General features: G+C 47.0%; 7 protein-coding genes across 9 annotated transcripts; 2 read left to right on the top strand and 5 right to left on the bottom strand.

The window, feature by feature from the left end:
- Positions 1–6,926: 6,926 nt before the first annotated feature.
- On the bottom strand, positions 6,927–90,386 carry LOC146200168 (uncharacterized). Its single transcript, XM_084592281.1, has 6 exons — positions 90,381–90,386; positions 87,407–87,559; positions 72,995–73,161; positions 12,756–12,838; positions 9,647–9,730; positions 6,927–7,066 (listed from the first exon to the last, which is right to left on the bottom strand). Exons 1-6 carry the CDS (start codon positions 90,384–90,386, stop codon positions 6,927–6,929), a joined length of 633 nt encoding a protein of 210 aa, XP_084448407.1.
- Positions 21,726–23,972, top strand: LOC146200170 (peroxynitrite isomerase THAP4-like). The gene is made up of 5 exons (XM_084595891.1): positions 21,726–22,049; positions 23,091–23,178; positions 23,256–23,309; positions 23,401–23,550; positions 23,944–23,972. The coding sequence occupies exons 1-5, from the start codon at positions 21,885–21,887 to the stop codon at positions 23,970–23,972; spliced, it is 486 nt and encodes a 161-aa protein (XP_084452017.1). The 5' UTR covers positions 21,726–21,884.
- Positions 79,006–81,842, bottom strand: LOC146200169 (uncharacterized). The gene is made up of 2 exons (XM_084595890.1): positions 81,390–81,842; positions 79,006–79,353 (listed from the first exon to the last, which is right to left on the bottom strand). Exons 1-2 carry the CDS (start codon positions 81,840–81,842, stop codon positions 79,006–79,008), a joined length of 801 nt encoding a protein of 266 aa, XP_084452016.1.
- Positions 90,387–135,163: 44,777 nt separating the features above from the next.
- Positions 135,164–158,018, bottom strand: LOC146200167 (insulin-like growth factor-binding protein-related protein 1). The gene is made up of 3 exons (XM_084595397.1): positions 157,404–158,018; positions 136,977–137,120; positions 135,164–136,323 (listed from the first exon to the last, which is right to left on the bottom strand). Exons 1-3 carry the CDS (start codon positions 157,831–157,833, stop codon positions 136,151–136,153), a joined length of 747 nt encoding a protein of 248 aa, XP_084451523.1. The 5' UTR covers positions 157,834–158,018; the 3' UTR covers positions 135,164–136,150.
- Positions 158,019–160,185: 2,167 nt separating this feature from the next.
- On the bottom strand, positions 160,186–161,791 carry LOC146200166 (uncharacterized). The gene has a single exon (XM_084595396.1). It carries the CDS (start codon positions 161,607–161,609, stop codon positions 160,737–160,739), a length of 873 nt encoding a protein of 290 aa, XP_084451522.1. The 5' UTR covers positions 161,610–161,791; the 3' UTR covers positions 160,186–160,736.
- An 873-nt stretch (positions 161,792–162,664) lies between these two features.
- Positions 162,665–214,662, top strand: LOC146200165 (shootin-1-like). 3 transcript variants are annotated; one of them, XM_084595395.1, is made up of 17 exons: positions 163,292–163,917; positions 164,024–164,090; positions 164,167–164,261; positions 174,186–174,246; positions 175,418–175,512; positions 178,839–179,034; positions 184,223–184,320; positions 185,205–185,286; positions 190,804–190,898; positions 194,160–194,306; positions 195,193–195,331; positions 196,370–196,487; positions 200,209–200,276; positions 202,464–202,561; positions 207,877–207,933; positions 209,069–209,219; positions 211,679–214,662. In XM_084595395.1, exons 4-17 carry the CDS (start codon positions 174,225–174,227, stop codon positions 211,738–211,740), a joined length of 1,428 nt encoding a protein of 475 aa, XP_084451521.1. In that variant the 5' UTR covers positions 163,292–163,917; positions 164,024–164,090; positions 164,167–164,261; positions 174,186–174,224; the 3' UTR covers positions 211,741–214,662. The 3 variants fall into 3 exon arrangements, with proteins under 3 accessions (XP_084451519.1, XP_084451521.1, XP_084451520.1); XM_084595393.1 differs by lacking the exons at positions 163,292–163,917; positions 164,024–164,090 and adding an exon at positions 162,665–163,285; XM_084595394.1 differs by having other exon boundaries at positions 163,292–164,090.
- Positions 214,663–216,877: 2,215 nt separating this feature from the next.
- LOC146200164 (transcription termination factor 2-like) lies at positions 216,878–267,355 on the bottom strand. The gene is made up of 17 exons (XM_084595392.1): positions 266,966–267,355; positions 264,209–264,881; positions 263,760–264,018; positions 261,939–262,078; positions 261,004–261,117; positions 258,735–258,988; positions 245,391–245,566; positions 244,907–244,971; positions 241,812–241,894; positions 239,077–239,168; positions 238,169–238,298; positions 236,846–237,013; positions 235,148–235,209; positions 231,028–231,184; positions 226,192–226,274; positions 224,200–224,274; positions 216,878–217,138 (listed from the first exon to the last, which is right to left on the bottom strand). The coding sequence occupies exons 1-17, from the start codon at positions 267,248–267,250 to the stop codon at positions 217,003–217,005; spliced, it is 2,952 nt and encodes a 983-aa protein (XP_084451518.1). The 5' UTR covers positions 267,251–267,355; the 3' UTR covers positions 216,878–217,002.
- Positions 267,356–288,358: the final 21,003 nt, after the last annotated feature.

The following is a 288,358-nucleotide window of genomic DNA, read 5'->3' as shown; positions in this document are numbered from 1 at the left end:
ACACCTCGCCATCGTAAGTTATTCATGGTATCCCACACCTCGAGAGTCAATTACTTCATGTTCGCTACCAATGCACGCTGTTTCCCGCGAATCGCAGCGTGGCACCCATCATCCTACAGTACGAGACGTCCATTCGCCACTTTGGTGGGCTGTTAAAGCCTCCGGATGACAGAAACCACTGCAGGGAGATGATCACTGAAATCTCCAACTGCAGCAAGAAAGGGTCCCCTGATGTCGCGCTACGAGACCAATACACAGTTAAAATCCCCGACCAGTACATCCGGAACATCCAGGAAATGTAGTGCTATGGGTCTGAAGAGCTCGTTGGTCAAATTACGCGTGACAGGCGCGCGAACATTGACGAGTCGAGTCATTCGGCCGTCCAGGAAAATGTCCACCGCAATCAAACGACCATCGAGGCCGAATGTGTAATGAGCACTCGATCTGAACGGAGGGTTAAGAAAAACCGTACTCACATCGAAGCACCGTGAGGCCGTCGAAGAAAAAAAAAAAAACCTAAATTCAAAATTGTCTGCGAAAATTTATTCCATCTCATATTGCTCACTACTGCACCTTTACAGCTGTCACCCGTTAATAATTATGAGGGATTATTAACGATGCGCCCTTAACGGTGCGCACACTCCCAGACAACCTTAGAGTGAGTGGGTGTAGCTGTTCCGGTCGCAAAGGAGATGCCCTCGACATGCGTGACAAGCTCAGCCGGAATTCAACTACCTTGTAGTGACAGAAGGGGGCGGCCGTTTAGTTCCCAGCTGTCACCGGTTCAAGCCAGAGTAAGGTTCGGAGTCAGAAGTAACAAACAAAACACACTTTATACACAGCAAGAGACGATACAGAGGAATACACAAGAACACTTAAAATGTACAGGCGAGAGGGTCACAAAAACAACGCTTAGCATGCAACTACAGAGGTATTCAATAACACAGAGGCTTACAATAGAGAACAATACATGAGAGAGTCAAATAAACAAACTCCAAATTGTTCACCGGGCACTGTTGCAGTCCGACGCCTCGAGAGTCACGATGTGGCCGCCATACAAGACAAGCGCCGCTCCCTCGCAGGTTCGTGGCTTGCCAGCAGCGGGTGATCCCCGGGAGTCCAGTTGTCGCACTTGCGAGCCCGCCGCAATCACTGACTGACTGACTGCCACTGCCTGACTACTCCACAAGCGGCGCGGCCTCCATAAATAGGGCGCGCCGCGTCTGTCAATTAAGGCGCACTAAAGCTAGCGCGCACACATACACTTGGCTTCGCTGGTTAGAGCGCTCCATTTTCCTCCCGTCGAGCCGCGCATCGTCACTGGCTAGGACCCGTAGAAATTTCTGGAGATTTCTGGCGTATTCCAGACTGATGAGTCACCTTCATCGATGCGTGTTGAGAAAGAGGGCGACGTCGACACGTACAAAGCTACGCGCTTTCTCCCGCGGGAAAGGAGGTTTTTCTCGAATCTTGTGGAAGTTTCCATGCACCGACGCGCGGGCCTCGCGCCGCGCCGGCTCACTAAAAATGTGCGCCGATTTCGTGACAACAGCTGAGAACACATAAAAAGTCGACAAAAAATTCTTGTTTTTCTGGAAGTCAAGCCAAACAAACGAGTAATTCTTCCCTACTATTTAGAGAAGCGCCAGTTATATCGACATGTAGATTTGGTATTCGTGCTTCCGACATGAAGACACAAAAATCGTGAATATCACTAATATACATCACTATTTTATTACATTTAATGTTAGCGCTATGCTTTATTTATTTATCTCTCTTTAATAAAAAAACTGTCATTTATTGGTTATCACCGTATCAAGATCTTAAAACGCTTTGAGAAGCATTTGTATCTCGTGTGCGTGCTTACCGCCTAGAAGAAGAAGTCCTCCTCCCACCGAATCGTGCTTCCACTGCTTCCACTTCGGGACCTTTCCTCACGAAAATGCTCTCTTCGTACCATTCCAGCGCAAGTGGGTCCACACAGCCAGCAAGCGATGGACCTCCAATGACCGAGGCGCACGAACCGCGAATCGCCACTACCTTGTGCAGAAAAGGAAGATACCAAACAACCCCAAATCAGTGGACGCATTTCAAGGGGCCAGCGACCAACGAGGCCGAAGTGGAGTCTCAGAAGTCCCCGCCAGGTAGTGAAGTTCCCGAATTGCACTCTACCCTAACCACTTATGTCGCTGTTCCGGCACCAAAGAGGCAAGATAATGGAAACCCAAGCGTAGTGTCCCTAAGGCCAGTTCTCAGAGTAGGCCCAGTCAGGTCCACGTCCGCCTTGTCTGCGAGTCCCCTTTACGTGCGGAAGACAACGCGTGGACTACAAACAACAACGCATTTCCGACCCAACTCCACCCGTGGTTCATGTGACAGCGTCCATGTTAGCAACGCAGCACACCAGTTCAGCGGAACTCCGCCTGCTGCTACTGACGAGGACGGACCCCTTTCGGAGGACGCGCCGAATAAGATTTGCTCTATGACATCTCCTTTAACCAGCGTCGACGGTGCCTCATCACCGGGGTCGAAGATGTCTACTCCATTGTCAACCGCTTTCTTAGTCCTCTGCCTGACGGGCATAGCTGTCATCTGCTTCTGGGCCTTCTTCTTTCTGGGAGACGCGGCGTTGAGCGCGAAAGACGTGCAGGATTCCGATATAGCCGATGGATTTTTAAGCGCGTTAAACGCTGATACTGGTTCGGACACAAACGCGATAACGGCTCCTGTACGTGACCACCGTCGCAAAAGCTTACGTGGTAGTGACATCGAACCGACTTCTATCCCCGCAGCGCCTGACGATGAAGGCCGTGCTGGAGCCGGCATCGGCCAACCGGGCTATGCGACCACTTGACGCTTCTGGAGTAGCATAATCTATTGTATCAGCTAGCAGGAATGGTTTGTTTGCCTCTAAAAATAAACTGCAAGCCTAATTTACATCTTATCGCAAGATAAAATTACTCACTGGCGGTGTCTATTGTTGAAAATGCCTAAATTTTAGGCATATACTTAGCTCTCACTGAGCTAAAGTAGTCAAACGCGGATTTACTCCTCAGCCTAAGTAAAACGAGACATGCTAAATTTCCCATCCTCCTCCCGTATATTGTGTCGCTTCGCAGACTTTGCATTAGGCACGATAAATAAATATATTGATCTCATGTACTAAACCACTATTTTTTGTCGCGTTAGTTTTATTCTTTTTTTGCTTCAGATGCCATTTAATTGTGGCTATTTACAGCTCTTTACTTATTTTCTTTAATTCAATCAGGCACCTTTTACGAGGTTCCCACACTGTTTTTACGTTTGCATTGAGCCTACCGTGGTTTTTAGAGTATAACAGCACTAGCCTCAGGAGCATTCTATTGTTTTCAGTAGTTGCTTATTTTACCTTTTTACAGCATGGGATAAACGGCGTGCAATTATGCACTCTTGTACTTTGCGCGTGATGCAATTATTGTGATGCCAGAGAGCCAACAAGTAACAGCTAGTCATTTTGTTTAGGTTTGGTTTGGTTGCGTTTGTGAGGTTTAACGTCCCAAAGCAACTCAGGCTATCTTTAACCCTGCTATGCCCCCCTCACTATGCAAAACATGGCCATCAACGCATATATATGCAATGTAATCTGCTGAAGCGAAAATTCAGATGTAATAAATTTCTAACAATGATGTCTGAAGAACGTTTTTGAGGCCAAAGAAGGTCTCTTCTAACCTCGAATTCTTTCAAAGGGTTTGCTTTGCGATACTGTCTTCATCATCGTTTATTTCTATCTTTGATTTCCTTCGTTAAGGCTTAAACTTCTAGCCCTTTGTGTTATAGGCTTTGGCCTTACCTATATTTTACTGTCGCCGTTTTCGCGAAAGTTCAGTCTATTAGTACAGATCAATGTTTCAGGCAAGTGCCGATAAAAAGGTGAAAGATCCACATAATAACAAAAAGAGAACTTCTCATATGCAGTTGTGGCATCTGATGCTCCCTTTCTTTGCCCATCATCTTGGTACACCTGCCGAGAGGGGAGCACATTAGCAAAAAAAAAAAAAAAAAAAATCAGTGGTGGGTGCGTAGCTCAATGTCTACCGCAGTTGACAACTCTGCAGAGCACCCAGTATGGGTGTTTGCCGCTATTCGCGCCAAAATATTTTTTTTTGTCTATCATGAAATTGTATTTAACGTTCTACCGCAATTCCCGCCGATGTACCCTCTAGCTCATGAACCCCTTACCCTGAGCAAGCACATCGTTTTTTAGCCGACTACAAATGAGCTATGGCTGGTCTCACTTGGTTGTCGCTTGGTTGTATCCGAGTCTCTCTTTCCTGGGTTTTGAGGTAACAAAGCTTTTTCCCTATCTCATGGAACAATCATAACAAAACGGTGAATTTATCGCCGGCTCAACCGCGGCCGGCCAGATGGGTCCACTGGCCCAGAGTTGTCCAGGTTAACCCGCTATCAGCTCTGGCCGTCGCTCCGCGACCCTGTTGCGGCGGCCGGCCGATTTGTCTACGGTGGTCACCCGCGTCAGCCAGTCAGCGCAGGTGACGGTGCAAGTTGCAACGAGCTCACCGCTCCCGCTGAAACCATTTACAACACGTTAGCCTATTCCTGGAAATGGGCCATGGAGTCACCATCGCAGCTAATTTCGTTCACTCAAACCATGATTGGGAGCACCATAATTGTGGCGCGCGAATGCGCTAGTCGCAGATATACCTTTCGTATTTTGCCGGCGCTCTATGGAGCTCAGATAAAAGATACACGCGAGGCTTTCTTTATCGAAAACAAGCAGACTGGAGGTTTCAGAAAGTGCTATTAGCAAATCACATTTGTGGAGATGAACCATGCACAGACACACTCGTTGTCTGGTCTCCACAAATATATTTGACAGGATCCGCTGAGCCAGGCGGGAACGGGACAGCGAACCGCCGACATTCAGTACTGCTGCCATAAAGAACGAACTGCGCATGCGTGGCAAGCGTGCTTAAACATCATCATCAGCCTGACTATACCCACAGCAGGGCGAAGGACTCTCCCATATTACTCCAATTAACCTGGTTCTGTGCTAGCTGCATCACCTTGACCCCTGCGAACTTCTTAACCTCATCCGCCCACCTAACTTTCTGCCGTCCCCTGCTACGCTTTCCTTCTCTTGGAATCCAGCTTGTTACCCTAAGCGACCATCGATTATCCTCTCTTCGCACTACATGTCCTGCCCATGCCCATTTCGTCTTCTTACTTTCCACTAGAATGTCGGTAACTTGAGTTATTTCTCTGACCCACTCTGCACGCTTCCTATTTCTTAATGTTACCCCTATTATTTTTTGTTCCATAGCCCTCCTGGTTGTCCTCAAGTTAAGTAGAACTCTCTTGGATAGCCTTCACGTTTCAGCCCCCCTCGTCGTCTTCTTTTACGACGTCTTAAACTATCGTCTTTTTTTACGGCGGACCCCCCCCCCCCCCCCCCCCCCCTTAGCAATGAAGCCATGAGTGAAGGGCAATGGCGAAAAATGGACGCTGTGGGTGCGAATCGTGCGCGGCGAGAACTGGCACGATCGAGAGGGTTTGCAGTGACACAGTTGGCGATCACGTCTGATTCAAGGTGGGCAGGTTTGAGGTGATCAACAGATATCGTGTCCTCGCGGCCGTTGATGCGCTATAGAAAGTGCTTAAGAGCACGCCGGAGCACTGGGAACGGGCCATCATACGGTGGCCGAAAGGGTGGACATGCGGCGCCGTGGCGAACAAAGACGTGAGTGCACCGCTGAAGGTCGTGGGGAACGTGGATTCGGCTAGAATACTGGTGCTGCCGTGGTGGCACGACATTCATTGTCGTTAGAGAATTAGAGAAGAATTAGCGAAGGTATGCTAATTGCTAATTAGTTAATTGCAAAATAAAAAAAGACGCCTGTGATGGGGCAGACGACTGGCACCCGTATGCAGTTGAACGTTCTATGGCCTACCTCAAGTGCTCCATTTTTTAACCATTGGCTAAATTAAAACTGGGACATCCTGTACGCAGGAACCAAAAAGTACGGTACTTCTCGTCAGCCGTATTAAAGAATAAAATGTTTCGGCTTCGTCTTTTCGTTGCAGTGCGCAGTTTTCAGTTGTGTGTACGACTATGGAGCGAAGTGTGGCACCGACTGCATCATCGAAGGCAGCGAAAGCCAAGCGTAGCCATGGCGTGTTCGAAGTTGCAGGTACGCGGATTCGAACAGTCATGTACGATACTATTGCAAAAACAGCTAAAACAGTAACTACTTATTGTGGCTCTCTTACACGAATGCAATGCCTGTTGGCCTCCTAAACCAGAGGAAGAATGCGGCGACTAAGAAGTCACAATATTAAAATTAATTCACCACATCGGAGTGAAATCGTTTAGTCCTAAAATTGCATCTTTACGGGACTCGAATATGATGTCGCATACACGAAAGGATTCTTCGAGAATGCACTAGTTTTTCGCGTACGAGAAGCTCCCCCGTTTCTTTTAGATTTTTTTTTTGTTTTACTCTCCTACTTGTTAAGTTTTTATTAATTTCCTCAGACCTCTCTTTTCCCACAACCACGTCCCCCCAAAAATGCAAAAAAATAAATAAATAAATAAAACGCCCGCTTGGCAGTCAATTTTTACTGCTCCTAATCCGATTGAAGTAGGTTATTACGCTACTGTAATTTAATAACGCATCACTTTTTATGAACATTTTTTTTTATTGTTCTGCCTTTTCTTTACTTGTGTTGATATATACATGTCCTGCTTGGACCCGGACAAGGGTACACAGTATGTACTAAATAAATAAAATAAAAGTAACATTATTGTGACACTATAGAAAGTGGAATCTCGAACGGCTTGTAGAAGGGTGAGGCTCTATTACAAAATGGTATTAACAACAGGATTCACGCATAAGCCTGTGATGGGAGCAAGACACTCTAGTTTATTTTTATTTAGCTTGAATTTTATCCCTGCAGAACTCCTCGTCGTACGGTTGAAACTTGTTGGGGCCGCATAGTAGATCGTAAATGAAGAAGCACTCGCTGTTGATGTTGTGCAGACCGTCCAGGGATACCCACATGTCGCAGCCTGCATGAAAAGAGTGGGTAAGTTTATGACAGCTTGTTAATGAGTATTTTAAGAGTTGTGAGCTTGAACCTGGCCGGCTTATTTTGATTTAAAGCTGAACACGTATCCTCAATCCGGCCCTTCTACCAACTCGCCTCTTGGAAAATGAAAAAACAAAAAAAAAAACAATTCGAATCGCCTAATCAATGTTCATGCGCTCGGTTCCACAGAAAAGCTATTCACTGGACACAGTCATAGGTTTTTGGAGGCAGTTTTTGTGTTCATTCACCTTGGAACATGTAACATGCTCCGTTTAATTTTGCTCTTTATCTTCATATGAAAGAACACACGATTAGCATCAGCTCCGCATTTGATTCACAAGTCTCCACTTCAGTGCACCAGTGATTTTCTCAGCACCGGCTTCATTTAATTACTATGATACATGCACACTAACAAGTGCGCTTCGTTACCAAAAAGAGCCCTGCATTATGGTACGTCGTTTAAACGTGAGCCAACTTATGAATAGTATAAAATATCGCTGCGCCATATTTAAATGAATGATCTAAGGTTGAGGTGAGTGGCAAACATTTCCTGCTGATTTTTTCCTTCTCCTCACGGCTAAGCTGCCATAAAAAACTAATGCGCTGTGTTTTATTGCACTAGCAATAAAGGCTGAGCTGAACAATTTCTGCAATTCGTCTACTGCCTCCACAAGTTAAAAAACTAGAAAACAATCCCGCTAAAGAAATTTAGCGAATAAGAATCCAGGATTCTGTCGTGGTAAACCAATGAAGACCTTCGAAGCCACGGTGGCGATGCATGAAAGTGTGGGGGTTCTCACGGGGCTCCGGCTCCGCTCTGAGAATCGAAGCCACACCGCTAGCTCTGACCACAGCCGTGGCCGTAAAGAACGACACATCGAGGCACAGCCTGCGGGCCAAGCTGTTTGTTGGGAGTGCCCAATTTTCACCCTCGGTGCCGTAGCAGCAAACGCGCGCCCTGGCGACGCGGTGTAGTCTCATGGAGGCAGATGCTGTCCGCCGAGATGAGAGGGGAGGGGGAAGGAGGGGCCGCCCAGCCAACACCCTCTAGACTGCTAGTCTAAAGGGTGTTGGCCCAGCGCGCTACGCCAGTTCTCTCATCCGCCGACCCTCCGCCACAGCTACGCCAGTTCTCTCATCCGCCGACCCTCCGCCACAGCTCCGGGGGAATGATGGCAGGAGGGGATTGTCGAGGCACGGCCGCTCGATGGAAGCGCACTAGGTGCGCTTCCATCGAGCGGCCGTGAAAGAGAGGGTGCGCTTCCATCGAGCGGCCGTGAAAGAGAGGGAGAGGGCGTTCGCCGCGTCGTGCGGGCAGGGGGAATGTTGAATTCCCACGAAGACTACAGGTCAAAGCTTATGCATGTTACTGAGTGATAGAAAGGCCTCGTCACACATATTTGCCCTTATAGAAAGTAATACTTTTGCAATATACGTCGGGATATTCAAATTGAATTTCAAAAATTCCTTGTATTCACGCATGAGCTCTAAATATGAAGGAAATAGGCTCGTGAAATTTCTCGTCCAATTTCCAGCCCCCCTCCCCCCTCTTACGTAATACCCCGAAGGAGGGCCTTTAAGGGTACTTTGAAAAAACAAAATATTTCGATAAAAGGTTTAGAAATCTTCGAAAATATCTCACCCGTAAGTATGCTTCTAGCATGTTTAGAGTAAATTAAAAAGTAAAATGCGTGTCCCAGATCAATGTAACCAAGGTTTTAAAGATATGATTAGCCCTGGCCCAGAGAAACAAATAAAAGCTTTTCATGGTCGCTTATCCAAATCTGCAAAACATCAAAATTAATATCTAAAGACTAAAAGTTATATTTGTCGCTGGCTTGAGGAGAAAATTGTCAACGCAAAAATTGTTAACCGCCTTCCTACGCTTATTTCATCAGGCTAACAGATAGCTAGATCGATTTATTGACTTTCAGAGAAAGCTGTGACGTGACCAGACGCTTTTTTAAGCCATTCCCCAAGTGCGTACAACAAGCGCCATTGGAGACAGGACGTCAGAGGAAGGCGTATTTTGCGGTCTTGGACACGTCTGTCTTCGCACTTTAATGTGTCGCCGTCGTCACTCACGAGGAAACTTTTTCATTCCGCCAGGTATCGTTTCCAGCTGGTAAAAAAGATTACTTTACGTAAATGCTAGCTTGATAGAAACAACGTAGCTAGCCGTTTTCAAAAAAATTTCTGCAACTTTTGCATTACAACTTTACGCTCTTGCGTGATACCCTTAAAGAATGATGTCCCCAATAATGTAGCACCTTACACTGATAGAGTGTGATAGGGGAATAATTTAGCAGGCAAAAGAAGCTTCCGTCGTTGCTATCGCAGTTCAACTATAGGGTTAATCAGAATTAAACCACAACTATTTTTTTTTATTTGACGTGCAGAAATGAATTTCGCAGATTGGGAAGTCAATATAGATTTTAATCCAATAATTGACTTTGGCGGGTAAAATGTTTTTTTATGCAGAAAAATGGACCAGGGATGCACTTATACTGGCGAATCGTTTACCACACATACTTGTAGAGGACATAGCGCAGGTACTCACCATTGTTGCCGTGTGGCGACCGTACTATATCGCAGTTATCATATTCTGAAGCCACAAACGGGTATGGCACGGAGAACACTTTGTCTGCAAAAAGGAGTAGAAATAATCGAACATAAAACATATTATTATTATTATTATATTACTATTATTGAAGATTTATCGATTACTATAAAAGAAAGAGAAATATTCTGCGCATCTTGGTATCCTTGCCTATCGCTCATCGTTTATTCAAATTACTATTACCAAGTCCGTCCTCATTATCTCTTTTCATTAACGTCGCTAACACTTTTGGCCAGCTACAATTGGGATAAGTAAGCCAGTGTTTCCACCGGGCCCCTGAGCAGTTCGAGGCTTGGAACTGCTACCATTCAGATGCTTTGAGCCGTGTAGTCGAGACATATCTGCATTCGAAGGACGTTTCGCGGGTTACGTACAGCTAACTGCATTTGGGTAATTCGTGAACAACTTGGTCATACATCGGGGCAAAAATGAATGTCAGGTGAGTGTGTTTAGAGCCAAAGTAATTTCGAGGCTAGTATTTTCAATATTACCACGGATTATGAATTATTCCTGCCATCCTTAATACGCGAAATTGTTGATTTAATCTTGTTAACGATATCCTGCAATTTTTCTTGTTACAGCGAAAGAAAACGAGAGACGGCACTTTAGTTACGTCGCTTTGGATTATGGCTTTGCCTGGTTTTTGATGGGTACACAGATGGTACTTGCTCGTATTGGGTGTAGGTCGGTTTCGTAAGCTGCACAACGACCAACTTTGACTATTGGTGATATGCAAACACATCGGAGCGACCCGAGAGAAGCTGTTCGAGATACCTTGGCGAGAAGGCTATGACCAGAGTTCCCGACCTTGTGAATGGAACCCGAGGCACGTGGAGCTAGCTATCTGGCAGCCGGACACTATCGACGTGGGTTTGAAAGGGCTTCGCGAACGAGCGCGTCCAGCATCCGAGCCACGTGGAAGCAGCTCGTCTTCCCGTTGCATTGTCTGATGGCGGAGGTTTTGCTGTGCATGGGCAAGCCATTCGGATTCCAGCATTTCCGCAGATAACACTCCTTTTCTAGCCCCGGTGCTGCGCAGCAAGACAGCGGCGCACTGGAAGGAAGCATCGGCAAACTTCATGCTGAAACATGCCTGCGAAATCCCACACAGCCTGGCGCTGGCTTCCTGTCGGCGAAACCCCCATTGCGCTGCGGCAGATTTGAAGCTGGTAGTCTGCGCGTTCGCTCATTGGACCTCTCGGGTCGCCGTAAATTTCTGCCTCCGGATTGGACAGTTTGAGTGGCAACAGCTTTCCCGGCTATACAAACAGGAGCCACCGCTTGGGGCGAGTGACCGTCACGGGTTCCCGTCGAGACTAAAATAGTTTTTTCAGTCAATTAGGATGACTTTAATGATGTGACTTCACGCAACCGGAAGTGTAGCCGAAAAAGGACAAAGGAAGGGATTGGCGCACAATTTGAAAGTACCAAAGACTAAAATAGATAAACAAGAAGTGAATTAAGCAACTAGAAGCAACCACAAGCAACCAACAGCAGCATCCGTGCTTTCTCGTTACTCCAATGCAGATTCTGCAGTGCTCTTTAATTTTTGTCTGGTTGCTCAGTTCGTGCAGTGCTGCAAGTTTATTCATCATTGTTTTGTGCAGATTGCTTGAGGGCTTGACAACGAGATTATTTTATTTTGCCAGGTCGGCAAAGTGTGTCAGCCTGTGCACATGTGATGTCTCGGTTTTGCACGCAAACGTTTTACCGTGCCTTATTCCTAAGGTAAATTGAAGCGCAAACGAAAGACGATCCAAAAAGAAGAGGCAAACACAAGGACAGGCGCTCCAACTAGCCCCAACCGAAATTTTATTGAAGTACCGTGCCTTGTCCGTGCAGAACACCACCTCCTTTTTTCCCCCTCGATTGCCCCTCCCAGTGACGTATTTAAGGCAGGACAAAGGTGCTCATTCACGAACACAGTGGCTTTATCTGCAAAACCTTCGAACCAGAGATCATCTGTGGAAATGACACGTCTTTCGAGCTCGTTCCAATACATTTCGCGTTTTGCTATAAGTCGCAGAAGGGGACAATAATGTTTTGCTTCGATGCGCTTTTGCAACGTTCACAGTGACACTTCTATGTCAGCCTCGGTTATGGGCTCCTTGTAGAGTGTTTTAGCTTGTCGAGGATGGCAAGCAGGTCCTATCCAAAACTGGGGCACCTTTATTTCCTACGTTTTTTAAGGTGAAAGCTTTTCTACGCTCATGGGACGAAATCCCAAGCGCAGGAGTTGTTCTTGAGATCTGTGCGCGAGATTTGTCATATTCCGCGAGATTCCGCGAGGTGTGTTCTTGTCTAGCGTTCCTGCCATCTGCAATCGGACACATGAACATGCGCCAAGGAACGCCACGGGACAGGAGCGATGGTGAACCGTCCAAATTCACACTTGCGGAAGAAAGTGGGAAATATACTGAGCATTTCCTCTCCTGTAAACCAATTACAATTATATGCAACACTGTGCAGCGAATGACGATAATAAATATACGACGAGAGGCAAGTCATAGGAGAGGAAGGGTAGGCTTTCGCCATTCCCTTCTTAAGAGACATCTAAAGAGACCCTCTATTTTTGTTTTCTGGAGCACCGTTCAATATTTACAATACTCTCTTTCTGATCAGCAACTTACATATCCAGCTACTCACAATCATGCGAAAGTAAATCGTTTGTCTCTTTCAGTTTGGCGTTTTCTTCTTAATGTTATCAGCAGTTCGCACTCAGGTCTTCCAATTGCTTGTTGCAAAAATCTAGACCTTTTTTGACTACGCATGCTCGTGTCTTAGCTCGCCCTCAAAAGAGGCCTTCATACCTCTCATTTCTTGCCGAACAGTCTTGAGAAAGCTAGTTACTTCGGCTATAAACATTCTCACGAAAACCCTCGCTCTAGGCAGTAGTGACAGCAAAAAAAAAAAAAAAGCCGACTTTAAATACAGAATCAAAGGCAAATGATTACCACTGAAATACACAAGTACGATCGTGCTCTTCGTTCCTCTTCTGTGCTATAAAATGAAAGAAAATGGCACCGTTGACATTTGACAACATCCTCACCTTTGAACGGGGAGACAGCCATGACATTTGGAACCGTGTATCCTTTGGTCGCTTCAAGTGTCAAGTACATGGTCTTGTTCACTCTGGGAAGAGAGAAAAACATTTATTATGAGCAGGCGTGAAATATTCAGCCTTAGGTGGGCAGCCTCCTCAGTCCAGGAAGCCGTGGACCCGAGCCATCTCCCGAGTCCGGTTGACCAGACTACGCTGATCATCCAGGCTGGGGCTTGACAGCTGAGTCTCCCACGGGCCATGGTGGTTATATAGTGGCATTTGGTTCCTTGCATCCCCACACCATATGTTGTAGGGTGTTTGGTACGTTGCAAAATGCGCATTCATATCGGTAGGTGGTGGGCGAGATTCTGTGTAGTAAGGTGCCGTGGACGTGGCTGTTGGTTTGGATTTTTCCGAGGGTGACTGCTTCTTCTCTGGTTAAGAAATTATTTTCTACCATTCTTCTCTTTTAAAAATACCACTCAACGTGAACATCACATAGCTTTTCCAATAGCGTATATAATTGCTTTCTTGATTTTCCATTTCTGAGAGCGAGTGTTGCGACTTTCAGGCTTTCACCACAAAGAAGGATGAACGATGCCGTCGGTAAAAAACAGGCTGATTTACACAGATATTTTCACCACCATCACAAACTGAGACTGGTTTAATTTCTCCCTTTCATTTCCGTTTTGACATTAGTTGTGTATCTCTCTGGTTGCCTTTTCTTCATTTTTGTATACATCATGGCATCAAAACAGAAGCCTGTTTATCCGTGCAAGCAATATTTTTTGTAGCTGTACTTAATCTAGAATTTGCGAATTTGCTATAAAAAGTGACAGTGACTAATGTTCGCCTAAGTCAACGCAAAAGAGGCACACGGAAACCAAATCAGTTTTAACTAAAGAAGAAAATAAAATTATCACGGTTTTTGAACAGCTCATTTTGCATATGATCGTAATGAAACCGGTATCATGGTGTCGCTACAAGGACGATTTTCGGTATGCAGTCGTCATGTTGCACTAAATTGGACTCGTCCGAAACTTAGTTCGCACGCGCGTAAATACCAAAGTTGCTGCTGACAAAAGAGAGCATCAACTGAATAATATAGAGCTAAGGAGAGACAATAAAGCCGTAAATTCAAAAATTTAAGCAATGAGTAATCAGGGAATGTATTCCAAAATTTCATTACTTACAGAACCGGTTTAAAACAGCACCTCGGCACAGATCAGTGGGCCAGTTTTAAGTCGTTTTATTCAATACTGAGACATCGGGATACAAACGGAAGTCGAGATAATAAGAATAGCTTATGTTTTTGTGCTCCACATAACCTTTAATTTCTCAGGCTGAAGAAGCGACAAAGTGCGGCAGCGAATATCGGGTCGATGGGTTGGTAGGTTGGTAGGACGTCCACTTTGACCTTATTTCATTTATACTGGAGAAAATAATTCAAAGTATGCTACTGTGAGCTTTCCACAGGCTCAAAACCAATGAAAAGAAATGCATCTCCTATATGCTAATTGAAAATACAGGGGTCATAATTTCGAAAGGATTTCACCTGACGCATAATCAAGGTAGAAAACAGGCCAAAGCCGCGGCCATGCATAACTACAGAAAAGCGATGGAAGCGTGCTTCTTAGACGCTGCCAAGTATCAAATTGATCGATGATACACTGTTTCGGTCGTCAACACTGGCGGAACGCTTCTTCACTCCGCCAGCGTAAAGTCTCGACACGCTGAAGTAGCCGAAGAATTAGCCGTTGCACTTGCCATACCTGATCTAGATTGCGGGGTTGTTGTCAGTGACTCATGGAACGGCCATAAAGAAATACGTCAAGGGGAGAATATCCGTGGAAGCCTGCCGAATGACCAAAGGCTTGAAATTCTCACCGGACAACATGGTCGAGCTAGTTTGGTTCCCTGCACTAATGGGGAACGTCTCCCTGCATCTCACCAACTCAACAAAGTCGCTCACTACGTCTCACGGCGTCTCGCGCACCGTGCCGCAGATAATAATGGCGAAGAAGGAGGGAGAGAGAGGCTGCCGAGCTTTAATGACTTGACCAAAGCCACTTGTCCCGCCGGACCTTCCCTTCCTTTCACCTAGCAGAAAATTATGCAGAAATCAGGCAGTCATCTGGAGGCAATTACAAACACTTCAGCACATACTCTGAGAGTGCAAGGCACAACTGACAGACGTTAACCTCGAAACCCTCTCGTCGAGGTGGTCCGCCGTTCTGCGCAGCTCCAGCCTCAATTACCAACTTTGAACCGTCCAGCAGGTCCTGGTGGCGGTGCAGACAAGATCCTGACGTTCCCACGTGGGAAACCTTAGCCCGGTCACGTTAAACCCTGCCGGACATCAAATAAAGTTATTGCTCCTCCCTTACAGCTATCGAGGAAGCAGAGAAAAAAAATCACAGTGGCTTAGCTGTAGTTAAGCCTAGGAGATGGTGAAAGCAATCTGCATCGGTGGCAGCCTCGCCTTATACGCATCATCCGACATACCGTTAGGCTGCGCCCCGACTACTGCGAGCAGCTGAGCCACAGCCCCATTCATCCTCCTAGCGTGACGTCACAAACAGCGAGCGCCCTTTCTCGGCTGCGACACAGCGCCGTGTATGGACTCGCCGCCACCATCCGATGGTGCGAGCTGGGGCTCCGTCTCTCGGGCTGGCGTGACGTCACACGGTCACGTGAAAATGGCGTGACGTCACCGCTGCGGCTCCTGTAAGGACTCACCGCCACCATCGCCACCATCCGGTGGCGCGAGCTAGGTGGTGTTGGCTGGGGCCCCGTCTCTCGGTCTGGCGTGACGTCACACGGTCACGTGAAGTGCTAGCAGTATTGCTTTCACAACAAAAAGAAGGGTTCAACGCTGCTGAACCGAATGTGAAGCGAAAGCTTTGGCTGAAGGGTCAAGCATTGCTTTAAACACAACCAGCGTTCTGTTGAACGCTTCCAATTTCACCAGCGTTCTAGGCTGAATCCAATTTTATGCCGCTAACATGCGATGCCGGCAGACGCTTTCCTGCTCCACTCGCGGCGGCACGCATACGCAATGCGGGAACTACGCCAGCCCGTTTAAACACTATACACCCCGGGTTCTGCGACCCCAAATGCAAATATTGCGGGGAGAAGGCAGGCCTGCACCGCATGGTGTGGACCTGCCCACACAATCCTCCAGATGACCGAACAAAATACGGCCGACTTACATAGTTAATCAAATGCGAAGTAGGTTCGTAGCACTGCTTAACCGTTGTACTTCAGCACGTTAAGCACGGCGAACCTACACCGTAGTGCCTGACGACCCGACTTCACCCATTGCGACGCGAAGCAAACGCGCGGCGCAGCCGCATCCTCAGCTTTAATTACACCATCTTCAGAAACGAACAAAAACGGGCACAATGCACCTCTTTACAGTGCACTGCTATACAGCCGAAGGGTCTGGGGATTATATGGGGAGAGAATGAGAGAGAAACGCGCTTGAAGGCGAACGCCAATTAAGGAGCGGAGGCAAGCACAAGCAGCTTTACGACGCGGCGAGCGGCTCGGAGCCGAGGTCCATGGAGCACCGCCCGTGCACGTCCGCTGTCCGTGAAGGCTGATAAGTGACATGCGAGGGGAAAGATGCGGAAATTGAGGACGTGCGAGCGACACACGACTGCTCACTCCGGGGTAACATATGCTTGTGGAACACTGCCCAGTGACGGCCGCCACGTCTGCAACTGACAAGCTCCTCTCTGACTATCTTACTCTGTCACTGGGTGCATCTATGCGGCCGCTCCGCCCCCTCAGTGTTCAGTCGCGTGATGCGGGTGTCGCCACTTTCCATTCATCCTCTTCAAGTGCCTCCACCATCTCACTGTTGAACCGCGCGACGCGCGCGTTCCTTCTCTTGATTGATTTATAGGAAGGGAAAAGCGCGGTAATTGTCTCGCTTTCTGTGGACACCTCAACCGTGCCGTAAGGGAAGGAAGGAAGGTGGGAGTGAAAGTGGAAAGAGAGAAAGAGGAGCTGTAGTGGAGGGCTACGGAGTAATTTCGGCCATCTGGGAATCTTTAACGTGCGCTGACATCGCACAGCACACGGACGCCTCTTCGGCGTCCGTACTGCTCTGCGATGTCTGATTGATTGATTTGATTGATTTATAGGAAGGGAAAGGCGCGGTAACTGTCTCACTTGTTTTCTGTGGACACCTCAACCGCGCTGTAAGGGAAGGGGGGGAGGTGGAAGTGAAAGTGGAAAGAGAGAAGAGGAGCCGTAGTGGAGGGCGATGTCCGATTTATTTATTTATATGTCATTCTCCACTTCAAGTTCACGAAGAGAGAGAGAAAGAGCGGCTTCGGACAGGCATCGGCGAAATCCATGATTGTGGCTAGTAGTGCTACGCACTAAAAGCAGTGCCAACAATTCAAGGGTGGGAGGCTGCCCTATCCAGATCTGGACTAGAGGCCCAACGGGCCCTCGTGACACGCGGGCGGATAGCAGCGACAGCCGCTGGTCCCGGACTAGGGACCCCTACTACGGTTCCCAAGGATGCGGGATCGAATCCCAGCCCCGGCGACCGCTTTTTGATGGAGGCGAAAAGCAAGGCGCCCGTGTGCTGTGCGATGTCAGTGCACGTTAAAGAACCCCAGATGGTTGAAATTTCCGGCGTCCTTCACTATGGCGTCTCTCATAGCCTGAGTCGCTTTGGGACGTTAAACCCCACAAAACAAACAAACAAGCATCCCGCTCCCTTATCTGTACTGAATAAAGTTTTTCACTCACTAGCACTTCTCTGCGCCGGCGCGCTCATGTGCTGAAATGCTACCCTCCTCCTCCGCCTCTGTAGCGAGCGCAGCCAGCAGCGGAACACTCGGCGCACACACACACACACACACACACACACACACACACACACACACACACACACACACACACACACACACACACACACACACACACATATATATATATATATATATATATATATATATATATATTGTGAAAGAAAGCCAGGTTCAGACGGCAAGGTCATGAAGGCAAGGCAAGGCATGCCGTGTCAGCGTTTAATCTGATGGAGAAAACCCAAGCGCGCGTCGGAGCCGGCGCCGCGGGAAGATGATGATGGTGTGTACAAGAGGAAGAAGATCATGGTATGTACAAATGAAAGAAGATCCGCGGAGGGCTCACACAATCTGCCCGGGGGGGTTGGAAGCGGCCAGCCTGGCCGCTCCTAACCAACCGATGTACTGTGGCGCACAAACGGCTTCAAGCGAGATACATGAACAATTTCAGTTCCACGGTGGCGTCGGTCGGCTGGGGGATCAACAGGTGTGACTTGGTAGTTTATTGGGGAAGTTTGATTGATGACCTTGTAGGGACCAAGATAGCGGCGCTGAAATTTATCACTAAGGTCAGAGGTGCGCCGTGGTGTATAGAGCAGTACTTCGTCACCAGGACGAAAAGAGACCACGCGATGCTTCGAATCGTAGTGACTCTCGCGGTCTTGCTGGCGCGCTTCTGTGTTGAGGCGGGCAAGATGACGGCATCTGGCCACACGGGATAACAACTGGGCTGGTAATGATGAGGAGTAGTCGGGCGTAGAGAAGAAGGAAGTGTCAAGGATTGTAGTGGGAGGACGGCCGAAAACTAGGAAAAATGGGGAGTAACCGATAGTCCGTCGTGCTGCAGTATTATAGGCGAATGTGACGAATGGTAAAACAGTATCCCAATTTCGATGATCCGGTGTGATGTACATGGATATCATATCCGATAGGGTGCGATGAAATCGCTCAGTCAGACCGTTAGTCTGGGGATGGTAGCTTGAGGTTGTCTTATGGAGGGTGGATGACGCACGAAGAACTTCGGATACGACTGTCGATAAGAAGTCCGTCCCGCGGTCACTTAGAAGCACCCGAGGAGCGCCATGACGCAATACAATTGACCGCAAAAAGAAATTAGCTACCTCTTCAGCGGAACCAGTCGTTACAGGGGCCGTCTCAGCATAGTGTGTAAGGTGGTCGACAGCTGTTATAATCCAATGGTTACCCCCATCGGAGAGAGGTAGGGGACCATATAAGTCGATGCCGACTACGTCGAATGGTCTGACCGGACAGGGAAGGGGCTGTAAGAGGCCGCTTGCGACGTTGGCACAGGTGGCAGGAAGCAACGTATTTAGCTACGGTGGCAGACAGGCCAGGCCAAAAGAATCGTCTTTTCACGCGGTCGTATGTTTTGTCAAAGCCAAGGTGACACTCAGTAGCGTCATCGTGGAACACACGCGGTACGACTGGGAGCCAGCGAGTTCCATCAGGATAATACGCGTAGCGGCGTAGTATGCTATCTTCAAGCTGGAAATTGCGAAGCTATCGGCGAAGCGTAGTGTTGGGTGGGCTCGAAGCGCCGCAGCTAATTGCTGTGAGCGGAGAGCGTGCTCGTTCTCAAAGCCGTCAAAAGAAACTGCAGTGATATGCGTCGGTGGAAGCGATGGTTGGCTGTGGTCAGAGGTGGAAATGCATTGTGAAGAAAAACAGCAGGCTGATTCCGAAACCGGGCAGCGAGAAAGAGCGTCGGCGTCTTGAAGTTGGCGACCAGATTTATAAACGACGTCGAAATGGTGTTCTTGCAGGCGTAGAATCCAACGGCCAAGTCGGCCTGTCAAATTTTTGAGCGAAGGCAACCAGCGAAAAGCATGGTGATCGGTCACAACTGTGAAGTGCCGACCGTATAGGTAAGGGCGAAACTTTTGGACAGCCCAGACGACGGCGAGACATTCCTGCTCGGTAATGGTGTAGTTTTTCTCAGCTGGAGTCATGGTACGACTGGCGAAGGCAATCACTTTCTCACGCGAAGTTGCATCGCGCTGCAGAAGGACAGCGCGACGTGCAGGACTTTTTGTAAGTTCGCAAAGTGCAGTTTCACTTCCGGAAACTGCATCGCTTAGTTTTCCGAATTACGGACAGGGAGAGTTGTTGCTGGTCGAAGTGGCGAAACAGAGCGGCGGTATGGGGCAGGGGACCGGCGTCGGGATACATGAGCCCCACTTGGTTCAGAAGAGGATACCGGCGGTGGAGAGAATCGACGAGGTTGGCTGGGAATTGGTCGTCGCTGATAATATGCAGGTATGTCACTTTCGAAGGCGTCATAACCACGTCGCTCGTTCTTAATGCGTCGGCGACAAAAGCGAGATATATGTACTCGAATTCCACAATAATAGCACACTGGGCAAGAGGGGCGCCAAGGTGCGTAATAGGGTGACATTGGTTGAGCCGTCGTCATGGCGTTGATGTGGTTGTAGGGTGGTGCTTGGGGTGGGGGAACAAAAGGAGGAGGGGATGCAGCAACATGAGCGTAAATCGCTGCTGGGCGAGGTGCAGGAGGATCAGGTGTGACAGGGTGGTTGATAGTGGCCAACTCTTCTATAATGATGTGGCGGAGGCCGGCGTCGTTAGAAGGAGCAGACGAATTATCGCACCCGTGCCGGCAGAAAGGGCTGAGGGCTTGGAGCTCCTCGCGGATGATCGCTCGAATCATGGCTCGTAGATCGAGGTCAGTAGAGGTCGGGGAAGTAGTGAAGCCGGGCTGCAATCGCGAGGACTGTAGCTGGTCGAGGCATTGGCAGGTCGTTATAATGGAATCAACACTTGATGGATTCTGGGCAACTAGGGTTTTACAAGCCATTGAATTGATTCCCTTCAAGACGGCGTACACGTTCAGATTCCGGCATGGTGGGACTGATATGCCGTCAGAGTGCAAGCACGGCCTCTATATATGACGCATAGGACTCATCGGGACCTCGACGGCGAGTAGCGAGCTTGTTCCTTGCGATCTCCGTCCGAACAGCCCGGTCGGCGAAGTACTGTCGGAACTGCTGCTTGAAGGTGGGCCAGTTTGTGGTATGGGGCTCGCGGTTAATAAACAAATTTCTGGCGACCTCAATAAGGTAGAAAGATACGTTCAGGAATTTTAAAGCATCATATCCCACAGGTTGTAGGCACTGCAGCGTTCATAAGTGTCAAGCCAGTCATCGACGTCTTCGTCGCGACGACCAGCGAACAGCGGCGGGTCGCGTTGTCGTGTGGGCACCATCGGAGGCGGCGGTGTAGCCGAGGTAGAGGGTCCGGCCGGGTCGGGACTGCCGTCGGTTGACATGACGATGGTAGTTGTTAAACGGCGACCTGAACGTAGCTCGAGAGGCAGGGCACAAGGCAGCAAGGGGATCGAATTTCACCTCCACCACTTGTGAAAGAAGGCCAGGATCAGACGGCAAAGTCATGAAGGCAAGGCAAGGTATGCCGTGCCAGCGTTTAATCTAATGGAGAAAACCCAAGCGCGCGCCGGAGCCGGCGCCGCGGGACGATGATGATGGTATGTACAAGAGGAATAAGACGATCATGGTATGTACAAATAAAAGAAGATCCGCGGAGGGCTCACTATATATATATATATATATATATATATATATATATATATATATATATATATATATATATATAATTCCACCTAGCGTTGTCAGGTGGAATTATAGGTGTGAAAGGAGGACGAAGTTGAAAGGACGACAATGTTGGTTGGTTGGTTTGTGGGGTTTAACGTCCCAAAGCAACTCAGGCTATGAGAGACGCCGTAGTGGAGGACTCCGGAAATTTCGACCACCTGGGGTTCTTTAACGTGCACTGACATCGCACAGCACACGGACGCCTTGCTTTTCGCCTCCACCGAAAAGCGGCCGCCGAGGCCGGGATTCGATCCCGCGTCCTTGGGAACAGTAGTCGAGCGTCGTAACCACTGCGCCACCCCGGCGGGGTGGACGACAATGTGTCCCTTGCGCGTTTGCGTCTGTGCTGCTTTGTTGTTGTGTCTAGTGTTCCTGTATATGCTCCCGCAGGGAGCAGAGTTGCGCGTCTGTTTTCCCTCGCCGCTCCGTGCACCATTCGCCGAGACGCGATCACGTGACTTTTGTGACGTCAAGTGTTCAGTTTTCTGCGGGGGAGCCAACTTGCAGGCACAACGCCGAACGAACCCTCGTCTGCCCTCGTCAGGTCGGCGCCTCGTGTGACCACACGCGGTGTGATACGGTTCACACATTTTCCGTGCGCACCTGTGGCGTCAAGTTATCTGTTCTAGTGTTAGATACAGACGCAGTCGTCAGCAATGACTGGGTGCAGTGCGCCTAACTGCACCAACCGCACTGGAAATGGCAAAGCGTTTTACGCAGTGCCATGTGGAAAGTCGGCGGCTGAAGTGCGTCGGCGACTGAGGTGGCTTTTGACAATGGGCCGCGATAAGCGCGCCCCGAAAGGAACTCGAATATGCGAGGTAAGCAGTTCGTCTTATTTACTCGGAATGTAATGTTCATGTTCTGTTAAGCGGCTGTGTTGAATCAACTGTAGCGCTACTCATTGATGTACACAGGTGAGCAGACTTGTGCGCTGGAGAAGTATGTACGGTTGATGTGAAATCATGTCGCATCTACCTTGTTGCGAGCACTGCGCTTGCGTTTTGATCGTTCGTGTAGGTATGCAGCAGCGCATGGACTCAAGCATTGCCTGTGAAAACCACTGCCTTCTGTATAATATCGCTTCTTGTGTACGCCGAATCTCGAGCGCCTACTCCTCGCTTCTGTATACATGTCCACTTCTTCGGAATTGTTGGTCGTTTTCCACGGCGGACCTAAGAAGTGATTTTTTTTTCTGACGAAATAAGAGTGAAGCAGTAAGTTTTACTTGCAGCGTAACATGCCAGGAGTTTGTAGCAGTTTCCTGCTTTTCTTGCGACTTCCGTGACTTTATTTCGCAGCGCATACGTTGATTCTCAGTCAACTTATCACTGGTATTCTGTGCGCATATTTCGCAACTGACTTATCGCTGATAAACAGCTGTTCTTACTCAGGAAATGACAAGAACATTATAAAGCGTTGTTATTCAAGTGTAGAGATTCACATGAAGCATGTGAGCCGAGGCTCACAATTTGTGCAATAATTTATATTTCCGCTGTAAAGGCTGTTTCTCGAACCGATCGCACGGTTAGCAGGTGCGAGGCATCTTTGGACCATTTATTTATAGCATTTGGTTTTCCTACCGACGGTTTTGTCAGTGGTACTGTACTGCACATGCGGCTTACGTCGGCGCGAAACTGCGATTACAGTTTTAATGCTGGTGAGAAAATGTGCGGCACGGAAAAAAAAATTGCGCGGAATGTGCCAATGCAAATAAATGCTGTTTTTACCTGTTGCATTGTGGCAGCTGTAGAAACTTGTCATGAATGGGCATATTCAGCACTGCTGTTTATGGCCAAGTTGGCTGGTGAATAGTTCTTGTATCTACATTTTCATTATGGTTGCCTTGTAAATACATGCAGGATCATTTTAAGGCAGACCAGTTTGAGCTGTACATCAAAAATGGAAGAAAAGAGCTCAAGCCAGATGCTGTGCCTACCATATTTCGCCGTGAGTTCTCAGTGCTGAAGTCTCTGATGTGCTCATAATATAAATGAACGCCAGTAATACAAACTTTTTTCATGCAGGCAAAGAGGCACTAGAAGATAACGCAGTCATGGAGTCGACCTCATCAATGCCAGGTGCAGTCTCTTTGGTCCCTCAAGAGCTTTGTTTTCTGTAACAAACAGCAGTCACTAGTAATTTTTTGCTATTCCTATTTTATCCTTACAGCTCATTCTTTCAAGGATTATGAGCTATGTACGTTTAATGATGCATGCAAGGAGGCTCAAGGAAACGACACAGCCATTGACTCGATCCCATCTACGTCAGGTGCAGTCCGCTTAGTCAATCACGAGTTTTGTTTAGCGCGACACATAGCAGGCAATTATTTTTGTGGTATATTTTTTTGCCTCAAAACTTCTGTGACAGATGAATCATTCAGCCTGTGTGCTACACCTGAACATACCAAGAACTTGTCTTCAACATCATGTGAGACGAATATCTTTTAATATCCAGCTGAGAACATAGAGAATAATAACAATCATTTTCTTCGTATCATCCTTATTCTGTAGGCTTGGAAACAGCAGAGTCACCCAGAACCCCTTCCCCTTTGCTTGAAGAGCAGCCTCCTCCAGCTTTTGAAGGTGAGACAGGAGGCCATGTTCTGGACTGGGCTTTGCTGATAGTAGTAGCATGTGTAACAAGTTTTTAGCATGTCACACAGATTCGCCTTGTGCCTGATCTGAACAATTGCTTTTTCTAACTGCCATGAAGCATGGAGTGAGTACGTCTTGACTCACTAAGAGTGGAGAGCTGGGCTTGTTGGTTTCTGATAGAATTGTGAGCCATGCTGTTGTGCCCTACTGGCATCAGGTGTCACACTATCTCAAGAAGGTCGGCGACAAGTGCAGTGTACGTGTTGTATTCTCAGCCCCGGAAAAGCTGGGACGGATGTGCCGCCTGTTAAATGACCTAAAGAAGAAGACTACCGGCAAAATCAAGCATACTAAACCCCTCATTAAATGTGAAGTTGACATGGTGTACAATATCCCTCTCGCCTGTGGCAAATATTACATCGCTCAGACCGGACGTTGCATTAATGGACGCTTGCTTCAGCATCGCAGGACAGCTCATTCATTAAGTGGCGGAAGTCATTTAGCTGACCACATTTGCCGTTGCTCGCACGAGCCAGCATGAAAGACATTTTTCAAGGAGACACAAGTGCTGTGCAGGTTTAAGACACTGAAGAATCGAGAAATTTTTGAAGCATTTTGCACAGCTAATGATAAAGAGAACTGCGTCAGCGACCCTTCTGTGGTGCTGCGCAAAAAAGAGATGAATTATCAAAAGGCAAACATGTTGGGTCAGCCAAGTAGGCGATGTGAAGGCGTGCTAATGTATTAGGACGGGGGGGGGGGGGGGGGAATTGGTAGTTATCATGCTAGCTGTCACCGGTTATCATGCCAGATATTTTTTTCATCTGGTCGTGATAAACTTGTGATAAACCAGCCCTCTGTACATAAAAAGCCTCTTTGTACGTGACATTCTGGTGGAGATGCTGGGTGAAACGATCGCCTATGCAAGAGTCCCCATCTGCAAGACGTCGCGCAAGCCCTGTGCCATTGGACACCCTAGTGCACCGCGCCAGACGACGGCTTCAGGGACTGTATATAGTCACGCAGTGGTGACAGGCCGGTGACACCAAAAGTAGACACAGGCTTGATGGTACGGAAATTAACTCTTTATTGGGCTGACTTGCGCCTGCAAAAGAACTAAGCAACTCGGCGGCGGCGATAGCAACAAACGTGCTGGTCGATCGTCGAACAAAGAATGCCCGTCACACTCGTCAACGCTCAATTTAAAGGCTGCTCAGAACAATCTGGATGACGTCGCAAACAGCTACCAGCACGGGCTGGAACATTGTGGAAAGACACGCGAGTGGCCGGAATCTTCGAGATAGATCTCGGTGCATCTTGCGCTACAATGAAACTGATAAAGATGTGACTAGCGACATCGAACATTAACAAACAAAGATTACGGAACTGATACGCGATCCAGAATCAGAGTGATAAGCCTTTATGCCGGCGGCTGTTAAAAAACAACAAATACAGTTTTGAAGGCTTCGCGGCATTAATCCCCCCTTTGAAAAAACATCGCCTCGATGTTCCAAAACAAAGCAACGTAAACATAAGCACTGCAAAGTTTAAACACTTTTAACGCGCGTAATATGGCTTCAGTCGTACAACGTACAATTTCTGGGCGTGCGCGTCGCCGTTGTGATGCTGACGTTCCGTCAGGAATGACTTCATAGTCCAGTGGTCCGACGCGGCGAATTTTGTACTGTCCAAAGTATTGACGCAACAACTTTTCACTTAATCCGCGACGGCGAACTGGTGTCCAAACCCACACTTGGTCTCCTGGATTGTACTCTGCGTGGCGCCGTCGTAAGTTGTATCGTCGGCTGTCGGTGCGCTGTTGGTCTTTAATACGCAGCCGTGCGAGTCGTCGGGCTTCCTCTGCACGCTGCAGGTAGGCGGCGACGTCTAGGTTGTCCTCGTTGGTTACGTGCGGCAGCATTGCGTCGAGCGTCGTCGTGGGCTCCCTGCCGTACACAAGCTTGAACCGGGTCGCTCTGGTTGTCTCCTGGACTGCCGTGTTATATGCGAAGATCACGTACGGCAAGATGGCGTCCCAGGTCTTGTGTTCAGCGTCGACGTACATGGCGATCATGTCAGCGATCGTTTTGTTCAGGCGCTCCGTAAGGCCATTGGTCTGGGGATGGTACGCAGTTGTTCGTCGATGGCTTGTATGACTGTATTCCAGGGTGGCTTGCGTCAACTCTGCCGTAAACACCGTTCCCATGTCCGTGATGAGCACTTCTGGGGCGCCGTGTCGCAAAAGAATTTGTTCAACAAAAAATTTGGTAACTTCTGCCGCGGTCCATTTGGTAGGGCTTTTGCTTCGGCGTAACGGGTAAGGTAGTCAGTGGCCACGATAATCCACTTGTTACCCACAGACGAAGCTGGGAAGGGGCCGAGGAGATCCATCCCAATTTGTTGAAAGGGCAGGTCTGGAGGCGGAATCGGATTTAGTAGTCCTGCTGGTCTGATAGGCGGCGTCTTGCGTCGTTGGCACTCACGACATGTCTTCACGTAGTGGGCAACTTCGGCAGGCAGTCGCGGCCAGTAGTACTTCTGAATTCGACGCAACGTGCGTGCAAATCCGAGATGGCCTGCTGTGGGCTCATCATGCAACGCCTGCAGAATTTCCGGCCGGAGGTTTTTAGGCACTACAAGAAGTTGTGCAGTCCTGTTGGGTGCGAAGTTCTTCACGAGGAGGCCATTGCTTAACGCGAACGAAGATAAATGTCGCCTGAACACACCAAGAGGGGAAGTGGTCTTTCCTTCTAAGTAATTGGCTAGCGCTTTCAGATCAGGATCTGATCGCTGTTGTTCTGAGCAACTGCTGGCGCTTACCGGTCCCAAAAAGGCGTCGTCGTTATCATCCTTCGGGGGAGCGTCGACGGGAGCGCGTGATAAGCAGTCTGCGTCAGAATGATTCCGGCCCGACTTATAGACTACAGTCAAGTCAAATTCTTGAAGTAGTAGGCTCCACCTGGCAAGGCGGCCGGAGGAATCTTTCAAATTAGCCAGCCAGCAGAGCGCGTGATGGTCGCTTACTACCTTGAATGGTCGGCCGTATAGGTATGGACGAAACTTAGAAGTGGCCCAGATGATCGCAAGGCGCTCTTTCTCGGTCGCCGAGTAATTGACTTCGGCTTTTGTGAGGGACCTGCTAGCTTAGGCGATTACTTACTCCTGTTCGGCACTCTTCTGGACGAGAACGGCTCCTAGGTCCACACTGCTCGCGTCGGTGTGACTGTCGGTCTCGGCGTTTTCATCAAAGTGGCCAAGTACAGGCGGGCATTGCAGGCGGCGCTTAATTTCGTCGAAGGCTTCTCCTTGCGGCGCTTCCCATTTAAAAGGTACGTCAGCCTTTGTAAGCTGCGTCAACGGTTCGGCGATCCGCGAAAAGTTTCTGACAAATCGTCGATAATAAGCGCACAGCCCAAGGAATCGGCGCACAGCTTTCTTGTCGGCAGGCGGTGGGAATTGTGCGATTGCAGCTGTTTTCTCCGTGTCTGGGTGAATACCGTCCTTGCTAACGATGTGACCTAAAAACCGGAGTTCTTCGTAGGCGAAGTGATACTTCTCTGCTTTTAGCACTAGTCCCGATGACTTGATGGCTTCCAGCACTGTCTGTAATCGTTTTAGGTGGTCTTCAAAGTTTGACGAGAAGACAACAACGTCGTCCAAATATATCAAACAAATTTGCCACTTCAAGCCTGCCAGGACTCCGTCCATTACTAGTTGAAATGTGGCTGGTGCGGAGCAGAGGCCAAATGGCATCACCTTGAACTCAAAAAGACCGTCCGGTGTGATGAATGCAGTCTTCTTGCGATCTCTTTCGTCGACCTCAATTTGCCAATATCCGCTCTTCAGGTCCATCGATGAGAAGTATCTTGCATTGCAGAGCCGATCGAGAGTGTCGTCGATGCGGGGAAGCGGGTACACATCCTTCGTAATGCTATTCAAGCGGCGTATAGTCAACGCAGAAGCGAAATGTGCAGTATTTATTCTTCACCAAAACGACTGGTGCCGCCCAGGGGCTGTTCGATGGCTGGATTACGTCATCACGCAGCATTTCCTTAACTTGATCGCGAATGGCCTGGCGTTCTCGCGGCGATTCACGATAAGGGCTTTGACGCAGAGGTCGGGCGTGTTCGTCCGTTATAATGCGGTGCTTGGCCAGTGGTGTTTGTCGTACCTTCGATGATGACGAGAAGCACTCTCAATCCTTCATGGCTGCCTCATGATTTTTGAACCAAAGTCGGGCATGTCCTTGAAGAACAAAAGTATACATGCCCGAGTTTCGCGGCGTCGTTCCAGCCGTGGAATTCAGCCACACGGTCGAAAAAGTCCATCCAGTCTACTGCATCTTCGTCCGGTCGTCCATGGAAGCAGGGGGCTCACGGGGTTGAACGAAACCAACCGGTGCTGTAAGCTGGGACATTGTCAGCGTCGACGCCTTCCGAGATCGAATGGGGTCCGGCAGCAGACCGTGTTCAGGTTGGAGCCCTTGAAGCCGGCGACTGGTTAGGTGGCCTGTTGGCTGTTCCTCCAGGGTAACAGGAACAAAGCTGGGGTCTTCGCTTGAAGGATCAAAGGCAGCACCTCCACCAGATGTCCCGTAGTGGTGACAAGGCCGTTGACACCAAAAGAAGACACAGGCTTGATGGTTATGAAATTAACTCTTTATTGGGCTGACTTGCGCCCGCAAAAGAACTAAGCAACTCGGCGGCGGCAATAGCAACAAACGTGCTAGTCGATCGTCGAACAAAGAATGCCCGTCACACTCGTCAAAGCTCAATTTAAAGGGTGCTCCGAACAATCTGGATGACGTCGCAAACAGCTACCAGCACGGGCTGGAACATTGTGGAAAGACACACGAGTGGCCGGAATCTTCGAGATAGAACTCGGTGCATCTTGCGCTACAATGAAACTGATAAAGATGTGACTAGCGACATCGAGCATTAACAAACAGATTACGGAGCCGATACGCGATCCAGAATCAGTGATAAGCCTTTATGCCAGCGGCTGTTAAAAAACAACAAATACAGTTTTGAAGGTTTCGCGGCAATATATATATATATATATATATATATATATATATATATATATATATATATATATATATATATATATATATATATATATATATATATATATTTTCTTCTACTTTGTGTTTAATTATCATTCCCCTGAACAGATTACATTACTAATTTGTGAGTATCGACGTAAAAAATTAAAAAAAAACAATATAAGACAAAGTACAATCCCCAGTGCTTTCCTAGGCCTCGCCGACTGTTGGCTTCTTTCACTCATATATATATATATATATATACATATACATATGTATATGTATATATACATGACGACAGTGTCCAGCACCAGCGCGCCTCTCGAGCCAACAACCGCTTCGTCGTCGGCGGCACCAAGCACCAAGCGCTATGCACGTGCCAATATATATATATATATATATATATATATATATATATATATATATATATATATATATATATATATGCACATGCCAATATATATATATATATATACTGGCACGTGCATAGCGCCGCGCGGGCGCCGTGCTTGGTGCCGCCGACGACGAAGCGGTTGTTGGCTCGAGAGGCGCGCTGGTGCTGGACACTGTCATCGGAGCTAGAAGCAAACCTGGCTCTCGGGTCTTACCTTCAAGGTATCGTGTACCTTCACGGCTCCCTGTGGCTTGAGTAGTGACACTGGTGGAGGTGCCATTGATGATCCCTTCTCCTGCGGACGACCCGACGTGGCTGCTTCTCGTGACCACTCCAGTTCATCGTGCAAGCCGGCGGCTCCGAGGCTAGCCCCCCGAAACCTTCCCTCTTGACGAAGAGCCCGTAACTTCCACCCTAGCTATAGCAACGACACCGACCGCCCATACCACGACCGCCTCTTCCACCCCGTCATCCTGTCTCATCCTTCAGACCCCACGCACGCCTAAGCTCTTTCACGATGAGCAGTTCGAAGATGCCGAGGACTGGCTAGCTCACTACGAAATTGTCGCGCTATTTAACGGCTGGGACGACGCTGCAAAAATGCGAAACGTCTACTTCCGCCTTGAAGACACTGCTCGGACGTGGTTCGAGAACCGCGACGCCACATTCTCTACGTGGCCGGCCTGCCGAAGCCACCTCCTCGGTACGTACGCCAACAGTGACCGCCGGGAGAACGCGGAGCGTGCCCTTACCTCTCGAGTTCAGCATCAGAACGAAGGGGTCGCAATGTATCGCGCCGACCCGTCCATGAGTGAAGAGAGGGTGCGGCAGCTGATGCACGGCGTCAAAGATCAGCTTTTTTCCGGCCTTGTGCGGAACCCGCCCACCACCATAGCGACGTTTCTGGCTGAAGCTGTGATCATGGAGAAACTGCTACAGCAGCGATGCAGTCAGTATGCTCGGCCACTTAATTCCCTCTCCGCACCACCGCCGACTGATCGCACCGACTACAATCCCGGGGCAGACCTGAGCTCCCTTCGCGACCTCATTCGCACCGTAGTTCGCGAGGAGCTGCAGCAACGTCAAGGGACATTTGCCGCAGGTCCGGCTTCACTGGCCAGCGTCACCCTTGAGGAGGTACAGAACGCACTTACGCCACCGATAAGTGCAGTCGATGACTTATGCTGAGATCACACGCCGCCCTGCCCTGCTTCCTACTCCTTCGCCTTAAAATCCACCCGAAGTCGGAACCACTGCGGAACCACTGCCCCTCTGAGCAGATCGGCGCCAGGCGCCCCGAAAGACTGATATCTGGCGCGCTCCAGATAACCGCCCTCTATGCTACCATTGTGGCGAGGCTGAGCACATCTACCGGCAGTGCCCTTATCGCCAGACGGACCTGAGAGGATTTGCTCCCGACAGCGCTCGTCCACGGCCTGGTCAACGGCCTCAGGACATCGCCGAGTACGTCACCCGCCAGCGTAGTCCGCCACGTTCCCCTCTCGTGAGTTGCGATCGCCTTCGCCACGCCACCCTTCGCCCCCTGGGCCACGTAATACCGCTGCACATCGTGGTTCCTCGAGCCCTCGTCAGGAAAACTAGTTCCGGCGACCTTTGGGGGCGAGGCCGCCGCACACCGATTCGTCGCAAAGCTTCCACCGCCCCACCGCTCGGTTCGCCCCGACGTCGAACGCCGAATTCCCGTCCAGTATTCGCCGCACAGACCAGATCGCCCCGACGTCGTCGACCAGTTATCACCACCGTGTCGACAGAATCGCCCCGACGCAGACCACACAACTGCCGCCCAGCTTCCAACGCCACACCGCTCGCTTCACTCCAACCCATCGTCAACACTGAACCGTCCCGACGCCGACCACCCAACTGCCGCCCAGCTTCCGCCACCATACCGCTCGCTTCACTCCTAACCGACGTCGACATGCTTTGGTCGGGGCCGGGTCTCTCTGGACATCCCTGTTATCGTCGACACGAAGGAGTTCAGTGCTTTAGTCGATACGGGAGACAATTATTCTATCCTTAGCGGGCGGCTTAATTACAAGGACGCTAAGAAAAGTGATGACGCCATGGAACGGACCAGACATACGTACGGCAGGCGGACATGTGGTTGCACCACTGGGTATGTGTACGGCTCGGGTTACGGTGCGAGGCTACACATTTGTCGCAACGTTTCTTGATCTACGCGAATGCTCTAGCGATGTTATTCTTGGCATCGTCTTCCTTCGTGAGCACGGTGCCACTATAGATCTCCCGAATCTCTTGGTGACGTTTTCCTCTAAACTAGCCACCGAAAAGCATGAGTACCGTGGGTCCCACTTCACGCTGCGAGTCGCCGATGATAGCCTCACAGTGCCACCACGTGCCAGCATCCTCGCCAGAGTTACCTGCGACGAGCCACATCACGGCCTCCGGGCTGTTGAGCCTAATGTGTCCCTCTCACTCGCCGTGGGAGTTTCTGTGGCAAGAGCTCTTTGTTTATTTCGTGGCTGAGGGACGGAGGTGCTCTTCACCAATTTCTCCAATGAACATCGACATCTGTTCCGTGGCACGGCGATCGCTTATGTTGACCATCTGCAAGAAGTCGCCGAATGTTTTGCTTCCGAGGAAGCTACGCCTGGCACCGAACCGGATGATGCCGTACACGCTGTCGACATCAATTCTAGCCTTTTCTCCGCTGAAAAGAGGCAACTCCAGGATCTATTGCGGGAGTTTCGTGCGTGCTTCACGTCTTCGTCTAAAGTGCAGCAAACGTCGGTCATCAACACCGGATTATAACGCATGAAGGCACTCGACCTATTCATCAACAGCCCTATCGTGTGTCTCCTCGAGAAAGAGAAGCTATCCAACAGCAAGACAAAGAGACGCTTGCCGATGGCGTCATTCAACCGTCAAGCAGCCCATGGTTGTCCCCGGTCGTCCTCGTCAAAAAGACGGAACAGTGCGTTTCTGCGTTGACTACCGGAAGCTTAACAGTATGACAAAGAAAGATGTCTATCCGCTGCCACGGATCGACGACTCTCTCGACCGACATTGCCGCGCGAAGTACTTCTCCTCGATTGACCTCAGGAGTGGTTATTGCAAATCGAAGTTGATGAGAGAGACCGTTTGAAAACTGCCTTCGTGACACCAGATGGGCTCTATGAATTCCGCGTCCTCCCATTCGGGCTCTGCTGCACTCCTGCCACCTTCCAGCGGATGATGGAAACTGTGCTCACAGGTCTGAAGTGGCAGACATGCCTTGTTTATCTCGACGACGTGATAACCTTTTCGCCGTCGTTCATGGAACACCTACGCCGCCTGAGAACTGTTCTCGAAGCTGTTCAGTCTTCCAACCTTTCAAGCCTCAAAAGTGTCACTTCGGGTTCACCGAATTGAATTTCCTTGGGCACATCGTCAGTGCTGACGGCATGCGGGCTAACCCCGAGAAACTTGCTGCCGTTGCTGCCTTTCTCGTCCCCGCCCACAAAAAAAGCAGCCCGACGATTTTTAGGGCTGTGCTCCTATTATCGCCACTTCATTAAAAACTAAAAAAACTTTGCACAGATGGACAGTCCTCTGACACTACTGACTCGAGATGGCGCATCGTTTTGCTGGGGAGCCAGTCACCCCCGATCCTTGCACATCTCGACGACGAGGCCGACACGGAGCTACACGCGAATGCGAGCAACATCGGCCTTGGTGCCGTTCTAGTTCAGCACCAAGACGGGGTCGACAAAGTAATTGCTTACGCCAGCCATGCACTTTCACGTGCTGAGTCCAACTATTCTACCACCGAAAAAAAATGTTTGGCGGTAGTATGGGCCGCTGCCAAGTTCCGCCCGTACCTTTATAGCCGACCGTTTCGAGTGATCACTGACCATCACTCGTTGTGTTGGCTGAAAACGTAAAAGATCCTTGTGGCCGCTTAGCACGTTGGGCATTGCGCTTGCAGGAGTTCGATTTCGACGTTATAAGTCCGGCAAAAAGCACACCGATGCTAATAGTCTGTCCCGCGCTCCCGTCGACCCTCCTCCGTCAGACGCAACCGACGACGATAGCTCCCTCGGAGCAGTCAGTACGTCCGACCTCGTTTTCAGACAGCGTGCCGATGCCGAGCTGCGACTGATTATCGACCATCTCGAAGGTGGGCACCCTGCAATGCCCCGGTACTTTGCTCGGGGGCTGTCATCATTCTGCCTCCGCAACGGGGTGTTTTACAAGAAGAATTCTACATCGAGTGCAAAAACATACTTGCTAGTCATACCGGCTGATCTAAGGAACAAAATCCTCCTGGCCTGCCACGAGGAACCAACTTGCGGTCACCTTGGCTTTACACGCACCCTAAACCGAGTCCGGCAGAACTATTACTGGCCACATCTTACTCCGAGCGTTAAACGTTACGTCTAAACTTGTCGACAATGCCAGCGGCGAAACAAACCCGCACTGAAGCCATCCGGCATGTTGCAAGCTATTGAACCACCCCTCACACCATTCGAGCAAGTGCGCATGGACCTTTTAGGCCCATTTCCTTTATGTCAAAACGGAACTCAGTGGATCGTAGTCACCACAGACTACCTGACACGCTACGCTGCCTTGCCTGAGGTACTGCCGGGTAAGTTGTTCATTTCTTTATGAATGAAATTGTGCTTATAGACAAGGTGCACCGTCGACCATTATTACTGACCGAGGCAAGGCACTTACAACTCGGCTACTGCGGGACACCTTAACTCTCAGCCATACCGATCATCGCACGACAACAGCCTATCACCCACAAACAAATGGCCTAACGGAACGACACAACAAAACGTTGGCGGATATGATTTCAATGTAGTGCGTTGACGTTGAGCAAAAAAAAATGTGGGACGAGATCCTGCCGTATGTCACCTTCGCCTACAATACGGTGCTGCAGGAAACCACGCAGTTTACACCATTCCGTCTCGTATATGGCAGGGAGGCCCGCACAATGTGGGACGCAATGCTCCCGTGCGGGGATGAAGCGGTCGAACCCGATGCCGCCCATTTCGCGGAACAGGCCGAGCAAGCCCGCCAGCTGGCCCGCTTGCACACCAAGGAGCAGCATGTCACCGACGCTCGATACTATAACCCTCGGCACAGGGAAGTCCACTACGAACCAGGGAACCAAGTGTGGGTGTGGACCCCCGTGCGCCACAAAGGCTTGTGTGAAAAACTTCTACACCGGTATTTCGGATCCTATAAAATCCTGTGCCGCTTAAACAGTGTGAACTACGAAGTTGTTCCAGATGGAACTGTGACCGTCACAATTTCAGTGACCTGAAATTGTGCACGTGGTGCGCTTAAAACCGTACTTTTCACGTGACAAGAGCGCTGTGTCAACGTCAAGTTTTGTAACCTTAACGCTGCAATGTTACTCCTTTTTTTCTCTTCTCACCTTGACATCGGGACGATGTTTCCCTTTCGCGGGGGTATAATGCCACATGCATAGCGCCGCGCGGCCGCCGTGCTTTGTGCCGACGACGACGAAGCGGTTGCTGGCTCGAGAGGCGCGCTGGGGCTGGACACTATCATCGGAGGTAGAAGCAAACCTGACTCTCGGATCTTACCTTCATTGTACCGTGTACCTTCACGGCTCCCTGTGGCGTTAGTCGTGACAATATATATATATATATATATATATATATATATATATATACGAAGGAAAGAAGCCAACAGCCGGCGAGGCCAAGGAAAACGATGAGGATGGTATTATGTCTTTTTTTATGTTTACTTGGATAATCACAGAAATTAGTAATGTATTCTGTTTAGGGGAAAGATAATTAGACACAAAGTAGAAGAAAAAACAACGTGCCGATGGTGGGATCCGAACCCACGACCTCCGAATATATATATATATATATATATATATATATATATATATATATATATATATATATATATATATATATACAGGGTTTTGAATATTTGGCGGCTGGGATTTAAAACGTTCCTATGCAAAATCTACTACACCATTCGAGCTGAAATAACTTTCACAAAGTAGCAAAATATCGTCTGCGTTATCTGATAAGTGATTCAACATCGGTACTTGCCTAGATTTTCCGAAATCGAGAAAAAACTTCTATCGGCGGCGTGCACAATTTTCGCAGAACAGAGTCGAAAAGCTATTTTAACAAGGTGCGTCATCTGTCGGGCAGCGAGGCAAGCGCGGCAACGGCCGGGATGGAGCTTGTCTCACTGCTCGACAGATGCTGCTGCTGCTGCAGCAGCAGCAGCAGCAGCAGCAGCAGCAGCAGCAGCAGCAGCAGCAGCAGCAGCAGCAGCAGCAGCAGCAGCAGCAGCAGCAGCAGCAGCAGCAGCAGCAGCAGCAGCAGCAGCAGCAGCAGCAGCAGCAGCAGCAGCAGCAGCAGCAGCAGCAGCAGCAGCAGCAGCAGCAGCAGCAGCAGCAGCAGCAGCAGCAGCAGCAGCAGCAGCAGCAGCAGCAGCAGCAGCAGCAGCAGCAGCAGCAGCAGCAGCAGCAGCAGCAGCAGCAGCAGCAGCAGCAGCAGCAGCAGCAGCAGCAGCAGCAGCAGCAGCAGCAGCAGCAGCAGCAGCAGCAGCAGCAGCAGCAGCAGCAGCAGCAGCAGCAGCAGCAGCAGCAGCAGCAGCAGCAGCAGCAGCAGCAGCAGCAGCAGCAGCAGCAGCAGCAGCAGCAGCAGCAGCAGCAGCAGCAGCAGCAGCAGCAGCAGCAGCAGCAGCAGCAGCAGCAGCAGCAGCAGCAGCAGCAGCAGCAGCAGCAGCAGCAGCAGCAGCAGCAGCAGCAGCAGCAGCAGCAGCAGCAGCAGCAGCAGCAGCAGCAGCAGCAGCAGCAGCAGCAGCAGCAGCAGCAGCAGCAGCAGCAGCAGCAGCAGCAGCAGCAGCAGCAGCAGCAGCAGCAGCAGCAGCAGCAGCAGCAGCAGCAGCAGCAGCAGCAGCAGCAGCAGCAGCAGCAGCAGCAGCAGCAGCAGCAGCAGCAGCAGCAGCAGCAGCAGCAGCAGCAGCAGCAGCAGCAGCAGCAGCAGCAGCAGCAGCAGCAGCAGCAGCAGCAGCAGCAGCAGCAGCAGCAGCAGCAGCAGCAGCAGCAGCAGCAGCAGCAGCAGCAGCAGCAGCAGCAGCAGCAGCAGCAGCAGCAGCAGCAGCAGCAGCAGCAGCAGCAGCAGCAGCAGCAGCAGCAGCAGCAGCAGCAGCAGCAGCAGCAGCAGCAGCAGCAGCAGCAGCAGCAGCAGCAGCAGCAGCAGCAGCAGCAGCAGCAGCAGCAGCAGCAGCAGCAGCAGCAGCAGCAGCAGCAGCAGCAGCAGCAGCAGCAGCAGCAGCAGCAGCAGCAGCAGCAGCAGCAGCAGCAGCAGCAGCAGCAGCAGCAGCAGCAGCAGCAGCAGCAGCAGCAGCAGCAGCAGCAGCAGCAGCAGCAGCAGCAGCAGCAGCAGCAGCAGCAGCAGCAGCAGCAGCAGCAGCAGCAGCAGCAGCAGCAGCAGCAGCAGCAGCAGCAGCAGCAGCAGCAGCAGCAGCAGCAGCAGCAGCAGCAGCAGCAGCAGCAGCAGCAGCAGCAGCAGCAGCAGCAGCAGCAGCAGCAGCAGCAGCAGCAGCAGCAGCAGCAGCAGCAGCAGCAGCAGCAGCAGCAGCAGCAGCAGCAGCAGCAGCAGCAGCAGCAGCAGCAGCAGCAGCAGCAGCAGCAGCAGCAGCAGCAGCAGCAGCAGCAGCAGCAGCAGCAGCAGCAGCAGCAGCAGCAGCAGCAGCAGCAGCAGCAGCAGCAGCAGCAGCAGCAGCAGCAGCAGCAGCAGCCGGAGGACTTCCACCGGTCGTCTCGCTCATGGCTCAGAAAGAACTGGCAGATAATTTCGCAGTGGCGAACGGCAGCGGCAATTTCGCTCGGGCGGTGCACATATACAGATCCGCCGCCACCGATCTGGCTCTCTGATTGCCACCGCACAGGGGTTGCATTGGAGGAGGAGCGAAGAAAGGAATTAAGTTCGAGCCGGCGCTTTGACAACCGGAGACTCGCAGGAAGAGGGGGGAGGGGGGCGGCGTGTACGCCCAGCGGCAAACGATGGGGGCAGAAGCGCGCGCAACAAGCGGACAACGCGATAAGGGGAGGAGGGAAGAGATAGCAGCGACTGACTGATGCTGCTGACGCCGATAGTGAGTCAACCCCAGCTGCGGAGTTGGTTTCAGGGACAACGCCGCCGATGCCGACGCAAACAATATGATACCCTCGCTTCCGCAGCGCCAAGAACCAGGTCTAGCCGTGGGAAGGTGGTCACGTATTCGTCGACGTGCCGGGGCCTACGTGAAATAACCGGCGCGTCGGCAACTGAAGAGCACCCTATCCGCCACACAGGAACAGGGGGGGGGGGACCCTCCCCTCCTCTTTCTGCATGGCGGCGACGGTGTTCTATGCAGTCACGTTATCTTGACTCTCTAGCGGCGTCAGCGGCATCCAGCGGTATCAGTCGGTCGCAGCTAGCGCTGGGGAGATGAAAGGGGGGCGGAGCTGGTTATGAGGCCGACGACGACGCCGACGCCGATGCGAAACCCAGGAACGGACGCCAAAGAGCTGCGCTCTAAAACAACGTGCCGATGGTGGGAACCGAACCCACGACCTCCGAATAACGCGTCCATGTGCTCTTCCAACTGAGCTACATCGGCCGCTGTCCCCCCTGCTACTTTCTTGGGTATTTATGTTGTCTGTATACGAACCTTGAGAGTGTTCACCAGCGCCACCCTCAGCCAAAGCGGCGGACGTGGAATGTCCTTTGTTACCGCCAGCGTCACGTAGAACGTGATCAAGAGCGAGGGCGAAAGCCGTGCTAGAACCCTCGTACGCTACCTATGGCTTCAAGACTGCCAGAACCTTGAACACTCTCAAGGTTCGTATACAGACAACATAAATACCCAAGAAAGTAGCAGGGGGGAGAGCGGCCGATGTAGCTCAGTTGGAAGAGCACCGGACGAGTTATTCGGAGGTCTTGGGTTCGGTTCCCACCATCGGCACGTTGTTTTTTCTTCTACTTTGTGTTTAATTATCTTTCCCCTAAACAGATTACATTACTAATCTCTGTGATTATCCAAGTAAACAATAAAAAAAGAGACATAAAGTACCATCCCCAAGGCTTTCCTTGGCCTCGCCGACTGTTGGCTTCTTTCCTTCATGTAATATAACGAGCGCCCAGATTTCCCCTTAATTGATCTTCTTGTAGCTTACGGGGGTCTCGGTTCTGACAGTCTTGAGGCCATAGGTAGCGTAAGAGCGTAATACCCAAGAAGAATACCCATGAATTCTACTTGCTTTCTGGAAGACGAAGAAGTCAGGGAGCTGTCAGGCTGCCTGCTCGTCTCTGCGAAATCTGTTTGATTTTCCATTTAATACTCGATATATATGTCCCAGATAGCCTATATTGCAAGATCCTGACATGTTATCAGCGCCGGGTGCGGCTCCACCGATGCCGCACCCTGGATCATCACCTGAGTGTTCTTCTGGCATCGCGTCAGGCCTACCTCTGCAGACTGTGCCAGCTCTGCAATCATCACCCGTCATCCCAACCTGTGTATCATGCGGTCACCTGTCATCACCAGGTACTTCAGGACTCTCACCCTCTGATGCTCATCTACAACACGCATCTGGTCCTTCCACCGCAAGCTGGGATCGGCTGATGCCTACAGGTCAGGATGCTTTTCCTGATAGCTCAGATACTTCGTCTGCCATTACCTGTATAGATGCTGCGGCGAAGTCTGCTCAAGAGCCAGACAAATTTATTCAAGTGCCATCGAAGCGTCGCCGCAGCTCGAGGCGGTCGAATTTCAGTGTCGACGCAACTAACGCTTCTAAAGCGCCCAAGTGCAACCTCAAAGTAATCATAAAACCAGTAGATACCGGATATCGTATTACTCGCTTTAATCCGCTGGCAATGAGGCAAGCATTTGAATCTCTGGGTCCAGATGCCGTCCTTCAAGTTCGCCCCAATGAGCGGCTTAATCTTCTGGCAGTTGACACCCGAACCGCGGTCGCTACTGAACACCTTTTACAAATACGATCAATAGCAGGAATTGCAGTGCAAGCATACGAGCCCCGACCAAACAACTGTGGCGTAGGAGTAATCAAGGGTGTACCCCTGGATCTTTCTCAAGAAGATATCTACTCGGCACTATTGCAGAGAGTTCCTATAAAATCGGTGCGCCGTCTGGGAAATTCCGAAAATATCCGCATTGTGTTTGTGACAGAATCTGCGCCAGAATACGTTATTCTTGGATATACAAGATACCGTGTGCATGAATACATCCAAAAACCACGACAATGTGGTAGATGTCAGCGCTTCGGCCATGTGACTACTGCTTGCCGACTAGCCTAGCGCTGCCCACGCTGTGGGGGAAATCATGACCGTACCACGTGTCCAAGTGACATCCCCATTTGTCCCAACTGCGGAAAGCAGCATGAGGCAACGTTTTCCAGCTGCACTGCCTACCAAAAGGAAAAACTAATCTATAAGTACAAGATATCCAACAATACCGACTACAGGTCAGCAAAAGCTGCTTTAATTGACCAAAATCAAATCAGGAGTAGTCATCACAAAAAAAAAACCATTGACGGGAAAGAAATCACAAGGACAGTCACAGAAAGATGATGCTGGTCATCCAAGAATTGATGACGTGGTTGAATTTCCTCCTCTTCCACAACAATCAGAGGTTCAACAACCATCTGTACCAAGCCCACAAAAAATTACTGTACAGCAGCCTCATTCGAGGTGTGCATCCCGGAACCGCTCATGCGAAACCTCTATTCGCAGAAACTCTGACATTTCTAGTTCCCAACTGTGCTCACTTGTTGAGGCTGTTCGGGCTTTTCTTATACCACTCTCCTCGCCGGTGGCGAAAGCCATCCTTACAATTCTTGATTGCATATCTCCTCTCCTCGCGCAATGGCGGTAGCAGACAATCAGTCCTCTGCTCCACCCAGCGTGCAAGCCATCCGAAATAAGGCCACCATCTTTCAATGGAATGCCTGCAGCCTCCGCCCCCGTCTCTCTGACTTTCGACACTTCGTCTTCAAGCATCGTTTCCCTATAAGTGCTATATCGGAATCTCGGCTTAATACTACAATCCGTCTCTCAGGCTACACAGTACTGCAATCAACAACTGGTACAGACCTCAGTAAAGTTCTTCTGGCTATCCGGAAAGACGTCAACTTCATCCAGCATCCCATACCAACTGATCCACATAATGAGTACGTTGCAGCCACTTTAAAGTGCATGAACATGCAGTTTACAGTAATTGCTGCCTACATACCACCTCGTGCTAATTTCAATATTTAACGCCTACAAGATATCATGCGAAGTACCCCTGTGCCACACATTATAACGGGAGATTTCAAAGCACATCATCCTGCTTGGGGAGGCGTCAGATCGACAACCAGAGGCCGGCAGCTATTCGACTTCGCACTTTCCAACAATTTATTATTTCTCAACGACGGCCAAGCAACTTACTATCAAAGAGCACGGTCCAGTGCTCTTGATATCTCCATGATCTCTGCTGATCTGTCAGCTTCAACAACCTGGTCTGTGGACATCGAGACTCATGGCAGCGATCACTTACCTACATATATTGAGGTTTGTGGCTTTTCTCTCGCCTCTCAGCGGCATAAAGTTCGCTACACGAACTGGGAAGCTTTCGCTGATGCCGTTGAAAAGCAGGATCTGTCAAACTTAAATTATGACTCCTTCATTGCTGCAGTAGCACATGCTCAAACATTGCACACGAGAGTCCTCCACCTGCCAAAGATGTACTCAGCTGTTGACGCTGAATATGAAAAACTTCGAGCAATACGTCGCAGAGCAGAAAGACGAGCGCGCAAGACACTTTCTAGAGACGATATCCGGACTTCTAGGCGAGCACAAAAACACGTGCAACGCCATTTGGACAAGCTAGAAAGAAGGAAATGGACATCTTTTTGTGCAAAATTAGATCCTAGAAAGCCATTATCTAAAGTAAGGAGTATTGTACGAAGCTTAAGAAGTCAGCCTTCACAACTACATCCTTTCGAGTGCGTGGCTCTAAATGCCAATACTACTTGTCTTCATGTAGCAGAGACTTTCTGTTCAAAGATGATTGCTCCATTTGCAGCTCCTTCACTGCAAAATGTGCTCCCCACCTTTGTCCCGTCGCCCAAAACTTCTTTCCTAGACGAATTGTTCACTATGGAAGAACTCCAAGCTGCGCTAGCAGTTACCAACAAAAGATCTTGCCCAGGGCCTGACAAAAGATCTTGCCCAGGGCCTGACCATGTTAGCTACACTTCGCTGTCGCGTCTTGGAAGAAAAGCCAAAACTCAGCTGCTTACAATCTATAACAACTCTTGGATAACTGGCAGCCTTGTAGAGAGCTGGAAGACTGCGCGCGTAATACCCGTTCTTAAACCTGGTAAGCCATCAATTGATCTAAACGCTTATCGTCCTATTGCACTGCTAAGCTGTGTTGGGAAATTGATGGAAAAAATGGTTCATTCACGCCTTACCTGGGACTTGACGAATAGGGGAATTTACCCTCCATCAATGTCTGGCTTCCGAAAAGGCTGAAGCAGTATTGATAATGTTATTGCTCTTGCCAACTGTGTCAGGCGCAGCAAAGCTGAGCGGTCTCTAATTATTGCCGTTTTTCTTGACGTTAAAGGAGCATTTGATAATGTCACGCACGAGGCGATTCATTCAGCCTTGCGCTCAATTGGCATTGCTGGACGAATGTATAACTGGCTTTCTGATTATCTTCGTGATAGGACCATTTACATGTCAACGGATCAAGGTGACACGTCCTTACATCATGTGTCTCGTGGCGTTCCTCAGGGAGGGATTTTAAGTCCAACCCTCTTCAATATATCTCTACTTGGATTGGACAGGTCCTTGCCACCTACTGTTCAAATCTCCCTCTACGCAGATGACATCTGCATATGGTGCTCCGGAAGAAACAGGCGCATTGTGCATGCTCGGCTACAAAAAGCAATAGTTGGCATTGCATTATTTTTAAACAAGCGAGGTCTTGTTATATCTCCAGAAAAGTGCGCAGCAATTTCATTTTCACGACGTGATCTCTCCCGTTATGTACTGAAAGTTGCTGGCACTCCTATACCGTATGTCAACCATCAAAAATTTCTAGGTGTGACCTTTGATAGGTCTCTTTCATGGTCACCACACGTTCAACAACTTAAGGCCAAACTCTCTTCATACGTATCTATATACCGTATGCTCTCAACGACCAGAAGAGGCTGCTCTACCGATTCCTTATTACGGCTTTATGGAGCACTTTGTGAAGGTCTCCTGCGTTATAGCCTCCCTGTTCTTCAAGGCCTCTCGCAGTCAAGCATTAAACTACTTGAAGCCATGCAGGCCAAAGCTTTGAGAGTGTGCCTTGGTCTTCCAAAAAAACACTTCCACAGTGGGAACTCTGGCGGAGAGCAGACGTCTATCTGCAACCGTGCTGATACCGCAGGAGCTGCTTCGCGCCCAGCTGCGCTTTGCACGTGAACCTACCCACCCGTTTTCAGAGCAAAGCATAACATCACTCTCCAATCTACTGCCTGCGCAATATCAACGCGCAGTACCGTCATCTTTCCCACCATGGAGGTTTGCTTCATGGCAAATTTGGACAACTATACCTGGCATCAAAAGAAAAGCCCACACCCCAGGACCCGCACTTAAATACTTCGCCCTTGAGCACATCTGTGCACGCTACAGTCATCATTACCACATCTATACTGATGGCTCTGTCACAGCTATTTCTTCATCCATCGGCGTGTGGATACCATCAATGCACACCACAATCTCGGCAACACTCAGTCATCGCACTTCAGCTGTGGCTACTGAGTTAACAGCTCTGAGAGAAGCAATTATATATATTCTACAACAACGCCCGCAGCATGGGTTATCTTCAGCGATTGTCGCGCTGCACTACAATTGCTTAAATCATCAAGAATTCAGGAAGAGCTCGTCATTGACATAAATAAGCTACACACAGAGGCCTATGACCTGAGTCACAGCATTGTGCTACAGTGGTTACCTGCTCACTGCGGCATCGCGGGCAACGACCTCGCAGACGCCGCTGCAAAAGAACTAAAAGATTCCACAAGGACAATTTCAATACCATTCTCACGAAGAGATGCAGCAAGACTTGTAGCAACTGAATCATGGCGATTGCAACGATCTCTGTGGTGTGACCCGAACCATCAATATCGACCTCTACACCGAATAGATCCCACTTGCGTCTTTCGAATTCCTCACAATTTGAACAGGTGGCATCGAAACTGTCTACACAGAATCCGCTTAAATGTGTCATACACAAACTACTTCCTACATAAAATAGGCATAGCGAGCAGGCCTCTGTGCTCTACATGTGATGTGTGTGAAAATTTTGAACATTTGGTAACCTCCTGTCAACGGTTTACTGCACATCGCAGGACACTGCGCAATAATTTAAGCTTACCTAAAGAAACAACCTTGCGCCTTGAACATGTCCTGGGTCCTTGGTGCGACGGATCGTCTGCTGCGCGAGCTACCAAGGCCTTACTAACTTTTCTGAAGGACACAGGGTTGATTAATACCCTTTAAAACTCATCTGTGTGTGATTATGTGCGTGTGAAAGTTAACTTTTCTTAAGGACACAGGGTTGATCAATACCCTTTAAAACTCATCTGTGTGTGCTTATGTGCGTGTGAAAGTGTGCGACACCGATTCTCTTTTTTTCTCATTTATTTCCCCTTCCCCTCCCACACTCTGTCACCCTCATCCCTCAACCCTCATCAGGAGTAGCATGCTAGGCTTACCACCAGGCAGACATCTCCTGTTGCCATTAAAATATATATCTCTCTATATCTCCAAGAAAAAGTAGCAGGGGGGACAGCGGCCGATGTAGCTCAGTTGGAAGAGCACCGGACGCGTTATTCGGAGGTCGTGGGTTCGGTTCCCACCATCGGCACGTTGTTTTTTTCTTCTACTTTGTGTTTAATTATGTTTCCCCTAAACAGATTACATTACTAATCTCTGTGATTATCCAAGTAAACGACAAAAAAAAGACATAAAGTACCATCCCCACTGCTTTCCTTGGCCTCGCCGACTGCTGGCTTCTTTCCTTCATATATATATATATATATATATATATATATATATATATATATATATATTCAGTCCATTTTACCGCTGGATACTCCCCATTTTATCTGTTATTTGGCCGACACCCGTTACTGCCCTCGACAACTCACTACCCGCGGCAGACGCCACCAGTACTTACGCCAGTGATGCCGTGGCCCGCGCTCATGATGCCCGCCGGATAGCTCATGCCAGGCTCTCTGCATCCCAACTCTCTCAAAAGGTCCGGTACGACAGTCGCCACCGTGATGTCCACTACACCCCTGGGTCACTCGTATTGCTGTGGCTCCCGTGCCGTCGCTTGCCCCGTTACACAGGCCCTTACCGAGTTTTGCGCCCCGTGACAGACGTCACATACGAAGTTGAATCTGTGCCTCCGAAATCCTCGTCCAGAGCACCATCCTCTGAAATAGTGCGTGTGTCCCGCCTAAAGCCTTATGCACGTTCTGTTTCACAAACGTAGAACGCATCGGGACTGTGCTTTTCCCAAAGCGGGGGGGGGGGGGGGGGGGAGGGGGGAGTGTTTCTGAGCGGTATTCACTGGTCGTGCTGATGAAAAAGAAGTGCGTCAGACTCCCAGAAGAAGAAGACGCAGACGAGTGCTGTGCTGTGCGAGTGCTGTTCTCTGATCACACTGTAATTGCCACTGATGCGTCTGTGATTGCGCACAAAGCTGCGATTGGAATTTTTTCGGAGTCTCTTTCCTGGAGTTTTTCGGTGCGTTTCCCGGATTACACACCGATATTTCTAGCAGAGTTTATGACAATTGGGCTAGCGCTACTAAAAGTTCCCTGCAGTCAATCAAAAATAATTTTTTTATCAGACTCTCTGTTTTGTTGTCACTGGAGTCAGCACAGGATGCTCTGTTGAGCCGCTCACTAAAGTATTTCATACCGGGGTGGGTGAAAGAAATACGCTTCATCTCGGTCCCCGGATACAGCGGTATTTTCCAGAACGAAGCGGAAGATTTCCTGGCTAAATCAGCTCTTGATGCATCTGTTTCATGCACCATCCCTAATATCACCATTTTTGGAATATCCCGTTTCCAGCGATATCGATACCTAGCCGCTACATGCAATGATTCTTTGCTATCTACAGCCGAATACCAGCATCTCATATACTCATGGAAAGTTCGAGCATGTAAATCACGGCAGTGTGAGGTAACGATGACTCTCCTGAGATGCAGGATTCCTCGCCTAAATCTTTATTTATGTAGATGCGGAATCAGCCCCACAAACCTTCGTGAGGCTTGCGGTGAAATTGAAAATATTGATCACTTCCTTCTCGCTTGCCGAAGGTTTTCACATCAGAGGAGGGTGCATTTAGAAACTCCAATTGCACGCTTGGGATTTACGTTGTCGGTCCCGCTTCTACTCTCCTTCGGTGCGAGTGAGAAAGGATTTGCGTTGCCTCAAATTTGTCAGTACTTACATAACTACATCACAGCTACGGACAGATTCCCTTGCTAATTGCATTCCAAATTTACAAAACTCCAAATTTTTGCTTCATATTTTTTCATTCAATAACTTTTGTGATCTTAAATTTTACATTTTTGTTTAGTTGTCAATTACTTTAATACACTAATTCAGTTTGTGTAGGACGTCTGGCAGTCTACACTGAACCCTGGCCAATCCCCCTTCGTTATCCAGCTAGTCCGCAAGTCAGCTGCTGCCAGCGGAGCCCTGGACTAGGGGCACCGACCACCTAGCTCCTGCGAATTTTTACTGATTACATGCTCATTAAAAGTTTTTTCTTTCTCTCTCTCCCCCTTCGTGGGTATGTGCCAAATATCAAGGAAGAAGAAGAAATATTTCCCGTAACAATATATATATATATATATACATATATATATATATATATATATATATATATATATATATATATATATATATATATATATATATATATAAGGAAACGCGCAGTATCTGTCACGCTTGTTCTGTGGACGCCTGAACCGCTCCGTAATGAAAGGGAGGAAGGTGGGAGTGAAAGTGAAAATCAGGAGGAGCCGTAGGGGAGGGCTACAGAGCAATTTCTACCACCTAGACACCTTTTATGTTCACTAACATCGCACAGCACACGGACGCCTCTTCGTTTCGCCTCCATCGAAACGCAACCGCCGGCTTTCGAGATTGAACCGCTTTTCCAGGCACCGCGAAATTTGCAACGGCTTCGCTTTTCGGTCCGCAGCTCGGTGAATCACTTCCCGTGTGAGCACCCCTTGTCTCTCGTCGGCCATTCTCATTCGGGCGCAGAAGTCGTCTGCTCTGCGTTTGATTGATTGATTTATAGGAAGGAAAAGAAGCGGTAACTGCCTCACTTGTTTTCTGTGGACACCTCAACCGCGCCGCAAGGGAAGGGGGGGAAGGTGGGAGTGAAAGTGGAAAGAGAGGAAGAGGAGCCATTGTGGAGGGCTTCGGAGTAATTTCGACCAGCTGGGGATCTTTAACGTGCGCTGACATCGCACAGCACACGGACGCCTCTGCTCTGCGTCGAACTCCCGGGCACACCGTTGTCACAACGTTCGGAAGAACCTTCTCTCCTATCAACTCGCTGTTGTTCGTCTCTACCACCAGCTTGGCAACTACCGAGTTGTTTTCTTTTCTAAATAGATATGGGGGGGGGGGGGGGGGGGCATACTAAAAATGGGAGATTGACCAAAGTTCAGTGCATGTGCCGGAGTTCCCGGGTTCGAACCCGACCTCGGCGGCTGCGTTTCGATGGAGGCGAAACGAGGTGGCGTCCGTGTGCTGTGCGATGTCAGCGCACGTTAAAGATCCCCAGGTGGTCGAAATTACTCCGTAGCCCTCCACTACGGCTCCCCTTTCTCTCTTCCCACTTTCACTCCCACCTTCCTCCCTTCCCTTACGGCGCGGTTCGGGTGTCCACAGAGCAAGTGTGACAGATACAGCGCCTTTCCCTTCCTGTGAACCAACCAACCAACCAATGAGAATAAAATCTATTAACTACTTCGAAGACCATCACATTGTTTTCAAATGTCAGCACGGTTTTCGCAAGGGTTTTTCATGTGACACTCAACTAGCTGACTTTGCTAATGACTTACAATCATAACTTAACGCGGGCTTTCCGGTCGACACAGTTTTTCTGGATTTTTCAAAAGCATTCGCTTGGGTACCTTATCCCAGACTTCTACCTTAACATTCACCCTAATGTACTCGCCTGGATTAAGGACTTACTTTCTTCTATATCGCAGTTCACCTCGGTTAATAATTCTCCGACTTTGACATCTGATGTACCCTAAGGTAACGTGCTTGGTCCTTTGCTTTTCTAATTTATATTAATAATTTACCTGCCTCTGTAACATCTAGAGTTCGTCTTTTCGCAGATTACTGCGTAATTTACTGTAACATTATAAATGACAGTGACCGCCAATTCCTACAAGCTGAACTGAACGCAGTAAGCTCACGGTGTAAATCCTGGTTAATAACTCTGAACGTTTCTAAAACAAAACAGATATATTTCACTCGTCGTACTGCTCGCATTTAAACCACTTACATGCTCAATGACAATGCTGTAGAACTAACAAATCCTTACATATACCTTGGGTGCACCTTCAGTTTGATCTAACATGGCATGGCCATATTGAGCTCACCCTAGCTGCAGCTAACTGTTCACTTAAACATACGCTCCTATCCATGTTAAAAACTTGCTTATATCACTCTAATATGCCCTAAAATTGAGTATGCAGCGGCTATGCGGGACCCTGCGCAAGCCTCTGTTATCGCCAACATCGAATCCCTGCAGAACCGTGCTGTGCGTTTTATATTTCCAGACTGCTCACCTTTCACACGCATCAGATCATTAAAACAATGTGCTGAACTGGAAGACTTATCATGTCGTAAACACGCTCGGCTAACACTTTTCCATAAGCTTTACCATCATTCACTACTGCGTAGCGATTTGTTGCTGTCACATCATGTCATACTTCCACGACTTCGTCATGGTTTCAAATTTAAACACGCAAAGTGTCACTTATCGTCTTAAGCCAATCCATTCATTCCTCGCACTATCATTGAATGGAATAACTTGCCATCGCACATACCTACATAAAATGACATAAAAAAATTCCAAGAGCTACTTCGCTGTGACGAAAATGTATAGAATACTTTGCTGTTGTTTTTCTTTTTTTATTTTGAGGTTATGCCTAACATTCAATAAATGTTTCTTGTTGTAATTGTTGTTCATAATTGTATCGTGCTTATTAGAATTGTGTCACCCCCCACCCTATGTAATACCCTCCTTTGTAGGGCCTTTAGGAGTACCCTGAATAAATAAATGAAAAAATGTCCATTCAGACTACTGAGAGATGACTTAATAATTTGGAATTAGTGTTCCTAAAATGATTTGGAAAAAATGTTAGATACTAAGGACAGTAATTATAGGCAGAAGGATGTTTAAAATAAATGCAATTAAAATATTAAGTATAACTTAGACAGAATAGAGCTAACAAACAAATCTTTCAATCGCAATATTAAAGCTATGGAGAAACCCGCACACTTGTTTTAGGGCATGCCCATTTGTCGGTTGCACAAAAGGAGAGGAGGACACGAACTGCAAACGGCAGTCCTTGGCCAGCAAGAGGAGTTTTTCTATAGTAGGTAGACGCAGCACAGCAGGAGTCACCGGCGTTTCAAACTGGTTTATAGAAAAGGCGCAGTATCTGCCACAATTCTCCGAGGACACTTAACCGTGCCGTAAAGAAAAAGAGGAAGGTGGGAGTGAAAAAAAAATTGGAGGCTTATCAAGGTTAAGCCCAGTGGATGCGAAGCATGTTAAAGGGACACTAAAGACAGCCAAAGATGGTATGAAAATCTAATAAACTACATTTAGTGACACTGTCGCCGCATATCCGGCAGCAAAAAATCGAATAATTGCTGAGATATTGCGATGAGAAGTTGGGGTTTTTTCTTGTTCCCGCCGGTCGAATTCAAACTGTGGCCTCCAACTACGTAGTTGGAGTTGAGTGACGCACACTATGACGTAAGCGGAGACTCCGTGATAGCTAGCGAGCCGGCGCGGCCCGCGGCGTCGCATCCCTCAAGGGCCAACTTGGCAACAGCGTACTCGCAATGACGGCCTCAGCCGAAATAAAACGATGAAGAGAGTAATTTACCGAGCGATGGACCCATAAAGGAAGAATAAAAAACATAGAGCGCTTGTAATGCACAATACTTTACATGTTTCTCAAGCTTTTGCGCTCCTTCTTGCACTGTGTATAAACAAACCGAGCCCTCGGTCATCGCAACGCTTCCTGACATGTTTACATACAAATAAGATTTAGTTACCAGCAAAATAGTGTCCTCGCTGCTGCGCTTGTCAGTTTTGAAGCTTCGTTGCACTTTTTTCCTTCAAGGTTTGTGCTACAGCTCCGTGTTAGCGAAAATTACGTCCACGGTAGCAGAACATGACCAAAGTGCCGGCGCCACTACATTTGCCAGCGCTGTGAAATTCCACATGTTAAAATGGATCCAGTGCACAATATAGTGCGCATAGGCATCCAGAACATTAGTTGCAAGACGTGAGAGCAGGCAGCATGCGCCGATGATTAAGAAGTTGTAATCTTTAGACCGGCAGCAGAAACTTTATTGTAAATGGGGCCATGACATAAATACTAGAAATATTTCTTGGGTTCTTGTAGGGCGTAGTCGAGCGGTTAGCGCCGAACGCTACGGAGCAAGCAGTAGCGAGTTCGAATCTTACCGATTCTGGCAATCTTTTTTTTTCAATTTTTTTTTACCTTTTGTAATGTATTTCTGGTGCTTCGTTATTTTTATTTTTTACTTTTTACCCGAGGCCCTTTTTTCGCCGGGCGACGAGCGCAATATATCGACGCTCTCCTTGGTATGAGCGGCAAGTATGCCCCTTTTGTTTACGACGCCTGCAAATAGCACGTTGAAGGTCTTGTTAACGCAGTATATGTTGGTCAGATGTGCCATGATTTAGTGTACAATTGAATGATAATGCGTTTTTCCTTCGGTACTTAGCATATGTATGCTTTTCGTGGCATACGTAGCTGCAGTCAAGCGGTCAGGTCGCAGTCGAAGCGGCAACGGCGGCGATATGTTGGCGCAGAAGTGTGAACGAAGGAGTGTGTCGGCGGTAGCGGATTTCGCTCGCTCGTGCCTCCGAATGCTCAAATGGGAACCATCAAGGCGCATCTGCTGCTCCAAGCTCGTAATTCAGGCGCTGCAGGTTCAAACAAACTATCCGAGTGCGCACGAAATGCCTGAGTCGAAACATAACCAAAACTGAAGTGGGCGCCTGTGGCGCCTCCAAGTATATTTTTGTATTTGCCTTGCAACGTTTACGTTGTCTTTTCGCCGTCATTTACGTATGATAAAAGCCTGTTATCATGTTTGAGAAAAAACGTACTACCGCATTCAAACAAACAACGTAATTCGCATTTGTCAGCCTCCGGGATCCCTAGCGCGTCACGTGATTTGTAGTTGCGAGCCTCGGCCGTTTGGCTGTGGTGGCGATACCTGTATTTCTGTTATTCTTCTTTACTACCTTATAACAGCTCTGTTTTCAGTAAGAGTGGTCTTTTTGTAATCAGGAACTGGCATTCTATCGATGCAAACCCACTTCCTTTCTCTCTTTAGTGTCCCTTTAAGCAGCTGCCTCAGTGTGGATGGGGCTAAGTAACGGAGACGTGGTTTTAGGTTAATCGTCGTAGGCATCTTGACCGCATACACGCCCGGCGCAAAGACGCTGGCGCGGTTGCGGGCACAGAGACTGACGCGACGGCGGGCGCGCGCCGCTTCATCCCTGGCGTGACGTCACATATCACGTGATGCAGCGATGGTGGCGCCGCCGCCGCGGCGCGAACCGAAGCGTGGAGGCCTCCGCCGGGCGACGTCCGACGGCGCGATATGAGGCCCCATCTGCAGCTGGTGTGACGTCATCACGTGACATCACATCATGTGATCTCACTTCAAGGTACATGGTGGCCACCGCCGGGAGGCGACCGACGGCGCGATATGAGGCCCCATCTGCAGCCGGTGTGACGTCATCACGTGACGTCATGTCACGTGACCCCACTTCAGGGTCAATGGTGGCCACCGCCGGGCGTCGCGCGAAGGCCCGAAACCTACGTTAATATGCTTCGCATAAAATAGATAGAAAGAAGTGCCGTAGTGGAGGGCTTCTGACCACCGCGCGAGAGAGGCTTTTGGATTATTGCAGTTTAGTAAAACCCCTCAATAAACTAAAAGTAGCGCCATCTCCTCTCTCCTCCTCCGGCGGCGCCGCTCCTCCTCTCGCATTTCGACCGTGGCTCCACCTACGGGGTGCGCGACTAGCGCGCGCTCTCCGGAGCAGGCGCCCTTCACAGCCGTCTCGATCAGCGCCGCGCGCGCGCCGATCGAGGCGGCCGTGCGCCGGGTCTCACCAGAGCCTTGCATTTTGTCGCAATGTGTTCAGGTTAAAATATTACTCACTGCTGAAACATAATTACCGAATGTTGACAGGGATTTCCCGCCAGAATAGTTTCAGCTGTTCAGCTGTGAGTGTCATACACCACATATACGCGATTTCGGCGTTGGTTCAACTCGCCGTCATCTCCGTGTGTTTGTAGTTCGTCACATTTGGCCACTCAGCGGCATGCTTTATAAAATTTGTAACTAGGCGGCGGACAGGAACAATTTTGGAACAGTCTGTGTATGGTTTCTTCTCAGCGTTGATTGGATTGCGAGCTGCCGGTAAACTTGAGAAGTGTGGCAGCATCTGTCTTCCATGTATTTTCAACTTCAGCTGCAGATCAAATTAACTATAGGCGGCGGAAGCTGCAGTCTGTGTGGAGTCTTTGCAGCTTTGATTCACTTGTGAGCTACCGGTAAACTTGGGGAGGGAGGTAGCAGTTATTTTTTTTTATATTTGGCGTTGAGACGGTGCCGTGTTCAGCTGCCATGGTGTGTCACCATACGTATGCTATTTTGGCGTCGATTTAACTCGCCTTCACCTCCTTGAGTCCGTCAGCCGTTGACAAAAGTGTGCAACATGCTTGAAAAAAAAAATTAACTAGGCTGCGGAAGCTGCAGTCTGTGTGGTTTCTTTGCAGGTTGGACTGAATTGTAAGCTACCATGAAACTTGAGAAGCGTGGTAGCAGTTTTTTTTAATATTTTGCGCTGAAACGGTTCCGTTTTCAACTGTCAGTGCGTGACACCATTTGTACGCGATGTCTGCGTTGGTTGAACTCGCCTTCACCACCGTGCTTCTATCAGCCGCCGGCCAAAGAGCGCAACATGCTTGAAAAAAAAAAATTAAATAGCCAGCGGGAACGATTTAGTAGCAGTCCGCGTGGCAGCAAAACACACACGGCGATATGCGCCGCGCGCGCGCCGCCCGCCCCGCTGTAAAGGAGGAAGCTGTACGCCCAGCAAAAAAAAAAAAAAGCGCGCGCGCGCACGTGACGGCGCTCGGCCAATGAGAGGGTCGAACGACGAAGGAGAGCGCAGGAGAGGAGGCGGGCGGCAAACTTCACATGTTGGCGCTACTTTTAGTTTATTGAGGGGTTTTACAGTTTAGTTGTCCAAAGTGCCCCCTTGAATTTTGTGTCGGAGAGACACATTTATTCAATGCGGATTGAAGGGCATGAGGCGGAATCTCGCTGTCGGCTCCCGCATGCTATTTTCGACCCTTCTTCGCGTGTACACTTTGTTACTAATTTTAATAATTGCCTCTTCGTTTGTACCTCAGTAATACCACCAATACTTATTCGGGTACAGTTGTAAGCGACCACATTATGTCAAAAATTACCCAGCATAGGTATGACACCTCGCTTAAGGAAGCTGTATGAACTTACCTGCGTGGCCTGGGAGAAAAGTACAGAAGGATTCGATTCATAACTAAAGCTCCTGTACCAACGCAGCTGCAGTAGGCGGAAGCTCCTACCAATATGGCCGCGTAATGCAGTCTCCTGACGTCCCAAAGCCCGCCAACCAGTTAGTCAGCGTCCAAAGAGGTTATAGATATATCTACCACTTGCCATAGTCACGGGTGAATTTTTTAGTTCTCAATTCTGAGCCTGACCGCGTGACAGCACAGTTATGGCCAAAACAAAAGATGACTAATTTACATTGTTCGCAATCTATGGAGCACACTCATTGCTATTAAGTATTTTCTTATGTTTCTCCTTTCAGGTTTTCATGAACAACGGGAATAGGTAGGCAATGAATAACAAAGTAAAGAAATACAACCGAAAAGGAATGAGAAACATGTGGCGGGAAAGAATATCAGAAGATAAAGGAGAAACTACACCTGAGCTACGGGTAGGTTGCCTTGCTAATTGTATTCAAAATTGATAAACGTCAAAAGCTTCGCTGATTATATTTTTCCTATTGTTCAGTTCTGCACTGTGGAACGATGTTTTTTTTTATTTAGTGCATTTTTGATTTATCAAACTAATCGGCTATATCCAACACTTACGGATGTCCTCATCAAACCCTAGCCAATCCTCCCTCGTTGGTATCGGCCATAAGCCAAAGAAGAAAACGAAGAACAAGAACTTTTTCAGTCTCCTTCCTGGAGGTTTTCGGTGCGTGTCCCGGATTACACACCGAAATGTTTAGCAGAGTTTATGGCAATTGGGCTAGCACTACTCAAAGTTCCCTGCAGTCAATCAAAAATATTTTTTCTATCAGACTGTCTTTCTGTTTTGTTGTCACTAGATTCAGCACGGGATGCTCTGTTGAGCCGCTCACTAAAGTATTTCATACCGGGGGGGGGGGGGGGGGGAATGAAATACGCTCTATCTGGGTTCCTGGTCACAGCGGTATTTTCCAGAACGAAGCGGCAGATTTCCTGGCTAAATCAGCTCTTGATGCATCTGTTTCATGTACCATCCGTACTATCACCATTTTTGGAATGTCCCGTTTCCAGCGTTATCAATACCTAGCAGCTTCATGCAATGATCCCTTGCTATCTACTGCCGAATCCCAGCATCTCATATACTCATGGAAAGTTCGTTTATGTAAATCACGTCAGTGTGAGGTAACGATGACTCTCATGAGATGCAGGATTCCTCGCCTAAATCTTGTAGATGCGTGATCAACCCCACAAACCTTTGTGAGGCTTGCGGTGAGATTGAAAATATTGATCACTTCCTTCTCGCTTGCCGAAGGTCAGAGGAGGGTGCATTTAGAAACTCCAATTGCACGCTTGGGATTCATGTTGTCAGTCCCGCTTCTACTCTTCTTCGATGCGAGTGCGAAAGGATTTGCGTTGCCTCAAATTTGTCAGTACTTACATAACTACATCACAGCTAGGGACAGATTCCCTTGCTAACTTTATTCCAAATTTACAAACTTGCAAATATTTGCTTCGTATTTTTCCTTTCAATCAATTTTGTGATGTAAAATCTTGAGTTTTTGTTTTGTTGACAATTACTTTAATGCGCTAATTCAGTTTTTGTAGGACATTTGGCAGTCCACACTGAACCCTGGCTAATTCCCCTTCATGGGTATGGGCCATATATCAAGGCAGAAGAAGAAGAGCGTTGCACAGATAGATGTCTCTAGCTTCCCCAGGTGGGGGTTCGGCATCCTGGTTTGCCAGTCTGCCGGCCCAAAGCTTGGACTTGGAATCTTTCGGACGAAATGGAATAAGCATAATACCGTGGGCATTTGTACCAATTGGGGATGAATTCCTAAAGTTGAAAAATCCAAAAATAATCCAGGAGCAGCTAAAGGCTGTCGCCCCCCACTACCTAGAAATCTCTGAGGTGCGTCCGTTTGGCAGGAGAGGTATCCTATGTAAGTCCTCGAATATACAGTGTGTTTCGGACTTGCTTCGATGCACATCGTTTGCATCAATGCCTGTTAAACCTTTTATACCTGAACAGCTGGCATGTGCAAAAGGTATTATACGCGGCGTGGATTCGTCGGCTTCTCCGCAAGAAATGATTGAGGAATTTAATGGTATTATACGCGGCGTGGATTCGTCGGCTTCTCCGCAAGAAATGATTGAGGAATTTAATGAGGCTGGCATTGGCATCTTATCCCTATTCCGTTGCAGCAGGGATGCTGGTGGCTCTAGGGTGCCGACAGAATCGATGATAGCGACGTTTGCCGGGGCCAGCTGCCCAACAGAGATTAAAGTATGGCCCATTGTGTACCATGTAGATCCCCTGCAGCCTCGCCATTTGCAGTGCAAAAACTGCTGGCGACTCGGACACAGCAGCAAGGCGTGCAAATTCGCATCACGCTGCAGACTATGCGGAGACAACCATTCATCTGACATGTGCACTTCTGCTGTGGTAATTTGCGCACTATGTCACTCAGATCACCCTGCTGATGATGGTACATGCCCAAAACGCGCAGATGAACAAACTGTTCTTAACATTATGCAGCATAGAAGGTGTTCTAGAGCAGATGGCTATGCACAGCTAGACCATAAGAGGAATTCGTATGCAGCTTGTGCAAAAACAATAGCTTCAGATATGGAAGCAGGCATGACAAAGTCGGTTGTCTCAGCTGTAGAGAAATCTCTTGATGGTTTCTTCGAGCGTATGTTAAGCACGTTTACAGAAGCTGTGTCACAGGTCATAGCTACAAAGATCGGGTGGACCGAAATTGCAGCTTTGCAAGTTGGCAACCCTGGTATAGCTGAATGCCATGCTCCTATGGCTGCTAGGGCCTCTGTTGAGGGAGATTCTACCCAGACGACGCCTGCTCCTTTTTCGTCAATGAAAGTACAGGGTCAGGGTCCTGTGGATACCCACGTGTCCACCGTTTACCCATTGGGTGTAGAGATGACATGTTCATCCCAGAAGCGTCGCGCTTCTTCCTCTCCCTCAAAATCCGCCATTCTAACACTAAAAGTAAAAAAGGTTCCCCCAATCTTCAGATAACATTGATGTCTTAAAGGAGGGCTGTCACAGCCTCCCGGATTCTACAATAATCATGGCGGGGTTAAAAGTACTACAGTGGAATTGTCGTTCAATTGCATCTTCGTTTCACGTTTTACAGAATCTTATCTCAAATTTCAACCCAGACATAGTTTTATTACAAGAAACTTGGCTTTTGCCAAATCGGCCATTTTCTCTAAAGTATTTTAGAACTTTTAGATCAGACCGCACTAGCGGCCGGGGTGGCGGCGTGCTAACATTAATTTCGTCAAAAACAATTCGTCGGGCGAAGGTGTCACACAAAATTCTACGGCAAGACTGCGAACTGCTTGTAGTTGATATCGCAATTCCACAGTCTGCTCCTCTCACTATTGCAAATGTCTACTTACCAACAGGTGTCCGTACAACAGATGATTTAAGTGATCTTTTGAGTTCAACCAACGGACTGATTATTGCTGGCGATTTTAATTCACACCATGTTATTTGGGGTTACCGTTCAGATATATGTGGGCAGCGACTTTGGAACTGGATGTCTGTAAATGATGTGCATTGCTGTAATAGTCCAGGCATAACCTACATGCGAGCAGTTTCTAGGTCAGTAATTGATTTAACGTTAGCAGCAAATGGATTAACGGTCTCATCATGGGCTACGGTGGATTGTGGTACATCTAGCGCCCACTTTCCAGTTACGTTTAATATAGAATCTACTCCGCTCAGAGTAACTACTTGTGAAAAAAAATTTGTCAACCATAAACACTTTAACAAGTTTGTTAACTCCTCTTTTTCCTCCATAGCATCATCTCAGCATTCTGAACGTGCTCAACAAGCACTCTCTTCTCTGCTAGATGCCACTGAGCGTTCAGTGTTCACTGTGAAATCGTCTGTCCCTAACAAAATGTCATGCCGATGGTGGAACGAAGAATGTGAGAAAGCATTCCGTCGTAGAAAAGCTGCGTGGAAGAGCCTTTCCCATAGCCAGTGTCCCCAAAATTGGATAAATTATAAATTTTATGCGGCTTCATTTAAAAAAACTATTCGTATAGCAAAGGATGAGTATAATGCTAATATGAATATTTATCTCTCTAATCCAATTAATCGGAAGGGATTGTATAGGTTCATGGAACGCAACCAAAGTTCTTCTCCACCACATGTAACCGAGTCAGAGGTGTTATCACCCAATGAAGCAAAAGAGAAACTTGAACAAATTGCGAACGGTCTTGCTATTCGCTTTCAAGCGCAAACAGTGGCTCCGTTACTTCGACCTACGCCAGGTTCTGTTTTCGTTGCAGTTGAGCCACCGGAATTGCATTGTATAGCGGCTGCTCTGAAACCTGCAGCTCCTGGGTGTGACGGTATTACAGTGGCTATGCTGAAAGCTTTAGTGCAAGACCACACCTCGGAGGTGTTAAATATTGTAAATTTTTCTCTGGAAAATGCTTGGTTACCTCAAGACTGGAAAGTTGCAAAAATTATACTAAGCCTCAAAGATCCGAAAAAAGGCTTTGATTTGGATAATATTCGGCCAATTTCTCTAACTTCAAATCTAGTGAAACTTATTGAACGCATAGTTCACCGGCGCCTCACAAACCATGTGATGACCCTGAATGCATTTAATGATGCACAAATTGGGTTTCGTCAAGGGTGCTCCATTTGGACGGCTAATACAGATTTGAAGTGTAGAATTAGGTTAGCAATGAAGAAGAAAGAAGTGTCGGCATTAGTCACTTTGGATATCGCCAAAGCATATGACAGTGTAGAACACTGTATTCTGTTGAATAAGATAAATGAAATTAGGTCACCTTTTTACATGTATGCATGGTTAAAAGAATTCTTAAGCAATAGAAAATTTTTCTGCACGAGAGGTTCTATAACTTCTGAAACTTATTACCAAACTAGAGGCGTGCCTCAGGGATCGGTGCTGTCTCCATTGCTATTTAATATATTAATGAGAGATATTCCTGTTCACCCAAATATAAAAGTGTACGTGTATGCGGATGATATTGCCTTTTTCTCTTCTGCACGAGATGTTCATTCCTTACATCAGCTATTGCAAGCCTACTTGGATGCCCTTGAAGTTTGGCTCGGTAAAGTAAAATTAATTCTCAACGTGAAGAAATCTTCAGTACTCTTTTTCCCACCGGCACACCCTCTTTATATCTCCCTTGCATATTGCGGTTCACAAATCCCACAGTTTGAATCCTTAAAATACTTGGGTGTATTATACCACTCCCAATTCGACTGGCGGCCTCATATCAAAAGTTATTGCCTGAAAGGTGAGCGAGCCCTTGGTCGCCTGATTCGAATTAGCCATAAGAAATTCGGTATGCGTAGAGATACTCTTTTGTTTCTCTATAAAACTTATTTGAGACCAATTCTGGAGTTCGGCTGTGTTCTTTTCTCGGGCAGTCCTAAATACAAACTACGACTTTTGTTGCTACTGGAGAGGCGCGCTTTACGACTATGTTTGGGGTTGCCAAGAACAGTTTCAAATGCAGTCCTCTATTTAGAGGCCCGTGTACGTGACTTGAACTCTCGATTTGAGCTGCTCACTGTGCGAACCTTTTTACGAGCACTGGAATCTCTGTCTGGAGTGGCTTCTCCCATTTTTATTACACACCAATCTCAGTTTCTAGATTATCATTGGCCGCAATATAAGCAACCACAATTTGTATTTACTCAGTCCTTGCTGTCCAAAATTGCACTTTCGCTTATGTCAGTAAGACGTGTTGGCAATGTTCAAGCTACTTCCACACTGTGCTTTGACCAGTCGTTGCCATCTAATGCAAAAAACTTGACTACCACGGTAATAAAGGGACACCTTGAAGATTATCTATTACAATATCCACGACACGTAGCTATTTTCACAGATGCCTCACAACGAAATGAAAACGCAGCAATAGGGATTTACTCCCAAGGACTTGATTGGAGTTTTTCTGTACGGATCCCTGATTACACACCAATATTTACTCCCGAATTGCTTGCAATTGGTTTGGCCCTTCAAAAAGTTCCCGGTAATGTTACTCACGTAATCACACTCTCTGACTGCCTGTCAGTCTTAGCAGCATTAGAAAGTCCGAAAATGCGTCTTTTGAAACAAACCCTGATGTTTTTCCTTCCGATACACTTACAGGAAGTGCGTTTTCAGTGGGTTCCGGGACATTGCGGCATCGCTTCTAATACAATGGCATCGCTTCTAATACAAATTCAGCTGTCAGTGGGCCTGTTGCCGATGTTGTACGCAATATTATCTTGCTAAATATATCCCGTTTTGAACAATTTCAAACGTTAAACTCCTTGAGCCATGAGCCACTCCTTGCGACTACGGATTTTAACCATTTAAATTTCCATTGGAATGTCCGATATTGTACCTCGAGGCAGTGTGAGGTTTCCATGACGCTCATGGGTTGTAGAATTCCTTCTCTCAATCTTTATGTCGCTCTGGATTCACGCCGTCGAATCTTTGTGCGTCATGTATTGACGTGGAAACAATTGAACATTACATCCTCTCCTGACACAGGTATGCTACTCAGAGAAGAAATTACTTAGAAATACCTCTTACTCGCCTAGGATTGCCATTTAGAGTTCCTCTCCTCCTCTCCTTTGGTGCAACCGTCAAAGGGTATGCCCTAAAAACGGTGTGTGATTTACTTCATAATTATAATATTGCTACTGGAAGATTTGTGTGTTAGCGCTGATCTGTCTGAATTGTATTTTTTCTTCTTATTATTATTAGTAGTAGTAATTTACAATTTTATTCCTTTTTTCATTGCTTTCTATTACATCGCCTCAAAATTTCAAGTTATTTCAACAGCACTAGCTCCTAATTATTAGGTTATCTATATCATACAGTCAAATCGACATTATCAAAAATATTATGTCACCTACAACGAATTCTGGCCAATCCCCCACTGTGGGTATGTGCCATTACAACGAGGGAAGAAGAAGAAGAAGAAGAAGAAGAAGAAGAAGAAGAAGAAGAAGAAGAAGAAGAAGAAGAAGAAGAAGAAGAAGAAGAAGAAGAAGAAGAAGAAGAAGAAGAAGAAGAAGAAGAAGAAGAAGAAGAAGAAGAAGAAGAAGAAGAAGAAGAAGAAGAAGAAGAAGAAGAAGATAGCCTGTCACGAAACACTTCAAGTAGGTTCGCCAGGGAATTGCCTACTGCCAAAGTAGAGGCATCCTAACACCCATGCAAGTGTTTCCCAAACACCGGCGAAGCAGCGAGTCCTTCGACTGTTACGTCGCCTTCGGACATGGCATCTTCCAGAAGCGACTGCTGGGCCTCTGCACGCTGGCTACCTACCTGATGAGCACCCACGGCTATGTACTCCAATTGATTTCCGGAGATGTGGAACATTGGTGCAGGCAACCGGAAAGCTCCAACATATCAGAAGCCGAAAGGAACTCGGTCGTCCCTGAAGACACGTACAGGCAGCTCAGCCGATGCGACCTCTACGAGCATTCGGAAGGCCGAAACAGCACCGAGGCGGTTCCATGCTACGAGTGGGAGTATGACGACGAGCAAGAGAGAACGAGCATAGTTAGTGAGTGGAACCTCGTTTGTGGAAGACGTTTGTTCCCGGCGGCAATAACAGCTGTTCATAATGCTGGCGCCACCTTATTTCTACTCGCTGCCGGCCCCATTGCGGACAGCATCGGTCGCATGCCCGTCGTTTTGTCTGGTGTTGCACTGCTCATTGTTTCCACACTGACTGACTGCCTGTCCAAGAGCTTCGTGATGTATATCACCGTCAAGTTCTTCGCCTCGGGAAGCGTCAGCGTGGTGTGCTGCCTGACAGTCGTCAGCCTCTTCGAGGTAACCACCTACGAGAACAGGCCACTGCATATCGTCCTCTCCATGGCGCTAGGAGTGGTCCTCGCTCAACTATGGTATGTCATTTTCGTACCTGTCAAAGTCAGCTGGACACTGAAGCAAGCAATTTTCCTTCTCCCGACTGCGCTCTCGATTCACTATTTCTGCGTCATGTACGAGCCGCCACGCTGGCTAGTGGCGAAGGGCCGACTCGAGTCGGCCGAGGCCGTTATGCTAGCCGCTGCCCACGCCAACCACTTTTTATATGAGCACACGGCGTCAATTATTCACAAACTGAAGACCGAAATTGCCAGAAACGATAAGGGCGAGCCCGGCATCGGTCGGGACATACTCGGTGGATGTTCCGTTCAAGGACGGGCGTTCGTTATGGGCCTCTCCTTTTTTTCCGTAATGTTCACAGCGTACCTCGCCATGTACACTACAACGCAGTATAATAAGCCCTGGATGTATTCCATGTCGTTTACTCTAAAACTGACGGCCTGCACAGTCATGTACCTGCTGTTAACAAGCGTGAAAATGCGGACCCTCATGACATTATGGTTCTCGTTGTTCGGAGCACTTCAGTGCATGCTGAGTATTGCATGCGACACGGAGTATGCAATCGCAACCGAGGCGCTTCTCATTCTTTCCAAGGCAGTGTACTTTCCCGGTGCTGTGCTATGCTTTGTCTACATCCTGGAACTCTTCCCGACCGCCGTTCGTGGATCTGCTGCGTGCTGGCTCTATGCGTGCGGTCGTCTGGGTGCTATCGCCGCCTTCATTGTTGTGGCGCTTCAGAAGGTTGGCCGTCTGGACCTTGCATTCGCATTTGCCGGACTTTTGCTGTTCACGTCGATGATCGCTCAACAAGGACTGCTACTCGCAGCTACTGCAGAGTGTGCAAAAGAGGTGGTGAAGCCAGACATAAGCCACCGCAGCATGGAGTACATGAAGAGTCTGGATTCCAGGGTTCAAGACTCGACCAAGAGCAGGGCTAGTACTGATATTAGTAGGCTTTCGGCGGCATCAAGATTCCATGGCTCTGACGACCATTAGTAGCGTGGCTGAGTTCATGAAATGATGGCCGCACCCACCCGTAACATTTGTTCTGTTCGGTCCTCTATTCTATTAACAGCGCTCTGTTAAATCTATACAGACTTCTTCCCAAATATGCTGATAATGAAGCTCAATATCCTCTGTCCGTACTCCAAACTTTTGATCAGACACGCGATATTGTATGTTTGTGTTTGAGCGCTTGTGTTTATTTTGTTTAGCTAACGTTTTGAAAAAAAAAACATTTTTCTTGAAAAAAAACAATATTTTTTTCATTAGATTGACCGGCAATTAAGAACTACGACTGAAGCCTTATTGTGGGCTGGAAGTGCGTGATGTTAGCGTGAGTGTTTAGTGAGCATTTTATGACTACAAGCGCAGTCGCATATTTAGCCCGTGTCTGTTTTAAGCTCAGGCGTTCGCAATGCACACGTGATGAAAAATAAAATACTCAGTGCCGTGAGCTAGCAGCGGGTTATTGGTAAATTTCAATTTTGGCTTTGTAGGAAGCCCCGCCGCGTTGGGTTCAGTGGTAAGACGCCTGACTACAGTGCCGGAGTACCCGGGTTCGATCCTGACCGCCGGCGGCTGCGTTTCGATGGAGGCGAGGGCCCGGATGGCATTACTAACAAAATTCTAAGCAATCTAGATAATAGCTGTATTAGGGATATCACTACGTTTATGAACCTATGCTGGATGGAGGGGAAGATTCCTGATCAATGGAAAATGGCGAAGATGATGCTAATTCCTAAGCCAGAAAAGAAAACTGGAATAGGAAATCATCGGCCAATGTCATCGATCTCATGCATCAGGGAATTGATGGAACATGTAGTGCTCACTAGGTTATCTAGATTTTGGAGAGGAATGAGCTATGACCGGATGAAATGTTCGCTTTCAGGCCGCACCTTAGCTCGCCGGATATTATGCTGCTCCTGAAGCATGACATTGTGGAATCTAAGACAAAGGATGCGAACGCGATTTTAGGGCTGGATCTAAAGATGACCTTCGATTAAGTCAAACATTCGGTGGTCCTAGAGGGACTCAGTGAGGTAGGAGCAGGGGTAAGAACCTCTAACTACATCAGGGATTTCTTGAAAGGAGAGCCAAGATAGTGTTTCTAGAGAACACTTCGGAAGTGATTCAGCTAGGAAGTAGGGAGACACCGCAGGGGGTGGTCCTGTCGCCTCTACTATATAATATGGCCACGAGAAAGTTGTCAGGGCAGCTAAGGTGCTTGGTAACCATAATCTTAAATTCAGCATGTATGCAGATGACATTATTTTGTACATAAGGGCAGTGATGGAGAGACTGAGCAAATTCTTCAGGCGGCAGCCAACTGTATATGTTGTATCATACGCGGCGGAAAGGGGTCTGGAGTGCTCTCCTGAAAGGTCGGAATTATTCCTATACAAGAACAGACGCTTAGAAATAAACCGTCTTCAAAAATTCAAATTCTGGTAGGTGGATACTATCAGGATCCTGGGCTTACATCTGCAGGCGAATGGCCATAACACTGTTACCATCAAGAAGCTGGACGGCTATGTCATGCAGACTTTGGGTCTCTTTAGGAGAATATCAAATAAGAAAGGGGGTCTTAGAGAAAAAAAAAACTGATTAAATTGGTTCAGGCCTTTATTACGAGTAGAGTGAGCTGTGCGACACCTTACTTGAACTTAAAGGTGGCAGACAGGAACAAAATTGATGCGTTTGTGAGAAAGTTATCAAGAGGACTTTGGGGCTGCCTATGATGGCATTCACAGAGAGATTGTTGGCTATGGGAATGCATAATACTTTGGTGGAACTGACTGAGGTGGTAAATGTGTCGCAGCTAGAAAGGCTCAGCACTACAAGGGCGAGGAGGGTAATTCTGGAAAAAGGGGGGCTGAATCCAGTTAGGAGAAGCGGCATGCAGGCCACCATAGGGTGGAAGGCACGAGAGTGTATTCGAGTTCCCTTAATTTTTTTTTTAATTTTTATTTATAGGAAGGGAAAGGCACGGTAACTGTCTCACTTGTTTTTCTGTGGACACCGCAACCGCGCCGTAAGGGAAGGGAGGAAGATGGGAGTGAAAGTGGAAAGAGAGAAAGAGGAGCCGTAGTGGAGGGCTACGGAGTAATTTCGACCACCTGGGGATCTTTAACGTGCGCTGACATCGTACAGCACACGACGCCTCTTCGTTTCGCCTAAATCGAAACGCAGCCGCCGAGGTTGGGTTCTCATTGCTGAGAAACGTGCAATAAAGAGGGAAGGCAGACAAGGGCTGAGGCTCTGGTACGCATATATTCAAGGAAGCCGAATGAGCAAGTCGCATTTGTAGATGCGGCGGGCGGCAAAGGGGGGGGTGAGGCACCTTAGCGGTAGTGGTTGACGGGAGGGAGGGGGGGGATCGATCTCGGCACTGTCGATCAAGGGGGATGATATTAATGTGGCAGGGGAGGTTGCAATAGCTCTTGCTTACGTCGGCACAAAGGCCACGTATGTGTTGAGCAACAGTAAAACTTCAATTCAAAATTTTGGTAGTGGGAGGATATCTTCCATGGCACTCAAAATTCTAAGACAAAAGGAACTGGATAGGACAATTAATCTGATTTGGACCCCAGCGCACGAATCTGTTAGGGCAACATGGCTGCTCACAACCTGGCTCGAGATCTCTACTGCCGGGCAGGTCGGAATGAGCAAGCTCAGGAAGGCTACAAAAGAGAAGGGCGTCTGCTGTCGTATTATGATGTGACACAGTATTATAGAAGGCAGTGTTTGAAACTACCCCCTCCAGAAAAGACTCTAGATGGGAAACAGATGACAGCATGGAGGCGTCTGCAGGCGGATGTTTATCCAAATCTGGTCTTAAATAAATATATATTCCCAGGCTTTGAAGATAAGAGCTGCAGGATTTGCGGCCAGAGGGGCATCCTGAACCATATAATATGGGAGTGCTTGCATTCCCCAGGCAGGACAAACAAAATTGATAGTAGAGAAGCCGGGGAGGCTTTGCTGAAAAGCCCAACCCCGGAACACCATCTACTAGTGGTTCGACTGGCTGAAGAGGCCCCCCGGGATCTCGGGGATTGGGGCCAGCATTTGAAGCGGATTCTCACCTGCCCCAAGGCGCCTCTCTCTAGAGGGAAGGGCCTGAGATAGAAAAGAGCCTTTTCTGTAGGACAATAAAGTTGATTCACTCATTCACTCACTCGATAGAGGCGAAACGATGTGGCGTCCGTGCGCAGTGCGATGCCAGTGCACGTAAAAATTCCCAAGTGGTCGCAATTACTCCGCAGCCCTCCACTGCGGCACTCCACTCTCTCCTTCCCCTTTCATTCCCGCCTTCCTTCCTTTACGGCGCGGTTCAGGTGTCCACAAAACAAGTTTAACAGATAGTGCACCTTTCCCTTCCCTAACTAATTATTCTTATTATTATTGGTGGGAACCTAACCGTGGAAATTGAAGGTGCTTCTTCTATGAAGCTATGTAATTTTTATCTTCCATCGTATTCAGTTTGATTTCCTGCTATTGCGGCAGATACGAATGTTTCAGATACGAATGTTTTTTTATTCGCCTTGAGTGATTTTATTTTTGGGGCTTGCTTATGCTTTCAATATATAAAAACTAGCGGTACCTCTAATTTCTTGTTGTAAACCTTTACACTGCACTAAAAGAAAAAAAATGTGTAGTTTGGTTCGAAGACTCCGGAAATTTCGACCATCTCGGGTTCTTTAAGTGCACTGACATCGCACAACACATGGGTACCTTGCTTTTAACCTCCATCGAAAAGCGGCAGCCGAGACCGGGATTCCATCCCTCGTCCTTAGGCACAGAAGTCGAGCGCCCCTATATATGTGCATTTTAGTTTCCCAGGTTGGAAACAGCGCTGACGCGCATCATCATCATCATCAGCATGACTATACTCACTGCAGGGCGAAGGCTTCTCCCATTTTCCTACAATTAACCCGATCCTGCGCTAGCTGCATCCACTTGACTCCTGCGAATGTTTTAACCTCATCCATCCACCTAATATACTGCCGCCCCCTGCTGCGCTTTCCTTCCCTCGGAATTAAAGTGGTTACCCTTATACTTCGTTTCACAAAATATCTGCAGCACTGCGAAAGGCAGAGGAGCCCTTGCAATTGTGCTCCTAAGTGCCTCTCGCCCCTGCGCACCATAACAGAGAATTGTGCTTCTACTGTCACCCCCGCCAATTTGGGGGGAGAGAAGCGCGTAGGAACACAATTGCCGATTGTAGTGTGCATGATCCTGATTGGACCGGGGTGCCTCTGCCTTTCGCAGTACTGCATGCAGATAACTTGTGAGACGAAGTATAGAGACCATCGGCTGTCCCCTCTTCGCGCTGCATGTCCTGCCCACGCCCAGCTCTTTCGAGTGAATATCAGTAACTTGAGTTTTTCTCTGATCCCCGCAGCACGCTTTTTATCTCTTAACGTTTTCGTTCCATAGCCCTCTGAGTTGTCTTCAACTTAAGTAGAACCACTTTCGTTAACCTCGTTTCAGCCCCATAGGTGAGTACCGGTAGGACGCAACTGTTGTATACTTTCCTCTTTATCGATACCCGGAAGCTGCTAGCCACAATGTTTGAATGCCTTCTGCGCTCAATCCTAATCTTATTTGACTAGTTATTTTTCTCTCGTGGTCCGGATCAGCGGTGACTACCTGACCAGTGCTTCGCTACCTATTTTAAACTGTTCCTTTCCCAGGCTATTCAACATTACCTTAGTCTTGTGGATATTAATTTTAGGTCTACATATCTGCTTCTCCTGTCTAGACAATTGAGTATTAGTCGAAGTTGGTCCCCTGAGTTACTTCAGAAGGCACTGTAATCAGCATATCGCAGATTACTGAGATGCTCTCCATCGACCCTGATGCCTAACTGCTCCTATTCCATGCCTTTGAATACACCCTCCTAAGCAAGCTGTAAATAGCACTGGGGAGATTGTGTCTCCTAGCCTAAACTCTTTATTATTTAGAATTTCATCACTTTCTTTATGCATAACTATGCTTGCTGTGCAGCCGCTATAGATATCTTTCAGTAATTTTACATATGATTCCCCTACACCCTGATCTCGCATGCGTGCATGACTGCTGAGGATTCGACCGAGTCAAATGCTTTCTCTTAGTCAGTGATTGCTATCTATTAGAGCTGGTTATATTCCGAACACTTTTCTATTACCTAGTTGATAGCGTCGATGTGATCGATGGTACAGTACCCTTCCGGAAATTCTGCTTGATTCTCAGGTTGAATAAAGTCTAAGGCTGTCCTCATTCTATTGCGATTACCATAGTGAATACCTTGTACATAACGAACAGTAAGAGGACTGGTCTGTAATTTTTTCAAGTCCTTAACGTCCCCTCTGCTATGAATTATTGTAACGCTATCGAAACACGCGGCAATACAGGACTTTTAATGCTCGCAGCTGCTCGCCGCGAGAACGACCTAGCGGTGGCGACGCGTCGTTTCAACAGTGTGGATCGGCAGCCGGCGCGGCGCTCGCAGAAATGCACGCGGCGTCGATTTGTTTCCTTGCTGAAAGCGGGGTTACCGACGAAGGAAACGTATCGTCTGCAAATCACGAGCGATTTAATGCTTAGACGGTTCCTCTTTTTAAGAGAACACCATGAAATTGTCCAGCACTGCTGAAAAGAAGCGAAAACTTTAGAAAAGCAGGGCAGGCAACCACCCCTCTTATAGATTTTCTGGAGTTGTTTTGCGCGTGTTTTTCGCCTTACCGCGCTCATCGTTCTGAGGTTATTCATCGCGTTGCACTTGGCGGATAAAGTGTTGCTTTTTTTTTGTTCGCTTTTTTCACCAGTGTGCGCGTACGGTTTCTCAGACAGGTAAATTTAGTGCCACTTACAGCAAAATCAATTTCGCCTCAACGTGTGTACTATACTCATGCGCGTTTCCTCGTCCACGTCTATTTTTGTAAGATGAAGACGCGCCTGTCTTCAGAGACTTACACACTGCAGTGTACAGCGATCACCGGGACAGTATAGTAGTTGCTGTGCTAGTATCTTCCAAGCCCACGCAGATGCAAGGTTTATCCTCTGACCTTTCTTAAAAAAGAGACAGTCTGGCTCGTCCCATAGTCCTTGATTCGGTGATTAAGCTGAATAATTTATGGACAAACTTCCGCACTAAAGCTGCGACTGCACATCAACTGTGGCTGAGGAAGCCGGCATTGCTGCGAGCTACCTTATATCGATATGAGGTCACCTCGACAGAGGGCTGGAAGTCAGGCCGCACAGGAAAGTTGGATGCACTTGTGTAGCGCGCCGAGTGATGCGATTATATTCACGGACCTCAATATGAGGCGAGTGCATGCTTTTTTTTTTGCAGCTGAATGTTATAGTGTAACTGAAGACAATGTGGGAACAGAAGTAAGCATATAAGAACTTTTAATACATGCAGCGTTTATTAAATTAGTAGTCTAATGTCTGATGAAAATGTCAATGTTATATTTGGCCGTATGAAAGAAAATTACACCATGGCAAAAATTTAGCACCTTCTGCAATTATTTGTCGTTCAAATACAAGCTACAAGTATAAGTCGCTGCGAAGGCATTGCAAATAATTGAGCATGGTCGCATTTTTTTTTTCTCAGGACAAATCATTTTAGGGACAGTCTTAGTAAATTATAAATATCGATCTGTGACCATGTTTTGAAAAAACAAATGTTACGAGAACAGATATAAACCTCTTTTGAAACGAAATGTACTCGCCATGATTTCTTGCGACTATTAAATCTATTTATCCTAGTAGTAAAAATGATCAAGCAAGGAGTCATTATCGTTAAGCTTGTATGATGTTTGAATCTTTTATACTCAGTTCCTCGGCAACTCTGGCTTTGCACGGAAGATGGCAGAAGTATTTAGTCAAACAGAGATTTTAACCAAAATGAATAACGTAGCGGAAGGAAAGCACTCGAACACGTTTATCGTGCATATAGGCATAGAATGACCTGTCGATTTGCATCTGGTCGCAGTAGTGTTCAGTCCGGCTCAAGCTTCAGTTGCTGTCGGATTGCAGACAGAAGTGAGGGTATACAGTTTTTGGGCGGTTGCATTAAGTTTCATGGATGTCGTAGACCCGTTCGTTTTGTTTTGATACGGCGCTTAACGAAACAGTCGCTGTTTGAGATGCCGAGTGACAACCTTAAGAGCCGAACACCAATGGAGGATGACAATATATACAGCACGACATGTTGGATAAGAACAAATTGTAGCATGGCATAATATCCTGCTGATACTTGTTTCGGAATAGTCAGAAAGGTAATAAAATCGCGACAACTGGCCTTATACGCACACACTTAAACTCTGCTGGCTAGGCGACGACGCTAGTGCGCATCCAGACTGAGTAGCTAGTTCCCCACTGCGCCGCAAGATGGCGACTCTGCTCGATCTCGAGGCACAATCCTCAAGATAACCGAAGTGCAGCGCCAACAACTGAGGGGTGGGAGGCTGCCTTAGAAGCCCAACGGGCCCACGTGACACGCGCGCAGATAGGGACCCCACCTACACATCCCCCTCCCTTATCTCTACTCAATAAAGGTTTTCGCTCTCTCTTGCACGGAGAGGTTAGGACGACAACGTTGGAGGTAGTTCTGCTCATCACTGGATCCCCGTAAGCCCCTGTCGCGTATCTGGCATGTTGCAAGAAGCTTGCGCACACCTCCGCGAGAAGGGCACCCTTTTCGTGTCCTGGCCCTTTATCAAAGCCGCAATGAAGTTGACGTAGCTGAAGATTTTTTTTAAAATGGTTGTGGGAACAAACCAGGCACAGTTACCAATTTCAGAGGTTTTCGCGCCACCTGCGCCGAATGATCAATACGACGTGCCCTTTACAATAGCTGAATTAGATGCCGCACTTGCTTCTTGTCGGCATTCATCTGCACCTGGCCCTGACGGGATTACTTATACAACCTTATCAAACCTAGGCAAGGATGGCAGAACTGCACTACCTAAGTACTTCAATGATATATGGGCTTCTAGTACTGTTCCTGAACACTGGAAGATTAGCCGCCTGGTTGCTCTTTTGAAGCCTGGAAAGCCTCCTCTCGAACTTACCTCATACCGGCCAGTTGCCCTAGCAAGCTGTGTTGGAAAAGTTATGGAGCGAATGGTGCTGACAAGACTGGAGTGGTATCTAGAGAGTAATGATCTTTATTCGAATATGATGACTGGATTTCGCCGCGGACGCTCTTCCATTGATAGCGTCATCGACCTTGGGGCGACAGTAGAACACGAAAAGAGTCACCGTCGACTAGTAGCTGCTGTCTTTTTAGATATAAAGGGAGCTTACGACAACATCCTACATGATGCTATTCTTGATGCACTTGACGACGTGGGAGTTGGTGGCCGGCTGTACTTGTGGATTGTAAGCTATCTCAGTGGCCGCTCTGTTTACATGACTACGCCTGAAGGAGATACTACCCACTTTCAGGTCGGTCATGGAGTTCCACAGGGAGGAGTCCTCAGCCCAACTTTATTTAACGTTGCGCTAATTGGCCTGGTGAGTGAACTGCCAGCTAACATCCACATAAGTGCATATGCTGACGACATCTGCATCTGGGCCTCTGGTTCGACGCGCCCACAACTACGTGCGAGATTGCAACGAGCTGTGTCATCGACATCGATGTACTTACTGCGTCAAGGTTTATACTTAGCGGCAGAAAAATGTGCAGTGATTGCGTTTACGGGGAAATGTGTCAGCCGCTACCCGATTACCCTTCATGGAGTCGTAATACCATACTTCTCCAGGCACAGATTCTTGGGAGTAATTATTGACCACCGACTATCTTGGTCGAAACATGTTACTATGGTGAAGAAAAGGCTAATTAATTTTTGCCGTTTACTTCGTTACATAGCTGGCATCAAATGAGGTCCAACTGAGCTCTCCTTAATACGGCTTTACGAGACCCTGTTGTTGGATACATCCGGTACAGTCTTCCTGTACTCTCCAGTATGAGCATTTTATGCTTGCGGACTTTAGAGAGCGTACAGTCGCAGGCACTGAAAACATGCCTTGGACTGCCTAGATGCACCTTTAACAAAAGTACAATCGAAGAGGCACATGCTCGCCCAATATCAATATACTTGTCACACGAACCACTTCGTGTATATTTACGAGCACTTACAAGACACAGTTTTCACCCACTCAGCCAGATTCTGGATAAAGGCCGGACTGCAGTTTTACAAGTGCACTCCGCTGCCATCAGTCGCAAGTACCGACAGGATATGCCCTCCCATATCGTCCCGCCCAACCACCTTGGACGATGGATAAACCTTTGGTGCACCTTCGTGTTTCCGGAATACTAAAGAAATCAGTGGTACCAATTAGTGGACTCAAACAACTTACTCTGGCGCACATCTGGTCAGAATATCCTCATTATATTCACGTATACACCGATGGATCTGTGTCAGCACAGGCATCCGCTGCAGCTGTGGTCATACCAACTCAGGAAACGACTCTGCATTTCCTTTTGGGACATACCTCTACATCAACCGCTGCTGAACTTGTTGCCATTCGGGAAGCTATTCGCTAGATATGTGGGGAACCACCTCAAAAATAGTGTATATTCACGGACTCAAAAACAGCATTACAAATTTTGGAAAACTTCTTACGCCACACTGCCTATCAGTCCCTGGCAGTAAACATTATGGAGCTCCTCACATCTGCCCAGCTGCAAGGCCACAGGATAATGTTTCAATGGATCCCTGCCCACTGCGGGCTCCATGGGAATGAACAGGCCGATGTTGAAGCGAAAAGCGCACTCATCAATGGCCTCCAAACAGCTGTGCCTTTTTCAAGAGGTGACACGACGTGCCTTCTTACGAGTTGTATAAATAATGCTACAGCAGCTTACTGGGCCCAGCCAGACGCCCGACACATTCATCTAAGAAGGCTCGATCAAACATTAAAATTTTATGTTCCGCGTGATATTCCGCGTCATCAGGCATGCTTACTACATAGACTTCGTTTAAACGTGGCTTTCACGCACAAGTACTTACGTTTAATTGGACAGATGGACTCGCCGGAATGTTCAACTTGTGGCATCCCAGAGACTGTGGACCATATATTATTGGTGGGCCCAGCGTATGCGCACGAAAGAAGTGTGCTAGCGGCTTCCTTGAAGCGTTTAGACAAGAGGCCTCTGTCGGAGGAACTGCTGCTGGGCGCTTGGCAGGACAAGGGGAAGGGTGCCCAGGCAGTGCGTGCTCTTTGCCGTTTTTTGTGCGCCAGCGGACTTGATTCGCGCTTGTAAAACAAGCTACTGTGTCTGTATATGTATTTCATATGCATTCTCCGACATCGTCACCCATCATGACCTTCTTTCTTCTCTCCTTCCCCTTCCCCAGCGCAGAGTAGCAGGCCAGATTTGAATTATTCCGGCCAACCTCTCTGCCTTTTCCTTTCAATAAATACATCTTTCTATCTAGCTTTTCGCTCTCTCGTAGTGGAAGAGAGCGAACATTCTCAATGTTAGGTCACATGCAATGTGAATACCGAAAAAAGTACAAGATTGATTAGCCTCCGCCGTATTGTGGTAGGCTGAGCATCGGATGCGGATTTCGGAGGTAGTGGGTTGGGATGCCATCGGCGGCGGCATGTGGTCATTTTATCGACATTATACTCAATCATCGCCGTTAGAACGCAATTATTTCATTTTGATCAACGACGCATAAAACATAAACAAATCTCATCCTATGCTTTTCTTGGTCTTAGGGCCTATTGACTGTCCATGCATATATGCACCTACCAAATGTAATTTATGGATCAAATGCTTAGCTGTTTAAACAATTAAGCCACCACAATGTGAAGATGGCTATCAAAAAACGAGCAATAAAGCTCAAACGTCTATGACGTTCGGAACTTGCATTGGAGCACTTACATTTTCTGCTGTGCATTATCCCAGTAGAATGTTGCAGCGACGGCATACTTTTCTTCAGTGTAGATTTCGAAGTTCCAACCATGGAAGCATCGACCATCCGAGCCAGAGAAGGGGTCATGTTCGTACGACCTCTGATAAAGCACAAACGCGGGGTATTGAAGGTACGTCTGCAAGAAAATGGCATCATCACTTGTAGCTTTGCTTCTGTCAGGAGTGAAGGATAATCAGTACAGTTTAAATTCACTGTGCTGTCTTACTTGAGCTGATAAAGCACTAATGATTATGTACATACGCTGCTGTTTTGTTTTCATCAATTTTATCTGATAATCTTCTCGCTCCCTTCAAAAGATCACAGTCAGTGCTTTTTCTTTTAATCCAGGAACCAACTTGGATCGTTAGAGCTCCTCCAACCTTTTCACACCAACATCAAGAAACCTTGTCCTAGGCCCACGACATTAAGATGAATTCAATGAAGTTATTATTGAGAAATACAGTGAGAACGCATTATATGCTCTTTAGAGGGCTAAAGGTAGCAAAACATAGACATTTGTCGCTTTAGAGAACGCCTGAGAGCAAATGAATACTAAGAGAGAATTATAGTTTCTTCAACAAGAATTAATGGAGTTTATGATGGTCCACGGTTACGGCCCGTCAGTATTTGAATGCGGGTCAAAACGTCAGCAAGAATGCGCTTACAGAGGTCTTCCGCAAGCAGTTGCACTAATATTAAGGCCAAAGCCTGGAACGAAACCTCGTGCGCGAGAGTTGGGCGCGAGAGTTGTGCATGGGATCTGTGCGCTGATGTGTCACTCGCTAATAACGGATGTAGGATGTGGGAAATTAGCTTTCAATTATTCTGATGGCTTCATCAGAAAGATAAAAAGCCAGTCTTCACGCGGGACATCGAGCCTCCATCCTTAGCATCCCCAGCCGAGCGCTTTAACCAACTGCGCCACGCCCGGGATCGTAAAACGCACATCATAATTCTCTTTGTCTACCGTGACAATGATAATAGCGATGACAATGACGCTTAAATTAGTGAAGAGGAAGAGGCAAACAATGAGAGGAAAATGATAGGAGAGGACGGGCAGGCTTTCGCCGTTCACACGCTATCGATCATCCTGATGACGTCATCAAAAAATGTTTTGTCTCCACCGGAAATAGAACTTCCATCCTTCGAATCCTTAGCCGAGTGCTTTAACTAACTTCGCCACGTCCAGGATCGTGGAACGCACATCACAATCTCCTTGTCTACACCCTTACAAAAATGCATGTAGGGTTTCTATAGAAATTCGAAAGCGTTGTGTCAATACACGCTGTTGAAAGTCTGTCGATAATCAACAACATTTTGGATGATGCAGTGTTGACCTCTTGTTGAGCGCTTATGAAATAGTGGCCCATGTGTTTCTTAAGAGCGCTTTTGGAATTCGCGCAACTGAAATTCTGTTGATTTCAGGCTCAAATGCTTCAGAAACTCTGCAAGTGACGCTTTTTGATTTTCTGCTACCTTTCCACTCCTGAACAACAGAAAATAGTACACGACCATCGGTTTGCCAGGAGCAGACACGGGGTGATTTTCATTAATGCAAAAGTAGTACAGTACATCTCCTAGCTGCGATAAGTCACCACATTCTATGTTCTGCCCGACCAATCAACAATCCTGTCTGATCAGTGCTGGTTAATGATAAGCATAGTGAGGCATAAAAAAACAAAACAGATCTTGATCTTTTAAGCCCCATTATACTTACTCACTCATTAACCTACACTAAACTGACTAAATTGTTGATTGGTCGAGCAGAACATAGAATGTGTTGACTGACCGCAGCAAGGATGTGTGCTGTGCTACTTTTGCATTAATGTAAACCACCTCGTGCCTGCTCTTGGCTAACCGTTGATCACGCAGCATTTTCTGTTAATCCGCAGCGGAAAGGGAACACAGAATAAAAAATGCGCGTTAATGAGAAAGAAAAAATATGCATCTTTGGTGAACCCATAACATGAGCTGGGTTGTTTATTTGCTTTATTTCAATTCATGTGCAAGGTATGACGCCAGGCTGTTCTTTGCGTAAAACGCTGATACGTCCGGGAACTCCTCGCATGTGATGCTGAAATAAACAATATAAATCATAATTAAGTTGCGGTATATACTAACCTACAAATAGAGCAAAGGCATTTGTGCGCTGCTCCACGTCATAGCTCAAGAAATTTCTTGTCTAAAATGAGTTGTCACTGTCTTTCACTGCTTAGACGGCATCGACCGCCGCCTCCACAGCTCGGCAGCATTACCACATCGTTCATTTCTCCCTAATAAACAATATATGCTGCCGTCAAAGATCCCATTGTGAATATAAATAGCAAAGCGCAGGTCACAAGCATTACTACCCAGAAAACTTGAAGCAAAATTACCAACTATAGGCACTAAAATGAGTGGAAACAAAAACAAACACTGCAAAAATGGCGGAGCTGCACAGATTCAATAATCCACAATGTGTGACAGAGGCATATTATGATCTCGATAATGTGTCCGTCTCAGCGCGAGTAGCGTATCGAAAGAGTACAGCACTGTGCCGAACAATCCGTCAAAAACGGTCACCGGTTAAAAAAAAGAAAGAAAATGTCGCCATTCCAGCTGGCGTTCCATCGGCCCCAGCGTCCGCGTAGAGACAAGCCTCGTTCTCTCTCTCTTTCTCTCTCTCTCTCCCCCTCCTTTTTTTTCCGACGAGGCTGGTTTGTCTGCTAGAAATATTTACATGCGCTTCACCTTGTAGCACACACAGTACAAGACTGGCACAAACACGAATAGGAAAAAGTAAAACACTCACCAAAGTGCAGACGCTCCCTCCGCCCGCGCCGGCTTTTCGCCTAGAATCCAAAACGCCTGGGACTGTTGAACTTCTTAAACACGTCCTCCTTGCGCAGAAGCTGCCGCCCAAGAGCGTAGTCCTCCGAAGACTTAAATTCGTACGTTCGCGCTCCACTTTGAACAAAACGATCTTCGTGATAATCACCAGCGAAAAACCTACATACGGTGCTTCGTTCACAGTGCAAGATGCGACCACGGTGGCGGGAAAACGCCAACTGAACTGGCACATCGCCGCACTCAGCGTACCCGCGTCTGCGTGCAAAGAAAACGGGGCGCAGAAGAACAGCTTCGGTGAAAAGCCGCCACCCCCGCTGCGCGACTGCTGAAGCCAAGGTCATCTCCGTGAAAACAAACCACGGTGAAGGCAGAGAGCGGAGACCAAGCGGGAGCAACCCCTCCTCCCTCCCCCTTTTTTCCCCCCAGCCGACAGGAAGCGACCCTCGACCTCTCCGGACATGCTGGCGCCTTTCGCGGGGCACGGGGGAAGTGGGATGCGGACAGGGGCAAGGCGGCGGCCGAATGCTTCTTTGAAAAGAAGAGTCGCCGTTAGAAGACGCATGCAATCTTGTTTTTTTTCTTTTTTTTTTTCATACGCGAATGTTTTTGCTATGCGTGTTAACTCTATAGTATGCGTGGGATCAATCCGTGATTATTAGAACCCCTCAATGTTTAAAGTGACTTCATTTTAGCATGGTGTCCACTAAGAAAGGAAGGAAAAGAAAAAAATAACAGTAAAATTCTCTAAAGACATACAGCGGTGGAGGATTCCAATACAGACTGCACCTCATTTTGCGGCAAAAAGCTACGGGCAAAAATGCCTATGCTTGGGCAGAATGTCAGACCCTGAAGCATATATATAGTGAACTTTGGAACTGGTTTAAAAAAGCTCTGTCCTGCCCTACATGGTAGGTTCAATCTAGGATCCTGTTTGTTAGTATGATGACTCACTGAACTTGTTTTATGATAAATATAAAATATGTCCTACCACTAAAGTTACCTTCTGCGACATACAGAAGCTGATCCATTACGGATTCTGATTGACATTCAACGATGTATTTGCATTATTAGTGGAGGCTTTGCCATCATGAAGTTTTTAGGGCATATTTTCACTGTGTTGCGAAGCTTGAGCTAAGTGTGCACCGTTAATATGTACTTTTATATAACATGAACGAGCGCGCAACTGCATGCTGCTCTTATATTTCCCTTTGCAGAATGTGGCCAATAGTTGATTACAAGTGAGACCAAAAATTCATAACGAAATTGTTACATCATGCTCTATCATTTGTGCCTAAAACTACTTAAAAACATGGGTCAGCATGAACAGTACACGCTAATTGTTCGTGAACGTTGCAAACTGACAACAAAAAGCACATAGAAAAAATTGCACAAAAAGTCTATTGGGTAGAACACAATGAAAATTCTGTTGGCCCTGTAAAGATTGCATTCAGCTGGGGTTGAATGTCTATCGAAATTCAATAAATTCAAAAGGCGGTCAATAGTCCAACAATAGAGTTTCAAAACTCATTTTTGTAAGGGCAGTGAGGGTGATATTAGCGATGAAGTGACGCTGCAGTTAGTGATAATGGCTATGATGACAGTAGCGATGATAATGACGGTGTATTTAGTTGGAGAGCAAACGTGATGCACCATGTGCACCAGCAACGCTCATGCTTTCGCATTTCTGCAGTATAGATTCAACAGTGCTCTCGGAATTTTTCTCTCTCACCCTTCCCTCACGCACACATTTTTTTCCCTCTCAAGGGACAGATATACCGGACTTTTCAGCAAAGCCAAACAAGAATTTTAAATATAGGCAGTTTCACATATGAGGACTGTTCCAGGGGAACAATGGTAACCGTGTTTGCAGATATCAGAATAGATGTGAATAACCTTATTCAGTAAGGTAGATAACTAATTAAAAAATTTATTATGGTTAAGCGTCTGCTTCGAAATCGAGAGTTGTAGTAGGCCGCTAGCAACCGCCCTAACAGTTTTTAGAATTACGAAAATGCGGTTACCTTCGGTGCGCTAGGTGAGCACGCTTTGGCTACCTCGCGCCAAAAGAGATGGGTTTTCGAAACACCTGCGCTTGAATCACTGCCCCAGCACTGTAGCTCCATGGCGCAAGTACGACGTAGCTCTAAAGATATACGGCGGCAAAAAGCGGAGTACGGAAACAGATGGCTTGGACCGATGAGACAAGAGCTTGGAGCTATAAATCTGAAAGCGATGGAGATATTAGGGACGGCAACGGCAAGGTGTGATTTGAAGCATGCAACACAGCCCAGACGACGATGAGCGCGGTTTGGTTTGGCCGGTAAAAGACGGCGGGGATCAAAAGGGCCCGTTTACGGTACTCTGCGGCCGCGCAGGATTTTTCCCTCTCCGGTTAGCCGAATTCTGGAACAAAGGTATTATAGACTTTTAGTTAACCGCTGCCGATTACCGCGGCCGTCTACCGCTAAAGCGCGCCGTCAGCACAGCACGCGCTGGTTGGTCTCTCTGCGTGCATAGTCCGCAGGAATTTGACAGGAACGTGCCGCCATCTGTCGCCCTCGGGATGATCTGCGCATGCGTACTGATGCTCGCGCGGTAGCTGTAGACGGTAGCTGTAAGCGGTAGCGCTAAACTAAATGTGTCTATTGTTTCCGGCTGCGTTTCATCTTCTTCGCGCTGACTCCTTTGAAGAAGGTGTGAATCCCAATGTAGGTCATGCGCAGACACTGCGCGCTTCTTGTGCCGCTATCTACACCGCCTCATCGACTTCCTCCTCCCAACCAAGCTCAAATTATTGTGGTGTCCGGTATCCGGACGGAGGGAACGAACAGGCGCAGACCGCAGCTCAGGGTAGACTGTTTATTTACGTCAGAGTGTGAGCTCGAGAGAAGAGAGAGAGAAAATGTGCTTGATGATGATAGAACTGGTGTATGGAAACGAAACCGAAACTTGTGCGGGATACAACATCACCTCCCGCTTAAAATAAACACGAAACACACGTAAAAGCACAGTAGGCACAAGGGCAGAAACAGTAAAGTCAGTACTGAAGTCTGTCAGGTGGGCGACGGCCTCTTGCACTTCGACGCAGCATTTGTCCTGTGTCGCTTTTTTGCGGAGGAGTTGAACTTGTTTCAACCACTGGAGACTGCGGTTAAGATGTCGTTTCAGCTGGTGCTGGTTCCGCGCGATCTTCAGAAGTAGTTGAATCGTTGTCTTGAAGCAGTGCCCAGGACGGTGTATAGCCAGAGCTGTTTTCTGGTACGCGAGTTAATTTAGATGCATTCCAGATGCGGCCGTCGCTTAGGAGAAATGAATTCCGGCCTCTTTTTCTGACTACTTTAAATGGACCCATGTATGAAAACGGTGCCTTGCCTCCAGCTTTGGGAATCCTTACTCGAACGAGGTCACCGTTTCGAAATGTTGGGGCCCTAGCACCGCGTCTCCTATCCGTATACTGTTGGGTGTACGACTGCTTAGCTTGCACCTTCTCGCGAACGGGCTTCAATACAGCATTAGAGTGTACGTCGCTCCCAGAGGGCATTCCAGCAATACTGAGCCGTGTTCTGGGTTGACGACCATGTAGGAGCTTCGCAGGTGACGAGCCAGTCGTCGCGTGCGGAGTTTATCTATATGTACCGAGGTAATCAACCAAGGAAGTTTTCAACGGGCGTTTTTCCAATCTCGCCATTTGTATCCAATCTTTGAGCACCCTGTTAAATCTTTCTATTGCACCGTTTCCCTGAGGGTAGTACACTGAAGAGAAACGATGTATATTTTCTCCTCTCGCGCAAGAATTCCTCGAACATTTGTGACTTGAACTGCGGTCCGTTGTCAGTTACAATTTCGTCCGGGAAACCCTCGCGGCTGAATACTCCCTTCAGGAATTCAACAACAGTATGCGACGTTACTGTCGGTGCAAATGCAACTTCAGGCCACTTCGAGTGGTAATCAATCAGGGTTATTATGTATCGACAGTTGGAAGGTGCTCATTCAAGAGGACCTACAATGTCCATCGCGAGCTTTTGCCATGGCTTGTCAGGAAATGCCACAGGTTGCAAAGGCGCGAAAGATGGTTAAGCAGACTTGTCGAGTATCTGACAAATGTGACAGTGACTTATAGCTTCCTCAACTTGTTTGTCCATTCGAGGCCACCAATAGAGGTCACGCAGCCTTTGCTTAGTCCTTACCATGCGAGGGTGGTTTTCGTGTGCGAAGCTGACAAGCGTAGCCTTCAGCACATCGGAGATTATAATTTGTTCCCCTCGGAGTAACAAGCCATCCACCTGAGACAGTTCTTCTCGCACGTCAAAGCAAGGAAACACATCAGGTGCTACGGACTTTTTCAGCGGCCACCCTTTTGTGACATACCCCACAACCTTTTGCAATAGTTCGTCTGCAGCGGTAGCAAGCTGCAGCTGCTCTTTTGTCACGGATGATGACACGACCGAGACTATTTCTTCGTCTACGGTTTGATTTGAAGCGCTTTCAATAGGCAGGCGTGAAAGTGCATCTGCAAAGACGTTTTGAGACCCTTTCTGATACTCGATCGAAAAGTTGTAGTACAGTAAGCGAGCAGACCATCTGGATAATCGAAGAGGCCGACGTCCTGCGCCAGCTGACGAAAGCAAAGTTACCAAAGCCTGGTGGTCTGTGCGCAACACAAATCGTCTTCCCCAAAGGTAGACATGCCAATGCTCGCATGCAAACAGACATGCCAAAGCCTCTCGCTCACCCACGGAATATCTTCGTTCCGCCGCGGTCAAGGCTCTCGATGCAAATGCAACGGTGCGCATTTCTTCACCATCGCGTTGCTGAAGCACAGCACCCAAGCCCTTTTCCGAAGCATCTGTGGTGACGATTACATCTAACTCTGGGTTGAACATCTGTATGACGGGACTAGCTGATAACATGCTTTTGACTAGATCAAAACTGCGTTGAGCTTCCTCATTCCAATCAAACTTTTGATTTGACCTCAAAAGCTTTCTCAACGGTTCGACCCAATCAGCAAATCGGGGAATAAAACGGGAGTAGTACCCTACAAGTCCCAAGAAAGAACGCAATGTTGAGAGGGGCAGGCGCTTTGACTACAGCGTCTACTTTGGAAGGCAATGGGCACAAACCTTTCCCACTAACGACATGTCCCAAAAAGTGCAGCTCAGGAACAGCGAAAAGACATTTATCATTTAGCTTCAATCCTGAAGCGCTTCTACGTTCAAGTACCTGCTTCAAATTTTTGTTATGCTCCTGGCGTGTCCTTCCCCAGACGATTATGTCATCAATGTAACAAAGCACACCCTTGCAGTCCTTCAACAACAGTTGCATCATTCTATGAAAAGCCGCAGGAGCAGAGGCCAGACCAAAACATACTCTTTTGAATCGAAACAACCCATCATGCGTGATAAAAGTTGTTAAGTCGCGACTCTCCGGTGTAAGTTCAACTTGGTGGTACGCAGACGCCAAGTCAAGCCTCGAAAAACACGTGCCACCTGCTAGTTGATGCAGTTCTTCCGTGTGCAGGAGAGGAAACGCGTCGGCGATGACAGCTTTGTTAGCCTCGCGGAGGTCCACGCACAACCGAAGCGAGCCATCTTTCTTTCGCACGACGACTATGGGGGAGACCCCTTCCGACGCAGACAGGGGTTCTATTACCCCCTGCGACTGCAGGCGGCGTAGCTCCTCGGAAACTTGCTCTCGCAGAGTCATGGGCAAGCGCCGCAGTTTTGCAGAAATCGGCTGCACGGACGAGCGACGCTGGATGTGGTGCACGAAGTTCTTTACGAGCCCGAGGCCCGTCGAGAAGAGGTGCGAAAACTGATCCTGCAGCTCGGCGGGGAGCGAGGGAGGAGAGTCTGCGTGCGCGAAGCTGCGGCAGGTTAACGTTGAACCGACGATGTTTATGCCCAGACTAATGGCGTCGAGTCCCAGCAAAGACGTGCCTTTAGTTGTGATGTGGAACAGCAAACCGGCGGTGGTTTCGCCATGAACCATCCGACGATGTTTATCTTTTCTCCGGAGTAGTTGTGGAGGGTGACAGCAGGCGAGCACAACGCATAGATATCCGTGAAGAATCTCCGGTAATGTTCTTCGCTCAGCAGAGAGACTGTAGCCCCAGTGTCAACAATGAGAGAAAAAAGACGTTGCCCTATCGTAACTGTGGCACGAATTTCTTTCGGTTGCTCATCTTTATCGTTGACGTTTAAGATTGAAATGGCGTTGGCTGTCTCTGCTTTCGGGCATGGTGCTCTTCTTTTAGCAGTTTTCTTTTCCTTTGACCTGCAGACGCTTGCAAAATGTCCGATCTTTCCACATTTGCGGCAGTGTCTGGCTTTTGCTGGGCATGCAGAGAAATTTGCTAGATGGGAAGCCGAACCACAGCGGTAGCACGTGCCATGCGAGGGGTCGAATGATTTTGTTTTTGTTTCTCGCACGCGGTTCACAGGAGCGCTGACGTTGAATTCTTCTAATTGCCTTTCTGCCTGGTCGATCTGCTTTCCAATGTCAACTCCGCGTTGAAGAGTGAGAGACGACCCCTCGTAAAGTAAACGCTTTGGTATCTTTTGCGACGTTGTTCCCTCAAATAATTGGTCACGGATCATGCTGTCAGTTGCAGTTTCGAAATTGCACGTTGCGGATAGTTCTCGTAGACCGTTTATGTAGGTTTGAAAATTATCACCGGATAGTTGCTTGCGCTGACGGAATCGGTGACGTTCCACCAGGTCGTTGGTTGCTGTTGCGAAGTGGACATCCAGCGTTGCGACAGCAGCATTGAAGGGGTCTTCGTGAGCACTTGACGTGACACTTGCCCAAGGATCTGCGGTGCTCCTTGTTGCGTCGAGGCTGTGGTACACACGTAAGCCTTCGATTCCGAGGGAGTTCAGAAGTATTGCCTTGCGACGGTTGGGCTGTAGTTCGTCGCCTCCCACCGCTTCCAGGAAGTTCAGGAAGACCAGCTTCCACTGTTGCCAAGGTACTGCAGGTTCGCCTGGCGTAGGCAGGAACGGTGGGGGCGGCGGATAAGATTCGCCCGACATGTTGGCGAATGTACAGTTTTCGGAACGGAAAACTATGCTTGAATCTTCGTCGCCATTCTGTGGTGTCCGGTATCCGGACGCAGGGAACGAACAGGCGCAGACCGCAGCTCAGGGTAGACTGTTTATTTACGTCAGAGTGTGAGCGTGTGAGCTCGAGAGAAGAGAGAGAGAAAATGTGCTGATGATGATAGCACTGGTGTATGAAAACGAAACCGAAACTGGTGTGGGATACAACAGGTTTGGCCGGTAAAAGACGGTGGGGATCAAAAGGGCCCGTTTCCGGTACTCTGCGGCCGCGCAGGATTTTTCCCTCTTCGGTTAGCCGAATTCTGGAACAAAGGTATTATAGACTTTTTGTTAACCGCTGCCGATTACCGCGGCCGTCTACCGCTAAAGCGCGCCGTCAGCACAGCACGCGCTGGTTGGTCTCTCTGCGTGCGTAGTCCGCAGAAATTTGACAGGAACGTGCCGCCATCTGTCGCCCTCGGGATGATCTGCGCATGCGTACTGATGCTCGCGCGGTAGCTGTAGACGGTAGCGCTAAACTAAATGTCTATTGTTTCCGGCTGCGTTTCATCTTCTTCGCGCTGACTCCTTTGAAGAAGGTGTGAATCCCAAAGTAGGACATGCGCAGACACTGCGCTCTTCTTGTGCCGCTATTTACACCGCCTCATCGACCTCCTCCTTCCAACCAAGCTCAAATTATTGAAAAGGGGAAGGGGGGGGTCTTACCGAGAATAAAAATGTTTGAAAGAGATCACGTCAGCAGGACACTCCCTTGTCTACTGATCTGCCCTTCCCCTATGGAAGCTAGTGTATACGCACCCTATAAAACTCTTCAGTGTTTCCGGGCCTTGGTGTTTCTTATTCATCCGTATAAAGATTTGAACCAGTATTCTTCGTCCCCTAACTCCGTACTCCTTCGCTCACTGGTACTTGTGGGTAGAGCGGGAGTCGGCGAGGCCGAGGATCTGTCGAGCGGCGCACCTGAGTCCCACTGGAGTCCCAGCGGAGGTGACTCAGCTACAGAGCCAGTAGCAGGCCCTTGCATTTTCTTTTCCTTCTTCCTACAGCCACAACAACCTCGGAGAAGTGTGTGAGGTGATGATCGATTTATAGGAAGGGAAAGGCGCGGTAACTGTCTGACGTGTTTTCTGTGGACACCTCTACCGCGCCGTAATGGAAGGGGGGAAGGTGGGAGTGAAAGTAGAAAGAGAGAAAGAGGAGCCGTAGTGGAGGGCTACGGAGTAATTTCGACCACCTGGGGATCTTTAACGTGCGCTGACATCGCACAGCACACGGACGCCTCTTGTTTCGCCTCCATCCAAACGCAGCCGCCGAGGACGGGTTCGAACCCGGGTACTCCGGCACAGTAGTCGGGCGTCTTACTACTGCACCATCCCGGCGGGGCTGTGAGGTGATGAAGGGATGGGATGGAATGTCCTTTATTGAATGGGAAGGCTCATGGCCATGGATGGGGATAAAGGGGAGTAGACATAATCTTCATTGTTTAGGTCGTCACTCGAATCACATTGCTCTATCCAGGCCACTAAGCGAGCCATACTTGGCAAATATCGTCTGTGTGTTAGCATCAGTTTCTAGAAGGGAACGGTAGTTCAGGCGCTAGGGTTCAATCTCGGGGCGTCCAGTAGAAAAAGCAGGGCAACCCCAAAGTAAATGAGATATGCCGCCGCAGGCCAGCCGCAACGCATCCTTGCTTCGTAACCCCCCGCGTTTATTGGAAACCCGGCGGACCATGCGGCCCACCTGGTCCCCCACCTTGCGGAGTTTAGCCAATGTGGTGTCTGGCTTGCGGTGTTAGTGAATGAAGAGTCCCAGTACTCGGACTTCTTGTGTTTCTGGAATTGGACCTGATGGAAGAGTAAGTTGAATTTTAGTAGTGCATTTGGGAGAGGGGTGGATGTGCACAAATTCCGATTTCTGTGGGGAGCATTGAAGGCCGCAGCGGCTAGCATAGCGGTCTACTATAGTCGCCGCCTGCTGCAGGCTGGCTCCAATGTCTCCAAGCGAGCCCTGTGTGGCCCACAGGGTGATGTCGTCGGCGTACAGAGCACGCCCTCGACAGCACCCAGCTGGGCCGGCAGGCGCATCATGGCCAAATTGAATAGCAGGGGAGAAATCACTGCGCCTTGCGGCGTTCCCCTGGTACCTAGGGGGAAGGGGCCGTGTCCGTTATCCTGAATGCGGATGTAAGAGTGGCGGTCTGTGAGGAATTGGCGGATATATTGGAAGGCACGATGGCCACAGTTGGTTTGACTTAAATGAGTGAGAATAATATCATGCGTTACATTGTCGAAAGCCCCCTTCAGATCCAGGGCAAGTACGACCCTGTCGTTATGGTTTGGTTTTGGTTTTGTGGGGTTTATCGTCCCAAAGCGACTCAGGCTTTGAGAGACGCCGTAGAGGAGGACTCCGGAAATTTCGACCACCTGAGGTTCTTTGACGTGCACTGACATCGCATAGCACACGGGCGCCTTGCTTTTCGCCTCCATCGAAAAGCGACCGCCGAGGCCGGGATTCGATCCCGCGTCCTTGGGAACAGTAGTCGAGCGCCGTAACCACTGCGCCACCCCGGCGGGGGGCCCTGTCGTTATGAGGGCACTCGAGGGGGTCAAGGACTTCCCGATGTAGTTGAAGCAAGACATCCTGTGCGGATCTGTGTGGGCGAAATCCGTACATGGTGTCCGCGAAGACATGTGTCTCAAGGTACTCAGACAACCGGTCCCGCACAATCGTCTCCATAAGTGTGCCCACACAATAGGTAAGAGACATGGGGCGTAGGTATTCCGTGTTTATTGCTTTGCCGGCCTTTGGTATGAATGTGACCACAGCAATTTTCCAATCAATGGGGAGTGGCGTATCTCCTCGCCATATTGCATTGATTTAGTCCAATAAAGTTGTATAAGCTGAGTCGGGAAGGTTAGCTAGTAATTGAACAGTGATTTTGTCCCGGCCAGGTGCAGTACCACGTTTCATTTTACCCAGGGCTGCCCGTAAGTAGTGGAGCTTGAACGGCTGGTCAAGCTCAGCATTCTCAGAGCCTGCATAAGAGTACGCCTGCCCACGGGTGTCCTGTATGTTGCACAAATATCGGTCCCTGAGTTTGTGCGCGAGTTGTGTAGTATTCCAGAGAAGGTGTGGATTACACGCCGAAGATGTTTTTGTGTTTCTTTACAGGTCTGAGTTGGATCAATGAGGCGAAAGAGGCGCCATGTGTTTCGGCTGGACATTTGTGCCGTAGTGGAGGGCTACGATCCACCGCGTTATGATAGCTTTCGCCTCATCGCACTTTAATGGTCCAAAGTGCCTTGTACAAATTTTATGCGATAGCTTATACAGCTCTTTAGGTACAAAAGCCGTCAGCATAGTGGTACTAGTAGTAGCAGAAGAAGCAGCAGTAGTAGTAGTAGTAGTAGTAGTAGTAGTAGTAGTAGTAGTAGTAGTAGTAGTAGTAGTAGTAGTAGTAGTAGTATTAGTAGTAGTAGTAGTAGTAGTAGTAGTAGTTGTCGTCGTTGTTGTTTTAGTAGTAGTAGTAGTTTTTATTGTAGTAGTAGTAGTAGTAGTGATAGTCGGCACCACGTGTCGGAAATAATAGGGGGCTGTGCCAAAGAAAATGTATTTTGATAATTTGTGGTTCGAATTATTGATGGTTGATTGGTATGTGATCGGCATTGACAAGTTAATGAAATAATTCAGGAATTGGGAAATAAAAATGAGAAGGAAGGAGGGCTCAAAGATGTCAAAATAATCAAAGTGAAGAGTAAATGTCTGATGATGGTAATTAAAAAATTAGTGTTTAATTTACTAATTCTTTTGTTTAAATAATTGATCAATTGAATATTGAGTAAAAAGGGGTTCAAAGGTGTGAAAAGGCTCAAAATGAAACGCTAATGCTTGGTGATGCTAATTAAAAAATTTTAGAGCGTGTAATTGATCACCTAACTAATTGAAATAATTGAAAAATGAAAGATGCGTTCAAAGGTGTCAAGTTGCTCAAAATGCAAAAGTGAATATTTGCATATGATAAGTATCAGTGTAAAAAAAAATAGAAATTTTCAAAAATGATGGTGCGGCCTAATGTCTTCCGCTATTTTTTTTTTTTCGTTTCTTGCTGTCAGCTGAAGCTGATCTGGAAAGAAGGCACTGACTGCTTTAGATCTTAAAAGTGAGGTAGGTGTGTGATTCATGTTCATTCATACATGAAAGCTGAAGACCAATTTAAGCAAAATATCGATTGTGAGAATTTTTTCCCTAAATGGTCAGCCCAGCCAATCACGAATGACTTCGCCGGTATAGAAAGCCCAAAGAGCATTCACTCCGAAGTAAAGTCGTTTATGTTTCGATTTAAAAGCGAATACTAGCCGCGTGCCTTCTCGGTTACAGAATAAAGCGCTCCCTTCGTTGTGTGCTCATTATTGCCGATCCAACTATGAAGAAAACAGTTGAGAGTGTTGGGTCTTCCATCCGGTTGCAGTTACATCACACGCGAGCGCTGCTTACCTTCCAAGCATCTTGGTAAGGAGACAGGTAGGTCTTCCTTTCGGGCAGTGTCGATGCACGGACTTCAAAGGCCATGAAGGCGAATGTGGCTGCGCAGCCAAACATGACACGGACACCCAGCATGGCTCTGTTCTTTTCTTTTGCTGCCAATAGCTGCACGAATCAAAAGAGGACGTCTGCACAAGTGAAGACAACAGGTAATCCTTGAGCTACGTAGTCTACCCGTAGAGCTCATCGAGCGAGCTCTACACCTTTGCATCGTAGACCACAACTTATGTCAGAATTTAGGTCTTAAACGCGCGCACCTAGCGGTGACTTCGCGCGTCGATATCGATCGAAAGAAACTTCTAAATATACGCCACGCGGACTTGGCCACTGAATGCACGCACTACATGAGATGACAGTTCACTTCACACTTTATGCATTGTGCATGGTTTGCGTATCTAATCACTAGTCGCTTCTTTCCAAATTCGATGTCGAAGCTAAATTAAGGTGCTGTAGCAAGAATGAGGCTCATGAGAACTAGACTTAGCTTATAGCACGCTGCCTCTACCTTGGAATATAATGGTGCACATCGAAGGCCCTTGGAAATATGTCCTGCAACTAGTGAAACGATGCCTGTAAGATCTGCTGTTAAATAAAAAAGGACTTTTTCTTTTGCGGCCAGAAACAAACGTCTTTCACGATATAATACACAGCTTGAACAGGGATGAATCCTTGTAACATGGACTGTTAACTGTTTCCTGTGCAAAAATTGCTGACGACTTGCTAATGCGAAATTGGAGCGTAGCTCATCAGCTGTTCCACCTTTTAGATAGATTGCGGCAAAGATTTCCAGCAAGATATGTATGTACATTTACACAAAACTTTTTATTTTTCACACTTATTCCTTCTTGAAAAAACACTCCCCTAATAGTGCTTCCACTTAACTCATATGTGGCCTCCGCTGCAACAGGAAAGTCGGCGGTGGCACTAGGCAGAGTAACTGCGCACACAGCGGCTGACGAAGGACTTCCACCGGTTGCCTCGCTCCTGACTCAGAACGAAGTGGCAGAGCAGGAACTATTTATATAGGTAGGCGGTTCACAGCGGCGAACAACGGCGGCTATGCGTTTCGGCTTGGGCGGTGCGGACTACCAAGCGTTGCATCGAACATAATGCATCAAAGTTCACCGGCTTTCTAGGCAGAATCCACTTTTATGCCGGGAGCATGCGATGATGGCAGACGCTTTCGTGCACACTGCAGAAATGCGAAAGCCTAAGCGTTGCTGGTGCATGTTGCCCTCATTATCAACTAAATGCACCTTCCTTATCATTGCTAATGTCATCATTGCCATTATTACTAACTGCAGCGTAATTGCCATCGCTACTATTATCCTCATGGTACACAAGGATAATTATAATGTGCGTTTCACGATCCCGTGCGTGGCGCAGTTGGTAAAAGCGCTCGGTTTGGGGTTCATGAGATGCAGGTTCAATTCCCGGTGGAGACAGGATTTAACTATTAATAGAGCTGATTATGAGGGAAAACGCTGATGGCGACACCGCAAAACGCAGGAACGGGCGCCAAAGAGCTGCGCTCTAAAAACAAACAATTGATCCTGCCTTTATAGATTGTTTGGATGGCACTTTTCCTAGGGGCATTCTTCAGCGTACTCTCAAAAATATTCCCCATAACCCTCCATGTGGTCCGATATCTGCCGAAAAGTAATAAAAGCGAGCCGTTTGATAGGTTATCGGTGCTATAGGCCTTCAGAGTTTTGAAAGATGAGAATGACTGTTCGCGATTTACGCGTTTTTATCTAAACATTTTCGTTCATTCGTGAAGTGTATCGAGCCTAAAATACACCACTAGAGTCTAGGAAGAGAGATTCTTGATTATCTTTCACGCCTTAGAGACATTTTAAACGATAGCAGGTAACTCGGTCGGAAAGCCGTCGGCATAGTTGTAGTAATCGGAGTGGCGCAAAAATATCGCATCATAGTAATTTTTCCTTTGTAATCATTGATGATTGATTGGTGTGTGTGTGATAGGCGATTACAAGTTAGTGAAATCATCAAGGTTTTATTGGTCGATGAATTAAAGAAATGAAACAGTTGAAAAAAGGGGGTTCACAGGTATCAGATTAATCAGAATGAAAGCCCAATGCACGAAGCTAATTGAGAAAGTTTTGAGTGTTTATTTGTAATTGAACAATTTATCAGTTGAAAATTTGAAGAAATGAAAGTTCTCGCAGGTCAATTTGCTCAAATGGAAGAACAACTTTGCTTATGGTAAGTATCCGTGTAAAAAAAAATTGAAAAAAAGAGAAGGGAAAAAAATATCGTCCACGCACGTGAAACGCTATCGTCTTAACGGCGGAGCCTATAATCGTAATTTTATTTTTTCACGTATACTCCTGCGAGATTAATGTTTTAGACATATTGATCTCTATCGTAGTGGTAGCATCTAAGCAAGCAATAAAAAATAAGGTGTCATTGCCTACGCGCAGATCTTGCAAACGGAGGATATTGAGATTGAATCCCACTTTAGCAATCCTTAATTTAGTTTCTGTTTCGTTCAGTTACTTTCATGTGATTTGAAGAACTTCTTTGATAATTTTGGCTGCAATGAGAACATTGTTTGACTTGCTGCTGAATATTTTAAAATGTTTTTGTTCTCATCGGGAATTTCCACACACATATCATCAGCGTCGACACAGACGGCGACGGCACCGGATTTTCTGCAGCGCGGGAACGTTTACGGGGAGACTGGCAGAGCCGGTGACGTCGGTCACATTATGCCGGCTACGACGGCTGCGTCGAGAAACTGCCGTTTCTACAGTCTGGCGCGGCTGGCGTGCATGGTGCTGCGGGGCGCATGCGCACAAGACGCCCTCAAGCACTGGTACGTTTCCGTGTGCATTTTCGAGCAGACGACAGGGCTCCTGGCAGCAACTGACTAACTGGCGAAGTCGCCTATCGAGGCACTTACCGTCATGACCAAGGCAATGAAGCGATGTATTTACTGCGAATGTTGAAAATGTTGCGAATGTTCAAATGGCACAAAGCATTTACAGACGGCCGTGTAGACGTCCAGCCCAGCAACGGTCTGAGTCCGCGTCGATGACGGCTACGGACGAACGATAATGATTGTGTACGTGCGTGTTTTACTGAAAAGTAATCATAATTCAAGTATGTGTACGATTGCAGAAGAGTTAAAATTTACATAGTAATGAGGATCACTTTCTCGATCGGCCACAGTTCCTGTAGAATTCAAGCGAGTGACGTTCGCAGACATCTTTAGCCGCACGCTGAAGACAGCGGGTTGAGACCTCCTCCTGATATTGGGTGACTTCAGTGCCCTCATTCAGCTGTGGCGGTACCGTAACAAGGAGGTGCGAGGACGCAAACTGGCGGAGATTGTGTCCACACTGCGTCTCACCCTCCACACCTACCCCGTTTACCAACACGCGTAGGTAACTCCATGACGTGGGACACGTACGTGTCCGCATCTTATCTTCACTCGCAACGTACGACACGCAGACTGGATTAACACCGAGGAAACCCTCGGCAGCGAAAACTGCCTTCTCAATACCACGTACCACGATATACACACGCCGCCTCAAGCGTCCTACCACACAAGCCCACATCCCTAACTGAACTGCCTTCCGGAAAAGTTTCCAGCCACTACCAACACGTCCATAGCAGAGAAAGGGTGCACCAACTGGCTGCGGTCACTGATGTCACACCTTCGCACACATGAAACTCATACCCAGCTCACAGGGGCGATAATGGACGTGGATAACCACCACCTTCACCTCTGGGAAGCTCGCCGCAGCTTTACACGCCGCTGCCATCGCCAAAAACACAACTGCAAACTTAAAGAATGTATTGCCAATATCACCCACCGAGCCACCGAGTACGCGGCCCAGCTCAAGAACTCGAACTGGGTGGATCGTTGCAATACAGCGGCCCGACAAATGTCTAGCTGCAATACGTGGAAGCTCTTTTGAGCTCTTATCAATCCAACGCAGACCCGCACCGAAACCAAAAAATATTTACACCGAGCAATCCACTTCTTTAAAGGCAACACTATGCAGCTGGCACAATTGCTCCAGGACCGCTACTTGTGCACAGCTCAAGACCCGTGAGGATCGGTCTACTACTACGCAGGCAAGAATTCAGAGCTGGACAAACCTTTTCAGCTTCACAATCTTCGGGCCAGTCTAGTCAAAATGAAGAGAGACACCGCACCGGGTCGGGACAAGGTCACCGTCAAGCTTTTGGAGAACCTGTCTGACTCGACGTACCAGTACCTACTCGAATATATTAACGCAATCTGGACAGGGGAAGCCTCTTTACCCATCGATTGGAAAACGACACTTGTGACTTTCTCCTTCAAAGCTGGCAAACCAATCGACACGGGTGACCTCCGCCTCATCTCTCTTACCTCCTGTGGGGGCAAACTAATGGAGACTATGGTGCGCGACCGGCTATCCGAGTATCTTGAACACAGGCACACTTTCACGGACACCATATTCGAATTTCGAGCACACAGATCCGCACAGGATGTCCTCCAACTTAAGAGAAATTCTCAACCCATTCGAAAGCCCCCCACAATGACCGGGTTGTACTCGCCCCAGACTTAAAAGGCGCTTTCGATAACGTCACACACGAAGTCATACTGACCTATCTAAGTGAAACACACTGTGGCAGCAATACTTTCAATTATATCAGACAATTTCTTACATACCGATAATCCTGCATTAAAATACCAAACAAGGAGCACGGACCATTCATGCTCAGCACGCGGGGCACACCTCAGGGCGCAGTTGTCTCCCCGCTGCTTTTTAACACTGTCATGATGCGTCTCTACGCCGCGCTCTACGCCGATGACATCATCCTTTGGGCCACACAGGGCAGCGTAGGCGACATTGAAATCTGCCTGCAAACAGCTGCAAGCATAGTTGACCGCTATGCCCGGCACTGTGGTCCTGAATGTTGCCCTCAGAAATCGCAGTTTGTGCATCTCCGCCCCTCTCCAAGATGCACAAAACAAATCTCTACTCTCGCTTGCAAGCGATCCCATTCATAAATAAAAAATGATCAGAGTACTCGATCTCTTCATCCATCACTAAAGACGCCCTGACACAACCCTAGCCAAGCTCCATCCGGTGGGAGACCAGGTGGGCCGTATGGTCCGCCGGGTGTCTAACAAACGCGGGGGGTTGAGAAGTAGGGACGCCTTGCGGCTGACAAACGTCTTCGAAACCATTCGAGTCCTGTATTCGACTCCTTACCTCCAGTTCTGGAAGCACGAGGAACCATCGAGAGGATTCTCTGAAAATCATGAAACATGCCCTCCACCTTTCAATCTACGCCTCTAACGGTCGGCTCATAGCCCTAGGGGTGGTGACAACTTTCAGGGAGCTTCGGGAAGCATATTTGATGAACCAATATACCCGCCTCACACAGACAGTGTCGGGTCGCCGCCTTCTTGCCCAGCTAAACATCCAACAAAAACAGTTCCCAGAGGAGAGGATCCGCATTCCAGAACTCTGGAGACGCGCCCTGAGAGTGCGGCCTCTACCTGCCAGCATGTCACGAGAAGACCATAATTGGCGGCGCCGGAGCGGGCGGAAGCCTTGGCCCGCCATTATGGCAACAAATCAGGTGTGTTCAAAGTGGATGCCACGGGCCCCCATCTGGGGGACTGGTATACGGCCGCAGTCGTTCTCAAAAGGAACACAACGGCCTTACCTTCAAAACCAAATCTATAACACACACTGAAAAGGTAGCCATTGCACTCGCCGCCTCAGGCCACACCTCTAAATATATCATCACCGACTCACGAGGGGCTTGCCGGAACGTCGCGCCAGGGTGGACCACACCTTTATGTATAGAGTATATCAAAATCGCAGTCGGGACACTGACTTCACGCGCCGATATTTCGTCTGGGCTCCAGCTTCCAGGGTCTTGCAGGGAACGAGGCAGCTGAAGCAGCAGATCGCGCGCTTTCTCTCCGAGCAGTTTCCTCAGGACTGAAATCGGCTGAGGACATCGATTCTAATCCGGCCTACACATTCAAAGACATTGTAATTTTCTATTAAAACTCGCATTGTAAATACCATAACCCCTGAAAAGGGTTGGAAAAAGCAACGAGAGGCTGCTCCTGCGCCTCTTCCCCAACCCGATGCTGTGCCCGGCAGAAACTTCAACATTTTGACTTCCAATTCACTTTCCAGTGCCAATACTGTGGGGAGGTGGCTGACACCTACCACATAGTATGAGCCTGTCAACAGAACCCATTCCTTCCCCCCATCCTTAACCCTTCCCAGGAGGACTGGGAGGCGACCCTGCTCGGCCGCTGCAACCTATAGGCCCAAAGGGCCTTAACGTGGAGTGCGCGGGTGGCGGCAACTGCCAATGGGTTCCCTGACTAGGGACTCCAACCAGTATTGTAAGACCGAGGCCTTTAAAGCTCCACGCCAAACAAACCTCCTTCAAAATGTACCATAAATGTTTTTACCACCACCACCGCAACCACCACCACACCAACCGATTTCGTGAATTCTCAGGTTGTTTAGCCGCTGCCGTTCCGTGTCGCCAAATCGGTGGCCTTCGATTCCGACGTGTACCGGTCCCAACTCTATGCGAAGCAGCTTACGCAGTATGTAGTGTTCTTGCACTGAAAGTACTTCTGATAAGGGAAACAACACCATTGTTACACCACCTCGAGCACAGCATTAAAACTGGCATGGCACATTACGTATTACAACAAAGAGCTCACAGCTGTGCCCGGGGCGCACTGCTGACGGATTGCTTCCCAGGCATTTTTTTTTTCTGCGTCTCTGTAGTCAATCCGCTTGGTATCATATAGGGAGCTTGCATGAAGCGATGCATGCTAGGTAATCCGCCATGATGTCGCTGTCAGCAGACAGCGGATAGCGCAGTCAGGTTGAATTCGGTAAGTATCTTGTCGTTTTCGACTTTTCATGCGCTGCCCTTATGTGCGTGCAATTGTCGGCAGATTCCTAAAGAACGTACGCGTCGACGCTGTGCCCGAAAAATCGGGCGCGGTATGGAGAAATGCAAAGCAATGCGACGCTGACCTGTTCAAGCTACACCTCTACAAGCGCGAACGAATGGCTGCACTATGCGTCTGAACCTTGCCGCCCGTCGAGGTCGCCGACATTCGTGATTTCAGTTCTGACGAATAGTTTGATACTTGGCCGGATTGGCGTCGATCTCGCGTGTGTTGGCCCGTGCGAGCCATTCGCCTCAGCGTCGCTAGGGTAATAATTTTCCTTCTCGCCCTCGTGCATACATATTTTTGTAATTGAGAAGAATTCGCAGTCGGACTGTTAGGTGGCGCCAGAATCGTCTGCGTGCACTGAGACCATGAAGACGAGACTAGTGTGGCAGTGCCGTGCTGCATCGAATGCTACCAACGACATCATGGCGGATTACCCAGCATGCATCGCTTCATGCATGCACTGGAATGCCTTCTAAGTTCTAGCAGCCTTTCCGCAACAGAGTCTGAAAGACGCTCGCGGTCGCTGAATACGTAGCAAGCCGCCATCTTTACAGTGCGTGAGGAATGCTGGGATACATGATCGGCGCTGTTAGCGAGAGATAGGCCAGATCCTATCTGCGCATTCGGCGACGTTGGGCCGCGCCGGCTCGCGCTTGCTACATCCATCACGCCGTATCGTTGGAGTGTATAGACCTCCGTTTTTCGCCGACGTAACGTTGGGGAGACCGATGCCCTAGCGCGCGCATGTTAGGTCAGACTATATTGGGCCTTTAAAGGGCCCCTGAAACGAGGTTCGAGGAACCATCCTAATTCAAGAAATCCTTAAAGGTGGTGTTTGTGAGCATTCGAGTCAAATTTAAATGTCTGGCGCGGATCTAACTTTTCCGACGACGTCATCGAGGCTTGCTAGGGGGCGCCTTTTGTAAGGCGCTTCCAAGTTACGCGTGCGAGAGGGAGCTTATTAGCGTGCCGCCGGCAGTTCTCTTTCCTTTTCTTGAGCGCGGGCGCGAGCTGAGTTGGTGGGGGAGAGGAGGAGCATCCTGTTTGATTTCCGACATATGCAGCGCTAATGAAACTAGTTTAACAGTTTTTTTTTTGTGTGTGTGCTGCGGAGAGGAATGTTGGGACACCTACTGCTCGTGCGCAATTTCTAGTTTTGGTAAGTAGCTTTTCATGGGCCCTTCGAAGGTATATAGGATGGAATTGGGTGGCTGCTCCCGGCCCTCCAGGGCTGGAAACTTAGGGGCCCGGCCTTCGCTCTTCCGTCGCTTCGGTGGCGGATGACAGCTATTACGCTTACCTTTATTTTTTTCCTTCCTTCCTTTCTTCTTCCTGTCTGTCTTTCTTTCTTCTTCCTCCTTTCTTCATTTCTCTTTTTATTTTTTCTTCCTTCCTTCCTTTCTTTCCTTCTTTCTTTATTGCTTATCTATTTATTTCCTATTTCCTTCTTTCCTTTCTGTCTTTCTTTCGTTATTTATGTAATTATTTCTTTCTTTCAATTTTCTGCCCGCACGAGACAGCGGTAGTGGCTCAGGTATAGAGCCAGTTTGCATGACCATGTAATTTAATACAGTCGCGACCACTTCAAAGGTACTGCGTAACTTAATTTGCGTGAATATCTTCTTGTGCAGACGACTGGTATGTAAACTGTGCGGTTCGCAATAAAAAGTTGGTTGCGAAACAGATTTCCACTCTGTCGTCTTCCTCTTTTGGCTCACATCCGTTTCGTGTTATACGATCTGCAAGGTGCCTCCAGTAAATGCTTCATCACTGACGAGCCTACATGTGTAAGGAGGGAATCAAGAATCTTCGCTCGCTCGCCAACCATAACCTTTATTAATTCCATCCGCATCATACTGAAGTCTAGACGCCATACGCAACAAGTTAACGAGCGTTGACTCTTTTCACACCAAGCTTATTTTCTCAGCTGATTAATTGAAAAGCACTCGCCCAGCCGTCCGATTCCTTGCATGAAATTGTCAAGAAAGAAAAAAAAAGCTCAGCCTACTTGCAGCATGATCGGTGTTGTTCTTGCTTGCGTGACCGAGGTCGGCAAGGCTCTTACGCTTGCTTCCATAAGCAGGGAAGCTGAAAAACGTTACAACTGGTGCTGTGTTTCTGTCATTGACCTCACGATATCATTCGGCAAATTAAGTCCGCATTCACTGTTCGCATCCTCTCTGATGAATTTGAGAGAACCCGACCTCCGGCTGCCTCCCGTTCGGAGGCTGTGTTTGAATGGATGATGATGAAAAATATTTTTTTTTATACAGGGAGGGTACGAGAGTGGTCCTTAATAGGCCGCCCCTTAAGATTACTAAGTGGGTTCCCTCTTACGGGAGCCCATTGGCGTCGGCCATGGCCCGAGTCCTCTCGACCAAGGCTCGTTGCGCTGTCACGTCATAGAAGCCGAGCAGGGCCTCCTCCCAGTCCTCCCGGGAAGTGTTGGGTAGGTGGGGTAGATTGGGGGTTTTTTGACATGCCCACACCATCTCGCAGTGCGGGCATTTCCCCGTGTAAACGGGGTCAAAGTATTTGAATACTACACAGTAAAGTTTTGGTGTAAAGACGAAGGAGAAGGCGCTCCTCTGCCTTTGTGAGGCCCTTGTAGCGCTTAGGATAGATTGCAAGGCTAGATTGATAGAACTGAATTAGGTATATCTTTGAAAGTGTAGGCGGGATCGGGTTCGGAGTTCGGATCGGTGGGAGACGAAGTTGGGGCCCGGAAAATGAGCGTGGGGGCGGAGGCATTGGCCGTTTCGTTTCCCTCGAGGCCAGTGTGAGCCCAAGTACAGATAATCGTTCGATGCGCGGGGGCACCAATATATTCGCTGTTGTGTAAAATTTTGCTGCCGAAGTACAATACGTCCCCCTGCTTGATATTGCGGCAGGCACCCCTCGAGTCGGTCACGATAACCAGTGAGTCCTGATCAGCGGCGGCTAGTGCGATGGAAAGCTCTTCCGCGTGTGTTATGTTGTGTGCACGGAAAGGGAGCTCGTTTATTACAGTATTTTTATGGATGAATGCGGCCATGTACCAACCCCCATAGTGCGGGCCGGAGGCGTCCACGCAGAAGACTATATGTTTGTGTCCGTATAGTGGCGAGCCAAGGCTTCCGCGCGCTAGAAACGTCTGCCATTATGGTCCTCTCATGTCATGTTGGCCGGAAGAGGGCGTACGAGCAAGGCATATCTCCACTCTGTTTGGATGGGGGCGAAATTGATAGGCGTCCGTGTGTTGTGCGATGTCAGTGTTTTTGTGGCTGTAGGAAGAAGGAATAGGAAATGCACGGGCCTGCTACTGGCTCTGTAGCTGAGCCACCTCCGCTGCCTCTGAACTGATTTATTTGTAGGAAGGGAAAGGCACGGTAACTGTCTCACTTGTTTTCTGTGGACACCGCAACCGCGCCGTAAGGGAAGGAAGGAAGGTGGGAGTGAAAGTGGAAAGAGAGAAAGAGAAGCCGTAGTGGAGGGCTACGGAGTAATTTCGACCACCTGGGGATCTTTAACGTGCGCTGACATCGCACAGCACACGGACGCCTCTTCGTTTCGCCTCCATCGAAACGCAGCCGCCGAGGTCGGGTTCGAATCCGCTGCCTCGTGCGAACAGAAGAGAGAAAGTAGAGAAGAGAAAGAAGGGGGAGAGAAAGACGCGCGCCGCAACAGCCGTCATCCACCACCGTGGCGGGTGCAATGACGGCCTACAACAGATTAAAAATTCGGTGGCAGACTAGCCCCGAGTCCCAGCCCCGTAGGGGACAGGTAGGTCACCGCCGCTTGCGGCGGGGGCTAGCCTGCCACCGAATTTTTATCTGTTGTAGGCCGTCATTACACCAGCCACCCTGTCGGTGATGGTGGAAGATGGCCGTTGTTGCGGCGCGCGTCTTTATCTCCCTCTTCGTTTTCTTTCTTCTCTACTTTTTCTCTTCTGCCCGCACGAGGCAGCGGAGGTGGCTCAGCTACAGAGCCAGTACCAGGTCCGTGCATTTTCTTTTCCTTCTTCCTGCAGCCACCACAACCATGAATCTGCTGCACAACACCAGCGCGCTGCCATTTTGTTTATTTCGCACTTCACTAGTGAACAGAGCTAGCCCATGAAGCTCAATGATATGGTCCACGGATCAGACGAACATTTAGCTCTGTAAATAATGTCCTAGACAAAGCAGCATAGCTTACGAAAATATGGACTGTCATAAGTTTGGAACACCAACTAGGTCTCTAATTATGTCGTCATTCATAGCCCGGAGGAATTGATTAATAAAAACTATTTGGCTAACTTCTTAACCACGTGCTTCAGGAATATAGTGCCATTTCACAAGGTTTTCATGATCTTCAAAAACAGTGCAGTGATTACTCAATGCTAATATTTACGTACAGAACGTTCCTTTTATAGCACCTAAAACTAAGTGCCAAAACCAAAAGGGTCCCGCTCCTGGCTACTTCAGCGTCCCAGGATTTGGCTAAGATCAATAAATCAGTGTGCAAATATTGAATAATCATTCGGACGGCATTTTGCAGTGTCGTTTGGAGCGTGATATGAACTGCGATATGTCAATGCACGAACCCCGGGTAGTTGAAATTATAACCGCCGATTTCTAATCTTATTGAATGCCCATATAAATTATACTTCCTCCCAAGGTGATTCCTGCTTTCTTCAACATGAAAGAGATGCGTAAAGCCTTGTAGTGTTCAGCTCCTTTAAATTAACGACAATATGGTGTTTCTAGTAGTATCTGCTTCTAGATGTTTCAGGAGTTTTAGCGGTGCGAAAGTAGGCACTATATTTGAACTGAAGTATTAAAATTAGTCTCATGGCTGTGCTGAGCTAGTTACAAATGAGCATTCACAAGCGTTATTGCACTCATCATGCATGCATGAGCGGGGTCTTTGAACGATATTCTTCGTTTGGACCCCCAAGAGTTGAGACTACGATTCGACTGCTCATAAAAGTGGTACACTTGTTGCCTTGTCAGACGTGAGCGCGATATGCTGATATTGCTTACAGGTGCAGTATTTCAATAACTTGCTACACCTCAGTTCAGTCCAGTCGTTCAGTCGGGTCCGACTCTTCGTGACCCTATGGACCATGTCACGCCACGCTTTCCAGTCTCTCACTATCTTCCTAACATCACATAACTTTATCAGCAGCGCCTCGAGAATGCCATCTAACTATCGCGTTCGCTGCCTATACCCCTTCTTCGGCGACCCTCAACCTTTCCCAACATCAAATTTGTCTCCAGCGACTCCTCTCTTCTCATCCGATGGCCAAAGTAGCTGAGCTTTAACTTTAGAATTTGACCCTCCAATGAGCAGTGTAGCGGTCGTGGAGAACCACGGATCCCTCCGAAGCGCCGCGCGCCGCGGAGGATGAAGGGGAGAAAAGTATTCCTTCTCTTCCGGGGTTGAGTAACCCAAACGGGTTGCTCGATAGCGCCGCGTTTCCCTCTTCCCTCGCCGGGCGCAGGAGCGCACCGCTAGGCGTCGCAGACGCGACGCTCATTGGCCGAAAAAGGACAAAGGGCAAGATGCGCCGAGATCGGCGGGAACCGGCTACGGCCGAGGGGAGACGACAGCGAGCCGCGACAACGGAAGGACGCAAGGTAAATACCTCCCCGCTATACTTCTTTGTTGTCGCCATCTTGCCCTTCGAAGTGTCAGGCCCCATCCAAAAGGATAGGGTCTCCAGCAAGACCTTCACCAGCGTTCTTTTTGGGAAAACCCAATAAACATCTGGTTCCGGGCAAAGTCCTGTTCTGTGTTGTGTCGTACTTCGCATTACCACTTTGCGGCCGTGAGAACGGCTGCCCGTGGTGTGTAATCGCGGGAGCTCGGTGTTTGCGGCCTAGACCTCAGAAGAGGCTCGACGGCTTAATAAGAACCCCCACAGCAGTCAGGGTTTATGGTCGACAATATTGACTGATTTGATCTTCTGGCAGTCCAAGGAACTCTCAAGAGTCTCCGCCAGCACCACAATTCAAACGAGTCAATTCTTCGGCGGTCAGCCTTCTTCACAGTCCAACTCTCGCATCCATACATCACAACTGGAAAGACCATAGCACGAGTTATATGGATCTTGGTTGGCAGACTAATGTCTCTTCTCTTTACTTGTTACACCCTACAGTCTTCTGAACAAATATAATCAAACGCAAGATCAACCATTCCAAAGATCCGCTTCAGCCCTCCACGCAAAGTACCCGCGTTGTAGTACATGCTTGATTGGTGTGCTTTCAGAAGTCATTTTGCGTAGGGGCTTCGGGCTAATCGTTTCAAGGTGTGCCTTTATGGCTAGGTCGCTGGGGAAAAGCTGAGCATTAACTTTGGTTATATTTGGCAACTATCCCGGAAGTTTCTCTAGTCTTTCATTCATTTCCATGTTTCCAACGCTTTGACAAGCTGGAAACAAAGCAGTACTTTCATTATACATGAAGTTATATGAGAAAATGAGCCCTTTCCGCAGTGTCCATGAGGTTTCGTAAATGAGTACACCAGAGAAACAAGTCATCTAAACCGCAATTTCTGATTACCACAAGTGAATCTCGTGAAGAAATTCTGAGCATACAGCAGTACAGAGTAAGCCGTCATTCTCACAGAATGCTGGACTCACCTTTAGTCAGGCCCTCTTCGCAAACCAAGAAGACGACAACGAATGATGATTTCTTGTCTGTCGCTGAGTTCCATCGAACGCGAGAGCGTTGGCGTTTACTCATCCTGTTTACCAAGACGTCCTTGAACCCATGTCTGACGACCACGTCTTTTCCGCTTAGCGCCTCATGTATTAGCGGAGCTATATTTATTTGCTCCCAAGGAATGTTGTTTTCCCTGTTCACGGTGTTTTTTCCTGTCCACTGTCGGAAACAGTTTATCCTGAGGTGCATTCTTGAAAACGAGCTGCCACCTCATTGCAGTGCTTTGATACTGGTGTTGCTCCCTGTCATGCAGCGTCCGATATGTGATTGACTTCCTTTTGAAAGATATCAACAGGAAAACAGTACCCGCTGGCGAAAACATGCATTGCAGGCAACGCCATAAATTTCCGTTCTGTGTTCGCAAAGTATATTAAAAAATAATTCTTTTCTGCTTACGACGAGAGTACTTTGATAAACATCTGCTTCTAGATAACTAGAACCTCGCTGGGCATTGATATTTTGCCCATGCTTGAGTGCTTGCTTCCAACTTTGCCGAAACTAAACCAAGCGCTAATTTTTGTAGTTATTCATTGCCGCTGAAATTATTTAGCCACGTGTGTTACCAAGAAGAAACCAAGGATAGCCCCACTTTATTATTGCTCTAACGAACTGTCGAGCAGTGGCATACTTCGCAACAGGCCGGTTTACTTCAATCTTGGCTGTACTGCCGGAATTTCATCTTTCTATTAACACTCAAAAATTTTACTTTCGCGATCATAACCGCTGCTGGTAATTTTAAGCTTGACTTCAAGCAGAACATCGCGGAACTCATCTTTGCATAGCGCGCTCCTATTTCAAATATGTGAGTCTCACTTTTGAGGTCCTTCTTGGGTTATAAGGCCCCCTATGACCCTCATAACTCAAGTCTAGCTGCCAAGGGACTTTTAATGTTGTCCCTTGTGCCCGGACACTTAGGGCATTCTCAAAGTATATGGTCGAGGGTCCCCCTCTGTTCGCAAGCTTTACATTTATCATTTTTTCTCTCATCTATATATCGGGGTGTGAAACAACCAGACAACGTTTGGAAAGTTTCCGGCTTCTAATCGCCGCCAGGCTATGACCTGTTTATTATTTAAGGTAGGATCCGACGGAGGCATCAGACGTCTTGCTTATCTGTAATTTTCGATGATTTCTTATAGGTTTGCAAACGTTCGTCCATCTCCTGGCAGTCGGGCGGCTCCACGTTTGCCCGGAAGTAGAGGTCTCGGGCTAAATCATCCGGTTGATTTTGCGATCGATTTTAGCTGCAGCTAATGGAATGCGGGCGGCTTCTTGCGAGACCCTGCCTTTTCCGTATTCCAGCTAGCAGTTTGACTGTCGCTAAAGACCAAGCTAGCCTTTGTTCCGACGCAAGCGAGTGCTATTGCGACCTCTTCAGCCGTGTCTATGTTTGTGCTCCGGAGGGTGGCGGAGACGACTGTTGCGCCGCTACCATCGACTACCGCGGCGACTGCCGCCCCCAATCGGCCCTTAGGCAATTTGAGACTGATGCAGGCGTACATGATAAGCCGAATATGCTATGCCACACCGTTCCTCAACATCAGGACCAATGAAAAAGATAGACGCGCTCATCAGACGCTGCGTCAAGAGGGCGCTGGGTCTACCTGTCTCCTCTTTTACAGAATTCCTGTTAGGAATGGGAGTGCATAATAGCTGGACAAAACTTCTTGAAACCGGGAGAATAGCCCAACGTGAGAGATTAGGTAGGACAAGCATGAGTCGAACCATCTTGGAATGGGTGGGTCGAAAAACAAACAGGGGCACAGCCGACAAGGTTGCCCTACCGCCACAACGTCGTGAGAGCAGCATCGTTCATCTCCCCCGCAATATGCACCCACAATACCACAAAGAGAGAAGGGAAAAGAGAGCAGAAGCACTGGGTAAAAGAGCAAAAGCGACGTACTGCACTGATGAAATCATCATTTCTTTCAAAGCACGACATACTACGCCATTGATGATGTCATCATTTATTTCAAAGTACAACATCCTGCACCGATGGTGACGTCCTCAAAGATGAGCCATTAGAGGCTTTTGGCTTAAAACTGATTTCACGCAGTGCAAATGTAGCCTTCTTACAGGTTTATTTATATTTCTGCTTTTCACTTGCAGACATTGGCTTCACGGGGAGTATGTGAACCATAACACAAGATGGGGATCGATTAGAGAACATTCATTGTCAGCATTGAACTGTTTGTGGGCGCTATACTTAGATGGCCTCGAGTAAGTGGCTCTCGGCGACCTTATGAGCCCCCTCATTAGCCCAAACTTGCGTCAACAGGTCTGAGCTGTCCAGTGTAGCCTCCCACCGCTCTAGAGAAGGGACTGGTAGTATATGTACGCCGGTGGCAGCGGTCCTTTGCAATTTATATTGCATTATGTTGGGTTCATATGTGCTAATTTAGACGGGCTAAATGTCAGTGATCTGCAGCTTAGTCGCATTTCAGCAGCACGCTGCTGTGGCTTGAAATTTATTTGAAAAAAAAATATGATTTCTGCCGACAAAGAAAATTTACTCGCATAAAATCTAGACTAAAAAATGGAACTAAATAAAACTAAATACATAAATAAGACTACAATATAAGACGTTGATGTATGTCACTAGTCATATCTTCTTTGTTTTCCTTTTTTTGACTACAAGGTCTTGATTTCTAATCCAGCCCTAAGTTTCAAAAAAACATTTTCGTGGAATTTGAAATATTTTGTATAAATCGCTTCGTTGAACAACCATGAAGCATTTTTAACATTCAGTATGAACCTATAAATGCGTAAACATTCTTTTAGGTGAAACGTTAATGGGTAATTTCCTGAAACTTGGCATGTTTTTTTTTTATTTTTAATTACCCAAGGAAATGCACAAAATTTTTATATTGGCCCATTCTTGAAGTGATATAAAAGAACAAAGTACACCACGAGGTATTATCAGTCGCCAATTTACCGCCGACGTCGTGGAGGAGGTGCTCTGTTTATTGCCTGTCATCTTCGCCATTCATCGCCTTATCATCCGCAAACCAATGGCCTAACTGAACGCACCAACCGTACGATACCTAACATGCTGTCCATGTACGTCGACGCAGATCATAAGAACTGGGACAGTGTACTGCCGTTCATTACCTACGCTTTCAACACAGCCCGTCTTGACACCACTGGCTTTAGTTCATTCTTCATGCTTGCTCACCACCCACGATATACCCTGGACACCATCCTCTCGTTTTCAGCCACTAGTGATGAAGATACCTCGGTAGCCGAGACAATCTAATCTGTGTTGCCGAAGAAACCCGCCGGCTTGCCAGCCTTCGCATTTTAGAGTCCCTGGATCGCTCGAAAGCGCGGTACGATGCCCACCACTGTCACGTTATTTACCATCCTGGAGATTTGGTCTTGCTGTGGCGGCCTATCAGGAAGCGGGGTCTGTCACAAAACCTGCTGTGCTACTACGTTGGACCATTTGTCGTTCTTGCTCAACTTAGCGAGCTCAATTATTGTATCGCTAGCGCCTCACCAAAAGCGGCCGTCGCTCTGCGAAAAGTAAAGTCGCCCACGTTGTCCGTTTAAAGCCTTGTCGATCACGCGATGATGCTGCGTCGGAGGAAGTGTGAAGCCCAGAAATGGAGACAAGAGAAGATGAGGTCGACGAGGAAGCGGCTCGTGCTGGGACTCGCGAGTGGACAGAGCTGGGTCCTCGACGGTCGTCCTGCGTCAATTGAAACCTCGCTCGTAACAATATGTAGATTACAAATTCTAACTGTTCAGACGTACCTAAGGATATATGAATCAGAGCTTCATCGATTCATATCCGTTTTTCGCTGCCAACTGACCTCCTTTCTTCTGTATCCATTGACCTAGATTTCACACCCCGTAGGTAGTGATGGTCAAAAATTTGCTAGACCATTTAAAGTTATCCTTCCTAGCATTCTTCCCATGCAAACCAGTGGGTGTTCTGTTGAAATTGTCTTTGACGACATTTTCCCGAATAATGCTAAATGTTTATCATTCACTATTCTAAACGGATTATTAGAAGATCATTTAGGAAACCTTTCTGCAAATTTAACAATAGCAACCGACGCTTCTCAGTGTAATGAAAATGCAAATGTGGATATATATTGTCCGCATCTAGACTGATCTTTCACTGTCAGTCATATAAACTTCACCCCAATTTTTCAAGCTGAGGTTCTAGCTGTGGTACTAGCTCTGCGAAAACTAGGCTCCTCTTTTTCTCAGTGGCTGTACCTTCCCTTCCTCTCCCTGATCCCTCGCCATTCGAGACTTGCACTTATGGTATGGGTACCATGTCACAGCAATGTGGCTCTATATGAATATGCTGATAGCTTGGCAAAAGAGTCCCTAAATGACCCGTATTACCTATCCTTCCGGCGACAGCGTATGCCACTACAGTGAAGTTTCAGAGAAACATTTTATTAAATATGCAAACTGGACATCTTTTAAGATCTGACGACTTTCTGCATCTCAGATATTCTTGGAGTAGGAAATTATGCCTTTCGTGGCAACTTGACGTTTCTCTAGCAAAGCTGCGCGGCCGTATCCCACCTATAAATTTTTATCTTCACGGGTCTGGTTTGGCACTTTCTCCAGCGTGCGCATTTCGTGGTGAACAGGAGTCATTAGATTATTTTTTATTGTTGTTTTGCCGCCGCTTTACTACTTTGAGAAGACAGTTGCTGGCAAAGCCATTCCAACAGCTTGTCCTTAGTTTAAGTAGCCCGATATTACTATTTGGCGGCACCACTCTTGGACACACTCACAGGTCTGTTTTTACCGCCATGCCATTTTTTTTGCTGGAGGCAAATCGTTTGCCTTGCTAAATTTTTCAAACATCTCTTGTTCTACAAATCCCAGTGTAAATCTCCCGTGTGCATTATCACTTTACATTTCTTTATTTCATTTATTTCACCGTTTCTTTTCCTCTACCCCTCCAATCATGTTCTTTTTTTTGACACGTAATCACACTTAAAAAATTGTGTTGCCCAATTCATGGTCAATCACCCTGTGTGGGTACCCATACGTTATTTGGTCAACAACGGCAACAACGGGCGCCTACGGAGTCCGGGTAGTTCCTGTTTAACCAGGCCTAATCCGGATGACCATACCTAGGGCCTGCTTGTTGTATCCTTCCCTGGTCCTGCTCCTGTCCCGGGTGATCAGACCTGGAAGTGGCCAATTCGTTCCCTGATTGAAGCTCATTGCCGCACGTGCGTTCGGCACCATGCTGGGCTCAGGCGCTAAGATGCCTGATGCATCAGCCGATGCATCTTGCCTCTACAGAGACCGGTTCAATGGCCTAGCCTTCTGCTGGGCTTACCCAGGCTCACATCGTCGACTCTGCATACATCGCCAACTCTGACCACCCAACCGGGAGCGTTTGCACCTGCTTCTCTCTCCATAGATCCGGTGACTTACCAATTTGTGTTTAGTCCTAGTTCTACGTGTTCGTTACACTGTGTGGGATAAAAATATTTGATGGTAACTTAATCGACCTGGTCGTGTGTTTTCATTGTTACACCTGAAGAAGCCACGGATGTAGGTAGAACTTATAACCCTTAAAAGAACCTCACAGTCACACAAGCCCGCTGTGCGTGTAGGCGCCCTGAGCAAGACTTCGTCACTGGGATTGGATGCTACCTCATGGTTAGAAGAACCTAACTGTTTTACCGCACAGCCTGGACGGCTTCTGGGTTGATTTGGTTTGGTTTGTGGGGTTTAACGTCCCAAAGCGACTCAGGCTATGAGAGACGCCGTAGTGGAGGACTCCGGAAATTTCGACCACCTGGGGTTCTTTAACGTGCACTGACATCGCACAGCACACGGGCGCCTTGCTTTTCGCCTCCATCGAAAAGCGGCCGCCGAGGCCGGGATTCGATCCCGCGTCCTTAGGAACAGTAGTCGAGCGCCGTAACCACTGCGCCACCCCGGCGGGGCTTCTGTGTTGAGTCTAGCAAGTTCGCAACAGAGGGCAATACGTGAAGTGAATTGTTCATAGGAGGGTGTGTCAGATAGAACAGATGCAGAGAATGATGCTTCCAGGTAGAATTTAGGGAACCGAACATAGACCAGGAAAAACGGAGACTATCGGATCGTGCGTTGAACTACAGTGTTGTATACGAAGATTACAAAAGGAAGCAAGGAATCCCAGTTACTGTGATGAGGGTCGATGTATGTGTATAGTGTATCGGACAGAGTGCGATGCAAGCGTTCTGTGAGGCTATTTGTTTGTGGGTGGTAGGAGGATGTTTTATGAACAATATTTGCGGCATGAAGAAGTTGGGCCATGACTGCACTCAGGAAAGACTTACTATGAATGGACAGAACAGGAAGGGCTCCGTGTCGCAGAATATTGTCTCGCAGGAAAAAGCTTGCTATCTCCGCAGCGGAATAAGACGGTATAGCTGCGGTTTAGGCGTACCGAATGAGGTGGTCCACAGCTGTGATCCAATGATTTCCCGCCGCGGTCAGTGGTAAAGGGAGGTATAGGCCAACGCCTACAACTTCTAAATGTGTAAAAGGGTGGGAAAAGGTTGAAATGGATCCACTGACCGTCGACCGTTTATAGCGTTGACATGGCACACAAGCGGCAACGCACTTCGCAAGACTTGTTGAGAGACCGGAGAAAAAGCGGCTTTTGAATTTGTCATAGGTCCCACGGTAGCCAAGGTTACCAGCATTGGGATCGTCGTGAAAGGCATGCAAGATCTGACGGCGAAGAGAACTGGAAACAATTGGCACCCACGGTTTGTCGAAAGGGTAGTGATGCAAGTAAAACAGTCCACTGCATTTTAAAGTTCGCAAGTTGACGTCGCAGTCGTGGATTCAGGAGTAGCGAAGTACCATTGAGCCGCTCTATCAGCGTACGACAATACGATTCCGCTGGCTGAGTGGAAGCCAGATCATGCTGGATGTCGGACAAGGCGGCAATCAACACGGTATGCACATCCTGTCGTACAAATAATTTGCACGTACGTGGAAGGCAGTACTCGGAGAAGGTAGTACTAGGTGATTGTGAGACAAGGCGGCCACGAGAGGGGGTATCGGCGTCCAGGTGCTTCTTGCCAGATGTGTAAGTTATTGTGAACTGAAATTCTTGAAGTCGGAGAACCCAGCGCCCAAGCGGCCCTGTTGTATTTTGAGGGGATGAGAGCCGGCACAAAGCGTGGTGATCAATGACTGCCATGAAATGTTGACCGTAAATATAAGGGCAACATTTTTGAACAGAAATACAACTGCAAGACACTCTTGTTTGGTGATAGGGTAATTCTGCTCAGCCGGAGTTAGCGAGATGATAACGTAAGCGACAACCTTCTCGATGGATGAATCTTGTTCTTGTGGTAACACGGCATCAGTGCAGCAGCCACTAGCCTCCGTGTGCAATATAGTTGGATGAGGCTCATCAAAATGACATAGAACCGGATCTGATGCCAGAAGTTGCTTCCGCTTCTTAAAGGCATTCTCGCAGTCGGCAGTTCAATCGAAGATACGCCGGTTTGAAGCAGCCGATGTAGAGGGGATGCAATTGAAGCGAAATTATGGATGAAGCAACTAAAACAAGATATTAGTCCGGAGAAACTACGCAGATCTTTGATGCAGGATGGTCTTCAAAAATGACCAATGGCAGCAATTTTGTGGGACCAGGCCTAATGCCATCCTTGGTGAAGATATTCCTAAGGACTTTGATAGAATTTGAGGCAAACCGACATTTCTTCGTATTGAGCTCTAGAAAATATTACTATGTCGTCCAGGTAGCATAGATAGGTTTTCAATTTAGGCCTCCCAAAACGGTGTCGATCATACGGTCGAATGTTGGTCGAACATTTTATGAGAAACCACCAAGGTGATTTGATTTGTAATAAGGAAGTAATTAGTCATTGACATCCACCCAAGCGCAGCATTACGGCTACAAAGCAAAGCTAACAGCTAACAGCTTAGCTTTCCATTGTAGCCATAGGGCTGCGCTTAGGTGGATGTCAATGAGTAATTACTCCCTTAAACGTTCGTATGTTGCCGGAGCATTGCATAGGCCAGGCCATCACAATAAACTCGTAGAGCCCATAGGGAGTGGCTAAAGCGCTTTGTAACCGGATCGGAGGTTCAAACTTGAGAAAAATTCGGCTCCTTGAGGACAGTCAAGGGCGTCGTCAATGAGTGGCGGTAGTATACATCGTTTCAAGTTGTCTTGCTCAGAGCTCGGTAACCGATGCAAAATCCTGCACAACCGTTTTGTTTTCTTCATCAGCACAACAGATGATGACAAGTGACTAGAATAATGGTGGATGATGATGCTTTTCAGCATATCCACGACGTTATCCTCTATTGTAACGAGAGATATATTGCCCACAGTCTTGCCATTTCGTCGTGCCTGTCCGAAGAGCGAAGAAAAAAGAGAAGAAAAGGAAACATAAAGGGAAGGAGAAGAGGAAAAAAAGGGAAGAAGCGGAAGAGGAATAAGAAGATGAGGAGGAAGCAGGAAGAAGAAGAGAATGAGAATGTTCCATGACAAGAGGAAAGGAGTGCTCATACGTGAAGTGATCCCCCCATGGCATGCTAGGCTCACCATTAGGCAGACGCTTTCTGTTACCATTAAAATATATATTGCCGCATGCCTCGCGGACCTGAGAAAGAGGAGAACGAAACAGCGCAGTGTGTGGAACTGATCGGTTCAGTGTTCACTGTCTTGTACTCGTTACATTTTCTAGTGGAGCAGCCGGGTACGATTTCCCTTTTTGCTGAGTTCAACCCCTCAAGGGCAACCGAGAGCCACCACGGATCTGACACCGGTCCATCGCAGTTGCAGCCGCCGCCTTCGAGGTCAGTCGCCAGAGTTCGGGCCTCTTTCCTGCACGCCTGTAGCCAACATGCATAGATCCAACACGAACATTGCGGCTAACGGAGAGTCTTCACCCCAGTTCGTCGTCCTCCAGTCTCGAACGCCACAGTCCTTCCATGGCGAGCTTTATGAATGAGGACGCTGAAGACTGGCTGGACCAATTCGAACGGGTCGCCAATTACAACGGCTGAGATGAGCAAAGGAAGCTCTATAATGTCTACTTTGCTCTCGAAGATTCAGCACGGACGTGGTTCGTGAACCACGAAACGACACTATCAACATGGGAACTCTTTCGTCGCCAGCTGTTGGCGACCTACACCGCCAACGACCGAAGAGAGCGTGCGGAGTCGGTGCTGCAATCTCGTATCCAAGCCCCTAACGAGAGTATTGGAATGTACTACGAGGACATGATACGCCTTTTTAGACGTGCTTATCCAAATATGTCAGAGGAGAAGAAAGTGCGCCACCTAATGCGCGGGGTGAAACAAGAACTATTTGCTGGGCTTGTGCGCAATCCACCTGGAACGGCATCAGATTTTCTAACGGAGTCCACCACGATATAACAAACACTTCGACACAGGGCTCAGCACTATAACCGTAACGTGTCCGCTATGTCACCGGTCGTATATGGTTCCGGCTTCAACGGTTCTGATAATGCCTTAAGGGAGCTTATTCGATCTGTGGTCAGAGAAGAGCTGAGACACATTCAGCTACAGGGTCTAATATCGTCGTCAAGGCTTCCATCACTCGCGGAGGTCGTTCGCGAAGAAGTGAGGCAAGCCGTCCTGGAACCGTCTGTGCCTGGTGTGCAGCCACCGCCACCGATTGCGCCAACGTACGCGTCTGTGCTTCAGCAGCATAGCCTCTGTGATCCTCCAAGAGGGAACCCCACTGTGCCTCATCCAAACCAGCACCATAGTGGGTAAGACTCTCCCAGAGCCAGAGTGAACCGCCCTACTCTTGATCCAAGCCCACGCCATCCTCCTCTTCTAGCCGAGTCACGATTTCGGAGGACTGACATCTGGCGTGCCCCTGACAATCGGCCCCTTTGTTACCACTGTGGTGAGGCCGGTCACATGTTAAGGTTCTGTCCGTACCGCCGCGCCGAACTTCGTGGCTTCCATCCGCGTGCATGATGTCCTCGGAGTGGTGAACGACCACCCGTAATCGAGGAGTACCTGTCGATGCATACGAATCCTCCAGACGTCCCACAATACGAGTCCCGGGTCATTACCTCTTCCCGTTATCGTTCTCCAAATCCACGGCCATCTACATACCGCACTAGCCGCTCGACGAGCCCCCGCTCCCCGAGACTTCGGGAAAACTAGGAACAGCGACCTGCGGAGGTGAGGCCGCTGACGAGCGAAGTGCTGAACATCCTCCATCAAGTTTAGTACAGGATAACGGCTATCAGACGGCGTCATGTAACGATGAACCTAAGTGCGCAGATTCGGACATACCGGTTTTTATCGACAATTTCCTCATTACAGATTTAGTTGATACGGGGGCAGACTATTCAGTTATGAGCAATGGGTTAGCCAGGAAATTGAATAAAGTTTTAACCGAGTGGACTGGGCCCCAGATCCGCACTGCAGGGGGACACCTTATTACCCCAGCTGGAAGATGCGTTGCGAGAGTTGCAATTGACGGATTTATTTATGTTTGCGACTTCGTTGTTCTTAACCACTGTTCGCGAGGCGTCATACTCGGCTTGGACTTCTTACAGGCTAATGGTGCGATAATTAATTTGCAAGAATCACGAGTAAAGTTTTTCGCCGAGCCAAGCCATTGCGAGATCTAGCGTCGACGATTCATCAACGCCTGCCTTACGTATTACAGCTGCTGACGTTACGGTCCCGCCACGGTGCAGCATTATGGTCTTGGTAAAAAGCGACTCACCATGCGACCGAGACGTACTGGCAGAGACGAACGTGGGCCTGCTTCTTGAGAAAGGGATCTGCACTGCAAGAGGACTTCTTCGCTTGCTGGACAGTTGTGCGAAGCTCTGGATTACAAATTTCGGGACCGAGTTTCAACACATTGCGAAAGGAACGGCCATCACGTATGTTGCCGACTTTATTGAGCCAGGGAACATCTGTACTCTGGCGCCGCCGTCACCAGCCAGATGTAATGCACCCGACATTCTATCAACTGTGGACATTAATGCCAATCTGTCGGTGGTCGAGCGGCGGCGACTGCTAGACCTCCTTCAGGAATTTGCTGGATGCTTTGCAACGTCTTCGAAAGTTGGGCGTACCCCAGTAGCCAATCACCGCATTATGGCTGACGCGGAGACCAAACCGATTTCCCAACACCCATACCGAGTGTCGTCAACGGAACGAGAGGCTGTTCGAAGCCAGGTGCAGGAAATGCTTACCGACGACGTGGTGCAGCCGTCTACCAGCCCCTGGGCTTCGCCTGTAGTGCTGGTGAAGAAAAACGATAACACCTTGCGTTTCTGCGTCGATTATCGTAGGTTAAATAAGGTAACGAAACGGGACGTATATCCGCTCCCACGTATCGATGACGCATTGGACCGGTTACGCAATGCCAAATATTTCTCGTCGCTAGACCTCAAGAATGGCTACTGGCAGATAGAAGTGGATGAAAGGGACAGAGAGAAAACAGCGTTCGTCACCCCCGACGGCCTTTATGAATTTAAAGTGCTTCCTTTCGGTCTCTGTTCTGCACGAGCAACCTTCCAGCGAATGATGGACACCGTTCTCTCGGGACTGAAGTGGCAAGCGTGCCTAGTGTATCTCGACGATGTCGTCATTTTCGCGGCTAGTTTTGAGGAGCACCTTGACCGACTGCGAATGGTACTACAGGCGCTGCGTTCAGCCCAACTGACGATAAAACCACAAAAATGTCATTTCGGATTCCAGGAGCTCCGCTTTCTTGGCCATGTTATTAGTTCTCAGGGCGTGAAACCAGATTCCGACAAAACTGCTGCTGTGAAAAAGTTTCCGCGCCCAACCGACAAAAATCCGTTAGAAGGTTTTTGGGACTTTGTGCCTATTACAGGCGTTTCGTAGAAAATTTTTCAGTGATTGCCGAGCCTCTTACGCGTCTTGCCCGAGACAATGTTCCTTTTGCGTGGCAAGATGATCAAGAGGATGCTTTCAACGAGTTGCGCCGGCGACTGCAGGCCGCCCCGATGCTTGCCCATTTTGACGAAAACGCTGCTACGGATATTCATACCGATACCAGTAATTTTGGACTCGGTGCCGTTCTGATTCAGTGGCAAAATGGCACTCAGAAAGTTATCGCTTACGCAAGTCGCTCTCTTTCAAAAGCAGAGGCAAACTACTCAACCACGGAAAAGGAATGTCTCGTGGTAGTTTGGGCCATAACTAAGTTCCGACCCTATATTTACGGCCGACCTTTTAGGGCTGTGAGTGACCACCATTCGTTATGCTGGCTAGCCAACCTCAAAGACCCCTCTGGACGACTTGCAAGGTGGAGCCTCCGTCTCCAAGAATACGACATTACGGTTGTATACAAGTGCGGCCGTAAGCACAACGACGCCGATTGCTTGTCGCGTGCACCAGTTGATACTGCCCCTCCCGACAGCGAAGACAACGACTTCCCGTTTCTTGCTGTAGTCACGACCACCGACATGGCCCAGCGTCAACGGGCTGACCCCTGTTTACGCCCGCTTATTGAGCACCTCGAATGCCTTGATGTAGCTGTCCCACGTGCTTTCGCACGGGGTTTATCCTCCTACAGCATTCGCAATCGCGTCCTATATAAGAGAAACTTTCAGCACAACAAGGAAACCTTTCTTCTCGTTGTGCCGTCCGACCTCCGGCCAGAAATCTTGCACGCATGCCACGATGAGCCTTCGGCTGGTCATTTAGGAGTCGCGCGAACATTAGCACGCATTCGACAAAAATACTATTGGCCTAAGTTGGTGCCTTCAGTCCAGCACTACGTGAGAACATGCCGAGATTGCCAGCGGCGAAGGACACCTCCACTGAAGCCTGCAGGGCTCCTTCAGCCGATACCTCCGCCAACAGCCCCTTTCCATGCAAGTGGATATGGATCTTCTGGGCCCTTTCCCAACGTCCGCATCAGGGCACAGATGAATAGTAGTGGCGACGGACTACTTAACGCGACATGCCGAGACACAGGCACTTTCCCGTGCAACTGCTGCAGAAGTAGCCCAGTTTTTTCTTAAGACCATCGTACTGCGCCACGGTGCCCCATCGGTTATTATCACTGACCGCGGTACAGCCTTTACGGCTGAACTAATGCAGGCTCTCTTCAGTCTTACCCGCACAAGTCATCGTAGGACTACTGCTTACCATACACAAACAAACGGACTGACTGAACGCCTCAATAGAACACTTGCAGACATGATTTCCATGTACGTCGACGTTGAGCATCACACGTGGGATGAAGTCCTTCCGTATGAAACTTTTGCATACAATACGGCTCAACAGGAGACAACCCGTCTTGTGCCATTCCAGCTAGTCTACGGTCGTCCCGTCACAACAATGTTGGATGCTATGCTACCCATAAGTCACGGCGACGATGCCACCAACGCCTATGCGGTCGTCGACATATTTCTGCAGCGGGCCGAAGAAGCGCGCCAGCTCGCACGGGGCCGTATTCAACATCAACAACACCGCGATGCCAGTCGGTACAACCTCCGACACCGAGACGTTCACTACCAGCCTGGCGATCTTGTATGGGTGTGGACACCAGTGCGCCGTCGAGGACTCTCCGAGAAGCTACTTTGCCGTTACTTTGGGCCATATGAGATCATTCGCCGTCTTAGTAACGTGACCTATGAAGTTGTTCCTCGGGGTCAACAACCCTCAATACGGCGGCGCTCAAGTGCTGAAACTGTTCATGTAGTGCGAATGAAACCGTATTATGAGAGGCAGTGATCTTGTGCGCGTGTGCAGTGTTCCCTGCTTCTCCTGTGCGAATATAGCTCAAGGACACTCCCAGCATCGAGTAGCCGCTTTCGAAGAGGGGGGGGGGTAATGCCGCGTGCCTCGCGGTACCGAGAAAGAGGAGAACGAAACAGTGCAGTGTGTGGAACTGATCGGTTCAGTGTTCACTCGTTACAATATCTTTCTCTCTATCCTATCTCTCCTATGGCATAAATAAATCTGAAACCATAGAGTAAATTACTATATGTGCAAATGTCATGTCTGCTTTCAAGCCGAACCTAAGCGTAGTCATGCGGATTGCTCTCGCGTAACTCCAGGTTTAACCACAAATCCACAGCTAATTTTTATCTTACATTCTGAACACTCGGTAGGGTCGGTGGCTAACTATGGTATAACTGTCAGTTGTAATGCGATGTGTGGCAGAACAGGTCCAACCCAGAATAAAGAAGTGAGTGTCAGATGATGGGACATGCTTCTTTAAGAGAGTTAGCAATGCCTGTTTCTGGTTCGACAAAAGGTCATGGCTAACTGAACTAGAAAGCGTCTCACCAGGCGTAGAAGGTACGAGAGCAAGACTGCTGAGGGGTAGAAGAGCTACAGGCCGAGTGCGGGCGATAGATGCAACTGCGGAACCTTTTCGTACGAGAATGGGATCGTGAGTAGCATTCCGGGAGATCAGAAGAGAAGACCCACTTGAGAAGCGAAGGAGCCGCGTATCGATGATGATCCCGCGGGACAGGGTTCGCGCGCACGTACAAGTAAAACAACTTTATCGGTAACCTGATCACATTTCACTCCAATAACTTTATCAGTCTTAGGACTGAACATACTGCCAATATTTGTGGGCACTCGCCACCGTGGTCATTCAGCAAGGGTAATATATGTCGGTTTCAGCAACCTCAATGGTGCGGTCACGGCAGTTGACTGCAGACCCGGAAACAAAGTCCTAACTAAGAATCAGATGATGAATACATGAGGAAAGCACAGCAAGTTCGATGCGATGGTGGCAACCGTCTAATGTGACTCGAGCGGTTCACTGTCCAGAAGAGAATATGGGTGCTTCATTTGCGACGCGTAAGCGAGGACCACAGTAGGATGTACGAAATTTTTCAGGCAGTAGCATAAGGCTGATCGTATTACGGAGATACACCGATGCCAATTAAAGCCTGGACTAATGTCCCATCAAATTCTACTGAGACCATGTAAGACGAGGGCTTGGAGGAATTGTATGATGCGCGAGCGGTGCAGGTTTACCTTCGCAAACTTCACAAGTAAGTTTTCCGTACGGCGGTCAGAAGTGTACGATGCTGGTCGAAAGTGTACAGGCAAGCGACGGTAAGGAAATGGTGAACATCACCTTGCGGGGCGGCCTGTTGACGCTCTCTCAGATGACGGTGGCGGAGATGGGCGATGATGGTCGGTAGCAGTGCAGGTCTGAAGATACGGAGACTGATAATATGTGTCCTCCCGTCGAGTGTCCCGGTAGTGATGTCGCTCGTGCCATGTGCTCCGGCGACAAACCCGAGGGAAGCGGCCGTGAATGCTGCAGTAAAATTAGACCGGCCTGGCTGAACAGTAATGGCATTCAGTAAAAGAAGTTGGGCCGGATACAGGAGTGGGTGGGTGGTGCGAGACGGCGGTTATGTTAGGCTGCATATGACTGGAACAGGAAGGCTGCTTAGGTGGATGGGGAGTCGCAGTAACCTCCGCATACGTAGGAATGTAACTGGTGCTTGGCTGCTCTGGAAAGAAAGCACGCGCTACAGAAACCAGTTCCTCTTTGGTGACGGCACGCAAATTAGAATAACTTTCAGGGAAGGAAGAAGATGAACTTGCAGGGGAGGTCACAGGTCCTGGGGACGAGCCCTGCAGTTCTTCGCGGATGATCTATCCTATCGAGTCATGGCGCAGAGGTCGGCATCTGGGAAAAAACGATATTCCCAGGTGTTCGAGAGATGCCGTGACTGAAGTGCGTATAAGTCCTGACAGGTGGTACAAATGTAACAGGTAATGGGTGTTCAGCGGGGAGGGCGCTAAAGGCGAAACCGTCTATTCCTTTCAGAACATGGTGGACCTGGTCGGCTTCAGGCACGATAGTGCTGACATGTAAAAGGCAATTATGTCCTCAGTCTCTGACGTGTAACTCTTCCCTTGAAGCTGCACGCGGGCGTCTAATTTCTTCTCGTAAGCTACGGGGCCGGTGGCCACCATTCTGAATATCTAACTAAGCTGAGTGGTAAACTGAGTCCAGTCAGGAGTGGTGGCCTGATGGTTGACGGACCAGGTCTTAGCCACGTTGTTCAAGAAGCCGACATTCAAAAGTTTTTTCGAAGCATCTCAGCGATTGTAGGCGCCAGCATATCGTCATACTGCTCCAGCCAATTCTCAACGTCGTGGCCTGGACTGCCGGGTGGTTATAACTCAGGTTGGCTGTCCTGACGGCGTAGCCTGGAGGGCGTGAGTGTGAGCAGGCAGAAGCCTCACGTCCGGGAAGCACACTAGTTGGGGAAGCAGCAATTGATGGGACGGCAGCCGGAACATGGTGGTGTTCATCGTGATGTTCCATCCTGGCAGATTGGCTGAGCAGGATTCGACCGGAGTGTAGCTGCAGGGTTTCAGTTGAGAGGTACTGGGAATCAACAGCAGGCTCCACCACTTTTAGCTGCGCGACGGAGCTTTAATGGCACTGCCGACAATGGCGTCGAGGAACGACCACTCAGAACGTTGATGATGATGATTCACAAATGACGGTGAAGTTCACGTGAAACTAAGTGTGATGATGAGTAATCACAGATGTAGATTATGTTCACGATAAGTGCGTTCAATCTCAGGTCGGTGTTCCGGTCGAAAGTTTAACTAGCGCGTCAGTCTTTTGCGTCTTCTTCTTTGTCTGCCGTCTTCTTTATAGCCCGCGCCTTTCGACATACGCTCGTCGTCTTTGTCATCGTCGACAGTCACAGAGCGTTGGTGTGATACTACAATTATCCCCGGGAGAAAAAAGAGGCATCCTGCCGACTTATGGCGTCGACACAACAGGCGGGTCATAACAGGGCTTGAGGCGGTCAACGTGCACTGTTTCACGTCCGCGGCGACGCATATCCGGTGTCGGTGCAAGCGGTTCTATAACGTAGTTCACCGGAGAGGTCTGGAAAATAACCCGATATGGACCATGGTATTTGAAAGCAAGTTTAGTAGAGAGGCCGGAGGGGGTGGCAGGAACCCAAAGCCACACGAGGGAGTCTGTGCTGTATGAAGGAGCTGGACAAGACGGTGCGCGAAGGAACTACTGGTGACCTTGGTTCTGGGTTGTAAATGATCGGGCCAACTGGCGACATTCTTCTGCATATGCTACCGCTTGAGAGACGGTGGTCGCTTCGGAGGTGTCAGGGCGATAAGGGAGTATCGTGTCCATAATTGAGGTGGGTTCACGGCCGTATAGAAGAAAAAAAAGGGGAGAAGCCGGTCGTGCTTTGTATGGCAGTATTATAAGCGTACGTGACGAATGGGAGAAGCCGGTCCCAGTTTGAGTGGTCGGACGCGACATACATGGCCAGCATGTCGCTCAAGGTGTGATTAAAACGTTCCGTCATGCCATTTGTCTGCGGATGGTAGACCGAGGTAGAACGGTGGACATTGCGGCACTGCTGAAGAAGGGCTTCAATGGTCTCGGAAAGAAAAACACGGCCACGGTCACTGAGCAATTGCTTAGGTGAACCGTGGCGCAGAACGAGATGGAGCAGGATGAAAGACGCAACGTCTGGCGCCGACGCAGAAGGTAAAGAAGATGTTTCTGCGTAGCGGTAAGGTGGTCAACAGCCACGATGACCCAACGGTTACCAGCTGGAGTGACTAGTAGTGGCCCGAAAAAATCAATACCCACACGACCGAATGGCCGGCTGGGGCAGAGCAAGGGCTGCATTGGAACAGTGGAGTGCTGTGGAGGGTTTTTGCGGAATTGGCATTCCTGGCATGCGCGGACGTAATGACGCACGAAGCGGTACACACCCTGCCAGTAATAGTGGAGGCGAAGACGTGTTTACGTTTTCAACACTCCGGCGTGGGCACACTGAGGATCGGCGTGAAAAGCGGCGCATATTTCCGAACGGAGGTGCCGAGGAATGACAAGGAGCCACTTTCGTTCGTCGGAAAGGTAATTTCGGCGGTAAAGCATGCCGTCGTGGATGGCAAAATGACGAGCTTGGCAGCAAAGCGTTCGTGAAGCTGGGCGCAGGGAAGGTGTAGATAGACGCGTGAGAATAGAAGCGATCCAAGGGTCTTGCCTTTGTTCATTGGGCATGTCGGCAATTTCTAGTGAAGATGAGTCACCTATGGTAATAGCTGTCGAGTCAGAGCCGCATTGAAGAAGTGACCTAGACAGTGCGTCGACATCAGAATGCTTACGGCCAGACCGGTAGGTGACCTGAATGTCGTACTCTTGTAAGCGGAGGGCCCAACGAGCAAGACGGCCGGATGGGTTTTTAAGGGTGGACAACCAGCAAAGTGCGTGATGGTCTGTAACAACAGAAAAGGGACGACCGTAGAGATATGGGCGGGACTTTCCAATGGCCTAAATGATGGCCAAGCACTCCTTTTCGGTTACAGAATAATTTTTTCGGCCTTTGTTAAGGTGCGGCAGGCATAAGCAACAACATACTCTGGGTAGCCGGGCTTTCGTTATGCAAGGACAGCGTCGAGACCTACACCGCTGGCATCAGTGTGAACTTCTGTAGGCGCCGCAGGGTCAAAATGGCGGAGAATCGGAGGCGACACTAGAAGGCGCCGAAGCATCGAAAAGGCCTCATCACAGTCGGATGTCCAAGACGAAAGTATGGCGCCACCGGCAAGGAGCTCAGTCAGCGGCGAGATGATCGAAGCGAAATTGCGGACAAAGCGACAAAAATACGAGCACAGTCCGATAAAACTACGCAGCTCCTTTAGAAAAATTAGGCGTGGAAACTGAGCTACTGGACGGAGTTACGCAGGATCTGGACGAACACCGTCTTTCGAAGCAACGTGTCCCAATATAGGAAGCTGGCGAGCCCCGAAGCAGCACTTTTTCAAATTAATTGCAGGCCGGCAAACACTTTAGCACGCGCTCGAGACGGTCCAAATTGGACGTAAAATCTTTTGAAAACACGACAACATCGTCCAGGTCACAAAGACAGTCATGCCACTTGAGTCCGCACAGAATCGTGTCCATCATGCGCTCGAAGGTGGCCCGCGCGTTGCACAATCCAAACGGTGTGACGTTAAAATCATAGAGACCGTCGGTGTCACAAAAGCAGTTTTTGGTCGATTGTCAGCTGCCATGGGTACCAGCCAGTAGCCCGAGCGAAGGTCCAGAGGTGAAAAGAATTCGGCACCTTGAAGGCAATCGAGAGCGTCATCAATACGTGGAAGAGGGTACACGTCTTTTCGCGTTATCTTGTTCAATCGCCTGTAATCAACGCAGAACCGTATAGAGCCATCCTTTTTCCTCACGAGAACAACATGAGAAGCCCAAGGGCTGCGCGAAGGCTGGATGACGCCACGCTGAAGCATGTCATTAACGTTCTCGGTGATAACTTGACGTTCTGCAGCCGACACGCGATAAGGACGCTGACGTACCGGGGCGTGCGTACTGGTGTCGATGCAGTGAGTGACAACTGATGTGCGCCCCAAAGATGTCCGAGGAAGGTCGAATGAGGAACGGAAGCGCCGGAGCAAGCTGACGAGCTGGTCGCGTTGATCTGCTGAAAGGCTGGCATCAAGACAGCCAGAAGAAGCTGCAGTGGAGTTGTCGTTCTGCACAGACGCAGGCAAGTCAATAGTATCGAGCTGAAGTGGGGCTGGGTCTTCTGAGACGGCATATGTCAAAGGACTCATCAAAGGACTCGACATGACCAAGACGTTCTCCACGAAGAAGCGTTGACGGACAAGGCAACGGGTTAGAGACGTACATGGCGCTGTAGCCACCACAGCAGGACAGAAGGGCGAAAGGCAGGACTAAGCAATGGCGACGATTAGCGGCATGAGTTGGAGTGAAAAGAACAGTCTAATCGGAAAAGCAGGCGCAGGAGACGGGCACGAGGAAGGTAGAGCAGGCGGGGATGTTAGTATCTTCGGCCACGGTTATCTTATTGACGTGGAGCGGTGTGTTGGTCGAGGCGGCAGGTGAAAGCGGAGACAATGCGGTGCTGGCTCGGGCACAATTAATAATCGCATGATGACTGGTGAGAAAGTCGCAACCCAGAATCAGTTCGTGAGAGCAGGGCGACAGCACAAGAAATTCGGCGATGTACAAAACACCCTGAATGACAATTCAAGCTGTGCACGCTGCAAGCGATTGAATGCGATGTGAGCTGGCAGTTCGGAGAAAAACATTTGAAACAGGCGTCGTAACTTTACGAAGTCGGCGGCAAAGGTTGGCACTTATAACAGACACAGCGGCGCCAGTGTCCACAAGTGCGAGAACTGCGACGCCATTAACAAACACTTCGATAAAGTTGACCGCGGAAGACGGAGGAATTGCACAAGAAGAAAACGCAGTTCTTGCCTCCGGAACTGCGGCTGTTAGTTGTCCTCCGGGCCAGCAGTAGAGCGACAGTGCAGCGGCGAGAGGGAACGACAGCGGGGAAATGGCGATCAGCGGGAGGAGTGGGAGGAGCGGTCAGGATAAAATGAGTCCGTAGAAGTGCCAGCAGCGACAGGGGGAGGGGAATGTTCATAGTTTGAACTGTAGTTGGAACTGTACAGGCGGTGGCCATTGCGGTACGACTGCGCGCACTGGCGACAAAACCGGGCGACGTGGCCAGGAACGCCACATGAATAACAGATTGGGCGGTTGTCGGAGGTCCGCCATGGATTGTTGACCGGACGTCGAGGAGGCAGATAAGGGCGGGGCGGAGGTGGTGGCGGTGGTAACGACGCAGCATACGCGACAGGGCAGGGTGGTGGTCTGGCAGCGACAGCGGTGTAGGTTAGCGGGGCTGTAACTGGCGTAATTTCAGAGTTTGGCGGTAAACCTTCTGCAACTTGCTCCTGGATGGTGCGTCGAAGTGCAGAATTTAGCGATGGGGTGGTTGCGGCAGAAGCAGGGAGGAGCGACAGTTGGCGAGCCACTTTCTCCCGTATAAAGGCCTTGATCTCGGGAAGGAGGGAAGGTGGTTCAGAAGTGAGACCGCATGCTGTCGGAGGCGCGAATAACCGATCGTTCACGAGAGAACGCCGAGTAGAAGCTCGTTGCCTCTTGAGGACGTCGTACCTCTGACAGAGCTGAACCACTTCGACAACAGTTTGCGGGTTTCTGGCCGTCAACATTTCAAAGGCATCGTCGGAGATTTCCTTCAGGATTTTGGGGATCTTGTCAGCTTCGGACATAGAAGGATCAACACGTTTACAAAGATCCACAACGTCCTCTACGTAGCTGGTGAACGTTTCATCAGGGCGCTGAGCGCGGGCTTCGAGGCGTTGTTCGGCGCGCAGCTTGCGCACAGCGGAGCGGCCAAACACCTCGGAAAAGCTCGTTTGGAAGGCCGACCAGGTGAACAGGTCGGGTTTTTGGTTGCGGAACCATATATTTCCTACATCGGTCAGGTAAAAGAGGACGTTTGTAGGCGCTTGTTGTAGGCGCTCACGCGCTCGTAGGAGGATAGCCAATCATCTACATCTTGGTCGTCGGCGCCACTGAAGAAGCTGAGGTCACGCTGGCGAAGCCCATCAGAGCACAGGATGGTAGGGGAAGCGGTGAGAGTAGTCGAGCATGGAGTGGCGATCTGGCTTATTACCTCAGGCATAGCGGATGGCAGAGCGAGTGTGCGGCTGCGAAGCTCCAGCGTAAGAGGAGGGAACGAAGAGCAGCCTCCACCAGTAAGGGTACGTTCAATCTCAGGTCAGTGCTCCGGTCGAACGTTTAACTAGCGCGGCAGTCTCTTGCGTCTTCTTTGTCTGCCGTCGTTGTAGCACGCGCCTTTCGACATACGCTCGTCGTCTTTGTCACCGTCGACAGTCACCGAGTATATATATATATATATATATATATATATATATATATATATATATATATATATATATATATATATATATATATATATATATATATATATATATATATATATATATATATATATATATACATATATATATATATATGACCCCCTGACCCTGCCCTCCGCCGTAGGCAATATCCTGCGATGGTAAACTGGCTGCTAACACCTGGCCGCGGCTATGCCGTGGTCTGGCGCCGACGAAGTGACTTGTCAATGCACTGGGTTCGCGGTCCCCTTCGTATGGCAATTCATGACATGTTCTGAAGTCGCAAATATAGAGAAGACAGGCGATGCCGAGACAGGGGAAACGTTGCTTCGAAAAAACAGAGATGACCCTCCTCTCCCCTTACAGGCAGTGGTTCAGGAAGTCACTACTGAATGCTTGCCTCGGAATTCTGCCAGGAACTCTTCAGGATGCTTCGCAGCAGAGCGGTCGGGTGTCCTGCCGATCCAGTGTGGGGTTAAAGTTACACGGTGTCAACGCAGACTTAGCCGGTGCAGCGCATCTCTAGACTGCGCTGGCGGGTGAACTACGTCTTGTTTTCCGCGACGTTGCAATGGTCGGGTACAACTGAAGCGGCCTCCATCTTTGTATTGCAGGGAGGCAGAGGGCTCCCCAGCCTCACATCCTAGGCACATTTCTCGATAAATTCATCATAGAGGAGGACTTCAGTGTTCCCTGAAGCCTGCCGAAGCGGTTCACAAGCCAAAGATTCTAACACAATTTAGCGAGTTAGGCTTCCTCAGAGGTGGTCAGTCTCCAAGGAACGAGTCTCTAACTTCGTGGCCAACATCTTTTAGCACCGATCTCTTCTCCATGAATGTACCTGAACCATGCATATGCTGTTCTCTGGATTTTTTTAATAACGTTGTTTATTGCCTCAGGGCATATTGGAATATGTAAATATTAAAGGGGGTATTAAATGAAAGAAAAAAAGGTTAGCTGTTCTAATAAAGTTCTAAAGAGAGCGATGATAAGGCCCTTGAGTTCATGCAATGTATGAAGATGAGTTGTTCGGCGAAAGGCCCACTGCCGTCACGGGCCGAATTCTCGTCGGCTTCAGTGCCGGGCAAACCCACAACAAGTGGTGAATATCTGCCTCGTGATCTGGTGACTTGCAGACAGGACATCCTGGACGTTGATATAAATATCGATATTGCGGCCATGTTCATGTCACCGAACATGTGAGGGCAACCCCGACCCGGATCCTCCGTAGCGCAACCTCCTCAGCGCGGGTAAGACCACTGGGAAGGGTTACCGCACACGGTGGGACAAGAGCACGTGTGCGGCGCCGGAGGCGCTCCTTCCTTGTGAGAATCAGTGACATCATTCACAGTGAGGAAGCGTGTCATTGATGAAGGTAGATTCGAACGAGAGTAGAAAACTGGGCAAGTTGGTAAGTGTTCCCTTGTTGTGGCACCACAGGGACGAGGACAGATACGGTTTGACAGTTGGTTTGATTGATCGATTTGATTGACTGACAATTTTGACAGTTGACAGTGGGCACTTGGTCTGTCTTTCTCCGTATCTGTCCTCGTCCCTGTGGTGCCACAACAAGATGAAGGTAGATTCGCCTGGCGGGTTGAAGGAATCTGCAGAGGTTTGCGAGCTGAGTAGGTCACGTGGGGCCCACTCAATTCGAATGGTTTGCGAGATGCGAGCCGCCAGATGATGTATATTCTGGCAGATTTCTGTGCTGCAACTGACGCGTCGAAGCAGACGTATTGCTTTTAGGGCATCGGTGCGAATGACAATTTTGGCTGTAGGTAGTAAGGTCATGCCGGAGAGAGAGCGAAGAGCCTCTTGGACAGCAACCAGCTCAGCACAGAAAGAAGAAGGAGGTTCTGCAAATTGATATATGGATGATATTAAGCGCCGGCTTACAAGGACAATGAATTGCAGTTGTCGTTTCACATCCGTCAATGCTGGCAGTGTAAGCAGAGACACCTGCCCAGATCTAGCTTTCACCAAAAACATAAGACATTGCACCTGGACCAATCTAGAAGAAACACTCGGCAGCGATCACAAAATCCTCAGCTTATCCCTAATGACGACCCGTATGAAAAGGAACATTGGCTCTACTAAAATAACGGACTGGGATAAGTTCAGATAAATTAGACCGCCACACGACGGCATCACAACAATTGAAGATTGGGTTCAAAGCCTAAAGGATGCTCATGCAAAAACGACCCAGACCATCAACACAACGACAAAAATCCCAGAAGTAGACAGACATCTCCTACATTTATGGGAAGCCCGAAAAAGTCTATTAAAACTGTGGAAATTGCAAAAATTAAATAAAAAAACTTAAAATGAAGATAGCACAGGTTACGGCTGAAGCACAAGAGTATGCTATAAAGCTCGCCAAGCAAAACTGGGCAGATTTCTGCAATTCGCTGAAAGGTACCCTAAGCACGGCTGAAGCATGGTCAATATTAAGAAGCATGATAGACCCCTCAAAAACCAAAACGGCCACAAGAAGAACCCTCCACACCATAGCCCATAAATACCCGGGCACAGATGCAGAGTTGATCACCGCCATGCACAAGAAATACATAAGAGACCCTACTCCGGCTTGCCAAACTTCATATGCGGGTCAACCAAACCCTCCCTTGACTCCCCCATAACACTGGCGGAGGTCTACTCAGCCGCCCGTACATTTACAAGAAACACTGCCCCTGGAGGAGACAAAGTCACCTACGCCATGATTAGGAACTTAAGCACCGAACATCTGCAAGACCTAACGAAGTACATCAACGAAGAACTGTGGGAGAAGGGACAGGTCCCATCAGCTTGGAGACACGCGGATATCATCACCATAACAAAGGCTAGAAAGCCACCGGCTGTGGATAGTCTCCGTCCTATCTCCCTCACTTCTTGCCTGGGAAAACTCTATGAAAAAGTAGTCCACCTCAGGCTCCAAAATTACATCGACGAAAACAACATCTTTCCTTCCTGCATGCTAGGCTTCCGCAAGGGACTCTGCACGCAAGATGCTTTCCTCCGGATTAGGGAAGAAGTCATCAACACCATACCCCGAAAAGGCAAAAATTTTATTCTGGCACTAGATCTCAAAGGAGCATTCGACAACATTGGCCACCAAACCATATTGCACGCATTAAACAATATCAACTGCGGGGAGAAAATTTTCAAATACGTGAAGGCTTTCCTCTCAGATCGCACAGCCACCATAGGAATTGGAGAGATCCGATCACCAAAAGTACCCATGCCGAACAAAGGTACACTGCAGGGTTCTATAATCTCTCCAATGCTATTTAACATATAGCAATGATAAATTTAGCAAAAAAACTGTTGACCCGCAATGATATTGGCTTCACTTTATACGCGGACGACATCACCATCTGGGCTACTCAGGGATCCTTGGCGCAAAAAGAAGAAGCTCTGCAAGCCGCTATAGACCTAGTCGAGGAATTTGCCGGGGAGAGCGGTCTTCAATGCTCCCCGGAAAAATCCGAACTTATCAGGCTACACAGAAGAAATTACAAGTCCCCAGGAGAAATTCAGCTCTATCTAGGAGACCAGACAATTCAAGAGAAGGACAAGATCAGAGTTTTGGGGCTGTGGCTGCAAAGCAACTTGAGAGTGGATTATACAATCAAAACACTCAAAACCACAGTCAACCAAATTTCCAGAATGATTAGAAGGGTGACCTGGTACCGGAAAGGGATGAGGGAGGAGGACACCCTCCGCCTTGTACAAGCCCTAGTCGTTAGCAGGATTACCTACGGGCTCCCATATCACGAAATTAGAATCAATGATAAAAGGGCCATTGGCACTATCATAAGAGGAGCCTATAAAACGGCCCTAAAGCTCCCGCCAACAACATCAACGGAACGTCTTTGGGCACTCGGAGTGCACAACAACTTCGAGGAGCTCAAGGAGGCGGTTCTAGAGTGCCAGAAACAACGCCTAACAACAACGCAGGCGGGTAGGGAAATCCTGTCAAAACTAGGGCTATGGCAGGCACTAAGAACTTCCGAGATCAAATCACAAATTCCAACATCCACAAGAAACAACATCTATGTGAACCCGATACCCAAGCACATGCACCATGAGTTACAGAAGGGTCGAAGGAAAGCCAGAGTCAAATCATTGGAAAAACAATTGTCTAAAGACGCGGAAGTTGTCTACGTGGACATAGGGGCTTACGGCGAGCCTGGCAAGTTCACAATAGCTGCAGTTGACCACCAGAAGAGGCCAATTATTCAGGCTTCGATCTATGCCAAGGATCCTGCGGAAGCGGAATCACTGGCAATAGCCGTCACCATAAAAACACAAGACCACCAAAAGAAGTCATCACACGTAGTGACGGACTCCCAACCAGCCTGCAGGGACTACCTGGCCGGAAAACCTCACAGAAGAGCGTGTGCAATATTACGTTCCATCTCCCAGACGCACACAATTACATGGACACCTAGACACGAAGGCCTAGAAGGAAATGAGGTAGCGAATGATCTAGCCCGAGCTCTCACAAACCGGGCGGATCCCCATCCCTACCCCACCCCTCTCCTAGGACCCTACGGCGACAGGCTGGAACACCTACGGTTAGAAAGAAGAATTTTCTCACCACCACACAAACAACTTCGTTCCTCGGACGCTATAGACTGGAGAAAAATACAAACAAACACATTCCCTAATCTTCACATTTTAAATAAGATAAGCCCAACAAAATACACGAGTTACTGTCCTTGGTGCGGTGCAAGCCCCACACTCTATCACATCTCTTGGGAATGCCAAGACAAACCTGACCCAACGTTAATAGTGCCATGCCCGACACACGAGCAGTGGGAGGCGGCCTTGACCAGCGACAACCTGGACCAGCAAGCCTGGATTATCCAGCTAGTCCGCAAGTCAGCTGCTGCCAGCGGAGCCCTGGACTAGGGGCACCGACCACCCAGCTCCTGCGAATTATTATGCTCATTATTATGCAAATTAAAAGTTTCCTCTCTCTCTCTCTCTCTCTCTCTCTCTGGCATCTACATATGCAATTATTGAGCCTTGGGGCAGCTTGGTGTCTTGCTCTGCAGTCCTTTCACGAAGGGATGATACCGCATAAGATATCGTTGGTCTATGAAGGTCAGTAGGTTTGCTTTCGCTACTGGCGATGTCGGCGGCGATATGGTGTGCTATGTAGCATAGGCCCGGAGTGCTCGCGGGGAGTGCAAAAGGTTCGCCTAAAGTCTACGAGCATCACGGCGTTGCTGTACTATAGTTCATCTAATGTGTTGAGCTGAGCGTTCTCTTGTAGTACCACGACCGGTGTGATGCGGGGGAGACAAGTAATGGTTCTCATAGCCTCTCTATTTACTGCTTCTAGACGATCCCATTGAGCTCTTGTCAAATGCTGAAACTGTGCTTGATAAATGAGGCGTGGCAGCAGAACCTCTGTCACCAAATGCCGTGCGACGTGGGAGCGATCGCCACCGGATTTAGGAGCAATACGTCTTGTTAGGCTCAAGGTCTGCATCTCATGCTTTTTAGCCTGAGAAAGCCAGGCGGTTCCCTTTCCCGACTGATGAATCGATAATCCCCAAATTTTTAATGTCTCACTTTCGTGAAGGGGGATTCCAGATAGTTGGAGACGGATCGGCGTTTATGGCGACCCCAGTGGTTGGCGACTGACGTGAACATAGTTTTGCCCGTGGAAAGCTCTAGGCCGACAGATTTAACATAGTTAGCAGTAATATCCAAGGCTGACTGCAAGGCTGCCGCTTGAGTAAACATGTCATGGTATGTACTTCACACCGTAATATTATCAGCATAGATCAAAAAGTTGACCTCAGGGACATTATGTAAGAGCCAAGCAAGGGGAATGAAGGCAATATTAAACAGCGTTAGTGACAGTACCGAGCCCTGGGATACACCGCGAAGAGGGACAAATGATACGATGGAATCGCCATTAAGCCGTATTGCAAGTCTTCTGTTTTCAAGGAAGGATTTTACGAAGAAGCGATGCGGTCACGCTCTGCTGCTAAGCTTCGATTATAGAATCGGAATAACGCAAACCGCGACCAAATTTCGCCGCTGCGTCTACTTCTCCAACTCTAGCCGAACAGCGTAAACGAGCGCATTTGCCCGTGCTTGCCAAACGTTCAGGATGCATCGGACAAGGACAGTACTGGCACCGAATCTATAATGTACACCTTGTTTCATGTTCAGATGCAAACTGGAAGCGCATGACCGCCGCAGCTTGCGAAGCCCCGTCGGCGATAACAGGCGAGAATCGGCGGCAAAAGCACGTACACGCCATGCGGGACGAGTGCGACCGGCTCCTCTATCCGCAGACGGGCCTGGTGCAGCCCATTCTCGTCGGGTTTCGGCGGCAGGGCTTTCCAAAGCGCGGCAATCATGCGGTCAGGGAGAGTTTGAAGCAGACTGTACATGTTCACGCTATTTGCATGCGGCAACCCGAATACGACAAGAGGAGAGTATGCTTGCAGATATTGGCAGTAATATCTTATGTGCACCACAAACCAGGCGGCGGTGGCGTAGGGTAGAGTCGCTACCGTAAGGGTTCCCGAAGTCCGCTATGAGATGGTCTACCGGTGCTAAGTAACTTCCATCCTTAAGGGCGCTTTCCAATTAATTAGCATTTCGATCGCACCCTTGCACCCGTGAAAAAGGGAGCGAAGTATGGCTGCCACAACCGCCTAGTGGAGTACATGTAGTAACTGCAGCTGTACCCTTTTCCCGGCTACTTTAAAAGACGGCGGTAGTTTTTTGTCGTGCGTGAGCTCTATAGAGGGAACCTGTAACAGTCGCTTCGAATATCTTCCAACCGCCTACCTCAATATGTACAAAATTTACGGAACTTGCAGCTAGAGTAACGACACCCAGATAGGCCTTTCACGCAATATCTGAACTTGATTACAGTGAAGTCGTATTTCTGATGTCAGCACAAAGTTCATAGCGACTTTTTGAATAAGAATTAAAAAGAAGCTCCGGAGCCAACTTTGCAGTAACACAATTCTGTAGTATGATACATCTTAAGAAATAGCAGGTGCTAACTATGGGCCATCGTACGCGGCTTCTGTAAGACTCCGCTGAAAAGTAAGCGCAATCATATTTTGATATTTGACTGCATCAGAAAAAAAAAATAAATAAATAAAACAGATGCATCGAGATTCTTAATTTTAATTATAATTTGGTGTGGTGTGATTAGCTTTTCATTGCACAGCAAGCGAAGCTAAACACGGAGCAATAGGCCTCCCCCTGTTTCCAAATAATGTGACGTCAGGGAGACACGTGACAATGGTGGCGCGCCGGGCTTGGGTGGGGAAAAGCGCTCCTTTCAGCCGGGTCTCCCTGCTGAAAGGAGCGGTGGAGGCGGCCCGCTGCTGTGCAATTTGTGCTCCAAATCTTGCGATAACCATATTCGCATCCGGCACAATATGCGGCACTCTCGGCAAGCATGCGTGCAACTATTTTTGTTCAATGAACTAGCACGGCCGCTTGCGGACGACCTCAAGTCCTACCAAACGCTTGAAACTCATAGGACGTAAGCATGCTGGAAAACAGGTCAATGCAGGCATATTACAAGCATCATTTTCTTTTCTTTTTTAATTTTCACAAAATCGACTGTGAGACCCACGAAGCGTAGGCAGTTATGAGCGAAAACAGCAGCGCACGCACCAGCTTCGTGCTTGGCTGGATGGTTTCCATCCCAAGAGCAGACATTTTTAGTTTTTTTTTATGTTCGGCCAGACAAAGAAAAAATATCATTTTCGTATAGTCGTGTGGTACTGTCACCAAAACTGTGTAACAAGGAAGCTAGCAATAACACGCGAATGAGTCCCGTGGTATGGAAAGTAACAAAGCGCGATTTGTACCACAAAATAATATCCATGCATGGCGCACAAATATTCATAAGGGCGCTTAAATGATTTCAATAAAACACTTTTCGCTTGGGACACGATAGCTTTTAAACGAGTTATATAACGATTCCGTCAAGGGATGCTGTTGTACTTCTGCGATCATACCGCTGGCATGACCTTGGGAGTCGTTTGATGAGAGAGCTAGCTCCTTCAACATGGCCTACTGAACTGGAATAAATTCAATGCCGAGCAAGAATCTCTAAAAGCGCTGCAATTGATCGCATGCCGCCCGCGCCTTTCAGAGTGCAATTGGCCAGCATTCAGCATGATTCGTTCGGAAGGGCAATAAAGCAAACTAATAAGTGCTTGTACTTTTTCCCAGAATTACGCGAACGCACTTGTATACCAGAAAAAATGTGCTTACGGTCGAGAACAATGTCGAGGCCTGCCGGCGCACGACGTTTGTCGCTTCGCTCTTTGCACAGCTCAAAAACATATTTGGGCCGCGTATAGAACGGAAAAAACATGTAGTTGATCATCTGCGATCGAATATCGCATCACACCTTGCGGGATCTTGACAGCGTTGCGAAAAACACAGCAAGTTGTAACCAGACGAGACCAAATCCTCCACACCATGCCACCAGCAGCGGAATGTTTTGCCCACCACGGGGGAGCCGCCCACTTCGCCCCTCCTCCGATACGTCATTCGTGACGTAGGCCGGGAGAGGTCTATTGCGTGAGGCATGCTTGAGTTGAACAATCTATAAATATTGCAACAGGAGGCAAAGACACCGTAGGGTGGCGCAGCGGACGATAAGGTCACAGAAAATATGAAAGCAGTGCGCGGGCAACATAGCGGTGTTTCATAATTGGTCCAGCGCGGCCAGTGCGTTTCCTGCTAGGTGTACAGCAAGGCTTGTCAAAATGGGTTCCGCGAGCTGCTTTTGAGGACACCGCGTGCTTCCACTGAGCAGCCTCCCTCCCCTTTCTCTCCCGCCTTGCTTCTTGCTAAATGTGGACTTTTACGTTGCTTAGCTCGCTGAAGACAATGAGTTAGCTTTTCGTATCCTGGCTCCTTCCTCAGTTTCGACCCTCAGCCTAAGCACCGTCCGTAGCACTGACTTCACTATCGTGTCAAGGCACTGCCTATTCGGTAACGCGCTGCCGTTTCTGAAGTTACCGTAATTTGCAAACGCCGGTAACCTTACGGTCATTGTTACCGTAGATAACAAAGAAAAATTATATCAAGTACAAAGTGCAAGTTAATGTTCTGTACTAGAGATTGCTTTTTGGTATCTAACCAAAATGTTCAAATACACGAAAAAAATGTACCTCTAATCTCGAAAAACGTTCTAAATATCATCCCACGCCAGCTGTCAGTATTCTTTTATTTACGACAGAAGTTCCTTTTTTCACTTGTATGCATCGATGCACCATCGATAACCATTTCCTCAAGTGTCGTTTTCAGCTATTTTCCACGAGGAATGTTTTTAACACAACTGCAATCATAGAACTTAACGCGGGATTAATTTTATCCTGGTTGAGTGCACAGCATGGCATACGAGGAATTAGGCTGCAAAGTCACTAAATATCTGTTCCGGTAACGAATGTTACGAATGTTCGCATCAGCTGAAATAGCACAAAAGGGAGTTTCGAGAAAAAACTAGAAACAAGATGTGATATACAGCCACATTTGTCATAAAGCAACGTCCAGGAGAATTAAAGTCGTCCACATTTTTAGTTCAGGCCCCCCTTAGTAATTTCTTAACTTCTTTGCACCCGTTCTTGAAAGCACACTCATATCTCACAGTGCACAGAGTATTGCGTTATGCCCCTATCGAACAGTGACTGCCGCTGCCAGAATCTAGCTACTTAAAGAAGTGCTAGAAATTCATAGCTCTTATTCAGTGCTCTTACATACCTTGCAGCCATCTTCCTCTCGTTCCATCTCTTCAAGAGTGATGCACAAATTCACCCCTGGTGTGCTGTAGCCGTTTTATTGGCGGTTACAAAGGGCAGCAATTCAATATATATATGTCTTTTATTCACTCTTCCATAGGCGGCCGTTAAATACGTGTGGACACGACCTCCACAGAGCGGCGCGTTGATGCCGACGTGTACACGAAGTCGCTGTCCTACTTAAAAAACGTTTGAGATTACTGTGACACCCGCATTGGGGGAATGCGTTAGCATTCTTTGTGGAAGAGGCTTCCGGTTTGTGACCTCACACTATGACGTAACACCCTAGACGTTGGGTACCGCTGCCGCTGACTCCCATATTGGACGTCAACATTACCCTTTGGCTATTTAAACGGCTGATTTAATTTACTGTAATTAATTGACTAAGTGCTCCTTATGCAACAAATTTTTCCTAGCGAGGGTTTTTCATCCTCTCTATAGTGTAACCATTCGGTTTCTTATAACTCCTTACGTTCAAACGCAATCCTGCTGACCAACTTCTGGTGACATGACCTTGAAAACATACTCGGCATCTGATTGACTTATTTGGCTCCAATTAAATAATTGATTTCTCGGCATGCACCAGTTTTCTTTAAGCGAGATTTTTTCATCCTCTATCTATGGCAACATTCGTTTTCATATCACTCGTTTTGTTGAACGTAATCCTGCCGACAAACTTCTGGTAACACGATATACCCGACGTCTGATTAACTTGATCGGCTCTAATTAATTAAGTAATTATTCTGCATGCACCAAGTTTCCCTCAGCGAGAATTTTCATCCTCTGTCTAATGCAGCAATTCTTTTTCTAATTACTCGTTTCGTACGAACATAATCCTGGCGACAAGCTTCTGGTAACAGGACCTTGAAAACACACTCGCTAAATGCTTCCGCATTAAGAGACTTTTAGCTTACCGTGATCCGCGATCTGCTACCGTGATCCGCCACCGCGCGTTCCACTGCGCATGCCTAGACCCCCCTTGACGTCGATAGATGGCGCCACATACTGGATGTCAGCACACAGACCTGCCGCGTCGGAACCAATCAGCTTGAGCGCCCTGCCCACGCGCGGTAGAGAGTCACGGTGGCGGATCGCGGATCACGGTAAGCTAAATCTCGCTAATAAGACGTCACGGTCACTTCAAAAGCCGCAGGTTGTGGGAGGAGGGCGCTGGCCTCTCCTCTCTACCCCAGCCCTACTCCTTCCTGTTATGAAGTACCTGCCCGTTTGATTCCCATATGGTTCGAAGACAGCATGTTAAACCCTAGTACTTATACTGCAGCGAAAATCATAGTGTAGTGAAGAAAATGACTCAGCGGCAGCTGTAGGAAAACAAGAAGAGAAAATTAGAGGTGTTCAACGATGCCGAACCTAACGCGGAGCGAAGCCTTTGGCTGCAGGTGACCGAGCGTTCCATCGAACACAACCAGCGATCATCAAAGTGCACTGTTGCTCTAGGCATAATCTATTTTTATGCCCTGCGTATGAGATGCCGGCAGATGCTTTCCTGCTCTACTCGGTCAGTTCTCTGCGGCGGTGCGCGCATGCGTAATGCGGGAACTACCTTTCCCTCCGCGCCGGTACGCGCATCTCCGGGTATGCCGCTACCCTCCTCTTCTCTGTAGCAAGCACAGCGGTGGTGCACGTGTGAAACGGCGCAGCTGGTTGCCATGATTACGGCGCAAGCGCAGTAGCGGCTCCCCGGCTCCGAACGTCGACCTTGGCTTAACATGGCGTAGTGAAGCTTTCGCTTCAATAGGCCGAGAGTGCGTATCTTGATTTGGACACAGCGTACTGTGTGCCCGTGTTTTACTTACCACCAAACCGTGTAAATACCCCCTCCCACTTACGACACCTTTTGGTTCTCTCCTAAAGTGTATTCTCACGGCATTGGTGGTCTTTGTAACGTAGCGCTGGCTTCATACACATTCCTCCATTGAACCCCCGGTGCTTTGCCAGCTTCACACACATACCCAGCAAAACTTCCTAACCTTATCCGTCCAGCTAACTTTCAGCCGCCCCCTGCTACGCTTTATTTCACTTGGGATCCAGTTTGTTACCTTTCGGTAACAAATTTGGCAGCATCGGTTATCTTGCCTTCGTATTACGTGCCCTGCCCATTTCTTTTTGACTTCTACTGATGTCAGAACAACACGCTTCTTCCTTGGCCCGTTCAGCATGGCTCCTCTCAAGTTGTGGGCGATTCCTCTGTCCGAGGTAAACGCAAGACACACGCACACAGCGGGCCTTGGAAGAAATAACTATCTCACTGACGGAGGGTGTCCATGCAGATACGGGGTGTCAGGGGTCGTCGGGATAGGAGCCAGGTAGCGGCCAGCGGGAGGTTCAGGAGTGAAGGAAAGGTTTATGCAGCGAACGGGTGTAATAACATGTTCCGGGCTCTCCTTAAACACTGCAGGTTCTAAGAATTTTTTTAACGCTGTCACAACAGCTTCGGAGTGCACTCGTCGTTCGCGCACAGAAACAGACGGGATAAGTTTTTAAACATTTTATTATAGCATTTTGTTTTTGTAAACAAAGCAAAAGTACACCGCGCAAGCGAGCATCAATTTCAACAAAGTTTAAAAAATGGCAGCGCCTAAGCGCAGAAACGCACGCGTCAGCAGGGATAACCCGGTTGGCACCGGGACATGCGGCGTCCCTAGAAGGCCTCTTTTAAGTTTGTGCGCGATCGCGGGACTATATGAGACTGTATGTAACGCCCTCTATGTCCCGAGGGAACGGTGCGATGTACGCTGGCAGTGTCAAGTGGCACGCGACTAGAATCTCAACTGCGACGTTCGAATATCGTCGTCGCCAGCACTGGTAAATGCAGTTATGGTCGTGGTATGAAACGGTAAGTCTTAACAACAAAGCTGGTAGTCGACAAATGCATTGCTTTGGTCCTATGCTTCGAGCCTTTGTTCACCATTCAGTTCCCGTTTTAACGGCTTCGTCTATGATGCAGAGAGCACAGGCTACGGGCACTCCGTACATGTATGCACGACCGCCGCGAACAATCCTGAACGCTTTTACGATTCGGAGGCACGCATTTTATTCGTCGTGCGTGGCTTCCTTCTCTTTTTTATCGTTTGACTGTACTTTTCTTTAACGACTTTGGATCGTTCCATGCAGACCAGATACGTTTATTTACTTGACACAGGACGCCTAATTGGCGAGTTGTAAAAAGCAAACTCTTTGGTGCATTCGTTTTGATATTAGAATAAGAGAACGTAAACACACATAATCAGGCTTGATTTTGCTCTGAGGACCATAAGGAGCCGTGCTCAGCTGCCGGTTAGACGAACCACACGTACTATCCTCAAACGGAAATGTAAGTAGCGACAAACGTACGAAAAAAAAAAAAAGAGAATCACACGAGTTGAACGAACACGTTATAAAGTAGACGACGCGCGAGTGTGTAATGCAAGTACGAATGGCTTTAAACAACAAAGAAGGATCAACAAGGACGAAGTGCGGCTTATGGCAGCACGTTGAGCTTGGCGGCGGCCGAGGCCTCTCCGTTCTCGTTGGACCCCACGCACCAGTACGTGGCTGTGTCCTCGGGCCGCAGGTCGAGCAGCTGCAGCCAGCTGGTCACCTCGAAGCTGTCGGGCCCGCCGCGACTCTGCACGTTGATGCGAGAGCTGTCCGCTGCAAAAGACAGGTAAAGAGAAACAACCTCACAACAAAGAAGTATAGGCCCCTTGTCCAAGGCATTCTTCGTCAAAGATAAGTTCGCTGGATTGAGATGTTCTCGTCTATTAGCTTTGGTTACCCAGTTATCCGTCGGCATTCTTCGTCAAAGTTCACTGGATTGTGGTGCTCTCGTCTATTGGTTTTGGTTACCCCGTTATCCGTCGGTAACCGGAGCGCTGAAAAGTTAGCACACCCGACCGAATGGGGGAGCCGGTCACTCCGAGAACAAGGTTACTGGGAGTTATGAAAAAATAGTTGGGGGACGAAACGGATAACTCAAGTAAGTGTATGGTTTGCAGATACTGCTATAGTAGGATACATAAAAAAAAGCAAATATGAGTGTTTTACTCTGCGGGCCGGTCCCAAAGAGTAAATAAAGTCACCAGTCTTATCTTTGACTATATCAAACGAGCCAAATGCATTAAAATCCTGCGCACCGCTGTAATCGCCGTGAGAGCTATATATCTTCGGCACCACGTTAGTGACAGCAAACAGGTGTCCGCGGGTCCCAACGGAACTTCTAGACCAGCACCACGGTAACAGTGACAACGCGCGTCCGTAACTGTTGGCGCCGCAGCGTGCTCCGTGACACGTATTAGTATACCCACTGGGCAGCGGCTTGAGTGGTCCATCCCCGCGGTCGACGCGCCACTCCACAGTGGGCACCGGGAATCCGGACACCTCGCAGGTCATGGCGGCACGACCACCCGTCTTGTTGCGCGTGTTCTCCGGAGCAGTCACCACCCGGGGCGCTGTGAGGCAGAAAAGAATGAAAACAGTAGGTCAGGTGTGAATTACCTGAGTCTGCGCAGCTATTCGCGGGGTAGAGCCTATCATGCTGTCAAAAAGAACCGACTGGTGGCCATTGCCGTTACATATTGCTATTGAAAGGTGAAGCACCAAGGCGCCATTAGAGTTATTAATGTTCGCCCTTCTTTTAAGCGAGCTTTCACAAGCGATAAATGACGAATCCATCGCCATGAATTTTGTAATCATCTTCAGTGTGTTCACATTGGTGCCTTCATCGCCAATTCACCGCGATCCGATAGTCATCCGTGCAGAGCCAATCATTGGGCGCATCCTCGCTTCCGTACACACGCCACATCTTATTTACTTTTTGTTCTCATCAATTGGGGTCACACTTTCAAGCGCAAGCCCAAATTTGTGCGCGATTATACACGCACCACGCGATTATACACGCGCAAGCCCAAATTTGTGCGCGATTATACACGCACCACCTCTCATCAATATTTGTCAGCTCGTGGCAGTTCGTTTTACGTCCTCCTGGACAATTTTGTCCAAATATCGAAAATATAAACAGTCTCGTTGACAAACAAAGCACCTGTGTTTACGCGACATTTTCTGGCTGCAAATTCGGGGCTACAACCAGAAGCTAGTCGCACACACTAACGTTGTCCAAGGAAGGGGAAAAAAGCCCCATCTATCTTGTAGTTGTATGACTCCTTGAAGTTTGCGCGGTATTTTGTTATGCGTAAGGTACATGTTGATGAACGTTAAATATAGTTATAGCAGATGAGTTCGCACATACGTGGGTTTACGTTATCAATCCACTGAAAGTACCTTGTCATGGGAATATCTGAAAAAGCTCCATATTGCACTTGATAAGGGCGTGATGTGGATATCATGGTCACAGACATCCCACACAGGAGGTCCCAGAGACATAGATGACGTTGTAGGCGCAAAACACATGCAGCTACTACACTTTCTTTACTTCATTGTGGTTGGTTATGAAAGAGTGAGGAAATATATAGAAGGTTCTCAAATGTGACTCATTATCAAGAGCTCATTCGATCAACATTCAGGACAGTGCTAAGCCTCGCAATATGGTTAACGCAGCTATGACCGACTGCGCAGCAGAGGCCGAATAAAAAATACACCTTCAGTGTCATGCTTTGAATGCATTCACGTACACACGAGGACAATTCTTGTGCGAGCTCTTGAGCTTGGGCTCAGCGACGAAAAAGTTCAGCGCCTTTTCTAGCGACGTCACGGCCTCTACGCGGTAGCACGAATGGCGCCTGCGCTCCTTGGCAGTGTTTCGCCGAGTTTTCATTGAAAACTGTCGTCTACCGATCACTGTGTGTGCTTGCTGTGATCGACGAATGAGCGCCCCATGCTTTGCAATTTTTATCTTCACCTGCCGCAAATTTCCCACAAATAGCCAATGAAAAGGTCAGACGTCCGCAGTGTTACATACCGAGTTGTGTTGTGTGTGAGTGAATGGTCACGACAGCAAAGAATCCGGGTGGGATATATAGTGGCATATACTTACGCAATTTTCAGGGGTACACATAGCTTTCCAGGGTATCCATTTTAAATATATTTCATTTTATCTGTTCTTTTTACGAACAATATACGACAAGTTAGAAAAGAGAGTTGAACATTCACCGATTGCAAAGCTTTTGATGTCCTCCGTTTAAGAAGTCCAAAAAAATGGAATATGCCATTTGGTCAGCTTTATTCCTACTAGCTTGTAAACATATATACACATATTAGGTCACCCGAAAAAGTAAAGGAAAATATTACTGAAATATTCAACAAAATCTACTCGGTCGGCTTAATCTCACGTTTAAAGAAAAAGTGCCGAGAGTAGAATTGTCAAATTTCTGAAAATTTTGAGTACTCCAAGAAAATATGGAAAATAAAAAAAAAACATTTTTTTTTAATATTTGACACATGGTGATGATACAAAAACAACACAGATGATTTATATCCAGATAATACGAGGAAGTGTCTACTGAACACTATTTTATTCGCACTTATGGCCCCGGGTTCCTCCTTTTGGGCCCAGTCGAAATTGCCTGTTGAGGGAAGTTATACTCCTGCGCACAATGAACGTGGAAATTAACAATTCAGGGTGCATTCCAATCTCGAGAAGCAACTGATTGCTTCTCGTTGCGGAATACCGAAAGGGATAACTAGTTCGTTATATGGGGTTTTATGGCGCATAAGCAAACTCTCTTGCTCTCTAGCTACCTGGGACTATACCCTCGTGTGGATCCCTTGCCATTCCCAGCCGATGACCGCGGCTACTTGGTGAGTCAACGTAAGTCTATTGTATCGTAAAGAACATTATTCTGCAGTGTGTGCTTTACCTTGCGTTAGGATAATGAACTGTTACCTAGCGTGCTCTGTCGTTGCCTATTTAGTCCGAATCTGCCATGGTTGTAACCGCACCACGGGTTGGAGAAAGGTGACGCGAACGAGAAACGCCTAAGCGTAGCTAGCGCGCCTTCCCAGCCGGCTGTGCACAGAGTGACCCATAAGCGTTAAAGTTCATATTACACACACACACACACACACACACACACACACACACACACACACACACACACACACACACACAAACTTAGCCCGGGTTTCTTTTTAATTCGACATTTAGGCAAAATACATTTAGCTTTATCAGGTTTCCTTCTTGCACAATGCATTAAAGTGATTTTAAGTTTTCAGAGGCGTCCGGACGCTCACATTCCGATAATGTATAACACTTTAGTACCCGAAAAAAAAAAAACGAGGGGGGTGGGGGGGGGGGGGGGGCAAGGGCGAGCCGATGTACTATAAAGTACCTTAATGTTATCCCCAAAAGGAACGCTAAGCGATTTGTGCCTGGAAATCTGAACAGTATGTCCAAAAATTCCAAAGGCGCATCAGTTTGACCCGCAGGCCTAAGTAAGGATTTCTGGCTTTGTACCGTAGATCTGCACAGTCTTGTGTGAGTGGCAAAAACATATTCGACTCTGCATGAGAGTTCTTGTGATAAAAACTACAGGACACCGCCACCGCGACAAGAGAGGCATTCAGTAACCAGATTAAAAAAGTGTTTATTCTTCGGATTCCTGCCGTATACCATGCTTCTCTCATGATAGCATATCAAGGAGAATTGAAATGAAAGTCGCAAGTTCGTCGTATTTTTTTTTTTCTGGCTGACTGAGCACTTGTGTGCATAAATGTATTTTTACTGGTTTTTCAGTAGCGCGCGGTGCAAAAAGGCAAAACGAAAAATAAAAATTCCCTCGGGTATATCAGCTAGCCTATCTTTTTCATATCTGCTTCGAATGTGTATGCACATCTGCAGACTGTTGCAACGAAATCTGCATATATATAAAACGAGAGCCTAATTAATAAACACCTTCTCAAGCGGGCCTTTACAAAAACAGTTGGTCAGTGGCGTTCTCTAAATAAAAAAAAAAGAAACAGCTGTTATTTTGTTACTACAAGTTATGGCAGTTTTATGACTTGCGCAGAAGCTCACGACAACAAAACTATCACGGCCTGCGCTAACCCATCAATACACGTTTGATGAGAATCTGAAAGGCCCGCGTGATCCATAAGTATTGTAGTGTGTGATCCTTAGAGGTATATGACAATAATGTAAAATGCATGTCATGACAGTCTAGTCAGATGTGGACTCGATTAGCAGTCCAAAAGCTCCAATTTAGGTCTCTAGAAGATACATCAAACCTTACTTTGCCGATTGCTTTGCTTGAAACTTTATTGGTAGGGAGCCAGCAGTTGGCCCCCCGCCGTTTGTCCACAATCGATTCATTAGTCGCCATTATTTAGCCGCTTTATTGCTTAGGTTTTTGTTCAGTCTGGCAGCAATCAAGCACATGTCGCCTGTCACCGAATTTCACGATAAAAACCAGGCACGTAATAAAGCATTTACAAGCATTTCTCTCAAAGCGGTAATGGCTGGCTTGGAAGAAGCATGTACGAGTCAATAAGAGCCGTAGCCGCCGCCGCGGCCCTCGCAATTAATTAGACGAAAGGGGATCGCGGGCGGCCGCCTCGACGTGTCGCTCGCCGCGTCAGCGCCGGCTTCTCGTATGTCCCACCAAAAGCTCGTTATCTCGGCCGCAGAGGCCACCGTCGTGCATCTCAGCCCTCGCAACACGTCCTTGGCCACGAAGGCCTGCCTCGACGAAGCCAGCGCGTAACGCGATCCTGGAGGCTTCCCCCCCTTCCCGGCCTCATCTCTCTGCCCGCGACCCCTCCCTTCCACGTCGCACAAGGACCCGCCATCCCACGCAACCCGTGCAAATACACAGACAGGACCGCTAGCACCGCGCCAGACGAGTGCGGCCCGCCCGGAGCCACATGGCCGGAACTGCTCTCCGCCTTCTCACTTCCTCCTTACCGTCCGCGCCTGTCTGGGCCGAAGTTGGGTGCGGCAACGCTATGGACGGCCACTAAGATGAGGGAGCTCGGGCACAGAACGGAATATTTTGACACAAATCTGGACGGAAGACGAACTATGACAAAACCACACAAGAACAACTGGTGAAAAAAACATGCCGACGCCGAAATATCGGTTTGGTCGAGTCATGACACTTTTCGGTGGAGTTGAACGTTCTGTTCATTCTAGGGGCGAAATGGAAAGCATCAGAGTGAATTGCAGAAGAAAGCCACGCCTGGTGGTCGGTTGAGATTAAGAAGTATGTACCGTTAGGTTAGCTGCTCCTAGCAGATGACAATTGACCATATATGCAGAAACATGAAAGACGACATTTGGTATATTAGACATATCGCAGGTCACTCTTTTCGCCGGTCACTATCGCGAAGCTTTCCTACCTGTTCGTGAAGTAGATCCCCAATTAGCTGGTGCCAGCTGCGGCCTTCCAAATGCAAGAAAGCGGTTTTCAGGGGCGTCGCCACGCGTCGCCCAAGTGATAGGGTTAAATGTGTTACCTGGTCACGCTAAACTTGCCGCAAGCAGTTTGGTACAGGTATACACGAATACATACAGATGCAGCGGCGAACGGCACAAGAAATTTAATCGCGAAGTGCCATTTGACAGCCCTCTAGTTGAGACACGTGGACGTGCAGACGGGTTATTATACGCAGCTCTAGCCTTCGTTTCTTGCAGAAGACTTATTTTCACATGGATTGGTGGTACGTGAAATTGGAACAGGACGAACCAAGAGGGACAAACGAAGCAAACACTTATAATGCTACGCTCTCCCGGTGGTAACGCGGCCGGTTCTTGACGTCACTGGAGAGCGTTCGAAGGCTTCCGCGCATTTCCGTTAGTGGTGTCCAGGAAGTTTCGGAATTATCCGCTGACGCTCAGCTTTGTGATCAGCCTCCGGTCCGGACGATGTTCGCCACAATCTTCCAAAAATGGAAGCCAAAATCAATTCATACTTTCAAATTTCCGGCGTCATCGAAGGAGAATCTGCCACCCCCGATCTCACCATATCCCCGATCTAACTCGGATAGCGCCTTCACCTTGTGTGTCTGGTTGCACGAATACTGAAAATGCATCCTTTAAAAATGCTAAGTCCCCAGGGTAATGGGGTAGCATTCTCAGTTGCGTGTAAGAGTTTTACGGTAGCTTAGACAGCTCGTTCGATCAAAAAGCCGCCAGCGTATTAGCAGTAGTAGTCGGATGCGCGTGTTGCAAATAATCGGAGGCTGGGTAAAACAAATCCTACCATGATGATTAGCGGTTCTAGTGATTGATGATTGTTTGGTGTGTGATAGGCAATGACGAATTAATGTAATCATTGTAATAAATAGATTAATTGATGAATTAAAGAAATGAAAAAATTGAAAAGGGGGGATAAAGGCTGCCAAAATGCTTAGAATGAAAAACGGATGTTTAATAATGCTAGTTACGAAAACATAGTGTCTAGTTGATTAACCGATTAATTGGTCGAACGAAAAAAAAATGCGTTCAAAGGTGTCGGACTGCACAGATGGGAAGGCTAACGTTTGCTGATGCTAAGCATGGGAGGTACAAAAATAAAATAATAAAAACGAAAGAATAAAAAAGTGAAAACAAACATCGTCCGTGAGTGAGAAACTATTGCACCATACCCTTAACGGCGGAGTTCTTTTTTAAGTTATTGTGTCCACTGTACCGCGCTCTTAGCTCCAGGAAAAATCTCTCATAGAGCTTCCTTTTTGAAGTAAGAAGAATGTGCTAGGCACAGCTGGTCTAACTGGTGCAGTAACAAGGATCGGTTATATTGATAATTCCCACCAGCAAAATATCAGTTTATCGGATCATTAATATTTCGCTATTGTTTTATAATAATAATAATAATAATAATAATAATAATAATAATAATAATAATAATAATAATAATAATAATAATAATAATAATAATAATAATAATAATAATTGGTTTACAGGAAAGAAAATTAAGGTGCAGTATATGTCATACTTTTTTTTGTGTGTGCGCATCTGAACCGCATCGTGATGGAAGGGTAAGAAGGTGGGAGTGAAAATGGAAAGAGCTGCCGTAGTGGAAGGCTAAGGAGTAATTTCGATCACCTGAGGATCTTTCACGTGCACTAACATCGCACAGCACATTGACACCTCTTAGTTTCACCTCCAACGAAGCACATCTGTGTTAGTTGTCCCCGTCTTTTTTTGCGCTATGTCTTCAAGAAGCACAGCCAGCGGCTGTCTAACGTTGTTGTTTTACAGCCGTTTTCTCAATCGCGCTAGCAAGTGCCACATTGCGGTGACAGCACACGAAGGAAGCGTGCGGCACCAGAGAGCAGAAGGAGGCGAGGGGAGGGAGCAAGATGACGCTAGGCAGCTGCCACGCGGGTGAGATGTATGCCCGCAGTAAAAGCGCGGTCCCTCGTACAGCGCGTTCCCTCGTACGCTACACCCTTCCGTCTTACTATGTGCCGTCCGACGTGCTTTGTTGGCATACCCAAAGCTGTTCATTGGAGCACAGATCCTACAGCGCACGCAGAAGGGGCAGTAGGCGCACTACGCCGAGGACTTGCAAGGAAGAACGGTGCGCGAACAGAACGTCGAAGTAGTCGCTGGACTGATCAACTTTCGACTCTCAGTCGCCATCCGCTGCGCGGATTGAAGGCTACTGCGCCGTATTGCACGCAGACAAAACATCGGCGTTGTTCTGGGCCGGTGGTGTAAGCTTCCCGTCGAATCTCGCTTCCCAGAATAGCTGCGACCAGCTGCCGCCGCCGCCAGTCGTGTTTATAGTGGAGGAGCAACCAAAAGGACGGGGGCGATAGGCCTCGCTGCTGGCACAGACAAGGGCGCGGTTCGGCAGCCGCCGGAAGGGAGAGAAGGGCCGACTGTGGTGAGGACGAGGAAAGGACGATGCTTATAAATGTAAACGGTGCCTCCAAAATCTTAAACTAAATGCAAATACTGGTATCGCCTACTCGGCAGCATAACGCACGTACGCACACAATCACGCACACGCAGTCGCAAGCATAAAGCCAGCTCACAGAGCATCTTGTGGAATATTCCTGGCCGGTGCTCTTACCTTTCAGTGACTGCGATGCATCATGGCAATTTACAGAAGAGGGAAGCGCCGCAAGGTCCGAACGCTGCAGTCGCAGAAGTGGTGGTGGTGAAAACGTTTAATAAAAATAGAGTTACATGAAGGTTGCTCTGGGGTCAGGCTTAGTGTCCTTCCCCTCACAAACACTGTAAGTTGAGTCCCTAGTACGGGACCAAAGTGGCTTCCGCTTCCGCCATTGCTCGTTTGACCAAGGCCTTTTGGTCATTCAGGCCGGAGCAGGCGAGTAGGGTCGCCTCCCAGTCCTCCTGGGTGGTGTTTGGGTTAGGTGTAAAGGCAGCTAGGGTTGGAGGGGCACGTCCACACCATGTGGAAAAGGTCCGACAGTCGCAGAGGTGCCGTACACAAAAAGGAGCTATGCGAGTGCGCAGAGCTCGAAATGCTGTCGTCTCCGCGTCTGGGATTCGGTCAGGCGGCGCCACGTTCTCAGCAATCACATGGGACAGCCAATGAACTAATTATTTTGCGACGGGTTTCATCAAGCCCTAGTGGGACTGCGTGCACGCAGCCCACCTACAAATACAATGGCTCACCACGACTCATGAATATCCTTTTTAATGGCAACTGATATTGGCGTCATTTTCAGCGGAGGTGACCTGATGCGACCACGGTAAAAACGTGCGGCGGGAATACAGAGTCCACATACTGGAAAGTCACGCCGAAAGTTGAAGGTGGTAATGTGGCAACGTTCGAATTATGTCGCGGCAGGAGTGTTCGTCGATAGATACAAGCGCGCAGACCTCGTTCCACTGCTCGACTGCCAATTTCTTTGAGCTTGTGTGGTTGCAACTCTCGAGTCAGAGCTGTTGCCTGCTGAGTGGAGACTGGATATTAGCTGTCAGCTCAGGAACACGGTGCATCTAATAATTGAAACGCTTTTGTCGGCTCCTTAGCAATTCTAAATATGCACCGAATGTCGTCTATTGGTGTTTCCTGTTGAAAGTGAATGTCTGCTTTCAATGGAATAGCAAAAGTTTTAAGCCAGCCTTGTTGTCCTCACTTTATAGTTGCTTGCCGTACACGTGCAGTATTTACCTGAGCAGCTGATGAAAACAGTAGCATAATGGACAATTTTTCTCGCGATCACGAATAAACACACGTAATTAGCTGGCTGTATTCTATACGTTTCAGCTTTGAGCAGGCATAGCGCGAACGGCGTTGGTCTTGAACCAGAGCATGCATGCACCTGATCGCCCATACCGATTCAGACCGCAGGCCCATTTCGTGCGGCTACGGAAGACAGCAGTAGAGTCGAACATCCCTACGACGCAATCTGTAATAGCGGCGGTGACGATGGTTCGAGACGGAGGGGTAGAGCCCACAGGGCTGTTGGATATATCATGTTGATCGTAAATGCGCATAAAAAACACGGACAACAGCAAAAGACTGACACACGAGGTGGCGCGGCGACCGCGGGGCGATCATAAGCTTCTTGTGCAGCTGCGTTCGGACACTACACAGTACAGCTGGCCGCACAGAACGCCAAAGGCATTAAGGGAGAGACCCCGATAACCCTATAGCGTGTTGTCACGTGGACCTAGAATTGGAAGCTATTCGGCGGAGCTCAACAGGTATCGCAGGCACTGCGGGCCCGCGTTGCTTTATTTGGTGCCATCCGTTTGACAGCTATCATGGAAGTCGGAATGAGTTTGAAGAGGGCTGGAACAGGTTAAATTTAAAAGGTTGAATTTGAAGCGAAGTGGAATCAGGTATCGCAGGCACTGCGGGCCCGCGTTGCTTTCTTTGGTGCCATCCATTTGACAGCTATCATGGAAGTCGGAATGAGTTTGAAGAGGGCTGGAACAGCTTGAATTTGAAGCGAAGTGGAATCACGTATCGCAGGCACTGTGGGCCCGCGTTGCTTTATTTGGTGCCATCCGTTTGACAGCTATCATGGAAGTCGGAATGAGTTTGAAGAGGGCTCGAACAGGTTGAATTTAAAAGGTTGAATTTGAAGCGAAGTGGAATCAGGTATCACAGGCACTGCGGGCCCGCGTTGCTTTCTTTGGTGCCATCCGTTTGACAGCTATCATGGAAGTCGGAATGAGTTTGAAGAGGGCTGGAACAGCTTGAATTTGAAGCGAAGTGGAATCAGGTATCGCAGGCACTGCGGGCCCGCGTTGCTTTCTTTGGTGCCATCCATTTGACAGCAATCATGGAAGTCGGAATGAGTTTGAAGAGGGCTGGAACAGCTTGAATTTGAAGCGAAGTGGAATCAGGTATCGCAGGCACTGCGGGCCCGCGTTGCTTTCTTTGGTGCCATCCATTTGACAGCAATCATGGAAGTCGGAATGAGTTTGAAGAGGGCTGGAACAGCTTGAATTTGAAGCGAAGTGGAATCAGGTATCGCAGGCACTGCGGGCCCGCGTTGCTTTCTTTGGTGCCATCCATTTGACAGCAATCATGGAAGTCGGAATGAGTTTGAAGAGGGCTGGAACAGCTTGAATTTGAAGCGAAGTGGAATCAGGTATCGCAGGCACTGCGGGCCCGCGTTGCTTTCTTTGGTGCCATCCATTTGACAGCTATCATGGAAGTCGGAATGAGTTTGAAGAGGGCTGGAACAGCTTGAATTTGAAGCGAAGTGGAATCGCGTTTGTCGATAATGCGAGCCAAGTTTGCCAATAAAATGACGTTTTCCGCACCCATCTTGCGAAACTATGGCCTTACGGCCGCGAAAAGGAGGGTGACGAGGGGGAAGGGGGATTTGAGATTTTCGAATCTAAGCACCCTCCCTCCCCCCCCCCCTCTTCTTTGCGTTCGCCGTCGCGGTCGTGAAAAAAAAGAGGGTGCAGGTTAGAATCAAATATATACAGTATTTATTCCACCAGCCTACTTTTTCCGCTTCGATTATTTTTCTGAATATTTTATCTCGCGTAATTAAGTTCAGTTCAGTTCAGTCGTTCAGTCGTGTCCGACTCTTCGTGACCCTACGGACCATGTCACGCCACGCTTTCCGGTCTCTCACTATCTTCCTAACATCACATAACTTCATCTGCAGCGCCTCGAGGATGCCATCTAACCATCGCGTTCGCTGCCTACCCCTTCTCCGGCGACCCTCAATCTTTCCCAACATCAAATCTTTCTCCAGCGACTCCTCTCTTCTCATCAGATGACCAAAGTAGCTGAGCTTTAACTTTAGAATTTGACCCTCCAATGAGCAGTCAGGGTTTATGGTCGACATTATTGACTGATTTGATCTTCTGGCAGTCCAAGGAACTCTCAAGAGTCTTCGCCAGCACCACAATTCAAACGCGTCAATTCTTCGGCGGTCAGCCTTTTTCACAGTCCAACTCTCGCATCCATACATCACAACTGGAAAGACCATAGCACGAGTTATACGGATATTGGTTGGCAGACTAATGTCTCTGCTCCTTACTAGGCGGTCAAGGCTAACCATTGCTCTCTTTCCCAGAAGCAGGCGTCTCCTAATTTCATGGCTGCAGTCTCCTTCCGAGGTAATCTTGGAGCCCAAGAAGAGAAAATCTGTCACAGCTTCCACTTCTTGTCCCTTGATGCTCCAGGAATTGATAGGGCAAGACGCCATGATCTTTGTCTTTTTAATGTTCAGTTTAAGCCCAAAACTTCTCACTCTCTTCTTGTACGCGCATCAGAAGTCTCTTGAGTTCCGCTTCACTTTCTGCAATTAAAGTGGTATCATCCGCATATCTAAGGTTGTTGATACGTTTTCCAGCAATCTTCCCTCCACCTGAAGACCCGTCCAGACCGGCCTTCCTCATGATGCACTCTGCATATAGGTTAAATAGGCAGGGCGACAGTATGCAGCCTTGCCTCACTCCTTTCTCAATCGGAAACCAATCAGTAAGACCATGCCCAGTTCTGACTGTGGCCTCTTGCCCTTCATACAGGTTCCTGAGGAGACAGATGAGGCGAATTGGAACTCCCATCTCTTGGAGAGCTTGCCACAATCTGCTGTGATCTACGCAGTCAAACGCTTTCGCATAATCAATAAAGCAGAAGTAGATGGGTTTCTGGAACTCTCTTGCTTTTTCCATGATCCAGCGAAGGTTGGCAACTTGGTCTCTAGTTCCTCTGCCCTTGCGAAACCCAGCTTGCACGTCCGGAAGCTCCCGATCCACATACTGCTGCAGCCTACCTTGGAGGATTTTCAACATCACCTTGCCAGCATGCGAAATAAGCGCGATCGTGCGGTAGTTGGAACAATCCTTGGCACTGCCTTTCTTTGGAATGGGGATGTAAACTGACCTCCTCCAATCCTGTGGCCACTGCACGGTTGTCCAAATCTTCTGACATAATGTATGCAGAATGTTAACAGCGTCATGGTTGAGGTTTTGAAGCAACTCAGCTGGAATGCTATCAATTCCGCTAGCTTTGTTCTTAGCAAGGCTGGCTAAGGCCCATTCAACTTCACTCTTCAGGATGCCCGGCTCGAGATCAGTTATCTCAACCGTCTTATGTTGGGTTTGCACATTCGGGTCCTTCTTGTACAGTTCTTCTGTGTATTCCTGCCACCTCTTCTTTATCTCTGCGGCTTCAGTGAGGTCCTTGCCTCGTTTGTCCTTTATCACGCCCATCTTAGCACAGAAGCTTCCTTTGATATCTTTGATTGTCTTATACAGAGCTCTTGTGTTCCTTAATTGGCTGTCGTCCTCAATTGCTTGGCACTGTATGTTCAGGAAGGCATTCTTATCTCTCCTTGCTATTTTCTGAAAATCCGCATTGAGAACCTTGTATCTTTCTCTTTCCCCCATAACTTTTGCCATCCTCCTTTCCTCAGCTATTTGCAAAGCCTCTTCAGATAACCAGTGTGCTTTCTTGCATTTCTTTTGCTTTGGAACTACCTTAGTAGCAACTTCTTGTATTATATCACGAACATCAGTCCACATCTCTTCGGGCTCTTTGTCTTCTAGATCTAATTCTTGAAATCGATTCCTCACTTCCACAGCATATTCAAACGGAACTTGATCCAGATTATACCTGAAAGGCCTTCTAGTTTTCTGCGTTTTCCTCAATCGAAGCTTAATCTTGGCAACAAGAAGCTGATGATCGGTGCCACAATCGGCCCCAGGCCTTGTTTTTACTGCTTGTATAGCGCTTCTCCATCTCTGCCGGCAAATAATATAATCGATCTGATTCCTGTACAGACCGTCCGGTGAAGTCCATGTGTACAGGCGCCTCTTGTGCTGCTGAAAATGAGTATTCGCTATGGTCAGGTTGTTTTCTTGACAAAACTCTACTAGCCTCTGCCCAGCTTCATTTGGCTCACCAAGACCGAACTTGCCTGTAATTCCGGATATTTCTTCACTCCCTACCTTAGCATTCCAATCTCCTATGAGAAAAACGACGTCTTATGATGGGGTGCGGTCTAAAAGGCATTGTAGGTCCGCATAAAATCTCTCAACGTCAGCTTCATCAGCAGTAGTGGTCGGTGCATAGACTTGGATAACTGTTATGTCGAAAGGGTGACCTTGGATCCGAAGTGAAATCATTCGGTCGTTTTTGGGGTTGTACCCTAGCACTGCTTTGCCCATTCTTCTGTTTACTATGAGAGCGACCCCATTCCTTCTCTTGGATTCGTGCCCACAATAAAAGACATAATGGTCGCCGGTGTTAAATTCTCCCATTCCGGTCCACTTGAGCTCGCTGATACCCAAGATATCAATGTTAAATCTGTCCATTTCTCGCTTGACGATATCCAGTTTACCTTGCGTCATAGATCTTACATTCTATGTTGCTATGTGATACAACTCCTTGCAACATCAGACTTTCCGGTCGCTTCCCGACACATCCACAACTGAGCGTCCTTTTGGCTTTAGCCCAGCCGCTTCATTCGTCCTGGAGCTACTAGGAATTGCCCTTTGTTCATCCCCAGTAACATGTGGGACGCCTTCCAACCTGGGGGGCTCATCTTCCGACGCCATATCATTAATGGTATTGTGACTGGCCATAGGGTTTTCTTGGCAGGAAATACTGGAGTGGGTTGCCATTACCTTCTCCAGTGAATCACATTTTGTCAGAACTCTCTGCCGTGACCTGTCTATCTTGGGTGGCCCTACACAGCAGAGCTCACGGCTTCATCGAGTTTCGCAAGCCCCTTTGAGACAAGAAAAGCAGGTCGCCAAGACACTTGGCGCCAGTGTCTTTTTTCTTAGCCTAGGACATATATATCTGCATATCTATAGCATCCTTGAGAAGCAATCTACATCTTCATAGAGAGGTCCAAAGTTTTGTAGTTTCTTTAAACGTGGTCTTGGAGGCAGCCTCGCAGCCGGGTAGATAAGTTGCACGTGGCCATCTTGCCAGCTGGGAAACTTTCCAAAAAGAGCTGTCGCGAACTAACTCACAACTTCCGTATCGTTGTCTAACGGAGCCAAATTATAGCAGGGCGTGCTGTTGTAATATGCCCGTCGTGGCGGTCTCGCGCAGAGGGAGCTAAAGAAACAATGCAAGAGAACGAACGGACAAGGCCAAGGCCGCAGCTCTGTCGTTGGACGATGTCTCAACGTCTCCCAGAAGCCAGAAGAGTGCTCTGACGAAAAATAAGCCGGGGATGTATTACTGTAGTTCTCTCTCCGCGCAAGCGACTGGGCAAGGCTGATAGGGTTTCGCAAGTCTCTTCTCTTCCTGCTAAGTGTGCGTGAACACGAGCAAGCAGCGATAGCGCACCCGCTGATTCGGAGGAAAAAGTGTAACCGGAGTAATCCACTTTCTTCACTTTTCTGCAGTAATGCGCTACGTTCCTCCGAAGACCGTACTGATAGAGAACACAACGAATGCGACAGCGACGGAGACGGACAGCCAATGACAACGGTTAGCCCAGTTAGCAATCATTTTGTAACTTGATACGGCGCCCCCTGGGAAGTGTGCGAAAATTCGTTTGCCTTAAAAGAGAGTAGTTGAAGAAACATGAACGCGACCACCAAAGGTGGCTATCCTTCTGCGAGGTGCCAACTAAGCCTGTGAAATTGCATGCGTGTGTTCGCAGCTGACGTTAAGCGCATGGGTGGTACATGTAATTGTTTTGTTTGTAACTAGCAGAGAAAGCCAGATGGCGTAAAAGGCGCGCATGCGTAGAACAGTCGAGTGAAAACCGCAGATCGAGCGGAGAACACCGTCCTGCAGACAGCAGCCAGTGGTTAATTCAACCCTTTCTCCGCCAGCTTCGTACTTTCACAACTTAGGATACGACATACACAGCCCAAAATCCTCCCGTAACGCGTTATTTCTCCAGGCACAGAGACCAAATTTGCGTGCCCCCCTCGCAACATGGAGGAACACAGGAATATACTGTTCCTCCGCAAATCTTGTCTCGGTCGTCTTTGTAAGACTTATGAGAGGCGTCCAAAAAGATGCAACCATGTTCATTGGTCACATTCCATCGAGTCAATCGTGCGCACACCACGATCGCATTTATTTTGTTCTTGTTGTTTCAGCATTACCGTGTACTACACACAGCGCTGAACAGAAGAACACAATGATACGGTAGAGAGTTTTAGTGAAATAAATAAGATTGCGATGACTGCCGCTGTGTGTCGAGAAAATACGCATTGTAATTAAAGTGAAGTGGGTCATTACGAACTGCAATGATTGCGGCTAAAAAATTTATTGGCGTATATGTGGAGTTGCGTAGTTTTATAAAGACAGGATGAGTCTTCTCTTTGACTTCATTTTCAAGTCAGGTGTGGAGTAGGAAGGCAGCCTTGAATTGTGAAGAGCCACCCTTAGTGGCAGGCATTTTTCGCATCTCTGCAGCAAGCGATATATCTGACACGTGAAAGACTACACCGTTACTCTCCCTCTGGAGTGGGAGCAGCGCCAGGCGAGACCCGCACCTCCTTGTCCATTCTCGCGCCCTTCGGGCATATATCACGCAGCAGCAGCAGTCAAGGGCGGTGTCCCCTGGTGATTTGTTTATCGACACCCGCACGAGGTGTTGGTTAGCTGCCAATGCAGATTCAGCGCCATGAGTCGGGTGTCTGTTTCCTATGGCGGGGTGTTACCATGCACCTCGGACGCCACGGCGACACGCTGTTAAACGCGGGCTTCGAGTTACACCGAAGGCGCAAGCAGACTCCTTACGTAGGTGGCGCTTCCATTTCTCAGCCAAACGGCGTACACTGATACTTTATCGTGCAATAAAGGTTATCGGTTTCTAGAGCTAGCCGAACGATGAGATCTCTCCGGGAAGTATGACGAAAAATAAAACTTCAGTGTCATTCTGCTGCCAAAACCAAATTGAGCCACACCGTGAGGGACACCGGCGCCAATGTTGCAGGCTCTCTCATTGCAGGCTCTCTCGAGATCCTGCCTCATGGGCCTCTATATGAGCCTGTCACGTGTTCCTCTGGTATCCCGCCCTAAGGAAAGTAAAGAGTTCGGGAATTTCTACAATACAATGGAGTTGTCGACGATCACTTGATCACTCTGTGCTCCGCGTAACGACGTCGCCATCGGTTGGGACGCACGGTTATAACGCTTCAGCATTTCCCATATGCTGCACCCAGCTCAGATCCCGCAAACATGCGACGGGTTTGCAGCACAGACAGGAATCAAGTGTGTGGGCAACGTCTGGAAGACGTCCCAAACGCATGCACTCCAGAAGTTGTTCCAACGCTTGCTGCCCGAAAACATCCGAAAGTCTGGTAATTAAGTCAGCCAAGGCCTGTGTGCATCGAAGTCTCTGCTCTGGTTTTTTTTTAGTGAGAAAGGCTTCAGAAGAAATTGTCTGATCGATGTGCGCGTCATCGTGTGTGTTAGGCCTAACGTGAAAAACCGCCCTGGGCCCGTATTCCGAGTTTGCGTCGTTATCGAAATGTCGCTATCTCACGTGATCTCGAGTCATCTGATTGGTGGAAAAGTCGGAACAGGGTGTTGCCACCTCTTCCGGTTCCGTAGAGGCAACGCCTGATTCCGGCGTTTCCACCAATCAGATGACTCGAGGTCACGTGAGATAGCGACACTTCGATAACGACGCAAACTCGGAATACGGGCCCTGGTCAGCTCTCGCATGATGTCACGGCTGCGTAACTGCGAATAATCTACAGCTTATTGATGAAAAGGTCAGACGGCGATAACAACCATGTGTAACATATATGCATTAGCTCAAATGAGTATGGACGCTTGCCTTGGTCACACCCTGAAAAACTTAAGTAGCTCCCCCACTAGGAAATCATCTATACTCTTCACTTGCTCCTACAGTTCCCTTCGCTTCTCCGGAATAGAGACACACAGGCCGGCTAGAAATGTTCCTTCAGTCCTCTTTCTAATGCCAGGCGTTTGTCTTATCTCTCTGTTATATCGCGGTCAATTCCAGCAATATCCACTCAAAGTTCGCAGCTGAATACGGCCTTCCGTGTCCTCGTTTAGTTGTGCCTCAGATGTGGACCCAAACAGATGGTATACCGAGAGTTGGCAATGTGAGCTTACAATTAACAGACATTCAAATTGAAATTGCAGAGTGTAAAACCGCGCAGTGGCAAGTAAGCTTGTGAATGCTCCGGAATAGTAATTTAAACCACCTGGGGTTGATTAACGAACCCTGATATATCAAAGGTATGTTTTGTTTTTTTCCTGCTTTCAAACTTCACTCGCGTGCGTTTAACATAGAACTTCTCTAAGGAAATATTTTCAATCTCTGCGTACGGGAGACGAGGTGTAAACCTGAGCAGAATGAGTTAATTCTTTTGAACGACGTCTCATATCATGTGCCTTGAAGTCCCATAAACTGAGTGAGGAACACTCAGAGGACGCTGGCCTTGTTGAAATGCACTTCTTTTGAATTAGGCGCTGACACGCCTGACTCGGGTAGGAGTGGCTTTGACACCTCCTGTGCACCATAGATGGCGTAGAAACTTCTACCAGCAACTGAAAACTACCCTAACTGTGGCTCTTTACCGCCTCTGATGTGGGACATATTCAGACGCGCCCAGCCTCAGCGTCTGTACTGTAACGTTTCCTTACGGAAGTGGGCCTGCCATGGAACCGCAGTGTGACGCGCAAAATATTGGGGAACAAACTCCGCCACTGGGTCTATGACGGAACAGCGTTAATGGCTTCTGTCTGCGACTTTCATCGTACTCTGAGGTGCTGTGTGTACTGAGAAGCTGGCACTCATCAGGCATCCATGCCTTTTTGTCAGTCCCTTAGGCAGACGTGCACTTTTGTACCCCGTCTGCCTGATATACACTTTCGTTCATCCATTTCCCTTGCGTAATCACCTGTCTCGTAATGTAACCAAATCTACCACAGTTCGCCTTATATAAAGTCCCACTTTAACACATTCATAAAAACGTCCCTGCGTGTCCTAGAGATAGTGTGTCTCGGGATCCAAAGGTATCGGGTTTAATTCCGATCTCACCCTTCGTAAGGAACTCCTGCCAACAAACTACGTCATATCTCGTGACGTCACATAATCAGCCGACCAATCATGTCACCTGACAACTACCAGCTGCCAGAGAAATACTCGTGATTGTTCGCATCACGTCGACGGAGGATTTTCTGCAGAATGAGATGATCAACGTGCTTGAGTTAAAAGAGGACCACAGATAAGCGCTATATCGGGCGTCTTTGCAACTTCGGCAGGTGACCAAACCTGGCTTTAACTCCTTGTAATTTTCTCCAACATTCCATTCTTTCTTTCCCACTGCATCTTATGGTACTTCTTGGTTTTTGGAAAAAGAACTCACCCAGGCAGAGTACTTGCCGACAGGACTCGAAAACCTTATTCCCACCTACGCGTGAACGCCACGAGCAAGAACCGCTGACGCGCGGTAAAACAATGGTTAATTATGCACTGCTGGTTACTTCTGCGTGAATCTGCGCTCCTTTTTCACCACACTACAGCACGTTTAGAAATACCGGCAAGTATACAGGCAGGGGCTAAGGAGGCTGCAGAAGAGTATGAGGAGGGGGCCTATTTATTCTAACCTGCTTCATATTTGGAACCACAAATAACTACGTTTCGAGCAACAGGTATGAGGAGAAAATAAAACAGAACAAGCAAACGGGGCCCACGCCTAAACTGACTTTGTTTAGCTTTGGGAGACCTTGTCGACCTCCAAAAACAGGAATTCCCACCACCCTGGGATGTCCTTTTCTGGAGAAGTGATCCGCACTTGTGAAAGGATGAGAGAAGGCGTTTTTAATATTTTGCTGTCTATTCCTCCCTCCTGTGGCGGTGGACAACACACGCACACAGACAAAAATGTAACTGGAACAACCAATGATATAAGGAGGAAAACCTTTTTTCCACCGCCACCACCGCCCTGCATCTCTCAAATAGTTCCACCACTTCTTTTCTCCTGTTTTAGGCGTGTACAATAGGCCTTGTCAGAGTGAGACCCTGCAAGTGAGTAGTCCTCTAATTGTTTTATTTTCTCCTCGTCCGAGCGTTAATTAACGGCTGCGCTTGTGTTCTGTGTGCTGCAAAACAAATGCGTCACTCTCGCACTAATCAGAATGATCAGATTTTGTTCTTCTGTACGGCCTTCCCCGAGAACTTGCTGCTATCACATGTCCATCTTTATTTCTTGATCAAATCACACGTGTACTTGCGCAGTGAAAATCTTGTATTTTTTATAACTTACTTACTCATATATGTTACCAATTCTGTTTTTCATTTCTGTGCGCCCCACCCCTTATGTAATACCCTCTAATGAGGGTCTTTAAGGTATTAAAGTGATGTGATGTGATGTGATGTTAGTTTCATGTAGTTCAAATGAAACGGGGTACATTGCAGGAAAGCAGTATGGACGTGAAGAAGGAGCGCCAAGGGGATGGGGTGGGGGTTTACATTCGCTTTAGCCCAGGGCACCATTATTTCTAAATCCGGCCCTGCTCGAAGACTACAACAAGGCCGCACATCGCTAGGAATGTCAAACTCTTCGATGCAACACCGTATTTTTCCGTTTTTAAACGATTAATCGAAAAACCCCCACGCGGTCATTTCAAAAGCGCTGAAACAGCTTGAGATGTGATTAGCTCCGAATAGCGGTGGTGGTGGTGAAGTTTCCGGTCAGCTGCGAGGGGTTTTCAGCATACGTGTCTTTGTGCGAGACATATGTTGACGACCTCTCCTTCCTCGGGCACTTCTTCAAGCTGTCACCAAGTGACCCCACAATCAGCGCAGCAGTGGCGCGCAGTCGAACAAGCCCCCTCCTCTGTAATGTGAGGAGGCGCGCAGAAAGCTCCCCGCGGATGCACGCATCGTGTACCCAGCATGGGTGCACTCGCTTCTTTGAGTGGTCGGGCGTTAAGAATGCGGTCTGTTTTGTGGAAGCTCTCCGAGCAATCGACTGTGTCGTGCAACCACAAACTGTCGCGTTCGCCCTCCGCAGAAATGGGATACGGTGGCCACTTGAGCCCGATCCACGGAAAGGGCCTTCTAATAGCCTTTTGCCAGAATTGTTTCCTGCGTGGTCTGTCATCTATACGCTGTTTAAGACACATCGATAGTACCGCTGTGTTTACCTCCCATCGTTCTGTCAGTATCTCGTGAGGAGGGAGAAGATGAAAGGCTACACGAGGACGCTCCCGGAAGGATGTGCTATACCACGATCTTTACGCTTTTATCGCTTTTAGAGATGACGATCCTGAGAACCTTTTATTCTACGATTTCCGATAGTTCAAGTTCGCGAATGAGACGGGCGAAATGACCCAAGAAGATCACGACTGCCATTTACGCAAAAAAAACCTTTCCACGGACCGACAGCCGCTTACTGTTTTGACAGCTCTAGAGGTACGCACCAGAGTAGCAGGGTCCCCTGGAGGCCGCCTCGAGTCCGTTGCGCAGTCGGTAGCGGGCCTCGGTCAGTTGGCATACGTTGTCGTAGGTGACACCGTCGGTTCCACATACGGGTTCCCGGCGCGAGCACACGCATAGGGCTTCGGCGGGGTCTCCGGGGGCCAGGTCGCGGCGTAGCCGGCACTCCATGTCCTCGCCGCAGGGTCCGTCCACGAGGCTGCCTTTTACCGAGCGGTGGTAGCAGCGCTGGCCCTCGCGCTGACCGCACACCATGCAGCAGCCGCACGCGTCTTGAACCATGCCGGCCAGGCACTGGCCGCTCGGAGGCTCGCATCGGTCCAGGTCGCAGGGCCCGCACTCCTTGCGCGATGACACTGGCGCCAGCAAAGCGCATAGCGCGAGCAGCAGCGGGACGCAGTGGACGGCTCTCATGGCGATACTCGTGGACTGGCCGTTAGAAGTGCGCTGGCTTACGGTCCGACCTGCCGTAGAGTCAAAAAGACGAGAGCGGAGCCAGCGACGACGATGCAGCAGCTGTGCTGTAGGCGCGCTCTGGGAGGGTCCTCTGCTCGCCGTTTTGGGACGTTTTCTCGTTTTGTCTTGAGCGGGCGGGGCCGCTGGGGAGAGGAGGATAAAGAAAAAGGAGAAACGAAGATGCGGTATCTGCCGCGCGCGCCCTCAGATGGCGCGACAATCGACCAACGAAACCGAAACTGCTGGTTTGTCGATCAAGCCCGCGCCTTACCAAGCCTTTCCGTGAAAGAAAAAACTCTTGACGACTGATGAATATCATGAACAGGTTGTAACTTTCTTTTAGCTGGGTTTACCGCTTTCAAAAGCATGTGATCCGAAGGCAACTTTGGTTTCTAGGGGAACTTCTAGAACCAGAATGCGGTTCAAATGAGTACCATTAGATGACGCCAGCGTCGACAAGTTTGAAGTTTCGCTTGTTTTTCTGGTTGCTGTTGCTAGCAGTGCTTGCTGGATTGTCGAATTCATTTTCTTTGTACGCTTTAGCTGTCATTATCCGACCATCTGTGTCCGGTATCTTGGCGGGCATGTAAGATCCGTTGCATGCTGATTCCGCCGAGCCTAGACTTGGCCCACGTATATATGCGGAGGTAGCAGCGCAGCTTTTGGAAACAATAATGGATAACCAACAGAACGCGCACGTAGCAACATGCGCTGGTCGAAAGAGGGCGGGAGAACTAATCAACCCGTGCCAAGGAAAACAGCGTATATCCCAGAAGAGAGAGGAAGCCGCACGAGTAATAAGAAACCCCACTAGAAAGGAAAGCCTAAGCGCCGCGATCGCGCGTCACCTGCAGGAGCGCTGAGAAAGCAGAAGACCGGCAAAAGAGCGCGGGGAATGAAAACAGATAAAACGGACGTGCCTAAAGCAACGAAGCTGGCATTGCGCCCACCCGGCTGCGGCAGCTAGGATTGGGGTGCCAAGGCGTACGTGTACTATGTCGCGCGGTGCGCCGCTGCCTATAGAGATTACGGGGGGTCTCGAGTACCTTAAAAAAAAAAAAAAAAAGAAAGAAAGAAAACGTTTCTGAAAATGCATGCATTGTGCGAATTAGGCCTGCCACACCTCCCATGTAGGCCTTTCATGTACTACTATAAGCGGCGTTATTACAATAATTTTAACATTTTTTTTTACCGTTTCAAGTGAATTAACTGCCACCCATTATGTAAGACCCCCTAAAATGAGGGCTGTATTGAATAAAAACTGAACTAAAAAAAAAATAGGACCTTTGAAGAATGAATGTATGAAACAACTATTGTCTAGGATATGGTCGGTTAGGCCAGGTTGGTTTTTGGTGTGGCCCCCAGACGGGAGCGACATCCTATGGGGATGCGCGGGACATCCGCCTCCTTAAACTTGCTGCCAACCCCCTCCGAGGAGGACTGGAACATATTCCTACGCCGACCAGATAAAATGATACAACTGGCACTCGCTCGTTGGACCTCCGAAGAGTCCCAGCAACGAAACAGAAACCAATGTGCAGCGCTCCACAAACGGGGCGGGAAGTGGGAGAAAAAGGGCGCTTTCAAGGAATCTCCGGATCAACTGCGAACCGTTTGAAAGTGCTTAAAATGCGCAACGACATCGTACAGCAGACTGTAATGCAGGGACCTCTCCACCATGCGGCAGACGCATTTGAGCGAGGCGACTCCCATTTACATCTTTCCTATCAAAGTGCGGTTTAGTTTGACATTCGTCATTATGACACCTACTTTCTTTGTCTATGATTCTGCCTTTACTGATTGCCAATTATCATGATTGAGCAAGCGATGACGCGTGTGCACCATAATTCACACGACAGAAAAAAAAAAAGAAAAGAAAAACCCCTTCATACACTAATTTTTGCACCCAGCCACTATAACCCAGCATCTTGCGCTCTAGGTGTTAGTGCAGGTGGCGCCATCCCTTGAGCAGAGTGAAAACAAGCTCAACGACGCGTGCACGGTCGCTTGGGTCCCTCGCTTGGCTGCGTAGTTGGGCTGGGCGTTGGGCGCTTCGAGCTCACCGACAAACACCGGAAGAATGCCGCCGATAAGCAGCAGCGATCAGCTGACGTCGGTAAACACCATATATGCACACACAAAAACAACGAATGGAGGGTACAGCTTTAGCTAGAGTATAGTTGGAGTGGTCACGTACTGACCACGAAAACAGAAGGTTGTTTGCAGGTGGATCAGAAAATCATCGGGGCGTGGCGTTGACTCGCTTCTACAAAGCACACACGCAAACAGGCCACGAAAAGCCCCGAAAAGAAGGCAGTTATGCAGTCTTTTTATTTATATTATTACGAGCACATGCGCGAGACCGCGAATTCGGTAGACGGGAGTCTCGCACAATCTCGACCGTCTTAACAAACACAACAAAACGCGAAATAAAAACAAGACCGACTCTGGGAGGCGGCCGTCAGGAACAAACTTAAGGGCGTGAAAAACTGAAAATAAACAAACAAAAAAGGGATCGCAAATGGTTTGGCTTGTGGCGGAGGTAGAGATGCTCGCAATGCGCGCTATGTGCGTACTTGCGCACGCGGGCCTGGCGTGCGCATTGCAAACAGAGTTCAGTAATCGAATCGAAAAACCGGGGGTCGAGCAGAGGGGTTAAAAGTCACAATGGTCCTTGTGTGTGCTCGCGGGCTATCCGGTCGTCTGTCGGCGCTTCGACTGCCGACGACGAATCTTCGGCGCAATCGTTGACGTGCGCTTGTTTAGCACCGAAGTGGGATGGGAGTGGAGATCACCGCTGCTCGCACAGTCGTGTCCACCAAGGCGACACATATTTCCTACAGTGCGTCGAGAGGGGTTGGCTAGGGCACACCTTGTTGTAGCGCAGCGCTCCGGGCCTCGGCGACCCTGTCCCTGACACTGACGCAGTCGCAGTCCCTCAGGTAAAAGCGCAAAGGCTTGGCCGCCGACTCGCGGCCCGCGCCCTCAATGCCGACGCGGCGTGAGATGACGATCTCCTCGGGCGGCACGTCCCCTTCACCGTCGGCTCGCTCTAGCCACAGCGCCTGACTGTCGGGCAGGAATTCCTTGTTCAGCGCCTCCTTGGTAATATTCATGGCAAGGCACAGCTTGGAAGGGCCATTGCACAGTTCGAACAACTTAAGCTTGCGGCCGGCGTCCTTGCGCTTGGCGCCGCGCAGGCGCCTCATCAGGTCGACGCCTTGCAAAGGGACGGCGCTGCGTAGCAGCACGGCTGCGCCATCGCCTTCGCTCGAGATGTTGAAGCAATGGTAGACGCCGTACGCCACGTACACGTAAGCCGTTCCGGGGTCCATAAACATAGGCTCGTTGCGCTCGGTGCGCCGACCGTTGTACGAGTGCGATGCCTGGTCATCGCAGCCGAGGTAGCACTCGGTCTCAACGATGCGGCACTTTAACACCGTGCCGTCGGCCAGTCGCCGCACGAGGATCTTGCCCAAGAGGCGCTTGGCCAGCGCTTGGCAGTCGACGCCGTAGAAGCGCCGGCTTAGCCGCGGCGATGACGCCGAGCCGCCGACCGCAGGTTCGTGCCAGAAGCGGCTCACCTCGAGCTGCGTAGCCGCTGCGCGCCGCTTGCTCGAGCCGCTCGCCGGCTCCGCGCGCTCCTCGTCGCTGCCGTAGTCGTCGCCGAGGGGCCTCTTGACCGGGGAGGCCGTGGCGCGGACCGGCGAGGCCGCCCGGGCCTCACCATTCATCGCAAATCGAAACGCTAGCACCGATCCCGAACACCGTCCGCGAGGCGGTCGCCATCTTGAAGAAGAGAAAGGAGGGGCGCGATAGGCGCAGTGTAGGCAGACTGGCTCTCCAGGAACACCCGGATTTTGGTTTGTTGTTTGATTCAGCGCACACTGCTTCTATTTCTTTGCATCCATGTGATCACTGACCCTGAAAGGACTTCATTATTGACGAAAGTAGTTACGCAGACACATTTATAATGGTTTTAACGAAGGTCTAGCGATGCATGCTCACTAACTGCCAAAATGAGACAGAATGCATGGACCTTGATGCATGCGTGTTTCATATCTTACCGCGAGCGAGTAGAAGTAGTAGAAGTATTTGGACTTGCTTTTTACCATTATCCAAAAGCTGTCGCGACAGACTACAAGCGCAGGGATGCGAAAGAGTCTTTTATATCCCTGCTCCAGCAACATATACGATGGCGTATTGCGGTAATAAATACATGTATCTGCGCCAAACGAGCTCGTGCTCTTATCGTTGTGCGAGTTAGCCCCTTTGCAACAGCAAAACATTTCTTGCAGACTAGGCCTGATGGAAGGCGACAGAGACTCCAGCTAGATTACCTATTACGACAAACGCATCTTATCAGAGGAATCATCCCGCTCCTATTGCCCCGACCTTGCCCTCCGCAGTGGCTAGCTAGGTTGTTGTTTACAATCCCCAGTGCGAAGACGCCTAGTACGCGAAAAATAAAGATTGCGGTGCGAGCTTTGCAGCTGATCCTTGATTATGCATGTATAACTGCATTTGCGAGTGTTTTCTGCTAATGGCGAACTTCCAAACCGAGGCTATGCTTAAAATAACCCACAAGATTCGTATTTTATGCTTGAATCCTACAACACATTTGTCACACGGGTAAATTCAACGGCCCTCTACAAAAAGTGCATTTCTCTTGATGAAATGACGAATCGACCATGGTAGAATCGACCGCGAAACTAACAATGCCAAATGAGAAAGCGAAACCGAAACTAAGGAAGACTAAAGCGGAAACATTAGCTCGCAAACGCACGTGCTGAGCATGCCTGCATAGCTCTCCCAAGGGCTGTTCTCTGTTTAATCGAGCCAGTTGAGCCCGTCAGTGGGGAATCCGGTTTCTCATCTGCCCTTCTCTTTGAGGCACCCCTCCCGATCGACGGCGTGCTGTAGGAAGGAAGCGGCGGCCAACGTAGGGTTCAAGTGTGTGACTCCGGTTTAATCTCGCCGACGGCTCCACATCCGCTAGTACTGCGTCGCTTTCGTTTCATCGTGCGCTTCGAGGGGGGTGACGGAGTACGCAACGCCTGCAAGGAAGAGAGTGTGATTTTATTATTATTTTTTTTTTTACTTAGTAGCGTGGACGCTGCGCCTCGTTTCGTCACGTTTTTACTTAGCCCGGCCGGTCATATTTCGGCCTGTTCCGGGATCGTTACACTCTCCTGTTGTGCGCGCCCGCTGACCGCGGCAACTGCATGTGCGGAGTGCGCCGTTCGGAGCGCAGGTGATCTCGTGTCAATGCAGTCGTCGTAGGCGACCTGTGTGCCGCATTTCTACAGCATCGAAAAGATGTCTACACAAGCCGTGCAGTGCGTCACATGCGCCCAGTATGAAGTGGAGAGACCGAAGTTCTTTCGACTGACTCAGCTCTCCAGGCAAGGCAAGTAATCATGCAGTGTGCGGTGACCGAACTTTGTTATCGCGCGTCGGTCGCAAGTCGCTCGGACTTACGACAATAATCCGTGATTGAAATTGCAATCACCCTGTTGTGCACGTGCATGCATAGTTAGTGCGTGTAGCCGTCGCACTGGCTGTTATCTTCGGCCGCCTTGACAGCCAGGAAGTGCAGGAAGCGAGCGTCAGCGTGCTCTCACCGTTTGTGGCGCTAAGGTGCGCCGCGCCGGGTGCTTATGTGTGTGCGTGTGTGTGTCACTCCTCGCGTACTTTGCACAGTTGCACGTGTCGACGGCTACAGCAGTGAGCGGAACGGCTGTTCACGTAGGCGCTGTCAGGGGAAGTGCGCAGTAGCTGTATTTGTGTCCATGCCTTGGGCACACATTAGGCAGTACGCCACGGTGTACAGTACGCACTGCAGGCTGCATTGTAAACATATATGACTTGACGGTCAGTTTGTGTGGAAGTCACTGCATACAAGCATCCAGAGTAAAAAAAAAAAAAAAAAAAAAAAAAAAAAAAAAAAGTGTGTGCAACACCAGACACTTTTGTTATGAAAAGAGGGATGTTTTCTGAAATATCTCAAGCAGATAAAGACTGTCAGGTCATGGAAACAAGGTAAACAAAAAAGGTGTGCATCCTGTTCTCTAAACAGGAAAGCATGCAATCCATGTTGTGTAGAACTGTTTATGGATATATTTCTGACTTGAACATCTGCAAACAGAATGCAGAGCTGAACAAGGAAACAGTTTATATTCACTGGTGCAGTAAGTAGGGATGGCGTTTGTCAGGTAAGTAATACATACGTAGTGATAGTAAAGTTCCTATCGATGCAGCAGTGCCCACAACGATGTAATGCTGTTTCAGCTGTCAGGGATTACGAGGACCTGCGATCCTGCTATGATGAGCTCAAGCAGCACTACCAAGAGCAGCAGAGTCTTGCCAAGCAGTTCCGCAATGAGGTATTGAATTTTCCTTTGCTGCTCATGGTTATCACGACATATTCATTACATGTTCTGCATGTGCCGTTGAATCCTAGCTAGCGTGAAATTGAACTATGTTAACATGTATTCTTCCACTTTGATGAAATAATTCAGAGCCTTCCAACACATATATATGCTTAAGGTCTTTCTGTGGTTGGAAGTGTGGGTCCACGTCTAAGCTTCTAACACACTTTGAAGTGGCAAGCTATGCCATTTAAGAAGGACAGGGCTTGAACTTTGGCTGGCATACTTTGCTGACACACTGGAGATGCATGAAGAGTACTGTTTAGATCAAAACTGGTTGTGCCTGACCGGGTCGGTTCATAGCTAGCATAGCTAGAGTGATGTCAGCACAAGAGTAGACTCAAATTGCAGATGGATTGCATTATTACTAACAATGCCTATATTTAGGGGCAGGACAATATCAATAAGAGCTAAAAGATTTCTTTGTGTTTTACCTCAAGGTAACGGAACAGAACTTCTGTGTCTCCTTTGTGGCTAGGCTCTACACAAAAATTTCAATTTCTTGGTTGTCAAATTGTCAATGTTCTTGACACGTTAGTTCACCATGATGAATTTCCAGTGCCTCCTTGATCTCGCCGTAGTAAGAGTAGTCATCATCATTATCATCAGCCTGATTATACCCACTGCAGGGCGAAGGCCTCTCCCATATTTCTCCACTTAACCCGGTTCTGTGCTAGCTGCATCCACTTGACCCCAGCGAACTTCTTAACCTCCTCCGCCCATCTAACTTTCTGCCGCCCCCTGCTACGCTTTCCTTCCCTTGGAATCCAGTTTGTTACCCTAAGCGACCATCGGTTATCCTCTCTTCGCACTACATGTTCTGCCCATGTCCATTTCTTCTTCTTTATTTCCACTAGAATGTCGTTAACTTGAGTTATTTCTCTGACCTACTCTGCACGCTTTCTATCTCTTAATGTTACCCCTACCATTTTTCGTTCCATAGCCCTCTGGGTTGTCCTCAACTTAAGTAGAACTCTCTTGGTTAGCCTCCACGTTTCAGCCCCATAGGTTAGTACAGGCAAGATGCAACTGTTGTGTACTTTCCTCTTGAGCGATACCGGTAAGCTGCTAGTCATAATCTGCGAGTGCTTGCCAAATGCGCTCCATCCCAATCTTATTCTTCTTGTTATTTCCTTTTCATGGTCCGGATCTGCGGTTACTACCTGTCCTAAGTAGACATATTCGCCTACTACTTCCAGTATTTCGCTATCTAATGTAAACTGCTGTCCCTTCCCGAGGCTATTGAACATTACCTTAGTCTTCTGCATATTGATTTTCAAGCCTACCTTTCTACTTTTTCTGTCTAGGTCATCAATCATTATTTGCACTTCATCCCCCGAGTTGCTTAGCAAGGCAATGTCATCAGCAAATCGCAGATTACTGAGGTATTCTCCATCTACCCTTATCCCTAACCGTTCCCATTCCAAGTCTCTTGAATACTTCCTCTAAACAAGCTGTGAATAGTACTGGAGAGATTGTGTCTCCTTGCCTAACACCTTTCTTTATGGGAATTTTGTTGCTTTCTTTATGTAGAACTATGGTTGCTGTGCAGCCACTATATATATCTTCCAGCACTTTCACGTACGGCTCGTCTACCCCCTGATTTCGCAATGCCTGCATCACTGCTGAGGTTTCAACTGAGTCAAATGCTTTTTCGTAATCAATGAATGCTATGTATAAGGGCTGGTTATATTCTGAGCATTTTTCTATCACCTGATTGATGGTATGGATATGATCGATAGTAGAGTACCGTTTCTGAAACCCTGCTTGATCCTTTGCTTGATTGCAGTCTAAGGTTGTCCTGATTCTATTAGCGATTACCTTAGTAAATACCTTATACGTAACAGACAGTAAGCTGATTGGTCTGTAATTTTTAAGGTCCTTAGAGTCCCCTTTCTTGTGAATGAGGATAATGTTTGCATTCTTCCATGGTTCCGGTACCGTCGATGACACCAGGCACTGCGTATACAGGGTGGCCAGTTTTTCTAGCACGATATCCCCCCCGTCCTTCAGCAAATCTGTAGTTATCTGATCCTCTCCAGCTGATTTCCCCCTTTTCATAGTTTCTAGTGCTTTCTTGACCTCGTCCTTCGTCACTGATGGAACGTCTGACTGTTTTTCCCTACCGCCAATCTCATTACGGTCCTGACTACTTTGGCTGCTGTAGAGATCTGTATAGAACTCCTCGGCTACTTTGACTATCTTGTCCATATTAGTGATGACGTTGCCCGCCTTGTCCCTTATCGCATACATCTGGTTTTTGCCTATGCCCAATTTCTTCTTTACCGCTTTAAGGCTTCCCCCGTTCTTTACAGCATGCTCAATTTTCTCCATGTTATACTTCCTTATATCGGCCACCTTGCGCTTATTGATTAGCTTTGATATCTCGGCCAATTCGATCTTGTCTGTTGGATTGGAAGCTTTCATACTCTGCCGTTTCTTAATCAAATCTTTCGTCTCCTTAGACAGCTTACCGGTATCCTCTCTAACTATCCTACCGCCTACTTCTACCGCGCACTCAGTAATGATATCTCTGAAATTATTGTTCCTTGCCTCTAGGGTAATGTCGCCATCCTCAGTTAGAGCTGAATACCTATTCTGTAGCGAGATTCTGAGCTCTTTTGTTCTCCCCCTCACCGCTAATTCGTTGATGGGTTTCTTTCTTACTAATATATTGCGTTCCTTCTTCAGATTTAGGCTAATTCGGGACCTCACCATCCTGTGTTCACTGCATCGCACTTTCCCGATTACCTCTACATCTTGCATAATGGCGGGGGTTGAACACATTATGAGGTCGATTTCATTTTTAGTCTCTCCGTTAGGACTTTTCCATGTCCATTTCCGGTTCTTCCGTTTATTGAAGAAGGTATTCATGATTCGTAAGTTATTTCGCTCTGCAAACTCAACTAGTAACTCCCCCCTGCTATTCCTAGAACCAATGCCATAGTCACCTACTGCCTTGTCTCCTGCCTGTTTTTTCCCTACCTTGGCATTGAAGTCGCCCATTAGTACAGTATACTGCGTCTTTACTTTTCGCATTGCCGATTCTACATCTTCATAGAAGCTTTCAACTGCCTGGTCATCATAACTACATGTAGGTGCATAGGCCTGTACAACCTTCAGTTTATACCGCTTATTAGGCCTAATTACGATGCCTGCAACCCTCTCATTAATACTATAGAATTCATCTATATTGCCCGCTATATACTTATTGACAAGAAAACCTACTCCCAGTTGTCGCCTCTCTGGTAAACCTCGATGACACAGTACATGCCCATCCTTCAGGATGGTATATGCCTCATTCGGCCTCCTAACCTCACTAAGCCCTATGACAGCCCATTTCATGCCCTCTAGTTCCTCTAACAGCACTGCTAAACTAGCTTCACTAGCTAGGGTTCTAGCATTAAACGTTGCCAGGGTCAGTTTCCAATGGCGGCCTGTCCAGCGGAGCCAGGCTTTCTTAGCACCCCCTGCTGCGTCACAGGTCTGACCGCCGCCGTGGTCAGTTGTTCCGCAGCCGCTGGTGACTGAGGGCCGGGGTTTTATGGAGCTTATCATAGGAGGTTGCGGCCAATTACTGCACCAGGGTGGCCAACTCCTGTTCTGGTGAGGGAGTGCGTTGCCGGAGGTGTTCACCGGCATCAGGTCGCACCCCTGTGTATGCAATTCCATCGACACGCGGACCTTTTTTTTTTTTTTTTTCACCGGTAGAGAATTGCGCGGCACCGGAATTTGAACCCTGGTCCTCTTGCATGCGAGGCAGATGTTCTACCGCTACGCCACCGCTGCGCCTTTCCGTAAGAGTAGTAGTCGTCGTAAAATATTTTACTCATATGTGCTGACAAGCCAATATGTGCAATGTTAGTATTACCTGCTCGAAGCCACACGAGAAGCGATTGTGTGCATGCCAGAACAGTGTTATCTGTGTTATCTACGTCAGACAGACTGTGCTGGGTATCGATGAGAGAGCCCATGAACACATTAATTCACTCAAAGAAATACCGTCCAGCAGTCTTGAGCTGCATCATCGGGACCACAAATGCAAAGCGGAAATCAAAGCAAATAACCGTGATTGGGAAGAGTAGAGACAAGTTTGTGTACAATATTAAGAAGGTACTGGCAGTTTACCATGGTGGACAAACATAGATCGTGATAAGTCATAAAGAAGATGCAGAGGTTCTGTTTCGTCACCTCTAGGCATAACAAAAGGGAGTGTTTCCACCTGCTTTCCCGCCCCTAAATACACGTGTTGTTAGTGTCAGCATAGTCCTTCATGGTTACTTTGCTTGAGTCTCTTCTTGTGCTAACGTCACTGTAGTGCGTTTTTGCGTCAAGGCAATGTACCAGAAATCTTCTCATTTCTCTGGAATACCTGTGGCATTGCGTAAATGGGCCATCAAGTCACCAGAGCACTGCAAGCACTTATTGTGTAGAATAAGGTAACAGATGGTGTATTTCTTACACAGCTGAGACTAGAGCTAGCTTGAACATGCTGAGACAGTTTGGGTGATTTTTATTTTGATATCCAGGCACCCTTTTGGCAGTGCAACAGACGTGAAGTGGATGTTTTTTTGCAAACAGGGTTTATATTATGTGCCACTTGTTGAAAATTTTCTGCAAGCTCTGATCTTATTAATATGTTAACATTACTGGCGTGACGAGCGATTTCAGCAGTGGGCCTGTAGTCTTCTTAAGTTGATGGAGCACAAAAAAAATCCCACAAAAATAAGGTCCGTCAGAGCAGATTCGAACCTAGGAATTTCTTGTGGAAGGAGAGTATGGAACCTCATAGCCACGGCAGCGCTGTGTTATTTGAAGGATAGGATAGTTTCGAACCTAGGAATTTCTTGTGGGAGGAGAGTATGGAACCTCATAGCCACGGCAGCGCTGTGTTATTTGAAGGATAGGATAGCTTGTGTGTGTTAGTAAGTGAGAAACCCAATAAAAGTAAAAATAATTGACTTCGTTTGGAAAATTTCCGATTGGTGCTAGTCAGAAATTTCCAGTCGTAAATTAGTAAACAATTAAATTGAGTGAAAGAATTCAAACTCTTCCAATTTCAACCATAAGGTTTCATGAAGGTAACAGCACTGAGCAGAGGTTCACAGATCTACTTGTACATTAAGTTATGCAAAACGAGCAATATTCAGGTGCAGAAAGAAAGTCTGATTGGCATGTGTGGATGGCACTTATCTTAATGTGCCAACATTTTTACGAAAGAGTGCAAATCACGTTAACCACATGCTTTCATAGAAATTAAGCCAAGCAGATAGTCAAGTGTCACACTCAAGGGACTATAATATCAGACGCTGCCAACATAACATGAGCACATATTCACAGAATACATTTACTCGCATTATATATATCTGTTGTATTCAGTTTTGTTTGATATATTTGACTCTCATACTGGGGCTAGTTATGCCTGTTTAATTAATTTCAACTGCAGAAAAAGTGTGAATGATAATACAGTTTAGCAGATTAAGGTCTTAAAAGCTCTTAATATGAAATTCATAAGAATTTTGCTATGTTTGTCAAATATGCGAAATGTTTGCATGGATATTTGGTTCGCAGTTAGGCAGACCAGTTCGACCTATTGGCAAAACCATCTGTTTTTATCAAATGGTTTCAGTTAGACTCTGTTGGATTCAGCCATGCCTGAATCCGCCTTTTTTTTTTAGAAGATGTGGCGCTCTCTAGTGGGTAGTTGAAAATTGGTCTGCTACTGGCTAAATAGCGTCCTTGGGAGATGCAGCCGCCTGCAATGTGGTGATGTGTGTACTTGACAGCTACTGCCATCTGTAGCATATGGCTGTGATGAATGTAAGCTGCGCATGGCCTCCAAGATCAACTCCGACTGCCCGATCACTGAGACCGAGAATTGCGCATGCACAGGTGGGCTTTTCAACCAAGAGAGGGGTGTGCATGTGTAGAGCGGCTTTGTGAAAAAGGCAGGTTGCATCTATTTGGAGTTAAAGATTTCTCAGCTGGTCCAGTTTATTGGCATTGGCAAGCACATCTGGGCTCGAAGGGTTTCTCCTCTCATACAGTTGTAATCATTAGAATTAAGGTTTTTCGAACTGGTTCCAGTTGAGCACAGTTGATTCCGATTGATAATGGCAATTGGAGTAGATTGATTTCTTTGGCTGGGAAGATGATATTACGTGATAAAAAGTGAAAGGATGGGCATTCAGATGGTGATACAAATGAGACAGTGATAGGGAGGTGACAGAGGAATTATTATTGCTGACAGGAAACATGTGGGACGAGTTGGAGATATGGCTGCATAAAAATTAGGCAGTGCTTTGACATGCCTTAACATGGCAATACCCAAATCTGGCCCAGGCCATCCAAAATTTCACCTTGGCCGAAATGTGGTTTGGAGGTATCCAAGCGAAGCCTTTCACATGTCCTTACTCAGATTTGGCCCGGGCCACCGTACAGTTCGTAATGTGGTCAACTGCTTGCTAGCACATTCAACCCTCGATGTTGCCGAGTATGGCGTGGTTTTTTAGTTTGACATTTGAATCTTTGCTTGCGTTCCCATATGCACAAAGTTCATTGCATCCTCCTGGGCAAACGCAGCTTGGTTTCATCAAACTTTGTATCTGAAAATTAAGGCCACAACTCAGAGTGCTTCTAATTCAGTACCTTGCACTGAAGAAGGAATATTGTTTCGTCTCAAAGGGGAGGAAAGGCTCACATGTTTTGAAACAAAATTGAGCTTTTTTGTTTAATTGCATATTTAATTTTTGGACCCACAAGGGATACTGCCATATTGCCTAGAATGGCAGCTTATGGTTCAGAATTGAATAGAAGGCTTTGCAAAATGTAAACTTAGATGCAAGAGTGGTAGCCGTCTTGTTCAATGTGTACTAAATAGTATCTGTGATATATCTTAAGGAAGATAATGTGGATTTTATAACAGGATGCAAATCCAGCCCTGTTCTCACTCTCCTTTTATTGTGTCCAAGCCAGCATGAAGAAAAGCATGCCTAATATAATATGGATTACTAAAAGCATATTTAAAAAGGTATCCTGTTTGGTAGTTTTCAGCGGAAGACTCTAAGGGTTATTTGAAGTTGAGTGTGGAAGTTGTAACAAACTACTATCTTCTATCCAACTAAAGGGAAATATTTTGTTTACCAATCTGGTAAGTTGCTTAAAAGGAATGGAAATAAATGCCATTTGTCATCACATATAGTAAATGTCGTGTGTGCCAAATTATTGTGCTAAATGGGATCGCTGTTTATTCCTTAATTTAATGTAGTCAAGATTTAATGTAGTCTGCCTTTATGACTTATTATGTCATTTGACTAATAGGGCAATAGGTGAAACAGTTTTTGCAAATGGGAAACCAAATCTTGCTGAAGCAAGATTTTAAACATCATTAAGTTAACATGTGACAGTACTCTAAAGAGTGAACTTTTGAACCGCTTGCCTAAGTTCATTGGCACTTGCAAAGCTAGTTTATATCACTGATGGGACCACCTCTGCTATTAAACAATATTACGCTTGAACCAGGGTATTTTGGAATATTCAGTATATCGAACTGTGCTCCGTGCCCCTGCAAGGGGCGCTTCCCTTAATGGTGCTCCCATGATCAGTTTTCGCATATGTTACTGGGTTGGCTGAGCGTCCAGGGTCATCTGCTGGCAGCGGTAACTCGGCTTGTGACGTCGATGGTCGGGTCTGCTGGAAAGTGGCATTCGGTCTGGTGCATGCGTTTTCAGCACGACATTGCTGCCATGCGGGGAAACTGACGTTCGGTACACCAGCTGTTGTACATCAAAACCAGCCTAGCTGATCAAAGGCTTACAGATTTCGCTTGGCGGACAACATACTTCTAAGCGGACTCAACATTCGCCTTGTCACACGGTTTTACAGCATTAGCCTTGCCAAGAATGCTCAGCCGGTTCAGCTCCATGCACGAAAAGGGATCTTGGGAGCACCATTAAAGGAAGTGGCCATTGCAGGGGCAGGGCACACAGTTCGGTATATCAAATGTTCAATGTGTGAGTTCGATAAACGCAAACACCGCTGTGCTTTTGCTTGGGACTTTGAAGATATTTTGAGAGCTTGATATAAGCAGTAATTTAATATATCAGGAGTAAATAGATCCAGGATCGACTGCATTGAATTATTGATATATTGAATTACACTGAAATCTACTTATACTTATAACCATACTGAAGAGCCAAGGAAACATCATTGCTATAGACCAGTTTTAAAAAGAACGACTTTCTCCTTTTTTTTTTTTTTTTTTGCATTCTAAGACCTCAAACAAAAAACAGCAAAGAAGTGTTTGAAAATTACCTTCCTTTTTTTAAACACTAGTCTTCCTAAGCAAGCATAGCCGTCGTCTTGCGTAGGCTGCATAACATTCTTCATACTTATTTTTTAATAATATAGTTTGGTAGAGATATGGTCCCGGCAGTGATATTTAAAATATAGCCTCACAAGTTTCAGTCAAATGGAGCAAGCAGTTCAGAAGTTCATTTTAGGTCCATGTCCTTATATTTATTTATTTATTTATACAGAGTACCTACAGCGCCCTTACTGGGGCATTACTCTAGAGGGGAAAACAGCATAAATAAAAACAGACATATAGTACAGAATAAGTTAGGCAAATGATGCAATTTACAATTTACATATTTACAATGTACACAGAAAAACTGAAAAAAAAAAAGACAAAAAACAAAAAACTAAACATGCACTATGGAAAACAAGAGAAAAAAAAATATTGTAGGACGACAAACATGGCCAAAACACACCCCCTGACTTGCCGTAGAATAATTATAGATATTTTACCCAAAAAGCTATAGCTGTTCCTATGGCAGTCTTTAGATTTATGACCCACACTGGAGTCATTTTTGGAGGTACAAGTGACATATACTAGAAGCAGTACCGAGTAAAATGAACTCGACACAAATTTTCTCACTCTACTCATTTGTTTTTCACCGTCTTATGCATCCCACTTGGACAACATGAGCCGCAAGTAATTTTATTGACTGAAGCTGGCACATAGTAACTTAACACCTTCATAGTTAGTGCGCTGTATAGGTCTGTAGTTTATAAGGATGTCCAAACTTGGTCGATCAGACATGTTTAATGTTACTGTGCCTTGTCATCTGTTTAGCACTTCTCGGTGTATTCCTTTAGCTTGGCTATTTCAGCAAATTTTCCAGTCAATGATATGTTGAGTTTTTTAATACTTTCATGAATTAGATAGCCTTGCTTAGAGTGCTGCTAATCTCTGACAGAAGTTGGTCATGTTGGACAGCACATATCCCATTTAATCGCTTATTATGTTACTTCTGCTATGATACAATGTTTGGCTGCCTTATCTATTGAGGTCTAGTCGGCTCATATGGGCGTCTGGCAGTCAGTGTGTACAACAACTGGCACTTTCACTGAGAATAAAGATAATTAGTCACTCTGTGCTTTTAGCCTTTTAGCACATGAAGGGTGCCTGTCATAGATATTATATGCATGTCTCATGATATCTCGGAGATCTTTAGTGTCCATGTTTTGCAGGATTAAATATATGTCACTCAGTTCCTGAAAGATTTCTGTCATTGCAGCAGTATAGAAACTAGCTGCAGCTGCCAGCGGGTGATACCTGCCTTTGTATGTTTATTGTATGTTAATTTAGACTTGCCATGTTTTCTAGACAGCTCAACCCTAGCTCGCATTAAGAACTGGTCTTTGAACAGTCTGTGCACACTGAAGGTTTTATTACAATTTTTTGACAAGACCGGGCTGAAGTAGTTTATTTTATTTTTGGAACAAAAAGAATAGAAAAAGAGAAAATCGCAGTAACTGAAACGAAAGATGGCTTCAGCCAGTGCATTGCATCTTCCTTGTGTTGCCTGTCTACAGAACGCCTCCCTGCAGCTCAAAGTGCAGGAGCAGCAAGAGATGCTCAACAGCCTGGAAAATGGTGAGCCTCCTTTGCACTTGCCTACTTGCCTTTCTACCACATAAAGATCCAGTGTCCAAGAAGGTCGTCTGCAATGGTTTTCATATTTAACATGGGTAAAGATTTGCTTTTACCTGCACGACCCTGGCTATCGTGGTTATCCACGGCACAATGTTTTGAGTGTAGCAGACAGAGCGGGACGTTTTCTGGTAATCGAGTTTACCTTTTGTAATCTTAATACTGAAGCAGCGACTTAGCATATCCATGCAATGGAGTGAAGGCTTAAAATGGTGGCCTACACTGGTGATGGTCACTTGGAGTAAATACATATAATATTGCCACGGGGTTGTGGCTCTAATGTGCAAGGATATTGGCAAGGAGGTACTAGTGAAAGCACGTGAAACAAGTCTAAAGCAAGAAGGAACAACTAAAATAATCACACTTTCCGAGTTTTGTCACATGGTACATAATCATTTACACATTCATATAGAGAATGGTAAATCGAGTACAAACTGGCTATCAGCTCTGGCTATCATCATGTAAGCTTTAGGAAACTCAGAGTTGTCGATACCAGGAGGAGTGTAATGATACCTCTATACGTAAACTAGGTGACTGTCAAATGAAAGATTTTTAATGCTTTAAATTGCCCCACTCATTGACTTCTCATGAAACGTCTCATTATTCCTAACTCACACATATGCTTCTCACGCCAGTAGCTGGCGTTATCACTAGTGACAACGATTCTGGTTCTGTAGCTCTCGTTATGTGGCCACTGTGCCTGTGATAAGTTCTCCCAGTGCGTTTCCTGTGTTGCTATCTCTAATAGGGCGTGCGTCAACTCTGGCACGCATAAACAAAGAAGAATTGATGCTGTGATGACTCAAAACCACAGATGGATGTCTGTTTCCTGCTTGTTTGTGTCTGCTTTATCGGCAGAATGTGAGACAATGCAGCCATTGGAAACGTAATAAGGCCCTCTATTTAGTTGCTCGAATGCAGTTAGTTCCTCGTGCATGTGTGTGCGCACATCCTCTGCGACGATGGAAGCCAGTCGTGGCATGAGTGAGGGGAGGGCAGCATTGGTGTGTGCAGTTCGTGAGCGGGGAAAGCGGACACGGCGAGCAGTCTGAGCTCCTTAGGGAAGTGTGGTGAAGTTGCATGGGTGTGGATGGTGTGGTGTTTTCTGTCGCAGCCTCAGAAGCTGTGTGCGAAGAGTACGGGATGCTCCGAAACCAGTACAATGCCGAGACCAAGGCCACCTCCAGAGTTCTCAAGAAGGCCACTCAGGTTAGTGGTGTCCCCTCCTTAGCTAACTTCCGTTTGAAGGAAAAGTAGGAATCTTCCATCAGTAAACTTTTTTTTTTTTTTGATCAGCTACAAACTGCTATGATTTGGCATGAGCTCCAGTTGAATGCAGTGCCACTTGCCGCATTCAACCGTCATGAGTCACATTAGCAGAGTGCATTTCAGCATGTTTTGGCCTTTCATTGATGCATTGATTACTGCACTGTAGAGTTCTTGCCATCGAGTAAAGCATGTAGCAAGACGTTAATGACGACTTTAAATATTTCTCATCTCCTGATTCTCATCATATCAGTTAAATTATAACCCATAATGGATCTATATTTTCCCATTCACTGTGATCTAACAGAGGATCAAAATTGGTCAAAGATGTAGCGTTAACCCAAAAGCTTCAGTTGGAGCACTGATGATCATCAACGCATGTTGGTACTGCAACCCAACGTAGCTGTGATGTTTGTGTACTCCATGAAATGCAACCACATTGCACGTACACCACTACCTGGAACTGCTCATATTGCCTCCTAGCTGCCCCACCCTACCCTAGCCGTCTTGAACCCTACACAAACCTAAACACTGCCTCAACTCATGCCCAGTCACGGTCAATCCCTCCCACTTTCTTTAACCACCCCCAATTTCCTGAAAGGCCTGCTTGATCTTGACGAGGATCAGCTGGTGGAATAAGCTTGTTCCTTCCTTGGCAACCAAGCAAGAACAACAACAACAACAGCAATAATAATAATAATAATAATAATAATAATAATAATAATAATAATAATAATAATAATAATAATAATAATAATAATAAAAAAATAGGTTCGTAGGAAAGGAAAGGGACAGTATCTGTCACACTTGTTCTGTGGACACTTGAACCACGGTGTAGAGTGAAAGTGGAAAGAGAGAAACCAAACCAAAGTTGCCAATTAAACTAATTTCTCTTTATCTCTTTTGAAGTAAGACAGACCGGCTTCATAACACTCATGCAAAGGGAAGTAGTAACCGTGATGGGATGATGCAGATAGCGACTGCAGCTTGGTAGTCTGATGTTCAAAGGATCTCAGCTCATTATCCCCGATAGTTGTTTTTTTTCTCGCTGTCTACATTACATGTACATCTTGTGCTACCTTTTCGAAGGCTAGCAAGAGATATCATTGATAATAGCCTGATGGTACCAGTACTTTCTTTTTGTCTTGTTTATTTTGAAAATGAATGCTGAAGGCTGTAGCAAAGTGTTTGGGCTCACCATTTGTACAAGTGAAGGCCTATTTTCTATTTTGATTTCGAATTTCACTGTATAGGTTTTAGGAGCCCAATCATTCAGGCATGTACACTTGCTTTCAGATAGTGGCCACTGGGCCCTGCCTCTTATCAGTCTGTATGACAGAATGATAGGGGCTTTGTTTTCTTTATTTTTGTAACCTGATAATAGCGTAGGTTGATCACCTTTGGTAAACAGTTGAGGAAATGGGGAACTAGGCACTTGCACCGAGTAATTGTCGCTGATTGTGACACACCTTCGTTACCTGGACACAGTAAAAAGTCATTTAAGTTGAATGATATACCAGACTCTAAATAGCATTGATACCCAGTGGAGCTCTACAGCAATTCATACAAATGCAGTCAGAAGGGTCAACATTCACTTACTGCACGGCAGTGTCAATGCTGCTGTGGAGTTTCATTTTGGTAGTTTAGAATTAGTCTTTTAAGTATAAAGCATGGATGTGCAAAGGACACCATTCATGACCGCAAAAATTTGTCACAGACATCATTTCACTTTGCTTCTTGCTGTACTTGAGTTTAGACCTCTAGCCGTGAAGCTATTTTTATAGGTGTTCATCTCACTTTCTTCTACTGCAAGGCTCAGCACTAGTATTTGTTGCGATCTCCTGTTTGCAATTACGAATGGCATTGAAATAGAGATTCATTGATCTTTATTGAATGGGAAGGCTCATGGCCATGGATGGGGGTAAAGGGGAGGGAAGCTTTCAGTTCGGTTCGACGACAGCTATTAGTAGTATGACTCTGAGACTAGGGTAGCAAAATAGAGACCAGATCTGACCACCTGAGCTGGCATGTTGCGTAGTTACAGAGGGCACAGTAATAATAATATTTGGTTCACAGGAAAGGAAAGGCACAGTATCTGTCACACTTGTTCTGTGGACACCTGAACCATGCTGTAAGGGAACGGAGGAAGGTGGGAGTGAAAGTGGAACCAAAGAAAGGTGTCCTAGTCGATGGCTCTAGAGTAGACACCTGAATGATGCTGTAAGGGAAGGGAGGAAGGTGGGAGTGAAAGTGGAGGGCTCCAGAGACATCCCACAGCACAGGGACGCCACTTCGTTTTGCCTGGATGTAAATGCCTGAGGTCGGGATCAAATCCGGGTACTCCAGTAGTCGGGCGTCTTACCACTGCACTACCGCGGCGGGGCAACATAGGACACAGTAAAGAAAAAGAAAAGTACTACAATGATGTAATATATGTCAAAGTATGTGAAATTGCAGGTAGTTACGATTTTTTGTTTTCCAAGTTCGGCTTGAAGAAGCTGCATATGAGGGTTCATAGGTCGTGTTTCAAACATATCTGAAGCGCTCAAATGTCTCCACGATGCTTTGTCAGCTCGAATGGCATTTGACCCGAATGCAGCTTGGAAAACCCATGAAGCAGTGCGAGAGTGACAGCATTTTACTGAGAGACTTGGCGTCATTTTAAACACCTTTGCCGAAGGGGCATAATATTGATGCCACATCCAAGAAATACAGTTTCACTACCTGACCTTTCTAAGCATGCATCTCTCTCTCTCTTTATTTTTTTCATTGCTGCGTGCCATTTGTGTTTTGTTCCTGTAATGCTTTCACATTTACATGCTGTATGTGCAGAGTGCCTGTGAATGCTGGGATTTGACCTCTAATGAAGGAATGCAGTTCCTAGTGATATATGCCGTCGCTGTGGCAGGGGTACCTCCTTGGGCACATCGCTATGTGTACAAAATACCGACGTCCAACCTCGTTCAGATAGGGCAAACACGATGGTAACTCCCCAAGTTTAGCCCAGGCCACATCCAACTTTGACCTCGGTAGATTTGAAGCAAAATTGATGTGCAACCTCGTTCCGCTACAGTGAACATGATTTGACCTCGGCCAATTTGGATTAAAATTATAATACGTGTGTAAAAGTCTTCAATAATAAACAGTTTATGCAATAACGTGACCGACTCCTCTTACTGCATTGCTACACAACTAATGCTTGATATTCAAGTCCCGCAGTGTCGAACCGCTGCTGATTTTTCTTTGTTTGCTGGTTCTCTCACCCCTAGTGGTATTTGGAGAACCAGAACTTGCGACGCACATCCCAGATGCTTTGGGACAAGATGGCTGCCTCGGGGGAAGACCTGGGTGGCCTACCTCCGCCTGCAGCGCTCTCGGCTGCATCGTCCACACCCCCCGACCTGACCAGCAATGGCACTGCTGTGCATGATGAAGATGTCATGCATCTGAGGCAGACAGTTGCAGGTCAGGGAGTCCCTGTCAATGGCAAACAGCAAATGTGCACGGTATACCGAGGGATTGTCTTTGTCATTCCTGGTGCTGCGTGCACAATAATTGATGCCACTCCTTTCATAAAACCCAGTTTGCGAAATATTTATGTGCTCCTCCGGGCGCATGGTGCTTGCTCTTCTGCTGTAGAAATTAAAAAAAGAAAAGGCCTTTTATTATTGATGCTCTTGGGTTGAAAGGATCCAGTTTCTGCTTTTATGTACTTTCTAAGAGCCAGCAAGGTATTTCAGAAAAACATTCTTATATAAAATTTTGCACAACACATAATATGTCAGTTTGTGGACAAGTTTTGCAAGCAAGCTTCTCAACAAAGCAGGACGCTGCTGTTTCTTCATTTTGTGCCCCATTGAGGAGGCTCTGGAGGTTTTTGTATTCAGTGTCAGGTTGGCTGACTAGTGGCAAGACTATTTCTCTCCCAAAATAAATGGATTACTGCTTGTATGTGCAGAAATGGGTATTGCTTCTAGCAGTTAGGGCTCATATCTTCCACTATGTCCAAGTTTTCATAGCTTTGTTTACGTATTGCCTTCATATGTAGTTTATCGTCAAGTAGTTCTAGTAGTTATCAAGTATTTCTATCAAGTACTGTGCATGATACCTAAGTCTACACTGAAAGCTACCCACCGCTTTGTCAGACCGCACTCCTGCATTGCCAGTAAGAGAGTGTGCACTAAGCAACATTACTATAACAAACTCAGTTTCACAGCTCCGCCCGGAGAGGTGTCCCTGGTGGCCGTCACGAGAACTAACGGCACTGCAGTCGACTCTTGCTCCTTACCGGGCGCGTCGTCTGCTACACGTGACGCAGAAGCGTTGTAGCGGCCAGCACACGCATAGTTGTCACGTCCTGCCGTTGCACTCTGCATGGCTACAATGCAATTATAACTGCATTACAACAACTTTGGCTTCGAAGGCATGCAATACTTTGGAGAACTAGTTTGTGTGATGCATAATTTAATGTTGTGAAACAAGTGTGACAGCACTGTTGACTTGTTCGCCACCACAACCGTTCTCTAGTAACGTCTTCTTTTCAATTTCATTTCCTTTTATTATGCGATACCATATGTAGCTCGTCGAGGCGGAAAGGCGTTACCATCGCAGTAACCTATAAGTGAAAAATATGCACATTGTTTCATATTAAATTATAATGCAGCCCTTCAGTGTGGTGCCATGCAACTTGGCTTCTTATTTGGCATCCACCTTCTTATCCAATTTGAGTCTAGTTTGTGACAAGGATTCAAGCCGTTGACATGTGTGCCTCTAATTCTATGCCGTTCACTGTAAACATAGGGTTGCATCGAGGAGATGCTGCATCTTTCCCCCTAAAATCAAGCCAAATACGGTGCAGTCCACTTATAACAATATTGAGAAAACCTGAAAATCCGATCGTTATAACCGATGATTGTTATATCTGGACCGGCGAAAATAAATAAAAAAAAGAAAGAAAAAAAAGGACTCCCACATATTTTCCCATGCTTTAGGCTTGCCTACTTATTAGCGATGAGTAATCGGGTTGAACAATGTTAATCATCTTAAAGAGCATTACAGTATATATCAACAGCCATAAAGTAACTTAAGCATACTTAAAGAAGTCGGAAATTCATGCTCGCTTGAGCAGCAGCTGAAGCTTGACAATCGCTGTGAGCATTGCATCGCTTCCAGTAGCGTGTATGCTGGCAGCAGTCCTTTTTGCGTGCACGAAACTGATTAGCGGCTGGATGAACTGAAGGACTTCCCCAGCCTGGATGATCGTTAAAATCGTTAAGTGCGAATGTCCGTATTTTTTCACGAAGCTTCCAACCTTGAAACCCTGCCAAACATCCCGATGAATCTGTTGTTTCATCTCGTGAGCTATCGCGCCGTCCGTCTATGTGGTCGCTATCTTTCACGGACACGGAATCATGGCGATGACGATATGGCTGCAGCAGCAGCCTTTGCGCTGCTGCGATTGCGATGATTATAGTGCTCATTTTATTCCGTTTTTGTCGCATATCACCGTTTGCCGCATATGTCGAGTTTTCACGTCAATGTCTTCTAAATATATTATCTTTTATTGAATATTCAGTCAAATTTTCACCTACCGGGCGGCGATAAATCTATCGTTGTATCCGATGTACCGCCGATATTCGATCGTTTTATCTGGTTTATTTTTACATAGGTGCAATGAAAAAAATGGTAAATCACAAGAATTTTATCGCTATAAGCGATATATCATTATAACTGGTTTCATTATAAGTGGACTGCACTGTAGACGTTTAACGCTTTGCCAACTACATACCAGCCTCTCGATGCTTAAATTGGCTAAATGAGGGATGACGGTGAAGACGCTGTTGCGTCCTCTCTTAAGACGAAGCTTAAGCATTCTGCTATATTTTGCTTAAAATCAGGCCTCTTCATGACGGCTTTCATGCTTCGCATCGAGGGGCAACGGCACCTATTGAATCGATTACTTGGAAGTCCGTCATTTGTTCGTGTCACTTATAGCTGCCCTCGAGATTAAATGGTGGGCACAAGCTCTGCACAGAAGAGATAATTTACTTCGAAGTGAACAATTTTTGATCTGCATTTAGAAGAGGAACTATATTGACATACTCTCGTGATGTAGTTCCTGTAGCAAAGCTCTTTATTTCCTTGCTGGCACATATATATTTTAAATGCAAAAGGCATTATATACCGAAGAGAAAGAACCCTAATAATTGCGCTATCTGTGTGTTTCGTCAGCAATGCCGGAAGCTAACTTGCAAGATTCCAAGGGCCTATCTGTACTACATAGCACAAATCGGACAGCTGAGCTGCATAAACGGATTATGATCGATCATTTTGAGTTTGTCGCAATACCAGCAATTCGAAGGAAATCTGAGTATGTCTGCGACGAGGAAATAGACAAGCCATGAGGGCGAGGAAATTTCCTTGCTAAGAAGACTTTTGTCATTGGTGAGCAGTTGTCACGGCAGTGATTATAAGTTGCACATAAAGTTCTTATGAGCGTTGGTTATGTAGAAGCTCTTTTGAAGGATATAAATTCTACAAAATTGTGCACGGGGTGCAACTCAGAGCTAATGCGTAGAGAGGAGACATCATAAGAACTGCAGAGAAATTCAACAAGCAAGGTGATCTCAAAAATCAAAGCAACTTCAAAATAATTGAGCATGCAGCGTAGAAAGTGCATGCTGCGAGCTGGGGCAGCTGACAGTAAAAAGAAAGAAAGAAAGATATATCGCCGTTAAAAGATAAGCACCTAAAAAGCTCAGAAGAGGGTCTAGATCAGCGTCTACAAGGCCTTCCAGACTTGCAATGGCTGGCACGTCAAATGCCTGCATGGACTGAGGTATGATGTGGAATGGCTTCTTAACTGCATTTTTGTAAGGCGGGCAAGCACAAAAGCGAGTAAGCTTCTTAATGAGCTCAAGATATGCTACCAACCAAGCGTATGAGCTCCTTAATTCACGCATTGAAGTGCATTCGCTGCAAATGTGTTTTTTGCTGTTGAAGCAGTACAAAATCACATGCAACAAAAGATGGTCAAGAGAAGTTAGGGACACTAACGCCCATTTCTCACTGGAGACAAAAAGAGATTATGCTGCCCACTCAAATATTTCCCAAAAAAGTATTATATGTTCTCCTCTGCACTGCTTGTAATCTTGCAATGTTTGTCTATGTTGATGAAATCAAGTTCTGGTTTTTTGCTGCATTTCATTTGCATACGACATTAGTGTTGTTGACAGTATTGCATTTTTGCTCATTTTATTCATATGCTAATGCACGTAAATACCTTACGTTCATTCAATCAGCTTCTAACGCCCTTTCCGGTTTTGTAGATACCTTGAATATCGTGTTTTAAAACTGCAGTCCAGTGCTAGCGGGAAGTTACATTAACTTAGCAGTAAAATTATGTCGTTTCTTTTCTGTGTGCGTGCATGCATGCACGCGCATGTGTGTGTGTAAAGGGGAAGGGAGCATCTTTCAAGGGCACGGCTAAGACTAGATCACAACTTCCTGTGATTACTCGCAAGAATTTTTTTTAAATAGACTCACTTTTGTTCAGTCATTTCCTTTCGCAGTGTGCACGCCCATTCTCACCGATTCCTCTTTCAGTAAATTCATTAAATAACTTTTCACATCTGGCATTGTTTTAGACGACACAGCAACAAAACTTTTTTTACCTTGCTATATTGTGAGTGCGAGAGTGCGGTTCTGGAGCTACCTTCCGCGCCATACGTAAAAGGTAGAACATTAGAAGAGTTTCTGGTTAGGCAACGACAGAGGCCGTTCATTGATTATCTTGTTCACTACATCATTTGACGCGAGTAGCCAGCTTCTTGCACTGCATGAACAGGCTGCCCAGTTGAGTAGCCTGGCTAGCAGATTTCTGCATGTAATGGAGGCAACCTGCACAGCGCAGTAGTAAACATGACACCCACGGCGTTACCTTCTAAGATTAGAGAGCTCCTATGCACTGAAAATTTGACTAATTTGTTTGCTTGACAGAATCTATGCCTTGAAAGAACATACTACATAAAAAGCACAGGCCAGGGATTCAAGCAAGAAACAGTGCTTGTGAGTAAGCCGACGGCGCTCACACTTGTTTCGTGGCATTAACAAGTGAATTTCGCATAACACAAGCACATTCTCCAAGGTAATACATGGGTTCGAAGCCAAAGCTGTCACAATGTTGCCATGTATAGTGCAACGGCAGCACGCAAAAGCTATGTATGTGCCGGCCACTCCATGCTTCTGCGCTGCGTGTAGCAGACTATCCGCCCGGCAAAGAGCAAAAGTTGACTGTAGCGTCGTTAGTTCACGCGACCGCCACCGGGGACACACTTCTCCGCTGGCCGGTGTGGGGAGCTGTGAAACTGAGTTTGTTCTAGTAATGTTGGTAGTGAGAGTATCGTGTCAACATTTAATGTCAGGAGATGGCAGGACATAAGGTAAGAACGTAATTTATGAAAGCAAAAGTTTGTTCTGATTTGTCGATTAGTCAGCGAAGGAAATGTTTTGGTGTCTTGACTGTGCGATATGACACTTGCATGATACTGTCATGTGAATAATTTCAGTGCTGCTGTTTTCACTGCATGGCAACCAAGAAAAAAGGAAATGAGAGTCATTAATTTTTAGCTCATTTTCTTTGGTCCCAATGCAGATCTGCGGTTAGAGGTCACATGCCTCAAGGGGGAGCTGGAGAAGAGCGAGAGTGCTTGCCGCAACCAGGTCATCAAAAATGAGCGCATTCTCACTGCTGTGAGTGGCCCTGACTGATCATTGGCTTTCCTGCGGTGCCACTTTGTTATGGCGCATGTCGAAACGAAGCATTTTCATTTGGGTTTTATTGCCCATCAAGTTCACTGGTCTGTCCAGTGGCAGCATGGCGGCGATACAGACAAGTATGATACACAGAAATGATTGCATCGGAAAAGCAGACGACCCAAAACCATCGTAAATGTAGTGCCCGTGTTGCACAGCAGTTCATGCTCACTCAAGGATGGAAAAACTTCAGCGTCGTGCAGAGACGATCAGGTTCGGGAACGAGGGTCTCAGATTGGTTTCTTCTTGCTTAGGTACCCTAAGAAAATTGAGCCCTACAAGTAGTGCCATACACGAAGAATGCAAATGCACTCTTGGAAAGGTGATTTTCGAATTCACTCTCACTAATCCTGTTGGCTGACAAATATGACGCAGTTATTTTTTCTTTTTTGCAGTATCTTTTCCTTTTTGTTTTATTCTCTTAGTTGGACCCAGATGTCAGAAATGCAGGTGTCAATTTATTGTCTTCAATAAATAATAATACACACACATATATGGCACCTTTGTAATCTGCTTTTGCACTTAAAGCCACATCATATTTCCAGTCAAAATCATGGCATTCTGCGAGAGCTACTTCTTATGTCCAAATGCATTCTCTAGAGCCTCTTCGGCACATTTATTTTTTTACCAAGAGCATTTGTGTTTGTGCTTGCTTTATATGGTAGAAACTTTTGTAATTGCTTGCTAGAACACCTCTGTTTTCTGAAAGCGCCCACAGCATACAAAAGAAACTGGTGCAGTACATTTGCATCAAAATTTCCATTTCGTATCGCATCCAGAGACTCTCCTCTAGTTTCTTTCTTTGTACCCCTCTGCTGCAGCTTGAGGCCGAGCGTGCCGAGCACAACCGTTGCCGGAGGCGGTTGGCTGAGATGGAAGACGGCATGGGCCGCCTCAACAGAGGTGAGTGGTGGTCACCTTTCGGCACAGTGAATTGCAAGGGGGAAGATACGGATGGCTTACTAGAACTGAAAATGTTTTTAAAGGTACAGGAAATGGTTATCTATGTGAAGCCATAATCTGCTTGTCGATTAGAAGGAAATATTTAAGTACTTTGTTGCCGCTGTTTACAGCCTAAGGTGACATGATGAGATAAGCTTCGCTGACCTTTGCATTAAAGCACTATACATCCTTCTAAGGCGTGTGAAGTGGCCCCTAAAATTTTAGGTTGTGTTACTACAAAGTGTACAAAGTTTTCCAATTGCCGATTTCGTCTGCCTTTGCTGCAAGCTTTGTTGACCTTGAAGACCGAGGTTCCAGCCAAACTCGAAACTAAGCTAAAATCCAATATGCTAGCACACTTAATTTACATTTGGCCTAACCTGACTAAATTGTCCATAATTTTTTACTCATTACTAGTTATGCATTTTTCTAAGCAGCCACACATTGTTGTTTTCCATGTGTTCAAGGAGCTCTGTCTGAAATTTTTGATGTGATTAATGAATCAGTAGCCTTTTATTGTATGTAATGGCTATGTGCATCAGGGGAAAAAAAGGTTTAAGCATGCCTGTTCTTGTTTCCTTATTTGTTGTGCACTGAAAGTGTTCGAAGCAAAATACTAGCTATACCATTTGTGCTAGATTTGTTTTGAAACAGAAAATAATATTTGTTCAAGCACCAAAGTTTTGCATTTTCTGTGCAGTTTTAAAGAAGAATGTTGTATACACTGAAGTAGGAAGTTAATGTATTTCACTCTAAAAACTTTCATTCTGAAGGTATGAAACATTTTTCAAATTTTGTAATTAGAGGTGTGCAAGTATAGAAATTTTCAAATAGGAATTTAAATATGAATATGGGCAAAAAATGCCTTCGAATATTGAATATCTAATCAGTGGAAATAAGAATGAAATATTAGAAAATAGGACTTATTGCTCATCATGTTTATTTCAGAATTCACATGGTACTTGCATATAATATTAAATTAGAATTCTGCAGAAGTGTACACACTACTAAAAAATCCAGTATAAGCTTTATATAGGATTCTCTATACCTGCTTTTTTTCTCCTGGAAGGATCTGTATTAAATCAGGTTGAGCCGTTAAATCACTGCTAAATATAATACATTTTCGTTAATTTCGCTTTCAAGGGACAGACAAAATGCCGAAATTAACCGAAACCTTGAGTTACTGAACAGCCATGAAAAAAAGTGTCTGAAACAGGGTGTCAAACTGGAACTGAACCCAAAATTTTTCCGCCCTCTTGAAACTGAATTCGAACCGGAACAAATGGGAGAAACCGTTCCGAACCGGTTAGCGGTGCGGTTCCAACCCACTTTTGCTGGTAACATACCTTCATTATTTTTTCTTTTATTACTGCTTGTAAATCTTTATTCTCGCTTATTTCCAAAGTACCTCTGTGCACCGCAAATATCCCAACCATATTGAAAAATCGTCCCTGGCAAAAAGATGACAAGAACAAGGGAAAATGTATTGCCACGTGCATAGCACCAGTCTCTGGTGTCAAGCTATCATTTCATCCGGAACACGGTTGGGGGTGGCCGCTGCATTGCACATAGGAGCCATTCTTGGAGAAAGTTGCCCCATTTGTGAGGCTTTCCAGGCAGTGAAAGAATAGCATACAATTTGTAGGTTCAGTTACATAATTACATTACATAATTACATAACTCAAAAACTAAATGGCAGATTTGTTAAAAAAATATCACGCAAATTATTCTATTTTCCTATCATTCGCTGACATCTGAATGAGTTACATGTTACGTGCATAGCAGCCATATGCAGTGCGACTCCAGAACATGCAATTGGATTCAGCAAGGTTTCGGAATGATAAGCCGATGTTGATGGTGGGAAGGCTGCCTTGGGCAACAATTTACTGGACTGTCTTGAGTTGTATTTGGATTTAACACACAGATGATTCCATAAAACGATTTCCCTTTTGTCTTCTCTTTGATTTGTCTCTAGCGATGCCTACTTGTTTTATTTCTCTTGGCAGGTTAGAACTATACCAGGAGTCAAGCTCTGATGTTCAAATGTAAAAAATGGGTAGAGCAAGCAGACCGAATGAACGTGCAGCTAGGCCTTAAGGGAAAAAAAAAAAAAGGAGGGGGGGTGGAATGGCAGTAATTGTGCAATCGGTGAAATGCAGCTTGCAAAACTAAAAAAAAAAAAAAAAAAAGAAAAGTGGTTGAGGAGGCGGAAGAGGTTAGCTTGAAGAAGCAATACAGAAAGCAGAAAAAAAGAAGAGAGAGGAAAGCGTAAATGGAGTCTTCATACCAATGCCACTCGTGTGGACGAGAGTGCTTACAAAACACAGGCTCTCTGAAATTGTCATGTTGTTATCGAAAAGAAAAAAAAAAGTATTTTCAGCATTGCAACCGCGACACAGAGAGTGCATAGGTGCCAGTGATGGTCCAAGGCCCAACTGCTTGCCCGGTTGCGACCGGCGTGGTAGTGGACTTGTGCCTAATTAGCCGAACCCGATTAGTTTGTGAAGGAGGCACCGAAATGCAAGAGTATTTCTTCAAGCTTCCAGGAAAGACTAATTAAACACAGTGAAAGGACTTTCATCGTGTGGCGCATTGTGGGTGATCGGGGAACAAGTTGCCGAGGCCTTAGGACACTGGTGCCATTTTTTTTTTCTTTTCCTGCTTGTCTGCATTTGTGTTTAGTTAAAATGAGGCAGGCGGTAAGGGGCAGCTGAGGGAGCAACCTATAGGTACGTCCTAGACTGCCGCTGTATAGGGACAGATATTTCGCTTGGGTGTACATTGGCATAATATTTTGAGTAAACTGCGAAGTCTTTGTTGCCTAGAAAAGGGAGGTGAGGACAGGCCTAGCAGGGGAAGAAAAGCAGCGCTCCTTAGTTAATTACATAATTATTATTGTTTTTTCGTTATGCTTTGGAGTGTACTGAGCTGGCCTCCAGCTATAGACGACAATGTAAGGTATAAAAATGCTATGATGCTCGTCAAACAAACTAGGAGCCTCCGTGTAGACAGTGCGACCTGCGTTTCAAGATTTGCTGTGACTTAATCCGGTTGCAGCGCAGGAAGTGCGTGATGTGTTGTGCACGCTGAGCCATCATGCGATCCTATGGGAATGCGCTCAGCGTGCTGTGTTATGGTTATAGTAAACCAACAGCAAAAACAGATAGACTACTATATGAATTTTCAGCTTTTATTCTATACGGGAACAGGAAAGCTCAGCACTGAAAAACTGCAGCAAAAAAAAAAAAAAAATACACCCTAGGTTTTTTTTTCCTTCTGAACCCATTTGAACCTGCCCGAACTGGTTTGAACCGGAACGTAATGTGTCTGGAGCCAAAACCAAACCCAAAAGCCGTGAACCCGAACCAGAACCGAACCCCCCAAAATTCTGGTTAGACATCCTGGTCTGAAACAGTTTGCATCACAGTCATTCTATCTGATGAACACCTGGATGATCGTTGTCCGCATTTTAGATGAAACCCAAGTAAGAGCGACTTTTTCTCGGTTTCGTCAACTGTTCCGCTTTGCACAGGCTGTCGGGAGCACCCTGTTCCCAAAAGGGGAAATTCACTCTTCACAAAACAGCTTCCACCGTCCACTCCACAGTCCATTCCTTTTACCAAGATACTTTGTTGGGCGAGTTTGTAAACATAGGTGCGCTTTGAAAATTGTGTTCGCAGACAGTTTTGTTTTGAGACTCGCTTGTTTTGCTTCAGTGAAGCCTGTAATGTAATTAACTCTCATTTTCTATTTTTACTGTACAAGTTGTAATGAAACTTGTATATGTGCTTTGGAATAGTTCTACAGTTAATTGCAACGATAATCAAAAAATTCTTTTTTTTTTTCTTTTGTTCAATGGTTGTGACTTTTGCCCCCACATGCTCCACAAGTTGGTTTCCTTCAGACCTAATGTCCTACTGTGAGGGTTAGGTTTTTTCCATGGCATATGTGGTGAAGGATACCAAGGGAAGGAAAGCGTAGCAGGGGGTGGCAGAAAGTTGGGTGAGCGGATGAGGTTAAGAAGTTCGCAGGGGTCAAGTGGATGCAGCTAGCACAGAACCGGGTTAATTGGAGAAATATGGGAGAGGCCTTCATCCTGCTGTGGGTATATTCAGGCTGATGATGATGATGGTATGTGGTGAGTCTCCTAAACTCGGCACCTAATGAAACTGGAGAAAGTTGTTATTGAAGGTTATTTTATGTGTACTAGGTTTTGTAAGCCAGGCTTGGTAAACCACTTATTGCTCGCCTTTAATTTTCTAGGGGGAAAAAAACAAAAAGCCTTTTGGCGCTACAATGGTAGGAAAAACAGCTTAGTATTACGTTGTGATCCACTGTTGTGGATTGTGCTATTACAGGAAGAGTGAGGGTGTAATAGGTAACGAGACTTGTGAAAAAGGCCGGGATAAAGGGTGGGCATTAGATAGAGGGCAGCCTTTATGATTATTTCCAGCTGCAGCCTCTCTCATTGGGGGCAGGCAGATATTGTGGCATTTTATGTATTTATCTGTACCCTTTACGGAGGCACAGATGCGTGAAGAGATCACGGAACATCCATGCGAAGGAAGCCGACAGCAGCCGAAATCGAGCAGGGCAAAGGGAAATATTTATTGGGTTTCTCTGTTAAGTTTGTATTGCTGGTTAATGAAAAGTTAATGGTGTAACCATTTTTTACCCAGTTGACAATTCATCAGATAATGGAAAGAAAGCAACCACATTCCGCTGGTGGGATCGGAACCCACGACTTCTCCAGTAGTACTAATGTACCGTTAAAACAAATTAAATAAGAAAGGATGGAAACATTTCTTTATGCCCCCCTCATTTTGAGTGCCCTTGGTTTTCTTTATGTATTGAAACTGTTTGAAAGGCATTGTGTAAATATTAATATCCATGAAAAAGTGCTTGCCAACAATGTGGTCGCACTTTGAATAGAAAACTTTCCTGTTCACACATGATTTCAGAGCAACTCATAACAATTACTATACTTTGAAACGAGCTTAATTTCTATTTGCTAAGCCCAGGCGTCTTTCGGAACAGCTTAACATGGTCATTAAAGATGGATTGACTGAAGTAGAAATGATGTAAGTCGTATGTGTCTATAGGAAGTGAACAGTCTGTGTGTGAAAGAAGCTAGCATATCTTCAGGGTTTAGTTATAAGGTCATTTAAGGAACTTATCTCATTCGTATTTTGAACGCAAATGGTTTTGAATGAGCGAAAGAAACAGAAGGATAGGAGCTTTCAAAGCTTAGAGGGAAGGTAATTTCATTTTTGTTTTGGCAAAAGCAATGACTTTTCAAAGTTTTTTACAATTGGTATTGTTTAGTAAAAAAATACCAACCACTGTATTCTTTTAGCTATAAACTGGGGCTCCCTTTAGACTTAATCATTTCCTTGCTGGCTTCTTTTGCCTCTTCGTGCGGTTATTCAGTTTGCTGTGTGTGTAGTTGTCACCCTACACACTGTACTTTCGTTGCAGTGTCCGTGCTGGCTGCCCGGGAATTCTTCGAACTGCGTAAGAAGTTTGAGGACGAGTCAGAACGGAACCGAGCCCGAGAGAGGGAGACCGCCAGGGTCAGTCCCGTTTTGTTGCTTCTCAGCTGAGTTCAGGTTAGCTCCTGGATGGTGCATGTGTATCGTGTATCGGCCTTTCTGAAAATGGCGGTGCCCGATGTGTCACACTTCGCGAGATTCCGCGGGATATTGTGACATTGTGACGTTATCACCTTGTGACATCATCGGCCATGTCTACCATCAAGATAGTTAAAAATAAATAAATAAATGCTATCTCCACCAAGAATCAAACCTCCATCCCTTTGATCCCCAGCCCAGTGCTTTAACTAACTGCGCCACGCCTGGGATCGTGATAGGTACACCATAATTCTCCTTGTCCACTGTCAGGATGGTAGTACAGTCAAACCCTGATATATCGAACTCGAAGGGGATCACAAAATAGTAGTTCGATATATTGATAATTCATTCGATATACAGAAATCGGCTTGTGACGGTACTTACAATGCAAAAAAACGATACCGTATTTGTCCCGTAATCGACCCACTCGCATAATGAACCCATCCGAGAATTTGCCAGAAAAAAAAGCGTTAGGGCCAGTTCACTCACATGCAAGTGATTGAGCGATCTCAGCGACAAGCGGCAGCGACAGAGCGAAAAATTTCCAACTTGTTGGAACTGTGTCCCTCTCGCCGCTCAAGCCACCGCGGCAGCTCAAAACAAGGTTCCTGTGTTGCCGCTACAGAAATCACGAGCGTTTTTGCTTGCATGTCGATGGCGCGCGCCACTCCGTTTTGGTTGTCTCATCCACAGCTCATTTCTTGGCAGCGTGCCAAGTTGCTGCGCAGCGATAACGTCAGGGTATGCTTATCTTTTGATAGCTCCTGTGGTGGCGGGGAGCAAACTTGGCAAAGTGCCCTGATGGCTTGATTGCACAAGCCTGGTTCGATTCATCACGCCGCGCTTGGGGCGGGTGTAGTCCACTGCCCCTCTATAACGCTACTTGTAAGCCCTGAGGGTACAAATAAATAAACAAATAAAATCATTGGAAAGCCTGAGAGCTGCAAATGCTGCTTGAAGTGAAAAATGCTAAAAGCCAGTGTCATGATCGCAGCTGACCGTGTGCTTTTGTTGATTCATACATGGAAGGATAAAAGGCTCCGTGCATACAGAACGATAAGAATGAACAACTCTCGCAAAAAAAAAAAAAAAAAAAAAAAAAAAAAAAAAAGAAGAGAGAGAGAGAGATTTGCCGCTTCTTAACATCCGCAGGCGCCACAGCCACCTCCGACATTCTGTTTGAAAACAGGCTGAGCTGGCTTGGCGCATGCGTAGTGCGTGCTACTGCGAACAAAGGCCGGGAGAGAGGAAGGAGAGAATAGATCGACAAAAGAATGGGCACACCCTTGCGCTTTGGTCTATCGCGTTTTTCCCCTCTCGTTCCCACCGGTTCTCTCTGGTTCATTCACGCACATGGCTTGCAAACATCACGTGCTGGCACGCGGGAAACGATAATCGCAGATGCGCGCCTCTGAGGAATGGGCGCTGCTCTAGAACAGCCGTTGCCGAACTGTCCCTTCTCATTCCTTCCGCGCGTGGCTTGAAAACGTCACATGGCAAACGGCCTAGGGTGATGCAATCGTCTTTGGGGAAGGCGCACTTTCCAGTCTGTGGTGCGGAGTTAGATACATCGAACGACTGGTGTAATTGAGTTCGATTATGACGCGGCTTTCCTATACTTTTACATGAGATTTTCTAGGGGATATTCCATGAGTTCGATATAACCAAAATTCAATATATCCGGGTTCGATTGTAGTGGGATTTCGTGAGTGACAGATACTGCGCCTTTCATTTTTTGTAAGCCAATTACAGAACGGCAGTGAACTTTGACGCGTTCAAGAGAACGCTGGTTGCGTTTAACAAAGGGCACGCAATGTACCGTCAGGACTGGTCTTGGCGTCATGAGGCGATTCAAGCATATACGAAGCTGACCTCATTTGGCGTCCGATCCAAGGCGTCCGTGCCTTTCATGGAATGATGCACCGCACAGCAAACAGAAGCAGACCCAATACAGCGGGCATCAGTGGCATTTCAAATTGGTTTATAGGAAAGAAAAGGTGCAGTAGTATCTGTCACACGTCTTCGTGGGCACCTGAACCTCATGGTAAAGGAAGGGAGGAAAGTGGGAGTGAAAAAAGAGAGGGAGATAGAGGCGCCCTACTATAATAGCTGTACTGTAATGGCTTTCACCTCATCACACTTTAGCTGTCGAAAATACCCTCTAGAGTTTTTGTTGTTCACTTTGGAGATAACCATTAGAAGGAAGCTTAAGTTTCTCCTTAACAGTAGACTTGACAAAGCTTTTAAGGCTGCCCTTTTCATTCCACGAATTTTTGGCATTGAGAGGCTGGCACAGTGCTTGGCAAGGTATTAAATGTCATTAAGTTGTACATTGGTTTATAAGGAAGGAAAGGCACAGTATCTGTGATGCTTTTCAGTCGACAAGTGTCACAGATACTGTGCCTTTCCTTCCTTATAAACCAATGTACAACTTAATGACAGTATCTGTGACACTTCTCAGTGGACTGCCCCGCCGGGGTGGCGCAGTGGTTACGGCGCTCGACTACTGTTCCCAAGGATGCGGGATCGAATCCAGGCCTCGGCGGCTGTCTTGCTTCTTATTGAACACCTACGCTTGCAGTGTTTTGAATGCAAACGGAGTACGTATGTTACCGTTTCTAACCCCTGTCGAGAACTAGCTTCCAACTTGACTTGCAGAGAGATGCTGAATTGGAAGCGGAGGGTAGTATGACACCACCCTGAGTGCTGCACAATAGTCAGTTGCATTGCAATTTTCCTATACTTTTTCTTGGCACATTTTTTCGGACACGTTTCTTAAACCTGGGGTATGGTGATAGTGACCAAATCAGCTGTGCATAAAGCCAGGGCGTTTAGTGTGGAGTTGGGAAATTCTAAGAATATACAATTTACTGACCACGTGAAGGAGCCAGAGATTGCACAAAAAAATTCTGAAGAGTGAGTAGCTTTTGACAACAGGTGAGATGCAGAATTGAATAGAGTGAGGAGGACCATTCTAATAGTATGCTCTTCATGTTGGTGTGGAATTGCTAAGGGAAAAAAAAATGTATCAGTAATTAATTGCTAGAGAGTGATGTAGGGGAAGCCAGCTATGCTTTCAGCTTGGGAAGGGTCTACATGGCAGCATTCATCACCTTTTTAATGCGAGAGCATTAAAGCTGCCGTTACTCAGAAAATCCGGCGTCAGTGTCGGCATTCACTGTCACTTTTTTCTCCTCTGTGCAGCTGAAAGGAGAGCGCAATGCGGCCGTCCGCCAGAGTGCTTTCCTCATGGGTCAGATGGTGCCCGAGGCACGGTTGCTGTCTGCCCTCGACCAGATCCAGATGCTCGAGATGCAGGCCGCCACTACCAAGGCAGAGCACGAGGCCGAAGTGGGTGATGCTTATTGTCAGCTGAAGGCTCTCGAGGCCGCTTCCTGGAGCGCTCGGTGACAGAGCTCATTACTGTAGTTGATTGAAAATACTGAATGGCGAAAAACATTAGGCAATGACCAATTCATACTTGCAGGTGTGCATGTAATCTGTGTACCTGTTTAGCTACAGGCACATCTATTTTGAATGATGCATTTTGAATGATGCATTTTGAATGATGAACTGTCATTTTGAGGCCAGAGATTGAAAGCCGTCCCTATTTTCCTGACTCGCAATTTATGCTCGATCTGCTTTCCCACAGCAGTGATGAAGCAGAATACCTGCTCAGTGAAGAAAGTGAAAAGCAATGTTCTTCATTGCTCAGCAGGGTATCGCAGCATTTTGCTTAATATTGTGAGGCTTTATAATGTTTATTTGTTTATGTTCAAAGTCACTGGGATGCGACACTGTCATTTTCTCTGTAATGGAAAATGCGCCCCTGGCGCATTTATTTAAGAAGCCCTTTGTTATCTTTCCGAGTGCTTTACTGCTGTCACAACTGTGCAACAATACGGAATAGCTCCAAAGCCATTTAGTAGTGCATTGTGCCTGCTTTGTTTATGCCCTTTGCCATCTGTTTTATTCCACTGTTTATTAGGCACTGCATGAGTCCCGCAGTGCCTAATTGCATCCCGGTGCATACGCCAGCTGAATGAGTCACAGGGATCCTCACGTAGATATGATGTAAAGCAGGTGGCCAGATGACATGAAGTTGCCTGCTGCTAACAATATGATGTCTATGACATGCGATGGCATTGCAAATGAGTAGGCTTTGATTCTCGCCGGCAGGTGTTTTCTTTTCTGTGAGTTGCGAGGCTCTAATTGGGGCCCCCCTTCCCATGACCAGGTGTGTGCCCTGCGTGAGCAGCTGGACTCTGCTCGGGACGAGTCCGGAGAGACGGTGGAGCAGCTCAAGCAGTGCCTGGCAGAGTCCGAGCAGAAGCTGTTTGAATCCCAGAAGAGGGTGCAACAGCTCGAGGAGAGGGGTGAGATCTAAGGGCAGGGGAACACCGCATTGTGGACTATGGCATACTTAATCCGCGCTCGAGTGACACTCTATGCAGCCTTGTGGTCTTGTTCATTGCTCCTGGTAAAGACTGCCTCTGTGGCTCCCTTTGGCCATGTTGATGTTTGCCCGGCTCTAAAAGACTAATTTATTTCAATGGAAATTGAAATTAAGAAAGGAACTTTTTTTTTCTCTCTTACTTGCTTCATGCTTGTTACAGTAAGGTTGAAAAATTTTCTCCGTGATGACAGTTGGGAATTGGATGGTAGTCCTTTCTAGTTTCGGGGATTTGACCAAGAACGAAAATGTCTCGATGCATGCTAGGGAAAGTGATTGGCAGTTTCATGTTAGAGTACCGAAAAATGTCTTAGCTCCATATTGAACTCTTGAGTGTTGAACGAAGCCATGTTTTCTTACTTGGCAGAACATTTTTGTAGCCAGCTAGCCACTGAAGGATGTGTAGCATGCACGGTCACTGTGACAAAAACATGGAGCTGCTCATGCAAACATGCATGGACACACAGTATACTGACAGGGTAGGAGTGTGTGATATCACATACTTCTGTCTCTATGGGCTTTTTAGAACTAGAAACCATGCACATTCTCTGATACATACTTCTAGTTTCGTATGTCAACTCTCGATAATTCAGGCGTGAAGGGGTGTGAAAGTTTCTTCAAGTTTAACGGAAGCCTTTATAATAATGCACTTGATACTGATGGCACTGAAGCATCAGTGCAACAAATTGGAAGCTCGAAATAAGTGAGTTTCAGTCAGTTCCAAGACTATTTGATATCTCGTACTTCCCAGTATTGTTGTTAAATGTTGTTAAATGAGAACAACCATTTTTATAGAGCTATTTTTCTCTCTAAAATTTGCTGGACAAAATTTACTGGACAGTGGGGTGTAGTGGAGAGGCGATCACATTCTTGTAGTTGACTCCAACTAAGCTTTCACATTTGTTTCAAGCGATAGACCAACTCCTGTTTTGTTTTTGTCTTTCCCATGGTGCTGCTGCAGTGAGACAGCTCATTGAAGAAGTGAAGCAGAAGGCTTCGGCTCCAGCGGTTGTTGCCAGCATACCACCACCTCCTCCACCTCCGCCTCCGCCACCCCCTCCACCTTTCAACCCGCTCAGGTGGGTTCGGCGCTAGGTGCATGCATGCTCATTAGAACCATCGGTTCGAGCAAGGTGCTCAAAGTGAGAAGTAATATGGGCAGTGCCTAGCTGATTAAACATTGCATTGGAAGAGGGCCTTTATTTGAGTGTTATGGAATGAAAAGAAAACACTGCTTGGTTCATAACATCATTGCAACAACAAGAACAAGGCACCAATAGTTACTTTGACCAAAGCTTAAACATGTTTCTATGACATGGTAATGTAACACATTGTACATTGTAGTAATTAGCAAAATGGAGGCTGTTCAACGCCAGCCAGCTTGCTTTCTATAATGTACATATAAAATATCGTATTTGCACATAAGTAATATGGCTATAAATATAACACTGAGCAGGGAGTTCTAGATGTAATGAAAAAGAAAAAAATTTTAATGCAGTCAAAGGTGCCAAGGACTCAAAAAAGGGGGGGGGGGGGAGGGGGAGGGGAATAAAATGGCAATGACTCACAAAGCAAAGGATGTGCTAATATTATTTGAGAGGCAATACCTCAGAAATGCGGGTGATTTCACAGCAAAGACTTGCATTGACATACGCAGTCTGTCATTACCGACAGCAGCATTCACTATCGTCATCACCATGCCACAACTGCTTCAAGTTTCGTGTTGGTGGTCCTATGCCTGTTTGCCTTACTTTCTGTTCCTTACTGTGTTGAATGTATCAGTGCCTGCTCTTTTTGAATGGTGTGCACAAGCTTCATTTAACATTCATAGCCACACGCTATTTCACCCAAGTTAACTGACAGGCTAGTTGGTTTCCAGTGATCATATTAATTTCATTTAGAGCGAAACAATGTCAGGCAAAAGTAAGGAACACTGAGGACGAATACTTCGTGCCCTTGTTCCATCATTCTTGTTTCCTACATTTTTCGGTAAATGAGATAAATATAATGACCCTTTACTTAACCTGTGCACACTGAATGGCCCCCAAGATCATTCAAAAGTTCTTCTCTTAGCAGTTTCCTAACCTGTGACAAGTGCCACAGTGTGTTTTGAGGAGCAGCGAGAACACAGTTTGTGCTAGGTTCTCTTATCCATTCTTCTCGTTGTGATTGGGAATCTCTGGTTTGAAGGTAGTGAAATAAAGAAAAGGTTTAATAACAGCCGCACATTAAAGATGCCGTAGAAAATTCACCTTGACGCATTGCACTCACACTCTACTAAAGGGTATTTTACTATCGATCATATCCATACCATCAGCCAGGTGATAGAAAAATGCTCAGAATATAACCAGCCCTTATACATAGCATCCATTGATTACGAGAAAGCCTCTGAGTCAGTCGAAACCTCGGTGGTCATGCAGGCATTACAAAACCAGGCTCTAGACAAGACATATGTGCCAGTATACTGGAAGCTTTATATAGTGGCTGCACAGCAACCGTAGTTCTACATAAAGAAAGTAACAAAATTTCTATTAAAAAAAGTTAGGCAAGGAGACACAATCTCCTCAGTACTATTCACAGCTTGCTTAGAGGAAGTACTTAGAGACTTGGAATGGGAGCAGTTAGCGGTAAGGGTAGATACAGAATACTTCAGTAATGACATTGCCTTGCTAAGTAACTCAGGGGATGAACAGCAAATGGTTGATGACTTGGACAGGAAAGGTGGGAAGGTAGGCTTGAAAATCAATATGCAGAAGACTAAGGTAATTTTCAACAGCCTTGGGAAGGAACAGCAGTTTACGTTAGGTAGCGAAGCACTGGAAATAGTAGGCAAATTGTCTACTTAGGGCAGTTAGTAACCGCAGATTCGGACTATGAAAGGAAAATAACAAAGAGAATAAGGTTGGGATAGAGCGCATTTGGCAAGCACTCGCAGATTATGACTAGCATCTTACTGGTGTCATTCAAGAGGAAGGTATATAACAGTTGCATCTTATCTGTACTCACCTATGGGGCTGAAACATGGAGGCTAACGAAAAGGGTTCTACTTAAGTTGAGGACAACGCAGAGGGCTATAAAACAAAAAATGGTTGGGGTAACATGAAGAGATAGGAAGCATGCAGAGTGGGTCAGAGAAATTACTCGAGTTAATGACATGACAAAGAAGAAGAAGTGGGCATGGACAGGACATGTAGTGCGAAGAGAAGGTAACCAATGGTCGCTTAGGGTACCAAACTGGATTCCAAGGGAAGGAAAGCATAGCAGGGGGCGGCAGAAAGTTAGGTGGACAGGTGAGGTTAAGAAGTTCGCAGGGGTCAAGTGGATGCAGCTAGCACAGGACCGGGTTAATTGGAGCAATATGGGAAAGGCCTTCGCCCTGCAGTGGGTATAGTCTGGCTGATGATGATGGTGATGACTCGCACAAAAGCCGCCCCTGTTAGTTTCACACATGTTAGCGCACCCCGTTACTCACAAGTCAGTTCTCAGGCTGTCATTGTTGCACATGAAGTTTACAGAAAAAAAAAAATGCAGCCAGTCGGTGCTGAGGAGAGAGGGAGGTCAGATTTGGCCAGAACGCATAGAACGCATAGGCTCAAAGGCTGATAGAGGTTATCAAATGAACACTGTATGAACACTGCAAGCCAGACATCTCATGATTCTGATTCTGAATACTGATAAAGTGAAAAAAGAAAAACGCTCGTGATAGTATTCGTTTAAATACGGTATATTTTGACAGCTACAATTGTAGAATAGGAAGTTAATTCATACACTACTGGTTAGTTTTCTGGTTAGACAGCACCAGGATATATCACACTTTTGCACGTTTCCTTATCTGCTAAAGATGAAAACAATGCTTGGAAAGTGCTATAAATATGATGCTGTATGATGTCAGCTGAGAGCTGTTTGCACTACAGCCGTGCCTCATTCTGCTCCTGTATGCATTAGCGGTCAGTAGAGTTTATATTTGATGGAATTTTAGGAACGTTGAACCCATTACCCTAGTCACCACCCTGCTTGAAATAATGTGGTGCACATGTCTCACATGCCTTGCGATCTATGTATGGTACTCGTTGTGACCTAACCTAATGATCTAAATCGCACTATGACTGCTCGCATCCCACTACCCCGGGACTCACTTGGTTGCAAGCTTCTGAATTAGGCTTTTCTACTCAGCACAATCTGGAGAGGGTAGTATTTCCTGCACAGCCATTCACTCAGCACGGCAAATGGCAAGGGATGTCTACCCGGAAGCTTTGCAGTTTAAACCGCGAAACCAGGGGGGGGGGAGGAAAAGACCTATCACTCATTTATTTGCACTTTTACAATGGAATTCTTTGTTGTCCTTTGCTCAAAAACATTTTGTTCACATTAACGCGACAAAACTAGCAATTTCCATTGTTCCAATGTCCGTTGCCTGAACAATAAGCTTCTATATTAATGAGGCCAGAACACGCATAGAAATTTGGTCCCCCCCCCCCCCCCAAAATTGAAATTTGTATGAAAAAGGCACAGGTGTTACACTTTTTCTAGCCTGCAACAGTTTACAGCTTCGCAGGTACTGTGAAGTGCGCTTGGTTTTCTGTGCGTTGGGGTGGGGGGGGGGTTTGCACAGTGTGCATAGCTCTGTATTTCATGGCATGAAACGGCACTACTGCGACATGCATGTTTATTGCTGCACCCTGTCTATGCATCGTCACCTGTCAATTGATAGTTGCTCATGAGCAGTTTGTAAGCTCTCTACTCTGTGTGTTGTCAGTTTAGTATGTGCATAGGCAACTAACATGCTCTTCTCCTCTGCAGGTCTTTGATGGCACTCATCGCCAGCAGCAGAAAGGCAGCAGCACCATCTGCGGCCAACACAAAATCGAGTGAGCCACCTGCCCATGTTTTCTCTTGCCTGGGCCTTATGGGCTGGCCACAAGTTGCAGAAACTGAACAAGCACTGTGTGTATGTGTCTGTCTGTGCATTAAAATTGGCTTCGCTCTTCGAAGCCACTTTGTACGGTCCTTTGCAAAATGCTTTTAGTGGCTGTGGACAAGACAGAATGGAGAAATGAAAAGATGTAAATCAGGGAATCACAGTGCCTGGTCAACCACCACACACTTGAGAAAGAGGTGGACAGGAGGAGGAATAAGGACAGAGTTGGAGAGTTGAGCATAATGATGGTTATCTTTAGAATAATCATTATAATGACTGGAACAGTAGAAACACACACTGAGGGGTTTGGTTTTTAACCAAACAACAACAAGCAATTAGAGCTGATGTAGGATTTCAAAATGCAGGCTGTGCAAAGAAGTGGATGAAACTGTCAACCATGTTCACAGCCAATTTGTGGATTTCATAGGCTAGAGCGGCAGAATGCACTGTTCAAACTTTTGTGTGGGGACTTTTTGCATGCGCACGTGTATATGCAAAAAGTTTCCACATAAAAAGTTGAACAGTGCATCATGCAAGAAGTCCCCACAGAAAAGAATGCACAGTGCACACTGGCGTGCCTGCATTTACGTAATGTTCATTCACATCACTGTCTCTGTCTATTTGGCAGGCATATGCAAATAGACTTAGCTGCGCGATCGCCTTTGTTATTAGTCTTGTGGCCTGTCATGGTAGCTTACTGGTTAGGACATTCAGCCACTGAGTTGTAGGACACATGTTAAGTCCTGGCTTTGGAGATTGCATTTTGATGAAGGCGAAATGCAAGGCAGTTGCGTGCTGTGAAGTTTCAGACATTGCTAAATACTAGGCGGTTGATATTAATCCAGAGGCCTCCACTAGTATGGCATCCCTTACAATCCATGTGTCACTTTGGGATGTTAAACCCCACAGTTTACAATTTGCTTGTCTTGCATGTTTGTTACCTTTATCTGTCAATTTTGATGCTTTTTTTTTTTCTGCTGTGAGTTTTGAGGTGAATTTCTGGCTTATGTAATGCCTGCCCAAAGGGGCAAGCAGATAAATGAAGGGGAACTAAGGGTGCTCGTTATAACACATGAAGGAAAGAAGCCAACAGTCGGCGAGGCCAAGGAAAGCATTGGGGATTGTACTTTGTCTTTTTTCTCTTTTTTCTTTAATTTTTACTTGATAATTACATAAATTAGTAATGTAATGTGTTTAGGGGAAAGATAAATAAACACAAAGTAGAAGGAAAAACAACGTGCCTATGGTGGGAACCAGACCCATGACCTCCGCATATCGCGTCCGGTGCTCTTCCAACTGAGCTACATCGGCCGCTGTCCCCCCTGCTACTTCTTTGGGTATTAATGTTGTCTGTATATGAACCTTGAGAGTGTTCACCAGCCCCACCCTCAACTATAGCGGTGGACGTGGAACGCCCTGTGTTACCACCAGCGTCACGTAGAACGTGATGCTGGCGATAACACGGTCGTGGGTTCGGTTCCCACCGTCGGCACGTTGTTTTTCCTTCTACTTTGTGTTTATTTATCTTTCCTCTAAACACATTACATTACTAATTTATGTGATTATCAAGTAAAAATTAAAAAGAAAAAAGACAAAGTACTATCCCCAATGCTTTCCTTGACCTCGCCGACTGTTGGCTTCTTTCCTGCCTAAAGGGGGTTCTTTGAGGTGAAGTGAAAGTGAGGTTCCATACGGAAAGCACCGTTCGTGCCTTGCTCATTCCTGCAAGTGTTGGCCTTAAAGTTTGAAGTTCTTTGACATGGAACTGTGCTCACAGTTGGCCTAGAAGCCGAGGAAATCAAAAGAATCATCAGCACTTATTGCCTTATTGTGAAGCAACTAGGGGAAGTCATACTGATTTCTATGATTCCACTTATTGGGAATCTGCCGTACCAACGATGCAGGTTCTGGGTAGTGTATCACACTTGTTATATAAGAGGTCCACATGCGTTGCTGCATATTTTTAATGTATTTCCAAAACCTGTAATGAGCGGTGTCATGTTCCGCACTTATCTGTGAATATTGCTAATTCATTACTTCCTTGCAGTATGCGTTGATTGTTCGGTCATCGCGACCTGGCTGGTACTTGGGTGTGGTTTTTCAGAGCTTACCTGTGTCAAACATTTTTCATCCCTAGAGGAAGATCAGCTGCAGATGAAGTTGATGGAGGAAATGATTGAGCAAATCAAGAAGGGTGTCCACCTACGGCCGACTGCACGGCCCATCCAAGAAGAGGTGGGTTTCTAGATGGTTACTGTGCACAGCCTTTATGGGCAGCCTTTAGCACTCTGTATCTGTGTGCTGCTCATCTCGATGATTTGCTTTGGTTGTTGTGGATGTATAGCCTGTAAAACTACTTTAAAAAAAAACGTTTTTCACATTAGGTCTGCTCATCTTGTTCATCCTGTAGAAGGCTGGTTGTAATGTGCTCACAGTTATGAATCCTTCGTCATGTCAAGTAAGCGAGGCCAAAATTACAAGCAGAAGGCTGTTGCTGTGATGATTGCTAGGACGCCGAGGAGATGGGTCACTTGAGGGTGTGCCAATTGACGTTGCTAACCTAAAGGGGAAAAAAAATGAAGGTTTACTTGCAAGCAGCAGTGACACATTACTACCAAGACCACAAAAGCACTCTAAGTTGCAGGCCCTGGTTTACAACCTTTGCAAATTTATGTTACTCTTGGCAGCAGACAGTTTGCTAGGTATAATAATGAGCACAGCATAAAGAAAATACACAGCACTTCATGACACAGAACTGCGACAGCTACGTATGATTTTAATTAAGGTGCATTTTCAGTATGCAAGGCATGCTTCAAAACTACACTTTTTCTGTAAACTCCCGTTAAGATGACCTCAATTAGAACCTTAGCTAGAATCCTAGCTAGTGAAGCTAGTTTAGCATTGGGGCTCTTCAAGGAACTAGTGGGTATGGAATGGGATATCATAGGCCTTAGCGAGGTTACGAGGCCAATAGAGCCATATACTGTACTGAAGGACGGCCATGTATTGTGTTACCGAGGTTTACCTGAGAGACAAGAACTAGGAATAGGGTTCCTTGTCAGTAAGGATATAGCTGGCAATATAGAGAAATTCTGTAGCATTAATGAGAGGGTGGCAGGCATTGTAATTAAGCTTAATAAGCAGTATAAACTGAAGGTTGTACAGGCCTACGCATCAACATCTAGTCATGATGACCAGGCAGTTGAAAGCTGCTACGAAGATGTAGAATCAGCAATGTGGAAAGGAAAAATGCAGTACAGTTAAACCTGGCTATAACGAAATTGTAAAATGTCCGCAATTTTTCGTTACATCCAGGTTTTCGTTAAATGCAGTTTTCGCGTGAAGGCCCAAAAGGACAATTTAGAATGAAAAACAGTTTAAGAATTAGTGTAAAGGAAACCACCTTGAAAGTGTTTACAGTAAATCAGAATTATTTGAAGTCATAAGCGCGGCGCGACTGCGGTGGCAGCCTCCACTGCCTCCGTGGCTCGCGCGACGCATCTACCAAGGAGCGGAGGAAGGGAGTAGAGGAGGAATCAGTCTGGGGGAGAGCGCTCGTGTTAGCGCTGCCACTGCTGCCCCGCGTGCCATGCCAAGCGCGCTCGTCCACTACCGTTTTCCAAGGAAACCGACTCCACATCGCGTTGCCAGCGCACTCCGCTGTTCCCATTACCGACGCGCGGGAGCCCGCGAGCAACCGCTTGGCAGTGATGGACGCGGTTCTCGTCATTTTTACTTCTTTTTTGTTATTTTTTGCAACATTTAAGCATTGACTGTTGTAGTGCCATGTTCAGACAGCGAAAGCAGCAGATACTGCTGTGTCTGCTGCTGAGATGTGGCGTCGGCGCTGAAACACGGCGCGTTGTATCAACTGCGGTCACTCGCTGCTATAGTAGGTGTTCCTCTCACTTCAGTTCGTTTTTTATCCTCCTGAAACTTGCGAGGTTCTGCCAAATTTTCACTAACTCGGCATTAGCTAAGAGACAGTCGACACTGCGAGTTTGTTATATTAAGGTCAACCACCGCGACATGTTCGTTACATGGAGTTTTTAAATGCATTTTCTTCAACGAGAGTAGAAAACTGGGCAAGTTAGTATGGATTCATCTTGTAGACAACGGGGATTTAAAAATTTCGTAATATAGAGGAATTTGCATGGAGGTTTGTTACATAGAGATTTCTGTATAATTGGTGGGCGACGTCAATGCTAAGGTAGGGAAAAAGCAGGCAGGAGACCAGGCAGTAGGTGACTATAACATTGGTTCTAAGAATAGCAGGGGGCAGTTACTAGTTGCGTTTGCAAAGTGCAGTAACTTAAGAATCATGAATATCTCCTTCAGCAACCGGAAGAACCGAAGTGAACATGGAAAAGCCCTAATGGGGAAACTAAAAATGAAATTAACTTCATGCTGCGTTCTAACACCGCCATTATGCAAGATGTAGAGGTAATCGGGAAAGTGCGATGCAGTGACCTCAAGATGGTAAGGTCTCAAATTAGCCTAAATCTGAAGAGGGAACGAAACAGATTAGTACGAAAGCAGTCCATTAACGAATTAGCGGTGAGGGGAAGGGCAGAAGAGTTCAGGATCTCACTACAGAATAGATATCCAGCTCTAACCGAGGATGATGACATTAACATTGAAGCAATGAACAATAATTTCAAAGATATCATTACTGAGTGCGCTATAGAAATAGACGGTAGGATAGTTAGAGAGGATGCCGGTAAGCTGTTTAAGGAGACGAGAGATTTGATTAAGAAACACCAAAGTATGAAAGCTTCCAATCCAACAGACAGGATAGAACTGCCAGAGATATCAAAGCTAATCAATAAGCGTAAAATGGCCGATATAAGGAAGTATAATACGGGGGAAATTGAGCATGCTCTAAAGAATGTGGGAAGCTTTAAAGCAGTGAAGAGGAAATTGGGCAGAGGCAAAAATCAGATGTTTATTTATTTATTTATTTATTTATTTATTTATTTATTTATTCAAATAAATAAATAAATAAACATCTGATGTAAGTGCTAAAAGACAAGGCAGGCAATGTTGTCACGAATATGGACAAGATAGTCAATGTAGCCGAGGAGTTCTATACTGATCTGTACAGTAGCCAAAGTAGTCGGGACAATAATGAAATGGGCAGTAGGGAAAGCAGTCAGACGTTCCAGTAGTGACGAAGGACGAGGTTAGGAAAGCTCTAGAAACTAAGAAAAAGAGAAAAGCAGCTGGAGAGGATCAGGTAACTGTAGATTTGTTGAAGGATGGGGAGGATATCGTGCTAGGAAAACTGGCCACTCTGTATGTGCAATGCTTGTTGTCATTGATGGTATCGGATTCATGGAAGAATGCTAACATTACCTTAATTCATAAGAAAGGGGACTCTAAGGACCTTAAAAATTACAGACCAATCAGCTTACTATCTGTTACGTATAAGGTATTTACTAAGGTAATCGCTAATAGAATTAAGGCAACTTTAGACTTCAATCAAGAAAAAGATTGAGCAGGTTTTCGAAAAGGGTACTATGCTAATGATCGTATCCATGCCATCAACCAGGTGATAGAAAGATGCTTAGAATATATACATAGTAGCATCCATTGACTACTAAAAAGCATTTGACTAAGTAGAAAACTTGGCGGTCATGCAGGCATTGTGAAATGAGGGTTTGAATGAGTTGTATGTGAAACTACTGGGAGCTTTATATGGTGGCTGCACAGCAACCATGTAGTGCGGAGAGGACAACCGATGGTCACTTAGGGTAACAAACTGGATTCTAAGGGAAGGAAAATGTAGCAGGGGGTGGCAGAAAGTTAAGTGGGCGGATGAGGTTAAGACGTTTGCAGGGATCAAGTGGATGCAACTAGCTCAGGACCGGGTTGATTGGAGGAATACGGGAGAGGTCTTTACCCTGCAGTGGGTATAGTCTGGATAATGATGATGATGATGATGAAGGCAGAGCTTCTTAGATCTTACCTGCATGGCTGTGAGGAGGTTATTTAAAACCCACCAATCAAAGGGCTGATTTAGTGGTATTAAACACACGACGAGACCGGTCAAACTAGAAACACGTCTTTTTATACAAAAACATTAGACAAAAAATAAAAATAAGTAAAAAAAAAAAGATAACAGACAAAATGATGAATACGAACTCACAACAGTCGCCGGACGCTGGAAGAAGGAAGTCTATACGGACGCTCCCAGTTGCGTGGGCTCGGAGTGCCTAGAATGCCTGGTGTCCACAGGCACTTGGGTCAAGTCAGCAGCTGGCTTGGCGGCGGGAGACGCTCAGGCGAGGCGAGAGGACTCAGGTTGCCGTCACGCGGCAGGAACACCCAATTTCTGGGTGTGTCTGTCCAGCGCACCTAGCACGATACCGAACGTGAGTGCTGGCTGCGTGCTCCAGGAGCACAACAGGTGTCGACCACTCCCAGATCTGGTCACCCGGGTCATAGGACAGGTGGGACGCGGTCAGCAGGAGCTCCGTGGCCACTCCCAGGTCTGGTATCCCGTGCTGTAGGCCAGGCGGGACGCGATCAGCCGCAGCTCCTTGACCACCTATCCTCCAGCAGTGCTGCTCCGCCGATCTGTCTTATGTGTCACTCTGTCTTGCGTGGCATTTCCCCGCGCGCGCCACATCCTCTCGTTATCTTCTCTTCTCCCTTGTGCTGGGAGTTGTATACAGCATGTGGCGCTGGCTCCTTACAATGGCGCATCAATTTGATGTGGACAGGTGTTACTTGCGATTCACTTGTCACACACAGTGCATCTTGACCCGGGGCTCATAGGGTTTGGAGCCATATGTTCATGTGATGCAGCATTGCGACACATGCCACTGGGGCCACATGTGCTGCCACATGTGCATTGCTTGTGACAGATGGGAAGATCCACAGTGCTCCTCTACATAAGGTTGCTTAGAGCCACATTGTGGAAGGAGCAGGTTTTCTGGTTATGGTTCCATTCGTGTGGTGTTGCTAGGTCTAACCTGCTTCGCATTGAAGCCAAAACAAATAGTGAGGTACCTATTCCTGTTACCCATGCATTCTAAACAGAATGATCGCTAATTAATATACAGTTTCTACAAAGCTCTTGGCAATGAAGCATGGCAGAGGAAAGCCAGAGCTAGGGTTTGGTTAGTTAGGCTGGCTTCATTGCACGACAATAATGTGGCGTGAAAAGGGACTGAAAACCAACCTTACCCCATTTTTCACCTTGTCGCTTTCATATATCGAACGACTAGGAAAATATTTTCGAGTGGATAATGTGCGTGTTGAAAATAGTCGATAATTCCAAATCTCCAGATTCAATATACCTGGCTGCAATATTTATCCAGTCGTGGCTGTTTCCAATTCCTTTCTTTAACGAATATATTTTGTCATGCTACTGCCATTTTTTACCATGTACCTTGCCTTCATTGGGTGCCTGTGTTTGCATTTAGCCGTGTGTCTCCAAATAGTGTTGGCAGCGATTGGTAGCGCATAGAATAAAAAGAAATGTGTGCTCTGTCACCAGCCTGTCGCATTAACTGGACACAAATACTTTGCCCCTTGCCTTTCAGGAGCCAGAGGAGAAGTCCTCTTCAGAGCCAGCTTTGAATGAGGTGCTGAACATCCTGGTGAGTGACACTGGTGAGAGTGTAAAGTTCCACTCAGCAGATTCTACTCAGATCAGCCCATTTTGCCTTTGATTCTAGAGATTGATCCTTCTGTGTGCATGCAACGTGCATGCAATCCTTTTTATATCAAGACAAAACTGCAGCAGCTTCGATTGCTTTTAGGGATGTGTGAGTACTTGAAATTTTGAATGCGAATCGAGTATGTTTGTACTTGTATTCATATTTGAAAAAGTGGTATTCGGGATTTCTGAATATTAGAAAATTACCGAATCCACCAGAATTTCACCACAGTTTGCCCGCACTTTGCACTTCACCACAATACTTGAGCTTTGCAGTGAAGCATCCTCAAAACGCGACAGCGCCGTTTTGTGAAGAGGGACCGTCTCTTTTTGGGAAGGGGCTGAGCACTTGACGAAACTGGGAAAAAAACGTCGTTATTATGATGGTTTCATGTCAAATGGAGACGACCATTCTACAGGTGTTCATCATGTAAAATTGCTCTGATACAGGTTTTGGCAGTTTCTCCACACCCATTTGTTAATGCGAGCTTTCAGTTAATTCGAGCATTTTTTATAGCCCCTTGAAGGTTGAATTTATGATAGTTTACAGTATTCAACAGCGATATGACCACCCGGTTTCATGCAGGTCCTTTTTATAGGAAAAAGCTTATATATATGTACTCATAAAAGCTATATAAAACTTGCACTGGATATTTTGGTTGCGTATGCACTTTTATGCTCCTGTAGTTTAGTTTTATTTGCAAATGTGATGTGAATTTTGAAACAAAAAGGACGAACAGCATTTTCTATTTTTTTTAATTTTCCATGTTCTTTTTCATTGATCGGATATTCGATTCAATATTTGAAGGCATTTTTTTGGCCACATTCATATTAAAAAATTTCATTATTCGCGCACCCCTGATTATTCTTAAATGGGAACCTAAAAAATATCTTTTAATTGTTGCAAATATCCTCGCCATTGTGTTGAGGAGAAGCTAGACTCGGCATACATGATCGCAACCGCGCATTTAGCCAGCATGTTTAGCCATGACTTTGAAGAGGCAGACTTTTGCAATCGATCAACTCTGCAGTCACTGCTTGACCTGCGTGTTTTGCTGTTTTGCGGATGCGTGCAGAGTGACATCAAGCAGCGCAAGAACTCCCGTGCGGGGGTGCGGCTCTGCGACTCTCTGGACTCCCTGGCCAGCAGCTCCTCTGGCAGCCGGGAGGAGCAGAGTGAGCTGGAGCGCCTCTTCCACTCCAAGAACCTTCGGCACAGGGCTGAAGGTGAGTGCCGTTCAGTGTCCTCTGGTAGATGTGCTCTATACTAACACTGTGCTGCTGTTCCTGGTTGTAGTGGACCAGGATAAGAATTAACTTTTTGAAGGGCAGGATTGTGGGCCATTTGATGGCATATTGTCACGTGGTTGTGACAGTGCTGAGGTAACAGGCAACGAGGCTGAAGTTGCACTAAAATGAACTCTTTATCTGGATGACCTGTGCCTTCAAAAAAAGTAAGCAACTCTGTGGTGGTGGAGGCAGTCGCTGCATGTCGGTCGTCAAACTAATTTAAGCTCGGTGTAGAAACATCTAGATAAATTTGCCAAAAGTGATGAGAACAGCTTGAAACAATGTGGAAGCAGAAGCAGAAGCGAGTGGCTGCAATCATTCTAGATACGTCTTGGTGCATATTGCGCGACAAAGATAAATTCGTGCCCAGCGAGTTGGGCATGCACAAAAAATAGAGCAAAATGTTCGCATTGTTGCCTAGATTGTTCTGAGCGTTACAGACAAGGATGCTTGCTTGCTGCTTTTGGAAATGACAAATAGAGATTACAATAACTTGGGTCAGTATGTTTACGGTAGGGGGGAGAGGGAGCAGTTAACGAGACACACAGACAAGGTGGAGAAGGTGGCCACTTCTGATCCAATAGAATTCCTTCAAATGCCATTGCAAACGACTTGGCGTAAGCCTTATAGGAAGTGCTCACGACCACTGGAGTGCAGGCGCTGCTTCTCTCTGCATGTCCCCCTTCCCTTGATTCCTGCCTAGATGTCATTTGGCTTGAAAAAGATACCTTTTCCTCGTGTTACCAATTTTGCAAGCTGGAATTATATATAGGTGGTTATAGGGATGCACTGTTATAGGGATTATAGGGGTGCATTGGGAATGTGCTACTGGAGACTTGATCCGTTGTCATAGCATAAATGTTCCCCTAGAGTTTCGCTTTTTACAGGCTGCAATGTCAAAGATTGCACAAGCTTGCCAAATAGTGATGTCTTTTGCTGCTGTGAGCCTGTGTGACTTTAGGGAGCTCTGCGTATCGCAGCACTCAACAAAGCCATCAGCATGTCACTGTTCTGCAGGCACGTGCGACTCATGCGTTCACCTCTTCATGTCTAACCTCACAGAAGCTGGGACCAGAACTTTGACACAGAAGCAAACCTGCAAAATTATACCATATTTTCTGCCTTGTAAGACGCACACCTAATATTGAGAGGCTTTTGTGCTAAATTAATACTGTTGTAAACAGATTTAAACAATTTTAAAGCTGCTTGCACCATGCCATATTTAATCTAGGAACAAAAACAGTGCATCTTATGCATCAGAAAATGCAGTATCCAAAGCACACTGGGCCTATATGTTCTCAATTTTTGCTGTTCCTTAAAACTTCGCATGTCACTGTCACCAAAAAAAGAAAGGGAGAAAAAAATTGGCCCCATAAATATAGCATCTGAATTCTAATTCACATAGTTGAATTGCAAAGGAATTTCTGCGCCAAATTCTTCAGTAGCGAAAAAACCATGGCATAATCCATAGGACTAGAAGATGTAAATAAACTGAAATTAGTGCATGTTGAAAGGTCAGACGAGAAGGTCTAGTGAGTGCAGATTATTCTGAAAGATGGCATTGTGTGCATAGGCCTGCTTACAAAAGCAAGAGCTCTGAACACGCAATTCCTTACATTAAGTGCATAAAATGCAGCTATGATTTCTGACACTGGAGAAATTCAGTTAGCAACTGTCATCTGGCCACCCTGATGTGTACTAGTAGCACTATGAAGTAGGGAAGGGCCTTCGGAGAGGTTAACAAAAAAATTCATGTTACTTTTGGAACAAGATTAGGCACTATCTGTCGTGCACAGAGAAACTATATTTGATTGAAGTGTTCATCACTATGTGACCCAATTATTAGGCTGGATTTTTTAATTTATTCAAGAAGTATGTGGTTCAGGCAACAATGACACTACATAGTTTAACTGCTTCCTTAAACAATACCTTCAGCTGTACAATAATGCCCTTAGCTTTTCATGACGTGCATATGATTTTTGTGCCTCCCGGATATAATTTCATTATCTATGTGGTTGCAGAAAGAGAGAAGAACTTTGTTATGGTATGGAACTAGGCATCAAGGATGTCTGGCACCAGGGTCACCAAACCTGACTGTGTGAAATGTCCAAAGTCCACATGTTTAGCTTTGATAGCTTTGAGACCTAAATCAGTGACCCACACTCCATCTTTCATCCATAAAATCTCTGTTCCACATTCGCGAGCGCAAAGTCTAGTTCAGAGCTCTTTGTGGATTATATTCGGATGGAGTAATACACGAAGAGAGCCAACAGTCACTGAACCCAAGGTGGAAAGTATAGGGCAATATTTCTTGGCTCAGAATGAAGCATTGCCATCCTTGTGTGTCATCTCTGCGCCAACATCAGACTCCGTTTCTCTCTCTCTGTTTTTTTCAGCCGATTCTGAGAGCTTGCGCTCTATTAAGAGCTTGGACGTGGACGCCTCAGACAACAGCTGACTGCTTTGACTGTTTCTTCTTCGATGCCGTCTTTTGCAACACTACAGGGCGCAGCACAGATGCGTCCTGCGCTTTCTGCTCGCAGCAATATTCCGTGCAATCATGTTTTGCCGCAAGGCAACAAAAGGAACACTTTTATCCTCTGAGACAACGTGGGACCATTTTATGTATGCCTATACTCGAGTTCGAACACTACTTTTGTGTGCTGTTGGTAGTATTTATGTTTTAACCGAGAGCACTGAAGAAACTCGTGCCTTCAATTAACTCAGCTGTCTGCGCATTGTTGTGATTTCAGACTGTGTGTGTATACTCCGTGCATCTAGTGCCAACAACTTTAGACTTACTCCAGGAAGTACAATGAAACCTTTTTACATAAGCGCGTCGTTGGATGCAGTGGCAGATTTTGTCATGTGACTGTCATGTGCACGTGCATGTTTCTTCCCATGCCATCCTGTTGAAGCATGTGCAGCACCCCTCATGGAAATGATAAGCACTGTCATTGTTTGCACATGCCAGCCACCTCCTCCGCACATTTATGGAATATTGATGTGGTCACAGTGTTCAGAGATCAAATGGAATAGGTTCTGTGGGAAGGTAGCATTTCTTGGTACGTTGTAGTCAACAATTCTCGCAGGTCTGCCCGCTGCTTGCAGCCATCTTGCACAGGTCAACCTGAGTGAACACAGAGACAAAAGGTTACCACGTTGTAGTGACAAACCTCGCAAGGTGTTTTCATAAACTGCAGTGATGTCGAGGCAGTACTGCACCACAGATTCTGGAGGCTGACGTTGCTATTCGCTTCCAGACACTGACCGCCAGACATTGACCACAGAGTCCTATTTAGTCTGAGGCATTTGTTTGGTGTGCGATGTCAGTGCACGTTAATTCTCAGGTGGTCGAGATTACTCCATACTTCTCCTACTACAGCACCTCTTTCTCTCTCTCTGCTTTCTCCACCACTTTCCTCCCTTCCCTTGCTGCGTGGTTCAGGTGTCTACAGAAATGTGACAGATACTACGTCTTACCTTTCCTGTGAATCCATTATTATTTATTATTGAAATTTTAGTAGAAACATTCGATAGGGTTGTCCTCAGTTCCCCTTTAAAGGAGTTCAGACGTCGATCTTTAAGATGCATGGTTTTTCTTTGAAATGGTGCACAACACGTTAGGGTACATGAGTGACAACATGGAGTTCACCTACAGCAGCTAAATAATTTATAATAAATTTTTTTCTCATGCAGTTCACTTTCAGTTTTCACCGCTGCTCAGAAAAATTCAGGTCACCTGAGTTGTAAAGAAACTGCAATACAGCCTTTGCTCATTCTTTTTTTTGTGCATGTTTCCTTCCTTGCTATACTTAGTATAGGAAGGAATTCAGTTATAGTTTACACCTATATTAGTAAACAAGTGCAAAAAGACTTCTCCTTCTGTGTGTTATACCTCGAGGGGATGAAACAGATCTTTGCGACTAGGCTCTGCTCTAAAATTCTAATTCCTTAGTTATCTTATTGACCGATGAAGTGTTGACACGTCTTAATTTGTGCGAGTCTATTCGTGTGCTGAAGTCACTCGAGCTGTGTACCAGCTGGCTCAGGTACAACCAGTTTTGCAACATTTGGGGTCCCCCCTCTTTTAAGGCAAATAGGGGCAGGTAAGGAATACTCTGTTGTGTCACCATAAACTCTTCTTTCTTTACCTCGAGTAAAAGTGAGAAAGCATAGGAGTTTTTCTTTTTTAGCGTCCTTGTTCAGGCTCCTCACACTCAAAAATGAGCCTTTTGGTTTGCGTGGTCCTCCTCCTGCTCCGCTTCAATTTCTACTCCTTTGAAGAATGGGCCATTAATGAGTGGTATTGCGAAGCCGAAACATGTTTCCGCCAAGATGTTGCTAGCCGCGAGAAAAAAGCATGCATGAGCTGCAAAAGTTTTTCATGTGCCGTGTGCCTTATCATGTCTGGTGCTAACTTTAAGGAATGGACTTTACTGTTAGCATACCGTGCAATTTAACCTCGTTCAACTGCCGAGTGGGACCACAGAGTAGAAAAGCGCTTTCCGTCTTTGCACCAGGTGCGAAGCTTGCCACAGAACTTCATGAGAAGTCTGGCAGATTGTCATGCCGTCTGTGGGCATCAGAGCCATATGCTCAGAGTGAAACTGGGAGGGTTTGGTGTCGCTGACTCAAGTTGACGATGGGTGGTGTTTTACAAGTAATGTAGCTACAGAGCTTAGTGCTATTGCGCACTACACTGAAGGTGTGAACATGACTCCACTGTGCTGCTTTTATGTCCCTCGTTACATGTGTTCAAAGTGTCAAATTGTTGACATCTCATGCAGTTTTACTTGGTAGTGCAGGCTGCCATCCATCTTTATTTATTTAATTAATCATACTTTTTTGCATTATAAAAAGTAATTATGACAAAATTATGTCCTCAGCCTCGTCACATTTTTGTTTTTTACTTGAAAGCGGGCTGTGGTGAAGGACCTAAGTTTGTTTTTAGGGTTTTTTTGTCACGTCATTAAAGAAACTGGTGGTAGAGCATTGTGAAGATCAAAATTTATACTGAATAGAGAACTCTACCCACTCAAAGCAATCTCAGTTCCAGCAGTGTACAATTTTTTACAGTTCACATTGATGCAAATGCCCTGTCAATTTTATTGTTGCTGAAAAACACATCAATAACTGTATAGTGCAACTTGTTCATTCATGTTCTTTCAAGACGTATATTTTCTGCTCGTGGTTGTGTAACTAAATGCAGGGCTAGAAACATTAACACTTGTTGCCAGCAATGAGGGCAATGTACATTGCTTCCCGTAGGGCATAGAGTGTACTGGGTCCCCTTTCTGGCATTTTATTTTTGTCATGTTGCCTTCTGTTTGATGCACGAATTGTGAATTCCGCTTCAAATAAAATGAACACTACCAGAGCATTCCTCCGAGTTCCATCATGCAGTCTGATGCCTGCAAATTTGTAGCCCCAAGGGCCAGTTATGGTAATGAGATGTAAATATGGTATCTTGTGCCTCATGCACACGCGCACACTTTTAACGCTGAAAGCAGTGTGCTGGGGTGTGTGGATAATGAAAGTTAAGCGTAAATTCCGATGAAACAGGCCTTGCTGCAGTGGCTCCCCGGTTAGATGCCTGGCTGCTGAGTCAGAGTACCCGGGTTTAATACCGGCCACAGCAACTGCGCAGCAGCGTGTATTTATTCCCCCTCAGTATTCACTTGCTCCATTGTTACCAGCACATATTAACAATGTCGCAGACGAGTTGCACAGATACGAGAGAATAAAACTTGTTTGTACGCAAAAACAAGCCTTATGGCACTGTGCCTTGCAAGATGGTCTTGCTGCCACATAACACTACTGAAGCATGCATAGTAATTTGTATTGTAGCTGTGGCGAGGAGTTTCAACATTTTAAACTGAGAAAACCCGATAAATATGTATATCCTGGATTCAGGTTTTCATACTACTCAGTCTTAACTGCTTAGGGCAGGTGCTAGGTTCAGTAGGCTTTTCCCCTGCATGCAATAACATGTAAGGACAGTGACTAGAAACCATGTACATACAAACTTTGAGAAGAATGTCACGTTCTGGTTACTGTGAATGTTGCAAGACTGTTCCATCGCTGTTGTGAATGGACAGACTACGTGAAGCTCGACTTTGTCGCTCAGCCCTGTGCAACAACTCGACAATAATATTACAATCAACTTTTAGGCGGTCAGTTTCCACGAGTATCCACCATTAAAGTTACCTTTTTTTTAATGTTCATAGCATCTGCTCATGATAGCAGTGCTGTAAACACTGCCTTTTGTGCATATAATTGCTCATTAATGAAACACTTAGGTTGCAAAAAAACGACCACATGAAGCTATCTGCAACTTGTTACTGCACAGGAATATACCACACTGTCACCAAAAAGAACCAATAATGCTTTCAAGAAAATAATAGTTAAAATAAATAAAGGGCTACTATCTGAAATAAACAGAAAAAAAAAAAGTCTGCCAGATCGTACAAAAAATAACTGAAATTGTGAGCCCCCAGTTACAGCTCAGACGTGCTGTGAGATGAGACTCTTGGGTGACCCTTTTGTAGGCAGATTTTCTTATCCTGACTGCACTTGAGCACGGTGGAAGAGAGGTGCTCCGACGGCGCGGCCGCGCTGCAGCAAGCGCGCGACCGCTTAGTGTGACCGGAAGAGAAGGCAGCCGCTAGGGGCAGCACGTGTTCTGGAGCCTCGCGGCGCCGTCGGAGCACCTGTCTTTCTTCAACCGTGCACTTGAGTGACCAGGCATCAATAACTGCAGTGTAAACAAGGAGACACTTGGAGGGAACAGCTGATAACCCAGTAGTGTGCGTGTCTACCATGTGGACAGGTTGCTTCATATTTTTGTATCGTTATACATTTTAAACAAATGCTTTCAAATGCAGCCCGTGTGACACCTACTGGTGATATTTCTCTGTTCAAAATGGGCCAATCTAATGCCTACAGTTTCCCTTTTCTCAGCTCACCTTCTGTGATTGGTCACGACCAGAATGCGCTCCTGTTTCAGATGCGTGAACAACAGTGCCGGCAGGCAAAATATGTGAACCATATCTTAGGTGCACTGAGCAGACTGTCCAAGCAGACTCTGTACCACCGACATTTGTGCACCAGAAGCTTTCACAGACAAAAGTGGAAACAAGAAATATATAGTGCCATTTGGGACAGGCTAGCATAAGAGTTGAGACTTGGCCTTTGTTTTGAAATTCAGCCACTGTAAGTTCTGAACCCATGCATGCATGTGTACAGCTATTTGGAGTTTGGGCCTTCCAATGATTAAGTATTAAATATATATAAAATCGAATACCGTCAATCAATCTCCAATAAAATATTAAATATCCATAGAATTGAATAACGTCAATCAATCAAGTAATTACGCACCACTATAGAACAAAAGGAAGGGCAGAGGAGTGTTGCATTCTTGATAGGTTTGTGTTTGCTTTTTGCATATTTTTTTTTTTTTTTTATTGTCTGTGGAGGTAACTTTATACAACTGTGGTTCAAAGCAGAGAAACCTTGGACTACTAAATGGTGCCTGCATTGACTGGGTTGAGACCATGTGAGCAGAGCTAAATAAGCACAGTAACAAGCAGCCATGTCATGTGGTAAAGTTTTATTATTAAATAACGCACAGTAACAAGCAGCCATGCCACGTGGTAAAGTTTTATTATTAAATAACGCAGTCTCCCCGTCCCCTTCTGTACACCTAACCACACGCTCCTCAGGAACTGGTGGCAAAGAGAAAGGCATAGTCGTCGGCAGTGAGGCGCCGCCGCCCGACGACTGACTCGGCCAGCCGCTGTTTGTGCTTCTGCAGTTCCAGGATGCGCTCCTCGATGGTGCCCGCACAGATGAGCCTGGGAGCAATTTTTGAAGGAGAAATTTCGAACTTAGACCACTCTGGAGCAAGCAGACATTGAACGAGAAGCACTCTATAAATCTCCTAAGTTGGCAAACAATGCTGGAGAAATTCGAGTGTGATGTAAAGATGTGCAACATCACTGAGTTGGTTATTATTCGTATAGTCTCACCTGTCGTACTAAATTCAAATTCTATGCTGTTTAATTGAAGAGGGGACATCTATGCAAAATGTTTAATCAAAAAGCAGATACTTTGCACATACTCGTCTACATAAGTAGCTTAGATTAGCTCATGTGTGGCTCTCTGCTTGTCCTTGCCATGCTTAAGCGGCATTAATAAACATGTTCCGTATTAAAACCTCTTCAGTTTTTCATTTATGTTGGGAAGTTCTGTTATGATTTCAAACACGCACATGCTTTCCTCACTCAGACACAATCAATCTGGCTCAGTCGCTTCCATGTCCTTGTGATCTAGGGCATGTTTGATCAGTCCCTGGTCCAGGTGCAGCACCGTTTTTGATTTGAGTTCATGCAAGACTATGCTAACGCTGCACGTTGTATAGCACTTCACTTTTTTTTTAATGTGAAAGCGTTTTTTACCACTTGATTGACATGTACACAGCCTGTCACCAGGAGCTTACAGAGCGTGTCCTCATGAAGTGTCGTTCACACACTATGCGATTAATTATTGAAGCGATTAAATAATCAAGAACATAATTATTATACTGAACGAAGTTAAACGACTGAATTAGTTAAAACAAGAATATATTAATGAATAAACTGAAAACTAATTAAATAATTGCTATTACAGGAATCAGTTGCTGAACAGGTGAATCACCAATAATTGCGTGCCTGATCACACGATGCCAGGCACTTCATTATGATGGACGTCGACATAGCTGAGCAGTGCCTCACCTCTATAAAAGCCATGCAGCGCCACATGTTAATGAGACTGAGGTGACAGCTGAAATCTGCATAACAACTATGGTACTGAGCATTGAACAGAAAACATGTCTCTGGACTCTGTGCTTGGTTGCATCAACAATGCAGGCGCCAGATATAGGAATGAGTCAATCATGAACATACTGTCGAGAGTAACAGTGGGATCACCCATCGTGCACTCGCTGCTCCTGCCACACCCTCGAACATTTTTTTTTTCTTCAAGCAGGAGAACCCCTGGATAAAAGCAGTAACATTGTTGCCAATCTTCACAGCAGGCACCGCTAGCTGGTGGTACAGCAATACAGCCTAACCAAAGCTCTAGTGGTCCACACCACACTAGCTACCGACAGTGCATTCACACCATAATCTGCTTGGGCACAACATTAAAATACTACATGTATAACCTAAAAATCCTCCATGTGCAAGCTCAGTACTGCCACGTCTCGCAGACACTTCAAGTTCACTGCAAGCCTACCCAAGCTAAGTGCGAATCTCGCTTGAGGGATGCCTTGTGGAGAGATACTAATACACTGGAAACAGTTCTTGTCCTTCTCTCTTCACCCCAACCATGCCTCCAACCCCTAAAACATGAAAAAATGCATTTCACAGCTGGTCAAATTATCTGCTTGTGCCCCAACTAAACTGCCTAAAAAAAGCAAGTGAAAAAAGCAAAAAAGCATCATTGTGCATTAGACAGCAAATGCCAGCACCAATAAATACATCTTAGCTGCACGGACTGATTACGAATATCGTAGAACAGAAATGAAGCGTGACTAATCTGAAGAAGCTTGCTACCTAATCTGCGCAACTGCATGACTCTTCGCTTAATGTGGATGGACATGGATTGCATATCGCAGAAATTTCTGCTGTTAGCCATGCTACCTAGAAGATTTTCGCAAAGAAACTTTGCAAGAGTAGCCGTCAATTATTCGTTTGAAACGTTTCATTACGCAGTCCGGAATACTACCTACGTGTTGTCGCTAAACCCACGCATGTCATTGATTTCCCACAATGAGTCACTTGGTGGATGCAGGTCAGCAAAGATTGGAAGAAGTGACGTGCCATATAAGTCTGTAAGCAGAAACTTCATGAACACGTGAATTACACGGCTAAATGATATCTGTGCCATAATTAAATGCAACCTTAGATCGTTTCACCACATTGCCAAATCTATTCAGCTGGTTAGTCATGATTGTGTAAATGAAAGCTACACAGTGACGGTGCCCACAGTGATGGTGGAAATGAAAAATATTCAGAACATTAACCTGGTGATACCTATGTTGGAAGAACGTAAAGTTCACTGTTGTGTGTTCAACATCCTCCCTCCCCCAAATCATTTGAGAGGACGCCTTGCGAAACGGTAGAACCCTAATCATGTCTGACAGAAGCTCATGGCAAGCTCGGGCATCACTGCAGCCAAAGCTACTCAGCTCGAGCTAAGGAGCCTACCTTGCAAGCTTTATATCAATAAAGGGGCCCCAACAGAGCTAATAATTTGTTTGCCTGTACACCATGGGTAGCATTTTAGGAGAGAGAGAGAGAAACCCGTTAATGAAAAACAGAATTTCTGCAGTGGGTGCACAGGCAGCATTTTAGGAGAGAGAGAAACCCTTTAAAGGGGCAATGACAGGGTCGTTCGATATATTGCTGTTTTATACTTCTGTGAATAATATAAGGTATGTGATTCTACTCGCAAAGTTTTAGTGCCTAGCGCGCCGCACATATTATAAAGAAACGCGACAGAAATCGGAAGTGGGGAGCTCCTCCCACCGAGAGCGACAGCCATTTTTAAATGCTCGTGTGGAGTCACAGAGGATATGCAGCAGAGCGTCGTCTGCAATGCAAGTTGCAATATCAAAGGACACGTCATATTTTTTTTTTTCTTGGGACGATTGACACAGTGGTCGTCCCTCATGCAGAAGTGCTTGAAGAAGATGTTACCACACAAAAGCGTTATAGAGTAAGGCATGTTTTTTTTTCAGCATAAGGCACGCTCACAGTCAGCGGGCTGCACAGTTCCTTAGCTTATCGACGCACTGATCTTTCGCATTACACCGGCGACGACGCCAGCACGACCAACGGCCTCCTATCACCATAGTTTGAGGTTTTCAGCCCCGCAATGCCAACAGAACTGATCTGCGGAAAATCGTCCGATCTGTTTTGGTCGGTTAGGAGGCCGAGTGAGAACTTGACACACCATACTCGAGTGAACGGCTTGAACCGCTGCGCTTGCCTGTAGCTTAACTGGGTTAGAAAAAGGAAAACAAGAAGCTACGCTTTTTATGTTCCCCCTTGTCATCAGCAATGACCTTGGCCAGAAATGTCAGTCGGCGCCGAACCGCTGGCTCGTTCAGTGACAAGTAGGCCTAGTGAGAGTATGCGCGTTCGGGTCTAGAGTTAAGGCTATTACGGAGCATGCATTCACAAGCTTTAGCGGTCGCATGTGGTCATCGAGTGTAGTTCTGGCAGTAGCGACCCCAAATCGACGACTGCTTACATCACAAAGCGAGTGCACATTGAGCAGGAAGCGTCGATATATGTCGACCCTGTCTAGCGAGCGCAGCCGGCAGCTGTTGGCACCGCTTGTGTGTATATACCCGGCCCAGGCAGGAGACGTAGCATTCACGGCGCTTCTTGCAGCACAGTTGTAATTTGTGAACAAATGAAGGTGCAACTGATGCGAAAGAAGTGGATAGTTTGGGTATTGCTAGCTCAGCTTGCATTTTATGTCGTGCAAACGAGCAGCATATATCCAGCCATTGCAAAAGCTAACAAACACACTCGGGGCGTAGTCGTAATCCGCGAATTGGCGCATCCCTGCGGGAGTTTAGGGTTCACACACTAAATACTAAATAGTGTATGCTTACGTTGAAGCGCTCACGAGTCATTTGCTGAGAAGCACTAGAAAAATGGAAGGTGAGGCTCGAGAATTTGTCGCAATCGCGCGCGCGGCTGTGAGGGAGGCGAGACGAATATGCGACGACTGGAAGGCTCTTGTTCGGTGCAGGCATACAGTTGAAGAGCAATAGAATCGCGTTTGGGTTTTTCGATGACGGGACTGAAGCTGCGGCGGCAACACATGCTTTCGTGCGCTGGCCGTGGCCAGACTGAACATAGTTTTGTAAAAATGCTTTATCAGCCGAAAATAACTAAGTCTGACTAACACGCGCATGTAACAGTAAGCCACGAGGTAGCGATGCATTCAAAAGTTTTGGCTGCTCCTCTAATGTTGCAAGGTATGCTCTCGCATCAAGGTATGCTTGTTGGAGATTTACTCTTAGTTTTTGGACCCAAAGAGCGACGGCAATAGCTCAACAATCAGGAACATAACGCTATCCCCTCCCCACTTTCGCGGCACATGTACACGGCCGAAGGAAACATTGGACAAGTGCCTTTTTATATGTGGGAGCGCTTGCTACTAAACCAAGTCAACTCTCATAACGTAAGAATAATACACTTCTGATTGCATGCCTAAATTATGCAGCATGAGTCTGTCGATTTCGGCTTCCATGGCAATCTCTAGACGAAGGCCAAAACAAGTCAGAGGATCTCTAAGGTCGCATATTTTAGTAAGGCTTCTCAAAGAAAAGGGAATACAGTCAAACCTCGATATGATGAACACGCATATAACGAATTATTGAATATGTATATTGGACTCTCCCGAAATATTTCTGTCAAACACATGTATTTTTAACTTCCCATAGCGAATGCGGTTCGGCATAAAACGGATATTACGAACTTCGCGACGCCAAGCACTACCTCACTTTAATAACAGGAGGCAGGCTTCGTTACACTACATGTGTGTTGTGCGGCGCAGCAAACGTTCAGGACTATCTCGCAGGCGCTGACAGCGCCACAGATCCCACGATGGCATTGGGAGTTAACAGCCAAAGAAATTCATGGCCTCCGAGATCACCCCTGCGCACCTGTTTGTGCGTGCGGAGGTGATCTCGAAGGCCTTAAAAAATCGTTCGCATCTCACAATTGCTGACAGCGCCGCTTCAGCAGAGGCAGCAGCGGCACGATCGAATGTTGCTTTTGTCTGTTTGGTTTTTGCATCTTTCGCGTTTTTTGGTTTTAGTGTTAGCAGCGGTGTTGCAGCGTGGCCGTCGTAGCGTTCGGCAGAGGCTGCGTCGGTCGTCGTGTCGAGTGTAGTGCGCGGGTGTGCGTAGTGCTGTGATGGAGGTGAACGTGAAAAAAAGAGCAGCACTGACGTTAAAGGCCAAGCTCAAGATAAAATCAGGGCCTTCAAGGCAGTTTACAAGTGGAGACTGATTGACACTCTTCTCTTGAAGCTTCTTATAAAGCAGGACTTGAAGATCGACTTGCTCGGAGCAATCCATGTGCGAGCAGGCTGGCCAACGGTGACGGCGCAATTTCAAATGAGTGACGATTTTGAACTGCCCTCAGCAAAGCACAGCTGGGGCAGTATGCACGCTTGCTTCCTTCTTTTTTTTCGTACGAGTGAGGCATAAGCTGCGATGGCAGGAACGCTAAGAATTTGACCGTTTCTGTGCGCGCGCACAGCCGCTTTTGTACGTTCAACACCTTATGTGGAACATCTTGTATAATTTCACAGCTTAATTCTAAACGTCAACGTTTCCGCGCTATTTAAACATTATCTCATTCTTAACGGTTATTTATTTTCCTCCATTGCAAAACTGCATGTGTGTGTGGGCGCACATGTGAAAATAACTCATGCGCAAGTACTCCATATATTTCCAGCCCCGCATATGGTCAGTAAGTACCCTTGGACATCTTCATTACAATGAGGAAAGCATACGCACAATCCCTGCTGTGCGCTGCGAAGAAGCAGACTCCAGCCACCCCACAAAACCACTGGAAGAAAAAGAACAAAAGCAAAATTGCGAATGCACGGAATCGGTGCTCCCCGTGTATCGCGCCGTTTGGCTGAGCAGCGTTAGCAGCGAGCCTCTCTCGAGGGAAAAAAATCTCCACCCAGGACTGGCAAAAATATCTCCCCCCCCCCTTCCAAAATATCCAAAATATTCCCCCTTTCCCTCCAATCAGCACGGGTCTTGAAGGCAAAAGGCGCCTTGATGTTACCCTGATGTGCAGGATAAGGACACCCAAAAAAAGAGGTCAGAATCGGGAAAAGGCACAGGGAGAGATCAGGCTGGCCAGGAATATGAGCTGAGCTGCTTTTCCCAAAAGGCATCAAGTCTGAACATTTTGCAGACGTTGAGAGTGGACAAGCCTTTCTGAATGGACAGGAAAGGCTCGCAGCGGCACTGTCCAAGCTGGAGTCAAGGCAAGAGAAGAAATAGTGCCTTAGAGTTGCAGTTTTAAGAAGTGGCAGTTCTGAATTTCTACAGAGAGTTTTTATATTAAGACAACTAGCAACCTTCTTTCCAAGGCTGCGATGTTTATAGTGCAGTTTCATATCTCCCGTTACGCCTTCCCTCTGAATAAAAACGGCTTTTTTTTTAGCAAAACTTCCTCTTTGCTTAAATATGAGGCTTTTTAAGGAAAGAACAGCACTTTAGACTGCATTTGAGCTTGAAGCTTGTTTTTGCAAGGCTATGGTCGTTATAAACATCTGAGCAATTGGGTTCCAAAAATAAAACAAACCTTCTTTATTTAAGCGTCTTGAGATATGAAATTTTGCTACAAAATGTGCTTTTTTTTTTCTGCTACAAAAGTTCAAATATTTGCTACAAAATGCCATTTTTCCTGCTATAAGACTTGAAATTTCTGCTACAAACTGTGATTTCTTCTGCTACAAGAAGCCAGTTGCCAGTTCCACCACTGCGATTATTTTCACGAGGGAACTCCAGTGATGTCTGTGCTTCTTTTGGTGCTGCGAATCTGTGAGGCTAGTCCACACTGTCGTCCACCTCACGTCGGTGATTGCGGAGCCCTCCTCATTTAACGACATCGCCGGTTCAAACACAGAAGAGAAAATAATGAAATGCCTCTTTTTAAAATTGAACTTCCACAGCAATAAATGTGATCTTTGCCACCAGTCATGAATCAACATAGCCACAAAGAGCAGAGCGACCCATTTAAAAAAATAAAAATAAAAAATAATAATTAGACAGAGCTGCCCTCGGTGTACCCTTGAGGAGACAAGTGAAATGTAAACTCGGGCTTACCGGTTGATGACGACCGTCTTAGTTTGGCCCACACGGTGAATACGGTCGAAGGCCTGCGCTTCCAGGGCCGGGTTCCTGGAGGAGCATGAACAATACTATAGTATAAATGTACTGCAGTAACCGAGCAGCAACGCCTCAGAGTGTGAGGTCAGCCACTCTTTAACTCACAGCATGCTTTCATGTTATTTGCTTCAGCACACAGAAGGAATGAAATTGTTCTGGTGCGAAAATCATATTAATTCTTAATATTAACTGCAGAATAAGCCAAACACCAACCCAGCTTCCAACAAAGACACAGTGGCTTCAAAATATTCTCCAACTGCCAGTAGAATCCTGTTAATTTGAATCCGTCGATAAGGGGGATCAATATAATTCGCTTAAGACGAACAGTTTCATGCGAGCTATGGTTTAGATAAACTTTTGGAAGGAGTGCGAAACTCGGTGTCACGATGCAAAAGCACTCACGGGATGCCTACCTCGCGCTTAACGGTGCGGTGCATCTGTCTGTTGACATTTGGCTTAAAAAGCTGGGCAGAAAATTTTCAACTGACATGGTGTCCAATAGGCATTATTATGGCACAAAGACGGCTATCGTATTGGAGCTATGTGGCCGTTGTCTGCAACAAACAGAAAGACGCATATGTAGCGCACTTTCCAGTACAGTTGATAACAGACATGCTGTGAGAAAAGAGAGATAAGGGAGAGATGCATGGGTACATAGCTGGGCTGCTTCAGAACTTGGAGCCTCAAAAAACGAGAACAAATGGAAATGCCAAAAACAAAAGCGTCAATAGAAAGATGAAACTAGACCAATAGTGCATCTCGACAGCATAGTGCAACTTAATTTCATGCCCGCACTGTTCAGCTCACTTCATGCTAAATGCCATGTAATTCAATTCCATGTAAATGTCATTCTCCATTTGTAATGATTCTTTGCCTGTCAGAAATATTTTACTCAGCGTTCTCATGTAACACACGTTTGGACATGCATAGCGTACTCACATACATAACATTTCTGTGGGCATTTGTTATGAACGACTTCCAATAAGACGAACAAATTTTATGGCTCCTTTGAGTTTGGCTTGCAGGGATTCTACCGTCTTATCCCCAATCAATCGGCCTGTTGATGCGGTCTTCAGCTTGAATAGTAGTCATAGAACATTCCACAAGTCTATACCACGTCAAATAATTTCTCTAACGCAAAGTGGCAAAATGTTTTCTGAAAGAGATTATTCACCATCATTCAACAAGTCTTAAGTTTTCGCGGATTGCACTTGCCAGCAGCAATAAGCGATGTCTCGGCAATAAAGAATGCATCCATGCACAATGATGTCAGAGGGTGACAGTACGAAAACATACCTCCTGAAATAAACACTGTCTTTTCCTTGCGCACTTGAAGCACATAGCGTGACACAATGCCAGCCATGGACGACAACAGGTCTATCTAAGGCTAGTGAAGCTTACTTCTCCAAGAATACTGCTGCTGTGTACGTGACTGGTCAACTCGTTGAATTGGATGTATGTTCCTGGACTAATGATGTGCCACGGGCACAGCTAGCAGAATCTAGGAATTGATCCATGCGGTTGACGTGGTAGGAGCAACGCTGTGCAACACAGCAGCCTAGCACTGCCCCATAAATCCACTTTTGGTGGAGCAAAAAGAACAGCATGAAAGAAAAAACAAACAAACAAAAAAGCAATCCTGTAGGCATAACAGCAGAGCAGGATCAACCAGACAGATAAGCTTAAAATTTGCACATTTGCAGGTGTCACCCTCAGGAAAAATCAAGAAAAAACAAAACTCGAACATTGAATAGTTCGAACGTAAACATGGTGACTGAAGCCACGCTAAACTGAAGCCGCGGCGCTCACTATAGATAGCCTCTGCTGCCTCTTAGCTGGTACCAATGAATCGCAAACATGGCTCTGTTCAGCAGAGCCAAACATATGCAGCGCCCTATGCAAGAGACAAGGAAACATGAAGGGACCCACCAGTGAACATCCAGCACAAACATGTGATTGCCACCGATCAGGTTGAGGCCCACACCTCCTGCTTCCAGTGAAAGTAGCATCACCTGCACAAGCGCCACTTGTGAAGCGGGCGGTACGGCCGGTGGGTGGGACTGATATGGCACAAAAGACACACCTTTAAATCAGTCTAAACTGATAGATTACCAAACTCCAATTGGAACACAAATACTTTAGATGAAAATGAAGAGCTTTTACAGGCTATACTTGGGCTGTAAACTTAGGAGATGCTTAAGCTCTGTCTTAAGAGCGGTACGCAATAGCATCAATGGACCCTGTCGTTTGCTACCACCTGCTTACCATTTCTCTATTTTTATATATTTTTTTTAAATTGCAACAGCATTTGCTTTCAGTGGCAACACTGCTTTGTACGCAATTGCTAACTATTAATTGCCATATGCTTAATTACAGTTATCATGAGAATATGCCGTGAGAATATGGATGCCTGGGCAAGTCAGCAATCCACAACTTAAGAAGTTAGCGTAAAATAAATATAGGAACAAGAACAGTGACACATACCACAAGCAATAGCCATCCTTATTCTTCGTCCTCTGTGTTTATTGGATTACACTGAAGGCCCGTTATATCAGAAACTTGGTTATCGCATTAGAACTATGGGAGCGTTCCTGCATTACGCATTGCGAGTGCCACCCCACGCCTATCTGTGCAACTAGTGCAGGCAACCATTGTGAATTCTCGCATGTCTTAGCCTTGCTTGCCTAGGCAACTACAGTTGACCCAGTTATGGTTGGAGCGGGGGGACGGGGTGGAGGAACGGCAAGGTCTTGCTGGGTCCGGCAGGCTGGGGACCAGCCATGAGACGCCTCCCAACCTTCAGCCGACGGCGCAAGTCGCAGGGCGCCAAAGCTCGGGGCCAAGATGAGGGGTGATAATGACATAACCGGCAACTCCACCAAATGCTACGGAGTGGCAAGCAGATGAAAACAGGAAAACAGGGAACAAAGAGATGATGTTTGATGACCATGAGATGACGTTTAATGAAATGTTAGCGGCCCTAGCACGAGCGCTCCTGCCCGCGCCACTCCCCGCTTCTTTTTCCTTCCTTGTCCGTAACAATATTATCGAACTCGAAGGGGATTCCGGAATAGTTTGATCAGTTAAATCTCGTTACAAGAGACACTGTTATAAGAGACACTCGGTTATAAGAGACATTTGAAAATGGTTTGGTTGGTTTTCCTATGTCTGCCAGGTTGACAACATTGCATACAAAAGACATGGTTACTGGAGACACTCGGTTACGAAGGACAACTTTTTCAGGTCCCTGGAGTAAATTCTTCAGTATTTAGAAGAGACACAACCCAGGTGCGCTCATGCAATGCATCTGGAACGTACCAACTCATACATGTTGCACTTCAGATTCCCTTAACTAAATTCTGTTCCATATCAATGTCCTTTTCGTTGTATATGTCAGGAACTGAGGAGTGCTTCCCCGTAATTAGAAAGTCAAAACGACCCCGATGTTTTAGCCACTGGCATTACTGTCACCTACGAAGCAAATCAAAATGCATGAATGACATCCAGCATTTTTAACTCCTCGCTGTTAAAATTTGATCACAAGATGAAAGCTCAAAATCCTGATGTCTCTTTATGAATCATGTGAGGGTGACGAGCATGTAAGATTGCTTCAAAAATATTAGAGCAACAGGAAGGCCTCCAGAATTTGGGAAGGAATACACTCTGCACTGACAAAAATACATACTAGTATGACTGTATGAATAACTTCTTTAAGCTTTCCTAACAATTTCCTGTTGATGTGTGTGAATGCATTTATATGCTGATGTGCAATAAACTTATCAACACAGTGCTTTTAGAATTTTTGGTTACGAGAGACCTTGCTTACAAGAGACATGTTTTTCGGGTCCCTTGAGTGTCTCTTGTAATGAGGTTTTACTATCGATAATTCAATACATATAAAGCACGCAACACATGAACTTCTCTGTAACCCAGAAACATGAATGCGGTGTGCACCACGTTAGTGCACGCTCTCCTGCAGCGATGGGTTGCCTGCCGACGTAGTGGCAACTCGCCAGCAAAATGCACAGGGCACACCATGCATTAAAATGGCGCATTCCTACATGCCACTCTGTGGACACGATCGTGTCCAGCAAATTCTGGCCATTCTTATTTTAAAACCGACAGTTTAACTATTCTCCTCTGTAGCTTCTGCGCCGTGTGCACGTCTGTCCTTGAACCGAGTAGAAACCACGTGCCAGCTAAGACGCAACTCAGCCGCTGCAGCGACCGAAACAGAGGAAACTGCACATTCACCTCTGCCTAGTCACATGAGAACCATGGCTTTACTCAACTACAGCTAAACTGCAGCCGCGGCGCTCACTATATATAGCCTCCGCTGCCTCTTAGCTGGTACCAATGAATCGCAACAGCTCTCAGCAATGTGACGGCAGCAGACGTCACGGATGACCCAGGCAAGACGCAGAAGAGTTGCAAAATCGATAGACTGAATCCAATCATCCAGTGGACGTAGCTCACCGAGAGGCTGCTATACAGAGACGAAGAGAGGTGGGTGGAGCAAAACGTGCCACCGGGACCTCAGGAGAACGGGAAGAAGCCCGTCTCTCTATTTACCAAGCTTAACTCTTTCGCTTTGGTTACTTAGGCTTAGCGGGGTTGAACCTTTGCCTAATTTTTTTCAAGACGGTGCAGCAAATGTTGTTTAGACACCAAATACTTAGACAAAATGGAGCACAGAGTTGTCCACAATGTTTCCTTAAATAGCACAGCTCCTACATAGTATACACGTACGTCAGGACTGAGGGACATACCATGGAGAGGCTCAGTGCTTCAAATGGGAGAGGGAAGAAGACAGGCAAGGAGACAATGAATGGCGATAGGGAAATCATGGTGACCAATTACTCGAGGGGCGGGACAATAGAGAGAGATGAGGCGTGTTACACTGTGACGACTGCTGGATTGGGCTGGGGAATACAGAGGGTGTATGGACACAGGAATGGGTTAATTGGAGAAATATGGGGAAGAGGCCTTCGCCCTGTAGTGGGTATAGTCCAGCTGATGATGACGATGACGGCATGTCACACAGTGACTGACGGATAAGATCATGTCATCTGCTCACATGGTCGAAGTATATCAGCGGCAGCACTGCTCTGTCAAAGGGGAACAATAATGCTAATGCATACTCTGCCACATGAATCGGAGAGCTGGTTGTCTGTGAATCTCCAATATCACAGTTTGTTTAGAAGGCACTCACCTCTGAAGCACTGACAAGCGATACAAGTAGTGCATCCAGTGGAAGATACAGAGCATATGGCAGCGCACTAACCACAAAGAGCACAATTGAAAAAGGGTGATACTATTGGCAAGCAACCTATATATCCACAAAATGCTTAGAGTTTATTTCTTGTTCCTGCCACAACATTCTGATTAGGACCAAGACACAACTACTTGTAGAATAAACTCCAGCACAAAGAGCTCAGTCCACTTTAATAAATTTGCAAAAGAAAGATAGCTATGATGGCCATCCATCACAAAGATAAATCTCCAGCAGCAGATAAGAGATGAAAACATTGAAACTGACATGTACTGCTGGAATTGAGCACATTATTTAGAAATACTACTATCTAATATCTACTTGCTATGCCACAGCGCAGTGCCTCTTGCAACCTTCTCCAGACTATTTACATTGATTACATGCTCTCACCTGCCCTTGAACGACAATAAGGCATGTGAGGCCATGTTCCACACAGGCACCCAGCCAAGCTTGTGGTTGGCAGCAGTGTCCGTGTGTTAGGCTTGCGTCAGGTGTGCCCATGATCAGACCGTTGCTAAACTGCCTTGTCATGTTCCAGCAGTGACATAACAAAAAACACTGACACATGTGGCTCTCACCTTAAAGGGCCACTGTCCAGGAAAGGCCCTTTTAAGCAAAAAAGCCCAGTGTTTCGATCAGGTACCGGGGATAGTCTGTGCAAAATGCTGCAGTGACACGCGCGCCGCAAAGCATCCAAAATACAATTCAAAGCTCTCTCATGCTCTCCTCCGGGAAGCCAGCTTCCCCGTTTCCTGCGCTGGCCCGATGGGCCACAGCAATGACGTACGTACCGCGAACAATGTCCATTGGTCCGTCTCGCTGACTGACGGGAGAAGGATGGGTGTCTACCACTCGCAGCGCACTTTTCCCTCGCCACGGCCAGACTGAATCCAGCGGCGCGCGCTCCCTCGACCGTTTTTTTTTTTCGCGCTCGCGGAGAGCCACGCCCCCCCACCCGCCAAACGCGGAGGAGGAAGGGGAATTTGTATTGCGAAGGCTAGACGACCTCGGGCAGGAGAGTGAAAACCTTTGCGAGGGAACGGAAGGAGAGAGGCATGACAGAATCGGGTGATTGCGGTGGCTGTAACTGCGTTATTAGTTACTCTTTTCAAAAACATTTTGCGGCCTTGCGTTCTAGGGGCGAAGTCTCACAGTCACCGGGGAAGAAAATATTTTCGACCGGAGGGTGGACAGTGGGCCTTTAAGAGCCTCTTTACCTCTGCTCTTCCATTCCAATGGTCTTTCATCAAAGCTGCCCAGCACCTAGCGCCCTCCTGTGGCACTGCATGCAACTGGGCCTGTTGTAGCAGGCACCTCTATCACCACACGCTCCTCATGACAATAACTTCAGCATTGATGAGCCTCCTCTTTCAATGAGCCACATCCTGTGATGAGTGTGGGGTCTAGTGTCAAGTGTTCAAGCTGTAAGCACCATCATTCACCTTCGCCAAATGGCATAGTGACACAGCCACGCTGGTGTGGCCTGCACTCACCATGGGTCCCCCCCGCTCCCGGCCGTTGAAGCTGGCCACGTGGGCAGCTCTCTGTTGCCCTGGGACGCTGCCCTGGATGGTGACGCAGGGGATGCCTCGCTTCTCCAACTGCTGGCGCACCAGAGACAGCAGCGATGTCCACCGGGACACCACCACACTGAAAGCAACACCAGCATGCCCTGGTTGACTTCCATTGGATTAATCTTAACCTGCTCCCACAGCGAATCACGGTTTGCCCAGAAACTTCTGTACACGACAGTTTTTGCGCTGCACCCTCAGCCAGGTCTCGGTGTGAGACTTTGTGTGCAACAACGCAACGTCACAGCCACCAAAGCAGGTCTCAAATGTAACACTGAACCCAGAAAATGCATTTGCAAAGGAACACCTCCGTCCTGCACACTGGTATGGAATTTCGTCCACAACACCAAAGCAGGGCGTGTTCTGCCAAGGCGTAGTGTGAACCCAGGGCAAATAAATTCACCACAATAGCCACCCGTGTACCAATGGCTTTGAACAGAAATTAATGACAATTCACAGGAACAGCTAGGAGCATAGGGCAAAGTTAAGCCAAGGGATATGAGGCCAAAAATGATCAATTCCAAGCTCGTTTTACAAGTATTCCACAATGCACTATATATTTTTAATTTTTAACATAATTTTGCAGTTTCATTCCAATAAAAGGTGGTCACTGTACGTGGAAACAGAGCACTTTGCACTACATTAAAAACAAAGGGATGGAAAACACTAAATAAATTAACAAATCGGAGAATACGCATGATTACCAATAGTCAAAGCTTGTTCATTCAAACCTCGATAATTCGAACTACATTATTTGGTCCGACAAGCTCCATAGAGGTCTGTGCACAAAAAAGCCAGTTAATTTGAACATGAGTTGATTCCGATACGGATAATTTGAATAGAGTGCCGCCGCGTCTGGGCGGCTTGGCACATAGCGCATGGCAAAAAATCAGCAAAAGAGCGGCATAGTTAGAGGCTGCGCACGTCCAAAACGGGGACAGAAGATGAAACCAGCAGGTAAAAGTATGGAAGAGTGGGCAAAGCCTAAATGGTGCCATGCCAACGCCGCGGCGGTCGGCGGCACCGGAGCATAGGGGTTGGCGGCCGCGGCGGCAGCTGCCTACTCTCTCTTCAGTGCAACCGTCGGAACTCGCAACTATATATGCTTGTTAATTCGAGCCCTGCTAACTTGGAAATACACATAAGTACTGTCGGCGTGGTCCCAGCCAACACCCATGAAAGGCTATGACTTTGGACAAGCGCTACGGAATACCGTTTTTTTTTTTTGCAAGTCGTCCATCCTTTTACGTATTAGTGTCAACCGAAGCACAAGGTCAGCCGCGATCATGACGCCAACTGTATCGTTCGCTTCAAATGGCGTTTGTAGCTATCGCGCATTCCAATGACTGAGTAGCAGTAGACGGCACCCGCCCCAATCGCCTATGGCAAACATACCGAAGACAAGCGTTGAGGTGCTGGCTAGTTGGTAATACATTTTGGAATAACAGCGCGAAGGACGAGGACAAAGATCAGAAGGACACAAACACAGTGCTGACTGACAACCGAAAACGAGGCTTGCACAACTGGACAAGCGCTGGCACTCTGCCAAGTTCCCCCCCCACTTGTTATGTACTATATATATATATATATATATATATACAGTCGAACACGGATATATCGAACCCGGATATTTCGAATTTGGTTATATCGAACTCGCGGAATATCCCCTTGAAAATCCCATGTGTAAGTATAGGAAAGCTGCGTCGTATATCGAACTCAATTTCACCGGTCGTTCGATATATCAAACTCCGCACCACGCATTGGACGGTGTGCCTCCCCTAAAGACGATCGCATCACCTCGGCCATTTGCCGCGCGACGTTTTCAAGCCACACGCGGAGGGAATGAGAGAACACAGCTCGGCGACGGCTGGTGTAGGACAGCGCCGCGCCCTTGCCCCAAAGGCGCACGCATCTGCGGTGATCGCTGGCGCACTAGCACGTGATGTTTGCAAGTCGTGTGTGAAGGAACGAGAGGGAACCAATGCAGCCGTGGTGTTCGGGAGAGGGGAAAAACGCGATAGAGCGAAGTGCAAGGGTGTGCCCACTCTTCTGCTGAGCTTTATCTCTCCCCTTCCTCTCTCTTTCCCGGTCTCGTTTACAGCAGCAGCATGCACTACGCATGCGCAGACAAGCCAGCTCAGCCTGCGGCAGACATTTCTCCAGTGTCTGTTGTGAACACTCTGCGCGTGGCGGCTGGCGTGCGATGAGCGTCTCGTGTCGTGCTGAGCGCCGTAAGCTACGGCGGCCGCGGACGCTAAAAAATGGCAGTTTTTTTTTTTTTTTTGCAAGAGTCGTTTATTCTTGCCGTCGGGCTGAACGTATGCTATGGCGGTTGCAGAGGTAAAGAAGCGGCAATTTATTTTTTCTTTTGTGAGAGTTGTTCTTGTCGGGCTGAACGTGTGGTGCAGCGTAAGCTATGGCGGCTGCAGACTTTTTTTTTTTTTTTTGCGAGAGTTGGCAGTTTTTTTTTTTTGCGAGAGTCGTTTAATCTTGCATCTATGAATCAACAAAAGCACGCACTCTGCTGCGGTCATGCCACCGGCTTTTAGCATTGTTCGCTCCAAACGGCATTTGCAGCTGTCACGCTTGGCAATGATTTTGAAGCAGTGGTCTACACCTGCCCCACCCCAAGCGTGGCACGATAAATCAAACCATGGCTTGTGGAATCAAGCCATCACGCGGGCACTCTGCCAAGTTCGCTCCCTGCCACCACAGGATCTATGAAAAGTGTAGTTAAAAGATAAACACATCGTGGCGTTATCGCTGCGCAGCATCTGGCACGCTGCCAATAAATGAGCTGTGAATGCGACGGTCGAAACGGAGGAACGCGCCACCGAACGCTTTTTTTATTTCTTTCAAATTCTCGGGGGCAAAAATGGGGAGTGGGTTCATTATGCGAGTGGGTTGACTACGCGACAAATATCGTATCATTTTTCACGATCGCAAGTGGCTTCTCAAGCCGATTTCTGTATATCGAATTATCGATATATCGAACTATTTCGCGAACCCCTTCGAGTTCGATATATCTGGGTTCGACTGTATGAAGAAAGCTAACGTCACAAGGTAAACACATTGTGATGTTATTGCTGCGCAGCATGTTGGCGCACTGCCAAGAAATGAGTTGTGGACCGTGACGGCGCAAAAATCGGGGGTTGGTGAGTTCATTATGCGAGTGGGTTCGTTCTGCGAGCAAATATGGTACATTTACTGTAATGCAAATAGTTGCTGTCAGTATTTTCGAGGCCATTCAATAAATCGAGCATCAGATAATTCCAACTTTTTTCCCGGTCCCATGAAGTTCGAATCAACAAGCTTTTACTGTAGGAGAAATCTAAGGTGCAACAGCTTGAACAAAGGGTCTCTGAGTTGAAACAAGCAAGACGCTGCTGTACCATTATCTACTGCTGCCACCAAAGTGAAGGCCACGGTAAGCAAGTAATTAATTCTATAATGAACCATGCTGCCAGATAACACAGAACACAGAGCAAACTTGCAACTTTGATATGGCCATTAAGAAAGAAGAAATCGCTCTAAATCAGCCTGTATGAGGCATTTCATACTCCTGTTTTGTCTCTTTCCCTAAACTTGTAAGCCAGGTTGTCTCAATTGCTTTCAGGTTGCAAGGCAGCATACCTCTAGAGGGAGCAGACGGCATGCTTACACACTCCAGACTACCTCCAGAGCACGCGACTCGAATGATTACTGTCTGCTCTGCCGCCTCCTTCGCCTCTAACGTGCACTTATTGCAAAAGACCCCTGTAGCTGAGGCCAAAAAAGACCACACAGTTATGGTGGAATTTATATTGGCATGGGAAAATAGTTGCACACGTTTACGCACAGAAAGTAAAAAAAAAAAAAAAAGATTGCATTCAGCTTCTGGAGAGGTTCGAACTGTGACAAATGATGATACAGCTTGGCCTGCCGATTCCCCTGCTGTCCTACTCGCGCCTAGTTTAGCATCTTCCATGCTATTCCGTGTAAGCAGGCAATACAGCCACACCAGGCAGCGGTGGCCCAGACACCACAACTGCCGGTCCCTGACCTTTTGTCCTGGTTGTTGGACTCTTCCTGGACCTTGACCAGCATGTCAAGCAAGGCCCTGATCTGCACAGGGAACGAGGAAAAAAGATGTCAGGCTCACTTCGACGAAAAATAGAAAATCAACAAAAAATAATCAATAAATTGGAATCATGCAGCTCAAATAAATGGGAAAGCATTTTTTTTTTTGCATGTCAATCTTCCCCAATTCCAATTCAATTCTTATTTTATTCTGATTCCATTTTTATTTGTCATAGCTTCTTTTATTTGCTTTTGCTTACTCGTTTTCAGTCACTTTCGTTCAGAACCCCCTCCCTCCTCTCCCCAGTGAGTGGAGAGGGAAGGCCTCTTAACTTTACACTACCTGCCATTGGTAGCATGGGGAGGCCTCACGCTGTTGGTAACACCGGATGCCAAGCAGTTCTCCCCTTCATGGGACACCCAATGCTACCGCATTAAAACAGTAAGTGGTGAGAGAGAAGTTACAATTGCATTCGCATGGACCTTAATTTCCAACAGCTCCCTGGTTGTACCCATGTTGTTCGCAGGGCTGTCTGGTGCCTCTAGCACTAGCACAGTCAAAATGGCAGCAGAACAAGTTAGCAACGGCCCAGGAAGGAGGTGTTTCGATGTCTCCCACACCCGACAAAAGGGCCCATACAAGCACTCAACAATGACGCTGCTGCATACAAAAATCTCCAGCCAGCCTCAAGGGTGTAGTGACTCAGAGCAGTACCGAGCCCAGATGCTAGGCTGTGCAACATGCAAGAAAGGCAACCTCTACAAAACCGCAAATACTCCAAGGTTTTGCAAGGTAGGTTTATGGGCTGCAATGCAATCCACACAGTCTGTGTACTGAAATGCCTAACGGAGCATTTTTACAGTTTCAAGGAGCAAGGTCAGCAATACTGGTTTGGTTTGGTTCGGGTGTTTAACGTCCCAAAGTGACTCGGGCTATGAGAGACGCCGTAGTGGAGGACTCCGGAAATTTCGACCACCTGGGGTTCTTTAACGTGCACTGACATCGCACAGCACATTGACGCCTGGCTTTTCACCTCCACCAAAAGGCGGCCGCTGAGGCCGGGATTCGATCCCGCATCCTTGGGAACAGTAGTCAAGTGCCTTAACCACTGCGCCACTCTAGCGGGGTTGTTCAGCAATACTGAGTGGACTGAAACTCATAATGCATTTTCCCTTCAATTTGCCAAAGCTATGCTAAGCAAGGTTCCAAGAGTAAGACCTGAATTACCAGCCTCCAGAATACGCTTCTGCTAGCTTAGATAATTAGGTCCTAGAGAAGCAGCACTAGTTTGGTTTGGCTATGAGAGATGCTGTAGTGGAGGGCTCCAGAAATTTCGACCACCTAGGGTTGTTTAATGTGCAGTGACATCGCACAGCACATATGTGCCTTGCTTTTCGGCTCCACTGTAAAGCCGCAGCCAAAGCCGGTATCCAATCCCATATAGCTGCAATAAGCCCAGCAATAGCATAGAAATTATGTCCAGCCATTTTGTGCCTCCACCCGTTGATATCAGTGATGCAATATATAGCACTTTCTTGCAATACACGCAATGCAAGGCTGAAAATGACAACAAAAAAAAGACAGAAGAGTTGGATGACTATTTCTGGATTTCTTGTGAAAAATAAAAAAAAGGAGACAATCTCAAACCACACAAAAAGAAAGGAAGATCAGCAAACGAACCTTACAGCTGACATAGGCGGAATCAAATTCCCGTGCACCAGCATATTTGTCAAGGTTTAGGGCGTCGAGCCGGTCTTCACCTGCAGCCAACTCGTCAGCCAGCTGCAGCCCCGCCATGCTGGCCGAGAGGAGCTCGTCCGTATCCACGGCCGCATCTTCAAGCACCTTCTGCAGGGCCAAAGAACAATGCTTTGCATCGCTTTTATCTTTCGCGCTTTGCAGATGCTGCAGGTAGGCTGAAGCAATGTAGCCAATGATTGTAACTCAATGTCATGTATGCAGATTCCCTATCCAGCACCACCTTCATGACAGAGATTAAAAATAAGAAATAAATAAAAATGTGCAGATTGTCTAACACATATGAAATGAGAAATTTGCAATCAACAAATCTATGATGTATAAGAATATGGCTCTCTGGTGACGCACCAGTCTGCAGTGGCAAGCACCTCACAAAGCAAGTTTCAGGAGACTGACCGCTGACTAAAATGAGTCTTGAGGTTACGATGAAAATGAGAGGAGCTTGCCTTACATTGTAAGGAATCGGCACTGCAGTCACCAAGTGGCAATGATTTATTACTTTAATTTGGCACTGTCAATTGCATAAAAACACTGAAATGCAATTTTGTGGTGAAACGCTGACATCGGTAATGTATCCCAACCTGTGACCAAATCTCAAAGATATCACCGATTTGTTTTAAATAGGGGTGTATACGTGATAAGTAAAAAAGAAATAATGATAACGAAAATAAAATGGCAAACATGGTTTGTCTTGCTTACCTCAAAATTCAGAATAAAATAAAACTAGAATTGCACAGAAGTGTATACCCTAATAGCCAAAAAATTCCGAATAACAGTATTTCGAACACGAATTGAATAACAAACACATTTGATTCATATTTGAAATTTCAAATATATTTGCACACTCTCAGTATAATCGAATTTACTGTTCTTAACTTGACCCTGTAATGTTCAAAATGCACATTTGTCTCGGGGAATCTGGCTGAAATAACGACAGTCGTCCACAGACAATAAACGGAGCAGGGAACTATATCTGCAGCGTGCAAAAGGAAGACATATTTTGGCTCTCTAGCCTTAGTTTGACTGCCAGGAAAAGTTGTCACAGAGACGTCGTTTCGTCTCTAATTAAACGGGACACTTTCCCAGGCGGGGATCACGTTGATAGCAAAGAAAGAGTTGTCACCGTGACAACACAACTAAAACTGTCCTCCTACACTGCAACTCTCTTTTTTCATCCCTGGCTACCACCAAATGGAAGGGTGTCTTCAAACAAACTGACACCATTTTGAGGAAGACAACACGCACCCCTTTCAGGAGGGCCAGGTGTGAGCAGGCCTGCTGGAGCCGGATGAGCATGACAAAGCGCCGGGAGCCCGTGTTGCGGTACAGCTCCCGACCAGTCACGGGGTCTACATATTTTTCTGGACCGCTCGACCTGCGCGCCAAATGAGAAAAAATGCAGTAGCACCTACGTGAAAAAGCAAATACCACCATGGGCTACGTAAGGGGTATGCCATAATGGAAGGCTTTATATTATCTTTGTATCTGGCCACTAGCAACCCTTATCACTTCCTTAGCTTATCACATTGTTTGTGACATCAAATGCAGCCCGATTACTAATGTTGTAGAAGGTGCTTTCTGCATTTCGCAGGTGACCCAAGGTGCCGAGAGCCAATGCATCAAGATAAGCTCAGAGCCCGAATGTCTCCAGCTTCAGAGAGATGCAAAAGAAAAAAAGCTACTGCCAAAGTTCTGCTCCCTACTCGGTAACTACAGACTTCTATGTGAAATCTGTGAAATGTGAAGCAGCATTTTTCATGGTCCACCATTCTGTTCTCTTGAACCCAGCACTATTATTTATTGCTCACCACTGTGTCCCAATGCAACTGTCAACGAAACGCCTACAGTGTCAGTCCGCAAGCAGGCCTCTATATTTTTTTTTACGTGAAAACGTGGGTACATCGGTATGCCTCAACGTTTGAGAAGCAATATACCATCTTTTAGCAACAAGAAGCATGGTTAACCATGCACGCAGCTATACCACAGCAGTTATTTAAGACAAAAAAAAAAAACTACGCACCATTTCAGTCAGCTTTTAGTACACCTTCAATTCACCTTGATGATGAACAATGCGCAATACAAGAGTATATAACTACTACACAAACAGACAAAAGCATGCACGCCCTATGAAGCACAGATGAAGGCAGCGATACCTGGACCACTCGTCAAGTTCCTTGTAGACTTTGGCCTCAGTTCCCTCCAGGGAGAGCCTGTGCAGAACAATGCTTTTCGTGGGCAAAGGCACCTGCATGTCATCAAAAGGAAACACGTCCGTGAGTCTACTGTTTTCTCATCTAAACGCCTTCACATCTTCCAATTTACCATCTTCCATTATCCTGCTGACCCCTGATGCAAATTTGCTTTTGTTGCGTTAACCTTTCAAAACACTAGCAATATCTTCAGAGGAACACACAAGATCATTTTCATCAAACACTGAATGCAAATAGTCTTAACTAGCACACTTCACAGCAATTTCAGTGTAGGGACCAAGTGACCTGTGACATGACGCGAAGCGGGTGCATACGCTGACATGTGCATGTCGTTGATACTGTTTAGTGTCCCTTTCCCAATTATGTTACCTCCTCACTAGTGCACTTCCATTGCGTGTAACTCTTTTCCAGAGCAAAACTGTAGCCACCATTCTTAACGTGGCCACTTCAATTTTGCACACCCTAGCATGCACATCATGAGCAGCAGCATCTTGCACAGCCAAGTGCGGCTCTCAGCAGCACGAGAAAGTCAGAGGCCCATTTCTTGCGGCTGAAACTTGGTACTCTCAACGCATGCTGATGAGAGATGCCCCATCTTCAAATGAACTTGCTGTTGCATAAATTGACTGTGCCGGTTGCTCTGGTGTTAGCACACTTCTTTTCTTCATGAGGATGACATGCTCATTCTGTGTGCAGGCTAGATGGAACTGGTATGGTACAGCACAAGGAAGCTGACTGCACACACGAACAGTACGAAGTATTTTCACGCTGAGTGGGCTCAATATGACTCAAATTAAACTCAATTTGAAGCAAGCGCGTTCTGTGACGACTTGCCACTAAAGATGAGCATCACTAGTTGAAAGTGATGCCACATTTATTCCAGTGAAAGGGGTAACAATGTCACTGTTGCATAACTAATGTCAAGCTGAAAATCGTATTTCCTGCTGTATAAGTTATGGCATTTTCTTACTTTTTCGTTGGTATGTCTTATACAATAAGTGAAACCTGTATATGACCAAAACTTCTGCACCATCTTGTGTCATCTCTTACCGTGCATAACAACAAGACAATTGAAAATAAAATCGATGCATAAGAGAGAAGAAGACAAGTTATTTTCAAAATGTTACTCTATATATAAGGCCCCACATTCTATCCACAGGTGGTATGAATGTAACCATAGATTGCCACATCCAGTTCAGCCATGTTCTCAAAAGTTCTGACTTCAGCGTGACCTTCGCTTGGTTTAATGTGTATTTTACACTGTTCTATCTGCGTTTGAAAATTAAAGTTACAATGGCAAATCTAAGCTGTGCCCCAATGAACATTTGGCCGAGAATGGCAGACGGTAGCCAGTAGCCAAGAAACAGTTCGGCGTGAGTGAAAAAATGGTCCAGGACCAGCCCAATGCTCAAACAGCACTCTGGTGGATGGAAAAAAAGAAAAGAAAGAAGGTAGATTGCAGCAGGAATGCTTGCTGGCCAGAGCTCGAAAATTGTCTATGCAAGGCAGCTTATCTTTTGATGAAATCTCCTGCGGCGACAGTTTGGCTTTTCAGAAAAGAGCATGCGGTGACACAGACAATCGGCTATTCGCGTGCAGCCTTTCAAGAAATGCTGCCTAAGTAACGTGCTTGATGGAACTAGACGGCGCACTGTGCGGGTTGGTGGGCGACAAATCAGCGTCTTCCGCTGACACTGCTGAAGGTTTGGAGTGAGATCGTAGCCTCGGTGATGGAGGGACACAGCCCATATTGGAAATATATGCGCTTGGGCAATTTCTTTGTTGTTTTATCTTTTCTCTCTTCTTTTCACTCATATTTCCACTCGACATACGGTATGTGACGAACTCATTCCATGCGTTTCTGAAAAGTTTGCTTCTCGATATTGAGAAACAGGAACTCCAGCACAGAATGACAGGTTCTTCAAAGGGCGACAACAAATATAAGTTCTGTGCCAAGTTTGATTCACTTGCGACCTTTCGAGGCCTGTGTTAAAAATACATTTTAATTTTCAATTCCGTGAAAATTGTATCAATGAGGTTTTACTGTATAGTGCTAGCACATTAAAACTGCCCTTTGCATAGAAGCATGACTTGTAAATAGGTGCGACTTACAGGATGGAAAATATGCTGGCTCTGCAAAACATATAACAACAAACCTCAGTGAAATATTAAGCCTCTAAGTGGAATAATAATAATAATAATAATAATAATAATAATAATAATAATAATAATAATAATAATAATAATAATAATAATAATAATAATAATTGATTCACAGGAAAGGAAAGGTGCAGTAGCTGTCACACTTGCTCTGTGGATATCTGAACCCCACCTTAAAGGAAGGGAGGAAGGTGGGAGTGAAAGCGGAAAGAAAGAAAGGGCTGCCATAGTGGAAGGCTCTGGAGTAATTTTGACCACCTAGGGATCTTTAACATGCACTGACATCGCACAGCACACTGTTTCCCCTCCATCGAGTCCGGGTATTCTGGCACAGTAATCGGTCGTCTTACCACTGCACCACCGCGGCGGGGCCGCCTCTAAGTGCAAGTTTAATGTTTTTGGGCAGCAGCGCCCAGAATGTGCAGGAAGTGCAAGCTTCCTCTGGAAGATGGAGACCCTCAAAGGATGGCGCAATGAGGATACCAGACAAGACAGTACGGTCAGTGCGCGTAGCTCACCAGTGGTCGGCCATCTTTGCCAGCCTGCTCCTTGGTTCTGCGAAGGAGGAGGCACTTCATGACCACAGCCAGTGCCTCAGGCCCTGCGTACAAGCAACAGGTGAGCACACGAAATCCCCCACACCTGCATCAGTGTCAATCCTTCACACGACTGGGAAGTTTTCCATTTTAGATGCACTGGCCAACCTCAAGGCAATTATCCCACTTTGAGCTTTGGCTCTATAAAACGCACCACAATGGCAGCCCTAAGCGCTTCTAATACTACAAAATTGTCAGTGAAAAATTTAAACATGGAAGAAGTCACATATGACAAAACTGCCTTGTCCTCTACCCCTCCTCCTTTTTTTGTGCTCAAGATTTACTGTCCTGTCATGACATTTACAACACGACCGTGTTAGTGAAGCTTGAGCAGTTTTAGTCTATTCTTGCAATGTGAAGCCCACCTCTTAAGCTCAGCTTGGGCTTTGGTTTTCCGAGATGTCCATTTTAATGCAGTAAACAACACAATGGCAGCACGGTAAAATTCCGCTATTTCGACCCCCGTTAATTTGGGAATTAGGTTAATTCGAACTAGGAGTATGCTCCTGGCCGGTGCCCGTGACAACTATGTTGTAGGATACTCGTTAATTCAGGTGATCCATGCAGCCAGCAGCCGAAATAACCTTCTCAAACCTAAATTGCATCGAACAATGACGCACGAGCAATTCGTTTGCTTCATTCGCGATATCGCAGATACAGTGACAATCACAAGTTCCCCATTTCCAAAAGAAGGCTCACCACATAGTTCCGGTTCTTAGCTTCATGCCATCCCGTGGTCGGGGCGCACTCATTGGCCAGCTGTGGTGTTTAGTGCACTGCTTGTTGCATCACTAATTTTTGCTTTTATTTTGGGATGCCATCATGCTGTTCTAACACCTACACATATAATTGTGTGGATCTACATAATGCCTCCGGTTTGCTGAAGCTGCACGTTAGGTAGGTGCAGTTTCACCGCCCTGCATGCCTCTCGTGGACTGCGTGAAGAAGCATTCTGACAACGCGATGGGGTTGTTTTGTGCTAGCATCGCAATGCAAAAAAGCGTAACGGAGCCTTTCGTGATTTCGGAACAATTCTTCAGCGTTCCTGACAGTGTGTGCAAATCCAAGCACTTGCGAAACCAAGAAAATGAAGGGTTCTCACTTGGGTTTCATCTCAAATGAAGACAACTGTCATGCCACTCTTTATCAGATAAAATGACTGCCATGCAAATAGTCCTTGGCAATTTTTTCAGGCCCATTCAATAATTCGAACTTCCCACAAATTTGAACATTTTTTTCGGTCCCTTGAATGCCAAACTAATGAGGGTTTGCTGTAAATGTACGATTGGACGCTTCCTTTTCTAGAGCAGTGCTTTGGCTGAGCGGAATGCTGCACTGCACAGCTAGCCTCCAAAGGTTAATTGAGACCCTCTCTGCATTCACTGGCTTGTGCCTGAAATATGTGCTACTAACTGTGGGTTAAGGTAAACGATTCCCCCCCCCCCCCCCCCACCTTCCCCACCTACTTCCAAACTAAGATGCATTACATGGGAACAACACCTGATAATACAAACCTGGTGTCAAGACATGCATAGCAAGCCCTTTGACATCGGAATTGCACTGTCTGGTGATGTTTCCATGTAGTGCAGCACAGTTTGGAACTAGGAGGGGCATCTCTTTATTTTTCCCTACATATATACAGGACGTCTTTCTGTGGAATCCAGATTAAAACATAGTTTCTAGTCATCGGTGTTTTATTTCTCGTTTTCTCTGTCTCATGAATGCTTGAGGGTGTCCCATCAGCCTGCTACTAGCATAGGCTCAGCATAGTCCAGTGGTGTTATAAACTATGATCCAAACTACATCCCCAGCATCACAGGGGCCTATCCTACTGATCTCCAATCAAACCTGTCTCCTATTAACTTCAGCCATGCCATCCCCACAAAGCTTTCAAAACTTGCATGTCCAATTATCACGCTGTTGCTTCCAGTTATGTTTTCCACCTCTTGGTGTCCTGGTCATTACCTTCTAGTAGGTATTAACATCACTTTAGCATGATTCTAGCTGTTAGCATGCGCTGTGCGCCTGAGTGAATAGGAGCAAGCGCGGCGCATGCAAGCCACGCTTGCATGCGCCACGTCCGAGCTGAAAGTTGTTTACCGGCTTTAAAACAAGCCGAGGACCATGGGCTTCCACGATTGCTGGGGCTGCTCTTATGATGCGTGAAATTCTCTGATCAAGTGTGTCGATGCAAGAAGGGGGAAAACCAGCACTGGCATACGAAGACTCATGGCATTATTCAGCGCCTGCTGTGGGGTGGCGTTGGATGCAGAAGTATGGAGCGCATGCGCTTTGCGGGGAACCGCGAAATGTAGTGCAAATAAACACTTTTATTGACTTTTCTTCGCTTTCATTATACGCGGATGAAACCTTTTTCTTCCGTTTTTGCTATCCCAAAATTGCACCTCGTATTAATGCGGGTTTCGACAGTAACAGCAAATGAGACGGCCAATCAGAGGTCACACAGATATGTCTCACATACCACGAATATGCCGGCTCCACGTGCTGGTACCTTGACTGCCCCAATCTATCATGGCCATTTCTCTATGAAGTCAATATAGCTTCAATGAGTATGAAAATGCTGCAATACATTCTTTTTCTTTCGTATAATGGCAGTGTGTGTTAAGAAAATACTATATGATATTAAAAACGTTCATTGTGCCATCTTTCTCTTTTTGCGTGTCAGGAGTAGGAATATCAGAAATGTTAATTTCAAATTATTTGCAAAAAATTGCTATCTGCACCGATTCACTATGAACAACGAAAGCCTCATTTTGCGCAGGCCTAATACCCAGCTCTTCCTAATGGAACTCTCTCCAAACATGTCTTGCAATCATGCAGTGAATACCATAACAGCAAAGAGGTTGCATTGTCTCGCTTGACACCTTACCTAATCAGTATACTGCTATGCTAAATTGTGAAATTTCAAAACAGAATTAAAAGAGTGTGCCGCTTAATTATGAGTGCTCAACTCTTAGAAACAGTGTGCCTGTAACGACTTGCCACATCTCCCTCACCGGGATTCTCCTTGACCCACTGCTTCCAGAAGGCATCATCGTCAAAGGGCCGGCACTGCAGAAACCTGCATATAGGTAACCCACATATCAGCCTGACGGAAACATTCCCTGCACCAACAATACCATGGCAACAACACAAAAACACACAAGAACTGAAGACTTCCTAATTTTAAACATAGGGCACAGTCTCTTCAGCCACATATAACAAAGGCAAAATTTCAGGCTTATCTAAGGCACCATTGTCGGTATGCAGTGCATGCAATGCACAAGTGCTGTAGCTAATGTGAACTACATCTTCCATGCTCTTTGGTCAGTGCAAGTGCTTGCACGACCTCGGCAAAACAGTCCCCAACTACACCTGTCGCAGTAAATGCTCTCTCAGCAGAGAGTGGAAAAGGGCATGTAATGAACCCGTTACAGTTCCATAGCTCTCGATTGAAGGGAAGAGAAGGCATGCTTCAAGGAAGAGGGCGTCCCTACTCACTTAAGTAGGGCCCTCATGTCGCCAACATCATTGTGCACGGGAGTCCCCGTGAGGGCCCAGCGTGACCAAGCGAGTAGGGCACACGCCGCCTTAGCACGCCGCGTGTGCAGGTTGCGGATGCTGTGTGCCTCGTCCAGCACCAGACGGCGCCACCTGACTGCAAACAGCGGCGACAGCTGCATGGACAGGTGGGGCAGATATGTTCAATGTACAGCGTCCATCAGACACAACGTAGCAAACACACTGAAGACAAAGAAGCAGGAAGGGCATGCAAAGCGATTGCCTAAATTTGTTTTTGTGACATTACTTTTGTTCAGACTCCGCCTGTTGTTTTTCTTTGTTGGGTGCAGCACATCAACATTTCTTGCTTCGAGTGCTAGTGAATGCACTGATACGGCAGTGTTCAGCGTTTAAAAGACAGCTTCACACCAATCTAATAAGCAGGCATGATACCAAAGCACTGGCCTATTTATAATGTCAGGCAACTTTTTCTGGAATTGCAGCCAAGGCTACAGGGGGCAGAGCTTCCGCCACGGTATTACTAGGCCATGCAGTTATGGCATATCTGGCCTCAGTTATGGTTCATTTCAGCCTTTACCTGAAATAATAGTTTTTGAGCCACCAACGATGAAGAAATGTCTTTCGTTAGACAACTTAAGGCCTCAGTGAACGTAAATTTGCGATTAATGAGTACCGTACCCTATGTACGCTGCCGAAACAAGCGCATTGCAAAAGCACGCAGAAACCAGTGGTTAAACGTAGCCACGGCCGGTCTCGAGGGAGAGTGCGGTCCTCTTCTCTTACGGCCTCATCCATCTCCCGCCGCGCCTCGCTGGGGTCGCCACCGCCCCACTGCTGCTGCTCTGCTACCGCCATTCACGCGCAAAGGAAACGCGCGCACGCTCTTCGCTCAGCCCGCGTCAGTTGCAACCGGCAGGTCCTGACATTTCACCCCTCTACAAAGACGCTATAATCAACGTGTAAGATTTATCATGTACGAGGAACAAAATATAGTCAACAATCCGCTCACGCGCGCGCGCGCCCTCGTCAGTGCAGCCCAGCACAGTCAAATGAAGCTGGAACACTTACCTAACATTTTTTGCCCCTACATTTGCACAGAAATAAATTGTGCCTTTTGAAAGCTGTAAACAGGTGTACCGCGACCCGATGTGAGTGCATTGCAAACTATTCGGTGAAGATTCTGTCAACCGCTGACGTTTTCGTTTAAAGCAAAAGAGGCCCCGGCGAAAATTCACGGCGCGTCTCTGATTCAGAGTAAGGAACGAAATTTATGCATATAGTTAAAATTTCAGTTGGCTAGGGGAGTGGGCTGTTCTAGTTTCGTTCAAAACAAATCAGTCGGTTGAAAGACAGAATATGTACATGTAGTCTCGTGACATACATGTGTATAGCAGACGTAGTCAGTTTAATACATAGATAAACAACTTTTAGTCAAGGAAATGGGCATGAACAGTCATGCATAATTGAAAGGAGCAGCAAATCAGAGAAAAAATTCTCCTTCAAAGTTATACATTGTACTACATATTCATCAATTTATCAAAACGTGACCTGCAGCTAGAAAATTCACAGTATCAATATCTCTGGCCGGTTTGTGCATATAGGGAACTGGCCTGTAATTCCTGTCTGTCACCCTCTTGGCATAACTGACAAGAAGGATTCTGAGAAATTCTTCAGATATCAAAGAAGCGGACCTTATAGCATGGCTGTTGTCAATTCCTTTCGGGCAACTCAGCACTCTATGCGGCTCAGTGGTGAATTCTCAAGTGAGGTTAAATCAGGATCTTAAGTACTTCGAGAGCATTTGTGTGTACAGTCGAACCCGGACATATCAAACTTGAAGGGGATCGCGAAATAGTTCGTATATCGATAATTTGATATACAGAAATCGGCTTGTGACGGCACTTTTTTTTTTTTTTTATTGCGCAAGTTCGCCCTTCGGCGTAAGGGTTTAAAAATATTGATACAAGCCTGTGGCAGCAATGAATGCCAACAGCTCTCGGTGGTGTAGGCTATGTGTCCATACCCTTGTGTCGGGCGGTTTGGTAGGGTGGTAAGAGTGGCTTCTAAGGTGTCTTTTGCGGGCCACACGAAGACCAGGACCAGTTGTTAGGAGATTGTCTAGTGTGGCCTCCATAGCAGGGGCTGGGCAGAAAGGGCAGTTCATGGGAGCAGTCTGGGTGGTCCAGGAAGATTTTACTGCAGGCGTTAACGCAGCACCCACGCGGATTCTTCTCAGCGCCACCTCCTCACGGCGAGTTAAACCGCCGGGAAGGTTTGATCCACATGGTGGAATTAAAGCAGAAGAAATTCTTTTGCAGGCACTACGGCATCTCCTGCGGACAACTTTAACATAGGCAGAGGATATGTCCCTTTCTGGGAACAGGATGCATCATCAGTTTCTGTGAGACGGAGCGTAGTGTGAGGAGTCCACACCACACGCACAGGGCAAGGATATGTTTGCACAATTCTGCAGATATCGTTGATGATGTCGAAGGTATTAGCTATACTCCGTAATGCTCGGACTGCTTGGCTTGATTCTGTATGCAAGATCAGAATGGTCGGAGGTACAGCATATAGGCTGTCTGCTAATGTAGACAACCGTCGCGAATGGCAACTAGCTCTGCTATTAAGGAAGGAAGGTGCGTTGCTTCTGTTCTATATGAAAATATGCGGCGTATTTCAGGAAGCAATGAAAAAATGAGCGTAGTATGTAAAATCTCATAGTCAGTGCTTGCGTTTACATAAGCTTGAAGTGCCCCTGTAGTGTCTGTGTAATGATCTGGCTCAGCTTCTTGCACCGAATGCTGAACTCGGCGCTTTTCTCGTAGCGGATGGTTGTTTGTCATCTGTGGCCGATTCCAAGGAGGTTCCGAAGGCGTTGCTTCAAGCAGCGTACAAGACGAATCAAAATAATGCGCTAATGCAGGCGCTGCAGGAATAGCTTCACTCTTCAGGTAGCGTGCTGCACGACGCTGCTCGACGAGCTCATCAATGGTGTTCAGCTGGGCCTCCGCTTAGAGAGTGGGAATGGATGTCAAGCGAGGGAGGCCAGTGATGGCTCACACTGCCTCTCTATTGACTGCTTCCGAGCGGTCCCAATCTCTTGATGTGAGACGTTGAAACTGGGCTTGATAGACAAACCGAGGCTGTAACACAGAACGCACTAACGTCCGAGCCATGTTGCTGCAAGCGCCGCCTGTTTTCTGGACTATGCGCTGAAATAGGTGCAGTGTACTAGCGGCTTTCTGTCGTGCAGCTCGAACCCATGGTGCTGCTGAACCAGAACTGTCCAGTTCGACACCAAGGACTCGCATCGACGAAGTGGTAGTGAGCAGATGCCCGTTCAATGACAGCTGTAATGGTGCTTGTAAGAGCCTGCGTCTACCCCATCGATTTGTGATAGACATAAAGTTTGTCTTTTCTACTGAGAGAGCGAGGCCAATTTTCGTGCACCACTCAGATGTCTTGTGAAGAGCAGTCTGAAGGCCTAATTCTTGGCAGCTTAGATCCGTGTGTAGTGACCTTACTGTGACGTCGTCTGCATACATCAGATAAAATATGTCCGGAATGGTTGCTAGTTGCCAGGCCAAAGGTAGGAGCGCCATGTTAAATAGTATTGGTGCCAGCACAGATCCTTGAGGCACACCCCTCTTTACGCTGAAGTGTCCAACACGTTCTTTACCAATCCTTATGGAAATAGAGCGGTCTTCTAAGAATGATCTTACAAAGTTACATACTCTGGATGGGAAACGTAGCCAGCGTAGAATGGCTAGAACCCCTGAGTGGCAGACATTGTCGTAGGCCTTGTGGATGTCCATTGTTAAAATGGTCCGGATTTTGCAGGATCGTCCTCCTAATACAGTCGAACCCGGGTATATCGAACTTGAAGGGGATCGCAAAATAATTCGATATATCGATAATTCGATATATCGATAAGCGATAACGTCCGGGCACGCTTATCTTTTGATAGCTCCTGCGGTGGCGGGGAGCGAACTTGGCAGAGTGCCCATGATGGCTTGATTGCACAAGCCTGGTTTGGTTTATCACATGATCGCAGCAGCTGACCGCGCGCTTTTGTTGATTCATACATGCAAGGTTAAACGACTCCCACCAAAAAAAAATCTTGCCGCTTCTTAACGTCCGAACAGCACAACGATGATATATATCTCGCAAAAAAAATTAAAAAATGAAACACGCACACACAAAAAAAACAGAGCTGCCACTTTTTAACGACCGTAGGCAGCATAGTCACGTCAGCCGCCGCGTGCAGAGGGTTCGCAACACACGCTGGAGAAAGCGTCCGACGCCTGTCTGAAAACGGGCTGAGCTGGCTTGGCGCATGCGTAGCACGTGCTGAAGGAGAGAAATAGCTCGGCAAAAGGATGGGCACACCCACGCACATGGCTTGCAAACGTCATGTGTTGGTGCGTGGGAAACGATAACTGCAGATGCGAGCGCCTTTGGGGAATGGGCGCGGCGCTGCCCAGACCAGCCGTCGCCTAACTGTCCCCTCTCATTCCTTCCGCGCGTAGCTTGAAAACGTCACGCGGCAAACGGCCAAGGGTGATGCGATCGTCTTTGGGGATGGCACACTTTCCAGTGCGGGGTGCGGAGTTCGATATATCGAACGACCGGTGAAATTAAGTTCGATATATGATGCGGCTTTCTTATACTTTAACATGGGATTTTCAAGGGGATATTCCGTGAGTTCGATATAACCAAAATTCGATATATCCGGGTTCGATATAACCGGGTTCGACTACCATACTTGAAAGGTGTTCCAAACCATCTACAGTGCCCAAATGAGGGCGAAAGCCAATCTGAGCTGGATGGTACCAGTTTTATCTTTCAAGCCACCATGACAGGTGCATAGCTAACATGCATTCTAGTACCTTGCAAAGTGTGGATGTAAGCGCTATTGGGCAAAGGTTGCTTAACTTAGTGGGAGACTTCCAGGGCTTAGGGATTGGCACCACCTCAGCGTGTTTCCAAGGGGTCGGGACATCTCCAGAGGTTCAAATTATATTCAGGGCCTCAAGCAGCCACTCTAGAGCTGGTTGATCAATATTATTAAACACTTCGTATGTCAGGCCATCCGGCCCCGGAGCTTTGCGCGGTTTCGTTTGGTCAATAGCGACAATAAACTCGGCCATTGTGAAAGGTTTTTCAATACCTTCAAGGTTCTCTTTGTTTGGAGGTGAGCCCGCTTCTGACGAGAGATTATTCGGGCTGGTGAACGAAGGTGGAATGTGGTTGAAATTTGGAAATAAATTCCTGACCACCACTGATGCAAACTGGCTTGGAGACTGTACAGATGCTAGACAGGCATTGTCTGCGGGGTCCTTTGAACGCCTGCCGATTTCCATGGACCGGAATGTGCGCCATATTGATCGAGTAGTAGATGTTGCGTTAAGAGATGCGCACCAGTTCTGCCAGTTCTGCCATCGCTGACGAGAAAGGCGCTTCTCATGTCGGCGTACCGCTGCTGTTAGCTGGCGTAGTGTGAATCGGCGTTCAAAAGTTCGTTCTCTAATAAACGCCAATTCCGCCATGCGACGAGCCGCCCATAGCCGAAGAAGGTGCAGATCCGGAGGCGGTTTGTTTTCCACTACCCAACTGAAATGAGTTGCAGCTTGCAGTGCAGTGCACAAAGCTTCCTGTGGATCCACAGTTGTGAGCAGGGTGTTGTTTAATAGCGTTGTGAACAAGTCCCACTCTGTGACCAAGCAGCAGCGCCTACGGCGGCGCTGGTAATGTGGGTCTAAACCAATGAGTAATGGATAATGGTCACTACCCCAACAGTCTAGTTCTAGATCCCATGAAACAGCACGTGCACCACACCACCATGTGAGGTCTGGAGAGGAAAGTGGTGAACAGGGACCATAACAACGCCGTGTTGTGGTGCCTGGGGAGTTAAGGAGCACAAAATCTGCATCAGTAAATGCGTCCAACACTGCACTTCCCTGCACAGTAGAAGAGGGATAACCCCAAGTTTGATGCAGGGCATTAAAGTCCTCTCCAACCAATATAGGACATCCCAGGTATTTGTAACAAAGGTGCGCAATCCATCCCAGCTCTATTTTAGGTGCTCCACAACTGCACGGACGTATGTAGCACGAGACAAGAATTATATCGGTTCGGGGGAGGCGAACTAGCACAGCCACTACCTCTTGTCATTTGTTGCACCATAATCCCAGTGAAACCTCAGTTTGGATGTAACAGACGGCACTTACGATGCGAAAAAACGATACCGTATTTGTCGCGTAATCAACTCACTCGCATAATGAACCCACCCTCCGCTTTTGCACCAGAGAATTTGGAAAGAAAAAAGCGTTAAGGCCAGCTCGCTCATATGCAAGTGATTGAGCGATCTCAGCGACGAGCCGGCAGCAGCGACAAAGCGAAAAATTTTCAGCTTGTTAAAACTGTGTCCCTCTTGCCGCTCGAGCCAGTGCAGCAGCTCAAAACAAGGTTTCTGCGTCGCCGCCGCAGAAATCGCGAGCGTTTTCGCTTGTTTTCGCTTGCATGTCGATGCGCGCCACTCCGTTTCAGTCATCTCATCCACAGCTCATTTCTTGGCAGCATGCCAAGATGCTGCGCAGTGATAACATCACAGGGTGTTTATCTCTTAATAACTCCTGCGGTGTGGAGCGCACTTGGCAGAGTATCCGTGATGGCTTGATTGCACAAGCCTGGTTTGATTTATCACGCCGCACTAGGAGTGGGCGTAGTCCACTGCCACAAAATCATTGGAAAGCGTGATAGCTGCAAATGCTGTTTGAAGCGAAAAATGCTAAAAGCCAGTGTCATAATTGCAGCTGACCGCGTGCTTTTGTCGATTCATACATGCAAGAAAAAACGACTCCCGCAAAAGAAAAAAAAAAAAAAAAATTGCCGCTTTTTATCAGCACACCAATAAGAATCGATTCTCGCAAAAAAAAAAAAAAAGAAGAAAGAGAGAGAGAGAGATCTGCCGCTTCTTAACGTCCGCAGGCGCCATAGCCACGCCAGCCGCCGCGCGCAGAGGGTTCGGAACACACGCTGGAGAAAGCGTCCGACGCTCTGTCTGAAAATGGGCTAAGCAGGCTTGGCACATGCGTAGCGCGTGCTACTGCGAACGAAGGCTGGGAGAGAGGAAGGAGAGAGATAGCTTGGCAAAAGAATGGGCACACCTTTGTGCTTCACCCTATCGTGTTTTTCCCCTCTCGTTCCCACCGGTTCTCTCTGGTTCATTCATGCACATGGCTTGCAAACGTCACGTGCTGGCCCGGGGGGAACAATAACTGCAGATGCGCGCCTTTGGGGAATGGGCGGGCGCTGCCCTAGATCAGTCGTTGCCGAACTGTCCCCTCTCATTCCTTCCGCGCGTGGCTTGAAAACGTCATGCGGCAAACGGCCGAGGGTGATGCGATCGTCTTTGGGAAAGGCACACTTTCCAGGGCATGATGCGGAGTTCGATATATCGAACGAGCGGTGAAATTGAGTTCGATATATGACACGGCTTTTCTATACTTTTACATGGGATTTTCAAAGGGATATTCCGTGAGTTTGATATGACCAAAATTCGATATATCTGGGTTCAACTGTAGTAGATGCACGAGAGCTTTTTTTTTTAAAGAAAACTTTGTCCAATAGGGCAACAAACTCTGGTTTTGGATAATGCAGTCCACTAAAATTCCTGTCCTCGTAGAAGAGTGTACATGGGGCTGCTTCTTTCGCTAGTTTCGAGAAGGACAGCACATGCGTCACACCCAAAGTCACTGATTAACTTACCAATGCACCCAGCGACAGACAGTAAGCTGATTGGTCTATAATTTTTAAGGTCCTTAGGGTCCTTTTTCTTATGAATGAGGATAATGTTTGCGTTCTTCCATGGTTCCGGTACCGTCGATGACACCAGGCACTGCGTATACAGGGTGGCCAGTTTTTTTCTAGCACGATATCCCCCCCCCGTCCTTCAACAAATCTATGGTTATCTGATCCTCTCCAGCTGCTTTCCCCCTTTCCATAGTTTCTAATGTGTTCTAGACCTCGTCCTTCGTCACTGGTAGAATGTCTGACTGTTTTTCCCTACCACCAAACTCATTATGGTCCTGACTACTTTGGCTACTGTAGAGATCAGTATAGAACTCCTCGGCTACTTTGAATATCTTGTCCATATTCAAGATGACGTTGCCCGCCTTGTCCCTTATCGCATACATCTGGTTTTTGCATATGCCCAATTTCTTCTTTACCGCTTTAAGGCTTCCCCCGTTCATTACAGCATGCTCAATTTTCTCCATGTTATACTTCCTTATATCGGCCACTTTGCGCTTATTGATTAGCTTTGATATCTGCGCCAATTCTATCTGGTCTGCTGGATTGTAAGTTTTCATACTCTGGCATTTCTTAACCAAATCTTTCGTCTCCTTACACAGCTTACCGGTATTCTCTCTAACAACCGTACCACCTATTTCTACAGCGCACTCAGTAATGATATCTCTGAAATTATTGTTCATTGATTCTAGGCTAATGTCATCATCCTCAGCTAGGGCTGAATATTTATTCTGTAGCGAGATCCTGAACTCTTCTGCCCTCCCCCTCACCGCTAATTCGTTGATGGATTGCTTTTTTATTAATCTGTCAAAGAAATGCCTCAAGTTACCGACATTCTAGTGAAAATCAAGAAGAAGAAATGGGCTTAGGCAGGACATGTAGTGCGAAGAGAGGATAACCGATGGTCGCTATGGATAACAAACTGGATTCCAAGGGAAGGAAAGCATAGCAAGGGGCTGCAGAAAGTTAGGTAGGCAGATGAGGTTAAGAAGTTCGCAAGGGTCAAAGTTCGCAAGGGTCAAGTGGATGCAGCTAGCGCAGAACCGGGTTGATTGGAGAAATATGGGAGATTCCTTCGCCCTGCAGTGGGTATAGTCCGGCTGATGATGATGATGTATCCAGCGATGTAAGCTAAACCGAAATATGTGACAGTGGGTGATGGGATGGCAGGAGATGCCACTACAATTCCTACATTTCCTCCGTTACTGATTGCGGCAGAGCAGACATGATTTCTTCGGCACCAATGCTGCCTTCATTTTGCTCCAAGATGAAACGTCCGTCTTGACAACGTGGTCAAGTGCCACTGTTACGGCTCTCGCATCTAGCATGTCGTTCTCTCCACACATTAGCCTTACTTTCCCGAAGAAAGCCCCAATGGGGTCATTATTGAATTTCCTGGTGAGGATGGAGCCGACACCTTTCCCCAGCAGGTATTCGACCACTTGTACAGTAGACTCACGATGATGAACAGTTCTTACAATGTTTCTTCAGTGAAAGTTTCCTTCTTTAATACTTTAGAAGTTTCTTGGATACTTTCAATATAGAAAGTGAACTCGTTTGTATCACCAGTATCACCAGCTGCATCATTTATTGGCCTCTTTTTACCGCTTCCAGCACAAGTGGTGTCATGAATAACAAACCATTTTAGTTTTCATAATAAGCATAATGTCATGTAAAATTTCATTAAAAGCATGTTTATTTGCAAAATTGAAATGTTTATAATACAGCACGTTTGCTAATATATAAATTATAATAACATTGAAAACTCAACCTTACAGCATTTGCTTTGACTGTTATACTAATACTTTATATCATGCAAGCATTATGCAACCTACATTACATTTTGATGAAATTATTTTCATCTTTAGTGCTACGTACGGATGGTTTCGCATCTAGCGCTGAAAGAGGGTTTTCCTGTAGTAGACTAGTTGCTGTCACGTTAGCCTTAAGGAGCTTCGATGTGATCACTGCTCATGCAGTTTTTTTTTATTGCTATTCTTGTACAGGCTTGGGAAAACATCGATTGAAATAGACAAAAGTAACTACATGCCGCAATGTATGTCATATGTTTGTGGAACGTTTGCTGAGCAACTGTTTTTTTTATGTAAAGACTCTGTTTACGTGTGTAATACGCTGACGACATGCCGCTGCAGCATCTATCTGCCGTGTTGTTTCATTTCAGGGCTGCACTCACCACGAAACCTGCGAGCGACAGCGCGGAACAGGCAAAAGCTACCTGCCACCGCTGAAGCAGATGCGGAGCGAACAGTGAACAGATGGCAGATGGCCAAGATGGCCAACATAGCCAAAATAGCCAGGCTACCCTAAGCTCAAATAAAAATTAGTAAGCAGTTACACTCCTTGCTTGAGCAGTTTGAAAAAAGTACTTGGTCATATTTCAGACCCAAGTGTTTTTTTGCTTACCTGATGCAACTACAGTCGAACCCAGGTATATAAAACCCGCATAATTCGAATTTTGGTAATATCGAACTCAATTTCACTGGTCATTCGATATATTGAACTCTGCACCACGCACTGGAAGGTGCGCCTTCCCCAAAGGCAATCGCATCACCCTCGGTCGTTTGCCGCATGAAGTTTTCAAGCCATGCGTGGAAGGAATGGGAGGGAACAGTTCAGCGGCGCAACAAGGACACACACAAGAAAGAGACACTACATGCGCAATGGCTGATCTAGGGCAGCGCCACGCACTTCCCCCAAAGGCACGCGCATCGTGGTAATCGTTTGTAAGCCATGTGCATGAAGGAACAAGAAGGAACCGGTTTGGCAATGGATGGTACAGAGCAGATGCAGCCAATGCAGCCGTGGTGTCCTGGAGAGGGGAAAACACAATAGAGTGAAGTGCAAGGGTGTGCCCATTCTTCTGCCGAGCTTTCTCTCTCCTTCCTCCCTCTTTCTTGGTCTTCGTTCACAGCAGCTCGCACTACACATGCGCCAACAAGCCAGCTCAGCCCATGGCAGACAGAACGTCGGACGCTTCCTCATGTGTGTGTTGTGAACCCTCTGCGCACGGCGGCTGACGTGCGATGCGTGTCTCGTGTCATCGTGCTGAACCTGCCTGAGCTATGGAGAAGCAGCAGATAATTTTTTTTTGTTTGTGGGATTCGACCATCCTTGTTATGTTGAACATGCGGCGTAGCGTAAACTATGGCGCCTGCGGACATTAAGAAGCAGCAAATTTGTTTTGTTTAGTGAGAGTCGTCTATCCTTGTCGTCGTGCTAAACGTGCGGCGTAGCGTAAGCTATAGCGGCTGTGGACAGAGGCACATTTTTTAATATACTTTTTTTATGAGTCGTCCATCCTTGCATCCATGAACCAGCGAAAGCATGCAGTCAGCTGTGATCATGACATCGGCTTTTAGCACTGTTTGCTTCAAACGGCATTTACAGCTAGTATCACGCTTTCTAATAACTTTGTGGCAGTGGACTACGCCGCCCCAACCGCGGTGTGATAAATTGAACGAGGCTTGTGCAATCAAGCCATCACGGGCACTCTTCCAAGTTCGCTCCCCATCGCCGCAGGAGCTATCACAAGTATAGTCAAAAGATAAACATGGCATGGCATTATTGCTGTGCAGCATTTTCGTGTGCTCCCAATAAATGAGCTGTGGATGTGACGGCCGAAACGGAGGGACACGCCACCGATTAAAGGCTGTTTTGCATGTAAGCAAAAATGCTAACAATTTGTGCCGCAGCGATGCAAAAACCCGTTTTGAGCTGTCGCAGTGGCTCGAGCGATGCAGTTCGAACAAGTTGGAAATTTTTCGCTCTGTCACTGCCCCTAGTCGCTGAGTTCGCTCAATCGCTTGCATGTGAACTGGCCTTAATGCTTTTTTTTTGTTTTCAAATTCTCGGGGGCAAAAGTGGAGGGTGGGTTCATTATGCGAGTGGGTAGATTATGCGACAAACACGGTATCATTTTTGACAATCTCAAGCAGCGTCTCAAGCCGATTTCTATATATCAAAGTATTTTGCGATCCGCTTCAAGTTCGATATATCCGGGTTCAAATATAGTATAAGTGCACACGGCATAGCCTGGAATGTAGCAAGCAAACTCATCAATCAGGAACCAGGATCAAATGCCAATGTGAGAAAGGACTGCATGGCTGAATTAGGACAGAGTGACTATGCGATTGCAGCCCTACAGATGAATTCTGACCATTTGTCCATTTTCTACTTTCTATCCATGCACACGTACAACTGTCTGCATTGAGTTTGCACTATCGTAACATTTTGGCTGCAAAACTGCACAGATGCATTTTGTAAGGTAAAAAACACCACAATGCAGTCCACTTATAACAATATTGAGAAATCCCGAAAATCCGATCGTTATAATAGATTATCGTTATATAATAAAAGATTGAAAAAAAAAAAAGCACACCCTTCCCATGCATGTAGGCTTGCCTATTAATGATGAGTAAATCGAATTGAACAATGCTAATCACTGTACAGAGCACTAAACACTTTATTACAGTATACATCAATAGCCATAAAATAACTTGAGCATACTTAAAGAAGTCGGAAATTCGCGCTCGCTTGAGCAGCAGCTGAAGTTTGACAATCGCTGTGAGCATCGCTTCCAGTAGCGTGTACACTGGCGGCAGTCCTTTTTGCGTGCATGAAAACGATTAGCGACTGGATGAAATGAAGGACATCCCCAGCCTTAGGGTATCGAAGGGTATGAATGCCCTTATTTTTTCATGAGGCTTCCAGCCTTAAAACCCTGCCAAAAATCCCGATGAATCTGCCATTTCATCTCATGAGCTATCGCTCCGTCCGTCAATGTGGTCGCCGCCATCTTCCACGCACGGAGAATCGGCGATGACGATATGGCCGCAGCAGCATCTTTTGCGCAGTTGCAATTGCGATGATGATAGTGCTCATTTCCTTCCGTTTTCGCCGCATATGTCGAGTTTTCACTTCATTGTCGTCTTAATATTTTACCTTTTATTGAATACTCAATCAAAATTTCGTGGTAAACGCCTACAAGGCGGCGATAACGCTATCGTTGTATCCAATGTACCACCGATAATTGATTGTTATATTGTAACCCGCGCTAACCGTGTCAGTTCTGGAGGGGGAAGAAGACGAAGATCGTGCGGAGTGCGCGTGGTTCTGAGCCGCCGCTCCTTTGCCTGGTCAAGCGCCTGCTCTCTGCCTCCTGTGCCTCAGCGCCCAAACCCCATCCTTTGACCCTGTCCTTCTGGACTGCCATCCGGGTAGCGAAAGAACCCATGACAATATCTGGTTTATTTTTACATAGGGGCAATGGCAAAAATAAATCTCAAGAATTTGATCGTTATAAGCGATATATCGCTATATCTGGTATCGTTATAAGTGGACTGCACGTGTTGAAGCAACATCAGACTTCTCGTAAAATCCTTCAGCTGAGCTGCCCAAAAGCGGTGCAACAATTTCCGGAGCCGCTAGAGTGCCCCTTTCATCAAATGTCACATCTTCATGGCTCGCCAAGGTAGAAACAACACGCACCCCTTTGTTGCCAGCAGCATCGACACGGGCCCAGTCGCTGCTGATGGTGTCATAAGTGGTGACCACCAGGTGGCAATGCACAAGCTCTCGAGGGTTGGCTGAGCGGTTGCGGCCATGGTGCACCCGCACCCGCCACCTGCCAGGCAAGTGGCGCTCCACCTCCTCCTCCCACTGATGCATCAGAGACAGAGGGCACACCACCAGGGTGCCACCACGGGGTAAGGGCGCAGCGGTCTCCACTGCCTCACTGTCACCTGCGGTATGCAACGCCGACAAAAACCAAACCCTCACAGCTTGCGGTACATGCCAGCACTTGCTAGACAAGAAAGATGTTTCGTCTCACCAGCAACAGATTGACATGACACTGTGCAAAGGCATAGCTGCCAGAACCTTTTCCGAACTTTCAAAATATGTTATGTCCTCACTAAGCTCATGTCAAAGCTGTGTGCTGTCAAATCCTTTCCTCACTCAATGAGCTAAAGAATGCTGTTTCTGATGCAAATGCAAGCCATTAATTTGACACGACTGCTGAACACTGTTCACCAGAGTGCCAACTATACGAGGGATGGATGACCTGTGAGTACTGCTGCGAGGAAGTGTTTAGTTAGATTCGATTATCATTCTGAAACTTGCAAATTTCTTTCAAGAGATACACAATGAAATGCTGACACGGCATATCACTAAAGAACATAATCGAAGAGACACATGCCATGTTTCAGTAAAGTACTTATCTAATTTCTGCACCAATCTTTTTGTGAATGATCCAATAGGTACTTGCCCATTCAACAAGAAGCCTAAACCATGAACTTAATACACTTCAGTTATATAGTCTGCAATGATAAGATTTGATCACATATACAAAGAAAGAGCACTATAAAATATGAAGACATCCTGAATGCAAAATGGCCAAGACCTTGATTATGCAAAAATGACAGCTCTCGTCTCCACAAGTAACATCAGCATTGTATTTGTTATAGAGCCGCAAGTGGCTCCCATTCTCAATAAACACTTAAAAGGAGAGACAAAAGTGTGGAGCAAGAGAGTTAAACCTCGTTACAAGAGACACTCAAGGGAACCCAAAAAGGTGCCTCTTGTAACCAAAAATTCCTATCAACTCGTATGTGACAGTTTAGATTCCCTTATCTAAATTCTGTTCCATATCGGTGTCTTGTTTTGCTGCAATATGTCAGTAACCAAGAAGGAGTGCCTCCTTTTGACAGGGAAGTCAAAAAGGGAAGTAAAAAAAAAAAGTCAAAAAGGGAAGCCACTGTCATCACATTCCTGTGTGACTGAAACAACAGGGACATCTTGACTCCTCAGTAAAGAGGAGACCCTCCTTCTTGGTTCCTGACATATTGCAACAAAACAGGACACTGATATGGAACAGAATTTAATTAAGGGAATCTAAACTGTCGCATATACGAGTTGGTACCAGTCAGCTGCATTGCATGAAAGTACCTGGGTTAATTGTGTCTCTTATAAATAGTGAAAAAATTACTTTAGGGACCTGGAAAAGTTGCCCTTAGTAACAGAGTGTCTCTTGTAACCATGTCTCTTGTATGCAATGTTGTTAACATGGCAAACATAGAAAACCAACCAAACCATTTTCAAGTGCCTCTTATAACCGAGTGTCTCTTGTAACCATGTCTCTTGTAACAAGATTTTATCTTGGCTACTTTTGCAGCTTAAGCTGAGTATATCACATAAAGGAGGCCTATTATATTTTTCGGTGTACAAGTCACCCCAGTGTACTATAAATCGCATCCCCCATGAGATGACAGTTTTCCATAAAAAATAAAACTGCACACAAGTCACATTGGCATATGTAAGACAAACCTGTTTATTAAGTAAATGCCACAAAAGTGAACTGAGGATACCTTCATTCGAGAGTGAGGTCAAAATACACTACTGCAGCGGCTTCCATGCACCGGCGGTGCTGAAGCTGTAGCTTCAGTGGTCTGCCATTTAGAGCATTAATCCTTAGCTTGTTCTTCAGCTTCTCATAGGCTGTGCCAAGATGCTGCAGTGCAGCATGTGAGCGTGTTTATCTCTTAGCAAGAGCTGGCTGTGATGACTCGCCCGGCAAACTTGGCCACATGCAAGGATGTTGTAGGATATACACAACAACATACTCGCTAGCTGACGCACCGGCTAGCTCAAGTGCTGGCTCAATAAATTAATCAATGCCAGCCATAGCAGCCGGAAGAATGCCAATGTATCACAATGCAGCCATTGGAAGGCATAGAAGAGAAGTGCAAAAGACACCAACCATCTCCACCGCCATCCTTTGGGCCAGCAGCCAACTTCCATGACTTGTCCCTTGGTCGTTGCTGCTCCACTAGTGTCAGCATGGTCAGCGTCTTGCCCAGACCCATCGCATCAGCTGTACAAGAAAATAAGGCACCATTTTTTTTCTCATGGCCCCCCCAAACTTCCAAATGCATGCTACACACAGGAGCCTCTATAAAACAATGTAAGTCCTAGCTATGCTCAAAAGGAATCATAGTTCTTTTTTCTTACTAATCTGCCATTGATAACACTCCCAATTTTCTGCTAACGCTGCTGAATTTTTTTTGAATAAACATTGAAAAATTTCAAGTGCCACAAATTTGCAACAAAGAATCTGCATTATTTTGTGGGAAGCACAACACATGCAACACAAATACTTTTTATAAATGTTTAGCTATTAAATGCGCTTTGTATAGTCTACTTATACACCTGTATTGAAAGCCAAAGTAGGCTGTTGCAATTCAGCGTTAAGTAACAATCCCTCAACTTTCATTTAATTAAAGGATGAAAAAAAATCAAATTGATATGCACTATAGGATCAAGTAGTACAGAGATTAAACTGCGCTTTATTGTCATCAGAATCATCAAATGACAGCTTCGTATTTTTTCACATCGATATAGCCTACTACGTTGCCAACCTAGGCCCATCACAGTGGTGGATACTCGTAGCCCTCACAAGCATCTCGAGTGTCCAATCAGCAAGGTGCAGACCTCATCTGAGCCAACATGGAAGCGTCGGTTGCCAAGACACAGTGATTTTACTATGATGGCAAGTCACGAAAAAAAAATGTGGCCTTGAGTACCTAAAAAGTGACCTGTTACCTGGACTGCCTGTTACTGTTAGACTGTACTATTAGATCACACAGAAGTCACTACTACATACACTGTTTCACCATTGCAGCAAACTGGACTCACCTAGGATGCCACCTGGGGCTTCTTGTTCTTCCCTCCACAGCATCCACCGCAGGGCCTGTAGCTGGTGAGGCATGAGGGGTGTTCGCACACCTGGAGGCTGCGGGCTCTCGTCCCACTCGCCAGGCTGGCTGGACATAATTCTGCTCGACCAGAAAACAGGCGCGGGAAGAGCATCAAGACCCGGTCAACTACCAAGGGAATGCCTCAGCAAGCACCGAGACTCGCGCTTTCAGAAGCAAACAAAAAAGCTTGATACGGTGTACATATGCGCAATACAAAAGATAGCAATACTTCACATATAATAACTAAATTTAGCTCTACTTACGTGCAAAGCTTAAAAAGGCACTAAAGCACACAGAAAATGAAAGATACTATTTATCCACACTTTAAGGGTAACCTCTGACTGTATGCTATAATTGGATACAACTTTAAAAGAAATCAGTTGCTAACTATGGGACCTGTTATGCGGTATGTGAAATGCTCCGCTGAACAGTAAAAAAAAAAAAAAAAAAGAATAATAATAATAATCAGTTTGATGTCTGAATGCAACAAACATGTCAGAGACACTGAAATTCTTGAGTTTCTAATTTGGTTTGATGCTAAGCTTTTTATTTAGGTTTAACAGTGAACTATTTTCTGTCATGGATGAATTGCATGTGACGGTCACTTCAAATTGGACTTATCTTTGATTGTGTTGCTTAATTAATTTTGTTTTATTTTCGCTTCCTGGCCTGCTTAAACATGATGCATCTTTCATAGTTGGCGGTTGCAATTTCTACTTGCGACCTGTATTCAATGCAGCCCCACACTGTGAGCACTGCTTGAAGACAATGTTTACGTCATATCCACAAAGTCTGAACTCTACCAGCCATCGAGCCAATGACGTTCCCGTAGTTGCCTGTCACATGCTGTTTGGTCTTTGAATATTGTGAACACTGTCTTGTGGTGACATGCGTAAAGTAATCTAACACACACAACACACTTGCAATCATTGACTTGGCTTCAGAAACTAAATTTAAGTATGTTGTAAGCGGAGTGTAACCATACCATTCCCATTTAGTACACTGATACAGCTGCTCCTACTCTTGAATGAAGCGTAGCCACAGTTCTGAGTGTGGCACATAACGCAGTGTAATGCTAGCGATGGAAATTTTCTTTCTTGGAATAAAGCCTGTCAATATTGCTTGTGCAACACCAAAATTCATCACTAGACTCCAGTCGCACTATTGGCAGAAGAGTTGAAACAGGCTGCTGCTTGGCAAACAGATATTTCCGATACATAATGACTTTTTTGCCAGTGACTCACTTAGTGCTTAGACAATAAAAATGTGGTGACCCTTTCTTCCGTTGCTACCTTGCAGACTGTCCGGCACAGTGCACCTCCACTTGCTTTCGTTTATACTGTCATTGTCCAACTTATGGCCAAGAGAGAACAAAGACCTCCCCTCTATCCTCCTGCAACCAAGCCCTGTACAAGATGCAGTCATCTGATTCTAACAAACTCTCCAACCTCATAAGTGCATATCATTCTGTTCCACCTTGCAACCTCTGTCTTCTCTTAAAATCTAGTCTGTTACTCTAAAGAAGCATCACTTATCTTCTTCCTATATTGCATGCCTGTCCTTGTTGCAAGCAGCATTATTACGCGTTTTCAACACTGTCGCAAACTTGCCCACTCTCGGTCACAAGCGAACCTTTGCAATGTGAAAATATCTGGCAGATTATTTAATACTTGAAAACAGTTTTTCATGCAATACGCAGTTGGACTTCAAAACTATTGTAGCTCATGTACGTCTAGTTAACAAGATGACAGACACCCACTTTGCAAAGTGCTGTAGTCTGGCCGTGCAGCTCTCCGAGAGGCCCCGAGGGATACGTGTGCCCAGTGCATCTGATCCCCTCCCTTTGGCTGCTGGTGGAGAGGCCTTGGTGAGCGGCAGTGGAGAGACGAGGAGGACGCGCCGTTCGTACACGCTGTGCAATGCACTTGTAGGGGGGCGGGACTCCTCGTGGTGGCTGGCTACACGTGCCACGGGGCTCACGGGACGCCTCTTTGCCACAATGTTGCAACCAGGGCTGTCTAGGGTTGGCCGCATGTTTTGGTAAAATGGGTGGCAGGAATGAGCATTGTAACAACAGAGCATATCACAACTCCAATAGCAACAAATAAAGGCAGCTTGAAGAAGAATATATTTTTAGGATACTTAAGCTCCGCCTTGATATAAAAAGTGCACTAACCATTCAAGTACCCAAAAACAACGAGCACTAACCTTGGCTAGGGTACCTCGAATGCACAGGCTCCTTTGACAAGAGAGAAGTCGCTGCAGCGTCGGTGGAATCTTTGCCACACTCATGTTCAGCAAGGCGATTACCTGCCTGGACATGTTCCTGTGACTGTCTTTTAGTCAAAGGGACTTCTGATGCTGCTAGTCTTTGGTTTTCTGAGAAACCTGCATCATGGTGATCTTTTTCACGGTCGTGATGAAATGCACTTCTAGACTTTTCCTTGCCTTGTGCTTCGTAAGTAACTGAAGTTAGATTTCCTGTTGGTTTATGCATTTTGGAACCATCCTTCGGTGACAAGCTCCGTCCGGGACGAACCTCTTTGGATGAGTGACTTTCTATTGTGTCACTCTTCGCTGCCGCAGTTTTTTCTGGCTCTTTCGAGGCTGAAGTTTCTGGCACACGCTTTGCATGAGCTTCCCTTTTCGCAGCCTTCTCCGCCACTGGCTGAGGAACAGCAGCTCCATCAGTGCTGCCATGCTCATGGGAAGAAACGGTAGCAGGATGCCTCACCACTGAGCTATCCTTTGAACCAGCACTCTCTCCAACTGGAGCTGAGAGGTTAAGGAGAGACAGCTGATCTTCAAGCTCTTTCAGTTGGTCCTTAAGTCGCTTGCCCCTGTCAGGCAGTGTGTCCAACTTTATTGTTCCGATGACTTTCTGCACGCAAGGAAAAAGACACGAAGAGAAATGTTCGACATATATCACACTGCTTGAGTTGTTTATTGTGTGTATGAGCTTGTCAATTAATATTTGTTTCAGCAGCTGGACTATTCGTACATTTGTAAGTAAGTAATAAAAAGCCTGATGCACTTTCCCTGAAGCTATATGCATTGCGGAAGTTTCATCTCAAGCAGAGATAAGCAATTTCGTCTACCACAAGCACATACAACACAAAGTGCCGTTGTGCTGAAGTTATCTCAATGCTATTTTGTCAGTAACAGCTTCATCAACTGTCGACACTATTTTGCCATCAGAATTGTCGAGCCATTTTGATGCCAGACGATCGAATTCTCTTCACTCGATAGAACACTATCGTACGATACAGACTGTATGCACCTATGGTATACAAGAGGACAGGCAGCGCACGATCGAATACGATTGTGGCTTGTTATTGCTCTAAAGCGAGAAGATTGGTGCTGTTCAAACATGTCATGACAAAACGGATTACTATGGCACACGGCGAATTAACGAGTAACAAAAAATATGTAACGCAATAGCCACTTAAACGTGTCTTCTGTTATGAAACGAAAGGACAGTTATGAGGAGGGTGTAGTTGGGTTTTAACTGCTATGCGCCCGTTACTTTTGACATTCATTTGCCTCATTATACACTACATCACAGCTATACCGTGCACGCATTCTCCTCCCCCATTAGTCAGCTTATGCATTGCAGAAGTTTCATTCCAAATGTCATAACCAGGCATACATAAGCATCTTCACCTGCCACAAATATAAGCAACAAAAAGTGCCTCTTCTATAAACTCACAAAAAAAGTTTTGCTTTCTGTACTTTGTGCTGGCCGAGTGCTCAATTGGCTCAGTCCACACTGAGCATGTCTAGCAAAATAGTCCAGGGTACGAGACAGGTTTGCATTCAGAATTAGAATCAGTTTGCTAAACGAGAAATGACTGTTTACAAATGCTTTATAAATATAGGAGGAGGTCCCAAAGCCAAAGGCTGCACAGGGGACCTCCTGTCACAAGAATGCAATAAAAAATGACATACAAGCAACAGCAGGTGAAACTAAAACTGCTAAATAATGTTATTATAAAACTTACAGAAATAGAAGATGACAAAAATATAAACGCAACATAACTTGGGAACATGTTTCACATATGCATAAACAGAGGAAAACAATGTGTGCCCCATATGCTCTTATAGATGAAAAGTTATTTAGCGCAATGGAATATGAAAACTATATGTTTGAAAGCATGAATGTTAGATAATTGCTTTATACTGAATGGTAATGAATTCCAGAAAAATGAAGCAGAGAAATTAACTCTAAATTTGCCGTAATTGGTTTTTAGGTTGCAGTAGTAAGAAATCGTTCTGGCATGAGAAGCAAGTGAAACTGTGTCGCGGAAACTCAGTACTGTTAATTATGGGAATGGAAAGTGACCCATTCATGAGCTTAGCGATGAGGATGCCAAGAGAATAACGAAACAAGGATGAGATTTCTAGGATGTTATGAGCCTGCTGTAAGGGTAATGCACTGCACAAATAGCTATTGGACATAATAATGCATATGACTTGATTTTGTATGAGTTGCAGCGGTGATAAGTGTGTTCTGTACGTGTTTCCCCAAGAACAAATACAACTGTTCATATGACTATGGTTGAAAGCATAGCAGAATGAAATGAGCGTGAGTAAATTAATTTCGCACCTTATTGAGCACCCTTATGCCCTACACTGTTTTTCTTGTAAGGTAGTTCATATATCTGTTGAAGTGGAAGTTACGATCTGTACTAAGAAATATCGCATGAGTGACAGAGAAGGCGTGAGAGTTAAGGAAAATATGTATAAATGCAGGAATAGTCTAGTGAGGACATGAGAACAAAATTAGATGACAGAATTTGAAAATAGGAGTTTTGAGCACATGCCATCAAATCAAGTCCCGCCTCCCCTGCCTCAAGACATGCAGCTGTTTACGAGCAGAGAGCAGGCTCTTGAAGTGTACTGTTTAGGTAGTTTAGGTATGCAAACTGAATCACGTGTCCACATGAGTGTGCTGTCGTTCCTTACCTTTTTCTTCTGTATCTCCAACTCAAGCGCCTCTTTTGACTTGTTAGCGGGTAGCAACTTTGTCGGAGGCACCAACGAATTTTCTGCCGACACCTTTGAGGCACTTTCCAGCCCTTTTGTCTGCAGCGAAGCGGCCACATTCGAAGTTTTCTGCTTAACGGTGTTGCGTTCATGAGCACCGCTACGGTAACGGGTAAACGCCTCTGATCTTTCGCTCTGATGTGTCTCGGCATTACCCTTCTTATTCTCGCAGTCACTGGGAGGCTTCATCTTTTCGGCGGTCATTTGCTACTGCTGTCTTCTCATCGGCAAGCCACTAACCGAAAAACTGACGGACAGTTACAAATATCGCCGCCAAATCTTTCCAACCACGAGTTGTCCAACTAAAGCGGTTCCGGCCGCACTTGGTTGTGCGCTTTATTCGTACGAAAAGGAGAAAGGCAGTCTTGCTCATTTGTGCTCTTTCAGTACAGAAAGAAAATCGCCAAATTTTAGCAATATTTTGATTAATTTTACTTATATTAGAAAGCTTTAATAGTAAAGATATTTCTTGCTGAGCTGAATGTGTAGCTGCGGGGTGATCGTTTCCGCTTGTTCCTCTGTATGTGTCAATCATGTGTCAATGGTTTCGATTTTAAAGTCGAATTTTTTAGGGACTAGTTCACTTTAATTTCGTGATGTTCATGCAAAAAGTGAAAGAGGCGAAGGATCTTAGACATGGAAGTTGTGTTTTGCTCAATTCGGTCAACATTCACCTCTGATTCGCAGTATGTAGGCCACAGTGGGAAAATGCAGACGACCGCGGCTGCGCAACTTCAGAAACCGACAGCTGTTTCGGACGTTTTTTTATTATTTTTTAAATGCTGTAGGTAATTCTTGACGCGCATCAACAGAGACGCATTTCCAATGCTTCTGCCGCTACCATAGGCGCGTTTAACCGTTTTCTGACTGGGAATTATGTCGCGAGTCTCAATCGAAATATGTCGTTTATAGGAACCGTTTCGCAAAATTCTCCCGCTTCAACCGGAGACTCATTTGCGCTAAAAACCGCGCATAAAACTTGCGCGTTACTGACCCTTTTGTTACGTAATAAGAGTGATCCTGGTGCTTATTTGGTTTGGCCGAGCACGATGGAAAAACCAGAGTCATCTGCGAGGAGATCGAGGAAAAACGCCAACGCAGTTTCCGGCTGAGACCCGCCGCGGTATTGCAGTGGTTAAGATGCCCGACTACTGTGCCGGGAGTACCAGTTTTCGATCTCGTTCTCCGGCGGCTGCGTTCGATGGAGGCGAAACGAAAAGGCTTCCGTATCCCTATTACTCCGCGGCCTCCCCCCACTATCCATTTCTTTCCACTTTTACTACTACTTACCTTTTCCTCCCATCTCCCAAGGCGCTGTACATGTCAGATACTGCGCGCCTTTCCTTTCCTGTGAACCAATTTTATAGTTCCCGGCGAATGGATGCAATGTTAGGAGCGTGAAACGGGGTGGTGATTGTCATCGCCATGGTCAACTTTTCTTCTGTGTACTGTAACTTGATAATCCGTTAACTTTAAACGACGTACGTCTCTGCTTAACCTCTACTGCCGATTAGTTCACGTTTTCTTCGATAGTTACCTCTAAATACCAGAGCCTCAGTTAGAGTGACTATATATCCACATCGACATCTGGATACTGTCACACTCCAGAATAAGATGTCCGATTTCTGGGCATCTACAAACTCTACGGCAAAGGTGCCAGTGAAAGTAAAACCGCAGATCTCTATGCGGCAAATGCACATGCCAATCGGCGTCATCACATGGCCGACGGCAGTGCGCATCATTGGCCCAGACGCCCAGACCAAGGTGTCAGAACCTTACGGAGTGCCGTGGCTAGCTGGCTGCTCATGACGGAGAACTCGGCGCCGACATCCAAAAGTGCGGTCACATACAACTGTCGGCGGTTACAAAACTTTCCCCGGAAACAGTACGTTATTCGCAGCACGTCGGTATAGTTCGTCGGATCGGGTCGTCGCCGCTCGGGCCGTCGCCTCAAATCGTCGGGTGGAGGCTGTTTAATCTGAGACGTAGCGGCGGCCTCATCCCGGAGGTCGCCGTGTTTAGTTCTCCCGGCGAGGGGACGTGCCTCTGAATTGCCCAGAGGAAGAGTATCGACTGGGTGATGCAAAACGCCTCGGAGATGACGCGACTGCCGTTGCGGTGACGTCGGATGCATCTCGTTAGCAGCCAAGTATTCCTCAATCTCCTGTGGTCTTTCGCCATAGCGAGGTCGTGGTGCGTTTGGTGGAAATCCTCCTAAACCTAGTCGCCAGTATGGGCAATTGCGAAGAATGTGGCCAGGCTCGCCAGGTCTGTTGGGCGTGCGCCACAAGTGCGCCTTGCTGATAGCGGGACGCTGGTCTTGCTGCGGCTCGACGGGGCGCAGATCTTGTTGCTGCTCGACGGGGCGCAGGTAGCGAGGCGGTGGTCCGGCAACGGGGCGGAATGAATGTGGCTCGGGGGCAGGTCGACGTAGGACATCACTTACGTCATAATGCATGGCTCCGGTTGTGGTGCTGGGGGTGGCTGCACCGCTCGCCGGATTTCATCACGAATGACGTCCCCGGGAGAATAATTCACTGCAGGTGGTGCCTCAAAGTGGAGATTTTGCAGCTCTTCGCGGACAATGCTCCTAACAAGCTCCCGCAATGCCTCGTCCCTGGCATGCTGGTACGGACGCGCAGTAGGGTGTGGCCGCTACGCTTGCCTGACGGCCGTATTGGGTGCAACGTTCCTGCGGTGAACGTTCCATATTGTTAGCTTTTCTCGCGAAGTCTGCGACAGTTCCTGAAGGGTCGTGAATGAGGCCAGCGAACAACTGTTCCTTCACCCCGCGCATGAGGTGCCGTACTTTCGTTGCCTCGGGCATGGTAGGGTACGCCCTACAGTCGGCCCGATTCAAAATTCGCGTCATGTCCTCGACAAACATGGCCCTGCTCTCATCTGACCGCTGAGACCTCGAACGAATTTCAATCCCTGCGTTTTCTTTGCGTGCACTCGAGCTGAATGTTGTGAGCAAACGGCGAGACTGCCCAGTTGACAAAGGACGCCTCGTGGTTTTTAAACCACGTCTTGGCCGAGTCTTGCAGCGCGAAGTACAAATTCATTAGCTTCCGATCGTCGTCCCATTGGTTGAATGCGGCCACACGGTCAAAACTGGCCAACAGTCTTCGACATTCTCGAACCGGTCACCGTGGAATGATGGCGGTGATCGAGGTGCCAGAAGGGCGCGTATGGTGGGGCGTTGCTGGAATGCTGACTTGTCTGGCTGCCCGTCGTAGATGTCATGGCTCAGATTGTAGGCCTCGGAGGCGACGGCTCGCTTTATGGACGGGAGTGGCGTCCGAGCGTCAATGGGCAGCGTCACGTGACGTCTTCGGGGGCAACGTACATGGGATCTTATCCTGCACAATCCACCAAATGTCACCAACGCACGTAGCAAACAGAACCGAGCTGGCCCTTTTTAATGAAGTGAAGCCAGAGACAGACGAGGACGAGGCTCAGCCACGCGCCAACACATTCGGCCACTTGGTGGCGCCAGAAGATGGCGCCAGAAGCGGAGTGACAGTTGACAGCCGTTTGGTGCGGGCGCGTGTTCCATCGCTCCTCCGATTGCACGTGGCTACCGGAAACGGACGGACTGGCGACAGCGGGAGCTTCCGAAGCGTCAAATAGATGAGTTCTTTCTTTTATTAACTTTATTTCGTTTTCAGCTAGTTAGGTTAGGTGCAGCCTAAAGAATATATTTTTACTCTTTGTCCTAGCGGCCTGGTTTTTCGTGCCGGCAGCTAGGTTTTCTTGGCGTTCATTCTTTAACTATCTTGTTTAGATTAATACTTTTTTTCTAGGCTATTAGCATTCGCAGAATTGGTTTTTAACGCGTGTTTGCTAGTCGTTTCTTGTGTCTCCTTTTGGCAATTTGTATATTCTGAGAATTCGTAATAGTATAGTTCAGTCGATGCATGCTTAAGATGTGCAATCAAAAGAAGGTAAAGTGTACTCAGTGTGAGGCGCAGGTTAATCTCAAGAAAACGCGTTTTGACTCTGTAGATGAAGCGGAAGGCAGCGACTTTTTGTGTCGGTGTTGCATACTGAGTGCGCGTCTAGATAAATTTGATCAAGAAAGGGGCAGTTTAGTGTCTCGTGTGGATGATTTAGAAAATGAAGTACGTTTGTTAAGGGCGGAAAATCAGAAACTGCTTGGACAGCTTCCTCAAATTGAAAAAAAAAAAAAAAAGAACTTTATCCTTGGAACCAACGAGGAAGAACATTCCAGCGTGGGCCACGTGGCTGGGGCCAGCACTGGCATGGAAGGCATAAGCAAAGTAGGTCAGGCGGATCCGAACCGTCAGAGTTATTTAGAAGCCGGAAAAAAAGGAAGAAGTAAGGAAGAATGAAAATCCCAGAGATAAGGACACAGATAACTGAAAGCAGGAGCCAACAATTGGGAAAGAGAGAGAGAAGGCCCAGGTGCTTATCGCCGGAGATTCTAACATGAACAGGTGCAAGAGAGATATCTTAGAACGTGTAAAGGGTGATAAGAGAGTGTTAGTTGGAGCCTTCCCAGGGAGCACAATGAGGGCAGTGCTGAAAGAGAGTAAAAATAGACTGTTGAAGAATTCCGCAGAGCGAAGTATGGTAATAGTAGCCGCGGGGCTAAACGATGTCCTAAATGGTGACGCTGCAGGAATGGTGGAAAGTTTAGCTAAGGGAGTTGACGAGATCAGGGAGATAGCACAGCAAACGCAGATAGTTGTATGCACAGTACCAGAGGCGCTAGGATTGAACGGAAAGCTGGAAAAGGACGTGGTGACAGTTAATCAGGACATAAAGTTAAGCCTGGAGAAGCGTTTCGAAGTGGTTGAGGTAAACAGGGAGGTGCATACAGCAGGTTTTGGTAGGGCTTTTCAGCGAGATGGCATTAATTTTAACAGAAGGGTGGGAGCAGAGATCGGCTGGCGTCAGGCAGGCAGGGCTGTAGCTTTTTTAGGGGGTCCGCGCGGACTCCGTGCACAGAGGTAGTTAGAAGTGAAGCAAAAGAAAGTGTAATAACGGAGGCTGAGCCCCCCAAAATGGCAAAGAGTAGGTCGAGAAAGAAAAGTACAAAAAAGAAATTTAACATTAGGATCAGCTACATAAACATGCAAGGAGGTAGAAAAAGAGCGAAATGGCTAGAGATAGAACAGCAGTTGAAAGATGACAAAATTGGTGTGTACGCTCTTTGCGAGACTCATCTCAGGGATCTAGAAGATCCGTCGTTTATAGAAGGCCACGTCCGGGAAGGGTGCAACAGAGCGAGAACGGAAAAAAAAGGGTGGAGGGGTAGGTATGTTGATACACCAGGGAACAAATTGGCAAAGAATTAAATCATCTTGTAAAGAACATATCTGAGTTTCAGGAACAACTGCCGGCATAAGGACATGGCTAGGGGTAGTTTATTTAGGAACAGGACATTAATGCAGGCAAGAAAACAAGGATCTTGTTGAATGTCTCAGTGACGATATAAGCCAGTTTGGAAACGGGGTCAATATTATTCTACTGGGGGACATGAACGGCCACATCGACGATCTGGATGGATACACGGATTGTAACGGGAAGCTAATCCTAGATTTCTGTGAGCGACACGATCTAGTTATAGTAAATAGAGAAACAAAATGTGAAGGCCAAATCACGTGAGAATTCCGCAACAGGCAGACGACCATTGACTATTGTCTAATGTGGCAGGAAATTTATAGCAAGGTCAGAAAAATGGAAATAGACAAAGAAGGGGAGTGTAGTCTGGGAAGTGATCATAAACGTATTAGTCTGCAGATGGGGCCCTCGATGAAAAGAGAAATGGAACTTAGACAAAACGTAAATGCAAAATTAAACGACGGTCAAATAGCGCAGATAGCAGCAGACATAGAGGAAGCAATAGAGAAAAGCCCCATGGAAGACTGAGATTATGAACAGGTAGAACTACTCATGAGGAGGAAAATTAAGGAGGTTAAAGTAGCAAACCGCTGGAATGGAAAGAGGAAGCCACGGAGCTGGTGGAATAAGGAAATCAGTGAAGCTATTGAACAACGACGGGCTGCTTCAAGGGAACACCGAATGGCAAAGAAAGCACAGGTATGTCAGGAGGAAATCGACCAAAAATGGGAATCATATCGACAAAAGAAACTTGAGGCGCAGGCCCTCGTCCAAAGTAAAATAAGGCAGTCCACCGATCGCTGGATGGCTGACATACACGATGCCTCTAGAGGCGGAGCAAGAAAATTCTGGAACCATAGAAGCTGGCTAGGGAAGAAGAATCAAAGAAAGTAGGATCGGATTCAAGATAACGAGGGAAATTGTTTAAAGGGAGACAACGCAGTGAACTACATTACATCAGTTATAGCCGAGTCATTTAAGAGCGACGATAGGGTAATCTCCGCAAATCAGGAAGCAACACAAGGCAGCAGAATACAAAGCAGCTTAGAACTGACCAATCTAAACTGGAAAAAAGGCAGAAAAAAATATTCCTAAAAACACATCTACAGGAATAGATGGAATTCCGATCAAGCTGATTAATGAACTCGGTCCAAAAAGTAAGGAAACGTTGTTAAAAGCTCTGGAAACAGTCATAACGAATAAGCAAATTCCGGACAGCTGGCGGCAGAGTAAAATGAATTTGATTTATAAAGGGAAAGGAGACAGGATGCACATAAAATTCTACAGGCCGCTTACCATAACATTTGTTCATGCTTTATATGATATACCTGGAACGGAGGATACAAGACAGTAACCTAGGTTTTAACCTGTGATATATAGATTAGGTGGAAAGGTGGCAGAGCAGCGCCTCCCCGGTTTGATATATGCAGACAATATTGTGCTGCTAGCTGAGATTCTGGAAGAATTGCAAACTCTAGTTAAGTATTGCGGAGACGAAGGGGACGCTCTAGGCTTCAGTTTCAGCGCAGTTAAGTCGGGTCTGATGATTTTCAACGGCTCAACTGACCAGGGTCTTAAAATACAAGGCCATGAAATACCTATAGAGTAGCAGAATATAAATATCGGGGTATGGGTAAACGAAGGATTGGCATACATTGGAAAGCATGAGCAATCACTTAAGGCCAAAGGGCGAAGGAATGCCTGGATAATGAAGCGCATAAGGCATTGTGGGGATACAATAGGTATGAGGTTTTGAAGGGTGTTTGGAAAGGAATTATGGTGCCCGGACTTACTTTCGGAAATGCGGTTTTGTGCCAAAAATCAGAGGTACAGTCGACATTAGAAATAAATCAGAGATCCGTTGGACGATTAGCACTAGGTGCCCACGGCAAAACCACAAATGAGGCGGTACAGGGAGATATGGGCTGGGCATCTTTCGAAGTACGGGAAGCTCAGAGTAAAATATTATGTGAGGAACGCCTGAGGAAATTGGACAGTAACAGATGGGCAGCTAAAGTATTTAAATACCTGTACTTAAAAAGCGTTGACTCGCAATGGAGGAAAAGGACTAGGAAACTAATTAGTAAGTATGCCAGTCACAAGGACGGATAAATAAAGAGCATTAAGCAACAGGTGAGAAACACAGAAGGTAAAAATTGGGTAAATTCGATGGAAAAGAAACAGTGTGGAATTATACCGAAAGTGGAAAATGCAGATCAGGAAGGAAGGTTTCTTTGATAACTCAAGAGGCAGTCCCCTACTTTTTGAAGCTAGATCAGGGTGCCTTAGAACACGCAGTTACAAAAAGAAATTTAACAATGAAGATGACACATGTGCTGTATGTGGTAGGACTGCTGCAGCTGAGGCTCTAAGGGAGCACTTCAGGTGAGGGTCAAAGGAAGTACCTTCGCAAGACAAACAGAACCACCTTTGCAGGCTGCGAGGTTCGAAACTGGGTTTGGGCCCACTGCGGAGGAGGGGCGCGCAGCGGGGTTTACGGAGCTTCTCCCAAACGCACACCCCTGGAAAAGCCGAGCGCCAGGCCGGGGGACGCTTGTACCCATTTTTACCGGTGGGTGTCCGGCGGTGGGTTTCGAACTAACCACCTCCCGCAGCCGAGACGAGTGAAACAATTGACCATATTATACTCGAATGTAATGGTATCCACCCGGAAGTTGATGCAGGCGCAGTAACTGTTCCTGAAGCTCTGGGGTTTAGAGATACCAGTGGCCGGGCGAATAAACCGGCGGTGGAAACTAGCAAAACACGACTGGAAGATTGGTGGCTTAAAATCAGAGAAGTGACATAATGTTAGTAATGTAGGAACAAAATTTTAATAAATAAATAGAATGATGGTTTAGTTAACCAATCTAAATCAATAATTAAGATATAGGGAGAAAAATGAGCATGATAGCTGCTGCTACCACCACGTTTCAAAGGGGACGCTCCTATATTCCATCCATCCGTCCGTCCGTCCGTCCGTCCGTCCGTCCGTCCGTCCGTCCGTCCGTCCGTCCGTCCGTCCGTCCGTCCGTCCGTCCGTCCGTCCGTCCGTCCGTCCGTCCATCCATCCATCCATCCATCCATCCATCCATCCATCCATCCATCCATCCATCCATCCATCCATTCCATTCCATCCATCCATTCCATTCCATTCCATTCCATTCCATCCATCCATCCATCCATCCATCCATCCATCCATCCATCCATCCATCCATCCATCCATCCAATGTGGCAATATATATGTCTAGAGTCGGCTTCTCTTCTATTGAAGTATTGCAATTTTTACCTTCTGTGTTCTTTACCTGTCGTTTAATGTTCTTTACTTCTCCGTACTGCCTTCCTACATACTTACTGGCTAGTTTTATGGTCCTTTTCCGCCACTGGTGAATCAATGCCTTTTCAGTATAAGTATTCAAAATACTTTACCTGCCCGCGTATTGTCGTCCATTTTCCCGAAGTGCTCGTACAATATTTTGCTCTGTACCTCGAAAGACGTCAAGCTCATGTCTCCCTGTACTGCTTCGTTTGTAGTTTTGTCGTGGGCTCCAAGTGCTAACCTTCTCACAGATCTTTGATTTATTTCTAGTCCCGACTGGACTACTGCCCTTACGCGCAAAAGTGCGCTTCCCGAAGTGAGCCCTGGTCCCATTAATCCTTTCCAAATACCTTTAAGTATTTCATATCTGTTGTGCAGCCATAAGGCCCTGTGTTTCATTATCGCGGCATCCCGTCGCCCCTTTGCCCTGGTCCTGTTCCTGTTTTTCCATGTATACCTGTCCGAATTCATTTATCCATACTCCGAGGTACCTATATTCTGCCAGTCTTGGTATCTCACTGCCTTCTATTGTAAGCTTTTTATCACTGAAATCATTGAATACCATCACACCCGACCTAAGTGCGCTGAAGGTAAAGCCGATTGCATCTCCCTCGTATCCACATATATTAACCAATCCTGTTAAGCGGGGATCCAGGCACTGGTAGCGGGCACTGGGAGCGAGCAGGACCGGAGCAGAGGTGGCTTAACTTGCAGTCAGCTAGTCCGCAAAATCACTTTCTCTTCCTCCTTCTCAGTGATCTGCCCAATTAATGGGAACCTCTTCTTTACAATCTGGCCCCCGCTGAAAAGAGGAGCCATCCTGGCGACTCAAGGAGACGAAAGGAATACGGGATCGTAGTAAGGCTTCAAATGGTCGACGTGAACAATCTCACGCCCACGGCGGCGAAGGTCGGTGGATGCGGCGAGCGGTTCAATTAGGTAATTCACTGGAGAAGTCTGTTGGAGCACTAGGTAGGGTCCGTGGTACTTGGAAATAAACTTGCTGCTCAGGCCGGGTGGTGTCGATGGGACCCATAGCCATACGTGAGCACCGGGAGGGAATTGATGCACAGGGTGGCTGCTGTCGCTGTGCGCTTTCTTCTGGGCTTGCTCGTCCGAAGTAAGCGAGCGAGCCAGCTTGCGACATTCTTCAGCGTGCCTGGTAGCTGCTGAAAGTGATGTGTACTCTGACATATCAGGACGGTAGGGGAGGATGGTGTCGAGTGGAGACGAAGGTTCACGCCCGTACAGCAGAAAAAATGGTGAGAATCCGGTAGTTGCTTGAACGGCGGTGTTATAGGCATAGGTTACAAATGGGAGAATCTTGTCCCAATCGGAGTGGTCGGAGGCATGTACTTGGACATCATGTCACCTAGTGTGCGATTGAAGCGCTCTGTCAGTCCGTTGGTTTGAGGGTGGTACGCGCTGGATGTCTGGTGGACGTGGTTTGACATTCGCGTAGGAGCGCTTCGACAACCTCGGATAGGAAAGATGTGCCTCGATCACTTAGAAATTCTCGGGGGGCACCGTGCCGCAGAATGAAATGATGAAGAAGAAAGGACGCGATAGTGGGTCCCGTGGCATCCTGAAGTGCTGCTGTCTCTGCATAGCGAGTAAGGTGATCGACGGCCACGATTACCCAACGATTTCCTGCAGGTGTGTACGGTAGAGGTCTATACAAATCGATGCCAACACGATCGAATGGTCGATATGGGCACGGAAGGTGCTGTAGTGGAGCCGGCTGATAGAGAGGAGGCGGCTTGCGACGTTGGCAATCGATGCACGAACGCACATACTTACTGACGAAGGTATACATACCGCGCCAGTAAAAGCGCTGTCGCAACCGTTCATAAGTCTTAAATACATCCACATAGCCACACTGCGGATCGTTGTGGTGAGATGCGCAGATATCACTTCGGAGGTGGCGAGGTACGACGAGCAGCCACTTACGGCCATCTGGCATATAGTTGCGTCGAGAGAGAAGATGGTCACGAAGGGCGAAATGCTGCGCTTGACGACGAAGGGCGCGAGGAGCCGGTGAAAGTGACGAGTTCGTAAGAAGATCGATTAGTGATTTAAGCCACGGATCCTTGCGCTGTTCTGATGGCATGTCGTTGATGGATAAAAAAGACAAGGCGGAGCAGGAGGCAGGGGACAACGGAGCGTCAGGCGACACTGGCGAGCGGGATAAAGCGTCTGCGTCGGAGTGCTTACGCCCTGTACGATAGATGACCCGGATATCATACTCTTGTAGTCTAAGCGACCAGCGGGCGAGACGGCCGGTGGGGTCTTTAAGTGAAGACAACCAACATAAAGCGTGGTGGTCCGTAACAACATCAAATGGGCGCCCATACAAGTATGGTCGAAATTTCTGAAGCGCCCAAACAATTGCCAAGCATTCCTTTTCTGTCACCGAGTAGTTGGTCTCGGCCTTGGTCGGCGTTTGACTTGCGTGCGCCACAACGTATTCATCAACACCGGGTTTTCGTTGGGCAAGAACAGCGCCGAGGCCGGCGTCGCTGGCATCGGTGTGCACTTCGGTAGGAGCAGCCGGATCGAAATGGCGCAATACGGGGGGTGAGGTAAGTATGTTGCGCAATTTCGTAAAAGCAGCATCGCAAGCCGGCGACCAGGCAGAAAGATCTTTGTGAGCGCTGAGAAGTCGCGTCAGAGGGGCAATGATGGTCGCAAAGTTCCGAACGAAACGCCTAAAATAGGAGCATAAGCCTATAAAGCTGCGTAATTGCTTGATAGATGTTGGCTTCGGGAACTCAGCGACAGCGCGAAGTTTAGATGGATCAGGGAGGATGCCATCTTTGGACACTAAATGCCCTAAAATAGTGAGTTGGCGAGCGGCGAAATGGCACTTTTTCAGATTGAGCTGTAGACCGGCGTTGCTAAGGCATTGCAAGACGGTTTCAAGGCGAGTTAAGTGGGTCGCGAAGTCGGATGAAAACACAACAATATCATCCAAGTAGCACAGACATGTGTGCCACTTCAAACCGCGAAGAATATTGTCCATCATGCGTTCAAATGTGGCGGGCGCATTACACAGGCCAAATGGCATCACGTTGAACTCATAGAGCCCGTCGGGGGTGACAAAAGCTGTCTTGGGGCGATCGTCCTCAGCCATCGAAACTTGCCAGTAGCCAGAACGTAAATCGATTGAAGAGAAAAATTCCGCTCCATGCAAAGTGTCCAGCGCGTCGTCTATGCGTGGTAGCGGATAGACGTCCTTTCGTGTGATTGCATTAAGGCGTCGGTAGTCCACACAGAACCGAATAGACCCGTCTTTCTTCTCGACTAAAACGACCGGGGACGCCCAAGGGCTACTGGAAGGCTGAACTACACCCCTACTGAGCATCTCGTCGACTTGCTCATCATAATGCGGCGCTCTGAGGCTGATACACGATAAGGGCGTTGGCGTAATGGGGCGTGCGTACCAGTATAGATGTGGTGAGAAACAGTTGACGTACGACCCAAGGATAGCTGCTGGATGTCAAAGGAAGCTTGGAATCGGTTCAGTAAGTCGAGGAGCTTGGCGCGTTGATCTGGAGCGAGAGCACTGTCGATGGCTTTGTCGAAGGTAGCCAGAGGCGGTGAAGGAGACGAGGAACGAGGTGGGCTAAGGGCACTGACGTTGTGGGATATTGTGTCGGCACAGGTGGAGAAAACCGGTGGGACGGTCACAGAACAGGCTCAGCATGCCCAACGCACTCGCCACGTTGCAACGTCAGTGGATAGAACGAATCGTTAGTAATGGCTAGTTCGGTGCGTCCGCTTCGTACACTAAGGACGGCGCAGGGCAGGGGAAGACAGCGTCGCGAGACGAAGAGGGAAGATGGGGTGAAGAGCACTGTACAGTCTTGAAGAGAGGGACAGTTTATAGGCACAATCGCAGCAGATGAAGGCGGGATATCAGTAGCATCCGAAACGTGGCATTTGGCTTCCCCAAGGACGTTAGCGGCAGTCGGTGCGGTGCACAGCGGAAAAAACTCTACTTCGGCACGAGCGCAATGAATTACGGCGCGATTGCGACACAAGAAGTCCCATCCTAAAATAATGTCATGAGAGCAGTCACGGAGAACGATAAAACTGATGACGTAGAGAACGTTCTGAATGGTGACTCGAGCCGTGCAGGTACCGATCGGTTCGATGTGCTGAGCAGTGGCGGTGTGCAATGAAACCCCAGAATATGGCAGAACAACTTTTCGTAACAAGCGGCACAGTCTAACGTCAATAACCGACACAGCAGCACCAGTATCTACAAGCGCAAGAGTACAAACATTTTCAATGGTAACTTCTATTAAATTGTTCGGTGGCGAAGCAGGACTTTCACTGTTCGACGAAAGCGCAGTTCTTGCCTGCGGAACTGCGTCTAGTGGTTTTCCGGCATTGGCGAGGTAGAACGGCGCCGCATCGGCGACGGAGAGCGACGGCGCGGAGAGGTTGAGCGGTTGTCATAGGTTGAGCGGTTGTGATGCGAGAAGTAGTCAAAGTGAGAGGAGGGCTGAGGTGGCGCACGGGGTGGGGACGGTGGCTGTGCGTAGGCAGCCGGGCTCTGATCGAAAGCGTACGGTGTCGAACGACGGCGGCACAGGCGTGCAACATGGCCAGGGAGACCACATGCAAAGCAAATTGGCCGGTTGTCAGATGTGCGCCAAGGGCGTAGAATAGGTGGCGCACGACGCTGAGTGAAAATTGCGCGCTGAGGCGGACCATACGACGGCAAAGGCGTAGGAGGGGGTGGCCTTGCGGCAACCTCAGCATAGGACAGTGGTGTGGGTCCGGACGTCGGAACAGCGTCGGCATGAATGAGCGGAGCTGTGAGTGGTGTGGAATGAGGAGTAAGTTGTCGAGGGGGCGGAAGTGCGTCGGCAACTTGTTTCTGAATAACCTGGCGTATGGTCGGAGCCAGGTGTGAGCTGGAATGCGGAACGTTTGAAATTAGCGATAATTGACGTGCAACTTCTTCCCGTACGAAGACTTTAATTTCTTGAATTAGTGTGGAGCTGACAGGGGCGTCAGACACAGCTGCGATCGTGGCTTCAGGTTGTCGAGGGACAATGCGTTGCCGACGAAATTCGTCGTAGCTTTGGCACATCGTGACAACTTCACTTACAGTACGGGGCTCTTTTGCCATCAGAATGTTGAATACTCCTTCGTGGATGCCCATCATGATGTGGCGAATCTTCTCGGCTTCAGTCATTGATGCGCTTACACGATGACACAAATCTAAAACGTCTTCGATGTAGCTGGTAAAGGTTTCTCCTGTGTGCTGCCTTCGCTCGCGCAAACGGTGTTCGGCGCGAAGCTTGCGGACCGCAGGTCGACCGAAGACATCAACAAATCGGGATTTGAACGAGGCCCAAGTTGGAATGTCAGCCTCGTGATTTGTGAACCATAACTTTGCTACTTGGGTCAGGTAGAAGATCACGTTGTTAAGTTTTAGGACGTCATCCCACTTATTGTGGGTGCTTACGCGTTCATACGAAGAAAGCCAGTCCTCGACGTCCTGATCGTCGGTACCGCTGAAGACCGGCGGGTCCCGCTGGCGAGGCACCCCGGAGCATGGAATAGAAGGGGCCGAGGTAGCGGGGCCGATGGTGTTAGAGCTGGAGTCGGTCATTGAGGTAGGAATTCGGCGGCTGCGGAGCTCCAGAGCGAATAAATGGAAGAGAAATCCCGCGACCTCCACCAAGTGTTAAGCGGGGATCCAGGAACTGGTAGCGGGCACTGGGAGCGAGCAGGACCGGAGCAGAGGTGGCTTAACTTGCAGTCAGCTAGTCCGCAAAATCCCTTTCTCTTCCTCCTTCTCAGTGATCTGCCCAATTAATGGGAACCTCTTCTTTACAATCCTTGTAAATTTTCCTGGTTATAAGCTAATAGAACAATGTCGTCCGCGTAAATCAGTACTGGAAGCGTTTGTTCCACATCTATTCCACTTAGCTTATATGAGAGATTAAAACCAAGGTTGCTTTCTTGCAGACTCTTTTCCATATTTTTCACATAAATCATGAACAACAGCTAGCGGTGATAGCGGACATCCTTGCTTCATACCGGTTTCCACTGGGTAAGAGGAGCAACGAGCAGCGAGAGCAGCGCTCGAGAGCACTGGGGACGCGCGATCTCCCTAACGGAACATTCACGCTGCTCGGAGCGCAGCGTAGCGAGGGAGAGCAGGGAGAGCGCTGACATGAGGCGTCATGTGATCAAACTTTTCCCGCGCTTGCGTTGCCCGTATCCCGTCTCGACGTCAAAAAGGTCACGTGACTACACGTGACTTTCTCCATTCTCCCTGTTCTCCGTGTACTCCACGCCCTGCCGGGGTGGTGCAGTGGTAAGACGCCCGACTGCTGCGCCGGCGTACCCGGGTTCGAACCCAACCTCGGCGGCTGCATTTCGATGGAGGCGAAACGAAGAGGCATCCGTGTGCTGTGCGATGTCAGCGCACGTTAAAGATCCCCAGGTGGTCGAAATTACTCCGTAGCCCTCCACTAAGGCTCCTCTTTCTCTCTTTCCACTTTCGCTCCCGCCTTCCTCCCTTCCCTTACGGCGCGGTTGAGGTGTCGGCTGCGTTTCGATGGAGGCGAAACGAAGAGGCGTCCGTGTGCTGTGCGATGTCAGCGCACGTTAAAGATCCCCAGGTGGTCGAAATTACTCCGTATACCCTCCACTACAACTCCTCTCTCTCTTTCCACTTTCACTCCCACCTTCCTCCCTTCCCTTACGGCGCGGTTGCGGTGTCGGCTGCGTTTCGATGGAGGCGAAACGAAGAGGCGTCCGTGTGCTGTGCGATGTCAGCGCACGTTAAAGATCCCCAGGTGGTCGAAATTACTCCGTATACCCTCCACTACGACTCCTCTTCACTCCCACCTTCCTCCCTTCCCTTACGGCGCGGTTGCGGTGTCCACAGAAAATAAGTGAGACAGTTACCGCGCCTTTCCCTTCCTATAAAGAAATCAGTCGACAGAAAACAAGCGAGACAGTTACCGTGCCTTTCCCTTCCCTTAACAATCCTGTACTCCGCCGATGGCGACGGAGCACCGAGGACTGCTCTCGGCTTCTCCCGGGACCCCAAAAGCGAGCCTCCTCTGCCAATAGAACATAACGCTAGTGCTCCTGTTCGACCACTGGTAAGGCTCAACTCCACGAGCCCTCGAAGCGCGCGTCCTGCGCGCTTGGCTGCGCGCGCGCCGTCCAGAGGAAGTCTGCGCATGCGCGACGCGCCGTCCACAGCCGAGCGCGTTCACGACGCTCGAATCCGTCAGTGACAGATATTCGGCGCGCGCGCTGCTCGCGGCAGCGCGCCTCCGAATTCCGGCGTGCAAGCGTTGACCAATCAGCGGGCGCTCTGCGTCTGTTTCTTCCTGGGTGGGTCTGGCGGGCCTTCCAAGCATGGAGGAAGGAAAGAACTGGAAAGAACTGTTGTTTCCTTCCTCCATGCTTCCAAGCATGTTTTGAGCAAAATGGCGATCTCCACCTCTGTGGAAGCGCGTCGTTCTGCATTGGCAGCCAAATAAATGAAGTCAACGATGAGCTGCTCATCGCCGCCATCGAACGATGGCAGCTGCTATGGCTTGCGAGCCACGCGCTTCATTCGAAAGAGCTGATGATGGATAACAGTGGCCGCGGAACTTGTACCGGGGTTCACGCGCGAAGGTGATAGGCTGAACCTGTCGTTCATTTTCATAGCATGTATTTTCGTTATTAATGTCGTATATATCAAACATTTCATGTGTATGTTCTTGAGTTTCATCACAGAGGCTCTAAAAACGCTCCAGAAGCGGTGGAAAAGCCTCCGCGACAAGTTCCGCCGATTATGCAGCGCGTGACCAGGCGCGTACCGCGCCATGCGCTTGGAGTTGTGAACCGCTTTTTTTACGCGCCGGGGCGCGGTGCTTACCGCGCAGGCGCGCACAACGCCCAGTGCGTAGGACGCTCACGAATCAATTTATGCGCACACTTCTGAGTAGGTGCATTTTAAGCGGCTGTACATATAAATCTTGTTCGCATAAAATATTTCATCATCTCATCCCGGGCTTCTATTTCGCAAGCACTACACGCGTATTAATGTTACGCGTAAAAAAATCTTTCATGACATTTTTGCTAAATATCTGCATTCCACTCCCATATAGCCCTAGCTGAAATGCCATGGATGTGGTATCTGCAGAAGGTGTTTTCACGTCACGCAAACTGAAAAATGAAAAAAAGTTGCCTTTTTCTTCACAAGAGACTCCAATGAACTCTCATCAAATTAGTGCTCATTGTCATAAGAAGAGGGCCAGTAGTTTGGTTCCTGGATGTTGATCAGGAACTAAAATTTGCACCGTTTAAAAGCGAGGAAAAAATATACTCAAATAGTGCAGATCGAACTGAACTTTTATTTTCTCTCCAAATCTACATTATGCAGTCTTCTTCAAGCCCTCTTCAATGCACTATATGGTGCACAGTACTAACGGGGTCCTGGTGGATGTTTGAAGGCCACAAATATGTTAGAAAACAGCAAATGTGTTCTTGTTGTGGCTGCTGTACTTAATATCGAAAATCCAATATATTTCTATAACAGCTGCAATACCGTCTATAAGGTCAATGACACCCACATTGAGTGCCTCAAAAGTGGCGACGATTTCTTTGGCTTCATGCAGCTGCGAAGTCTCCAAAGAAAGGGCGGGGTAGGTGTCCTGCGCCAATACCATGAGTCAAAATTAGTCACAATTTTAGGAGTAAACTATTGAAGCATCGGCAATATGCGTAGAACACCAACCGCGAAGCAATCGGTCAACCAAAATTCTGTTATAGCACTGAGCAAGACTATGAACATGGAAAAGTTATACATACACTTTTTGTGCCTTCTTCCAATTTTTCGAGATGTGCTTCTGTCTCGGAGACCGTTTCTTTGGCACACCGTCGACCCTTGGCCAGCTCCAAGCACCGTGCTCCGTAGTGATTTACAAATGCCAACAACTTCGGTACCAAATTTATGCCTGTCATTGCGGTGGACTCCTCATGAAGCTTGAATGAGAAATATTTTCACTTAATTACTAAACTCAATACTTTTATCGATAATATTAAAACAAAAATCGAGACACAAAAGAACACATCTGACACAAGTCTGTCTGGTTGGGAAATTTACCTTAAGGTACAGTTGAATAACCCCAACAAAGTTCCTTAGCAGAAAAACACGAAGTTTCGAAGCGGACTTGACTTCTTCTTGGTGTGACTCCGGGCGAGGCGCAGCTTGGTTTTTTAAGCCCTTGCATTGACCACCTCCGTGTCAATGGCCGCAAAATATAGATGTATGAAGAGGGAAGGATCCGCAGAGAGCGATTGACGTTCCCCGTTGTTTGCTGAATATGCCACGACTCAGGGAAAAGCTTCCTACGCATATTAGTGTGATAGTCTTTTATAACCGTTCTAATGAAGTCGATTTTGTGACCCCCATCTGGCGCAGTGTTCGGACACCGCACTGGCTGACTATGCATTTGTCAAACGTCCGCTCTGTGTTGCTTCATGCTTTCCTCGAAGTTTTTCGTTTCCTCTACATATGAAGCCGGGCAGACCGAGCAGGAGTTTTCATGCTTTCAATATTTTCTTTAGGGTGGCGGTCCTTTGGCCGAGAGAGGAGACATTCGATGCTGGTTGCAAGACCCTTCCCTATTCGCACATCCATGGTTTGCGACCATTGGCGCGGAGGTCGTCAACACAACGGCTTAAAAAGCCAAGCAGTGCCTTGATTGGAATCACACCATGAAGAAGGAGCCCAGTCGGCTTCAAACCATTGTGTTTTTCTTTTAAAGAACTTAGATGGGGTTTTTCACCTGCATCTTGAATGAGGACAATGTGCATTCATGCGAGAAAGAATTCGGAAAAGGAGCAAATGTAGCATCCTGCTCACCATTTCCGCATTCGATAGAGCAGGGTACTTTTCGATAACTTCGGCTGTTAATGGCTGCGTGTCTTTCATCCACTGCCTCCTTGATGCACTGGTCTGTTTCATCAAATCGGATAGCTTCGCGTTACGAGGAGAGGGCCGCTTGATCTCTGTTTTCATGAACTCCATGTGTTCATTAACGGTCAGTTCATCATGCAGAATTGCTATGTCTGGTGGGAGATTTGTAATCTGAAAAGAAACACCAAAATTAAGAGCTACAGGGCTGAACAATCTACATCTACACAAAAAGTGCAAGCCTAACATATGCTGTTTCTAACGTTTCCTTGAATTACGTTGCATCTTTTCTGCTACTAGACATACGCGACGAAGCTGTTTTTACTGCACTACTGGCCCAACCGCATTAGTCAGAACCACAGTGATTGTGCAAAGTAACCCTATGCAAGGTATAAGCCAAGGCAAAAAAAAAAAAAAATCTAAGCTGAGCATTTTCTTCCTGCGTAAGCTATTCACAAAGGAAAAATGCAGTGTTGACGGAAATACATCAATTTAGAATGCTCTGGGATGAACATAGCCGAATTGCCGCAGAATTGCTTTCGATATTTATCCCTTTAATGACAAGTATTTCTGAATGCTTAAAAATGCTCATGTAGGTCTGTAAGTCCTACTTTCTACTGAAAAACATGTCAGAAACCCATTTTTTAATCTGACATTCTGATCGGGACTAGATCAGGCAGGACATCAACGGATGCGCGTATCAAACATCGCCGATCACTGCCTGTCACTCTGATAAAGGTGCCCTATTCAGGCGGCAGTCCACATTGCACACTTTAGGTTAGGAAATCACTCACCTCCATCCGTGCCTATTATTCCTCCCTCTGTGTGCATGTTAAAGAACAAGGTTAATGTGCTTGTTGATGGTTTACCTACGATGGCGTTGGTAGACACTGGTGCTACTGTCGCAGTTATGGGTTTAGATTTTAAGAACCTTTTGAAGAACAAAGTTATGTATGTTTGGGACAAAATTGCTAATTTTTATGGAGTAAGTATAGATTTATTGTGTCCGGTTGGGGTATGCAGTGTTAACGTTTCTTTGGGGGGCACAGTATTTCCGGCGGAGTTTGCAGTACTGCCCTGATCAACACACAATGTAATCTTGGGAATTGACTTCCTGCGTATGTGCGGCGCTACAGTTGATTGTCGAACGGGAGAGCTGATAGTGGTTCTCTTCCTCATGAACTTTTGGAAGAGACGTCAAATTATGAAAACGTTTTGTGTGTGTGTGATGAAGTCGCCGTACCGCCACATTCTGCAGTGTGCGTTCAGGTGTCCTGCTCCCGTCCTATTAATGACTCTTTTGAGGTTACTGTGGCGCCTCTTAATTTACAGTGCGTAAAGAAGAATGTATTAGAGCCGCACTGTTTGGTTTGCGTGAAAGAGGGCCGTACCGGACTGTGGACTCTAAATTGCTCACCGGAACCGGTTGTTTTTTCAGCCGGCTCTAAACTAGCTTCATATAGCGTAGCTCTCCCGAATTATGTGACTCTTCTTACTTCTTCCCTTGATAACCCCGCTACTAACTCACCTGCTGACGAGAAGCTTCTTCCGATAACAGCGCATCGTTGAACACCTCACAACGACAGATGTTGAAGAACCTCTTGTCCCAGCACATGTCCGTCTTTGATTTCGCGCAATCCGACGGCTCTCGACGTTTTCCGCTGTCGCGCGCACGCCACAGGGTTAACACGGGATCTGCCCATCCGATCCGCCAAAAGCCGTACCACGTGTCGCCGTCAGAGCGCAAGGTGATCACCGATCAAGTTAAAGACATTGTGAACAGGAGCGTAATTCAGGAGCCCTCCAGTCCTTGGCATGCTCCCGTGATATTGGTAAAAAAAAAGGACGGAACATGGAGGTTCAGCATCGACTACCGTCGCCTCAACTCCATCACTAAAAAGGATGTGTATCCTCTCCCGCGCATCGAAGATGCCTTAGACTGCCTTTTCTCTGCATCTTACTTCTCTGCGGTTGATTTGTGATCGGGGTATTGGCAGATTCCGATGGACACCGCTGCAAAGAAAAAACTGCATTTATTACTCCGGACGGCCTATTTGAATTCATTGTGATGCCCTTCAGCCTATGTAATGCGCCGGCCACTTTTGAGAGATTTATGGACACAGTACTGCGTGTCTCAAGTGGGAAATCTGCATGTGCTATATAGACGACGTTGTTATTTTTGGCCGGACTTTTACTGAACATAACACGCGACTCGCTATTGTTTTAGATTGCCTGCAGAAGGCTGGCCTTGTCCTGAATTTTAAAAAGTGCCGTTTTGGCGAGCGTCAAGCGCTGGTATACTCGGACATCTCGTCGACCGCGATGGAGTTCGGCCAGATTCACAGAAGACAGCAGCAGTTGCAGCATTTGAAAGACCCCAGAACCAAAAGGAGCTCCGTAGTTTTCTGGGGCTGTGCTCCTACTTTCGACGATTCATCCCAAGGTTTGCCGACGTCGATTACCCTCTGACGTCCTTTGTACAAAAGGACGCCCCTTTCGACTGGACCTCAGATTGTGACGCGTCTTTCCATCGGTTAAAGTTTCTGCTTACGTCACATCCCATACTACGGCACTTCAAACCCTCCTCTCCGACGGAAGCTCACACTGATGCAAGTGGGATTGGTGCTGGCGCTGTGCTTGTGCAACGTTCGGCAACCGGCGAGCAGGTAATTGC

This window comes from Amblyomma maculatum, chromosome 2 (assembly GCF_055883805.1).
Source record: "Amblyomma maculatum isolate TAMU_Amacu chromosome 2, ASM5588380v1, whole genome shotgun sequence".
Taxonomy (NCBI): Eukaryota; Metazoa; Arthropoda; class Arachnida; order Ixodida; family Ixodidae; genus Amblyomma; species Amblyomma maculatum.
Note: the sequence above shows the minus strand (reverse complement) of the source record. Positions and strands in the feature narration are given on the sequence as shown.

Excerpts from the sequence above, each read along its gene's own strand:
- LOC146200165 (XM_084595393.1), top strand. The coding sequence starts at position 163,195 with ATGTCTACACAAGCCGTGCAGTGCGTCACATGCGCCCAGTATGAAGTG. Across the intron at positions 175,513-178,838 it reads TTCTCAAGAAGGCCACTCAG|TGGTATTTGGAGAACCAGAA; the intron begins GTTAGTGGTGTC and ends TCTCACCCCTAG. Across the intron at positions 196,488-200,208 it reads CCACCTTTCAACCCGCTCAG|GTCTTTGATGGCACTCATCG; the intron begins GTGGGTTCGGCG and ends TCTCCTCTGCAG.
- LOC146200167 (XM_084595397.1), bottom strand. The coding sequence starts at position 157,833 with ATGAGAGCCGTCCACTGCGTCCCGCTGCTGCTCGCGCTATGCGCTTTG. Across the intron at positions 137,121-157,403 it reads CAGGGGACCCTGCTACTCTG|CGCCCCGGGTGGTGACTGCT; the intron begins GTGCGTACCTCT and ends TCTGCCTCACAG. Across the intron at positions 136,324-136,976 it reads ACCACTCAAGCCGCTGCCCA|CGGACAGCTCTCGCATCAAC; the intron begins GTGGGTATACTA and ends TGTCTTTTGCAG.
- LOC146200164 (XM_084595392.1), bottom strand. The coding sequence starts at position 267,250 with ATGACCGCCGAAAAGATGAAGCCTCCCAGTGACTGCGAGAATAAGAAG. Across the intron at positions 241,895-244,906 it reads GTGGGTCAAGGAGAATCCCG|GGCCTGAGGCACTGGCTGTG; the intron begins GTGAGGGAGATG and ends GCTTGTACGCAG. Across the intron at positions 231,185-235,147 it reads TCCAACAACCAGGACAAAAG|TGTGGTGGTGTCCCGGTGGA; the intron begins GTCAGGGACCGG and ends TGTTGCTTTCAG.
- LOC146200168 (XM_084592281.1), bottom strand. Across the intron at positions 73,162-87,406 it reads CTTACCAAGATGCTTGGAAG|ACGTACCTTCAATACCCCGC; the intron begins GTAAGCAGCGCT and ends ATTTTCTTGCAG. Across the intron at positions 9,731-12,755 it reads GGCTGTCTCCCCGTTCAAAG|ACAAAGTGTTCTCCGTGCCA; the intron begins GTGAGGATGTTG and ends TCCTTTTTGCAG.
- LOC146200170 (XM_084595891.1), top strand. The coding sequence starts at position 21,885 with ATGACTGGGTGCAGTGCGCCTAACTGCACCAACCGCACTGGAAATGGC. Across the intron at positions 23,310-23,400 it reads GTCGACCTCATCAATGCCAG|CTCATTCTTTCAAGGATTAT; the intron begins GTGCAGTCTCTT and ends TTATCCTTACAG. Across the intron at positions 23,551-23,943 it reads TTTAGCGCGACACATAGCAG|CATGGAGTGAGTACGTCTTG; the intron begins GCAATTATTTTT and ends ACTGCCATGAAG.
- LOC146200169 (XM_084595890.1), bottom strand. The coding sequence starts at position 81,842 with ATGGTTCATGGCGAAACCACCGCCGGTTTGCTGTTCCACATCACAACT. Across the intron at positions 79,354-81,389 it reads AGGCTAACAAAGCTGTCATC|CCCGTTCGCGAGAAGGTGCA; the intron begins GCCGACGCGTTT and ends GCTGTATTGAAG.
- LOC146200166 (XM_084595396.1), bottom strand. The coding sequence starts at position 161,609 with ATGAATGGTGAGGCCCGGGCGGCCTCGCCGGTCCGCGCCACGGCCTCC.